This window comes from Schistocerca serialis, chromosome 4, assembly GCF_023864345.2.
Source record: "Schistocerca serialis cubense isolate TAMUIC-IGC-003099 chromosome 4, iqSchSeri2.2, whole genome shotgun sequence".
Classification (NCBI taxonomy): Eukaryota; Metazoa; Arthropoda; class Insecta; order Orthoptera; family Acrididae; genus Schistocerca; species Schistocerca serialis.
In genome coordinates this window covers 171,129,451-171,417,808 of record NC_064641.1, presented here as the reverse complement: position 1 = coordinate 171,417,808, position 288,358 = coordinate 171,129,451, and the positions used below count along the sequence as shown (strand labels likewise).

At 39.6% G+C, this 288,358-nt stretch overlaps 2 protein-coding genes across 7 annotated transcripts; both read left to right on the top strand.

Moving 5' to 3' along the window:
• The first annotated feature begins 26,193 nt into the window (after positions 1-26,193).
• On the top strand, positions 26,194-27,204 carry LOC126474336 (uncharacterized). Its single transcript, XM_050101803.1, has 4 exons — positions 26,194-26,402; positions 26,509-26,701; positions 26,806-26,966; positions 27,012-27,204. Exons 1-4 carry the CDS (start codon positions 26,194-26,196, stop codon positions 27,202-27,204), a joined length of 756 nt encoding a protein of 251 aa, XP_049957760.1.
• A 42,649-nt stretch (positions 27,205-69,853) lies between these two features.
• Positions 69,854-281,669, top strand: LOC126473292 (maternal protein tudor-like). Of its 6 annotated transcripts, none has more exons than XM_050100257.1 (12): positions 69,854-71,892; positions 104,424-104,508; positions 114,188-114,247; positions 136,936-137,711; positions 137,808-137,863; positions 166,737-166,865; positions 169,705-170,821; positions 205,163-205,350; positions 245,745-245,909; positions 267,151-267,314; positions 276,749-278,223; positions 279,730-281,669. In XM_050100257.1, the coding sequence occupies exons 1-12, from the start codon at positions 69,909-69,911 to the stop codon at positions 280,743-280,745; spliced, it is 7,215 nt and encodes a 2,404-aa protein (XP_049956214.1). In that variant the 5' UTR covers positions 69,854-69,908; the 3' UTR covers positions 280,746-281,669. The 6 variants fall into 6 exon arrangements, with proteins under 6 accessions (XP_049956214.1, XP_049956210.1, XP_049956212.1 ...); XM_050100253.1 differs by having other exon boundaries at positions 69,855-71,892; positions 278,965-281,669; XM_050100255.1 differs by having other exon boundaries at positions 69,855-71,892; positions 276,749-278,311; positions 279,053-281,669.
• The last annotated feature ends 6,689 nt before the right edge of the window (positions 281,670-288,358 follow it).

Here is a 288,358-nt window from a genome sequence, read left to right as displayed (position 1 = left end):
GCTTAATTTGATGTGTTTTGAGAGTTTATTCCATTATCAAGAGGTAATATTGACATAGATTTTATTTTGTGGTGTTTGTATGTGTGTTGTCATGCGTTTTTCTTGCTCTGCCGTTCTGTTTTCATAGTTTACTGCAATTAGAAAAATTTCTTTTGCACAATTTTCCGAAAAATCGTATGAAATACCTGTGTAAATATTTGCAGTTGATAACGAGAATAAATTCTCACAAAGTATCATACAATTTGTGAAAAAATACGTAACTGGCGCACATCTGTGACATTACCAACGTAGTGTTAAAGCCTGACGAATGCATGAAGCCTAAGGCCCATGTTACACTGTAAAATGTCTTCAAACTGCTTCACTGGAACTATTACACGATCGTAAAATTTTTCGTGATAGTTGCCTGGGAATGGATGCTGAACAGTTAATCGCCTGTACACAGGATACGTTGGTGGCGATGGCGTTACTTGGAACGAAAGAGAAATGGAAACGATTTTGGGTAAAACTGTAGATAGCAAGAAAAGAAGCTTGAAATGTTCACAAGTTCACCAGAATCTATTTCGTGAGCTACTGTGTGAGGACATGAAGAACAATGAAAATTGAACTTTCAGTGTGATGCAGGAGATAATTTCGACTTCATATGGTCATTTCCAATGCAATTTCAATTTATTGACGTGGCCCTTCTTTAGCACAGGGTTACTCAAATAAACTAAGTTTTCAACACAATACTTAGTTATGACAGCTCAATTTATTTCTGCGAGAAGCTTCAGTTTCATTATGAGAGGCACAAAAGGCTTCCACTGAATCCACTGATTCCACTGAATCTGATGTTACGCAAACGGTAATGATCATGTTTCACACTGTTTTAGCTAGAAGTCAGCGCTACTCGATTTCTGCTACGACCTGCAATATCCTCAGTGGGGGAGAAGAAGACCCTCTAGTGGGCATCTCTCCAGGAATAATTGTTCGCTGCACTCCAAAATGAAAAGTAACATGCGTACATAAGTAATTTAATTGAAGATGGACATTGTAGTAAATAGATTTCACAGAAAATAATTTTACACTCTGACATTAAGCCTGTCTGGTGGCCGACCGCTGGCAAGTCTAACTCCGTGCTGGTCGTAACGTGGGATGAGTACCATGAGCGCTGATAATAACACGAAGTCCATCTATCTGCACAGTGTGGCAACACCGTAGACTGCGGCGGTTCCTGTTCGAATTGTTACGCTACGTCAACGCCTATGGTCTAGCTGCGAACAGTGCATAGTCCAAATGCAATGTCTTGAAGTTGAAACCACTCGTTGCTTTTACTTATACGATAGCTTTTTTCTGAATGTTGACGCTCTGAGTGCAACAGTAGCGCAAGTACGATGCATTTCATTTTCTGAAGCACCAGTAATAACAGCCCTGTGCAATTATATTCTTGCAGCAGATTTCTTGGCAGACTGTCTGTCAAGTTTTTTGTCAAAGAGAGTATCTTAATGCATTTGTCGTGTTTCTGGTTTGTTTAAGCGCATATTAAGATAATATAGTGTCATTCACTTTTTGATTTGAGTCTAAATTTTTGTTTCACGTTAAATATTAGTGGTGTTGCATATTTTCTTTACATAACTGTGTATGTAGTTTGTGTGTTTGTATTACATAATGCATGCTCTAGTAATGAAGTACAAGTTATTTCGTCATTGTGTTTCAAACCAGCGTAGATTCAGTGCTTAATAAGAGAAGGTAAGGATGTTATCTAGAGTGCAGCCTCCTGCCTTTGATAAAACGTCAGCAGAGGACGTGCAGACAGATGGCTGAATTCTGTCTTCAACATCTATAGCACCTTCAGACAAAGGATTAACGCTCGCATTTCCGCTGAGTGTTATAAGGGGCATCCTCTCTTTTACTTTGAACGTTGGGAAACTGTAGGCGAGTGCACCAAAATCATAACTTCGGGAAAAATTATATCCCTAGGCAGTCTTTGCTCAACTTAACAGTCAATATGTAAGCCACTCCTACGATTCTTGTATCACTAAAGAAACACAGATGGCAAAACTAATCTACAAAATGCTTCGACAGTCACCCTAGTTCCTACAATCATTGCCAAAAAACTCCATGAAAATTCGGATGAACTGCCAGATGGATAAGTCTATGAGATAATTTACTTAGAAAAACAGGCGTGTTCTGTCACATAAGACACATGACATTAACTTTATTGTAACCACTGTCGGATACAGGACAATATGAATACAGTGAACAGTGATATGGGTATCCTACAGTGCAATGTTACAAGAAAGATGGAGCAAGCAAGGTCAAATAGAAGCAAATAACAGAAAGACAAAACCCAGTCTTACTAACAAAACAGTAGCTAATTTGTCTATTTCAAACAGGCAAAATGAAACGATTACAGAGCTCAGTAAATCTATAGGTTCTCTAAAGAAAGTACTATATGAAGTTCCAAAGTAATTATTTCCTATCCTTTAAAGCTGATGAATTTGAAATAAGATATTTAATTAATATTTGTAATTGTATTTTTCGCTGTAAGCTAATACTGATTCTGAATTCAATCATAAATTCCAATGAAACATCAGTAGTGAGAATTGATATCTGTAACGAATTTAGGGGCTAAAATATGGCTGCATGCAGTGCAGTGCACACCAAATTGTGGAGCTCAACGACTTTTATGCTAGGATTGTGAAATCAATGACCATCTGCAGGATCATTCTGTCATCAGTCTTAGAACTCTCAGTTTCTCAGTACCAAAATAAATTCCTGAAATCGTGACAGAATTGATGAGAAATAATAAAGAGGTATAAAGAAGCTAGTTAAGCCTTATCATGTGTTTGGAGAGCAATCAATCGTTTGTCATCAAGTTCAACAACTGCTCATATAATGAGCAATGGCATCGATAACACTCAATCTAATTACACCTCCATCTCTGGTACAGCTCCACAACCAAAGGTAATGATATTCTGATAAAGAGTGGAAACAACAGAATGAAGCATGGAGATCGAGCTCACAGAATGCAGCATACTACTACTGTACAAACCATGTTAACTCTGATCAGTAAGCTGGCCCACTGTCAGTATATAGACTTAATACAAATACATAACTGAAACTCAATAAAAACATATGCCGTATTATAAAGGTCAAGTTCGTTTCCAAAGTGCAGCTAATCAGAGACAGTGTTGAACCAATTCTAGATGATAGAATACAAAGTCTATTTCAGCATTAAAAACTGAAGTTGATATTTGAGTAGGCTCTTCTGAATAACAGCAAGAAGCGCTTGGGAATACTGCTCCAGAAAATCGCAATGAAGTTGAATCATTGTTACAACAGTTACAAACTAGGACAAACTGTCTACCATTAACAGTACACAAATCTGAACTTTTAAGTGTGGAAGAAAATTATAATCACAGAAGAAACATGGTAATAGCACCCATCATATTCCATAAAGAGCTACAACTAACATTTATGTAATGACATGATGGAAATGGAGAAAATTAATACAGTAGGACCAGGTAATGCGAAACGTTGGTGCTTAAACTTAGACTTAGTGTACATGACATTCTCCAAATTTAAAGACAAGTTTTTGGATGAAGTTTGGTCTATTCAGAAACCAGATAATTTATAACATGAATTTGTCATCACAAGAATGTCAAATAGACGTGGAAGTAGTTCTATTCACGATTACTGTGGAAACTGGTCGAGGCGACTGGAATATCTGAAAGATATTTGAATAGAGTCGGAAATAATGTGGGAGCTATTGGAAAGAACAACCAAATGATTCGAAAAGGTACATTGTCTGTAATCATAAAACATTCGAGGACATGTTTAGAAATAGTCAAGAATGAGGACCGTTGGCATGAAACTCGTGATCAAAGAAATTTCAGGAACGCTAATGCACATGAAAGGGTCTCCAAAATGGACACAAGATAAACATGATGACAGGATACAGTACAGGCAGTTTTTCAAACCATGGCCAAGGTAGCTACAGTGATCACAAAGAGCAAAGTGACATGGAAAACTAGATTTCGTGCGGTTCAAGGGCCTCTTGGATGTGGTCAAACATAGATGGCCCAGAAGTAACAAAAGGCTTAAGTACTTTCCTGATGATAAGGGGCAAGAGAACAAAATACTGCTACAATAAAAATAGGAGCGCAAATAGTGGATACAAAACAGAATTGATCACACACAGGAAGAAGATAATGAAACTGACTATCGATCGTAATTTGTTGTAGATGGTGATGGAAGAATTGAAGTGCTGGATGAGTGCAGGGATAGGCAGGAGCTACTGGGAAAGTTATCAAAACAGTTAAGGACCTGGAACTGAGTGCAGATGTCATTATTGTTGTTGTTGTTGTTGTCATTGTGGCCTTCAGTCCAAACAATGGTTTGAATCAGCTCACCATGCTATTCTACTGTGTGCAAGTTTATTCATCTCCAAGTAACTACTGCAACTTACATTCTTCTGAATCCGATTACTGTATTCATCTCTTGGCCTCCCTCTATGACTTTTACCCCCCCCCCCCCCACTCTCCTCCAGTACTAAATTAGTGATCTCTTGATGCCTCAGAATGTGTCCTACAAACCAGTCCCTTCTTTCAGTCAGCTTGTGCCAGTTTCATATGGAGGATAAACTGGTTGATAAAGACTGAAATATGTCAGAGTAATCCATTAAAAGTTATTAGTACAGACGAAAATAACTGCTTACGAAATTTTTTATAACTGTAACATGTTTGAACTATTTAAGAACTATGTGAAAAAGAACATTATTTTAGAAAAAATATAAATCAAATTGATGGTTTTTCATTAGAAGGAAAAGTTGAATGAATTGTACTGAATGCTGAAAGAAAGTGAAAAAGTAATCAAATGTAAGCCAGTAAGTGTCATAGGATGTGAACGTCGATTATATATCATTGAACTTAAACTGTCTTTCGTGCAACCACATTCAACTCGTTTAGCCAAGCAAGCTGAAGAGCAAAAAGAGATCAGCATGGTAGCTGTGTGGAACATAATCAAAAGGTTTTAGATTTAACTGATGGTTATTGGCTAGTTGGCATCTAAATTACAGAAGCACACTGTTTTCTTTTTTTATTTGCAGTTAAGTAGTATAGTTACAAATTAGAGCCCTTTGAGTTAAATATTTCCATTTCAGTGTTCGTAAGAGCACTACACAAAATTTTAGAGAGTGAAATAAGATCACATATTTCCATATGTTTGGTTGATATAATGACAGCCATTTAATCTGGACATGAATATTTAGTAATTGTGGATAAAGTATTCAAGATATCAGTAAAAGGAGGTATGACATTAAAACTCAAGAAGTATGATTTCGTGAAGGAAATCAGACTCTCTGGGCATATAGCCATGAATTAAGGTTTTGTGAAAGATCTGATAAAGGTGGAAGCAACAACAAATGTTCAGTACCCAAGACACAAAAACTATTGAAAGCCTTTCGAGTCATGTGTTCCTTTTACTGTAAATGTGTAAATGCTCAAGTATTTAACGATCCAAGTTTGAGAAGTTGAGAAAGATTAGCCAATTTGTACACAAGAATACGATTTAGCATTCAAAAGACTGAGACAGAGCCTGGCAGAAGAGTTCTTTTATATCATTTAGATTTGAATGAAACCTTCTTCACATATAGTTCAACTTTGAGCTGAGGATTCAGATTTTCCAAGGACACAAAAAATGAGGGCAGATCGCTCATAAACTGATCATCTGAAAGAAGTTACAAAATATCAGAAAATGAGGCTTTAGCAATAGTTTGGTGCTTTAAAAATTTAAAAATTATTTTTGAGGGCACGTAATAATTATCCATACTGATCACAGAGCATTAACTTTTTCGAAAGGTTGCCAACTACTACATAAGGATTAATTATATGGGCATTCTTACTACAGCAGTTTGTCTGAGTTGCCAGAAAATGCTGACACCATAGGTGAGAAAGAGAATAATAATGCCACTTTTCAGCTTGACTGTTTCAGAGATGTAGAAGGAAAGGATCAAATTACGAATATTTATGAAACATGCAGTGATTCCAAAATTCAAATGATTGTCTGACATTGCTAAAACAAAGTATTATGATGGAAAAGACAATAAAATAAAGGTTTTTATAAAATCTGTATTGATATATTTTATTTGAGAATAAAGAAAGATTCCGAAATCTGGAGAGTGTGTTGATCTTCAAGTGTATTAATGAATTCACTGATTGTTTTTCTTTGGCACATTGGCACCGTGGTGCAAGGAAATGTGCTGATAAAAGCTGGGAGCACATAAAGTTTAAAATTTAGTAAGGAAGGTGGCAGAAAAGATTATATATTATGACCTATGTTAAAAGGCAAAATATACAAATCCTACTACCAAACTGCCAATGAGTACCATTAAAGATGTGCATGTAATAGAAATAGTCACTTTGTACTTGTATGAGCCTGAAGTTTTACGTGTATATTGGTGGTATTAAAAAATTTTTCGAAATTTATTAAATTATATCCCTTGCAAAATGGTACAGCAAAAAGTGTGTGTAACAAAATGTCTAAGGACTATTTTTGGATGAGGAAAAATCAGAAAATTTTTGTTACACAATGACATGCAGCTTTGATCAAAGTTTTGGAGACTAGGAATGACTGAAAATGAGTTCCAAGTTGTCCATATATCAGCATATCATCCCACCAGTAATCCTGCTCTAAAGCATAGTGGGTGATAGACATCTTACGTTGCACATACTGCCATGACAGTCACAGGTTTGGGGTAAATACCTAACTGACTTTGAAAGTATAACGAATTTTTTGAATCATGAGAGTGCTAGTTTTACTCTTGAATTACTGAATTTAAAAGCAAAGAGTTTGGTTGAAAAGTAATACAATTTTCACCACATAAAAAATTTGCCTTTGATGAAAGAAGAAGTTACTTAAAAACAAGATGAGCAATCTAGCCAAATTTAGGATTTCCAAGCATGACAAAAATTACAGGAATACAAGATTTAAAGTGCATGGCTTGGTGCTTGTTAAGAGTGAATGAGAAATGAAGCGAAATTAACCATGAGATAAGCAAGTTTAAATTTGTATGCAAAATTATTAATGTTCTACATCCATTGCACACTATCAGGAGTTTCCTAAATGTAAAACAGAGTAGGAGTATCGAACATTCCTCATTTAAAACAGTATGAGCCAAGAGGTGAAGGTAATGGAAATCAGACTTTAAAAAATAGTTTTAGTGAAGCATACATTTCTGTCTTATTAGAATAAAAAACCAATGGCGCTTTACCTTTCAATTTTATGATGTATTATTAGATACATATGTAATAATTGTGTTTATAAGAAAGTAATGTTAATGTTAATAGCCATAGAGACATTTTTCCTAATATGTGAAAAGACACATAAAAATGCGACACATATGATTTCAATGTTGAATCACACACACATATATATATATATATATATATATATATATATATATATATATATATATATATATATATATACACAGGGTGAGTCACCTAACATTACCGCTGGATATATTTCGTAAACCACATCAAATACTGACGAATCGATTCCACAGACCGAACGTAAGGAGAAGGGCTAGTGTAATTGGTTAATACAAACCATACAAAAATGCACAGAAGTATGTTTTTTAACACAAACCTATGTTTTTTAAAATGGAACCCCGTTAGTTTTGCCAGCACATCTGAACATATAAACAAATATGTAATCAGTGCCGTTTGTTGCATTGTAAAATGTTAATTACATCCGGAGATATTGTAACCTAAAGTTGACGCTCGAGTACCACTCCTCCACTAGCTTAAGAATGCAGATGCTAATTTAAATATGTGTATGCAAAGAAATGTAACTACAGCTTTGTGGAATTTCAATATGTATTTGGTTGTGTCTTACATGCATGTTTACAGAATAGATGTTATTAGTATATACCCACACTACTCTTATATAGGTTCAAAGAAACATTTCCTTGAGGCTATGCTTATAGGATATCCCAAGAAAATGTTGTGCACATGTAAGCTAACAACAACAAAATTCGTATCATCTCCTTGATAAAAACCAAAAACGTTTTGTTACAATTGCATATTGGTAAAACTCGATACTGTGTTGAATCGATACAGAATTATAAAAGAATGCTTTTCTAACCATGATGTTATCTTTGAACTCATAAATTAATATGTTTCAATAATGTACACAAGTTGTTAACTGGAATAGATTGTTAGTCGTAAATGACGATTAAACTGATGAGGGAACTTTATTACACTACTGGCCATTAAAATTGCTACACCAAGAAGAAATGCAGATGATAAACAGATATTCATTGGACTAATATATTATACTAGAACTGACATGTGATTACATTTTCACACAATTTGGGTGCATAGATCCTGAGAAATCAGTACCCAGAACAACCACCTCTGGCCGTAATAACGGCCTTGATTTGCTTGGGCATTGAGTCAAACAGAGCTTGGATGGCGTGTACAGGTACAGCTGCCCATGCAGCTTTAACACGATACCACAGTTCATCAAGAGTAGTGACTGGCGTATTGTGACGAGCCAGTTGCTCGGACACCATTGACCAGACGTTTCCAATTTGTGAGCGATCTGGAGAATGTGCTGGCCAGGGCAGCAGTCGAACATTTTGTGTATCCGGAAAGACCCCTACAGGACCTGCAACATGCGGTCGTGCATTATCCTGCTGAAATGTAGGGTTTCACAGGGATCGAATTAAGGGTAGAGCCACGGATAGTAACACATATGAAATGTAACGTCCACTGTTCAAAGTGCCGTCAATGCGAACAAGAGGTGACCAAGATGTGCAACCAATGGCACCCCATCCATACCCCAGTATGGCTATGACGAATACACGCTTCCAATATGCGTTCACCGCGATGTCGCCAAACACGGATGCGACCATCATGCTGCTGTAAACAGAACCTGGATTCGTCCGAAAAAAATGTTTTGCCATTCGTGCACCCAGGTTCGTCGTCGAGTACCCCATCGCAGGCGCTCCTGTCTGTGATGCAACGTCATGGGTAACCGCAGCCATGGTGTCCGAGCTGATAGTCCATGCTGCTGCAAACGTCGTCGAACTGTTTGTGCAGATGGTTGTTGTCTTGCAAACGTCCCCATCAGTTGACTCAGGGATCGAGACGTGGCTGCACGATCCGTTACAGCCATACAGATAAGATGCCTGTAATCTCGACTGCTAGTGATACGAGGCCGTTTGGATCCAGCACGGCGTTCCTTATTACCCTCCTGAACTCACTGATTCTATATTCTGCTAACAGTCATTGGATCTCGACCAAAGGGAGCAGCAATGTCGCGATACGGATAACCGCAATCGTGGTAGGCTACAATCCGAGCTTTATCAAAGTCGGAAACGTGATGGTACGCATTTCTCCTCCTTACATGAGGCATCACAACAACGTTTCACCAGGCAACGCCGGTCAACTGCTGTTTGTGTATGAGAAACCAGTTGGAAACTTTCCTCATGTCAGCACGTTGTAGGTGGCGCCACTGGCGCCAAACTTGTGTGAATGCTCTGAAAAGCTAAATATTTGCATATCACAGCATCTTCTTCCTGTCGGTTAAATTTCGTGTCAGCAGCACGTCATCTTCGTGGTGTAGCAATTTTAATGGCGAGTAGTGTATATTAGATTTACATGTGTAAGAATCATCCGTGTAAGCCAGGGAACCACGTTAGGTTTTCCTTTGGTGGGTCTGTTTGTATGTTCTTGGTGCACTTAGCAGCCAAGGGTAGTCTAGACAGTGTAAGACTGGTTTGTAGGCAGTGAAGCCATGTAGCTGATGCTCTCAAGGAGTTAGCTAATTTGTTGACTAAACTGCAACTGAATGTTGATTTAATTGCCCACTAAATGGTGTGGCAAGAGTCTGTACAATTATAAGACATCTCTAAAAACCATTTGTCATGACTGCAAGACTTTCCAAGCATATATTGTGATGAAATAATTGTATCACGAGTACTTAAAGATCAACAGCACTGTTTGGCATCACTGTGAACTGTGCATATCCGCATTATCAGAAACTTAAATTAAAATAATCATCATCACACTTCATGACTGCTCAACTGCTACAAACAAGAATTTTTATGTAGTGTCATAATTAAAAGTGTATAGGGTGTAACAATCTTTTCAAGGCATGTGTTATAATTCTGAAATTTTGAACAATGTAGTTGACATGTTTTCAGTTGTTCTACCTATTAATAGAAACTACAGACATTCTGTGCCCTCTTTTATTTGTCATTTTGAAAAGAGTTGATTTGTTACCAAACAAAGTCATAGAGAAATGTAGTTTTTTTGCAATGATAATGTCAATACGTCATTCACTTAACAAAGTAAATAGTGGTATTAACTGCCACTAATGAAAGTATTTAAGTGAAATTCCCTGCCTATTAACTTCATACAGCTTAATTAGCTTACTGTCAATTCCAAGTTCGACAAAAATAACTCTCAGTAATTATGTCAGATCAGTTTTTCAAATATGGTAGTTAGAAAGCTACCTACAGCACCTGTTTTCATCCATCTCATTATAAAGTACTCCATCTAATTTTCAAGTAATTTTTCAATAATAAAAGAAAAGGTCACATTAAAGTAATTCAATGTATTTCAGAGTAATACACAGAAACTGCCCTGTCAGGACTGGTGAGAGTCGTTTTTCATTTTTGGTATTTATTTCAGCAGGACACAGGAACTGGAAGTTACTTGCTGCACTAGTCATTACTATTTGTTTAGTAAATATGACTAAAGTATGAAGACGATACCAGAGGTAGGCAGTGCAGTAAAGTGTATTATACATGTGTGTTTTGAGTAGGGAAAGATCAAGTTCCATATCCACTTAACACTTTGGAATTAAATATACAACTGCCTGTAACAATAATTTCAGTAGTGGCTTGTGCGCATTTATAAGTGCTCAATACTGGTATCAGGAACGTGTTCTGCTATTGTAGTAACATGTTGTAAGTCCTAATAGAAACACTGAAAATTTAAATTTACAGCTTGTTGCAAATAGACTCAGTTAACCACCTTAAGCGTAACAATTTAAACAAACAGTTATTATTGCTGCTAAAGGGGAGGTTGCATGTGGTATTTACTGTACTAAATATCTGATGAGAGAAAAAGTTGGTAAGGTTAAAAAATGGTTCAAATGGCTGTGAGCACTATGGGACTTAACACCTGAGGTCTTCAGTTCCCTAGAACGTAGAACTACTTAAACCTAACTAACTTAAAGACATCATGCACATCCATGCCCGAGGCACGATTCGAACCTGCGACTGTAGCGGTCGTGCAGTTCCAGAATGAAGCGCCTAGAACCGCTCGGCCACACGGGCCGGCTGGTAAGGTTACAGAGGGAGAAATATATACTTGATTTGCTCATATTTAATGGACAGAGTGATGTACAGGAGCACTGTCTAAAATCAATAATGCTTTCAATCCTTGAGGTTTCGACATTCATCTTTGTGCATGGAATTTCTGAACTTTAGGGATGAAGTAGTTTTTTAACCAGTCATAGAATACCTGTATTGTGACCCATGACTATTAATTAGCTGTGTAAGTGACTGGGAGAGGCTATATAATATTGTTGATTGCTGTAGATTTTACAAATTTCACAATTCACTTTAAACTATGTGTACAATTAGCATTAGCACACAAATTAATTATTCGTTTTTAGCTCGCTCCACTGTCTTTTCTGGTGGCCTGTGTGCCATTAGTGATGGAGTTCCTAATAAGCCAGTTTATTCAGCGTTGTAGATCTTTGCCAAAGACAAATTTTCCTTTCCTTCAATTCCTTACGAAGTGCTTCAACACATGCAATGTCTACATGTAAACTATCTTCCACACTCTTTTTTAGAGGTATTGTGCCAGTTACAGAATCTGAACACCCTCCACTCTTAAGGCCAGTCCAAACACAACAATTTGTCTATGCAACTGTCTGCACATATTGCATCTGCTCAGATAGGTTGTAGTGTGTGGACAGGAGTTTTGTGCAGATAAGAGATGTACACAAACATGGAAATTGAAGCTGAAAGTTTCAGCAAAATTACTCAAATCTGTGAGCACAAATCACATCCATGCAGACTAATTGAATGGTGAGGATAGGAGATCACTGCAAATGTGGTATGTGAAACGTATCTGATTCAGCTGTTTGTTCAGTCTAGTGTTTCTCACCTTGCATACACAATGAGTTGTAAAATCTTCCCAACATCACTGCTTATTGGCTTTACTTAAATATGTGAGACTCAAGCATGATTGTGGACAGTTTAGGTCAAGTATTCCAGAGATCGATATAAGAAGGCAGCAAGCTATAATTCTTTAAAATTGAAAACAAGAGCAGTTGGTCCTATGTCAAAGAGAGAAACTGTAATTCTAAAAAAAGTATTGTTGCCTACTTCAACAAAGCTATTAGTATTGACTGCTTCTTACTTAAAAATCTCTCTCATTACGTTGATCTGAATAAGGGATTTTTCACTCTGTATTATTCAATACCATAATATTTAATAATAGCAAAGGCAAAGTAAAAAGTATTTACTACACAGAAGAATGCAGTCACAGTAAAGGGTTAAGTTACTAAACGAACATTTTGTAGCAGTGTCTTCAGGTGCACAGGGATTCTTATACTTGTGTGTCAACCCGTTTACTCTGTAATGGAATTTGTGGATCGTATAAAGAATAAATCAAAGGTAAACTGTACAATTCTCTATCAGAATACTAATTCTTTTCATGTAGGATGTGTAAGTTCAGAACGGAGCTATATATTATGATGCAAAAATTTGTAGCAGGTTGACAACATTTCATCCATGAATTAAAAATTTACATATACACAGAAACACAGTAAAAGATAACTCGTTGTCTACTCCTATAATTTATTAGAATATATGGAATTCAAAACATGTCTAAAAATGTTGTCAGTACCTTGTCAAAACTGATGTGTTACATACCTGTGATACGTTACTTGTCTTCACGAAATTCTTCTTGAGAACAATAAAATAGCTTCACATGTACTAGATATTGTTTCGCTCAGTGCTTGTCTGCGCATTGTTGTTGAAAATTATAAATCTTTCTAACTTCATCCTGTTGCCACAAATTGCAATGTAGCTACCAGCCATTTATAAAGTGAAATCACACAAGTAGCAGTAGATATTTATGTCTCCATGTCCAGACAGAAATAATTTCGCCAGTCATCATGTTTGCTGTGTAGCTCGCAAAGTAAACTATTTTGTGAAAACTACATCGTTTGAGAACCCACTGTCTTCACCAAATGGATCAGTCTTCCTGCCACTGCCACTGCATTAACGTTTTTAAAGCTAGTTGTGAACACAGTCAACCTAAAAATTTCTTACATTACCAGTTAGAGGCCAATTCTCACTTATGAAATAGAACATCACATCAAAACATTCCACAGGACATTCTAAAGACTGCGTTCATTCAGACAGTCACTGACATGGGATGGATCAGAACAGGAGAGTACATCACCATCAATGTTTTTTGGGAAAAAAGTTTTGACACTGACATTGGTGGGGCGGATCGTCATCTGCTAACAGATGACGTATTTTCACAATGCTCTCTCATGAATGTGATATAGCAGTAGGTTTTTGTGCTTTTCCCTCTTTCTAGTCTTTATTTCATTACTAGTGAACTGGCAGTACTTCGCAATTGCTAAATGTGTAAGGCAATTGGATATACGTCCTAATCTCCTTCTCTCATTGTCCAGCTACCACTGCCCCTCACTTTGTACGTTTCCTTCTCCTCCCCCTTCTCTCTGTCCTCTGTCCCTCACCTATTCCCAAGTCTCTCTGTCCATTTCCTCCTACATCCTCTCTCTGACCATATCCTTCTTCTCTCTCTCTATGGCTATTTTCTCTCCCTTCTCCCACTATGCCAAACTCTTCTTTCCCCATCTCTCTGACCTTGTAACTTCACTTATTATTGTTTAGATTCATAATCTGTGTATTATTATAAGCATAATCTGATTATCCATTATATAACTTTTCTCCTTTCTGTGAAAATCGACTGTGAGGAAGAAAACAAAACAGCACATTATTGTGTATATAGCTTTCGTGTTATATATATATATATATATATATATATATATATATATATATATATATATATAGAGAGAGAGAGAGAGAGAGAGAGAGAGGAGAGAGAGAGGAGAGGAGAGAGAGAGAGAGAGAATATATATGGGAGAAACAATTTATGTAGTGCTTTGAATGCCCTGCTATCATAGTGAAACTGAATACAAGAAAGAATACAAAACCAGACATTTTCACAATGGAATGCATCACAGCAGTTTTTTCTTACTGTCAGTTTTAACAGAAACAACTTTAAGTTATTGCTTAAAAATATATATAACTTATGTCCCTGTGAATGTTTATTGGAGTATTGTTTCTATAGCCTATGTCCATGTGAATGTTTATTGGAGCATGGTCTGAAAATTTTGTTTAATCAGCCAAGAACCTTTTGATAGCTTTGCTAACATTCCTGTCGGGAATCACACTCAAATTCAATGCATTCATGTAGATGCTTTGTACCCCAGAGTTGACAATTATGCCTGTTCACTTTCCTATTAGTGTGAATATATATATATATATATATATATATATATATATATATATGTTCATCCTAATTTTTATTAGAGCATTGTGTAAATATTTGAAGTAAACCATTCAAAAACTTATCGAGATTTTTGTATCATTTGTAAATTATGATTTGACTTTACGTTAGTACAGATTTATGTACCCTATATATTAAAATAATATGTAGTCTATGTCTGTCCAAGTATGCTGAAAAATCTGAAGTAAATGGGTCAAGAACTTTCTGACTTTGCTAAAAAGCTTCTCCTTATTATAGTATGCATATATACACTATATATATATATATATATATATATATATATATATATATATATATATATATATATATATATACATTAAAAACGTTAAGCCTGTGTTTCTCAAAACCTCTATTATGGTTTTGCGTAAAAATCTCAATTTTATCAGTCGAGGACTATTGCAGATTTATGGTAGCAACATTATACAATGAATTATTTTTATATAGATGTTAAAAATGTATATCATATATATTCAATAATACATAGCCTATATATTTCCGAAAGTTTATCAGAGCACTGAGTAAAAATTTAAGATAAATTGGCAAGAACTTTCTGATATTCTGCTAAAAAATTCTCTTTTTATTTAATATGTATATATATATATATATATATATATATATATATATATATATATATATACTACATAAATTAAAAATGTGGAATGTGTGCCCATGTAAACGTTTATTATTAGTGCACTGTAAAAATAAGAAGTAAATTGGTCAAAAAACTTTCGAGATTTGTGGTAACAATGTTAAGCTAAAATTTGTCTTTTTCTGTATTATATATAGCCCATGTCCATGGAAATGTTCATTAGAGTATCATGTAAAATTTGAAGGAAATCAATCAAGTACGTTTTTCAAGATTTTTGGTAGCAACACTAAACAGCGACTTGTATTTATATAATACTAAGTATTTTATAGATTTCAGCTCAGCTGCAAATCATCTTAACCAGTACATCCCATGTTCTCATGTGATGTGCCTCATCTGGATTGTTTTAGCATCAGTGTCTACATCGACATCAACTGTCTTGTCCAGTGTGATGATGCCGTAAGGACAACTAGCACTAGAAGTCAATGGAATGGAAGGGTGATGTCAGTGTCAAATTGTGCAAGGATTTTTGTGCTTTTCCATCCATTTAGTCTTTACTTTATTTTTAGCTTTGTTTCGTCCCCAGTTGCAAATGTGCAGCGATGAACTGGATATTTTTTCCACTGAAAGTTCTTTCATAAGAGAGGCCAGATACCTAAAACCAAAACATAATTCAGGTTTTACAATAAGTGAACAGAGCTGACACATACACTATATTTAAATAAGATAATAAATTGATGAAGTAATTTTTATTAAGCATCCTTTCATTAAGTGAAAAGGTCAGTTCGGTTGAAAGAAAAAATTACAGTTGTTTCTGATGTTATTTCCTATATAGGAAAAAACTGTAATGGATAAGGTAAATAGGCTCTATGTATTCCCTTATAAATATTGTTTGATTTATTAGTTAGTATGTATTTACGATAACAAATAAATGGCTACTTTTTGAAGCATTGTTTTACTTATCAGCAATTTACCATACGAAATCTCAAACAATATTTATAAATGAATTGTGTGTCCCAAAATCTAGAAAATAGTTTGGGCAAATAAATAATTCTTAATTATAATCAAATCATGTAGTGATGGAGAAACTTTCTGGTACTTTAAAACTTTTTTCTGGATCACTACTCTAACCCAGGGCCATTGACCCATATTTCTCATCATGTTTATGAAATCGAACAATCTCACTCCTGATAGAGAGTGCATTTGTATTTGTGTAACATCGAATATTATAGAACATACTTCTGTTGAATTAACAAGAATCTCCAAGAATCTTTTAAAAATGCGAAGGCGGATATTAATTCTTTTGGATTTAGTGAGAGCTGTATGTCATTGTCTTTTCTGGTAGGATCTCCTGAATGCCAATATAGGATTGTACATATTGCAGCGCAGAAAGATAGTTGTGTATTGGCTGGCCTTTAGACTATAAACCTATTTGGCCTAATTTATCTACAACTCCTTCCATTGTAGCTTTCAGTTCGTCTACCCTTACATGTAGTCCGAAAGTATTGTTACTTGCATAAAGTATACACAACATCATTAATACTGGTCAGTTTTTGGCCCAGTTCTCTGCTTCCATTTTCCTGATATATAATCTTATTTTAGCACAAGGCCCAAAGTTTTAAAGCGTTTTTTCTTAATGTCACAAAAAGTCGACTTAATAATGTCAAACTGCATCATAATTCCTTGGACAGAAGCACTGCAGTAGATTTTGTCAAGGGCACTCAGTTTGTCTTCTGGCCTTAAAGATTTAAATTTACTCCTAACACTTATTTTGGCAACTCTTTTCAACTGTACAAAACTTTAACATAATTTTAAGCAATCACAGAAATAGAATTTAACACAACTCACAAAGTGGGCTTCAGCAAACGATCTGGACAGGCATTGACTTTGTTGTATACTATAAGCGAACTTGACTCAAACGGTATCCTCTACAGTATGGCAACATTTCAATTTGTGATGAAAAACCAGTCGAAATTATTGTGAAATTGGTAAAGTCCAACTTAGTGTAGGTTTATTGTACTACATTGATATAATTATGTAATAGATTTATTCATATTTTATACATTTGATACCTTTTCCAAACTGTTTTTATTATTCTCTTAACTATGTATCCCATACTGTACTTTTAACAAATTAAATGGTTCTTAAGATGGCTTAATTAGTCATTATTCAAATCTAGTAATGGATAATAAATATGATTTGAAGTGTTATTAATAAAACATCTTTTAAAATTATATGTTTTTTACATACATTCCTCTACATATGTCCATTTCCTAAGGCAATATTTTTCTGTAGTTGTCCCTCTTTTTGTGTCATGTTAATTGCTTTAAGTAATCATTACTATTATATTCTATAACGTTTATAAATTTTTATTGAAATATGGTGGTTATTGGAAATGTACACATTGTTATCTCTGCATATATCGGCGAAAAATGTGTACACAGTTGTTCACTGTGCACTGAATATGATGCTGTGTATGACACCAGATGTGTGATATACCATATAAAAAATCTGGAAGGAATAAAAAATTGAATACATGTGTAAATACAAATGATGGTGGTCAGTTTTCAGAATATGTGCTATTGTAGCAGGACAAAGGCTAAACGCATTGTGAAACAGCTGTAAAAGAACAAAACTACTTTTACACATAGTGCCAACATAGTGACATGTAAGGAAACAAATATGTCATAAAATGCTCCAGACAAAAGTTATTGTATGTTAGGCCTGCGAAGTTTACTGACGAAAAAAAAAATTTGTCTGTACCACCTGTGAATGAGCAATCGTTAGTGTCCCAGTGGCAAGAACAAGGACACAATAAATCGGTACATATGGGAATGCAAGTAAGTGTGCTTCTGTAAACATGATGAAAAGCAGAGTAAGGAAAACTTTCCATGTAAATACACATCTGGATAGACATGGTACAGAACAGACGCTACTATGTAACCTTACAATCGAAAAACAGCCGATGGAGGACACAGAAAAATGGACTTGCACAGGGTACTGTCTTGGCTCCAGTATTATTTAACATCTATACGAATGACCTTCCCATCAGCCACCAGACACGAATGTTCATTTATGCTGATGATGCAGCAGTAGCCACACATGATAAAACCTTTGAACCAGTGGAGGAGAATCTCACAGGAGCCTTAACAGAACATGATACCTATTAAGAAGGTAATAATCTCAAACCAAACCCTAGTAAATCTCAAGTATCCGCCTTCCATCTTAGGAACAAACTAGCCAAACGGAAACTCCGAGTCATGTGGCAAGGGGAAGAGCTGAAGCATACAAACAGCCCGTAATACCTGGGAGTAACATAGGACAGAGCGCTTACTTTTAAGCAGCACTGACATACCACTGAAAAAAAGGTCTATGCCAGGGACAACATACTGCGGAAGCTATCAGGTTCATCGTGGGGAGCTCAACCACACGTTTTGTGCACCATGGGTCTGGCGCTGAGTATCTCAACAGCGGAATACGCGGCGCGAGTTTGGAGGAACTCTGCTCACACGAAGCAAGTTGACGTCGCCGTAAACGAAACTGTAGGTATTGCCACAGGATGCCTCAAACCAACTCCCAAAGACAAAATTTATCCCATCATAGGCATAGCACCACCCACTATCCGCAGACAAGTGGCCGCTGAGATCGAAAGAGCAAAACAAAAGAATAATCGTTGGCACCCAATGCATATGCACTGAAAACAACGTGTCCGGCTGAAATCCCGCAGGAGTTTCGTTGAAACTGCTGAAGAGCTCGCCACCAAGCCCGTCGCAAGGTGCCTATCTCTTTGGGAAGAAATGGTGCCACACTCCACAGTGGAACTACTTGAGGAGGGATCTGCAGGATTTCAACTACCTTTTACAACTTAGAGGTCATTAAACTGGCTGCGCAATGGAGTAACTGGGTGCAAATCAAACCTATTTAAACGGGGCTACAGTGATAGCGATAGGTATGAATGCGGAGCAATACAGGACTTGGACCACCTATTGATTTGCCCAGATATGTCTATAACATGCACTAAAGACGATATTTTGAAAGTCAATGACAAAGCAACAAACATGCTAATTACTAGGAAGGGAGATATAATTGGTGCATCCGGATATGGAAGAAGAAGAAGAAAATCGAATAGAAATAACTATTCAGTATTAATATGGCATGCAAATGAAACTTATAAATACAAACTATGTAACACTGTTCAAAATTTGAAGGTAGTATTGACCCTATTGAGAGCAGAATGGTCTTTGTTAGGATACCAAATACTTATGATCTCACAACTATCTTGTGTGGGAATAATAGCATTAAGGATGGCGTTGTATAGAGGTGTGTTATAAATCGTTCTGTAGAACAAACATATCTATTTAATCCATTATGCGTTTTTTGCAACAAAAGTGTTGCTAAAGATATAAGACTGTGTTCAGTAAAGTAGGAAGGGAGATATAATTGGTGCATCCGGATATGGAAGAAGAAGAAGAAAATCGAATAGAAATAACTATTCAGTATTAATATGGCATGCAAACGAAACTTATAAATACAAATTATGTAACACTGTTCAAAATTTGAAGGTAATATTGACCCTATTGAGAGCAGAATGGTCTTTGTTAGGATACCAAATACTTATGATCTCACAACTATCTTGTGTGGGAATAATAGCATTAAAGATGGCGTTGTATAGAGGTGTGTTATAAATCGTTCTGTAGAACACACATATCTATTTAATCCATTATGCGTTTTTTGCAACAAAAGTGTTGCTAAAGATATAAGACTATGTTCAGTAAAGTATGTGTGGCTGATGTATCATGTTTGACAAGGTTAAGATTAATAAATAGAGCTTGCGATTGAGAATCGGAAATGTGTAACTTCTAACATAACAACTAGGACCTTTCCCACTTCTTTAAAGTTTATTACCACCAAATTCTCACTCACATTTGGTTATTTGAAAGGGTAATTACATGTCAACAGTAATCCTAGGCATAAGCAAATGTGGGTAATATAGGTAATACAACACTTTGGGGACTGTTGTAATGAAATCGACCTGTACAAAGTTTTCCTTATGCCTCAAGTAGACACTATAATTGGTGGGAGTGTTTGGAACCATGCTATTTGCTTAAAATCACTAAAATACAGCTATGATCATTGTCTGTGACATATTTTAAGTCCAATATTATTTTTAACTAAAAAAATCGAATTAAATTAGAGTTTTACTATGTAATTGCAAAGCTTTTTCCTGGCTGTGTGATATGTAATCACTATTATTAACAGAAAGGGTAACTGCAAGTATCTAAACAAACTAGTTTTAAGGGTCCTCCAGACTGTCTTTTGAAAGACTATTATTATTGCAATGAAGTACATTTTTATTAAACCTAGGAAGAAATTATATTCGATATTTTTCATGTAATCCAGTAAAATGCAACACATGTGGTTATATGTAAATATCTGACTCTTCTGATTGTGAATGAGGCTTTTCTGTAACAAGATACGTTTACAGCCTAATGACATTTTATTTTACAATTCATACTATGTCTTCTCTTTTCTGATATATGTCAAATTTCATTGAATTTTATTAATTTTTGGGTTTCAACAATCAACAACATTGTAGATAAGCATATATAAGGCCAATGAGAAACCACTGTTGTAGGATAGTTTTGCAGGCACTTTTGAGGTGGCCACTTTACTAGTCTGATTTGAAAATATGTAACAGTTCTTCAAGGAACACACTGTACCAATTTAGCTCTGCAGTGTTGCTTGCTCGTTATCTGGATGACTCAATATGGAAATAAATTTCTTCAAAATTCAAAAACATGTGTGGCACAAATTAATGTGTGCAATTTGCTCACTCTGGTCAGTTGTTGTTATACCTGGATTTGAACTTTCTTTTCTGCAGTAACAGCAACAGGGCTTCTTTTTCAACACGGATTACTCAAGTATACGCTCAATGAGTTCACCCACCACTTTACTTTCTGCAGATACTGATATTTAACTTCAATAATTTTTATTTTAGGATTATATGAATGTAATTCAGTAACTTTACAAACTTCATTGCAATAACAGATTTTCAGGTGTATGAACCTAGGCATTTTCAGTTAATTTAAATACAGTAGGAACATTGTTGTTTTGTAAGTTTGTTACAGAAAGTTTACGAACTTTTGTTGCGAAATTTTGTGCTGGGATAAAAGTAAATACTGTGATGCTCTGCAGCAAAACGTTTTGTGCAAAACTGGAAATAAGCATTATGACCCCTCACTGCGGTAATAACTGTCGAAAGTTGTGAGAATAAAAGTTGTTACATTAAGCCTAAAGTAACTTCAAGTATGAAACAAAAACATAGAGTGTTAACGTCATCTGTGTCTAATAAAAATGTTTTGAAGTGGTTATGGATGGGAAGTATGGCGGTAAGGAAATTCCTCCATTGGGGAAATTAAGTCATTATTTAGATACTGTGAACCCTCACATACAATTTCCAGAAGTACAAAGCATTTGTACAATGTTCGGTATCAAGGAATGTCCATCTGCATGTGACAACAATTAAGTGTGGGGATGTAACTGATAAAACGAGAATGTTACTATTCTTAGCTGATATGCATGGGTGAAATGTTAGGTTGGTGCATAAGTTGACAGCATTTTTGTTTTGTATGTAGGTATTCTGGTTGCTGTGGGTTTATTTGTCGATTGTCATTTTTTATTTATAGTTCACTTTTGCTGTCTGGTTTACAAGTTGGCAATTTGTCATTTGGAGATAGTGAATGGAGTTGTGGGCGCTATAAAATGGAGTGAAATGTGAAGAAATCAGAACATTTCCGGCATATTATTTTGTGTGAGTTCAGTAGAGGGGAACATCTGTGGAGACAGAAACATTTGTGCCATGTATGGGGATAATGCCATTGGGTGAAACATGGCAAGAAAATGGTCTCCTTGTTTTAAAGAGGATCGTTTTGACATTAGTGAATCACAACATTTGAGAACATTTTTATGGTTTGATGAATATCTTTTGAATGTGTTAATACACAATGAAACCCATCAGTGCACTCAAGAACTGGCAGATGTGATGAGCCGTGATCATTCCATCTTGGTGTGGCATTTGCATGCAGTGAGGAAGGAGCTCATACAAAGCAGCAGCTGCCCATACAAAGTCCTGGATGCATCTACAAAAGATAATGTTATGCAACTGGTGGAATGGCGATGGTGTAGTGTAGTACGAATTGATTCTCCAATGTATGAACATCGCTGCTGACATTTATTGTCAACAACTGAGAGGTCTTGCAGGCGCAATCCAAGAACAACGATCAGCAAGATTGTGTGAAGTGATGTTACTCCACAATAATGCCTGCCAACATTCTGCTAGACTGACAATAAAAGCTGTACAGAAGCTGGGTTGGAAAGTCTTTCAGCACCAGCGCTATTCAGCCTATCCTGTACTCTCAGATTTTCGCCTTTCCTGTTCTCTATCGAACAACCTACAAGGAACTTCGTTTCCAGATAAAAATATGCTCCAAACATAGCCTCAAAACTGTATGATTTTTACAGTCATGGAATGGAAAATTTATCCCAGCGTAGACAGACTGTTGGAAATAGTAAGGGAGGACATGTTATATATGTGTCTGTTGTATGTACCTGTCGTATTTATTAAAATTATTGAAGTATGCCACGAACTTATGCACCAACCTAACATTTCAAAGAAACTAACAGTAACTGAAATGAACTGTAGAGTGACCTCTTTCGTGAAACAGGTAACATGAAGTCAGAAGTATGTGAGCTTGAAGAAAATATCGTGACTAGAAATTTTTGCAGTAATAATGATAATATTTGGAGTAATATTAATATCAAAAATTTTTCAGGTGATAATAAAATCCACTCTGTAGATTTGATCTGTCGGTGCAAAGACAACTTTTCCACCAACATGACAGATGTCTTGAAACTTAAATTTGTAAATATATTTTTAAACAGTGTGGCCCTATTTTGGGAAGAATCATATTATGAATCTGGATATGAATATTGTAGAATTTGAAAGATGTTTCATGAGCAAATTCTGGACAGAAACTAAGGTATCGAGAAAAAGTCATAGTTTTTAAATGGACCTTGCTGTAAAGAGTGTAGTGGCATATTGAAAACCTTTGGTGAAGAATAGATTAAAACATTAGTACATCTTGAAAAACCACTACACAAAAAGATTCAGATTGATGCACTTAGAAGACGATTACCACATAAAGTTCAATGGGTGATGGTCTATGTACCAGATGAGTCCATAGAAGCATCTTAAAGATGTGTGGATAAATTGGATATGGCTTGGAAGAAACATGAGAGAGACAGGGAGAGACAGAACTAAAACGAATTTGTAGGAATGCAGGTTTTCCAGTGATCATCATGGAGCAGAGATAAGAGGACAGATAACAAAAACTATTCATAGTTTAATTATAATGGTATCAGGATGGATAATCACTGGAATGATAGTTACAGGGTTGGAGAGAGAATCTACTAACAAATAATGGCTGATAGGAAAATAGTAATGATAGGAACTATGGTAGCAAAAATAGAAGCAGAAGCAAGGAAAACTAAAATTTGCTTTGTGGGTGGCCTGTCGGTTTGCGGCAAGGAGTGATAGATACCTAAACCTAGCTGACAGTAATTTTAGAAGAGGGAGAAGTAATTACAATGGGGAATACCAGAGTGGAGACAGCAGTAGATCACATGCAGGGATTAGAATAGAATTTAAAAGAGAATTTTAGGAGGATATTTTAGGAGAGATGGAAGAAGCAGAAAATAGCAAGAAAAAACCTAAATTAGTTCTTAATTGTGATATTTGTGGGGGAGAGAAGAGGATGTAGGGGGATGATTAAATGACGATGCTGTAAATAATGATCTGAGTCCTGATGATGATGATGCTTTTAATGATGATTCTGTTAGAATTACAGAAGTAGCTGATGTTGATTTGAACGCTATTGATTATGTAAGTGTAGATAATGATATACTTGCTGATGGTTTTTATAATTCGGTTGTTAATACTTTTTCTGATGATAATGGTGGTATTGATGACGCTTTGCAATGTGACAGGCGGAATGATTTATGCATAGATTAAAGATGATACTTCAATGCAGAATGCAGAATGAAGTTAGTGATATTATTGTAGGTTTAGATGATTATTCTGAGTTAGATATGGAAGTACATATAATTTGCCCTTTCCATTTAATTTCAGTAAGGTTATATCCACTTGTCCTGATTGTAGTAAGAGGAATGATTTAATTAGTAATAAAATATTGAAAGTAGCTTGTGATTCTTATGATTATGTTAGTAATAGTAATAAATGCATGAAATGCATGAAGGAAATTCAAAATACACATTCAGTTAATGAAGTAAAATTTGATTCTAATGAGAAGGCATCCAGTCATAATACAGTTCTGGAAAGTTTTCAGGCTGTGGAGGATAATGAAGTTTCAGAGGAAGAGAAAGGAGTGAGTTTTAGAGAAACTGAGGAAGATTTAGTATATTAAAAAGAAAATGATGAAAAACATCATGAGCTGGGAGGCTCTTATATTCAAACTGACAACTAGAGACTTGAAGACTTGACACTGGTAGTCCATTCACTGGAATATCAAGAGTCAATAGATTCAGAAAAGCGAAAATTTTACCGATTTGTCTGTAACAGGTGTTACAGTTAAGGGATTCACTTGAAACAGTGGTAAGTTAATTACTGGACAAGCTTTAGTAGAATTTAAAATCAATGATTTTAGCTTTACCCAAGGATACCTCATAATTGAGTAATTAAATGAAAGTCTGATACTCAGTATAAATTGGATAGTTAAAGCAAAGGTAAATTTTAATTGGTACAATATCAAAATAACATTTACTGAAACAAAAAGTGGGATTTTTGGAGAAACAGGTATAGTAATGATAAACAGTAGCGTAAATAATGATATCATGGGGGTGGGGGCGTAGACGAATTTGGAGATAGAAGTTATTTTGAAGAAAATGAACTTTGTGATGATGAAATACAAAGTATCTCAAACAGTGAATCGGTTGCTAAAAAATTATCTGAAACGTAAGTGCAGAAAGGAAGACGAACTATAAAATTTTCTGTATTAATACATGATATTTTTTATATTAAGCCCAGGAGAATAAAAGGATATCAGTATAGGATTAAATTAAAAGCTTATGACCCATTTTTTCTGAAGCCCTATGCCATAAGGAGTCAGAACAACAACCCTTTATTGCCGGTGTCTAAATGAGACAGAGGAATAACATTTTTATCTGGCTCTAGAGCATGAATCAGTAACTGGCGGACCATGGTCCATGTCCAGACTGCGGAAATTCAAAAACTACCCCACTAAAAACATTTTGAAAATATAAATTATGTACTCAAAAAATTTGAAAAGTGTTTTTCTGTAGATAACAATTTGTTTGATCACTACCCTTATAATTTTTTCTTGTAGTGTACAGTTAACTACTGAATAATTAGAATTCTTAATGGTTATTTATAGCTAGATTAAATACATAGCAACACAGGAGAGAGCACTGAAGAGCCGGGACAGAGAGGAGAGTGCCAGCCGGCCGATAAGCTCTGTACACGCTAATAGAACTCAAGAATCATGTTTAATGAACAATGGAATTTTATAAATCGATTTCAGACTCTGGCAACCTCTTAAACTTCTATTAAATGGGAGAAGACATATTCATTTACTTACTATTTTCTATGCTTGGAACTCGAACCATAGCTTAAAGCTACTTTATGAAACTTCGGGCGAGTTTGCTCGATGGCGGCGACCTTTGACGGCGAAGCGCCTTCTTTGCAGTGTGACTCCTTTGTGGTGTGGCAGCATACACTTTGACATGGAAGTAGCTCCTTTGCAGTGCGTCGCACATGCTGTGTGCCAGGCGCCTGTATTTGTGTAAAAAACAAATCTAAATGAAGCACAAAATTTTGTCACCACTTCGACATTAGTTGCTGCGATATCGTACGGAGCAGTTCGTTGTTATCGAGGTGTGTAACGTTTCTTTTTCATCGATATGGATCATAAAAAGTGTAAAGTTGATAATAAAAATAGGAAATTTTTGACTGATTGGACTGACCAATATTGTTTTACGGTACCTGATAGGCCTGAAGCTATTTCAGTTTGCCTTACATGCAACATAACTTCCACTCTTGTTAAAAGTGCCAATTTAAAGCGACACCACGAAACAACTCATCAGCAGTTCCATATGCAGGAAAGCTCCAGGCATAACTAGTTTCTTCCTAAAAAGCGCTGCCTTCCTAGCTCTGCCAATGAGCGAATAAGAAAAGTTTGCAGAAGCAGCGATGCTTATATGTTGGTCGCTTAATAGACCCCAGAAGCCGTTTTCAGACTCTGAGGCAGTAAAAAAATGCATGTTGGAAGTGACCGTGTCACTTTTTGAAGAGAAAACAGATGTTGCTGCCACAGTTGAACGTATTCCACTGTCGGCAGGAAGTAGTACAATGAGAGCTGAAATTTTGGCTGCTGACAATAAAAGTAATGTGCTGGAAACTCTGCATAAGGCGCAATGCTACGCCGTAGCAGTAGATGAATCATGACACGTTCTTGATGAGGAACAAATGTCCATTTTCGTGGGATTTTTGTATACTGAAAGTAAGAAATTTAGGGGAGAATTGCTAAAAATATTGCCATTGGAAGGCAAGACTCATGGAGAAGATTTATTCAAGGCTTTGGAGGCTTCATGACAAAATCAAACTTAAGTTTTGCTAAAATGGTGTCTCTTTCATGTGACGGGCTGCAGTGGAGATCAGCCAAGAAAAAGGAGCAGTAAAGAGAATCAAAGATACAAATTCTCGGCTACTATCTTATCAGTGCGTATTTTGACCAGACAGTCTTTAGTGAAAAACTTACTGTAACTCTGAAAGAAGTAATGGCTAATTTGATGAAGTTGATTACTTTTATGAGGTTTCGTTCTGCTCTTCAGCAAAGACAGTTTAAAGGGATTCTTTCTGAGTGTGATTCGGCGCATACTAACTTAGTGCAGTACAACAACCTCGTTGGCTAAGTAAAGGACAAGCGATTGAACATTTTTGGCAATTAAAAGAAGATATAACATCCTTCATAGAAAACTTAGATTCATGAGAAGCAAGAAACCAGTTGGAGTTCCTATCAAACGAATGCAGTAATCTAGTTGCGGCTCGATACCGACCTTAAAGGAAATGGGGAATTAATATGTGATCTGATAAAATGTGCATCTTCTTTTCATCGCAAGCTGGATGTCTTTGAAAAAGACATTGAACTTTCCAACAATTATTGAAAATGAAAATAATTCTGAAATAGATATTTCGTTACTGTCATATTCCATGTCAGATCTTAAGAACGAATTTGCAGCAAGATTCTAAGAATTTTCTGAGATGACTAGCTGTCACGATTCTTAAAATCGCGTTTTGAAGTTTCTCCAGTTTCAGAATGGACGGATATGGCAGCAAAGTTGTTCTGCCTTTCAAAGCCTTTACTCCAAGCGGAGATAACGGACTTACAGGAAAACATAAAACTGCATCCCCTGAAGAATTTTGGTCGAAAAATGTATCAGAAAAAATATGAAAATTGTAAAACATTAGCCCTATACCTGCCACCATGTTTGGCTCCACATATTTTTTGTAAAATTTCATTTCTGAAAATGAATTTTTTGAACAAGTATCGCTCATAATCCCACCTTGATGACACTATATGCATAAGCTGCTCCCCACAAGAACCTAACTTCAAGAAACTGGCTCAAGACCACAAAAGCCATTTCTCCCATTGAGTTTTTGATACAGCAATGCCTATCTATTGTATTTCATATTTTGTGAGTGTAAATTAAAGTGAAAATTACTACTGAATAAACGTTTTTTTCTGGATTTTTCAATATAAATACACCCATGTATTGTATTTCGTATTTTTTTGTGAATGAAAATAGAAATAAAAAGTGATGAAAAATATGCTTTTTTAATACAAATAAGCTTATTCGTTGTATTTCACATTAGTCTGAGAGCGAAAATTAAAATAAAAAATTAGTAAGGAATATGAGTTTCTTCTGGATTTCTGAATACAAGTATACCTATGTAATGCATTTCGTGTTATTTTATGAGGTCTCTCTTATGGACCTCGACAAAAATTTTCGAAAGGATCTAGATACCATCAAAAATTACTTGCCACCACTGGTCCAGACATTTTAATAAATGCCTTCAAAGACAAGCACACCATCCAGAGAACATTGACGAATTACTAAATAAGTTTCGATATGTCAGAGTTATGACTAGTTTTGAACTGACAGCCTTTTTATCCACCATATTGAACTACAAAATTATTGAAAATATACAGCATGTTCAGGTAATGGAAAAAGCTTTCAGTATAATGCTCTACCATTTGGTTTAAGAGCCTCAGTAGCAGAGTTTATCGGGGGATTTGATTTTGTTTTGGGAAGGGAACTTTTGGAAAAATTGGCTATATATGTAGATGATATTTTTTTTTGCCAAATAGAAGTTCAGAAGAACATATGGATATTTTGAGAGAAATTGGGAAAAAGATGAGAGTAGGGATATGACGTTAAAACTTGAAAAATCTAGATATGTTATGAGACAGTTAAAGTTCCTTTGCCATACCATTATTGAAGATGGAATTTTGACTCATCAAGGAAACATCGAGGGCATCGCAAAATTTCCAAAACCTAAGAATAAGAAGAAATTAAAGTCGTTTTATGGTTTAGTAGGATTCTACAGGAAGTACATTAGAACATAAGCGTTAAATGAACCCAATTTGAATAACCTTTTAAAGAAAAGTACTGTATGGGAGTCGAATGAAGAATTAGAGCTAGCTTTTGATAAAATTGAGAAAGAGTTATGTAACAGCAAGATTCTACTTAGGGCTGATTTATATTTACCCTTTTACTTAATGACTTTAGTGACACAGGATTAGATGTGCATCTGTTTCAAGAAAAAGAGGTTAATGATGTAACAGAACTTCATTTAATTGCATTTAGTAGTAGAATGTTACAAAAACATGAAAAGAATTACATGATCACAGAAATTTTAGCAATAGTTGGCTGATTTAAGAAATTTATTAATTATTTACTTGATCACAATACTGAGATTTACTCAGATCACAAAGCCCAATCATATATTGAAGGATATAAACTGTACCATGGTAGAATTAACAGGTGTGCAGTTTACTTACAGTTTAACTATACAATTCAGTATATTAAAGGAAAGGAAAATGCAGTTGCTACCAGTGAAGGGTGAAGATGGAGATGAGAATGAAGGTCTAGGGAAAAATTTCAAAATTGTACACCTGAAGGGGGTAAAGAACGAAATGGAAGTTAGGACACTTTGCAATCAGTTCTGAAGGAATCAAAATCTTGATGACCATTGGAAATTTGTAAAAAACGATTTAGGAAGGAAGGGATGTGAAAAAGCACAACTTTACTGACAAATTTATAAATGTTTTTCGTCTTATATATGCAGCTCTGACGACAGTTGGGAAGTTTGTTGGCCAGACCAAGATGATGACACACTTATAATTATGAAAGTTTTCGACATTGGTGGTTTGTTGGAGTGTATTCAAAAAATTCAGGAAAACATATACTTTCACAACATTGCCAGAAGAGTCAGAAAGTTTCTTGCTAATTGTGATCAAATGACATAGAACAATGACCAGCAACAAAACGAATAGATTCAATTTCCAAAGCGTTATTCCTTATACAAATGGATTTAGTAGGCTTTGAGTTGTTTGGCAAACTGCCTATAGGTAAAGTACTTTTAAATATGTGTTAGCCATGGTACATTTGTTCTCAAATATGTAAAACTTTACCCTTTGAAGAAAGCATCCAGCAAAAAAACCATTACTAAAATGAAAAAGGACTATTTTCCTCAGTAGGCAACCAAAAGCAATTTTATCTGATAATGGAGGTCAGTTCACATCAAAAGTATGGAAAGAATTTATCGAAGACTACGGCATAAAACATACAATCATTTCCACTTACTCACCAAGTTGTAACTTAACAGAATAATAAAGGACAGAAATAAAGAGAAATCAACCGTTTGTGTAGAAGATATTGAAGTAAGGATCATAGAAACTCGTTAGAATAAATAGTGATTTTGAAGACGATAACACGATTCTCATCATACAAAACTTTGTATAACAAGAAACCCACTTATCTCATTACTGAAATGACTGAAATCCTCTGACATGCAGAAGCATATCTGCCACTGAAAGAGAACTTATTGTAAGAGAGACTATGAAACAGTATTACAACAACAGAAACCAGAGACATGATAGGAAAGTAAAACCCATAGAATTTAAAATTGGAGATTTAGTTCTAGCGAAAAGTTATACAAAATCTACAGCAGTAACTAATGAAATTAAGAAGTATTAAATATTTTCGTAGGATCTTCTGAAATTTTTTTAATGCCAACACCAAAGCACTTATCAGCTCATTTACCCAAAATCCAAGAAGCTTCATGGACCCAGAAATGTTACGCAATTGAAACCATATAGGAATTCAGAATAAATTCATACCTCTTATGCACCATTTTGCTTATCCAGAAAATTTACATCAGTTTGAAGTTTGGTTCAGGAACATTTATCATTACATACACGCTTAGGGAATGGAAAAAAGACTTTCAGGAGGCTACAACCTCTTTATCCACAATGTGTGTCGCAAGTGCAGGGCCCTAGCCATGTGACATTTTCTGCAGCTTGAACACAGTTTCTTGTGTCACATTCCTCTCTTTTTCCTATTCTTTATTGACTTTCTATACACACACAATATTACACAAATTCTTACAAAACTTGCAATACGTAATTCATATACATTACAGTTTCATCATGCACATACCTATTTGAAAATCCTAATATTCATTTAGCAATAGTTCCTTTTGGGTGTAAACTACATTTCTCACTTCAGTTCTTATATGAACCTACACTTAATGTTTTGCCTAATATCACTCTGTTAATTACACCCTTCATTGCATAAACCATCATTTGTCAGGATAGTCAGATACTTACTTGATTTATATAAAGTTGCACTTGCATGGAATGTTGATTACCTGTATGAATATATGAATGAATTTTTGTCTCCTTTATTACAGAGAAACATTTATCAACATTCACATTTTGCTTTTACATATTATTCACACGAATCATACATGTAGGCATACACACACACACACACACACACACACACACACACACACACACACACATACACACACACACACACACACACCGTCGAACATCCTGTCAAGGGTTAGCCTAGTGTTAATTGCGGAATGTGCAGATGCACCGTCATGCTGATACCACATACGTCGACGTGTTTCCAGTGGGACAAACTGTATTCCACTTTGTAATTGAAAACGGAAACCACGTGTGTACGTTTACCTCACCCCTTATGGTAGTGTACATGTGTGTCAGTGAAAAAGACCAATAAAAAGGTGTTAGCATGTTGTCGTAATGTGCTGTTCCAGTCTCTTCTGTACCTAAGGTCCATCACCATTCCCTTTGGATCCCTACGTAATTCGGTGCTCTCCGATACACACGATCGAACAGCGGAGGAGTGGTACTCAAGTGTCAACTTTAGGTTACAATATCTCCGGATGTAGTTAACATTTTACAATGCAACAAACGGCACTGATTACGTATTTGTTTATATGTACAGATGTGCTAACAAAACTAATGGGGTTCCATTTAAAAAAAAACCGTAGGTTTGTGTTAAAAAACATACTTCTGTACATTATTTTTGGTTTGTATTAACCAGTTACACTAGCCCCTCTCCTCACGTTCGGTCTGTGGAATCGATTCATCAGTATTTGATGTGGTTTACGAAATATATCCAGCGGTAATGTTAGGTGACTCACCCTATATATATATATATATATATATATATATATATATATATATATATATATATATATATATATATGTGTGTGTGTGTGTGTGTGTGTGCGTGTGTATGTGTGTGTGTGTGTGTGTGTGTGTGTGTGTGCGCCATTTTTTGTTTATGGCCCATATTTTGCAAATGAAATATACACTTTATAATATATGGTATATACTAGTAGTTTAGATACTTTATTAGCCAGAGACTTGATTATTCCGATACAAAAATAAATTATTTTGAAATTTCGTCTTACATGAGATATTGAAAGATTACTATTACCATGCACTGTTCTGTGGATATTGGGAAAATGTAGACTGTAAGACTGAGGGTGAAGTTCTTGTAAGTGGGATTGTTGTACCTGGTTCTTGAGTAAGAAAAAACATAAAATGTAAAATGAAAGAATAAAAACGAAAGTAAAACCCTTGTGTAATAAAAGATGTTACAAATGAACAGTGGTTAAAGTCAAAGATAGAAATTTTGCTTCCTGCCTCCTCAGACACCAAAAAGAGAAAAATAAGATGTAAGTGGAGAAAGGAAATTGTCATTAGTTCATAACAGGTTAATCACTTAACTATCAGTGAAATGAACTCCATTAACTTCACAGTGATTGAGCTGCACACATTTACTTCATAGTAAAATGGTTTGTAATTTTATCTCCAGCAATTGAACTGAATCTGTCATCTGTATATGCAGATATATTACATGTGATATTGTGTAAACTATAAGTACATTACTATGAATAATTTATTTAACACTAAGTGTTTACCCTTGTTAGTAGATTGAAATGTGTTTTTACCTTAACTACACTGTTATCTGAAATCTAATTAGCAATCAAGGAACTGCATATGTAACGTTATTTTGAGAAATGTAATTACCTACTACCTGTAAATGCTTTGCATTATTACTTCAAAACCTATATACACAAAACAATACTGTTAATCATAGTTATGTATTTACTGCTGTTCCCTTACATTTCCTCTCAAACACTACCCACTACTAGTAACACTAAAACCATCTTACTTATGCATGCCATTAGCTAAGATAGGCCTAGTACGGAGCAAACAATAACATCAAAACATGCAATGTATAATGCAGTTGCAAAGAAATAAAAATAACAAAAAGATGTTACAAAATGGTCAAGACATAAAACTAATAAAATCATAGCGCAAAATATAAAATTAATGAATCATAGTGTGAAATATAAAAGGGGCCAAACCAATATACCGCAAATTAAAGATAAGTCAGTACATAGAGCCCCTCTTAGCGTTCCCTGTTTTTTGTAGCGCCTGAAGATCGGATTTACATTCTGGGTCATGTGTACGATATTATCCAAATAATGGACTTTTCAAGTACAATTGGAGCGGATTTATCCATCATGATAATGTAACACTTATTGAAGTTGACGTTGTAGGAAGCAGTGACGAGGAGCAGGAATGTTTAAGGATCACAAATCCTTTACACGGTTTAAGTATGATGAAGTCACGACCACAAGCCAATGCAGCACTCCTTTAGAAATTTCCATGTATCCAAGATGCATATTTTCTTCTATTTATCTTTGCATTTTAAATGTTTTCTTCCAGTGCCAATATCTCTTCTATGCACAGCATAAAAAGAATTTTTGTTGGATATTAGGAATGATTGGTGCTAAAGTTGAAATCTCAGTGTGATGTACAATATCATTTAAATTTTTGTGTTTGCTTAATAAGAAATTTAATGGAAATTTTGGAAAGTAATGTGTTTATTATCGACTTTGATTGAAAATGTTGCTTCATGAAATAAGAATTTTTATATATCTGTGTATTTATGTTTTTGTATCTATGTTTAAATCTAGAAAAAGCTCATAAGATATATTTTTTCTTTACTTGAACAATTATTGTGGTATGTTGATGAAATATGCTAGAGATATTCATGCCCTTTTATTATTTTGAGCAAATATTGCGTTTTTCAAAAGGATTTTGCGTTTGTTCTGAAAATTTTGCATGGAGATTGAACATTTAGCATTTTTTTGAAACTGATTGAGTACATAGATACTGACATATACCAATTTCATCCATAATTAGAGTTATTACACATTTTTCGTCAAATTTTATGCTATACGAAAAGATGGATATCAGATTTGCGAGTATTTTGTGGAAACATCTGAAGCATTATAGTGCCTGTCACCAAAATAGATAGGTCACGATCATACCCACTGCATGACATCCCCAGCACAAAGTGCTGCAATTTGTCCACTTCACAGCTTTCTTGCCATATGCACACTGCAGAAGTGACGGATGTCCTCAACAGTATGTTCAGTGCTCCCCTGCGATATTGTGTGTTCATGAGTTTTTCAGTCTTCCATAGAAAGTTCATGGACTTGTGTTTTGTAGTGAGCATAATACAAGAGCCAGGGCTCACACTAGTCATTGTGTGTAAAGGGTAACAAAATAGATAGAAAGACACTGAAATTGCTGTATAAAACACACTTGTATTGAAGTTTTTTTACTGGTGTACCCAACAGTGAATAAACCAACAACAATACAAATTTTGCGAAAATTCTTAACTGACAGCTAAACCCTACGATATTTATGAATCAACTGTATTCTGTATTAACAATGGTTGAATCACCAGATGTGAGCACATGTTTTTATTTTTCAAGGAAGGCATACAAACGAAAATGGAAAGATATGGACTTTGACATTTTAAGAAAAAGTAAGTATGTAGAACTGTACTCAATCAGTATGGCAGAGGGGAGTATCTGACAGCTAGAGAAATACAGGATGAAATAATTAACAATTCTGGTTCAGAGACCTCCATTCTTTGTCTGCTCTGTTTGTTTGATTTGAGACACAGAAAGTGCAATGGCTGACAAAAATTTTTGATGGAGTGGAAAGACATTGCAGCAGGAACAGACAAGTTTAGTGTGACTGACAAAATTTTCTTTTTGAAAATAATCCATAACATTCTAGACCAAAATTACAGATGCCTGTATATTTTTTCCAGAATTCTTACCAACATTTGAAATTATCACTAATTGGCAATGCCACAAGAAGATGAGACAGCCTGGAGCTCTCTGTTGTGCTGACAAACATTAAAGTATGAAATTTCACTAGGAATTGTGGACTGTCAGCAGTATATTTGTAAACTGTGTCAACTCTGTTTATCATGTCTATACCAGTTTGTAAATTATTGCAAGAAAGAAATTAAATGTCAGACCACAGTGGTAAAACGATTATGAAAGCTACATATTATACTGGTACTTTTGTGAAAATTTTCGAAAATATATTAATTTTTTGGTCTGTGAGTGGTCATTTGTTTGAAATATGCACTGTTGGCTCATAAATGAAGTGTGGAAGCTATGATAGGAACAATTTTGTAATTTAAGTATTATGTTTGGGTATTGCAATATTGTGACGTTTATATGGTTATATTATTACATTTCGTCGATATATATAATTGCAATTTGAAGCAATGGGATGTATTAATGATTTTGACAGAGATAATGTTAGGCTGAGGGATCCAGGATTTCTCGTGTTTTGGATTGTAAGATTTCATATTCATTGTGCCTGCTTGATATATATTTGGAGCAGGGCGTAAATTAATTTAGTGCTATTACATGTAGTAATCAGTCTGTCAATATTATGATGGTTTGATGATGTGGTAATTGTGTCTGTTGGTTTTGAAGCAAATGTTATTTCAGTTAATAGTTTTGTAATGATAATATGTTATTGGCATTAGGAAACTTGAAAATAGAGAATAACATAATATGTTGAATCAATTAATGTTGTAGCTGAAAAGATACCACATAACTGTAATCTTTTGTGAATTAATTGTCTCACATATTTGAGATAAAATAGAAGTAAAATCGAGCATAACAATGAATGGGGAGGTCACTCAAAACTAGAAAAGGAATAAAACGAAAATGGAGTTGTTGCTGTTGGAAAAAGCTGAGGAGAACTAGTCTTGTAATTTAAATGAACATGCACACCTGTGTTGGTGAGGATGAGTTAAGGCAAACATCCGAGATTACTGGCAGATTAACTTTGAACCTTCACCTACTTTCATGTGTGCAGGTTATAACCAAATGCAATTATTATTTTCTACTTTGCATTGGTTTTATTTCGCAAAGTGAAAACTCATTTGGAAGTTATATATTGTTCATTTATTTTAAAATTGTTCTCTTCTATATTTCAAGCAGCTTCTGCTAATTTTAACACATTTTTGGTAATTTAAAATAATATAGTTTAGTAAAAATTTCATACTGAAATAGCTAGTTTGAAGTGAGAAGAAATTTTGGGTGGGGGGAAGGGCGTTGGTGAGGTCAAACATTATGAAAAACATTTTAGTCATGTTTATAAAAATTAACAACCTTCAACTTTATTTATAACACAACAACACTGAACTTCATACATTTCATATTCTTTAATTTTACATTTTTTATAGTAATTACAGATTATAAATGTATAAATCTTGTCTTTTATTGTCAATATTAATTATTTGAATATAGCAATATAAATTTATTGCAAATCATTTAAAAATGGTGTTATAAGAGAGTGCAGTAGGCATTTTGGCAAATTTATGGTTTTTCCTATGTATACTTTCAATTTCTAGCCAAAGATAAACCTGACATGGCACTAACACCATTGTCACATGAGTACACTGAAGTTGCAAGTCGAGAGTGAGATAGACTGTGTGGAAGTAAAAGTGAAAGTGCATGTTGAATTTAGTCTATGAATTTCGTAATGATAAAATATTGGCATGGCACTGTGAAGATAATGAGCAGTAACATGGGCCACAGTAAAAAAATTATTAAGGAAAAATGTCAAGTGAATTAATGGAAGGATGGTACTGTGTGTCTGAATGTATTTATTCCTGCTTGTAAATAGAAGGACGAGCCTGTTGTCTAATAATAGTCATCATCAAATCACACACCATACCTACAATAGTCCACTTCGAAATAAGAATGTGCCATTTCAGAATTTAGAAATGTAAAAGACATTTTAGAATCAGCAGGCAAATATTACTGATATTTTGCTAGCTTCAAGTTTTGTCTGTGTCAACAGTTATCCCAAATAATAACTATGAAGAATAGGATACTGTTCCCAACATTAAGGTAACTGAGTATCAGTTAAATGAAAATACTTATTTGTTAAATTTATGAAAGACCCAGAAAGTAAGCCTTCAGTGTTATTAAATTTGTGAAACTCACATTTTACAATTTAACTGGAAATGTTGATTAACTGTTGCAAATGTAACTACTTTCATTATCTTTTTGAGAAAGAATCTTATTAAACACTTAGATTAGTTTATCTGGAAAGACTATAGTACATTATTTATTTCAATAGTGTTACATAAATTTATGTGCTTATCTATACGTTTTCTCATCATCGGCTTTCATACTTCTGACCTGTTTCCATTGCTGCTCGTTATCATTTATTCTGTGTTCATTTGTCATGTTTATAGTAATGATCTTTTGTTAACTTTGCAACATCCCCTTAGAAAAATTATACATGACTGCTTAAACTGTCACACAATATTTTTAGCGCAGTGCAATCTGACTTTGAAAAATCCCTACAAAGGAATGGCCCTGACTAAAAATAACCAATACCTTTCATGAATCACTTACCTCACAAGAATCTTCGTTACTCGAACTACTGCAATACAGAGAGCGCCAATACTGCCAGCTAAATAAAAGATTCTAACTACTGATAGGCATAGTTAGCAAATGTAAGATTTTGATAGAGAACAAACAATGTATTACCTTAATAGTGTTCAAAAGTCATAATATATGTACATATATCAGTTCATGACATCCAGTCTTACAAATTTACTGTCTCTGATGGGCACACGTCTAGATCATCCGCTCTCAAAACTCTGCCATCTCTCTCCCCACATCCACCACTGCTGGCGGCTCACCTCCAACTGCGCAACACTACGCACTGTTAACAGCCAACTGCCCAACACTACAATGGCGAATATTCCAACGATGCAAACCAGCCACAGACTGAACACAGCCCAGTCAGTGATTTTCATATAAGCACTTCATGGCGTTACCAACATAAAAACCCAAACAGCCTAATTACATAGCCCCCATGCTCCCCACAAAAATTTTTTTGAATATTTTGGGGCAGTGGCCAATACAGATTTGAAAAAAATTTGTCACAATTACAATAACAAAGATATCAAATGCACACACTTATCGATACACTGTTGGTCAAAAGCAAAGATTTTCTCACATCCAGATCATTCATCACAGTGGTAATTGCAGTTTTTTTCTCAAAGTCTGAGCAGTAAAAGAAAATGCACATGGAAGTAGTGGATTTCCATGCAGTCTTGAAGAAATAGTCTTGTCCTTCCAAAGACAGTGCTGACTCTTGATATGCAGACAGGTAATGGGCCACAACAGAACAAACCTACTGCAGAGTCAGTCGACGTTTTGAAGAATGTTGGTAGGTAGGTCATTACAGAGCAGACCCACTGTAGTCCTTGTAGAGATTATTGTATTGGTTGGTCATCAAAGGTGCAGACCCACTGTAGTCCTTGTAGAGACGGACAGCAGCCATCTGTTGCGACTGTGCAGGTGCACAATCACCATCAAAGAGTCTTGCGGACAATATAGAAAGTCCCACTTGTGCACTCACAAACTGTTTTTTTTGAAATGTCCTTAGAACCAGCAATGCTGTTAACCAGTCCCCTGCTGAATTATTAACACATGTGCAAACACTAACACTCCCAACTTCTCACATGTTGTGCATATACTATGACCAACAGAAATGTGTGCAGTGAAATGAATGCTTACAAGTTACTTAATTTGATGAACTGGTGTCCATTACAATTTTATAACATGAGAATACAATTACAAAGATACAGAAAACATAATGATACAGATAACATTTGTAGTAATGCAGACTTTACAAAAGAATCGAAATAACATATGCATCAGCGTTACAGGAATTATGACAAAACAGAATAAATAATGTCTAAACATCTTTACAAAGTAAATAACATATTATAAATGCAAATTATATTTGAGGATAACAGTATTCCTCATCATAGTAAATGTAGCTGAGTATTAGAAAAATTCTACAACATAAGTCTTATCAGATAAACACATAAAGACAGGAAGAACACAAATACACATGGTACACAGACACATAGTGGAATGACACAAAAGGACATGTCAGGGTTTGCTTTCAGTGTGACATTTGGTACTGCAGTCCAACCCAAAACTTCATTTCATAGATGTTTCCTCTTATTTCACTTTTTTTTATACCTTGTCAATGCATTTCTTCCAATTCATCACAATTCATTCTCATATATAGCCTACCCCCTCTTAAGCTAACTTAAATCTACTGAGCTCAGATGCTAAACTAAGGGACGAGGCAATGCAGCAACACACAACAAATTAACACAAACAGCAATGACAAAAAAATGCAAATTGACAAAGCAAGCAGCAGTATATCTAAATTAGCAAAGCAAATGCAACATTACAACTAATACGAGCCAATGTGCAGCAACAAGAAAAATAAATCAGTAGTAAAACTGGCTTAACAGAGTAATACAAAATGAAATTTAGTAGCACTATACCTGTCAAACAGCAGCAGCAAATGCAATAACTAATATCTAAACATGACAAAACTCAAGCAGAAAAAATATTACAGTAAAAATGGCCATGTTTAATGCCTATGTTGCACTAGAGTGATGCATCACGAGAATTTATGCTAGCGGACAAGTTACCAAATCGTAAAAAAATTATTTATGCAATTCCTATGAAGGGAAATGTCTATTTATGTTCCCTCGTTTTCTTGGAAGTAGATCATAAAATTATTATTTACTGGATCTGTAGGCACAAAATAACTATATTAGTACATCTATTAAATTTTATTTTAACCAATGCTGCAGTGCAGCTAGAAACTAGATATTAAACAAAATGAGCAATCTCTCAACTAGAAAGACAGTAGATGTAAAGTGTTTCTCATCATTTCATTAGGCATTTTAGTAAATATCATAAATTAAGAGTTCCACAGTGTGATCAAAGGTTTTCAAGTTTGAGCGTGTCGTATGTGCGATGCACTCTACAAAGAAATGTCAATAGTGAGGATAATGGCCTCTTTTTTCCTCCACATAATGCTTTCTTTTTTCAGGCGATTGGCACAGCTGGGCGTCCACAACGCATTACGTCAAGGTTACTTAGCTTTCTTATCGAAATATTTACAACAGCAGTTTGCGCTACAGTGACAATCTCATAAAAAAATTTCACAGGTCGAGAATTTGCGTTACAAATGTGTAGGAACAAAATCCTATAAATATAACAGTGTCCAAAAAATTTTCGGTGGCATTGTGATACATTCACGCATGACACACATTTCATAATTCTTAAAGTGCGATTCTTGGATTCCAACATCCTTTTCCACAAATCAGAGTCCCTAACCACTACTCATTATTCATATACATATAAACACGTAATCACATTCCTCATATATGGTAGCATCATCTCATTGATCATAAACATACCTCAACAGCATAATACACATTGTCATCGTAATAATACCATCATAACACCTCAGTCAAATCTCAAAAACGTCGTAGCTTTCTGCAGTAATTTCAAAACCTAAAAAAATTCTCTGCTCATTTCAATAGTGTCATCTACCTCAAATGTACTTTAAAAATCATGATCCCATACCAAATACATCATTCAAAGCTCTCATAGTATCACAATGCTTCTGAGAAAATATGAACAGTTCACACAATGCAGACAAAATACAATTTCATAAGTGTGAAATTATCCAACTGTGTAATTGCGTAAACATGTATCACTGACATAGTAAAAAAAAATGTTTGTTTCTCTGTTAAATAATCAGATAGCTGTGTAATTCTGTGTTAGAGAAATATGGTACCGATGTGTAAAGTTGTATAAGCAAATAGCGTATTAGCTAGGGCTCCTTGCGCTTGCCAAACACATGGTACTCAAAGTAAGCGTGTACCCCCCCCCTGAGGATTAATGTAATTATACCCTCAGGTGTTACAGGTTACAGCAATGGAATGAAATGTATCATGGAAAACCTTTGTACCATTGTAATTAAAAAATCTTTAAACATAAATGTTTTAAGTACAAAATCAATCACTCAAATACGTGTACGGTAGCGCTAAACTGTGCGTCTTCTTGTAAGACAATCTCTGTCATTACTTAAGGGTAAAAAATGTGCCAAGTGTCGTAATTATCGTCGTCCGTAAGCAAAGTTATGTAGAACTCAATGTACTTACCTCGTAATAAACCAAAGTGAAATGCTTTGCCTATAGATATCGTAGTTATTACGCTTGTTGCCGTGATGGTGTAAGTACTGTACTGTAACGTACTGTTGTGCTACGGAAAAGGCTGTCTCATTATAGCTATACCACAAAGTTACTACTAAAACATGTTTTACTTTCCAGATTAATACAGAAAAACTGTGCAGATATAAAACAGATACACCGCAAAGCAACAATGTAAATTGTGTAACATATTAGCAGCGTCATGATATGATCGTGTAGCTATCAAAGAAACCAAATGCCAAGTCATCTTTAATCTCACAGAGTGTACTTCAAATAAAGAATATCTTTTCAAGTGAACCAAAATGTTGCATTAAAATCTCATTAGCAGTATATGTTCTAAGTATGTAAGCCTTATAGTCGTTACGTAATTGTGCAACTAATAAGCAAGAATGTACACACACAATAACACTTTGTCATGTGTTCACTATAAAAATGTGTTCATAATTACTGTCTAAATATGTTCCCTAGGTTCTAGACTGGATAGTTAATTTTAAAACATAGTTGCATATTAACAGTTTCTAAGTGTGACAAAGAGTACTAGTAACGTGAAGTGAAAAATTTTATAGCAAAGACTAAGTTGAAAAAACAGATTATCTCTCAATAAACGGTTTTACATGTGGTGCAATCCTTTACTCCTCCTAGTACACAGAGTTTCAACTTCAACGCAATTATCATGTGGTATACGTCAGTAAGGAATGCTAAAATTTTTCTCAAGGTTAGCGTCTATGTTATTTTTCTCTGAACCAGCCAGCGCACGTGACTGCCTGCGGTGCGAGTCATTGTCTGTCTCTTTGTTGGCGCGCATCGTTATTGGGATTAGGAGACCTAACTTCTACAAATTCACCTTGTCGAGAGGGCTCTGCCCTGTTTGAACCACGCCAGTTTTGATGGAATTCAGGTCTGTCGTTACGATTATATCGTCTGTCGTCATGTCGGTAGATTCCAAAATTTCTTTCTTGTCGGTCACATGGTGGAGAATTTCTCCCTGAATCGTAACTGCGCGCTGGACCGTTGCATCTGAAGTTATTCTGTCTCCCTTGACAATAATTATTTTGGTTCCCGTATTGTCTGTTTCTCTGATTGTCTCTGTGATAGTCATTACCGCAGAGAGGTGATCTTTCCCTGTGATTATTACTACTCTGCCAACAGTTGTCATACGGGAGGAGTCTGTTTTGGTCACGATTTACATTGTAAGAATAGCCTTGTCGTCTCCAGTTATTATTTCTTCCATCGCGGAATTGTGACGGATGTGACCTGTAATTGTTGTGTTCCTGTTTTCGCGTCCCGCGATTGTCAGTGTCAATTTCCAATTCTTGTAACAGTCCCTGAAAAGCTTCAATGGCGTCTTTGCAACGTCCCGCCAAAATAATATGTCGTAAATGTTCAGGAAATTTGATTAAGCAAATGCGGATGAGTTCTGAGGGGCTGTATGGGTTTGAAAGATACTGATTCTTATGTAACATGTCTTCGAAATATTTGACAAGATTGGAAAATTCAGATTGTTCGAAATGTTTCATCATTATGATGCTATGTTTTACTCGGTCTTGTGTAGCTTGAGACCAATATGCTGAGAGGAAGGCTTGATAAAATTCTCCTTCACTGTGACAATCGTGAATGACCGACCGCATTCGTAGAGCTGGTTCATTCTCTAAGTAGCCACACATAAATTCTAACCTGTGCTCCAGTGACCAGTTGGGAGGAAAACAACAAGAGAATTGATGGAGTCATGCTTGTGGATTAATGTCGTTTCCAGAATTGAATTTACGTGTAGTAATGAACAGCTTATAGTCAAAATCATCATGTCGGCGAGTCGCATATCAGTCATTGTTACTTCGTTTCGGCGGTTCCATCTCAAAATTCGGTGTACCTTGCCAATTTCTTTCATAATTTCCGAAGTGCCCTGTGTTATTATTTTGTGGCTGTTCCGTATTTCCATGTCCCTCTTCCCGTATTGGAGCGCGAGTGTCCTCTGAAATATGTAATTCTTGTATTACCTGTGTCAACTGATCTTGTTCTTCCCGGATTTCTCTTTTGTACTGTGTATTGATTTGCTTTTGACTTTGTTTGAATTTTCTAATTTGTTCATACTCTTCTGTGTCAGTGAAGGCTACGGGTCTTGTGTCATTCAGATCATCATCTACCTTTAAAGGTAAGTAAGTGAACTGATTCGAAAGTTCGGCTACTTTCTCCGATAGTGAACTGAATTCCTCAGTGTGTTTTTCTGAACCAAGTTTCAAAGTGTCCATTTGTGTTGAAATCGTATCTACTGTGTCCTTTAAGTTGTCCTGAGTTTTTGCAAGTTGCGTAACCGAATCGGTAGATGCAACTGAGTCAATTTTAGCTTGCAAGGTGTCGTGATTTCCATGAACATAGTTTGCAGTTCTTTTATGGCTGCTTCGTGGTTCTGTAATGCATTTTCATGACGCGAAAAAATAGGTTGAAAATGCTCACAAATTTGTGTTTTTACGTCATTACAGGCTTTTTGACATTTCGATTCGATTTTTTAAGTAACTCATCAGTTAAACCTTCACGTGTTTGTTCCATTGAGTCTAACTTTTGAAGCTGTTGCTGTGTTTGTCTCCGATTTTGTTCCATTGTGTCTAACTTTTGAAGATTTTGTTCCATTGCGTCTAACTTTTGAAGATTTTGTTCCATTGCGTCTAACTTTTGAAGCTTTTGTCCCATTTGTTGCATTAATTCTAATAACAGTGCACTGGTGTCTGAAACATGTTCCTCAGTGCTATTCGGCAGTGGATTTGAACCGCCAATATTCGCATTTTGAAAAGCAGAAAATGTGTCTTTACTTATTTGAGAAAACAGTGAGGACGCAAAACCTGAATCTACAGTGTTTGCAAGATAGTGTGCTGTCATTTCGAATTCCTGAGGCGAGCTGTCGCCGACCGATCGAGCGATAATTCTTCCCTGTTCACTAATTGTTTCACTGTCTACACCTTTATTTGCAGCCCGCTCCATTTCCCTATGCACAATTACCAAATTGCTACTTTGAACATTAGTTAATTCATTACACGGTGGTGCTAACAAACTGTTTTCGTCTTCACTGTCATTTCTTAGTCTACTTTGGAGCCTAGTATTACGTTTTTCACACGTCATTATTGTCACAATATTTCACACGATAACACAGAAAAGCACAATTTGAAGAACAAAATAAGAAAACACATTAACATAGCATTGAAAATAATATCTCGTTAATTGCAAGCGCAGCTGCGAAATACTTGGTGCAAATCTACATGCATGCCACAACTGTTATACTGTACAACAATGAAAAACTTCAACTACAAATGAAATTCTCTCTATAATTACGCGCTGGCAATAAACAATAGCTACACTAATTACAGAAACTACAAGAAAAAATCAGAAGATTCCAGAGAGGTATCCTCGGCTAAGGGTCGACATATGCAACGTCCCCTTAGAAAAAATTATACATGACTGTGCTTAAACTGACACACAATATTTTTAGCGCAACGCAATCTGACTTTGAAAAATCCCTACAAAGGAATGCCCCTGACTAACAATAACCTGTTGTTGTTGTTGTGGTCTTCAGTCCTGAGACTGGTTTGATACAGCTCTCCATGCTAGTCTATCCTGTGCAAGCCTCTTCATCTCCCAGTACCTACTGCAACCTACATCCTTCTGAATCTGCTTAGTGTTTTCATCTCTTGGTCTCCCTCTACGATTTTTACCCTCCACGCTGCCCTCCAATACTAAATTGGTGATCCCTTGATGCCTCAGAATATGTCCTACAAACCGATCCCTTCTTCTAGTCAAGTTGTGCCACAAACTTATCTTCTCCCCAATCCTATTCAATATGCATTAGTTATGTGATCTACCCATCTAATCTTCAGCATTATTCTGTAGCATCACATTTCGAAAGCTTCAATTCTCTTCTTGTCTAAACTATTTATCGTCCATGTTTCACTTCCATACATGGCTACACTCCATACAAATACTTTCAGAAACGACTTCCTGACACTTAAATCAATACTCGATGTTAACAAATTTCTCTTCTTCAGAAACGCTTTCCTTCCCATTGCCAGTCTATGCCTTTCATAAATCACTTACCTCACAAAAATCTTCATTACTCGAACTACTGCAATACAGCGAGCGCCAATACTGCCAGCTAAATAAAAGATTCTAACTACTGAAGACACTAACTACTGATAGGCATAGTTAGCAAATGAAAGCTTTTGATAGTAAACAAACAATTTATTTACCTTAATAGTGTTCTAAAGTCATAATATATATACATATTTCAGTTCATGACATCCAGTCTTACGAATTTACTACCTCTGATGGACACACGTCCAGATCATCCGCTCTCAAAACTCTGCCATCTCTCTCCCCACATACACCACTGCTGGCGGCTCACCTCCAACTGCGCAACACTACGCGCTGTTAACAGCCAACTGCCCAACACTACAATGGCGAATATTCCAACAATGCAAACCAGCTACAGACTGAACACAGCACAGTCAGTGATTTTCGTATAGAGCACTACCTGGTGTTACCAACATAAAAACCCAAACAGCCTACTTACAACTTAAAATAAATGATTAGAAATCTTGAAGATATCATACATTGTAGGGAAGCAATATATCTCTATCAGTATCACGTTACATGTAAATTGATAAATTATTTTTGATTTTGATTTATTACAAATTGTACAGTATACGCTGAGGGGATAAATATTATTGGATAGTAATACGCACATATACAGATGGCGGTAGTATCGCATACACAAGGTATAAAAGGCCAATGCATTCACAGAGCTGTGTTTGTTCTCAGGTGATTTATGTAAAAATTTTCTGACGTGATTATGGCCACATAATGGGAATTAATAGACTTTGAATACAGAGTTACAGTTGGAGCTGGTGCATGAGACAGTCCATTTTGGAAATCGTTAATGAATTCAATATTCCAATATACACAGTATCAAGCGTGTGCTGAGAATACCAAATTTCAGGCATTATCACCACACGGGATTTGCCGAGTGGTTTAAGGCGCTGCAGTCATGCGGCTGGTCCTGGCGGAGGTTCGAGTCCTCCCTCGGGCATGGGAGTGTGTGTTTGTCCTTAGGATAATTTAGTTTAAGTAGTGTGTAAGCTTAGGGATTGATGACCTTAACAGTTAAGTCCCATAAGATTTCACACACATTTGAACCTTCTTTCCAGGCATTATCTCTCACTGCTGACTATACAGTGGCTGATGGCCTTCACTTCAAAGCTGAGAGCAGCAGCCTTTGTGTAGAGTTGTCACTGCTACAGACAAGCAACACTGCATGAAAAATCTGCAGAAATCAATGTGGGACATACGACGAATGTATCTGTTATGACAGTATGGCGAAATCTGGCATTAATAGATTAGGCTATGGCAGCAGACGACCGATGCAAGTGCCTTTGCTAACAGCATGACATCGCTTACAGTGCCTCTTCTGGGCTCGTGACCATATCAGTTGGAGCCTAGATGGCTTGAAAACCGCGACCTGAGTTCTGGTTTCAGTTCGTAAAAATGATGGGTTCGACTGTGGTGCAGACCCCTTGGACCCAAGTCGTCAACAAGGCACTGTGCGAGCTGGTGGTGACTTCATAATGGTGTGGGCTTTCTTTCCGTGAAATGGACTGACACGTCTGATCTGATTGAACTGGTCATTGACTGGAAATGGTTATGTTTGGGTACTTGGACACCATTTGCATCTATTAATGGACTTCATGTCTTATGGATGAAACGCGCCATCTCACAGGCTACAACTATACACAAGTTTTTGGAAGAACTTTCTGAATGATTTGAGTGAATGATTTGGCCACTTAGATTGCCCTATATGGATTCTGTCGAACATTCATGTGACAAATCGAGTGGTCGGTTCATACACATCGTCCTGCACTGGCAACACTTTCACAATTGTGACCAGAGGCAACATGGTTCAGTATTTCTGAAGGGGATTTCCAACAACTTCTTGAGTTAATGCCACATAGAGTTGGTGCAATACGATGGGTAAAAGGAGGTGAGACTCGGTATTAGGAAGTATCCTGTAACTTCAGAAACAGCAATTTAACTTTGAGATATTTGATAACATTTTTCTTTTTTAAAAGCAGCTTTTGCACATTCATTTACTACTATTGCCTGTGAAACTTTTGGTAATTATTATGTAAATTTATAATATCATACTACATAATCAGATTTATAATGTTCACTCAGACATGAGCTTGCAAACATAATATTTTATAAAACAACTTCAGTTTGCTAAATTTCATCTCAAAATTAGTAACTTTCTGGCTAACTACTCACAGTCAGTTAATACAATTATGTATTTTTTGTGGAGATTGTTATTAGTGAAACTTGTTTTATTGGCTTAACAACTTCAAGTTTTACACTTATTCCCGTTCTGCTGGTAAGAAATTGTTCAAAATAGATAACTTTTCTAAAAATTACAAAACATAAGGTACATGTATCATACAATTACTGGAGAGTGTGGACACATTACGTAGTGTCATGTCATTTGGTATAGTTGTGCTCAGTAGTCGGTTTGTAGGAAAGATAATTGTTTTGTTATATTTTGAGGTGAAGTATTTCTGTCTGAGTAAGAGGAGATATTGAAATTATGCAAAACATTTTCAATAAATTTCCAAGCTTTCATCTTACAATTATGTACATAACTGATTTAGTATTTATGTACTATTCAAGTTCTTTCAAATGTATATGATTACTAATAAAGTTAAGTGTTCTCTTCCATGTTTCAGAGAAGTTAGTGCACGTTCTTCAACTTACCAGACATTGTCATTTTCAGTAATATTTTCTTAAGGTCACTAGGGATGTCAATGTACAAAAAATATAGTTTTCTTTTAAAATTTTCAAATGATTAATTCTGTCACCACTTTACTTAACACACATTAATAGATGACTGTTTTTACTCTGTTCTTGATTTACAACATTCATTCCTATACTGATTATTTTGCCATATGTTCTTTTACTCATACATCACTTTAACTTTGTTGGTTTCAATTCAGTGAGTTTAGTTAGAAGATATTTATAATCTGATTACTCTGACCTGCTATTTCCAATCAATTCAAATACAAAAATGGGGTCATAATGTATCTGTACAAAATAAAGAAAATAACTATTATTTGCTAAGAAATTTGTAGTTACATCCTTATTTTCTAATATTTCTCATGTCCATCTGAGAATGGTTTGTTGTTATGCCAGTCACAGTTTTGTATACTACCCATAAGATCTATTTTGTCGAACATGTTTAACCTTTTGCATCAAATTTATTTTTAAGATTGTATAAAACTTAAATATACTGTATTTTGTATATATACACTACATCCTTATTATATTTCAATTCCATTTGGAAAATACTGTAATTTGCCAGCCTTTAGGTTGCTTTACATTTTGCTCTCACAGACCTGTAAATGCCATATTTTTCCTTTGTTCTTATGTCACAGTTAACTAATGGTAAAGATTCACAAAATTTTGTTACAACCCATATGTTATGTTTTGCTCCATAGAATTATTGTTGACCTTGCTATACAAAATTCAGTTAATACAATTACTGTGTCACACTTGACACTAAAAAAACTTCATGTCTCAAAAATTCTTATGACACATGATCATACTTGAAAAGTTTGGTTTCAGTATGATATAGGATGCCCATATTTTTGTAGCATTTGTGTTCCATAGAGTAGCAGAATGTCATATGTATACTATGCATGATTCTCTGTGAGCAGGTAACTGTAACAACCATGGATTGTTTCCCTCTTTACTTAATTGATTTGGTTGATAGCAAGTCTCTGAATTTATCCATCCAATGGCACTTTTGGTCGAACTGCTCAATTCTTGGTTTTTACTTGGGCCTTTGTTTAGTAATGGGCTTTTTGGTTGTTACTTTTTGTTTTCCTAAATAAATATAATAAGAACATTTAGTATGTTTTAAATACAAGTTTATGGAGAAGTTGAAGATTTAGTCACCGTGGTGCATATGTGGTTAATTTAATCTCATAAATAAATAAAAAGGAATTCGTGGAAGTGGGTACAAATTGCATTACACAATAGCATGTGACTTTCTATATTTTATCAGACACAATTCCTCACAGTTTCTATTTTTAAACTGTTGTAATTATTTTGAAGTTTATCTGTAGAATATGTATGTCTCTGATCTTGAGTTTGGCACCATGTGAGATGATGAACTGTAAACACTTGTGGTTATGAAACCAACATGTTACGATGAGTTATGTGAACAGTGTGTTCTGAGTAAGGATGTAGTGGACAGAAGTGGATTTTTGACTGTAATTAATGTTGAATTGCAACCTAACATCAGTGTTGAACGTGCAGTAGTTATTTTTGAACAGAATAAACAACCAGGAATAAGATATGTGTTTTAATCTTGAAATCAAAGCCCATACCATTAATAAGATGATGTCAAGGGAAGAAATTTCCTGTAGACAATGCTGCTAATATTAGTCATTAAAATTATTTGTTTAATCTACTCTTCTCCAATTAATTTCATCAAAGTACAGTATAATATATTTTGCTCTAAAAATGTCTTCATTGACAAAGCTTTTCAATAATTCTATTGTGGGAGCTAGAAACATTTAATAGTGACAGAAGGAGAAACTGCACAGATTAAAAACGTCTTTAAACATACAAAATCCTGGAAAACTGAAGGAATATCATGTACAGAAATTAAATACCATGTGCAGGCAATGAAGAAAGCTCTTACAAAATTAAGCAACACATTATGATTGGGAGAAATTTTTCCAAAGACAGCATTCATGAAACCAATATGTAAAAAGGGAAATGAATACAAGCAAGAAAATCCTGCCAATAATGCCAAAAATATTTGAATGAGCTTACACATGAAGACTCAGTGGATTCCTGATAAAATTTGAAACAATCATTGACAACAAGTTTGGGTCCCAGAAAGACAAACGTATCATAGATGCAGGTGTAGGTTTCATAAGAAATGTCACAACCAACTTAGATTCTAGAAATAATAGTGTAGGAGTATTTACAGATCTAACAAAGTCATCTGACTTTGCAGTCAGTAGTACTGTTAGATATGTACAATATGAGAGGGAATGCAGGGAACTGGGTGCTGTCATATCAGACAAAGAGAAGCATGTACACAGAAACTGCAAGTTATTAGGAGAGAAAATAAGGTCTGAAGCGAAAATTCTGCTCAGTGAAGATATCAATATCTATATAGATAAATGCATAAAAGAAAACTCCACCCAACTCTACCCGAAATTTTTTGGAATAATAATTAATGAAAAAGTAATTTTGGACAAGGATATAGAAAATATAAGTGGAAACCCAGTTCTAGTCTATATGCACAGCACGAACTCACCTACCTTATAGATACAAATATTATGAAAATGATATGATGATGGTGATGATGATGAGGTCCCATACTCTGAGGAGCATAGGGGATGATGTAGGAGACCTGCGCCATCTACTAGGCGAGGTCCTAGCAGAGGTGGTTTGCCATTGCCTTCCTGCGACTAGAATGGGGATGAATGTTTGTCGAAGACAAGCAACACTCAGTCATCTCTGCATTAGCAATATAAGCGAGAGTAACAGTTCACAAGTTGTCCTAAAACTGGAAATACATAGACAACCAAAAACATTTTCTTATGACGAGAGTGTCAACTAGAAAAATGATTTGTCGTTTGGCATATGAGTGGAAAATAAAACATCAATTAAAATGCTCTCCTGTGCTGAAGTTGTAGTCTCACCATCAAGCATATCATCATGTGCAGGAGAAGAAGCAACAACAGAAGAAAAGAAAACGACTACACAGATAGCACAAGGAAAAGCAGGTAAATGGAAAGTAGTTGCACCCCTCTCATCTGTTTGTGTGTGTGTGTGTGTGTGTGTGTGTGTGTGTGTGTGTGTGTGTGTGTGTGTGTATGCATCTAAGTGTCTTCCACATCTTCTCCTAAATCATTATGTCGATTTTAACCAAATTTGCTACACACACTACTTACTGTCTGGAAAGAAATACTGTTGGGGTAAGAACTACCTAACTGCCATATGGATGGGAGAGGGGATGTAAAGATTTGGTAACATGTGAAATTTAGGCTGGCCTGCATGACTGTTGTGTTGTGTGGTTAGTATTGTAATGTGTTCTAGAGGGATATATGTGGAGAGGCATGTGAGCAAAGAGAGGGTGGAGGAGATGAGTAGTGAGAGGGGGAGGTTACAATCGACACAGGGTGGGAGGGCGGGAGGTGAGAAAATGGACAGATAGTGGGAGTAAGAGATGGGCAGATAGGTCCATGGCAGCTGCCATCTCTGTAGTATCACATCAGAGCGCAGAATTTCGTTTGTAAGATGTAACGAGCTTCTAATCACTGGAAGCGACTTATTTTGGCTTATTGTAGCCTAAATTTTTTAATTTCTTGTGTGTTTCTGTATTTAGTAGCCACAGTTCTGCGTTTTAATAGCTATGTAGCGTATATTTCTGCCGTTTGCATCGCGACAGGCAGTTTTTTCGTGTGAACAGGTAGTTGCTCATGTGCTACACTGAGTTGGGTGGAAGCTCCCGCTTGTGCAGCAGCAGCATGCTTGTACCCAGACTGTTGTTGCTGTTTTTAGATGCAAGCCATGTTGGTGATCCTTTGCTCATAGCATGGGTGGTGCTGACTTCAGTCACGCACCTTGAGGCTATGACCAATGGGCTTTACTGAATGGGTCTGGACATGGGGGCACAAGATATGTCCAGCATATCTCACCTATCTCCAGACTGGTACACTACTGTGACAACCCCTGTTACTGCTTGCCCTGAGCATGACCCCTCACCCATGGGAGGTTGTCACAAATTGTGGCAGGCAGTGAAGGACCTTCTGTGGGACTGATCAACAGGCCTCCCAGTTCCTCAATGTATAGGTTTTGGGCGCTATCTCTGGCTGATAAAAATCGTGAGACAGATGCAGTCGTTAACCCTGTTCCAGAGGCAGCCTCCTCACCTATAAGATCAGGCCATTCACAGAGGATGGAATTACTAGTAGTTGGAAGCTCCAATGCTAGGCACATGATGGGGTCCCTTAGGGACATGGCTGGCAAAAAGGGGAAGAAATCCAGTGTGCATATAGGAAGGAGTCATTCCACTCTTGGAATGGGTACTTCTAGTTACCATGGAGAGCATAGGGAGCAGCCAACTGCAGGGGGAGGCTCAAAACATTACTAATGAAGCGTGCTCCTGCGGATCAGAAGAGATATCCTCTGATTTTGGGCAGCTAACTGAAGTTTTAAGGACTGCCACCACTACTTGCGGGATAAGTGCAGAGCTTACCATCTGTAGCATCATCGACAACATCGACTGCAGCCCTTTGGCACAGAACTAGGTGGAGGATCTGAATCAAATGCGTAGACGGTTTTGTGATGACATAGGCTGCAGATTCCTTGAGATGTGCCATAAGGTGGACGGATTTTAGGCTTCCCTTAATAGATAAGGGGTCTGCGACACACAGGGAGCTGCTACACTATACAAATGGTGGGGGCTGTGTGGAATGGACTGCACAGTTTTATAGGTTAGTGGGTGTTGGTAAAATACAGTAAGTTCTTCAGTACCAAGGGGTGAAGGACAAAAGCTATGCTGGGAAAGAACCAGAGCTCAAAGAGATAATAAAAAGCACTGATCTTCAAGTCGTTGTAGCTTCCTAAACCTGGCTAAAGCTGGACATATGCCCAGACGAAATTTTTACAAAGGACCTAATGGTGTTGCGAGACGACAGATAAAATCTCCAAGATTGGTACCATTTTACCCGATGCTCGAAATTTAATGCAAAAAGCTCTTAATAGCTCCCACATCGAAACTCTTCCTCGAAATCTGGCATATGTAGAGTATACTAGTGGCAAGATACAACCAACGCTATTATGTTGGTGTGTAAGTTTGTAGCGTTTTTCCACACGTTTAAAATACACATCAGATACATATAACAGTGTCTTGAGTCATCAATAATATATTCTCTTTCACAGTTTATAATAGTCTGCCAACGCTGGCATAACTCTTCGATCCCACGACTGTATAAATCATATGGTTTTGAGGCAAAGAACTCGTCAAGCCATAGTTCAAGGCCATTTTCATCTGCAAAGGAAGTTCCTTGAAAGTTGATCGATAGAGAACAGAAAAGGTGAAAATGTGAGTGCGCAAGATCAGGTGAATAAGGTGGAAGCGGAATGACTTCCTAATCCAACTCCTGTGTAATGCTTATTGTCAGTCTAGCAGAATGTGGACGGGCGTTGTCATGGAGTAGCATCCCTTCACACAATTTTCCTGGTCAGTGGTCTTGGATTGCGCCTGCAAGGCACCTCATTTTGTTGACAATAAATGTCAACAGTGATAGCTACACCATGGGGAAGCAATTCGTAGTACACCACGCCATCGCAGTTCCACTAGATGCATAACATTATCTTTCGTAGCGCATGCTGGTCTTTGTACGGTTAGTTGCTGCCTTATTTGGGCCTAACTATTTCTTCTTTTCCCTTATATTAGCATAAGACACCATTTTTTCGTCACCAGTAACGTGGTCGGTGTTGATCACCACCCAACTGAGAACGAGAAAGCAGAGATAAACGTATGACCAACCACCGCTTTTTGTGATTTTGGTTTAGAGCGTACACTACCCATACAGCTCATTTTTTACCTTTCCCCATTAGATGCAAATGTCGAACGATCACAGTTCATCACATTTGCCAGTTCTTGAGTACACTGACATGTATCATTGTGGATTAAAGCATTTAAACGATCTTCATCAAACCTCGAAGATCTTCCTGAATGTGTTGAGCCACTAATGTCAAAAGAATCCTCCTTAAAACATTTTGTTGCCACGCTCTGTCCAATGGCATTAGCCCCACACACGACACAGTTGTTTCTGGCTACCTTCGCTTCTGTCAACCCTCTATTGAACTCAAACAGAAGAATTTGTCGGAAATATTCGAATTTCTCCACTTGGGACTCCATTTTCTAGCGTCCACAGCTCCACTCAGTATCTACAAATGACAAAAAGACAATATGTAAACTCAAATAGCAACAGTGAACTACAAATGAAAACGACAATCGATAAATAAACCCATATCAACTGGGACACCAACACACAAAAGAAAAACGTAACAAACGCCTGCACCAATCTATCATACAGGGTGAATTATTTTGAACTTGCACCGCAAATATTGCGCAAATGGAGAGTGTTATTGATGTGAGATTTTCACAGAATGGATCGGTAGTCAGGGGCTCGTACTGTTAGCTAATAAACAGATTGTAATAATGCGTAGAAAGTCTATTTTTTGTGCAAACATACACTTTTTAAATGGAACAACGCTATTGATATTAATAAGCTAAAAGTAGGGGAAAATTAGAATATCTGTGGTATTCACTGCAAGATACTAGTGCGAGTCGTTTACGAGATATCACATTTTGGAAAGTTTCCACACTTTCTAGCTAACCGAAAGTCTCAACTTATCGCATGCTACTAAGAAGTGCCCTGTTCATTTACCATTTATACCGAGCGAGGTGGCGCAGTGGCTAGCACACTTGACTCGCATTCGGGAGGACGATGGTTCAATCCTGCATCCGGCCGTCCTGATTTAGGTTTTCCGTGATTTCCCTAAATCACTCCAGCCAAATGTTGGGATGGGTCCTTTGAAAGGGCTAAGCCGACTTCCTTCCCTAATCCGATGAGACCGATGACCTCACTGTCTGGTCTCCTCCCCCACACAATCCAATCCAATCCAATCATTTGTTTGCAGTGTTTTTTGTATTCCTGCAAGATGTTTGGACCCTATTGTGTATTCTCACTGAGTGTATCATAGCAGTCAAGCATACAGATATACTATATATATACGTTTGGTGTTTCTTCTTTTGGACATGTCTGGCAAAATAGACACCACTGTTTTTGATTCAGCGGTCATAAATATCAATGTTGAGGAGGTACTGACATCAACTGCAATTGAATATTGCAATAATTCTCTGGCGAAAGTTAAAATTTTTTGCTGGACCAGTACTTGAACCCGGATTTCCCTCTTTACATGAGCGTTTACCTGAAATGCTTTGGCTATCCTAGTACATTTTCCACCCAGCCCAAATTCTGAACTTATCCCACACAGCTAAGTAGCATCCCTGTCCATGTACCTCATTTATTCACAGTGTTTCCGGTATTCCGGCAGAAGGTTCGGAACCTGTTGTGTGTCCACACTGAGAATATCATAGCAGTTAACCTTAAAGATGTACTACATACACGTGTGGTGTCTGTTCTGTCTGATGAACATCTTTATGTTGCAGTTCACTAATGCAGTGTAAATAAATGAAACGAATTAGCATGTCATTAAAGAAGTAGCATAACGCTATTTAATTATTAACATCGCTGCTGTGCGTTTTGTTCTTTGGATTTCAAAGCTGGCACTATTAAAGTAAAATACATCTTCAGGAAATGCGCTATTCATCATGTGCTATTGGCATGATTAAACTGTAAAACGAAAATCATTAACTTGATTTTGTAATAATTCTTCAGCAGCTTAGGCTTATTTATTTTGATTTTAAATCATATTTTTATGTACTTTTAATATTGAATGTTATTAGGTGGACAAATTACATACTCGTATTACTTACAAAATAACATGTGACCTCAAACAAGATTTCAAAAAACGTTTGGCAGGTATGTCCACCTCTCTCTCCTCTTCCCTAGCATTGAAAATCCTGCAGGTAGGAGAGTTCTGGTTGTCACTCTGTTGCTCAGTACTTTGTGCTTGGGCATTAAGTGGCAAGGCTGCAGTGTGATGGAGTGAATGGCAAAAAAAAACAGTCCATGTGAAACTTTGAGAGCTGTACTTTCAGAAGGTCCAGACTTATGGCCCCAATTTTGGCATGGAATCGATTGCTGGGGCTGATATCTTTTACATGTGTAGTTTTTCTTTTTAAAATACGAGGCCAAGTTAGTGGTGATTCCTTCTTAGTTCAGCCACATTTGATATTAGAATCATTGTATATCTTGAGGAGGAACAGATCAGTAAGTCCACATGTTCTGTCTATTTTCATTCAGTTATGTCATATGGAATAATTTTCCTAAGTAACAGATCTTTAAGAAAGAAAGTTTTCATTCCTCAAAAACGTGCTCACTCGTTATTATCTGGCAGACATTTATTTAAGGAGTTAGGCATTTTAACTACTGTAACATGTCAACCGTATTTGGTAAAAAAAAAAAAACAAAAAAAAAGAAAAAAAACCGCCAGAGCGGAAGTGAATTGGAGCAGAGCCAGCTGCAGGCTGCGATAGTGTTATCCATTATGAAGCAAAACATGGGCAATGGGCATTGTGCAGCAGAGCCAGCTGGGCAGAAAGACAGAAACCTTTCCTTATTTGTCACCACAGAAGTGTGTGGAGTACACGCCTTAAGCCCAAAATGAATATAGTCTGGAGTGTTAAATACTCAGCCATTTGTGTACTAAAATATTATCATCTCACTATCACAGCCTACACCATGAGCCTGTGACACCCTTAGCAACATCCCCGAATATGGCATGGGGTCTGCTGCTCTACACAGGAAGGGGCAGCCTGCCCATGGTCATGAGAAACCTTCTGACGGAGCAGGGAGGCTCCTGCTCGCTGGAGAGAGGTCGCAGCCATCATCAGCTGCGCTTCTGCACTGTCGTCATGGTCGCAGGCAGAGACATAACTGAGAGCAGTATTCAAGTGACGCTACACTCGGCCCAACTCTTTGCGCTGTCGGCAATGCCGGATGTCTATTGTTTTGCATGAGAGGGATCTGGACGCCTCCAGCAAGCTGCTCCTGCTGTACTATGGCTGAGGGCTGGAAAAAAGAAGTTAACTGAACATATCCACTGTCATCCTGTCGCCTCATTTCACTCTCCATGGATGACATTCATGGTCATCTAACACTGGTGTCAGAAAGTGATGACTGGTGAGTGCCTGTTAGGTGTGCATGGTGTAACCTTGAGCGCCACTCAGCGTCTTTTACAGAATCAGTTCTGGTAAAATGTTGTACATGTAACAGTTGGGGGCATATGGCTAGGCAATGTCAGGAGGCAAGACGACTCATTATTAGATGTAAGTATTAAGTTAACGTATTTTGTTTCCTTGTCTTGTGAGTGTTAGTTCTTAAAATAAATGGTGTCAAGGACAAAGCTTCGACAGAACCAGAGATGCAAGGTGTATCAGAGCCGGAAGCAGTATGCGTATTGTTAGAAACGGTTGCACAATTAAAAGCGAATAATACAGAACTGCATGTATTGGTAGAATCGCAATCGTCGCAATGGGGTGTAGATTTGTCAGTCGCAAGTTTAATTGCTCCTTTTTTGGTAAGTCAATCAAGGATGTTCAGGCTTTTGTGGGACAGCTCGGAAATCCGGCTGAAATGGGAGATTGGTTTGATAAGGAATTATTGAGTTTTGCAAAATTGAGACTAATAGGAGAAGCTAAAACTAATGTAAGTTGTACGGAAGGTCTTAAGGGAGCCACAACAGTCAAAGAATTTAAAGAAGGGTTAGTTTAGAAATATATGATACGAAATAGTGCCAGACACTACAGGGGACAATTAGGGTAAGAGCTAAGAAAAATACGGAAACTGTAGAACAATTTGCGGATAGGATAAGGGAAATTAATGGGTGTACCTATGGATTAGGACAGGATGCTGCAGACAAAGAAATTATTTTGTAAGAAGCTGAGCAGAGGGTGCTTGATGCTTTTTTAAGAGGGTTTCATGCAGAAATGTCAAGACATGTAGGATCAGGGGTCTGACGGATTTGCCGACAGCAGTGGGGTTATCTATAGAGTCTGAGGAGATCGATTTGTCGACTGGAATGCAGGGGAAACGGACAGTGTTTGCAGCTAGTATAAAATGTTTCGGGTATGGACGAATGGGGCATGTAAGGAGGCAGTGTCGCCAGCGTCAGGGTAATGTGAATAACGCAAGAGGAAGTAATAGCTTTAGACATAGATGACTCGGGAAGAATAAGGTATTAAATGCCAACGGGAACCCCAGGTCCACATGCGATCATTGCCAGTAAAATGGATGCTACGAAATCGTATGCGAAGATGGATTGTGCAATACGAGGAATGGTAGGAAAAAGGGTTGCAGGACACAGGGGCGCATGTGTCAGTCGCCAGGCGTGATTTGGTGCCATAAGCAATGGAATCCACCATGGTACAGATTATGGGTTGGGGATAAATATGTCACACCATTAGGATTGATGGACACAAACTTTTGGCTGGGTATGGTTCAATTTAAACAATGTGTAGAGATTATGCCACACATGAGTGAGAACTACAACGTGATTCTAGGAATAGATTTCTTATAACAGCATTGCGGCACAATCGATTTCGGCAAAATGTTTCAGTTGTGTGAAGACGTTGCCAGTGTAGCTATGTGTCGAGGGGAGTCTGTCGCGAAATATGAACCAATCAAACTGTGAACGATCACTCGATTCACATGATTGTGTACCTAAGGGTACTGGGAAATAACTTTGCATCAGTGTTGAGTCTAGCTTGCCGATAGGCATTTTGTGTGTGGTGGAACCATCAGAAAAGAATGAAGTATTAGATGAGGTGGGCTACTTAGTTAATACAGGTATTGTACATGTACAAGAAAGAAAGGGTGAAAAGGAGGTCCCTGTTTCTATAGAGAATTTTATCGCAGAGAACACAGGATTAACAATGGGGTTGTTAAACGATAACATGAATATCCTGGAGGAAGAAGACTGAGACATGAGTTATGTCAGCCACAGACAATTGTCAGACGTCATTGAACCCGCATTATGAGAAAAACTGAAGCATCTAGAGGGAAGCAACAGGCAATCGATGGAAAAATGACTTTTGGAATTTAAGGATTTATTTTTTCCTAAAGGGTCGTTACTAGCTATGCATACCAATGGGAAGTGAATCATCAGTCTACTGCAAACCATACAGAATATCTAGGTACTTAACGGCCAATTTTGGAGGAATTTATCGATCAACATCTGAAAGATGGAATAATTGAAGAAAGTTATAGTCCACAGGGGAGCAGGAATAGTCATCATGCAAAAAAAAAAAAAAAAGAAAAATCTGTGGGTGGAACACGAAAATATAGGTTTTGTTGTGATTACAGACGTCTAAATGCAAAAACGATAACGGGCACCTACCTTTTGCCAAATATTACAGAAAGCTTGGATCATTCAGGGCAATGCAAACATTTTTCAACAATGGATTTGCAGAGTGGTTGCTGGATGGAGTACTGAGAGGGTTAAAACCATGATAACGTTTAATGTACCTCGCTGACATAATCTTCTATGGGACTGATATGGAACCGCATTCACAGCTATTAAGATGAGTATTCCTAAGGTTGATAACTGTGAAGTTAACACTGAGTACAGAAAAGTGTAATTTAATGATGGAAGGGGTAGCATATGTAGGTCATTATCATAAATAAAGATGAGGGTTAAGACAGATCCAAGATGAATTAGAGCTGTACTTGCATTTCCTGTGCCATAATCTGAAAGGAGTTGTAATCGTTCTTGGGGCCCGCAAACTATTAACGCTGGTTGGTGTAAAAGGATTTGCAGGTATTGCCAGATCATTGACACAATTGTTAAAAAAGGGTACTGAACCCATGCGGATAGAAAAGTGCCAGTATGCTTTTGAGAAGATAAAAGAATCTTTAATATCGAGTCTGATATTAGTATTTCCGGATTTTAATAGAGAATTTGTTTTATTATGTGATGCATCAGACCAAGCACTTGGCTGCAAGTTGTCACAAGAGGTAGAGAGTGTAGAACGTCCATTATGCACCAAGACGGCTAAATTCTGCAGAAAGAAATTATTCCTCACAGAGAAAGAGATGTTAAGTCTTATTTATGGAATCACATTTTTTTTACGAAGTATCAGGGGCCATTCCAAGTGGTAGAGTCTACGGTGCCAGTAAATGTCAAGATTTAAGTGCCGACGGGAACGACATTTGTGGATGTAGGGCAGCTTAAATCTTTTTCAGGGAATCCGGAAGTTATTCCAGGGATAGCAGATGCGTACTGGAAAGGGAGAGGGAAGAGAAAGCTATCAGAAAATAAACAAGAAGTAGTGAATGAAATGGTAACGAAGAACCCACATGGATTAAGACCTAGGAATTAGTCGTTTATTTATTGGGTGTTAGGTATTGATTTAATGTAATTAGTGTAAGCTGCTGTGGAGCAGCAATGAATATAAGTGGGAGGAAAGTAATAGGTATTCCTGTCTGTATGTGAGCTGCAGAAGAGGCAGAATATCAGGGAACCACTAACCGAAGTAGAAGTTTTAGGTAGGGAGGTAGTAATGACAAAATTGTTGCAGTACATAGAAGATGGTTTTTGGAAAGCACGAGGGAAAGTAACAGAACTACAGGAGGCTATGCAGCAGCCTGTAAGAAGTCAGCTAGGGGTAAAGTTGTTGCCATAACAGTATTTAGAGGGTCTAAGGAAAGTAGGGAAGGACTACCATCGAAGGTGTGGTTGGTTTTAGGACCTGAGCACAAAACCGTACCTTTTTATTTTAAGTTAGCCACAGCATCGGTGAGAACTGATGGAGCGAAAGTTTACATCTCCGTTTCTATATCGGTAGAAGGGAAACAAGCATGTTACGAATGCTACACAGTTCATGCAGGTCCTGTCAAGTGGAGGATATTGAAGAAATCTGTAAGAGTAAAAACGCTGCGACTATTATTAAGTCAGGGAAAGATATGTAGAAATAGAGAAAGCAAAGTTTTAAAATGATGCCGAGGAGAAATCACAGTCTGTCCGAATATAGTAATAAGAGAGAAGCAGGATTCCTGGTCAGTGAAATCGCTAACGGGAGAAAAGGAGGTAAGAGAATGTAATAAAGAAGTGATTGAGCCAGACTTGTACTTTTAGCAGATCGAGGCACATTGGTTGTACTCTACTTTTGACAAAATGGTAGTACTTGCTAGTTGTTACGAGTAGGGGAAGCTTACGTCACCCAAAAGTCTAGAGTTAAACAGGAGTGATTTGTTATTGAGTGGAACAACTTGTGAGATAATGGAGCCTACTTCTCATTCCCCTATCAAGGTTTCAGGGATAGCTCACCTGAATGTTTCACAGCCTTGTTTGTACTGGTCAGGGCAGCCCAGGAAAGTGCTACCTGCCGCAAATCTAATCAGCTGAAATCAAACTTTAGGGCTCGAATTAATGCAGTCTACAGACACCCTTTGAACCACCTGGAGGGATGAGTCTCTCTGGAACCGTTATTGCAGCATGTGAATTTATATGAGAAGATCAGTGCCAGAGGGAGACAGCATTGACTGTTGTCATGCCAGCCACTGCAGCGACACTTGTTCTGCTGAGCGTAGGTCCCTATTTTGATGTGTAGAAGACGAAGCATAAGACTGAGTTCAGACTTAGTCGTCGTTCAGATTCGAGTGGATTGGATACCCTGAGCATAAAAGCAGCAGAAGGAAGATGAACGCACAAGGGGGTCAGGCTTCAGCTCTCGGCTGTGATATGTATGCGACAAGTTATGTGTTTATCCTTTTCTGTGTTTTTCACGTAATATATTTATTAAATTTCGTACGTGTTCCTCTGGTTAAGAGGATTAATATCGCGTTTTTGTAAGTGTAAATTCATTCAGTCTTTACCACAATAGTTGCTCACTGAACAATCAGCTACGTAGTTCTTTAGCGCATCAGCGTTCATTGGTGACGCATCAGGAGGGTAGCAAATCGCATATCTAGGCTTCTTTGCTTTTATAGTTCACTTCTTCAAATAGTCTTGCTATTATGAATAAGATTTGTGCAAGCTGTGTACAGATGCAGAAGGAGCTGGCCGCAGTTCGTGAACTGCTGAACGTGCTGTTGGCTGCAGTCAGTCATCTTCAGGCTGCTACCTCGGAATGTTGTGGCGGCAGAGAATCTGGTGTGTCGCATGGCACAACTGTCACTTGTTTTGCCCGTGCGTTCTGCTTCTGAGGCACCACCTAGTGCACCTGACATGGTGGATCTGCCCTCACAGCAGGGTGAGTGGAGGATGGTGGCCCATTCGCGTCTCTTGAGGCGGAGGGCCAAAATGGAGACAGGCCATCTGGCCTCGCCCATTCACCCTGTGAGTGGACAGGCGGCTGCTCCTTCAGCAGGGTCCAATCAGGCACATGGGGGAGGGGTTTATGAGTTATCAGGATCCCCAATGTTAGACGCACTATGGAGCCCATTAGCCAGATAGCGTTCAGGGCTGGAATCCTGGCTTCCTAGCCAGTGTGCACTCAGTATCTCTGCTGGGGGGGGGGGGGGGGGCGGGGGGGGCTCATCCGCGATGTGGAGGTGGCCTTGCCTGTGGCGATCGAGCGTGCAGTGTGCAGTCGTCAGCAATTTGTGGCTCACGTTGGCACCAACACCTGTTGTGTGGGTTCTGAGGTGATCCTCAGTTCGCACAGGTAGCTGGTGGAGGTGGTGAATACTGCTGAACTCTCACGCAGGGTGCAGAGAGCTCGCAATTTGTTGCATTGTTCCCAGGGTTGATAAGGGTCCTTTGTTTTAGAGCCGAGTTGATGGGCCTCAACCAAAGTTTTCGTCGACTCTGTAACGGCCTTGGCTACAGATTTGTAGACCTGCATTATCGTGTGGGGATTTGTAGGACTACCCTTGATAGGTCAGGGGTGCACTACACCAAGGAACCATCTACTTGGGTAGCAGAGTACCTGTTGAGTGCATATGAGGGTTTTTTAGGCTAGGCCGCAATTTCAGGTGCTCCAATGAACAGTTGCCAGTCGATTCACAGCATGGGAAGTCAAACGCCATTCAGAATAAAGACGCATCGACTGTTACAATTTTATCAGTACCTAAACTGTCGAAGTATTCGTAATAAAGTTCCCAAATTTACTGCACTCAAGTTATTCTTGGGACTGAGAGCTGGCTGAAACCTGAAGTGGAAGCTATGAGATATTTAGTGGGTTGTGGAACGTGTATTGGAAAGACAGATTAGAGGCCGTAGGGGGGGATCGTGTATAATAGGTGCAGGTGAAACTAAGTTAATTGTTGGATGTTTTTACTGGCCACCCAATCCCACTGTGACGGTTCTAGAGTCATTCAAAGAAATTCTACAGTTAATAGCGTGTAAATACTAGATCATGCAACACTATTTGGAGGCGACTTTAACCAGCCAAGTACAGACTGGGATGTCTATGGATTCATTGTGTGTGTGTGGGGGGGGGGGAAGGGGGGTTACAGAGGCACGGTCTTGCAAAATACTTTTGAACTCGTTTTCTGAAAATTGTCTTGATCAGCTATCTCGGCAGCCCACACGCAATGGAAATATCTTAGACCTTGCAGCCACAAATAAGCTGGACCTTATCGACAACGTCAGTATAGAAACAGGGATTAGCTATCATAATGTCATTATAGCAACTATGATTATGAAAGTTAATAAATCAGTCAAGAAGGCTAGGAGAGTGTTTCTGCTAGATAGAGTAGATAAGCAGTTATTAACATAGACAGTGAATTGTCATCATTTAGCTCCAGTAAGATGACTGTAGAGGAATATGGGCAAAGTTTAAGCAGATTGTTAATTGTGGTCTGGAGATTTACGTGCCTAGTAAGTGCATGAAGGACGGAAAAGACCCACTGTGTTTTATTAACGAATTTCGGCAGATGATGAGAAAGCAGAGGCTGTTGCACTCTAGATTCAAAAGCGGTCGCATAAATGACGACAAGTGAAGGTTAGTAGATATTCGTGCGTCTGTGGAAAGATCTATGTGCGAAGCATACAACAACTACCACAGTCACACCTTAGCAAAAGATCGGAGAACCCAAGAAAATTCTGGTCCTATGTAAAATCGCTAAGCGTGTCTAACGCTTCCATTCAACCTCTTGCTGACCAGTTTAGTGTGGCAGTTGCAGATAACAGAACGAAAGTTGGGAGCATTTACTTATTTCATGTTCCTTAGGTCTCGAATTGTGTGCATATCACGTGAGATGTCGAATGAGCCACTCATACAAGATAGTATAATACCAAAATATACGAAACAATCTTCTTTGCATATCTAAAAATATTCTACATATTTGGACTTTGTTAACACAAAATTTAAAGCGAAAGTAGGTAATGTACTTGTACATATAAAAACAGATATCTTTAATGATTACAAAAATAAATATCAGTACTATAATGTCTCAAACTGGAAAATGATATCACATTTCTTTGTTTACAAAATGTATTGTTTTATCTAAATGCAATTTCCACTTTTGATGCATGAAACTCTTCTAATCAATAGATGGGCATATTTAACAAATATTTCTGTAATTTAGCCATTTCTGGGCTGATAGACGTGCCGGACCCCAGCATGAAACAGCCCGGCAAATGGTTTTTAAGGCGGTTTTCCTTCTGCCTTGGCGAATGCGGGCTGGTTCCCTTTATTCTGCCTCAGTTACACTATGTTGGCAATTGCAGTGCAAACACTTTCTCCATGTATGCAGTCACCATTATTACTCTACCACGCAAACATTGGGGTTACACTCATCTGGTGTGAGATGTTCCCAGGGGATCCACTGGGGGCCGAATCACACAATAACCCTGGGTTTGGTGTGGGGCGGCAGTGGCGTGAGTGAACTGCTGTAGCCTGTTGTGGGGTTATGTACCACTGCGGGCTATGGTCTTGCAGTCTCTAGATCGTTTGTAGGTCCCCAGTTCCGTACAATACAAAACAATTTAGCTATGAAACCTGATTCACTGTCTCTTAAACATTTTATCTGTTCAAGGTGAGAGTTAAAATTTTTGTGCCTATTTATTTGACACTTCTTTGAACCACTATCAGGTTCTTATGTTCATAATGAAGCTCATACATTTTTGTTCTGACTGAAAACTTATTTACTGGATGGAAGGTATGGTGAATTATGTCATTTTTTATATGAATATTATGAAGTAATCTAACTGATTCAGTATTTGACAGTTGCATTAAGCATACTCCAATAATTATTTTGCTGTTTTTTGGAAATTTTAAATGAAGTATGTGTTAATATTAGGACCTATGGTTTACAGCCAATAAAATCTTCAATCTCCTGTGTTCATTTCTTATTACTCTATGAGACAATCTTGGTATCCGTTTGTGCAAGGGTAGCCATTTTGCAGAGTTGTATCTATATAACGACCAAATGATAAACTGATTCAGGAAAAAGATAATTTAACTAAATAGTGTCTTAATTATAAATTTCATAAACTTATGATCATCTAATAACTCCCTTGGGTATTCAACAAAGTGGATTTGGTCGTAATGTACCTGATTTATGAGTCGCAGTTTCTGTAGTTGACCCATGTAACACAAAGCTTATTTCAGGTATTTCAAATTCAAATTTATCCTTATACTGGTGCTGTACTACGTATAATATATAAAGAATCAAAATTTTTTAGAAAAATTTTCTTTAAACTCTGTTCTTTGAACTTGTAGGTTACACACTTCCCCAATTGATTTTGGACTTACTGAAAGTATCTTACATATAGTAATGGGTGTATTGTTGTTGTTGTTGTGATCTGTAGTCCAGAGACTGGTTTGATGCAGCTCTCCATGCAACCCTATCCTGTGCAAGATTCTTCATCTCCCAGTACTTACTGCAACCTACATCCTTCTGAATCTGCTTAGTGTATTCATCTCTTGGTCTCCCTCTACGATTTTTACCCTCCACGCTGCCCTCCAATGCTAAATTTGTGATCCCTTGATGCCTCAGAAAATGTCCTACTAACCGGTCCCTTCGTTTTGTCAAGTTGTGCCACATACTCCTCCCCAATTCTATTCAACACTTCATCATTAGTTATGCGATCTACCCACCTAATGTTCAGTAGCACCACATTCGAAAGCTTCTATTCTCTTCTTGTCCAAACTATTTATCGTCCATGTTTCACTTCCATATATGGCTACACTCCATACAAATACTTTCAGAAACGACTTCCTGACACATCTATACTTGATGTTAACAAATTTCTCTTCTTCAGAAATGCTTCCCTTACCATTGCCAGTCTACATTTTATATCTTCTCTACTTCGACCATCATCAGTTATTTTGCTCCCCAAATAGCAAAACTCCTTTACTACTTTAAGTGTCTCATTTCCTAATCTAATTCCCTCAGCATCAACTGACTTAATTCGAATACATTCCATCATCCTCGTTTTGCTTTTGTTGATTTTCATATTATATCCTCCTTTCAAGACACTAGCAATTACGTTCAAGTGCTCTTCCAAGTCCTTTGCTGTCTCTGATAGAATTACAATGTCATCGGCGTACCTCAAAGTTTTTATTTCTTCTCTATCGATTTTAATACGTACTCCGAATTTTTCTTTTGTTTCCTTTACTGCTTGCTCAATATAGAGATTGAATAACATCAGGGACAGCCTAAAACCCTGTCTCACTCCCTTCCCAACCACTGCTTCCCTTTCATGCCCCTCGACTCTTATAACTGCTATCTGGTTTCTGTACAAATTGTAAATAGCCTTTCGCTCCCTGCATTTTACCCCTGCCACCTTTAGAATTTTAAAGAGAGTATTCCAGTCAACATTGTCAAAAGCTTTCTCTAAGTCTACAAATGCTAGAAACGTAGGTTTGCCTTTCCTTAATCTTTCTTCTAAGATAAGTCGTAGAGTCATTATTGCCTCACATGTTCCAACATTTCTATGGAATCCAAACTGATCTTAACCGAGGTCGGCTTCTACCAGTCTTTCCATTCGTCTGTAAAGAATTTGTGTTAGTATTTTGCAGCAGTGGCTTATTAAACTGATAGTTGAGTAATTTTCACATCTGTCAACACCTGCTTTCTTTGGGATTGGAATTATTATATTTTTCTTGAAGTCTGAGGGTATTTTGCCTGTCTCATACATTTTGCTCACCAGATGGTACAGATTTGTCAGGACTGGCTGTCCCAAGGCTGTCAGTAGTTCTAATGGATTGTTGTCTACTCCCGGGGCCGTGTTTCGACTTAGGTCTTTCAGTGCTCTGTCAAACTCTTCATGCAATATCATATCTCCTATTTCGTCTTCATCTACTTTCTCTTCCATTTCTATAATATTGTCCTTAAGAACATCGCCCTTGTATAGACCCTCTATATACACCTTCCACCTTTCTGCTTTCCCTTCTTTGCTTAGAACTGGGTTTCCATCTGAGCTCTTGATATTCATAAAAGTGGTTCTCTTTTCTCCAAAGGTCTCTTTAATTTTTCTGTAGGCAGTATCTATCTTACCCCTAGTGAGATAAGCCTCTACATCCTTACATTTGCCCTCTAGCCATGCCTGCTTAGCCATTTTGCACTTCCTGTCGATCTCATTTTTGAGATGTTTGTATTCCTTTTTGCCTGCTTCATTTACTGCATTTTCATATTTTCTCCTTTCATCAATTAAATTCAATATTTCCTCTGTTACCCAAGGATTTCTACTAGCCCTCTACTAGCTCTCTGCTGCCTTCACTACTCTATCCCTCAGGGCTACCCATTCTTCTTCTACTTGTTCCCTTATGCTCCCCTGAAACTCTGTACAACCTCTGGTTTAGTCAGTTTCTCCATGTCCCATCTCCTTAAATTCCCACTTTTTTGCAGTTTCTTCAGTTTTAATCTACAGTTCATAACCAATAGATTGTGGTCAGAGTCCGTATCTGCCCCTGGAAATGTCTTACAATTTAAAACCTGGTTCCTAAATCTCTGTCTTACCATTATATAATCTATCTGATACCTTCTAGTATCTCCAGGATTCTTCCATGTATACAACCTTCTTTCAAGATTCTTGAACCAAGTGTTGGCTATGATTAAGGTATGCTCTGTGAAAACTCTACCAGGCTGCTTCCTCTTTCATTTCTTAGCCCCTATCCATATTCGCCTACTATGTTTCCTTCTCTCCCTTTTCCTACTCTCGAATTCCAGTCACCCATGACTATTAAATTTTCGTCTCCCTTCACTACCTGTATAATTTCTTTTATCTCATCATACATTTCATTAATTTCTTCATCATCTGCAGAGCTAGTTGGCATATAAACTTGTACTACTGTAGTAGGCGTGGGCTTCGTGTCTATCTTGGCCACAATAATGCGTTCACTATGCTGTTTGTAGTAGCTTACCCACACTCCTATTTTTATTCATTATTAAACCTACTCCTGCATTACCCCTATTTGATTTTGTATTTATAACCCTGAATTCACCTGACCAAAAGTCTTGTTCCTCCTGCCACGGAACTTCACTGATTCCCACCAGATCTAACTTTAACCTACCCATTTCCCTTTTTAAATTTTCTAATCTACCTGCCCGGATAAGGGATCTGACATTCCACACTCTGATCCGTAGAACGCCAGTTTTCTTTCTCCTGATAACAACATCCTCTTGAGTAGTTCCCGCCCAGAGATCCGAATGGGGGACTATTTTACCTCCGGAATATTTTACCCAAGAGGACGCCATCATCACTTATCCATACAGTAAAGCTGCATGCCCTCGGGAAAAATTACGGCCGTAGTTTTCCCTTGCTTTCAGCCGTTCGCAGTACCGGCACAGCAAGGCTGTTTTGGTTAGTGTTGCAAGGACAGGTCAGTCAATCATCCAGACTGTTTCCCCTGCAACTACTGAAAAGGCTGCTACCCCTCTTCAGGAGCCACACGTTTGTCTGGCCTCTCAACAGATACCCCTCTGTTGTAGTTGCACCTACGGTACGGCCATCTGTATCGCTGAGGCACGCAAGCCTCCCCACCAACCGCAAAGTCCATGGTTCATGGGGTGTATTAAACCACACAAATACTGAATTTTTGAGAGCGTGTCTTCTTTTTCTGAATGCCACATAATAAATCGTCTGGGAGTAGATTGTGTATAATGTATGTGTTCCAGTTATTGATGAAAGACGATGTATAGCAAGTATTCGTCGGTCGTAATCAGGATAATTTCGCATCTGGCCGTAACTGCTGACCATTAACATAGGATATTTTTAGTGATTACTTGACAACTCTTCTACATCAGACACATATGTTTTGTCAGCAGAAATCATGGTGGAGGGTTGTTCAAGTTTGCTTCACTGGTTTTGCGGTACTGCCTCTCTCTAGTATTATATCTCTTTGACGTATCACCAATTGGGAATTAATGTTGAGTATTGAAAACGAGTGATGTGAAGCGACCTTTAGAAGTTCTTCTTTATGTCTAATATTTGTGGGCCTGTTTCGCAATTCACAGTGATTTTCTCAATTTTTAGCCTAAAGTAAGGTTTAATACATTGCCAATCCTATGAAACACTACAGTATCTTTCATAGTGATAACTGTTTCAGAAGAAATAACACACTAAAAGAACAATTGTCTTCTGTCGCTACAGGTGTCAACTTGCGTTTGCAAGTTTGAATGCATATGGAAGATTATCTAGAAGTTAGTACCTTCGACCATAGCAATATCTATGGTCGAAGGTTACTACCAACGAGTTAAAATTTGGTTACTACACGTAAGCTGGTCTTTGGAAAATGCTCCTTTTTGTCATGACTGAAGATCTTTGAAACCCAAAAGTTGTATCGTTGACTCAAGCATGTACCAATGAAGAAGGATAGCGTGATGTTTGATTGTTAGTACAGTGTTGTGTTAAAATACGTTGACATGAGCAGTATTGAAGTGTATGTCACTTATCTAGAGAAAGAAGGCCCATTTTTGAAACTATGGGTGCAACTCAACAGGTCAAGTGCTATGTTCGTGGAAAAACTTATACGCCAGTACACGGATCAGTTCGAAAGAGGCCTCTTCGTAACTCATCCTTCAGCTCTTATAGTCGGTGGCATCTGTTGTGCGAAATACGTCGATGGAGTTTACTACAGGGCACGAATAATCAGCCTCGCAAACGTGTCAGAAGGCGAGATTTATGTACAGTTTTGCGATTTTGGAAATAAAGAAGTGGTTCCAGTTAGTAATATTAGAAATGTGCAGGTGCGTGCTGGTGATCCGCAACCACCTTTGGTTGCAGTTCCGGACCAGGCTACGGAATTTTATCTCGCTGGTGTACTGCCACCTCAAAGAGGAGAGTGGGAAGATTCTACAGTTGAGCATATAAGACAAAAACTTGGCTATGAAGAGTTTCAGGGCGTTATTGTTGGAGAAACTGCTAGAAGAAAGATAATGGCATTGTACTCTTCTGGAGGTATAGATATTTCACAGGTTCTGATTCAGGAAGGTTTGGCGGTTTCTATTACACCCAGTGCGCAACAGATGATCAGTCAAAGTTTGCATACTTCTCAGTCTGTAACACACAAAGTTAATGCACCCACAGCCCCTTGGCAGACTTTCACTCCCCCGCCGTCTATAAACCGTGTTGCCAATATTAGGCCCAATCCAGCATACCAAGTTGAAACAATGCGGGCTGCCAGAACCAATGTCAATATGAAGAAAAACCCTGTGCAACAGGGCAGTGGAAGAGTCTTTGGAGTACCTGTTTTGGAAGTTAACTCAGAGCATTTGGTATATGTATCATTTGTGGACGATGGCCCTCTTGCATTTTCTGTCCAGTTAAAGGCTTTTGAAGATCAGCTTGCCAGCATGTCGAATGAAATAAATGACAATCCTCCACAGCCAATGCTGAAGCCATTGCTCCCAGGTTCAGTGTGTTTAGGTAGATTTTCTGAAGATCATTTACTTTGTCGTGCTGTTGTCATGAGTGTAATGGATGACAGGTGTATGATATATTATGTAGATTTTGGGAATTCAGAAGTTCTTCCTTATTCAGAAATATACGAAATTCCAGACAAATACATGAATCTAAAGTCTATGGCACTTAGATATTCTCTTGCAGGGATAAGGGATATTCCTTTAAATGATGATCTCAAAGATGAATTCAAGAAAATAGTGCTAGATAAGTTATTAAAGATGAAGGTAGTTAATCCAGAAGGTCCACCTGTGAAGCAATATTGTGAGTTGTATGTTGATGGTAAAAGTGTTAAAGACTTGCTACTTGAAAAACTAAGAGTTCAGCAACTGTCTAAGGGGTACAAAAAAATGGCGCTACCTGCTGTGGGCTTAGTTGAGAATGTTTATGTTTCTTATGTTGAATCAGTTTCAAGTTTTTATGTTCAGTTGGAAGCCAATGTCAGTGGACTGACAAATATTATGAATTATTTGGCTTCATATTGCAACAGAACCCAAGTTCAAGGATTTTCTCCTGCTCAGTTGCAAGTTGGTATGCCATGTTGTGCATTGTTTGCAAATGATGGCCGTTGGTATCGTGCAAAAATTAAGAGTATTGAATCTAATATGGTGCATGTTTTTTATGTGGATTACGGTAATTCTGATACTGTGCCCATTAGCTCTCTGTGCAAAATTGAACCAACACTTCTAAGCCAGCCTCCTGAGCAGGCCATCCACTGTATACTTAATGGTTATGAACACCGTGGTGCTGAAGATGATCTTTCGGCAACATTTGAACTTGCTGTGATAGAAAAGTTGCTGTCAATGAAGGTCTTGAAACACGTTCCAGGTGGCATAGTGGTTGATATTTATGACACCACCGTTCAGCCAGTGAAGAATATATCTGATTTGCTGACTGTAGCACAAACAAAGGCAGAAACAGCCGCAGCTCCTGCTGAATTGGACAGTGGTAAGATATGTGCTTGTATGTATATGTCTGACTTGGAAGTCCCGTATTTTATAAAATATCATTTGTAAAAAGTGTGACTGCATTAAATTGCTCATGCATGGATGTTCTATCCTACCTCTGCTAGCTAGGAAAAGTGTTAAAAGTAAGTTTCTTCTTATCAATCTGTTGTGTATAAATTTTGTAATGTTAGTATTTAATATCGCTGCTGTTGTGAACTTTATCACTGGTATCTTGGGAAGAATACAGGCGAAGTATACGTTCATGAAGTGTGACTTGTATGTAAATGGGATCTACAGTATTGTTCTTTGTGCTGTATATTTTAACTTGGCTATGGTTGTGTACCTTGTTTACAATATCTCATTCAGTTTTTGTTAATGATAGCTTCGAGGGATTATGGAAGTGTCCGGTTCCACCCGTCTGCTTTGACCCATGACATGACCAGTATGGCGGAAATGGCTATTCTAAGCGTCTCAAAATATGGCGCCTATGATGTCACTACATACACATGGCAACAAACATGAAAATACATATAAATAAGACAGTAACATCTCACTCCGAAAATACAATGAAACTAACGGGACAAATGTGAAAAATTGGGAGTTCTAGAGAGGGGACAAACTAAATGTAACAGTAAAAAAAAAAAAAAAAAAAACACCACGATCCCAAAACACACAAAATGATGACAAAAATTTTTTTTTAATTTTATGAATCGACACTTCCCTTAACCTATATAGGTCAACCCCAGCTGACGATACCAAAACGCCAACGCCTACAGCAAATACTAAGGAAATTGGAATCAGACATTTCCCTTCACCACAGCTGACGATACCAAAACACGGATACCTACATATAAAACTAAGAAAATAGGAATCTGTCATTTTCCTTGACTAGTATAGGTCAACCATAACTATTGATACGAAAAAACTAACACCTACAACTACGGAAAACAAAACACACACACACAGGGCACTATCAAACACAAGAAGACCTCTACAAACACAACCAACTCTTAAACTCCGGGCTGTAATGACGTCACATACCACAACACCATTATGTAATGGGTCAAAGTAGGTGGGTGGAATCTGACACTTCTGTTGACCCACCTTGGATACTTTTTTAAAACCTTGATTTATTTTTTTAGTCAACAGTTGTGTGACTAGATTGATGCTGTATTCCGTCTTTTCTGTCTTATACTAATACAACTGTTGCATTCACCATCTTGTATACTAGTCTTGATTTGCCCCTATTATATTTGTGCCCTCTAACACTTCTTCCATGATACTAAATCAAGTAGGTGCTATTCTTAGACAGTATAGTAGATGGACCATTATCGTGTCTCTTCTAGGTGTTTCCATTGGCTTCTATTCTCATCTTCACTACTCTGTTTTGTTTTCAACATAATTTTTAACTATCTTCGATGGCACTGCATCTAGTGTCTCTCTCTCTCTCTCTCTCTCTCTCTCTCTCTCTCTCTCTCTCTCTCTCCCCCCCCCCCCCCCCCACCTCCCTCCTCCCCTTTCTCCGTTTTTATTTATTTTATTGTTTTTAACAACTCTACTCCAGATGTGCACTGTCAGGAACTTACTCCTCAGTACCATATCAATATGTGATATCAGAAAACTGTTTGATTAAAGAAGGCTTTCTACATCTGTGTCAGTCTACTTCTAATATCTTCCTTGCTTCAGCCGCCACCTTATACTGACTTTCCTGTACAAGGAAATTTTTTTGCATCTTCCACTACTGTGATTCCCAGGGCATTACAGGAGCATCAGATTACATCCATCTGCTTTGACCCATGGCATCATCAATGCGGCAGAAGCAGCTTCTTCCAGTGTACACAAAATGATGACAATGACATCACTAAGTACACATACTAACAAATGCAAACAAAAGTAAAAAGACACAAAAGTGTTACTTCTGATGTTTTGCTAACAAATTTATCAGTGAGTTAGGTAGAAGTACAGTCTTCCTGTGCTCTCTGTTGCCCTGTTTCTGTTTTAACAATATTTCGAATTGTTTTAATTTTATTATCAGAGGTGCTAATCTCAGACATGATGCACATACTTCTCAAATTTTTAATAACTTTTCTTAAATTATGTTTCACTCTTTTCTGAGGGAAACTGTTTTCAACTATTCTCAAAGAGATCTCATGAAAGAGGTTAAATTTTAAATTAGCATCAGGTTCCCTGTACACCTCATCACACTAACTGTTGCAAGTTTTCCCTAAAATTTGCAATTTTCAAATTGTTAATTGAATCCACTATTTTGGAGGATTGTTTGCATTGCTGTATGAAGCTATGTCATATACTGTAACTAGCTGTGCACCATGATCAGACAGGCCATTCTTAACACAAAAAGTTTTTATTTGAATAAATTTATCTTGGTCTGTAAAAACATTATCTATCAGTATGCTGCTTTACTATACCACCTGAATAGGAAATTCAATAACTGATGTCAAATTGAAAGAACCACATGCATGTTCTTCTGTACATTGCTCTACACAAAACTTTTTAGTTCCTAAATTTTTTACACTATCGTAAATTTTAACGTTATGGCAACTCCTCTCTGCATAGTGTCTTAACTTATATGTGCTGAAAGTTTATGTCCACCTACCTTTACCTTTTCGATATCTGTGACTGTATGATGTTCAGACAGGCGTATTGCACCTATTCCGCCTGCAGTTTCTAAATCTTCTAAACAAACAAGAAGCTCATCTACTTTGCTTTATAATTATCTGATATTCTGATGTGATGTAGTAATGTTATTTTTCACTGTGCTTTTATGAGAATCTTGTAACTTACTAACATTATTTTTCATTGTACTTATATGAGAATCTTGTGATATTTTAACATGTCTAGTACTTGCCTAGAGGATCTATCCCATTATGAGCTGTTCTACTGGATACGCATCTGTTCAGCTCATGGTGAACTATACTTTTCAATTTGAGCCATAGCACTATGTGCTCTGCCCCTGTTCTGGAAGTTTCAAGTTCCTCATTGAGATATGACACTACTGGTTTTTCAGTTAACTTACAGAACATGTAAATCATTCTGCTTGTTTTGGTTGTCCTTGGTATTTTGCTAATCACTGTTACCACAACTACATCAGGGTCACTGATTCCAGTTTCGATTTGGAAATTATCAGAGGGTTCAGCTCTATTCATTGCTATTAGATTAAATATATTTCCCTCATGAGTGAGATTCCTAATTATCTGTACCAGGTAGTTTTCAGAGAAGGCATTTAGCAACATTTCGCAGGATGTCTTATCACACTCACCACTAACAGAACTGTAATTTTCCCAATTGATCATTGGATGATTAAAATGTCCACTGATGACTACAGTATGATTGGGGAACTTACTTAAAGTTGCTTAAATTGTATTCTGTTTAGTGTTATGGAGAGCAAATTAGTACAGCTTGGTTTAATTTGTATGGTAAGCAAGAGTGATCAGGTCTCTCTATTTCATATTAATCTATGTTATTTGTGTATTGTGGTGGCATTTATTTTTCTAACAGCAGTTACATGGAACGAAACAAAAGTAAACAAAAAAATGGAACAAAAATGAGCTCAGAAAGATTGCGCATCTCATTCTCTGTAAGTCACGCAGTAATTGTAAATGTGGTGAGGGTAGAGGAGTGTATTATTTCATCAGTGCGGACTTCTCCAGAACAACAGTTGGTTGCCCATATCTCTCTGAAACAATATTTTCTGCAGAAGTATGCATTTGCACAATATTTTAAATTGGATAATGGGAAATTTGAAGGACAGGATAAATATTGTTAGACTGAGTTAATACTCTGTACAGCTCTCATTAAACTAAATAAATGCAAAATAATGTTACTACATGCTTATGACTGTACTAAACCATTATCATCTGCTTTTCCTCACTCTATATTTATCAAGGAGAAATGACATAAATTTGAAGGCATACCATTATATTTTTCCACTACATGCGTTTCAGGACTTGTGTGTTCTCTGCACCTTTCTCATCTATAAAAAGATATTAAGGTATTCATTTTCTGCTTCACTTTCTTCTGTTCGCATTTTCAGCAATTTCTTGCCAATGTAATTGTGTGTGTTAAGTATTTTATGCTGTGGATCTTAGGATCCATGAAGCACTTGTGGGATCTATGCTCTTCTATCAACAGAAGTATGCTATTGTCCGGCCACTCCATCACCAGGGAAAAAACTATTAAAAAAAAACAACCACCACTCACATGTGAAAAATAGCATACTACTGCAAATCAAGTGTACTTTATCTCCCTGGAGCTAGTGCCAGGCTGGAGAGGGCCCAAAGTTTCCTCGATGGTCCACTCTAAAACCGACAACCAGCGAAGTGCTTCAGTGAACACCTGCAAATGTGACCAGTGCATGACCAATAGCCATTTGTGCATGCATGCCTAGTGTTTTAACACCAGAGAGAATTCTCTATGGGGCATTTGCTTGTCTTCACTTCAGTGGAAAGAGGCTTTAATGAGCATTATTTGGGGACCTGCAGGAACTCGGCAGCGTAAAGCTTGCTCAGGCAACCTGGGCTCTCTGGGTGGACTTTGTTGAGGAAAGGCTAGTACAGTCCCTACCAGTAATCAAGTAATCATCACATTGGATTAATATCTTTATTGGGAAATATTTTGAAACAATTCGTTAACTGTCAATTGTCTGGAGTACAGAAAACTGTGATTTCGTGGATACCACTCCACTCTGGTTAATCTACCCAGTTGTAGGCAGCTGTACAGGGAACCTTCCTCCATAAACACGCTTTGAGTGTCTTTTTTTATTTTGAGAGGAAAACCTGTGAGAGAACTTGAACACTTTTTCCTTCTCACAATGTCCTTCTGAGCTAATGCTGTTTGCATTGTAGAATCAGATAGGCCCTGTCAGTTCCTCATGATAATAGTGTACCCCAAGAAAATGTACACAACTCTCTTTTTGCCATAACAACCAACAACATTATGCAGTATTACAGACCAATGTCCCTAACATCTTTTTTTCTGCATAATCCTTGACCACATTCTCATTTTGAATGAAGTAAATTTTCTTGAGACCTAGAATCTTGTGTCCACGAATCACCCCCCTGCCCTGCGGGTCCAGGGCTTGAAATAGGCCCAAGGTATTCCCGCCTGTCATGAGAGACAACTAAAAGGAGTCTCTCACATTTCGGCCTTTATGTGATGGTCCCATGTAGGGTTTGACCTCCATTTTTCAAAATTTTCCCAAAGAGCGAGCCAATTGCGAAAGGGCCCCTTACATGGTGCATCATGCATTGAGATCTTTAGCCGATTTTCTTGTCATCGCATTGCAGTCCTGCTTCTTCTCCATCTTTTGAGTGAGGACACCTTCCTAGGTGTGTTTTCCACCATGCACTGTGCAGTGTTACTTTCTGTGCGGATAATGACCATGGACGTCTTTGCACCTCATATCCAGCATGGTAACCAGTCAGTTGTGGTGGGACAACACAGGGATCACTCTGCTGATGCCTGTGCCGTTAACTCCCCACATATGCCAAGGAGTAGATGCCTGTCACCCTGGGGCATCGGGACTCCTGGCAATGGCCATCCTGCCAGGTAGTCTTTGCTACGGCTGGGTGGCACCCGTGGGGAGGGTCAGAGTGGGTGGCATCAGGGCAGATGACACGCCATGAAGCGTAGTACGTCATCTCTTGCTGGTGGTCTGCTGCCAGCAGTCTGTAAATGGACAAAGTCTAATTTTAGTGCTAAGAAATATGACCCCAAGTCGTTCCCCTCCATGGCCACACCATGGGAGGAACGCCAGGCTACGTATGGCATTGAAGCTTATTCACCCTGGTACCTTGTATTTATGAGAGTTGATGGAGAATCTTTTATGTCCATGAAGCCTCAGTTTTTTTGGAGCATTTGGAGGACAAGTTTGGGAAGGTGGAGGGATTGTCCAGAGTGCACTCTGGGTCAGTTTTGATGAAAACAGCATCCTCTGCCCAGTCACGGGCATTACTCGCTTGTGGCAAGTTGGGGGATGTTTCTGTTACCATCGCACCCCATAAGAGCTTGAATATAGTCCAGGGTGTTACATTCCACAGGGGCCTTTTTTTTGCAGTCTGGTGACGAGCTGCATGCCACTTTAGCCAATTTGGAGCGGCGAGGTGTTAAATTCGTCTGGCGCGTCCATCGAGGGGCCAAGGGATAACCAGATTGCCACCAGAGCCTCCATCTTGGCCTTCGAGGATGACACATTGCCTGAGAAGGTCAAGGTGATGGTCTACCGCTGTGACGTCAAGCCATATATCCCTCCCCTGACGCGGTGCTTTAAGTGCTGAAAGTTTGGCCATATGTCTTACCGCTGTTCTTCCAGCCCTACCTGTCAAGATTGTGGATGTCTATCACATCCCAATACTCCACGTGCCTCGCCTCCCATCTGTGTCAACTGTGGAGAGCATCATTCACCTTGCTCACCAGATTACAGGATTTTACTGAAAGAGAGGAAAATCATGGAATATAAGACCCTGGACTGACTGACCTACACTGAGGCTAAGAGGAAATTTGAGTGCCTACATCCTGTGGCTATGATTTCTTATGCCGCCGCTACAAGAACAGTTGTCGCCCCATCAGTTCCTCGCATTCCAGTCGCCTCTCTGAACCAGAAGATTGCACCTGCCCCCTTGATGGTGGGGGTCACTTCCCTCCCTGTTGTTCCCACACCACCTACTTCGGGAGCAACCCCCCCCCCCCCCCCTCCCCCCAACCATCGTGGATATCAGTTCCCACTTTTGAGCTGGAGAAGCATAATCTTCTTTGGCTCCTGTCGCTAGGAAGGGGTCCCTTGGGTCACTCCTTTCCCAGGCTTCTGCTAGTGGGAAAGATGACACCTGCCATTGGCTGAAGAGCCCTAAAGCAGCTGGTCGTAGGGCTTCATGCTCGTCCACAATCCAGGCGAATGAATCAGTCAAGTCCTCCCAGCCAGGGAAACCCAAGGAGCAGCGAGAGAAATCCAAAACAAAGGTCCCCAAGAGTGAGGGAATTGCGGCAAGACCAAGGGGCTTGTGGTGGCACCTGCACCACCCCTACCTACAAGCTCGGCATCTGCAGATGAGGTGGAGATTCTGGTGTCTGCTGAGGACCTAGATCTCGCCGGACCCTCAGACACAATGGATATAGACTGCTGAGATAAAAGTCGTTAGCAGCAGGTGACCCTGAGGTGTAAACTGCCTCATTGAGTTCCATGCCTTCTCAGTCTCACGATGCTGTCATCCTCCAGTGGAATTGCGGCTGAGCTATGGCAACTGTTAAGCTTTATACTTGCTTTCTGCATTGCCCTCCAGGAAACCTGGTTTCCAGCAATGTAGATCCCTGCCCTCCGCAGCTATAATGGATATTACAGGAACCGTAGTGTCTATAATTGAGTTTCAGGTGGAGTTTTCATTTATGTCCTAAACTCAGTCTGTAGTGAAACTGTGCCCCTCAAACCCCTCTTCAAGCTGTGGCTGTCAGAATACGGACGACGCAGGAAATTACTGTCTGCAATGTATATCTTCCTGCAGCTGCACTGATTGATCAGCTCCCTAAATCTCCTTACTTTTGGGAGATTTTAATGCCCATAACCCCTTTCTGGTGTGACACCATGCTTACTTGCCAAGGCAGAGATTTCGAAACTCTACTATCTCTGTTCGACATCTGCCTCTTAAATACTGGGGCCGCCACACATTTCAGTCATGCTCGAGGTAGTTACTCGGCCATTGATTTATCAATTTGCAGCCCAGGACTTTACCCATCTATCCACTGGAGAGAAAATGACGACCTGTGTGGTAGTGACCACTTCCCCATCTTCCTGTCACTGCCCCGGCATCAGGCCCAGGGATGCCTGCTCAGATGGGCATTAAACAAGGCGGACTGGGAAACTTTCATCCCTGATGTCACTGTTGACTCTCCCCCACGTGGTAACATAAATGTGATGATTGAGCAGGTGACTACCACAATCGTTTCTACAGCAGAAAATGCGATCCCTCGCTCTTTAGGGTGCCCCCAGGGTAAAACAGTCCCTTGGTGGTCGCCGGAAGTCGCTGAGGGAATTACAGAGTGTCGGCGAGCTCTTCAGCGACATAAGCAGCACCCTTCCCTACAGCATCTGATAGCCTTTAAGTGGCTCTGTGCCCGTGTACGCTGGCTTATAAAACGACAGAAACGGGAATGTTGCGAGAGGTACGTGTCGACCATTGGTGCCACACATCACCTTTCCAAGTCTGGACGAAGATCAGATGTCTTTTTGGATACAAGATCCCGACAGGTGTCCCTGGCGTTACCACCCAATGGCATGCTATGTAGTGATGCAAATGCGATTGCCGAGCACTTTGCTGAGCTCTATGCTCGAGCCTCTGCATCAGAGAACTACCCCCCAGCCTTTTGCACACTCAAATGGCGGATGGAAAGGAAAGTCCTCTCGTTCACTACCTGCCACAATGAACTCTTTTTTTTTTTTTTTTTTTTGGTCATCAGTCTACTGACTGGTTTGATGCGGCCCGCCACGAATTCCTTTCCTGTGCTAACCTCTTCATCTCAGAGTAGCACTTGCAACCTACGTCCTCAATTATTTGCTTGACGTATTCCAATCTCTGTCTTCCTCTACAGTTTTTGCCCTCTACATCTCCCTTTAGTACCATGGAAGTCATTCCCTCATGTCTTAGCAGATGTCCTATCATCCTGTCCCGTCTCCTTATCAGTGTTTTCCACATATTCCTTTCCTCTCCGATTCTGCGTAGAACCTCCTCATTCCTTACCTTATCAGTCCACCTAATTTTCAACCTTCGTCTATAGCACCACATCTCAAATGCTTCGATTCTCTTCTGTTCTGGTTTTCCCACAGTCCATGTTTCACTACCATACAATGCTGTACTCCAGACGTACATCCTCAGAAATTTCTTCCTCAAATTAAGGCCGGTATTTGATATTAGTAGACTTCTCTTGGCCAGAAATGCCTTTTTTGCCATAGCGAGTTTGCTTTTGATGTCCTCCTTGCTCCGTCCGTCATTGGTTATTTTACTGCCTAGGTAGCAGAATTCCTTAACTTCATTGACTTCGTGACCATCAATCCTGATGTTAAGTTTCTCACTGTTCTCATTTCTACTACTTCTCATTACTTTCGTCTTTCTCCGATTTACTCTCAAATCATACTGTGTACTCGTTAGACTGTTCATTCCATTCACCAGATCATTTTATTCTTCTTCACTTTCACTCAGGATAACAATGTCATCAGCGAATCGTATCATTGATATCCTTTCACCTTGTATTTTAATTCCACTCCTGAACCTTTCTTTTATTTCCATCATTGCTTCCTCAGATTGAAGAGTAGGGGCGAAAGGCTACAGCCTTGTCTTACACCCTTCTTAATACGAGCACTTCGTTCTTGATCGTCCACTCTTATTATTCCCTCTTGGTTGTTGTACATATTGTATATGACCCGTCTCTCCCTATAGCTTACCCCCTACAGTTTTCAGAATCTCGAACAGCTTGCACCATTTTATATTGTCGAACGCTTTTCCCAGGTCGACAGATCCTATGAAAGTGTCTTGATTTTTCTTTAGCCTTGCTTCCATTATTAGCCGTAACGTCAGAATTGCCTCTCTCATCCCTTTACTTTTCCTAAAGCCAAACTGATCATCACCTAGCGCATTCTCAATTTTCTTTTCCATTCTTCTGTATATTATTCTTGTAAGCAGCTTCGATGCATGAGCTGTTATGCTGATTGTGCGATAATTCTCGCACTTGTCTGCTCTTGCCGTCTTCGGAATTGTGTGGATGATGCTTTTCCGAAAGTCAGATGGTATATCGCCAGACTCATATATTCTACACACCAACGTGAATAGTCATTTTGTTGCCACTTCCCCCAATGATTTTAGAAATTCTGATGGAATGTTATCTATCCCTTCTGCCTTATTTGACCGTAAGTCCTCCAAAGCTCTTTTAAATTCCGATTCTAATACTGGATCCCCTATCTCTTCTAAATCGACTCCTGTTTCTTCTTCTATCACATCAGACAAATCTTCACCCTCATAGAGGCTTTCAATGTATTCTTTCCACCTATCTGCTCTCTCCTCTGCATTTAACAGTGAACCCTATAACGCCCCATTTACGGAGTGGGAGCTCCTCAGTACACTTGCACATTGCCCCGCCACAGTTCCTGGGGCAGATCCTATCCACAGTTGGATGATTGAACATCTCGTCTGACTACAAGCGCCACCTCCTCATAATCTTCAACCGGATCTGGTGCAATGCCACCTTTCCTTCGCAATGGCGGGAGAGCGTCATCATTCCAGTGGTCAAACCTGGTCAAAACCCACTTGATGTGGGTAGCTATCGACCTATCAGCATCGCCAATGTCCTTTGTAAGCTGCTGGAACATATGGTGTGTTGGAGGTATGGTTGGGTCCTGGAGTCACGTGGCCTATTGGCTCCATGTTAGGGCAGCCTCTGCTGTGGTCACTCTACCACTGATAATCTTGTGTTCCTCAAGTCTGCCACCCGAACAGCCTTTTCCAGACACCAACACCTAGATGCCATCTTTTTTTATGTATGCAAAGTGTATGACACCACCTGGCGACATCATATCTTTGCCACATTATATGGGTGGGGTCTCAGGGGCCTGCTCCAGATATTTATCCAGAATTTCCTCCCGCTTCGTACTTTCCGTTTCCAAATTGGTGCCTCCCATAGTCCGTCCCCCCCCCCCCCCTCCTCCCCCCGCATATACAGAAGAATGGTGTCTCGCAGAGCTCTGTATTGAGTGTATCCCTATTTTTAGTGGCCATTAACGGTGTAGTAGCAGCTGTAGGGCTGTCCGTCTCACCCTCTCTGATGCAGACGACTTCTGCATTTCGTACTGCTCCACCAGTACTGGTGTTGCTGAGCAGCATGTACAGGGAGCCACCCACAAGGCGCAGTCATGGGCTCTCGCCCATGGCTTCCAGATTTCGCCCGTGAAGTCAGATGTCATGAACTTCTGTCGGTGTCGTACCGTTCATCCGGAACCAGAACTTTACCTTCATGATGATCCATTCACTGTAGTGGAGACATACCGATTCTTAGGACTGGTTTTCGACCCCTGATTGACTTGGCTACCTCACCTTCGTCAGCTTAAGCGGAAGTGCTGGCAGCACCTCAGTGCCCTCCGCTGTATGAGCAACACCAATTTGGGTGCAGATTTCTCTACGCTGCAGCAGTTCTATGAAACCCTTGCTCAATCCCTCCTTGACTATGGGAATCAGGTTTATGGTTCAGTGGCGCCCTCAGCGTTGTGTGTACTCGACCCACTGCATGACTGTGGCATTTGCTTAGCGATAGGAGCTTTTAGAACAAGTCCAGTGAGCTGTGTCCTGTTGGATGCCGGAGTCCCTCCATTGCAGATCTGACATGCACAACTGCTCGCCAGTTCCATTGCACACATTTGTAGTTCTCTTGAGCATCTGAATTACCGTATCTTTTTTTCCACCCGCAGTAGTTCATCTCCCGCATTAGTGGCCCAGGTCAGGGCTAACGATTGCGGTTCGCGTGCGATCCCTTCTGTCTGAACTGGAGTCCTTCTCTTTACTACCTCCCATCCAGGTCCGTCCGCATACACCTCCATGGTGTACAGCTAGGCCGCAGATTCATCTGGACCTTTCGCATGACTTTAAGGACTCAGTTACTCCTGCCACTCTCCGCTGTCACTTCCTCTCGATTCTTGAAGTGTTCTGGGGCTCTGAAGTGGTTTACACCGACAGCTCGATGGCTGATGGTCAACTTTGCTTCACCTACGTTCACAGTGGCCATTTTGAACAGCATTCCTTGCCCAATGACTGCAGTGTATTCACTGCAGAGCTGTTGGCCATCTGTCATGCACTTTAGTATATCAGTTCATGCCCCGGGGAATTGTTTCTTCTGTGTACTGGCTCCTTGAGCAGCCTACAAGCTATCGGCCAGTGATACCCTCACCATCCTTGGGTAGCATCCATCCGGGAGTCCACCTATGCCCTGGACTGGTCCCATCGTTCAGCGGTGTTTGTGGTGACCATGGAACACGTTCGCATCCCAGGCAACGGCGCCCGGTTAGCACTGGCCCATATTCTGATACACTGTCCCACAGTCAATGCCCAGCGCGAGATCTTGAGTTACTGGACTCGTTGCCGCTAATTTTAAGTGACATCATCTCATCAGCTGGTTTAGTTTTACGTTTTATTCTTGAGGGTGGGTTTTATCATTTGATCTAAGTTTTAGCGCAAGTCCTTTGTCCCTCTGTGTCCTCCACCCTAGGGTGTAGGTTTTAATGTGTTGCAGAGTGGCTGGCTTCTCCTTTTTATTCTCATGGTCAGCCACCCATGGTAATCTGCTTTGTTGTTTTAATCTCTTCATGCCGTTTCTTGTGTTTCTGTGGTTTTCTTGTCGTCTTTTGTCCATTTATATGTTTGTTGCCCTTCATCGTTCTTGTGATTTTTTATTTCATTCCGTTTTGAGTTGTCAGTCTTGTTTGTTTTATTCTCACACATGTGGCATTGTTTTATTCTGAAAAAGGGACTGATGACCTTGTAGTTTGGTCCCTTTCCCCCCTCTTTTAATTCCAACCAACCACAAATCAGCATGGTTTTAGACAGCATCGATTATGCAAAACTCAGTGTGCCCTTTTCTCACACAATATACTGTGAAATATGGATGCAGAGCAGAAGGCAGATTGCTTATTTCTAGATTTCCGGAATGTGTTTGATATGGTGCCCCACTGCAGTCTGTTAAAGAAGGTACTTGCGTATGGAATAGGTTCACAGTGTTTGAGCGACTCGAAGACTTCTTAAGTTGTTGCATCCAGTACAGTGTCCTCAACAGTGTGTGTTCATCAGAGGCAAGGATGTAGTAAGAAATGCCACAGGGAATTGTGATAGAACCACTATTATTCTCTATATACACAAATGATTTGGTGGACTAGGTGGGCAGCAATTTGCTGATGTTTGCTGATGAGTTGAGTTGAATGACTTAGAGGATACAAGACGACTTAGACATAATTTCCAGTTGGTGTGATGAATGACAGCTGGCTCTAAATTAGAAAAATGTAAGTTAATGTGTATGAGTAGGAAACACAAACCCATACTGTTTGGACACAGCGTTGGTAGTGTCCTGCTTGATACAGTCAAGTCGTTTAAATATCTTGGCGTAATGTTGCAAAGTGATACGAAATGGAATGAGCATTTAAGGATTGTGGTAGCGAAGGTGAATGGTTGAGTTCAGTTTATTGGGAGAATTTTGGAAACAGTGATTCATCTGTTAGGAAACTGCATGTAGGATGCTAATGCGACCTATTCTTGGTTACTGCTGGAGTCTTGGGATCTGTACCAGGTTGGATCAAAGGAAGACATTGAAGCAATTCAGAGGCAGGCTGCCAGGTTTGTTACTGGTAGGTTTAAACAACATGCAAGTTTACAGAAATGGTTCAGAAACTCAAATGGGAATCCCTGGAGGGAAGGCGACTTTTTTTGAGGAACACTGTGTTAAGAAAATTTAGAGAGCCTGCATTTGAAGCTGACTGAGGAACTACTCGACCTCCGTCAACATACATTGCGTGTAAGGACAACGAAGATAGCATATGAGAAATTAGGGCTCATACGGGGCGTATAGACAAGTCGTTTTTCCCTTACTTTATTTGCAAGTGGAATAGGAAAGGCAATTACTACTAGTGATACAGGGTGCCTTCCGCCATACTCTGTACGATGGATTGTGGAGTATCTATGCAGGTGTGGATGTAGATGTAGAAAAGTGCAGGCCAGTGTTTCTTATTTGTAAATGATTTATCAGTTTTCTTGTCCCACCAACTCAGCTTGACATTATGTCGAATTAAATTGGCGAAGGGGAAAAAAATCTGGTTTTAAATAATCATAAAATAAACAAAACAAATTATTATACAGAGTTTTTTTTGGTGCTGTCGTTTTATTTTACCTGAACTCTCATGAACAGCATGACTTTGACTTTTAATAAAGCAGTTATATTTATGATCTAAATGTATTCGAATTTCACGTTTCAGGGAGTTGATCCCATCCTGAACCTTACCAAACTAATGTGGGAAGTACACAGGTCTACTCTTCTGCAGTTTTTCAAAGTCCCAACTTCAATACAGTTGCGTATACATATCTACAAGGCAGACTTATCTAAAGATAAAAATTTTGAACATAGCTGCTCTTCAGCAACAGTGGATGCAAATGAATGATACGAGAAAATCAGCCAACTAGTTGCAGGTATAAATGTTTATTAACAACCCTTGAACATGCTTTCAACAGTTTTAAAATTGTATTCTTCAGAAGTACATAGACAAAGTGAGGAAATTTTTTCACATCATCGTTAAAATACACTGAGTGAATACACTAAGCAGATTCAGAAGGATGTAGGTTGCGGTAGGTACTGGGAGATGAAGAGGCTTGCACAGGATAGAGTAGTGTGGAGAGCTGCATCAAACCAGTCTCAGGACTGAAGACAACAACAACAACAACATCGTTAAAAAGAATTATCAAGGTGTAAAGGATGTACAAAACCACTGGATAGAAATGTAATAAACAAAAATTACTTCCATGTAAAATCACATACTGGTGGTGACAAATTTCAGAGCAACCAGCTCATGTCAATCAACATGGTTACATATGCCATCATTAAAACCAAATTAGAGCCATGAAAAAACATTCCCATTGGAGCTGGGCAAAGTATAAAGTCTTCACATTAAAATGTATGTGGAGATGTTCCCACAGATGAGACATTAAATATTATCAAGAAAAACTTACAGCAAAATAGGAAATTTTCTGAAATACAAATTGCTGAACTAATAAGTTTATTACAAGTCAGTCTCAAACATAATTATTTCACCTTCAATGGCAAAATGTATGTACACCCATATGACTTAGCCCTCTTGCTGGAGTCCTTGCTGACATTTTCATAAATTCTTGCCTCTGATCACAACCACCGAGAACTAGATTTGTTGTTTAGCACTTTCAACATGTTTCGTGATAATATTTAAAGTGTTGAGCTTAATTTTCTTGGTCTCACAATTTCAGTAGTAGGTAATAATTTTAGCTTTAATGTTTTCAGCAAGCCCACATATTTGGATAATATTACTCTAGCTGATTGTGCCCAACCCCTTGCACGCAAGTTTGCATTGTTCCGTGCTGCTACTGACTAAATCATCAAAAAGAAAACTTCCCTAAACTGCTCCACATTACAGTGAAATACATCCAGTGCCACCAATGTGATAAATGGTAAACGAATTTCTTTTCCTTTCCTAGGAGATGTAACTTATAGGAAAAAACACTTATTAGTGAGTAAATACAAATCTAATGTAACTTTCTTCACTGACAATAGCTTAAAGAAAAATCTTGTGCATGCAGTCAACAATGTTAATGGTCCCTTTTCGAATTCAGGTGTTTATGAAATGAATTGTAATAATTGCCCTTGTTACTATATATGGTAGGTCATTCTGTCAGGGCAATTGAAGTAAGACTTTTTTTTTAAGGTCATCAGTCTTCTGAATGGTTTGATGTGGCTCACCATGAATTTCACAGTAGCAGTGGCAACTTATGTCCTCAATTATTTGCTGGATGTATTATAACCTCTATCTTCCTCTTCAGTTTTTACTCTCTACGGAACTGTCTGGTACAATGGAAGTTACTCCCTTATGATGTAACATGCGTCCTATCACCCTGTCCCTCCTCATCAATGTATTCCAAATATTCCTTTCCTCGTCGATTCTGCGGAGAACCTCCTCATTCATTACCTCTTCAGTCCAGCTAATTTTCAACAGTCTTCTGTAGCATCACATCTCAAATACTTCAATTCTCTTCTGTTCCAGTTTTCCCACAGTCCGTGTTTCACTATCATCCAATACTGTCCCCCAAATGTACATTCTCAGAAATTTCTTCCACAAATTAAGGCCTAAGGTCTATGTTTGATACTCTTGCCCAGGAGTGCCCTTTTTGCCAGTGCTAGTCTAATTTGTATGTTGTCTTTGCACCGTCCACCGTGTGTTATTGTACTGCCTAGGTAGCAAAATTCCTTAACTTTTGTCTTCTCTGATTTTGATGTTAAGTTTCTACCTATTATTTCTACTACTTCACATTACTTCTGTATTACTTTGATTTACTCTCATACTGTATTCTGTACACATTCGGTTGTTCATTCCATTCAGCAGCTCCTGTAATTCTTCTTCATTTTCACTGAGGATAACAATGTCATCAGTGAATCTTATAATTAATATCCTTTCACCATGAATTTTAATCCCAGTCTTGAACCTTTCAATTTATAGATTGAACAGTAGTGATGAAATCCTACATGTGTATCGTACACCCATTTTAATCCAAGCTCTTCGTTCTTGGTCTTCCAATCTTATTACTCCCTCTTGTACATATTGTATATTACCTGTCTTTCCCTGTAGCTTACTCCTGTTCTTCTCAGAATTTTGAACATCTTGCACCCTTTTTACCTTGTCGAACTCTGTTTCCAAGTCAGCAAATCCTATGAGCATTTCTTGATTTTTCTTTAGTCTTGCTTCTGTTATCGATGCAATGTCAGAACTGCTAATCTGGTGCATTTAATTGAAGCTAAACTGATGGTCCTCTAGCTGTTCCTCAATTTTCTTTTCCATTCTTCTGTGTATTATTCTTGTCAGCAACTTGGATGCTTGAGCTGTTAAGCTGATTATGTGATAATTCTCACTCTTGTCACCAAGCGAGGTAGCACAGTGGGTAGCACACTGGACTTGCGTCTGGGAGGACTACGGTTCGTGATTTAGGTTTTCTGTGATTTTCCTAAATTGATTGAGGCGAATGCCAGGATGATTCTTTTGAAAGGGCACAGCTGTTTTCATTCCTAATCTTTGACACAGTCCGAGCTTGCACTTTGTCTCTAATGGCCTCAGTATCGAAGGGACACTAAATCCAATCTTCCTCCCTTCTTTCCCTTTGCCTTTGCCGGAACTTGCTGCCTTGATAATTGTGTGGATGGTGTTTTTCGAAAAGTCTGATGGTGTATCGCCAGTTTCATACATTCTACATATCAATATGAATTGTCGTTTTGTTGCCACTTCCCCCAATGATTTTAGAAATTCTGATGGAAAGTTATCTGTCCCTTCTACCTTACTTGATCTTAAGTTGTATAAAACTCTTTTAATTTCTGATTCTAATACTGGATCCCCTGTCTCATGCCTTTTGACTCCCATTTCTTTTTCTATCACATCGTCTTCTGATTCTAATATTGGATCCCCTGTCTCATACATTTTGACTCCCATTCCGTTTTCTATCACATCGTCAGACAAGTCCTCTGCCTCATAGAGGTCTTCTATGTACCCCCACCCCTATTAGCACATTCCAATCCCCCATGACTTAGATTTTCGTCTCCCTTTACTTGCTGAATCACCTGTTCGTATCCTCAAGTACTTTCTCTATATCTTCATCCTTTCCTAACAACGTCAACATGTATACCTGAACTATTGTTCTCAGTGTTGGTTTGCTGTCGATTCTGATGAGAATAACACTGTTCACAGTAACTTACTCTCTGCCCTACTTTCCTGTTCGCAATGAATTCTACTGCCGTTGTACCATTTTCTGCTGCTGTAAGGTGTAAAGAACATTTACTAAGAAAGAAAGTTGGTAATATGCACCACTCCACATTTGATGAACATTTATTAATTACTAATAATTCCCCTAAAGAACAAGGAGAAACCTTAATTTTGTGTAAGGAGGTTAAAGAATGGAAATTAGACTTTCATGAAAACTGGAAACTTTTAAAAATGCAATCAGTAGAGATGGTAACATGTTAAATGATCATGTGCAGCTTGCAAGTTGGCAGTTTTTTTGAAGGCTTTAAGCTGGTACTTCAGACTGATTAAGGTAGTTACAGGTTGTTGGTGGCCTCTGCTTTCATTCTCATCAAATTTCTATTTTTTTGTGTAAAAATTTTATTTAATTCTGTTTATCCTCCATTTTACGACAATAATTAAAGCTTCCTCTCATCCTTCATGCTTCCCGTCTCCTTCCATTTTTCTACCAAAAATTTCACAATGTATTGATCGTTAGTTTACACTTCATCTGTTTGCTGTGCGCATTTGCCTCTACGTAGGTATGTCACCTACCATTGTTTCCTATTTCGTGCACTACAACTACTTTGTGAGTTGGCGCGTGACACCAGCCACATACATGCTGTTTCACTGCCTTTTAATTCAATGTACATGCTAATGTGAAGGCTTTTATGCTTAGCCCAGCTGATGATCACATATATTGTATTACTCGACATGAGCTGCTTTACTCTGAAATTTGTTGTTGCCAGTATGTGATTTTATTTGTCAGTAATGTTTTGTTTATTATATTTTTATCCAGTGGTTTTGTAAATCCTTTACGCCTTGATAATTCTTTTTAACTATGATGTAAAAAAAAAAAAAAAAATCCCTGCTAGGTCTGTGTACTTCTGAAGAAGACAATTTTACAATTGTTGAAACCGTGGTCAGGGTTTGTAAATAAACATTTATACTTGCAACAAGTTGGCTGATTTTCTCAAATCATTCATTTATTTAAAGATGTAAGACCCTATTGAAACTGAGAGCATTAGGCTGGCTGCTGGAGCCAACCAAACCAGTCGGATACCCTGCCTGTGTGCTGACACTGGCAGACTACCACTTTCTGCAATGTCGTATCTGCTCAAGATGAAGTGTGATCTGAAGTGCCTGTTGCTACCACAAAGATGTAGATATGCAACAAAATCACATATCTGCCCTTTACCTGCTTTCTAGGATCTGAGCATGAGAATGCTTTGTGGGATTAGAAGTAGCAGATGCCATATCTCCATATAGGAAATGTAGCAGGTTGCTAAATGGCTAGTTAAAAGATAGTATTTATTTTTAGAACTGACAGAACACATGAAACAAGGTACCTCTCATAACATTTTAACTGTATTTTACACAAACTTTTTGATTTTAATGTTCTATGTACTGATGGTTCCATCCTAATGTTCTCAAAGCAAACACTTAAGGATGACTTTTAATGAGATGATTCAGAACCTTTCTTTCTATCAGTGAACATTTCATTTCACCTTGGAACTTTCCAGAATTCCCTAACTACCCAGTAAATTTTATTTCACAGGGACTTCCCAATTTTCGAGACCAATTGCCACCCTGGCTGAATATTCAGTGCTTGCAATTGAAAACACTCTGTAGACTATATTTGAAGAAATTGTGTTTTGTTTGATAGCAAGAAGAAAGCGCTCATATTTTCTAAGGAAGTGCCATCCGTACTATGTGATGACAATACAAGCGTTGCAGAAGTATTGAAGTTTTGTGATGAGCAGCACCTGCTCACTAAGCTATTAAAGGCTGATTTTGTGTAACTCAGTGACTGTCTCATCCATTTTTAGGATTCTGTATGTCAGTTAGTAAAAATGGAACCCTTATTGGATCACTTGGTTTTCTGTCTGTCTGTCTGTTCAAAACCCTATTTCTCAGGAACTTGTACACATATCAAATTGAAATTAATGTCACATATGAAGGTCTGTGGTCCCTTGTTGATGTAAAAAAGGGAAGCTTCCAAATCATTGTAATCGTAAGACAATGCCATTTTTGGGACATATTTTTATATTTGCAAACCCACTCATCAAAAGCAGCGGGGTTCTTGCTGTTGACTTAGAACCATGACATTTGTCAAGAAGCTAAGTTTCACACTACAAGCAGAGGGAAAACATTGCAATATTGCTGATTTGCAGTTATATCATATGAAAAGAATTCTTTTGTCATTTGTTGTCAGATTATCTATCTGTCTGTCTGTTAAGTTCCCTTTTTTCACAGTAGTGGGTAGACATATCAGGTTGAAATCTGTGTGACGTGCTAAGGCCTATTGTTTCTTGGTGGTATAAAAGTCTAGCCTTTTAAGTCAGTGCAACCAAAAGATAAGGCTATTTACATCACATGTTTTCACACTTGCAAACTCACTCATCGAAACCTATGGGGTACTTCTCATAGACCTACAATCATGAAATTTACCAAGAAGTAGGGTTTCATAGCACAACCAAAGGAGAAAAAAATGTTAATTTGTATTTAAGGATACAGAGTACTTATAAATGATGAAAAATGAAAATTTTTTATGACTTTATTAAATTCTATAATCTTTCCTGATTATACTGATATATATGTTACAGGGTTTCAAATGAAAAATGACCTATATATACGAAATTTTATAGTTACGGTCATGTATGCCGCAATGTCCCCTTTATTTACTTTACAGAAACTAGTATTATTTCAAAAAGAACTGTTAACTTTCTGTTTCCTATGATTGTACGTCTGATACATTACATGTGTTGGTCACAGTGCAGGTTTCTAATGTCTAAATGATTGTCTTTGCTAGTATTGACTTTTGTTTCGCTGGAGCAATTTGTTCATGTGTTACTGAATGTTTGTTGCCCAAGTGCTGCATATATTTGTGGAAGTACATATGCTTTAGTGTATGCAATAAATACAAACTATGACACGCATCAAGAAATTCAATAAAAGGAAATTTCGTGGTAACCAGTTCACAAACAAAGCAAGGCACACTGTTGAAAGCAACCAATGTATCAGTTCTTCAGGGAAGAAACTCCCACATGGCACGCCTCCAGGTGATTCAAATTTTTGTGTTGACAATGACGCTGTTTGTAGTGGATTTGTTGTTCTTGATGTGAGCATCTTATCTCCTTTGAGAAAGGAAGTCGCGAAATGTAAACAATGTGATGGTGTGGGCTGTCTGGAAATAAATGAACAACAAAGTAGCAGGAAGGGTTTAGCATCAAAATTATTTCTGTGTAGATCGTGCAATAAATCTACCTCAAAAATGACTTCGAACATTGTGCATAATTCGTATGACGTGAATTTGAAGTTAGTGTATGCAACACGTGCAATAGGAAAAGGGAAACGGCTGCTCAAATGTTTTGTGGTTTGATGGACCTTCCTCCTCCTCCCAGTAGGTTTAGCAAGTACATAAACATACTTTTAGGTGCCTTTACGGGTTGTGTCTAAAGCATCTATGAACCGTGCAGTAGAGGAAACTGTAAATATTAGTGGAACCTGTTGCACTTCATGGGACATGGCAGTGTTGACGACATCGTTTCGTAAATGGTGTTATAAGTGCCACTTCTCGGAGGGTGGAGAAGTTATTGATGTTATCTAAGTTGTTGTTTATCTAAGTACTGAGACACACCTGCCATGTAACACTGAAGGACATATTGAACATCAGTGTACTAAGAATTATGATGGTTACAGTGGAGGTATGGAATGTGATGGAGCTCTAAAACTATTTCAGATGTCGGTGCCCATTTATAACGTTAGATATACGAAGTACCTAGGCGATGGGGACTCTAAAGCTTTCAATAAAGGCAATGAGTTCAGTGTTTATGGTGATACCTTGGTCACAAAACTGGAGTGCTGTGGACATGTACAAAAGAGGATGGGTGCAAGATTGAGGAAGCTACGAAGAGAAATGAAAGGAAAGTTGCCGTCTGGCCGAGGCAAATTGACAGAAACTGAAATAGACCTCCTTCATAGTTATTATGGACTGGCCGTTAGACAAACTGCACCTCTGAATGATGTTACAGCAATGAGAAAAGTGTATAGGCCACCTATTTTCATAAGTTGACCACAGATGACCATCCTGTTCACGTACTTTGCCCTAATGCAGCAGATTCTTGGTGTGGTTACCAAAAAGCAAAAGAAAGTGGCCAAATATACCATCATAAGCATTCTCTTCCGGAGCCTGTTATGAATGAAATAAAACCAATTTTTAGAGACCTGAGTGACCCTGTTTTTCTTAGTAAATGTCTTCAAGGGGGCACTCAGAATAAAAATGAAAGTTTCAACCATTGCTTATGGGAAAGATTACCCAAAAATGTTTTTGTAGGACTAAATACATTAAAAGTTGGTGTACTAGATGCAGTGATACGTTTCAGTGATGGAGTGATAGGAAGGTTGGAAGACCTGAGAAATTTAGGCATAAAATGTGGCTCTAATATGGAAGATCAGTTGTTAGCGTGTGGCAGACAACAGGCGCATGTAGCTGAAAGATCTGCTCTAAGTTACCAAAGATGCAAGAAATGCTAAAAGGAATGCTAAGAGGAAGCTTGAAGATGAAGAAATGCTGCAGGATGAAAATGCTTCAGGAATGTTGTGAGGCAGAGTTTAATTGGACTTGTATCTTCATTCACAATTTCCCGCGAGTTGTATTTTTCAGAATTCAGGTACAAATATTTCCTAAAGTTTATAAAGTGTTGCTCTTAATTTTTTTCTGTAACTTGCAATAGTCCGTACTTATGTAGTAGACCCAAGCTTTATTGCAGAATCAACTAAATTATAGAAAAAATATTTTTATTAGGAAAAGAATTATAAAAATTAAAATGTAAGACGTCATTTTTTGTCGTTGTAATATACATAATAGGTGGAATTAAATAGGTCTAGTACCTCAGCCATCATGTTATGCATATCTGATAAAAATTTGGTCTCCTTCAAATGTTTAACATTGGATTAAATGGTACCTCAATTTGAGGAAGCATTTTGGAAAAAAAAAGTGCACAAATTTTTTTGTATTTTTTAAAATAATCCTAAGCAGGTTCAAAAATATTCAAAATACATCTAATTTGTTTAGAAAGTGTGCTGCGTTACCTGATATCAACCATAAGTTTGTAAAACATATACATTATAAACAGTGCCTGAATGAAATAGGTGTTGATTTTTACATAATGTTGAGCCGAAAAAGTACCCTGTATCCGTAATCACACAAATTTTTTTGACAGTATTATGAAAAAAAAAGATTGCTACATACCATGTAGCAGAGATGATGTCTTGCACAACAGAAAGTTTGTCAAACAAGTAAGCTTTTGGCCAAAAGGGCCTTTATCTGAATTACACACACACACACACACACACACACACACACACACACACACACACACACACACACACACACACAGGTATTTCTGTCTTTTGTGATGAGGCTTCAGATTTCAAATTAAAACATTCCCAAAAGTCTTGAAATCCCTGGAACTGGTACCTTGCCTGTATCAATGTTAATAATAGGCTAAAATCTTATAGATCCTCAGTTCCCAGTATGAATAAACTGTCTACATACATAACTGTGTACAGGACCCTCTCTACACGAATCCTATTTGACGCTGTCCAATTTTTTATCAAGTGATCAGTCAATCACATTAATCTGTGCTACTATTTTATCTTTTCTCACTTCTTAGCTTCTTACCTCCATTCACTACGAATTTTATTTACTAGTAATTAACATATGTTTGAACATGCAGTCAAACCTAAATAACACCAAGATTTTAAATAGTGGATATTAATCTGATTTTGTACATAACCAGCCACATTTACTCTTGTATGGTGTCAACATTTTTGAAATTGGACTTGCTCTATAAATACTCATTCATATGTCCCTCTCAAACACACATTGCTGTTATTTTCTGTGTTAATAGTATGTACTCTGTTTAATTAATCTTCAGCATTCATAACATGACTCTATAATCAGTGCGTGGTTTCACAATGATGCAGTGGAATAATGGAAATGGAATGAGGAAAGGTGACAACTTAAACATACAGTTGAGATTTTAAGTGCTTAATAGGCACACAAACTAGACTAGAAGCATTGCTATGCATTAAGCCTCTTAACAGCTAACTACTAAAGGAAACACACACACACACACACACACACACACACACACACACACACACACACACGGGCCAGGGATGTGGTACTCATGTGGGTGTCAGTAAGGGAATTGCATGTGGCACACATCAATGTGGAGGAATGGACTGCGAGGACGAAATAGAACCGAGGAAGAGTGATATTGTGAGGTGTGAATGTAGAAAAAGTGAAGTGGGTACATGGGGTCAGGGACGATGGATGGAGGATAGGGCTGGTGTAGATTGAGGCCAGAAGGATTATGGAATCAAAGGATTTGTTGTAAGGACAGTTCCTATATATGTAATTCAGAGTAGCTTTTATGGTTTGTGAAGCAGCCATTGAAATTCAGCATGTTGTGTTCAACAGTGTATTTTGGCACAGGATGGTCAGCTGCACTCGTTGCCACAATGGGGTGTGGTATTTCATTGAATGGATAGCTAGTTCGTGATGATGCTCAAATAAAAGACTGCAAAATTTACCTCGGAGATGGTGTATGAGGTGCTTTCACAGAAAACCCTGTCTCTGATAGGGTGGGATGTTGTAGAATATGCCTGTGACAGGACTGGAGTGGTTGGTGTGTAGCTGCATAGGACAGGTGATTCCAGCCTCATGGCATATTCTGTCCTGTCAGGCCACTCAGTGCCTCAACTGTTGGTGATTTGTTACCTTTATACACCTTCCATTAATCTTCTAATAGTACTAGAACAGGTCCTGTTATCGGTGAGATAGGAGGGTCAGTTCTCCCCGCATGGCTGGCCCAAATGGGCAGTCTCACTATTCTTCCAAGCATTGGTAGTGCCACATTATTTGGAACACTGTTACGCATGTATATGGAACATCATACAGTAAGATTGCTTGTGAAGAAGAATCACTGTGTTTGTTTCAATAAGTGTGTATACTCGTGTTCAGCAAAAGGTCATTGATAGCTATGCTGTTGAGTGCACTACAGTCAACATCATTATAACATTTAAGAACAAAAGTGACCTCTTATTACTCACAACTTTAGCCTACACCTGCCAGAAATGAGCAAAGTATGCAACTTTGAAAATATTTGGACCTCCTCCTGGCAAAATTCAAGGTGCTGGCAAGCAATGAAAAAATGTTAAAAGCAAATTGGAAGCAGTTCTTCTTGACAATGCCTTCTGCTCTATAGATGAATTACCAACTACATAATGTATGTGTGTGACCGAGTTACAGTTATCAGATTTTATTGTAGTTTACAATTAAAGTGAAATCCAGTTATGTAAACGGTTACTATATAGCTATATTTTGAGAAAGTGTATATTATTTTGTGGTTAATGATACATTCCACAACAGTGTGAATTGTTGTAAATGTATTCCATGGAGATGCCAATAACTAAGCCAAATCAAACTAATTGTCTTCACCAGACTGTGACTTTTGATGCTTTCATGACCAACATAAACTGTGTGTGGTCTACAGCACTTGTATTTCCACTCTCATGAGATATCTTTGTGACAAAATTAGTAAAGTTCCATTGGAGAGATTTTTGTGTGTAAACAGGGCTGTTAACTTGAGCTTTTGGATATCAGTTTTGTTGTTGTTGTATGAACATTGTGTTAGTAAATGAAGTGGAATGATATGGAGAAGATAGACTGCCAATTGACAGAACGTTAAACAATAACTTCCCTTGCTTCCTTTTAGGACATTCCAGTTATGATTTAAATTAAATGGAAAAATTCCCAAATTTCCCATTTTCCACAAATATAGAACAGTCAAAAACCAATATAATTTATTTATAACAACTTAGATACCAAACACGAAACATTACGAAATAGTTGTACCAATTACTATTGATCGACAGGAAGCATGTCAAAGATCCTAGGTGAGAACATTATTATGTAATGCGCACTTCATTATCTGAGATTGGACTCAGTTTTGAGAGGATGTGATTGCAAATTCCAGCATTGAAGTTTTGGTTCCCTGTTGCTTTCCTAAATTGACTAACACAAGTGACAGGATAATTACTTTGCAGAGGAGAGGCCAATTTTCTTCCCCAATCTGATCTTGTGCTCTCTCTCTTACAGGCTGTCAAATCACTACTAATCCTAATTTTCCTTTCTTCTATTATTCAGCCACTAAAAATGCGAGAGAGTGAGTCATAAAAAAACTTCATGGTTATCTCTTACATAGGGCCTAAAGTTCTGTAAATTTGTTAAGGTGCCCAGTACTTCCTGCAAAGTACATGGGATCAGCACTAACTAGCGACTGAGTCAAGTGGCTGTATACATTGAACTTGGTACAGAATAATACATGGCAGCAACTTCCACTGTCTTAAAATTATAGATAAGTGCAATTTTCTTAACAAGATTTGCTGTTTTGATTGTTTGCAACAAAGTATTGGTGAAATATCAAATAAAATGATTACAGCATGTATTATATCACAAGTAAAAAATCTCGTCCCAGTTTCTACTCTGAGGCTGCGTCATTATAAGTTGTGGAAGGTACTTTCTACCACCATTTTCTGTTTTCTGTTCTACTCCATTTATGAACTGAGTGGGAGAAAACAGACTGTGTTCATTCCTCTGTATGCAGCCTGATCTTGCCACATATTCTCATGATTCTTACACCATATTTTCATGATCCCTATACCACTATCAGTTTTCTGAGTTTTTTCCAAGATGGTTTTATGAGGACAAAGCTGCATTTCTTCCAGAGATTCCCATTTAAGTTCCGTGAGCAACTGCGTTACACTTTTGTATGGGCTTTACCTCACTGTTATGAACCTGGCAGGCATATCTGAATTCATTCAAAGGTCTGCTGTCATGACTGTTTGATAAAGATACCAGATGTTGGAGCAATACTCATAGGATTGGTCACACTGGTATCTTGTTTTGCAAATTTTTTTACGGATGCACTGCAGTTTCCCTCAACAGTTCCACCATATCTAATAATCCATTCATAATAATCCATTCACCATCCATTGCACCAATTGTGTGTTTGCCCAATTTCATATTGACTTCTAGTGTTATCCAGCTCTTAATTATTTAATGCACTGTGATATGTTCCGGATGTTGATCACTAATCCTGTATGTAATTGCCGGATGTTGATCACTAATCCTGTATGTAATTGAATAGCAATGGCTTCTTATTTGTTATAGCAGTGATCTTGCTTAAAAGATGCCAGTGGTCACTCCAAGCAGAAATATTGTCTGTCTGTCAGCACTTCCTTCTTGTTGACTAATGAAGAAATATTCCTATAGACAACAATATCACCAGTGAAAAGTGGTGCTGACTGTTATCTTATAAAGCAGCTCAGTGTAAGGAAAAGATAGATAACAAGCAAAGGTGCAGACATGCACATCTAAAAGACACTTATACATTAGGTTTCAGCCACAGTCTTTATTAGAAAAGGAAAAAACCACACACACACACACACACACACACACACACACACACACACACACACACACAGGACTGCCATTTCTGTCCTCTTGGACCGGAATGCAACTGTCACATAGAATGGAAGCAGCAATCTGGAGGGGGCAGGGAAGGGGAAGGGATAGCAGTGTACGGATGGGGCTAGAAGAGCACTATTTTTATGAATTGCCTTAGCTACTAGTGGAAGGTCTCTACCTATCTGACTCCTCCACCTATAGACTGTGTAGGAGTGATCCCTTCCCAGAAATCCAACATAACCTCCAGTCTCTGGTTGAAGTGTTAGACTCTTCCCAGAACCTCTCCCTTCAATCCATTTCCTTCCTCACCCCTATGACACACCACACACTCATGTTCTGTATACTGCCCAAAATCTACAAACCCTGCAATCATAGATGTCGTATTGTGGCTGGTTATTGTGTCCTGCTGAAAGAGTTTTGGTCCTCATTGACAAACACCTCCAACCAATTGTCAGTAATCTAGCCTCCTATGTCAAAGATATCAACCAACTCCTTCACTGACTTTCCACAATCCCCACCACCTTACCTACTGGATCCCTACTCATCAGTGTGAATGCCACCTTCCTACACACCAACATCCTTCATGCCCATGGTCTTACGCCTACTGAACACTACCATTTCCAACATCCTTCAGACTCAAAACCCACTACCTTATTTCTCATACACATTACTAACTTCATCCTAATTCACAACTACTTGTACTTTGAAGTGAAGGTATACAAACAATATCTTCATTCCTTCACAACCTGAGCATCTTCCCTACTATCCACTTCACCTGGTTCTCCGGAACCCACTGTGCCACCTTTCTGGATGATGATCTCCTCCTCTCTGAGAGCTCTATCCACACCCCTGTCCATATTAAACCCACTAACCATCAACATTACCTGCATTTCAACAGCTGTCATTCCTTCCACTCCAAAAAGTCTCTTCCATACAGCCTGGCCACCCGGGAACAGTGTATCTGCAGTGACAAAAACTCCCTTGCCCAGTATGCTGAAGGTCTCACCAAGGCCTTCGCAGACAGGTGCTATCCTCCGGACCTAACTTGCAGACAGACTTCTGTGCCATTTCTGTTGCAGCCCCCACTCCTCCCATCACCCCCAAGAACCAGCCACAGCAAAGTGCCCCGTTAATCTCCCAGTACCAGCCTGGACATCCTTTAAGAGGGCTTTAATTACCTATCATCATTCCCTTAAATGAGGGACATCCTACCAAAGATCCTTCCTACCCCTCCTAAAGTGTTGTTCTGTGTACCACCCAACCTCCACAACGTCGTGGTCCATCCATACGCCACTCCCAATCCCACCTCCGTACCACAAGCATCATATCTGTATGCAAGACCTGCTCAATCCACCCACCATCTGTTGCTATCCCAGTCCTGTCATACACTTATCCAACGCCATCAGAGGCTGTGCCACCTGTGACAGCAGCTATACTATATACCAATCATTCCACAGCTTTCTGTATTACTACCAACCAGCTGCCTGCCAGGGTGAACAGTCACTACCAGACTGTACCCAAAAGCAAAGTAAACCACACTGTGGCACAACATGCAGCTGAACATAAAATGCTTGATTTCAATGGCTACTTCACTTCCCGAGCCATCTGGATCCCTGGATCCTCCCCTCCACCACCAGCTTCTTGGAACTACGCAGATGAGTTATCCTCACAAAACATTCTCTACTCTTGAAATTATCCCAGCCTCAACCTGTAGTAACATACTGTCCCCACACCCCTCTCATATCCTTTGTCCTATCACCTCCTCTCTATTCTCGTCTCCCACCCTCTCTGTATGTTTCCCTGTGCCAATGCACCCACCCACCCATCTCTCTGTGCTCCTCTCCTTTTTTGCTGCCCCCCCCCCCCCTCCCCCTGCTTGACCCTGCCCCACAGCCACTCGATGCACATTCCACGAGACAGCGCTCTTATCTCCTCCTATTGTACTCTGTTATCCTTTCCCCTTCCCTGCCATCTCCAGGTTGCTGCTTCCATTCTACATGAAAGTTGCATTCTGATCCAAGCTGCCAGGGATGGTGGTCACGTGTGCGTGAAGTGTGTTTGCTTGCATGAGTGAATGTGTGCACATTTGCTTCTTTGCCGAAGGCTGTGCTGAAAGCTAATGTATAAGTGTCCTTTAGTTGTGCCTGTCTGCAACTTAACGTGTCATCTTTATGCTAATCTTATCTTTTCCTTACATTGTTGGTACTGCAATCTAGTGTTTCCATTGTTTGATTCTAGATCAGTTTCATATATTGACAACATTACAGATGCTGCTATACTTTCTTAGGATAGAGCCAATGTTATTTTTGTTTCTGTTGAATATTCCCTGTTCTGTGTAACATAGTAGGCGCTCTTATTAAAAAAGTTATCAAACCATTGCGTATATGAAAAGGTAACTATAAGATTCTGTCTCGGATATTAATCGAGAGTGTGGTACAGTGTCAAACATTTTTGGAAATCTAGGATAACTAAATCTGTATGTTCTTCTGCATCTACTATTTATAAGATTTTGTGTATGAATAAAGCAATTTGTGTTTCTCACAATTGTTTTTCACGAATATGTTCTGGTTCTCTGAAAGAAGCTTCCTTTCCTCCAAGAATGTCATTATTTTTTAGGTTAGAATATGCTCTCTGGTCGTTACGCGCAGACTTCAGCTGTATTGGTCTGTTATTTTGTGCATCTGCTCTTTTGCCCTTTTTGTAAACAGGAGTTATGTGAGCTCTTTTTGTCATCGTGTGATATCTGCTATTAAGCACGATTTTCTGTCCAACCTTAGTTGTGCTACATGCTCAGTTCATTTCTTTAAGTCCCAAGCCATGTGGGATGAAAGAGGTGCCATTCAATTTTACCTGCAGCCCCCTTTTGAAAGAGATTATAGTAGTCTGTTTCTGCAATGTTACCTGTTAAATGAAGGTGGGTCGTTGTCATCCTCGATATGTTTACTTAGTATGTATTTATGTAATTGTCCTAAGTTCACCTTTTAAAATGGTTGTTAGTGAATGTTTACACATTGTGGCATGGAATCAGAGAGAGCCTGGACATGTTTCTTGCATCCATAAATGGTGGTTGGTAAGTTCTAGACAATAAAAGCAGAAGCACTGATGTGCATGCTGGAGATGGTCAAACCATTGCTACGGCAAGATCCAGACCCAGTGCAGTACCCTAGCATTGTGCGTACATTGTGGGGAAAGCTGCAGGGTCTATTAAGACCCAAGATCGTGTGTGCAGTGAGGTGCCACAGTGGCAAGACATCGGATTCGCATTCAAGAGGACAAGGACAGTGGGAGCCAAAGCTACTTGGTCATGTGAGTCTGTACATAGTTTAAAGATTGCTGATCAGGAAATTTATAAACAAAAGAACTATTAAAAGTGAAGGAAAAAAAGAATTGAGAGTGTGTATGAGTAAATAACACATTACCCGGAAAAGTTCTAAACTGCTGCAAGGAACTACTAAACAAAATAGAAGTAGTGTCTTACAAAGAAACCTTTCAACTCGAATTTGTGTATTTGGGATTCCTCACTCAGTTCCTTCAGTCCTGCTGTGAATGCCTGTTGAAAATGAAACCTGTTGAGTGGTCCACACTTTACTGTACAATGCTTAAGCAAGTGTTATCAGCGAGCATCTCTCTTTCCGACTAGTGTTCACTGAATGAATACTGAAGTTTTCTTTGAATGAGTTAATACTGTCAGCAACAAATCTTATAATAGGAGAATATACATACAGGGATGGCAGAATTAAGAGTTCAGAGACACCTGAACAACAGCCTACACAAAACTTGCAGACTGACCCTGCAGATCAGTATGGCTGCCCTTTTTCTGGGTTAAAACATCTGTGCACGGTGTTGCCTTAAAATATGACATAATATGATATGATAGAGTAGAAGGAAGCAAAGTAACTTTTGTGTTTGTCAGAGATGGTGGAGATTATACATATAGTTTAGAAAGCAGCATTCAGTTTCTGCAGGAGATCTTGAATATCAAGATAGTTGATTTCACTGATTGTTTGACTACTTTCAGATAATAGCGTTTTGCTTTTGCTTTTACAATAGTTCTACATCAGAATCTGTACACATTGCATTTTGTTGCAGTTAAGTGTTAAGTTAGTGTAGTTAAGTGTTAATCAGTTATCTGTGAGCAATCCCAGATGAGGTTTGCCAACCAGTGATGCCATACGATCATTTCATTTCATTAGCTGTATCATTTATATTATGTTCCATGTTACAATAACATTTGTCATTTCCAAAGAGGGAAATTTTTTGCTGTCTGTCACGTTTACTGTTAGATGAAAGGTATATATCAAGAAAAGAAATGGATCCTGGTCTGAATCCTGTGACAACTCCCACTTTACATGATCACAGTGGAGTCAAACCTCATTGTTATTTGTTGACACTGGAGGACCAACCTCCTGTGACCCATTTTCCAGGTGGATTGTAACTCATTGTTGAGTGTTTTCCCTAATAACATAAGGGAATATTGGGACGGTTCTTTCAAAAAGACGTGCCCAATTTCCTTTCCCAATTTGCGCTTGAACTCAGTCTGTAATGACCTCTGTTTCGAGGATGATGTAAACCCTAATTCTTCCTTCTAATTGGGTACAGTGGGCACATTCCAAAGTACCAGTACCTGCTTGCTGCTGCATATGCTTTCACACACGTGTTATTGTAGTCTTAACATGGCTTCTGTGAGCTAAAATGTCATAGTAAGGCATAACCATTTCCTGGAAACTGATCATTCTCTTGTAACTATTATGCTCTTTGATATTAATAACATCTGGCACTTGATTTCACGTTTCCATTATTTTTCACAATCTTCAGTAGCTGACCTACTGATCATTGTGTCTCATTCTACCAGTGCTTTTTTAGTTAGATTTATACCTTTCCTCTATAATATTTCATCATTAGCTGCCCCCCCCCCCCCCCCCCTCCCCAAATTTTTGTGTTCCAGTGGCTTAAAATGTAAGGTAATGTATTGGATCATAACAATGATTTTTTTTCCATTATTTGAAACAACACATTTACATTACTCATTGGCATTATGTTTGTGAATGTCAGAATCATATCAGCCTTGGAGTCAGTCAACATAAACCTTGCACATTGCAGTTGCTTTCCTTATATTAAATCTGTTTGACTAACACAGGACCCTAAATTTAAATGACTACATTATTTATGTATTCAGCCTAACCTTAGAAAACAAAATTTGCTCACTCCATGTACATAATCTGGATAAACGTGCCAAATAAATCCAGTAATAGTGTAGCCAGTTGGGCAAAATGTTGTTTGCTGACTGGCACTTTATATTGCATGGAAACTGAATGGCAAATGTGGACATTTCGATAGATAGATGCTGCAAGTTTCACACACTATGAACAATAATAATATACTGAAGTGCGATTATTTTGCTGTCATTTTGAAATGTTATAAAATAAGATTGAAACAAATTTTAATTGTCCAGATTGGCAGGAGAGTACTTCAGTTGGCGCTGCTTATGGCGATAGTGCTTCGGGGAGTACCCAAAGAGAACAGTACGGTGGTAAAGGGTGAGTATGCAACAGTTTTATTACAAAATTATCAAGCATAATTTAAAAAATTAATGTAGTATCACTTTAATTAAAATTTGGAAGAGAGTAGTCATATTATTTCTTTTCACGGGGCAGTAATAGGAGCAAAACTACAATTAAATCAATACTATTAGCCGTATTAGCCGCTGACAGGCGTTGATATACATCAACAGGGACGGTTGAAAATGTGTGCCCCAACTGGGACTCGAACCCGGGATCTCCTGCTTACATGGCAGACACTCTGTCCATCTGAGCCACCGAGGGCACAGAGGATAGTGTGACTGCTGGGACTTACCGCTGGCACGTTCCCCGTGAGACACACGTTCATAAATTATAGTCTGCACACTGCATTCGTAGTGCCCGTCATTATACTCGTTACTCGTGGCAGTCAATCCACCGAGTCCCGTAAGAGTTCAGGCAGTTTGTGTGCATCCGCACTGAAGAAGGTCATCAGCCGAGAGAGCTGCACGGTCACCAATGGCATCTGTTCTTTTGAACATGTCCGAAAGAACGGATACCATCTTCATATCGTTAAAGCTAACCGGCTGTGCGGATGCACACGAATTGCCTGAACCCTCACTGGATTCGGTGGATTGTCTGCTGCGAGTAATGGGTACAGTGGCAGGGGCACTATGACTGTAGTGTGTGGACTATAAGTTGAGAATGTGAGTCTCACGGGGAGTGTGCCGGTGATAAATCCCTGCAGTTGCACTATCCCCTGTGCCCTTGGTAGCTCAGATGGATAGAGCATCTGCCATGTACGCAGGAGATCCTGGGTTCGAGTCCCGGTCGGGGCACACATTTTCAAAGATCCCTGTTGATATATCAATGCCTGTTAGTGGCTAATAGTATTGATTTAATTGTAATTTCATTCTAGAGAGCTGCACGGTCACCAGTGGCATCTGCTCTTTCGGACATGTCCGAAAGAACGGATGCCATCTTCATGTAGTAAAAGGAATGATTGAATCAAATTTGAAACAATGGTGTTTGCCATTTGTCTTGCATATTGAATGAAATTGTACAGTCTAAGGCTTCCACCCGGTCACTCATTGACCAGTCTGGTGTGGCAGTTGCAGGTAACAAAATGAAAGCTGACATTTTAAGTTACGCATTTAAGAAACCATTCATGCAGAATAATCGTACAAGCATATCATTGTTTGATGATGCAGAAGAATCGTACAAGCATAACGTTGTTTGACTATGTCCCCTGTACATGAAACAGCAGTTAGCATTCCTAGCCTAGAGAAACAACTGAAAGAGTTGAAAACAAATAAGTCGCCAGGTCCCAATGGAATCTCAGTTCAGTTGTAAAAAAAGTACTCTATGGCATTGGCCCCTTACTTAACTTGCATTCAACACGAGTCTTTCATCCAGCACAAAGTCTCAAGTGACTGGAAAAAAGCACAGGTTCCTCCTGTATATAAGAAGGGTAAAAGAACGGACCTGCAAAATTACAAACAAGTATCCTTAACATCAGTTTGCTGCAGAATTTTAGAACATATTCCAAGTTTGAGTATATAATAAATGTCATAGAGACCAATAAGCTTATATGTCCATGGATCAGCACTCTTTTAGAAAGAATCGCTAGTGTCAAACTCAGGTTGCCATTTTCTCGTATGAAATGCTGCAAACTATGAATGAACAGCAACAGGCAGATTCCGGATTTTTTATAGATTTCCAGAAAGTCTTTGGCATGGTGCTTCACTGCAGATTGTTAATGAAGGTGTGAGCATGTGGAATAGGTTCCCAGGTATGTGAGTGATTTGAAGAGTTCTTTAGTAACAGAACTCAGCACATTCTCCTCGATAGTGAGGGTTCATGAGAGACAAGGGTGCTGTAGGAGTGCCCCATGGAAGTGCGATAGGGCCATTCTTATTCTCTGTTTACAAATGATCTGATGGACAGGGTGAACTGCATTCTGTGCTTTTTTTTTATACTGTGGTGTACAGAAGGTGTCAAAGATGATTGACTGTAGGATGGTACAAGATGACTTAGACAAAATTTCTAGTTGGTGTGGCAAATGGGAGCTGTCTGTAAATGTAGAAAAATGTAAGTTCATGCAGAAGAATTGGCAAAACAAACCTGTAATGTTCAGATACACCATTAATAGAGTCCTGCTTACGCAGTCATGTCATTTAAATATCTTGGTGTAATGCAGTATAAAATAGAATAAGTATTTGATGATTGTGGGAGGGGAGGCAAATGTTCAACTTGGCTTTATTGGGAGATCTTTAGAAAAGTGAGGTTTACCTGTTAAGGAGATCGCGTGTAGGATGCTAGTGCGACCTGTTCTTGAATACTGCTCGAGTGTTTGGGATCTGTACCATGTCGGGTTAAAGGAAGACATCAAAGCAATTCAGAAGTGGACTGCTAAATTTGTTGCTGGTAGGTTTGAACAACACGCAAGTGTTAGAGAGATGGTTCGAGAACTCAAATGGGAATCTCTGGAGGGAAGGCAATGTTCTTTTTGAGGAACACTATTGAGAAAAATTTAGAGAACTGACAGTTGAAGCTTATGGCAGAACGATCGTACTACCGTCAACATATGTTTCGCATAAGGACCACTGAGATAAGATACAAGAAATTAGGGCTCATATTGAGGTATATGGATACTTGCTTTTCCCTCGCTCTACCTGTGAGTGGAACAGGAAAGGAAATGACTAGTGGTGGCAGAGGGTACCTTCCACCTCCCATCATACAGTATCTTGCAGAGTATCAATGTAGATGTAGATGGTTAGTTTGTAGCTTGGTGGATAAATGTTGACATAAAAGGTTTACATTGTACCCCTTTGGATGTTTCTGGTGATACTTGTATGCATAAAAAAAGTGTTCAGTTAACTTTGGTCCAGATTCTATGTTAAAATATAGGTTCACCACATGACAGACTAGTTGAGCTACATAACAGATAAGAGAAATTTATAAATTAGAGAGCGCAGCAATCAGTCCTCCCCCCCCCCCCTCCCCCCACTATCCAGATTTCGGCTAGTGGCTAGCTAGCCATTATCAATGCACTGTTTTCTACTCTTGATGCATGTAGGTTCCCTGTTGTTCGGGCATCAGTCACACAGGGTTTTCTAAGAACTGCAACTGACATCCGAACAACAGGGAACTGACATGTATCGAGACTAGAAAATAGTGCATTGATAATGGCTGGGCACTAGCAAAATCTGGATTTGCCAAATAGAACCTGCACAAAAAAAAAAGAAATGATTGATTGCTGCGCTCTTTAATTTATAAATGATATTGCAGTCACTGAGTGCACATTCTTTCCTAATGGAAGGTAACCTGGTGAAGGTAAGAGAAAGACAATTACATTTGCTTCCAATAGGACCTGGCCAAATAAAGCTTTGTCATATTAAAACTGACCTGTGAGTTTAATGCTTTTAACTAAAAAAAGAAAAAGATATGGAACACCAAAAGTGCTTTGAGCTTCTTTTATTGTTTTTAAAATAAAGGCCTGTTTATGGAGATGTTGAGGTGGGACACCAGGCATAGTAAGAATACAGAAAGTTTGACACATGCTGATGTCACTGGATTTGTAGTGTGTGATAAGAGTGTGCAGAAGTTGATCTCGAGGAAAACAATCAATCTTATGAATCACATATGGTTGTTCATATTACAGGAGAACTATAGCTTTGTAGAAAGGGTTTTTGTAAATCTCAGAGTGATATTTCAACTCTAAAAATGCGGGAACAACTCATTCAGTATTAATAATAATGGAGCATCTTTTAGCTAGTGTTTTAGAAGGAAACCCTGGTCATGTTTTTGTTGTAATAACTCTTAACTTGGGGTCTCTTCCCAACCTGCCACCTCACTGCCGCATTAGACTATGGCCTTCATGTATGGCAGGGCTTCACAACATACGTGCTCGCGAAGCAAGCTGTGAGCAGCAAGGCGCGAGCACGGAGCAGCGCCGAGCACGCTACCCCCACTGCAGGACAAGAGCGGAGAGTGGGGAGAGTCACGTGGGGCACACAACAGCTGCCGCCAGTCAATGTGAATCCGCGGCCACCTGCAGGGATATCACTCAGGAATTATTACTGCGACAAATGAAACAAACAAAGGAGAATGTACACGTGCCACATAATTTTATTAGCTTAGTGTATGCCTGTACATTCGTTTTAATTTGTGAACTGTTACACAATAAAAGGTGTCACTGAGGTGTGGGATTCTCGGTTATCTTGTACTTTTTGCCCTTTACAATTGCGTCTATGTTCGGAGTAATTGTTCTTGTGCATTGTAGGCGCAGCGTGCAGTTTAAATTTCGATCAGACAATGCGTTTCTCAGGCGCATCTTGTTACATTTCATTGCAGAGAACAGTTGTTCACAAACATACGTGGAACATTGATATTATTGTAGCCGCCAGTTTGTGCAAACGAGGAAATCTATCCTGAGGGAAGTGTCTTAGAATTCCAAAATGTTTTTCTTGTTCTGAAATTTGTCTGTGTGTTCTCTGTCACAATGCAGGTCAATAATTTCTAGTTGCAGCTCAGGACGAATCTCTTCAATATTCGCTGAATATGGAGAGGAGAACAGATCAAAATCACTGTCTAGAGCTGTCAGATCTTGAAAGCGTTAATCAAATTCTTCCTTAAGGGCAACAAAACTATGTGAATAACGTTCACAGTCTTTGTGAACATCTTGCATGGATGATAATTTAGGAAAATGAGCTAGATATCCTGTTTCCAGCTGACTCACCCAAAGTGTCAATTTCATTTTAAAAGCTCTTATTCGATCTATGAAATGAGTAATTAGCAGATCTTTACCTTGTAGTGAAATTTTCAAAGCATTCAGATGGCTAGTTAAATATGCTAAGAACGCGAGATCACATTTCCATGAAGGCTCTTTCAATTCAGGAAACACATGTTATTTATTTCCATGAACATGTTTATCTCATCTAATAGGCAAAAAAATCGATTTAATAATTCGCCACGACTAAGCCAGCGGACCTCGCTGTAATAAGGCAGGCTACTATACTGGCTTTCTACATCGTCAAGAAAGCTTTTAAATTGCCTGTGTTGTAGCCCTTGCTTCCTTATATAATTGGTTGGTTCAAATGTCTCTGAGCACTATGGGACTCAACTTCTGAGGTCATTAGGCCCCTAGAACTTAGAACTAGTTAAACCTAACTAACCTAAGGACATCACACACATCCATGCCCAAGGCAGGATTCGAACCTGCGACCGTAGCGGTCTCGCGGTTCCAGACTGCAGCGCCTAGAACCGCACGGCCACTTCGGCAGGCTATAATTGGTTGTACGAACAACAACTCTTGTCACATTTTGTAGAGTGATACTCTTTGCACATAAGTTTTCCTGGTGGATCACACAGTGAACGCCCCTTATTTCATTCGGCACGGTCAGTTTTTGCATTTTCTCCTTCAGCAGCGCAACGAAACCTGATTTTTTCCCCTGTCATCGCTGGTGCACCGTCTGTAGACAAAGAAACTAAAGAATTCCACGACAATCCTATATTTTCAACACTTTCTTCAACACTACTTAAAATATCACCTCCGGTTGTAGTGTTCTTCATGGCTACTACATCGAGGAGCTCCTCCCTCACCTGAAGGTCTCTATTAACACCTCTAATAAATATGGCAAGCTGCGCTGTTCCAGTGATATCAACACTTTCGTCCAGAGCTAGAGAATACGCCATAAAATCTTTACAGATATTTGCAAGCTGGCTCTGGACATCGTCTGCATGTCCTGTATGCGACGCATAATGGTCATGTTAGATAATGGCACAATCCAAAACTGTTAGAGATGGACACAAGTGTTCCGCTGCAACTACCAAACATTCTTTTATTAAATCGCCATCAGTGAAGGGGCGCAGGGATTTTGCTAAAAGCAAAGCAATTTTGTAACTCACTCTGAGAGCTGCCTCAGTTGATTTTTCTTCGTCGTCCAGATCATCTTCGGATAGCTTCCTTTTAAGTTTAATAACTTCCTGTGCACGATCTGGTCCATCACATTTTCCACTTCCGTAGTCTTTCGCGTGGTACGACATATAATGTCGCTGCAAATTAGATTTCCTAAAAGAATTCAGCGTTTTGTGACATACTAAACATTTTGCAACACCATCTTTTTCTGTAAACAGATACAATTCCTCACAATGGGGGTTGAATTGCGAAAGCATGGTTGGGGTTACACAACGGTGACTTGAGATGATTCTTAACCAGCGAAGTGACTCTTAAGAGCTGATCGTAGTACTTTAAACGGTGCACAGTAGTGGTGGGGAGCTCGTGAATGAGTCGTTCAAATGAACGCTTCACTCCAGTGAAGTGTGAACTAACCACTCAATTTCAATGAACTGGTACTTCAAACTCTCCACAGATAGCACACTCCACACTTTTTTTCTAGTTCGTTCACTCACTCTCTTCCCCTCTCCCTCTACATTGGCGCTACGTCACTCATTCTCCCTTCACTTCAGTCCTCCCTCTACTGCCTGTCGACGAATCGCGCGGTGAAATACACTTACAACAACAGTTGCACTTTGCTTTCCCATCACCTAAATCGGCGAAGAAACCCCAAATTTCACTACTTCTACGCGATCGCGAGTTGCTAGCCATTGTATAAGCGTGAACAGACACAAAAATTGCTTTCCGAATAAAATAAAGAGGGATTTTACCTGAAATCGTACCAATGACTACAGGTGACAGTTTACGTTTTGAATTTAGAGGGGTTATTATTGTCAACAAAAATAAAATCTACAGGAAAACTTCTGAATAATTACTTAACGTAGGTGTATAGACTTTGTGACAGTGGTAAACATACTCATTCTATTTTGGATTAAATTTTAAAAGGAACGTAAAATTGGACTTAATTTCGTTAGTAGCCCTAGTTTTCAGTCCATAAACACAACAAATAAGGTTTCACTTGGCAGATGAAGACTCTTTTTGGCGCTTCATGAAAAAATGTCGAGCAAGGTTAAACGTAATACCTTCTTTATATGTGACAGGCTTCTCTATTAATCTTTCCTTTGTCCCCTTCGACCATGCTGTATTTAAGTTACCTCAGACGCTGTAAGACGCAAAACGTTACGTGGACGTTACTACATAGTTTGGCCATCTGTTGGTAAAATTATGAAGTATTACGAAGCTTTATTGTACGAGCGAGGCGAAGCGAGCGTAGCCGCGGCTGAGCGGCGAACTGGACAACTTCGCCAGGCTTCCGTACTTCATGAATGAACTACTTCATTTGAACGCTTCACGGCAAAGAGTGAAATGAATGAAGTACTTCACGGGAATGAACGAGTTCGACCCATCTCTAGTGCACAGTCGGCGCGAATTCAATAGGCACGCTGCGGCCCTATTCAAACGTGCGCGCGCATTTCCCTCCCTCCCATCCATCCCCTCCCTCCCTACTCCGCGACCGAGCGAGGTGGCGCAGTGGTTAGCACACTGGACTCGCATTCGGGAGGACGACGGTTCAATCCCGTCTCCAGCCATCCTGATTTAGGTTTTCCGTGATTTCCCTAAATCGTTTCAGGCAAATGCCGGGATGGTTCCTTTGAGAGGGCACGGCCGATTTCCTTCCCAGTCCTTCCCTAACCCGAGCTTGCGCTCCGTCTCTAATGACCTCGTTGTCGACGGGACGTTAAACACTAACCACCACCACCTACTCCGCGACCTTGCAACTGCTCGCGAGCACGTGCCTGAGCAGACGCCAGTACTCGCGCTCAAAAGCGGCCAGTTGTTAAGCCCTGATGTATGGGATTACATTGAGCCAGATCAGTACCTGTATCTTCCAGTCTGCTGCATCCACCGATTGTTGCCATGAACTCATGCCACTTGTCACCTAGCAGAGTATCGCAACCTTCTGCAGATGTTATTACCTAGAATTGTTTCTGTCCGTACAACCTATTATACAAGAAATTTTATTTGCTCTGTCTTTAACTACAGAGGCTACCTCACACGTATGACACAGTGAGCTTCAGCTTCTAGTCAACCACTGACATGGCATGCATTATTGAACTGTCCTCTTACATTGGGAGGTCTTACATTTTATCCTTCCACACACTCTTCCTCAACAAAATTGTAAGTTTGAGCTAGGTTCTGAATGCTTGTGTTTGTGAATGCTATTAGAGTGCGAAGTTTATCTTGGAGTGTTCTAGCCATATTTTGTGATTATTAAAAAGGTTTTGAAATCTGAATGAAGGCAAATGTAGGCCACTGAATTCTACAAAATTCATTAGCTTCACAACTAAATTAGTAGTACCAATAATATGATTGGTACATTGTTCATCAGCAACATGAAACAAAATTGTCTGAAAACAATCAAAAAATTTAACACCAGCACTAAAGTTTTTGATGTGTTGACCAGATCTTACAGAGAATACAGATACTCCACAGTGATTTTGTGTTTGTTTTACAAAATAGTGTAAGGTTGGGTGCTTGTCCTTCACTTCCTTAAAGGAAAATTGCTTAAGCTGTGGATAAATGATGGAAACATCCCCCAGGCTGTGGCTAAGCCATGTCTCCGCAGTATCCTTTCTTTCAGGAGTGCTAGTTCTGCAAGGTTCACAGGAGAGCTTCTGTAAAGTTTGGAAGGTAGGAGACGAGATACTGGCAGAAGTAAGGCTGTGAGGACCGGGCGTGAGTCATGCTTCGGTAGCTCAGATGGTAGAGCACTTGCCCGCGAAAGGCAAAGGTCCCGAGTTTGAGTCTCGGTCGGGCACACAGTTTTAATCTGCCAGGAAGTTTCAAATGATGGAATGTTAGGTGCAGTGCTAACTGGTTGCAGAGACAAACTTAATGAAATTTTGTTCATGTCTCTTTGTGTGCTGGAATACTTATCTTCTAGTTAGCCTTTGTAGGTGGATTCCAAACTAGTTCCCAGATCTTAATTTATCAGATACAGGTAATGAACGTAATTATGAAATTGTAAAATTACAAGGAGGCAGATTGGCCAGTAGTTACTATCAGCAGTCAAAATTTTTAGTACTACTGTTAGATGCAAGTTAAAGAAAAACAGTTGTTGTAGCTTTCCTCTCAGGTAGGGAGAGAAAGATGGATTGGGAAAGCTTAGAAAGAAGAGACAGATCTCTCACACATTGAGAGGAACCCACCTGTTGAAGAAATAATTTTTTAGTTTTCCCAATTTTCTTTTTGATTCATTAACAGATTGTATAATTAAAACTGATGGCTATGCAAGGTTCCAAAATATTAAGTTCTGTTAAAACATCTCCATATTGAAACCTCTTTTATTTCTTCAACTGATGCTCTTGAAATGAGTACTTTCTGAAATTCATTTTGTGCACTAAGAATAAGAAAACAGACAGCCTTTGAGACAACATAATTCTAGTGTACTATTGGCTGTGGTATGAATCCCAGTCCAGCTGTTCTGTTTTTATTTTTTTACTTTTTTCAGTGACTCTCTCTCTCTCTCTCTCTCTCTCTCTCTCTCTCTCTCTCTCTCTCTCTCTCTCACACACACACACACACACACACACACACACACACACACACACACTTTGAAACAAATTCCAAGTACGAGCCAGTCTTGACACAGAGAGAAAAGATTTTTTTGTAAACTGTGTGAAACTAGAGTGAAAGCAGTTTATACTAAATAACTGTTGTTAAAATTTTCATTTGCATGAATTTAAAGCACAAAATAATTTTATCCTGTTATGTACATTGTCAGTCTTCTTTCCAGTATAGATCGAAGAAAAGGAACAAAGCAGGCCAACCATCTCACACAGCACCTTACACTAGGCAACGGTAAACTCTCATTTATTTGTGCTGCTACAGCTTCTGTGTTTTCATGTTGCTTACAAAGCAAAAAGTTTGAAGCTTTGCAGGTGTGGGCTTTTGTGAGTGTCACTAATTTGCTTTCACGGCAAAATAATTAAAAATCTGCAGCAGAAATTACGGATTCATCTAGCTGCTTATACTGTGAATTTGAATAAAGATGAGGTAACTGTAAATGACAATACATTTAACAAGTCTGTCTGTGTGGCCATCCACCACAACAAGCACAGGAATACTTTATTTGTAAATAAAAACACCTTTGCTTGCTGCAACTTAATTTACTTTTCCCACACGTTTTGCCTTTTCTTACTCTAAGACATCTCCAGTGGGATCTAGAGCGATACAGTTCTTTATTTTTAGATTGTTAGACAGTCCATGTCACATTTTTTATGTAAATAAATAACTACTTATCATTTGTTGGCATCTGTGTTTACTCTCATCTGGTCTGGAGGTCGCACCACCACTTTGTTTCCAAAACATAAGGGAATCACCTGTGAAGTGAAAAAATAACAAAAATAAAGGCAATATATTTTTAAAGTTCAGATATGTGTAATCAGAAAATCTTCTTCTAGGCAACAGGTGATATTCAGTACTGTGTTGCTGTACCAGTACAGCATAACATTACTAGATACTCTTTGGCATTTACACCAGAAGATCGTTGAAACATTGCTGGTCAAGTATGTTCCACTCTTCAGTTGCGGCCCTCCTTAGGTCATCAGGTTACTGCACTGACAAACTGCTGATTTCAACAAAGTTCATGTCAGCAGATAAGATTCCGCCTCCGAGAGAAAGCTGTTCACAGTGTGTGCGGGGTGTGCTTGTGCATTATCGTCGTCTAAGGTGAACCCATCGCTGACACATTGAATGTAGGACTGGCCAGTGGGTTGGAGCTTCATTTCCTTATACTGCTTAGCCCTCAAATTGCCCCTGATAATGATGAATTATCATCAGCTAATGTTGACCTCAGAAAACCACTTAGAAGTGGTTCCATGTACCTCATGCCAGTGAGGATACCCATGTCTAAGTCTGTAAGATGATAATAAGCCGCACATGCATGTCCTCTGGGCATGCTGTTTTGCATTCTACTCCTGAAAAGGTGCAGTGATGTTATGTCCACCCAATGGGCATCAGGTACTCACACCATCCTTTCTGTAGGAATGGCTTTTTTTTTTGGACCAAAAAAAGCTTGCATAAGGACGAAATGTATCCCAAAGGTATCAGCTTGGTAGTGTTCATTTAAGATGTTCATGGTGCAACACTTTCCATTTTGTCAGTGCATTTTAGTCCCTCTTGATTTATTTTGTGTGTAATACAATGAATGTAAATGTGATAGTAATTCCATTAAAAAAAAGTTCTCACCATACATAATTATTCATTAAAGTCTCTTCTATTGACTCTTGGTAACATGTATTTTTGTTATCAGCAGTCAGTCCTTACATTTTAGAATCTAAACTTTTACTGGTAACTTTTGTGTCTTTAGCTGTTACATTATCAGTACAATATAATGTGTGGGTTCAGAAACAACTATTATCAAAATTGTTAATTTTATCTCAGTCCTTACTTTTGACACTTTCATGGGTCGTGGAAGGTATGCCTGCATGTGACTATATTTCTTTACTCATTTATGGAAATATAACTTGTCACTTCTGTAGGCTCCTGGCATCTAGTGGTTGTATGCTGTTTGTTATTAAATATAGCTTTTTAGGAGCCTAGGATGTGTACATCCCAACAAATTACGTTGTTTGAAATGCCACTGGGAAGTATGATTACCACCACAGCAGTGTCTTCGTGAGACACAGAAAGTTTAATTGCCACAAAATTAATGTTTTTTGTGCGCTTTGGGAAGCATATTTATCAACAACTTAGTGGTTTTACAAAGGTTTTGAGAATGTGTGTAATGATCTCTGATTGACCGTGATGCTGTGCCAGGTGTATAAAAATTTCTACAACAATTGCTTTCTGTTTGTTGTGGGATCATTATTGTCAGTTCTGAAGTCAGAACACTTTGCTTCTCTTCTATAGTGCATATTATTGTGACTTGTATCAGCTGAGTTTGTTATTGTGTAGTAAACAAAGTTTCTGCGTTTGTCGTCACATTATGGTAAGTAAAATAAAACCATAAAATGCTTAAAGTGTAATGGCTTAAAAGAGGGAAAGTGGGAAATCCACTTACCACTATACATTAACAGTCACGAAAGGGCCATGGGAGATTCACATACCACCATAGTTTTTTATCTTAAATAACAAAAAATATTTAAAAAAGTTAGTTGACATAATTCTAACACAATGCAAAAAAAGTTAACTTTGTTTAGTTGCTACAAAAAGAGGCACCAGTGAAAGGGTTAACTTGGATTTAGTGCAGTTTTTTGTTATTTTTATTAAATAAGAACCCCGATGTACAACTACACATGTTTTGTGTACCTTGCTCTTTCCAATTTTATTCCTGTGTTGCCAGTGATGTCACTAGAGCAGCATGATTTTCATATGCTGAGACCGATACAACTTCATTTTGGAGGAGAACATGAACATGGCTTCAGATATGTTTCCTTCCATGCCACTGTCAGTTGAAATGTTAGTTGTCACAGAAGAGCTCTGATGTGTTCCATATCAGATTTTGCAGTCCTTATGTGGATATTATTGACTATTCCTTGAAATACTAAAACTGTATGTATTAAATATGAAAGAATGGGATTGTAATCTATGGGTAGCTGTTATTGGAAACTTTAATTTTATAGAAGAATGCTTTTCCTCAGTAGTTCATTACAAAATGTAGCAGTAGCATGCTCTTGACATTTACAGGTTTTAAAGTGGGTTTTTAAAGTGTGTGTGGCTTTAGTGGGAAATGCTGATTTAAATTAATTATATTTTGTGTTTTCAATGAAGTTTTCTGAGAAACATCAAATTTATTTATTACTTCTTGGCCTTAGTTCATCGCTATACACTTTTCTTCCCTACAAAATTTTAGTTTGTTATGCCTTGATATCAAAATGTAATCTCACTTGAAATTATTCACCAAGCTCACATACAATTCGGCTGTTAAACTCCAAGAACCACCTGCATTCCATTGTTCGCAACTGTTCCCATCAGTACCTCAGTGCTCTAGGCGGTCTCTTTCTCTGTATCCAGACTTGCGAGGATCTTTTGATGATAACTCCAAAAACATTTAAAAAATAATCTAATATCAAAATTAGTGTCCAGCAACAGTGTCCAAGCAAACATATCATGTTGCTGTAACTACTATGACCATTAGCGCTATCCCTACTTACGCATGTCACTTTTGCTGGAATATGTTGCCCACTATCAAACAGCTTGAAAAACATTTGTACAGGCTCTCAAAAGCCAAACTTTAAAGGCCGTACACTCGTGTCTTACAAGTGGAGAGCACAGTACAGATGTTCCCAGTTGGGCTCATTGGTAGTTAAGAAGGTAGATATCCCTATCAAATTCTTAGAATATCTCATCTGAGTGGGCTACAGGAAAAGGTGTAATGCTCTCGAAAGATTTTCGAGTAAACTGTGAGGGATTTTTGAGCAACAATTGCCAAATAAGCACAGTGGTCAAGAGAACAGACTGGCAATTCACCGGTTCTGGTTTGATTCCTGCTGCTACTCTTGTTATTTATTTGCTTATTTATCTTTTCCTTCCTCACATTGTTAAACTGTCTGTTACAAAATTTAATGTATTCAGTTTGGTTATGATTACTTCAATTTAATTAATTTATATTTTTAAACAGTTAATTTATGTAATTTTGTGAAGCTGTGAATGACGGTCAAATTTCCAAAAATTGTAGCAATTAATTATGTGCTTTTAATGTAGTGTTGGAAGTCACATTGCATTTTTTGAGTGATAATCATCAAAGAAACATTTAAAAAATAAGTAATGTCCACACTATGTACATTTTATGAAAGCGTTTCATGAGCAAGAACATTTTACCGAAATATACTTCACTGAAAAGCATACTTCTTTCAAGTTTTTAAAGGAAAGTCTTCAGTCTTGTCAGTTTTGATGCATACGAAGCATACTGAATCATTGGAGTGAAAACAGGAGCACTGAATTGGTTCTGCATGGTCAAATGTATTCTAATTGCTTCTTCTCTTGTTGATGAATCTTACTGTCAATGTAGCTATTCAGGAGCACTTAGTAGTATTTTAATTAGATTTTTGACTAGGCAATAGAAATGATCACAGGGTTGAGCAAGAGGATTACATTTGGGTGGAATGATGTCCATAGCACAAGTTACTTTGCCTTCCTCATTGCTGAATGTCTCATCATACAATGTCAGATCTGCTTGACCGCACCATGAATCCACCAACAGAAGGAATTTGCTGTTAGCAACATAAGGTTTTAATGCTGTTTTCAGAATTTTTGCATAAGACTTTTTTTGTTAGTTTTCCTCACTTGGAGCAAGTAATAATGCTTCTTTTTTTTGTGTAATATTTTGACAGTACTGGCAACTAAAGGGCCAAATTTGTCTGCGGGATCTTGCATACATAAAAATATGGTGTATTAACAGTTTCCCCGAAGTGGTTAAGCTGTACTGTGCTATATAAGAGTGGATGTTTTTGGGAAGATTGAGTTTTTCACCAAAATGGTTATTTGCACCATTGTAATCCAGTGTCCTGTTATACACTGATTCATATTAGCATCCAGTCTGGTCAATGTTAATTACATATGTAGAAAACGCACATAATGTCAAATTTCGACCAAAACTATACTGGACAGGTGATTATATTTAAAGTGCAGCGACTCATGGAGGTCCAGTGTGGGCTGTAATTATTGTACAGCAGCGAAATTTGGTAAATATTCTAATGCAGAACTGATTTATATCAGAAAAAAATTTTTTCCAATTTTGGCCACCAGATGCAAATCTCGTGCTGTACAGAATCTTGTCGACATTTCTGGTGCTTGTATTGGAGAGACTGCGTAAGTGGCATTTAATAATAAAAACATGTTGCCTTTCTCAATTGTTTGATCTTTTCTGCCGAAATCCCATTCTTAATGCATTACATATGGAATCATTTATATGTCTCTCTTGCATTCACAGAGCCAGATTTGTACCCTGTGGCCAAATTTGGAACAAATTTTTTTCCCACATAAATCAATTCCCCATTAATGCATTAGAATATCTATCAAGTTTTGCTGCCATATGATAATTACAGCATACACTGTACCTCAGTGAGCAACTGCACTTCAATTACAACCACTCTATCGCTACAATCGAGGTTTGAAGTTTGACATTATATGTGTGGTCTGTGTACATAACTTCTCTGCCGCTTGCACCATTCTATCTAAAGTTGCAACGTCATTTTTGTTGATAACTTTGGGGAATTTTTGCTGTCTTACTGAATGTTAACATTAGAAACTATTTTATTTTCCCAGGAATCACTAGCAATAAACTGAAAATTTTGACTGCCATTGCCCATTTTGTGGTATTCTTGTCATCACTTGTTCATAATAGCCGCGTACATTCTGAAATCTTCCCCATGTGTTGGAGTTAATGACTGCAATTTTGTCATTTCTAATGCTATCTTTTTGTACTTTTTTTCTGCAAATTTTAAGTGGTCCCCCCCCTCTTGTGCCTTCCATGATTGGGAATCAAAATTTTAATGATAGGTACTTCCAGCAAAATTGATGACTTTCTTATCAGTCAAGGACACCTGTGTATGAGAGTATATTTGTTAGAATCATAGTTGTCATCATCCATGTCTCTACCTTAAGAAGGGACTTACAACAAATAAAATAGGACTGGATAGATAGATAGATAGATAGATAGATAGATAGATAGATAGAGAGAGAGAGAGAGAGAGAGAGAGAGAGAGAGAGAGAGTGTGAGCATACCTCCTCATAAAGATTTTCTTTGTTGGGTTAGATGTATAATACCAAATTTTGTCATTCATAATTTCGAAAACCTGTTCTGTGATTGCTTGACCCATAGGTATTGCTACAGGACTCACAGACTAAAGAGGATTGTCAGTAATTGTGCCTTTTTGTAAATTGAAAAAGCATAATGAAGAGCAATGGTGATAGTTTCGATGCGTCACCAATCTGTTAGAAAACTCTTATAGGGTTTTCATTTTCCTGTAAAATAATAAGTTTTTATAGAAAATCACTGCAGACACCCTGGTGAGCACTGTTTGCAACTTTAGAGACCGTTACAAAATATCAGAAGACAGTTGAAATCACAAATCAGGAATGTATCATTTAAAACAATTTCTTTTTAAATATGTTAATGAATTTAATTCTAACTAAATTGAATACAATAATTTTTCTTATATAAATTGACCTGTTTAGATATATTTAAATTTTATAGTTAATAGTTTAACATTGTGAGGAATGAAATAAAATGGGGGGAAAATTACAGTGGCAGCAGGAATCGAAGTGGAGCTGGCAAATTGCTTGACTATTGTGCCTTACCACTTATTTGACAATTTTTGCTCAAAATTCCCTTATAGTATACTCCAAAATCTTTGGTGCGTCTTTTACCTTGCCTTATGACCTACTCAGGCACCTTATGACCCACTCAGGCGAGATATTCCGGGAACTATCTATGTGCAGTTTGAGCCAAATCAGTGACCCCTGTTCTGCGCCCACCCTTTTTAGACAAAACAAGAATTACATTCTAGCAGTGTTTTTCTAGGTGAGCTCCAGTTCAGTGCATAGTCTAAAAGTATTCTTTGGTGGCGTCATCCCTAAGGGTAGCAATGAAACAATGTCTGTTAACTAGTGAGAGCTCCAGCTGTAAACAGTCCATTATGTGTAGATAATGAATTATGAATTAATATGCAGCATTTTATACTGTTCTGTGTATGTGTAAAGTTTTCGTTTCATAACAATTATCATAAGGTACTAATCTGGTATCATAGCACCATGTACTGGGCCAAACACAATGGTACATAAACTAAAATGATATTTAAATTTGCAATCTTTTGGAGCCGGTGGCTCCTCCTTCTGGCAGAATGGTCGAAGGAAAAGGAAGAAGGGTGAAGAACTAGGACTAATGAGGGTCAGGAAATGGGGAGAGTTCGGAAAAGTCACCCAGAATCCTGGGTCAGGGCAGATTTACTGGATTGGATGAGAAGGAAATGTCTCCAGTCTCATACACTGAAGTGCCAAAGAAATTGGTATAGGCATGCCTATTCAAATACAGAGATATGTAAACAGGCAGAATACGGTACTGCGGCTGGCAGTGCCTATATAAGACAACAAGTGTCTGGCACAGATGTTAGATAGATTACTACTGCTACAATGGCAGCTTATCAAGATTTAAGTGAGGCTGAAAGTGATGTTATAGTCGGAACACGAGTGACGGGACACAGCATTTCCGAGGTAGTGATGAAGTGGGGATTTTCCCATACGACCATTGCATGAGTGTACCGTGAATATCAGGAATCCAGTAAAACATCACATCTCTGACATCACTGTGGCTAGAAAAAGATCCTGTAAGAACGGGACCAATGACGACTGAACAGAATCATTCAACCTGACATAATTGCAACTCTTCCACGAATTGCTGCAGATTTCAGTGCTGGGCCATCAACAGCTGTCGGCCTGTGAACCACTCAATGAAACATCGATATGGGCTTCGGGAACTGAAGGCCCACTCGTGTACCTTTGATGACTGCAAGACACAAAGCTTTACGCCTCGCCTGTGCCTGTCAACACCGACATTAGACTGTTGGTAACCGGAAGTATGTTGCCTGGTCAGACGAGTCTCCTTTCAAATTGTATCGAGCAGGTGGGCGTGTACAAGTATGTAGACAACCTCATGAATCCATGGACCTTGCATGTGTCAGCAGAGGACTGTTAAAGCTGGTAGACGCTCTGTAACGGTGTGGGGCATGTGCAGTTAGTGATGTGGGACTGTTGATCCATCTAGATATGAGTCTGACAGGTGACACACACGTAAGCATCCTATCTGATTTTACCGAAAGAGAGGAAAATCGTGGAATGTAAGACCGACTGACTTACATTGAGACAAAGAGGAAATTTGAGTGCCTATATCTTGTGGCTATGGCCTCCTCTTACACCACTGCTACAAGAACAGTTGTCGCCCCACCAGTTCCTCGCATTCCAGTCGCCTCTCTGAACCAGAAGACTGCACCTGACCCCTTGGTGGTGGGGGGCACTTTCCTCCGTGTTGCTCCCACACTACCTACATTTGGAGCAACAAGCAACACCCCCCCTCCCCTACCAACGGGGATATCAGTCCCCACTGCTGAGCCTGAGATGCGTAGGTCTTCTTCGGCTCCTCTCCCTAGAAAGGGGTCCCTTGGGTCACTCCCTTCCCAGGTTTCTGCTAGTGGGAAAGATGACACCCTTCATTGGCTGAAGAGCCCTAAAGCGGCTGTTTGTAGGGCTTCACGCTCATCCACAGTCCAGTGTGACTGAATCAGTAAAGTCCTCCCAGCCAGGGAAACCCAAGGAGCAGTGAGTGAAATCCAAAACAAAGGTCTCCAAGAGCAAGGGAATTGTGGCAAGATCAAGGGAATTGTGGTGGCACCCACACCACCCCTAACTACAAGCTCTGCATCTGCAGATGAGGTGGAGATTCTGGTGTCTGCTGAGGACCTAGATCTTGCCGGACCCTCAGATACAATGGATATAAACTGCTCAGGCCAAAAGGTGGTAGCAGCAGGTGACCCTGAGGCATAAACTGCCTCATTGAATGTTTTATGCCTTCCCAGTCTGATGATGTCATCGTCCAGTGGAATTGCTGCAGTTTTTTCCACCACCTGGCTGAGCTATGGCAACTGTTAAGCTTTACACCTGTTTCTGCATTGCCCTCTAGAAAACCTAGTTCTCGGCAATGCAGACCCCTGCCCTCCACAGCTATAAGGGATACTACAGGAACTGTACTGACTATAATCGAGTGTCATGTGGAGTTTGCGTTTATGTCCTAAACTCAGTCTGTAGTGAAACTGTGCCCCTTCAAACCCCTCTTGAAGCTGTGGCTGTCAGAATAAGGATGTCACAGGAAACAACTGTCGACAATGTATGGTGCAGTATCCCTGAATGTATTAACTGCATTGATTGGTCAACTCCCTAAACGTTTCCTACTTTTGGGAGATTTTAACGCTCATAGCCTCTTGTAGGGTGCCACCGCGCTTACTGGCTGAAACAGAGATGTCGAAACTTTACTGACTCTGTTCTACATCTGCCTCTTAAATACTGAGGCCACCATACATTTCAGTGTTGCTCATGGTAGTTACTCGGCCATTGATTTATCAATTTGCAGCCAAGGACCTCTCCCATTTATCGATTGGAAAGCACATGACGACCTGTGTGATAGTGACCACTTACCCATCTTCCTGTCACTGCCCCGGCATCAGGCCCACAGACGCCTGCCAAGATGCACTTTAAACAAGGCAGACTGGGAAACTTTCACCTCTGCTGTCACTATTGAATCTCCCCCACACGGAAACATCGATGTGATGGTGACTGGAACAGTCATTTCTGTGGCTCACTCTTTAGGGTGCCACCAGTGAAGGGCAGTCTCTAGGTGGTCACAGAAAATCGCTGAAGCAATTAAGTGGTGTCGGCAAGCTCTATGACGGCATAAGCGGCACCCTTCCCTGGAGCACCTCATAGCCTTTAAACGGCTCCGTCCCCGCATTTGCCAACTTATCAAACAACAGAAGCAGGAGTGTTGGGAGAGATATGTCTCGACCATTGGGTGCCGTATGTCTCCTTGCCAAGTCTGGGCAAAGATCAGATGTGTTTTTGGTTATCAGACTCCATCAGGTGTTCCTGGTATTAACAGAAATGGCGTGTTATCTACCAATGCAAACGCAATTGCCGAGCACTATGCTCGAACCTCTGTGTTGGAGAATTACCCCCCAGCCTTTCACACTCTCAAACGACTGCTGGAAGGGAAAGTCCTCTCATTCACTACACGCCACAGTGAATCATATAACTGCCCTGCGACGGACTCTTCAGTTACCGGACTCGTTGCCATTCACTTTAGCTGACAACGCATCATCGGCTAATTTAGTGTTACGTTTATACGTGACCGTGGGTTTTATCATTCTAGATAAGTTTTAGTGCATGTCCTTTGTTCCCTCCATTCTAATGCTTTTATGTTGGATGCTTTAGTGTGTTGCAGAGTGGCTGGCTTTTCTCGTGGTCAGCCAGCCGTTTTTACCCCTTCTACCTGTTTCTTGCTTCTCTCTGTGGGTTTCATTCTCTGTTTTGTGCATAGTGTTGGTTGTCCTTCTGTCGTTCTTCTGGTTCTTCCTTTCTCTTGTTATTGTGCTATATGTCTCCTTTCTTTTCTTCTTTTCCCTGTGTAATTATTTTACCGGGAACAAGGGACCGATGATGACCTCACAGTTTGACCCCCCGCCCTCCTCTTTTAAACCAACCAACCAACCAACCATCATCATCGGACAGTTCTTCCACTCATAGGGGCCTTCGGAATACTCTGTCCACTTGTCTGCACTGTTCTCTGTGCTTAGTTAATAGTGGAGTTTTTATAACATTCTTGATGTTGATGACCTTGCTTTTTGATTTCGCTGGGGGTGGTTGTGTCTCTCCTTCAGTCAGTGCTCCTGTTAATCGTTTCTTTTTATTTCTTCAGATTTTCCCCACTGGCATTTTGCCTTGGCTTCTTTAACTTCTGTTTTGTTTCATGACTAAGTGACTTTTGTTTCTGTATTCCTGTCTTTTCCTGAACATTTTTTACTTCCTTCTTTTGGTGATCAATTGAAATATTTCATCCATTGGCCAAGTTTTCTACACTATTACCTTCTTCATATCAGTATTTATCTGTTTGACTTCTGTGATCACAATTTTTAGAGTTGTCCATTCCGCTTCAACTGAGCTGCCTATTGTGGTGTTCATTAATGCAGTATCTGCTAGAGAATTTCAAATGTACCTCATCGTTCCTTAGTATACCACTTCTTTCCACTTTGATTCTTCCAGGTGGTTCTCTTACTCTTCAGTCTACCCTTCATCATTATGAATTGTGATTGGAGTCTATATCTACTCCTGAGCATGCCTTACAGTCCAGTGTTTGATTTTTGAATCTCTGTCTCACTATGATATAATCGAGGTAGGATCTTCCTGTGTCTCCCGACCTCTTCTCTTGTGATTTTTCAACAGGATATTCGTTGTTACTAACTGAAATTTATTGCACATCTCATATTGTCTTTCTCTTCTCTCATTCGTACTACTGAACCCATATTTCTTGCTACTCTATCTTCTATTCCTTTCCCTACTTCACCGTTTGTCACCCATGGTAATTTCCATTTTTCTTTGCATACTGAATTACACATTCAATACTCTCATATACTTTCCTTTGTCTCTTCATCGTCTGCATGTGACCTCTGCATGTATACCTGAACTGTACTATTGCTGGAATTTGTTTGCTGTCAGTTCTGAGGAGGCTAATCCTATCACAGTAACTCATTCTGCACCACGTTCCTATTGTGGTGAATCCTACTTTCACAACACTATTTTCTGCTGCATTTGATATTACCTTATATTCATGTGACCAAAATTCCGTATCAACTTTCTGTTTCATATTATGGAACCCTGTCCATACCAAGACAGAGCCTTTGCATTTCCCTTTTCAGATTTTCTAGCTTCCCTACCTTACCCTTTCAATTATTCAGTCTTTTTCTCATGGTCACCTCTGGTCAATCCCCTTCTGCAAATCCAAATGATAGGACCAACCAATCTTCTTTTACCAATGGAGAGATCATCAAGACACATTTTCAATTATAGGCCACATGTGTGAATACACTTGTGTAAATTGTGCAGTGGTTTCTATTGCCTTTTGCATCCTCATGCCATTGGTCATTGCTGATTCTTCCGACTTTAGAGGTGGCATCACAACCCAAGGGCAAGAATGTGAATCGAACATCTGCCCACTCCTCTGTTCTCATTAAGGCTGTTTGCAAACTTGGGTAACTATTTGCAGCAGGCATCTGTGGCCACCATTTATGATGATCAAAGATGATATACCTAGACCATGGTGATTCTGATCTGTCTTATTGCCTAGTATATTTGTTAACAGATATAAATTTGGTAGCCTACATATACTTATTTTGGATGTTATTACAAAAGTTGGTGTAGAGGTACTCTTTAACAGCTTTGTGTCAAATCATCTGGTTGTTAACTGTATGATGGATCAGTTCGTTGATTTCAGTTTTTTTTACTATGATTAAAAGAACATAGTACGAGGGCAGTTCAATAAGTAATGCAACACATTTTTTTTCTCGGCCAATTTTGGTTGAAAAAACCGGAAATTTCTTGTGGAATATTTTCAAACATTCCCTCTTCATCTCGTATAGTTTCATTGACTTCCGACAGGTGGCAGCGCTGTACGGAGCTGTTAAAATGGCGTCTGTAACGGATGTGCGTTGCGAACAACGGGCAGTGATCGAGTTTCTTTTGGCGGAAAACCAGGGCATCTCAGATATTCATAGGCGCTTGCAGAATGTCTACGGTGATCTGGCAGTGGACAAAAGCACGGTGAGTCGTTGGGCAAAGCGTGTGTCATCATCGCCGCAAGGTCAAGCAAGACTGTCTGATCTCCCGTGTGCGGGCCGGCCGTGCACAGCTGTGACTCTTGCAATGGCGGAGCGTGCGAACACACTCGTTCGAGATGATCGACGGATCACCATCAAACAACTCAGTGCTCAACTTGACATCTCTGTTGGTAGTGCTGTCACAATTGTTCACCAGTTGGGATATTCAAAGGTTTGTTCCCGCTGGGTCCCTCGTTGTCTAACCGAACACCATAAAGAGCAAAGGAGAACCATCTGTGCGGAATTGCTTGCTCGTCATGTGGCTGAGGGTGACAATTTCTTGTCAAAGATTGTTACAGGCGATGAAACATGGGTTCATCACTTCGAACCTGAAACAAAACGGCAATCAATGGAGTGGCGCCACACCCACTCCCCTACCAAGAAAAAGTTTAAAGCCATACCCTCAGCCGGTAAAGTCATGGTTACAGTCTTCTGGGACACTGAAGGGGTTATTCTGTTCGATGTCCTTCCCCATGGTTAAACGATCAACTCTGAAGTGTATTGTGCTACTCTTCAGAAATTGAAGAAACGACTTCAGCGTGTTCGTAGGCACAAAAATCTGAACGAACTTCTCCTTCTTCATGACAACGCAAGACCTCACACAAGACTTCGCACCCGAGAGGAGCTCACAAAACTTCAGTGGACTGTTCTTCCTCATGCACCCTACAGCCCCGATCTCGCACCGTCGGATTTCCATATGTTTGGCCCAATGAAGGACGCAATCTGTGGGAGGCACTACGCAGATGATGAAGAAGTTATTGATGCAGTACGACGTTGGCTCCGACATCGACCAGTGGAATGGTACCGTGCAGGCATACAGGCCCTCATTTCAAGGTGGCGTAAGGCCGTAGCATTGAATGGAGATTACGTTGAAAAATAGTGTTGTGTAGCTAAAACATTGGGGAATAACCTGGTGTATTTCAATGCTGCATAAAACAACCCCTGTTTCAGAAAAAAAATGTGTTGCATTACTTATTGAACTGCCCTCGTACACAAAGGTTAATTTTGTTATTAAAATCGATGTAGACTGTGGCATACTCTGCATGTAGATAAGTTTGATGTTAAGTGTGGGAACAAATGATGGGAAGAGGAGGGGATGAAAGTATGAGAAATAAGTTTTGGAGATAGTTTGTGAGGATAAGCATTGATAAATACCGACTGCTTGCTGCCATTACTGCACAGTCTAATCCAGATGCATTTGTGGAGCTCTGCTTATTGAATATGGTGAAAATGATTATAAATCATTTCTGTTTGCATGCTACCACTGCTTCACTTTCAGTTGAATGTTGCAACTGAAATTTGCTTAAGATCTTACAGATAACTGACTTAGCGATTACCAATAATTGTGTTTCATTTGGCTGCACTTAACTCGCGTTGTACATCCATTTGTAACCCTAAAGCTAGAAAACATTTTTACTGAGCATGCAGGAATTTACATTAATGAAATGTTTACTTGGTGAGACTATATTGCTTTTTATTTGTATTATTATTTTTAAGTCCTTGGGATGCCGTATGCCCAGTGTGTCTTTGTTTTTTATTGTATTGTATTCCTTGTCGAAATAGTGTCGTAATATGAACTGATGGACTGTATGAATAATTCTACCTATTTCTTCATGATGCACAACATGGAGTAGTGTTGTTATCATGCACACTCTTTGCTTGAACAATGTGTATATATGTGTGCCTTGTTTCAGTAAGCATGTTTTTGTATCAGAGAATGTTGTTATTAATATTGACTAGTTAATAGGAATGTTTGTTAATCATTGCACAGTGAAATTTTTTGTTGCTAGTGGTGTTTGTATTTTTTGTGTGAACATGCTAGTAAGAAAATATTAGACATGATAGTTAAATTTAATTTGAACCGTAGTACAGCATTGACAGTTATATATAAAGGGAACATCAGCTGTCTTCAGTCACAAATCATGGTTGTTATAAAGTATAATCACATGTCAGAATAGGAAAAATTCAATATCTTTCTATGTTGTTATACATTAATACACAAATATTCACGTAAGCACAAGAAAAACAATGGAGTGAGCACTGAGATGCGCAGAATATGATTCCTGCCACCAACATATAGAGGGTGATTCTGTGGTGATAATACAAACTTGCAGAGATCATGGAGATGGGTAATTGTATCAATGTAGGTAAGTGACCGTGATCCGGGAATGATAGAATGGAAAGTTATAAGGGAAAATTGTTCTTATGCCACTGACAGTGGAGCAGATGTACTGGTACTGCTGTTGTTAAGATTGTAGGGTAGACAACTGTGTTATAGTTTGGACCAAAACAAGAAAAAAAGTCTAGTAAACAAGGGCTGTCAGATGCATACCTTAGGAGCTATGAACACTTTGACATCTTTGCTACTGAGAAAAAGTCTTCTACAGAACAAATGTACGTAGCTTTAAAGGATTCAGTTTAGCGACTATATTTATGTGACGTTTTCCTTGTTTTGGTCCATACTACCACATCTTAAAGTTGAAAGTTGCCCACCCTACAGTCTTAGCAAGAACAATGCCGTTACATGTATTCCAACGTCAGAAGTATCAGAATGATTTTTGCTTATAACTTTCAACTTTATCATTTCTGGACCAGGGTCCCTTTTGATTTGCATTGATAGCAGCAGTTATTATTCATGACTGCCATTAATAATAAATTAATGTGAAAAAGAGAACAAATATGTATAATATTGAAGTTTCAGTTACTGTGCAAATTGTAAATACCACATTTAGTAGCGTACTGTGCTACGGTCACCTCATAGATATATGCAAAATCTGTTTTTCTACAATGTAAATTATCCATGCTTTGTCTATTCAAGTGGTAACTGAAGACATATATAATTTTTATGTAATGTTTATTTTAGTCAGTTTTGTTTTGTCATCAGCCATAAACTATATTTGTGAAATAGTACAAGAGATAACTGCCCTGTACAAATAGTGATGAAGTGATATGTTAATCACCTGAGCCTTTAGGGCTCAAAATCTGTTGTGCTTTTTAATAAATACCACAATTTGTGACTGAAGGTGGGTGTTTCAGGTTATTTTTTACAGTATATTTTATTTAAGATTACAGAAAATAACAGTTTGCAGCCTACATTAATAAGTTTGTTAAGTGAATCCAATTAATTAATTTTCACATAAAATGGTTGATTAAGATGTGAATATGTTTTGCATATGCAAATAAAAATGACATTGTTGATTTTCTTTTTCTAGCAGTTTTTATTGTTCTTATATTTTTCATTTAAATCTCCTTGTGTTTTGTGATGGTTTTGTATAGGATCATTTGTACTGATAACAAAATTGTAAAACCATCGTGTCTGTCTGTCTGTTTGAAAACGCTGATCTCTGAAACTACTAGATGAATTTCATGCGATTTTGCTAGGTAACATGAGAGTAGCTTGGGGTAATGGTATAGGCTTTATTTCATCAAAATCGGATCACGGAAAAGAGAGATATTGTAATTTGAAGTTTCATCTAAAATTGTCTTTTCAGCTTAATAGTTTGGATGTTTAATCACAATGGCATAGTAAACCAAGGAACCAATAGAGGTGTTGTTAGTTTCTTTAACGTGATGACAGCTGTATTTTCGGAACTTAGCATCAGTGACGCATTTAAACGCTTCTGTCTTATCTTTATAAATACAAACTAATGGCGAATTTACTGATTTCACCTTTGGTATTAAAAACTTCACGACATTGCTTTGCTTCTTTTGACCGTTTTTTTTTTATTATTTCTTGCTAGGAAAATCTATTAAGTTTGCTTTGTGATTTGGGTGCCTACTCATTACATTTTGATTTTGTTTTGTTTATGAGTAAAAATACCTTAAAAATGGTAGATTTTTTTCTGAATACAACCGAATGGCTAAAAAACTGAGGACTTAGCAGTCTCAAGAGTCCACTGGAGATCTTGAGGGGAGAACTGCTGTGGCCCGAGAACATCAGGCTTAACTTACTCTTTGGAAACTCCTTCTAAAAGTGAGGTGCAACATAACTCTGATTGAGAGCGTCATGCATTATCTCACTCCTCAGAACACTTACAGAGGCTTAAAGTTACTTCTCTCCAACATAACATAATAAAAGCAGGAAATGTTGACGGGAAGTGGTGTAGGAGAGTGAGCTTTTATACCTCAAGTCTTGCTTATGCCTTACAGTTTACCATTTCGCTTTAAATGTGTACAATTTCCAGTGAGTTTATGTTGTGGCATGACCACAAACAAAGCAAAAGGCCAGATGATGCATATTGCAGGTGTGGATCTTGGTGTCAATTACTTTTCACATGGCTCTCTCTAATGTTAGTGAAGCTAACAATCTCATTGGAGGATGGCGGTTCAATCCCGCGTCCGGCCATCCTGATTTAGGTTTTCTGTGATTACCCTAAATCGCTCCAGGCAAATGCCGGGATGGTTCCTTTCAAAGGGCACGGCCGACTTCCTTCCCCGTCCTTCCCTAATCCGATGAGACCGATGACCTCGCTGTCTGGTCTCCTTCCCCGAAACAACCAGCCAACCAACAAGCTCATTGTTCATGTCCCCAATAGTACTACTTCAGATGTTGGATACAAAGAAGCTTTTATAAGTCAAAAATAAATTCCACATGTACAAAGTTTTGGGCACAACTATAAATAAATACCCCAGCAGCGTTGGGTCTCTCAGCTAGTAGCTAATAAGAAAGCTCTATCATCTGCTATGCTTGATGATTCATTGTAGTATACGAATTAAATAAGAAAGGTGAATTTTGCTCTACAGTAGATTTTGTTATGTTCTTTGAACAAAGCTCCATAGAACTTGCAGTCTTTGACTGTCATTTTTTTATCTACACGATATAAGGATTAAATGTAAAACCCACACACACACACACACACACACACACACACACACACACACACAGAGGCTAGTATTGGAGGGAAGGATCCAGACGGCTTGTGAAAAGCCTTTGAATTGCAGCATGTTGTGCTCAGCAGCATGTTTTGCCATTAAGGGTGTCAACTCTGCTCTTGGGCACACTTTGGTGATGGCTATTTCTTTGGGTGGACAGCTGGTTGGTGGTCATGCCCACAAAATTCTGTGTAGAAATTAGAGGGATATAGCTGGGGTGTGACCCATGTGATGTAGGAGCAGGTAAAGTGTAGGTGTGGACTAGGATACTGCATAGATGTGGTGGCTGGCAGAATATCACTTTAAGAAAGTTGGGAAGAATTGTGGTTGTGAAGCCCTGCAGCTGCAGCCTTTACAGCTGGTTCGTAGGGATGCCCAGAAGAGTTTTGATGGAGCCATTAGCCATTAGGAAAGTGGAGGCCCGCATCTCGTGGTCGTGCGGTAGCGTTCTCGCTTCCCACGCCCGGGTTCCCGGGTTCGATTCCCGGCGGGGTCAGGGATTTTCTCTGCCTCGTGATGGCTGGGTGTTGTGTGCTGTCCTTAGGTTAGTTAGGTTTAAGTAGTTCTAAGTTCTAGGGGACTGATGACCATAGCAGTTAAGTCCCATAGTGCTCAGAGCCATTTGAACCATTTTGAAAGTGGAGGTCAACAGTCCAGATGTAGAGATCTTGGGCTGAGGAGGTCCAGTTGAAGTGGATAGGACACAAATGTGTTGAGCTGTAGAGGAATGAGAATAGAGCTCTGGGGCCCTGATCATGAAGATAGCATGAACCTGACCTAGATGGGATGTGGTATTTTGGGTGGCTAGGAAGATTTCCTCTATGGCCCGTAAATAGGTTGACATACGATGATGCCATGTAGACACCAAGGACGTTGCTGTGGTATTGTGTGTTTTCACCTCAAGGGAGGAGTAGTTATTTGTAAGGATGTACTTTGTAAGGTGTATAAGGAATGAGGTGATGTGTTTGGAGTCAGGAGGACATTGGGAGATGTAGAGTTCGATAGAGGCAAGGCTAGGCCATGGTAATATTTGTGTATAGGGTGGTATGGCAACAGTGATATGTTGCGATTCAAGCGATGATAGTGCAGGGACAGCTGAGGCTGTGTAGATGTGGGAAGCTATGCTGCAGGTTCTTGTCAGCTAGAATCAGGATTGTTTTGGTGGGAACACAATAGCCAACCACAGTGGAATCTCTGAGATTGTTAGGTTTATGGATTTTGGTAAACATGGAGAAGGTGGATGCAGGGGAGGTGGGGGAGTAACTAGAATGAGGGAGATGGTTTCCGGGGAGAGATTCTGGGATGGACATAACGATTTGGGTAGAGATTTAATGGAATCACTGTGGCAGTTCTGATTGGTGGAAGAGTCAGACAGTTGAGACACCTTGTGTCGGGTAATCATCGTGATTTACCATGACAGTAATGGAGTCTGTTTGTTGGGTGTATGATTGAATCAGAGTCTGCCTTGAGATTCTGGATGACTGTTCTTCCCTCTGTTTAAAAGTTTTTAAATCTGGAAAGGGACCTAGGAAAGGAGGGGTTCTGCCAACTTGGAGGTAAAGAATTCCTGAAGGTAACTTGTAGTTGTTATGTGGTAGTGGAGGAGAGCCGCTATTGTACACAGGTATGAACTGGGGAAGACAAAGTTCATTGTTGGAATTTAGTTGGTGAGATTGTAGCAAACGTGTTACAATCAGTAGGAGAGTAGTTCTTTAATGAGTGCAGTATGATTGAACTTGGAAGTGGTGCTAAAGCTGAGGTTGGACTGATTGATTGAGGACTGTAGGATTGGGCTTTTTGGTAGATAAGTTGACAACAGTGTTTTGGATTGTGTGCTTTTTTTGTGTCATGTTGAGAGTTTTGGGGATGTGCCATATTTAAAAGTTCGGCAAGGCGAGGTCTGGTTACTATGAGGGCTTGACGAGGGTGTTTGCTGGAGAAGGGTAGCTTTTGATGGGCAGTAGTGTTATGTAGACACTAGTTGTATTCAGTAGGTTTTATATGTATAATGATAATATATTGTTAAATTTAGAAGAAATCAAAATAACAGTAGTTTTTACTGTGCATGGATTATTTGTAACACAAAGCAAACCAGTATCATGAGCAAACGCTAAATTTTTTACCTTAAACATTGATCCTTCAATCCAGCTCTGCCCTTCCTCAGTTAGATTTTATATAGTTCTTCGCAACAGGAGAAATATAACAAAATATTTAAAAGATAATATTTTTATTGCTGCCCTGTTGTAAATCAAAGGATATTGTCCAGTTACTTTCCAACTTCTTCATGTCAGTAAAATAAGATTCGTAAGACTGCCTGCCTCAGATTCAGCATTATAATTTGAAGTAAATGCCCATCTATCCATCCAACTATTCCCTCTGGTTTTGGAACAAATGGTAATCACTGGGAGCCAAGTTCATTGAATTGCATATTAAAAGCATTTTGTAGTCAAGGTCTTGCAGTTATGCAACAGTAATTGTAAATGTATGATAAGTTGCATTGTTATTGTAAGATTTTTCATGTTTTGTATGAATAGTATCTTTGGTCTGTCCAGGAATCAACTATATTACTCACCAGTGATGCTTCTGTCCTTGAGTCTCTGAACACCACACCACAAACAGCTAAAAATATTTTTTACACCAATTACACTTTTGTCTTCCATTATTTTGGCAGCCTCTTCATCTCTCTCTTATAATAAAGCACCCACATTTTTCTACTGTTATGAAATGTCAGAGAAGTCGATTGGGTTAAACAGGTCTAATCATATTGAGGAATGATACGTGTTTGTTGATGGTTAACAGATGCTGCATTCATTGAGACCACAGCATTTTCATACAAAAAAATCGCAGAATGTTGTGGATGTGGTCTGTTGAGAATTTGCAATATTACAACATTGCAGAACTACAATGTAGTAATCGTTGAATTTGTAATTGTGAATTTTTGAGAGTTTCATCAGTTGTGTAGGTTCTTGGATTTTAGTAGCATTCATGTACATCAATGTATACTCATTTATTAAAAAAAATTAAAATAAAGGAAAACTTCATTAATGTCAGATCTTGCTGCTTTTTTTTCAATTCATTGTTTTCACAATGCACACAGTCCGCCCCGCTAGCTGAATGGTCAGCGTGGCAGACTGTCAATCCCAAGGGCCCGGGTTCGATTCCCGGCTGGGTCGGAAATTTTCTCCGCTCAGGGACTGGGTGTTGTGTTGTCCTAATCATCATCATTTCGTCCCCATCGACGCGCAGGTCGCCGAAGTGGCGTCAAATCGAAAGACCTGCACCAGGCGAACGGTCTACCTGACGGGAGGCCCTAGCCACACGACATTTCCATTTATTTTACAATGCACACAAACAAATAAATTAGTAGGATGGGTCTTGAAAATTCACATTTGTAATGGGAACCAGCTCTGAGGAACTAAACCTCTCCCAGGGGCTTAGCCAATCTCTTTTCGGCCCTCTCGCCATGAGGAGATCATTTTAGCAGGTAGCGTATTAGGCACTTTGTGCTCATTGTCGTCAACCTTTGATGTTTCTCCATTTTTTGACCGAATGCTCTTTTTTTAACTACTTACATACTAATGTATGTTTGCTGTCTGAGTTATCGGTCATTTTAGCAAATGACGTGTGGGCTGTTGACAGCATTTTATGTTTTATCTGTTGCAGCAATATGGTGAAGGACGATTAATCTTTAGTTTGGGACCTCTGTTTTCCCTACAACGTGTTTTGTGCATTTTTCTCCAAGAGAAAGTCCTTGTTCTTAGATGTCTTAACCTTCCACCAGTGGGGCTTAACGTGTAGTTGCTTTTAACTGCTTTTCTGTATTAGTGTTTACTTTTGGAGGCTGTTTATTCCAGAATGAATCTTTCACTCAGCGACAGTGTGTATTAGGAAACTTCCTGGCAGATGGAAACCTTGTAACTAACCAAGACTAAACCAGGAACTGTTGGGTTTGATTCCAGATCTTGCACACGGCTCAAATTCTGGTTATTAATTTATCAGCTTTCAAGTCTTGGAATCAGTCAAAAACTGCTGCAACATGTACCTCGTATAACATGATACAGACTAGCTGTTGCTCCAGAAGACAAACTGTTTTTGCAGTGTCATTTGAGAGATTGTTACCAAGTGATCATACCCATTGCAGTGATAGGAATCTGCAAAGTGGGTCACTACGTACTGCAACTTGTTTTTTGATATCAGGATGTGCGAAGCAGCAGTTGTGAAAATATGTGCTATAGGATTTATGGTAGCTTTTGTGGTGGCAAATGTCATGTGGGTGATGTGTGGGATGTTTGACAGGACATCCACCACCACTAGCTACATGGAACCAAAAAATTGGCCACTGTAGTCTGTGCCTTCAGTGAGCTCATTCCACAGTCACACTGATGAAGATGGGGGAAACTCCCAAAATGGCCTAGAGAATTGATATTCTGTGTGCATTGTGTCGATTTGTCATAAAGATGGATTCCATACCATTTTAAATGGTGGCACACAGAGAGCTATGTTTGCATCCCATGTGATGGGCCTGCTGGTATGTTCTGGTCACCCTTCTTAAATGAATTTCGCTACCAACTGCAGTGTGGAGTATTCTGTAGTGGCTCAAGCTGTATGCTGGCCGTATTACGTTTTATGCGTTTGTTTTCTATGCCTGTGTCCATTTGAAATCACACGGCTCCTTTATATAAGTGAGTGTATTCTAGGCTAATTTTAATGTGAAAGAGTGAGTTCCTATTCTTCGTTATGAAGAATTTGATGTGAGAGCTGACGGCTTGCCTGGTGCTGAAGTTATGATACTAGGTCCCAGTCTGAGTTTGTGATAGAGCTTTATTTAGTTTTTTTCTTGATTAATTTAAATGAAACGGGTTTATAGAAGGTTGATTATGAATTTTCATTAAATAGTTACTTTACCTAAGAAGATTGAGATCTGAATGTTTTTGTGCTTGGTAGCATCTTGTGAAACAAGCTGTATGTTTTTAATGGCTAAATGTTTTGTATCAGTGTTATTAAACCTCTTTAGTGAAGATAAAGGCTGAGCTGCCACTGCACAGTTTGATACAGTGATATGTAATAGACTTTTTTTATTGTATTCATCTCTGATGTAATCATATTAGGTCAGATTTTCAGCTTGTGTTAGTACAGAAATGTGTGTGTTGATTGTGAACATAACAGGTTAATTTATTTATGCTTTGTTGAGTACATGAGATTTGTGCTTTTGTTTAATTTTTACTCTCCATTTTTTATTTATTTATTTTTTGACAGAGGTACTGAGGACAGAAATTCACCATTTAGAAAGTCACAGAGGAATGACAATTCAGTGTCACACTGGCAGAACAAAGGAGACGGAATGTCATCAGAGTCTTCTGATGCAGGGATAGCGAAAGGTGGCAACAGAATTTCGAGTGGTACACATCGCAGAGATGACCATAAGTCAAACAGTGAAGCAGGACGAATGGGGACAGAGAAAGAGTGGGATAGAAACACAAAGTTTGGTAATAAAGGTGGACGATATAGGGGTGAGAACACGGAGGCTGGTGGTGAGTCACAAAGTGATGTATTTCAAAGTGACAGGGGAACAAGGCAGGGAAATAGCAGGGACCAAAGGAGATTTCTTGGCAATGAGAGAGAAGGTGATAATGAGAACAGACGGGCACCAGAACGAGGGAGGGATAGGCCATATGATGGTAACAGAAGAGGAAATGGAGGAAGATTTCGTGGATCTGACCAAGAAACTGATGGCGAGAGTGGAAGGCCTTCTAATTCGGATAGCAGTAGATCATACAGCGATAACAGAGGAGGAAGTTATGGAAATCGTGAAAGAGATGGAGGGAACAGAAGAGGTGGGAGATTTGGTGATAGAGATAAAGGTAGAGACAGAGACAGTGATTGGAATGGAGGAGGCAGAGGTGGTAGAAGATCTGGAACAGCAGTTGAAAATTCAAGTTCTGAAGACTCTGCACGGAACAATAACAGAAAATGGGAGGAAAAGTCTGATCGAAATGCCAACAAACGAGATCGGTGGAACTCGAGAGATATTGGTAAGCAAGCAATAAATTTGTTGATTTTGTGAATAAGAAGTAATTCAAACAATTTTGCATTGTGAGTTATTGTTTACTGTTTTATTGTCCATTTAGGGAGTTCACATGGTGGTTATCAGAATGATATGAATACTACTGCTGTGTCAGCTGAGGTAAGAATTTTGTTTTGGGCTTCTTTCACATGTTATTAATTTTGTATTTTCACTGAATTGTCATGTATGCCTGCCTGGATTTGACTCACATTTTTAGTCACACACATTTATTTTTTATTGACCTCCTCAGTCATGTTAATGTATTTTTTATTGACCACCTTAACCTTAGTTATGTCCAATAAGGAGACAGTGTGTAGACATTGCTAGAAGTGTGCTGTGTGTTAGGCATCTTTACTACCAGATTTTGTTTCCTTTATCACGTTCTCCCCCCCCCCCCCCCCCCCCCCCCCCATTTACACCATTTCACTTTGCCACTTGGGTCAATCCAAATGAAGTGGTCCAATAAAAATTAAGTTGGTTGCTTGACCATTTTTAAATATTTTAATTTTTTATATGTGATTACCCTATAATTGAGAAGTTCAAAATAGTTTTTAAGAAAATTTTACCTTTCACCTTTTTTGAATGGGGGGCATTTTCGTTTGTAAGCATGTGACGATGTTTCAGTTTAGAGATGTTAGCAAAAATATGAATATCTCTGCACTGGGTTAAGTTACAGCATTGCAGTTGACACTTTTTTTTTTTTAGAAACGTGTCCTATACAACATTGTCTATTACACTAAATACCCTAAATTCAAAAATAACCAGTCAAAATGACCTCCAAAGTTTGGTATCCAAATTTTAAAAAATCCATTTTTTTACCCAAAAATAACTAACAAAGAGTGATTTATGAGAGTCTATTTTTTCCTATAGTTAGATATCATACACTACTAGCCACAGATAGAGCAAGAACACATACAAATGTTTCTTTAATTTTTTATGAATTTTTGAAATGTGAAAATTTTCATTTTTTGTAAAGTTTGGGGTTGGTTATCTCAGGTGGGACTGAATATAAAAATATGATTTTTGCACCGTTTGTACACCTATATGATAGCAAAGTACTGTAAAAATTTCAACATTGATATCTGATTGTGAACAAAGATATGAAATTTTGAAAATGAGGAGATAATTCACATTACTCTACAACTGATCTTACGGCTGTTGCCTATTCATGTGTGATATTGGTGGTTTATAATCAATTATTATTGAAGTAAGGTACTGAATTATATAAAAAAGTGGAAACATCACTGAAATTAACATTTATATTATTTTGACATACTTGAAGTAAATATTTTCAATTAAGATCCTTTGAGATGCGACTGTTCCTAAACCTGGTGGTGAATGTTAAGAACACTTATTTATTCAGACTGCTTCTGTGATCTAGAATAAGACCTCCCAGTTGTTGTGGTAAGTTCAAGCCCTGAAAGTTTCCTTAAAGCATTTTTCATTGGTATCCAAACTTTGTCACCAGTAGATTTCCTGAATGATGTTCTTGGGCCAGCAGGGTGGTAAAAATGCGCAAAAACATCATTGTTTTCCAAACTTATTCTTTCAACCTCTGCAAGCCACCACTGTCCACACATGCCACCATGTCATTCAACGTTAAAGACATAGATGTAATTTTACTGACCCAATGATCCTCATAAATTTCGGTTTCTGATGTTACATAGCATCGAACTAAGTTTTCTGCAATGCCAAGGAATTTGTGGAAATGCCTTGTTCCTTTTATTGCTATACAGTTCTCAAATCTAGTTTGATGTGTTTTCATATGCAGAACCCCGTCTTCTTTCTTGATAAGAAAATAGGTAATGCCTTAAATATTATCCTTGCAAAAGACATACATGTCCTGTACTGTGAGAATTTGGTCTGTAGTTGGTCTTTGTAGGCTGGCTTTACTTACTTCATGTTTTGTTGTACCTCCTACTCCATCATATGCATTTTTACCATGGCAAGATGCAAAAAAGTGCCATTCAGCCTCCAACCCAAAGTCTACTTTGTGGTTGCACAGATTTGAAGAATTCTATTTGTTCTTATACTGACAACCACTTCCATCTGAAAAGTATATCAGCTTCTCAACATTGGGAAAATTTTCTGTTATATAATTTATAACATACTTTTGAAACACATGTACAGCCGAAGTGTTACGCTCCAAGTAGTCACTTAGAATGCAAATTGAAGAACTGCAAGCTTCATCTCATTTTTAAAGTAGAGAATAAATGGCTACACTGTTGCCTGGTCATTGACCCAGTGGTACCCTTGTATTGCACCCTGAATAACAAATGTAAAATTTTCTGCAAAATTAGCTAGCACTATGCATTCAGTTTCATGAAGTTGGCTTTTTTGTCCTTCAAAAACTTACTTTGGATTTTAGAAACATAGTGGTGACTTTTGAGTTTTTGTAAGTTATCAATTAAGGATTCCAAGTACTCTTCCTGAGATTTAACCACTGTTATCATTTCTGCCCTGTTGGTTCTGAGCCACTGTTTGATGGTAATACTGTCTGGCATTTCCTCATCATATTCGTGAAACAATTCAGTAACTGTTTCCTTACCAGGGCATTTATTCCACAAACTCATCATGCAGTCATAACTGTTAGTGCACAGACCATTAAATCTAGTAACTCTTTGTAGTTAAGATCAGTGAATTTTGCACCTGCAATTATCAGTTTGACATTTTGATGATATAAGCAAATACGGAGTGTCCCCCTGAGGATCCAGCCAAAATACACCACTTAGGGCCGAGGTCACAAAATTTCGACCTTCCAATTTTGCATTCAGGATGAGAATTTTTGAAAGCTACATAAAGTTCAGTTAAAATTTGACAGCACTAGTCGTTTCTGCTTTGTTACTTTAACTCCATTTATAACAACTCTTTTGCTATCTTTGCAACTTGGGCATATTCTACTGTTTTCATCATCTTCAAAAAACTGCTGGATCTTTTTGTTTCTTCATTTAGACCTACTCCTTTCTTCTTTCCTGAAACTGGAAGAATGCCTTGCTCTCTCACTAATTTTCAGGTTAGTTTAACCAAACGATGAGAAACTTTGAATTCATGAACTATTTTCTCTCTTGACCATGAGTCAGGGAGCAAACTCAAAATTTTAACTTTTTCCACTTTAGATGTCACTGAACATCTAATTTTTACTTTCGCTATCAAGCTCAAATATTCATTGTCAGATGATGCTGGTGTTGGTTTTCTTCTTCTTTAGAAATAATGTTGGTATCTGTATTATTAAAGCATGATTCCAAGTCTTTTCTAATTTTGTCTGGAATTTGTTGTATCTTATTTTCAATAGCTGCTTTTCTTCTTCTGCTACTTAATTATATTTTTTTCGAAGCAGGAGATATGTCTTAACTTAGAACAAGCAAAATCCAATATGCTAACAGCTTCATCATTAGGAATATTAATTGTCATTAACAAGGTTACATGATTCTAGTTCTGGATTCGCAACAAATATTTTTGAGTAACAATTTGGGCACAGGGTATTTCCAGGTCTCACATTATGTTTCACTTGGGAAGCTGTTTCGCTCTCACATAACAAGGACAAATGGTCAAGTTTTCTTTCCCTCAAACCTTTATTAAATGGCATTTTATGAACTTCAAGAGGATCACAGCACTTTCTTCCAAAAATGTGGTTGTACTTCAGAATATATTTCTTCTCATGACACTCACACACTGATGTAACAGAAGAACTTACTCGAAATTTAAACAAAGTTTGTCTAGCTTCATCAAAGTCATTGACAGTTTTCAAGTTTTTTGAAACTGAACTGTAAACTGTTTTGTGACACACTTCACTTGCTATCTGTCCAACAAAGCACTGTTCATCCATGTTATTGCATTCCATTTAATCTTTCAAAATGAATTAAAAATTACGCACAGAACAAAGCACATAAGACATTCTACATTCTCGAAGTATGTACATCCACTCTAACAGAGGTTTCAGAACAGACTGACTACAACAATGCCACACCCAGCAATAATGTACTTCTTCATTGACAATAAACCTAAATGTAAATGGACATTTTATTACCATAGAACAAAAAGGGAACTCTCCTATTGTTTAATATTGCGTTATTAAAAATGTTGTTGTTGTTGTGGTCTTCAGTCCTGAGACTGGTTTGATGCAGCTCTCCATGCTACTCTATCCTGTGCAAGCTTCTTCATCTCCCAGTACCTACTGCAATCTACATCCTTCTGAATCTGTTTAGTGTATTCATCTCTTGGTCTCCCTCTACGATTTTTACCCCCCACGCTGCCCTCCAATACTAAATTGGTGATCCCTTGATGCCTCAGGACATGTCCTACCAACTGATCCCTTCTTCTGGTCAAGTTGGGCCACAAACTTCTCTTCTCCCCAATCCTATTCAATACTTCTTCATTAGTTATGTGATCTACCCATCTAATCTTCAGCATTCTTCTGTAGCAACACATTTCAAAAGCTTCTATTCTCTTCTTGTCTAAACTATTTATCGTCCATGTTTCACTTCCATACATGGCTACACTCCATACAAATACTTTCAGAAACGACTTCCTGACACTTAAATCTATACTCGATGTTAGCAAATTTCTCTTCTTCAGAAACGCTTTTCTTGCCATTGCCAGTCTAAATTTTATATCTTCTCTACTTCGACCATCATCAGTTATTTTGCTCCCCAAATAGCAAAACTCCTTTACTACTTTAAGTGTCTCATTTCCTAATCTGATTCCCTCGGCAACACCCGACTTAATTCGACTACATTCCATTATCTTCGTTTTGCTTTTGTTGATGTTCATCTTATATCCTCATTTCAAGACTCTATCCATTCCGTTCAACTGCTCTTCCAAGTCCTTTGCTGTCTCTGACAGAATTATAATGTCTTCGGCGAACCTCAAAGTTTTTATTTCTTCTCCATGGATTTTAATACCTACTCTGAATTTTTCTTTTGTTTCCTTTACTGCTTGCTCAATATAGAGATTGAATAACATCGGGGAGAGGCTACAACCCTGTCTCACTCCCTTCCCAACCACTGCTTCCCTTTCATGTCCCTCGACTCTTATAACTGCCATCTGGTTTCTGTACAAATTGTAAATAGCCTTTCGCTCCCTGTATTTTATCCCTGCCACCTTCAGAATTTTAAAAGAGAGTATTCCAGTCAACATTGTCAAAAGCTTTCTCTGAGTCTACAAATGCTAGAAACATATGTTTGCCTTTCTTTAATTTTTCTTCTAAGGTAAGTCGTAAGGTCGGTATTGCCTCACGTGTTCCAGTATTTCTACGGAATCCAAACTGATCTTCCCCGAGGTTGGCTTCTACTAGTTTTTCCATTCGTCTGTAAAGAATTCGTGTTAGTATTTTGCAGCTCTGGCTTATTAAACTGATTGTTCGGTAATTTCCACATCTGTCAACATCTGCTTTCTTTGGGATTGGAATTATTATATTCTTCTTGAAGTCTGAGGGTATTTTGCCTGTTTCATACATCTTGCTCACCAGATGGTAGAGTTTAGTCAGGACTGGCTCTCCCAAGGCCGTCAGTAGTTCCAATGGAATGTTGTCTACTCCGGGGGCCTTGCTTCGACTCAGGTCTTTCAGTGCTCTGTCAAACTCTTCATGCAGTATCGTATCTCCCATTTCGTCTTCATCTACATCCTCTTCCATTTCCATAATATTGTCCTCAAGTACATCGCCCTTGTATAGGCCCTCTATATACTCCTTCCACCTTTCTGCTTCCCCTTCTTTGCTTAGAACTGGGTTTCCATCTGAGCTCTTGATGTTCATACGGGTGGTTCTCTTATCTCCAAAGGTCTCTTTAATTTTCCTGTAGGCAGTATCTATCTTACCCCTAGTGAGATAAGCCTCTACATCCTTACATTTGTGCTCTAGCCATCCCTGCTTAGCCATTTTGCACTTCCTGTCGATCTCATTTTTGAGACGTTTGTATTCCTTTTTGCCTGCTTCATTTACTGCATTTTTATATTTTCTCCTTTCATCAATTAAATTCAATATTTCTGTTACCCAAGGATTTCTACTAGCCCTCGTCTTTTTACCTACTTGATCCTCTGCTGCCTTCTCTACTTCATCCCTCAAAGCTACCCATTCTTCTTCTACTGTATTTCTTTCCCCCATTCCTGTCAATTGTTCCCTTATGCTCTCCCTGAAACTCTGTACAACCTCTGGTTCTTTCAGTTTATCCAGGTCCCATCTCCTTAAATTCCCACCTTTTTGCAGTTTCTTCAGTTTTAATCTACAGGTCATAACCAATAGATTGTGGTCAGAGTCCACATCTGCCCCTGGAAATGTCTTACAATTTAAAACGTGGTTCCTAAATCTCTGTCTTACCATTATATAATCTATCTGAAACCTGTCAGTATCTCCAGGGTTCTTCCATGTATACAACCTTCTTTCGTGATTCTTAAACCAAGTGTTAGCTATGATTAAGTTGTGCTCTGTGCAAAATTCTGCGAGGCGGCTTCCTCTTTCATTTCTTAGCCCCAATCCATATTCACCTACTACGTTTCCTTCTCTCCCTTTTCCTACACTCGAATTCCAGTCACCCATGACTATTAAATTTTCATCTCCCTTCACTATCTGAATAATTTCTTTTATTTAATCATACATTTCTTCAATTTCTTCATCATCTGCAGAGCTAGTTGGCATATAAACTTGTACTACTGTAGTAGGTGTGGGCTTTGTATCTATCTTGGCCACAATAATGCGTTCACTATGCTGTTTGTAGTAGCTTACCCGCATTCCTATTTTCCTATTCATTATTAAACCTACTCCTGCATTACCCCTATTTGATTTTGTATTTATAACCCTGTAGTCACCTGACCAGAAGTCTTGTTCCTCCTGCCACTGAACTTCACTAGTTCCCACTATATCTAACTTTAACCTATCCATTTCCCTTTTTAAATTTTCTAACCTACTTGCCCGATTAAGGGATCTGACATTCCACGCTCTGATCCGTAGAACGCCAGTTTTCTTTCTCCTGATAACGACATCCTCTTGAGTAGTCATTTAATCATACAGTAAAGCTGCATGCCCTCAGGAAAAATTACGGCCGTAGTTTCCCTTTGCTTTCAGCCGTTCGCAGTACCAGCACAGCAATGTCGTTTTGGTTATTGTTACAAGGCCAGATCAGTCAATCATCCAGACTGTTGCCCTTGCAACTACTGAAAAGGCTGCTGCCCCTCTTCAGGAACCACACGTTTGTCTGGCCTCTGAACAGATACCCCTCCGTTGTAGTTGTACCTGCTGCTATCTGTATCGCTGAGGCACTCAAGCCTCCCCACCAACGGCAAGGTCCATGGTTCATGGAGGGGGGTTATTAAAAATAAATAAACTAAATGAATATTGGGTGATAGTGTTAACTAAATATATGTCACAATTAAATTTTATTACAATGAAACAATAAACCATTTAAATAGGCAACATTCATAAGATCAGTTGTAAAGTAATGTGAATTATTTCCTCATTTTCAAACATTCATATCTTCGTTCACAGTCAGATATCAATGTTGAAATTTTTGCAGTAGATTGCTATCATATAGGTGTACAAATGGTGCAAAAGTCATATTCTTATGTTCAGTCTCACCTGAGATAACCAACCACAAACATCACAAAAAATGAAAATTTTCAAATTTCAAAAACGCACAAAAAATTACGGAAACATTTGTAAGTATTCTTGCTCTATATGAGGCTAGTTGTGTATGATATCTAATTATAGGAAAAAAATAGTGTCTCATAAATCACTCCTTGTTTGTTATTTTTGGGCCCAAAAAAGTGGATTTTTGAAAATTTGGATACCAAACTCTGGAGGTCATTTTGACTGTTTATTTTTGAATTTAATGTATTTTATGTAATAGGCAATGTTGTAGAGGATACTTTTCTAAAAACAATCATGTCCATTGCAATGTTGTAACTCAATCCAGTGCAGAGAGATTCAAATTTTCGCTAATGTCTCCAGACTGAAAAATTACCGCGCGCCTACAATTAAAAATGGCCGTCATCCAGTAAAAGTACAAGATAAATTATTAAAAAAAACTGTTTTGAACTTCTCAAATATAGGGCAATCTCATATAAAAAAATTAAAATATTTAAAAATGGTCAAGCAACCATTACTGGACCACTTTATATGGATTGACCCACATGTGTTTGAGATGCACTATCAGACAATCTATTACAATCTTCTGCTACCACTGAATCATATGCTGGCGCACACTATTTGCTTACTGGACATTACCATGGTTGACAGAAGATTAAATACAAATCTCCTTCTGTGCTCTGCAAATCACTGTGTCAATGAGAGGGAACTTTTTATTGCAGCAATTATTAAGGCTTTGGCCCCATTCTGTTCATGTATGGTGCACATTGTAATCACTCATTAATCTGACCCTGTCTTTGCCATCACTATGGGAGTGATACATAGATCATTCCTAGATGCATCACTTGAAGCTGGTTTTTGAAACTCTGAAAGTGGGTTTTGAGTGTGTAGTTTGTGTCTGTCGTAGTGTCTGCCAGTACAGTTTTTTCAGCATTTCCATAGTACTTGCCCTTGGGTAAAAGAAATCTGTATCCTTTCTGGTTGTCCTGTTTTGTGTATGTTCTATATCCCCTGTTAGCTGTACAGGATGGGGCAAATAAAAGTTGCCCGGTGAACAGAGTACAAAGAAAGACAGCAGAGGAAAGGGAATACAGTACTACCTGACTATAGGAGATGTTAAAAGGGACCACCTTCCATCCATTGGCACTTTTGGATCCTAGTGTGTGGGCACATTTAGATCCTGTCTTGACACATTTTCAGACTAAGCATTGCAGGCAGTCTTTCTGGCACTTTGACACCTTTACACTTCTCAGCTAACAATTGACCATAACTTTTCATACTGCTCTACTGTGAGTACCATTGCCCCCTTTTCACTGCTCCACTTGCGCTGATGTTGCCTGCATATGCTCTGAATCGGTTTGGATCACGTGGCGGATGAATACGTGTTTTGCACATCACGGGTGTGGTTATATGCATACATTCACGTCCAATTGGATCCACTCGTCTAGGCCACTTTTATTTACTTCACCCTGTATTTGATAAGGAACACACAAAATTAAGCAATATCCCAGGATGAGATTTGAGTAGCACGCATGGGTCAAAGAAACCTGTGACATTTCTGACTATCCTTCTTTGAGTATTGTCACTATCCCCTGTCAGTACTATTTGGTAAGGAGTCCACTCACTTTAGCAATATCCCAGGATGGGTCATGGGAGTATTTCGTTGGCTGATTGCATTTTTATAGTGTTCTACCAATGAATTGAAGTCTACCACATGCTTTATCTACGATTAAGCCTATTTGAGTGTTTCATTTAGTATCTATGCAAATTGTGACACCCTGGTATATTTATGAGTTGACATAATGCAGTTGTGACTGATTAGTATCATTGTCATAAGATATTATGTTTTTTCATGTTTTGAAGTACACAATTTTACATTTATGAACACTTAAGCAAATTGCCAATCTTTTCACCGCTTTGAAATCTTTCTTAGAGTTACTGGATATTCGTCCAGCTTGTTTTCAGATAACACTTCGTTATAGACAGTTGCATCATTTGCAAAGATCAAAAGGTTACTATTCATATTGGGCTGCTAGGTCATTAATCTGAACAAGGATCCGAACATACTTGCCTGGGACATGACTGAAGTGATTTCTGCATGTACCAATGACTCTCCATCCAACATAACATGCTATGTCCTCACTGCTGAGAAAGCCTCATTGCAGTTAAATTTTCACTTGATATCCCATGTGATCACATTTTTGATACTAAGTGAAGGTGTAACACTGAGCACCACTGAGCTAACTGCTTTTTCGAAGTCAGTAGATACTGCACCCATCTTATTGCTATGATCCATGGCTCTCAGGATGTCAAGCGAGGAAAGCACGGTTGGTTTTGCACAACCATTGTTTCCGGAATTTATTCCATTGACATGGAGGTCATTTTGTTTGAGATATTTAATTATGTTTAAACTGAGAACATTTGCCAAGATCCTGCTGTTGATAGATGTTAAGGAAGTTGGACTGTAGTTTCGTGGATCACTTCTGCTACCCTTCTTGTTGAGCTATGTGGTATGGGCTTCGTTCCAACTATTGGGCATAGCTTCTTATTTGAACGACCTATGCCAGATCATGGTTAATAGATAGGAGAAACTCAACTGTAAATTCTGTATAAGATATGATATGGGCTCCATCTGTCCTTGGAGCTATTGTTCCACGTTCTAGGGAGTCATCCACAAAAGAAGGCAAGTAGTGACGATCACACAAATTTATTGATAAACACAGTTCCAACACTTCCAAGTTCATGAGAGTGGTGGAACATAAGTGTTCAAAAACAAAATTCACCAGGGAAATTAGTTTAAAGTTCCAAGTACACAAAATAAACTAATTAAATTCCACAATGCTTGAAATAATCAATCACTTTAAGTGACCAAATAAAGTAGTATTCAGAACTTTAACTTAAATAGAAAAGCAGAACTATAACTTGAATAGAAAAAAAGCTTTCCTCAGCTGAGTTCTAGAAAACAAGTCCCCGCCCAGCTTCAGTTTATAGAAAGAACAAATACTTGATGAAATCTCTTGTACTCCCTTTGCCAGAAAAGTTCCAGGACAAGTTTTTTTTTTATTTTTTTATTTCTGGGTTTGCAGTACTAAAAGGGAACAAATGTTATTTTAATGTAACCTTGTACGTATGCAACCAATGATTAAGCAAGCATATGCAGGCGAGGCACTTTTCAAGAAGTTGTGTTGTTCTCGAGTGGCACAAAAGGTTTTGTTAAGGCAGAGATTCAGTGCAAGACAATCCCAGAGCTGGTCGCCTGTGCTACCAGCATGACCTTGACATTAGGCGTCAAAAGTACTGAATGGTGGAGCATGATTCACCAGCCTTGAAAACAAGTCAAATGACAACCTTAAAAAAGAGAGACGGTGCCAGTTGTATTCTTTGATAGTAAAGGATTAGTTTACCACGAGTATGTTCCTCCAGGTCAAACAGTGGACCAAACCCTTTACATCGAAGTCTTGAAACATCTGCGACAAGCATTTCAGTGTCGTTGCCTTGATTTGTGGCGTTCTCAGGACTTTTTCTTACTGCATGACAATGCAAGGCCCCATACTGCTTTGTTTGTTATAGAGTATCTGGCTAGACATTCTGTTATTGTCATCCCACATCTGCCATATTCACCCGACCTCTCACCTTGTGATTTTTTTCTTGTTTCATCAAGATATTGTAAACATCCAACTGCCTGTGAAAAACGAGCTTACAAAGCATGACAGTTGAAAATTTCTCTGCTTGCTTCGAATATCTCCAGAAACATTGCCAACTTGTATAGATAGCCAAAGGGACTACTTCAATAGGAGCTAGAATCATTACTTGGTAAGCGCAATTTTCTATTTTTTAAACTGTTCTTCAACTTTTCTGATGAAGGGAGTAGGTTCTTGACTTCCTGAAGTCTCAAGAGTCCAACAGTAATGAAAATTTATGAGTCCGATAATGGTAGAAAACTTCATGTCTGACACCTTCTTGTCAGTCAGTAGTACAAATTATTCCAAGTCCCAGTTGGCACATCACTAAACACTTAAGAGTCCCATGGTAGTGTAGATGGTGTGCCATCATACACAGCAGCCGAGTGTCTGATAAGGCATATATGAAGGTCTTCTGGTGTCTGGCTGCGATGGAACTATTTTCTGGAGCTCATACACAGACCTAAATAGCTGCCTCATTGATGGATACTTGCGGGCCTATTTTCAGTGTTTAACACGGCAAATGAATGAAGGGATGCAGTTTGCCAATGGCCTCTATTGTCACCATGTATGGTGTGTTGTGTTCTGCTTTTATTTTGCTCCCCTCATTTTCCATCCCTATATCATCCAGAAAGTCTGGTCACTAACTTTGGTACCATTAACAGGACAACCAGAAAGTTCTTTGCATTTTTTGAAAGATCTTATGACGATATTCTTGTAAGGTAATGGTTTAAGCCTTCACACATTGCCTTCATGACAGCCAGTTGTGTTTCATTCAGCACCTCTCTGTTTATAGCTCTTTGCTTTGTTCTATGCATAGTATTTAGTAGTTTCTGTTTCTTTAGAAGCTTCTTTACAGTGGCTGTGTGCCATGGAGAGTTTTTCCCATAATAAACTATTGTAGTGGATACACACCTATCCAGTGCATTGCCAATTATTCTTTTAAATGTACATTTTAGCTCTTTAGCAAGCTCAGGTCTGGAGCTATATGCGTAAAATTCCTGATTGTGATATGATGGTACTGCTGCCTGTTTGTCTAGTTTGCTTAACAAATATCTCTTTCTAAAAGTTTTGGTTACCCTTTGTAAATTAGTAATTATTGTTGCTACAGCTGTCTCATGGTCTCTGATCCCAATTTCAACATGGACATCCCAATAGGTCAGGTCTATTTGTTGCCACTAGATCCAGTATATTTCCATCATGAGGAGTGGGATTCTGAACTATCTGTTTCAGAGAAGGTGTGTAGTATTATTTTACAGGATATTTGTCATGCCCACCCTGTGCAAAACTGTAACTATCCTAATTGTTCCTGCAGCCGGCCGCTGTGGCCGAGTGGTTCTAGGCACTTCAGTCTGGAACCACGTGGCTGCTTCGGTCGCAGGTTTGAATCCTGCCTCGGGCATGGATGTGTGTGATGTCCCTAGGTTAGTTAGATTTAAGTAGTTCTAAGTCTAGGGGCTGATGACCTCAGATGTAAAGTCCCAAAGTGCTTGGAGCCATTTGAACTAATTGTTCCTGTAGCCAGCCAGTGTTCATTTTTGTTAACACACTCCACACACTCCATCATATCCTTCCATCATGCATTTCTCCAGGACTGAGCCTTTGATAGCCTTGCATCTTATTTCTTCTTCTTCTTCTTCTGATTTTTATTTTAATTGCTATGGTTCTAGGCACACATAAAACTGTATATATACTGTCCTAGCTTTTGGAACTAATAGTTCCCTGCTTGGAGAGGAGAGAAAGATAACTCTCCTCCCCTGGGAAAGTACTTCTAGTTCTGAAAATTAGGGTAGTGTATGTACTTTTATGTGTGTATCTCTTAGCAGCATTGAAACTTCACCTCATGGAGGTACATACTTACCAACAGTTCTGTCTCATAATTCTATAGTTTCCACAACTGAACTTTCCTTTTGATAATCCTATATTATTAGAGGTTTTTTGCACTTGTTATATGATCTATAAATGTCAGTTGATGGAAAGTGAAGTGCGTACTGTAGGAATGAATCGAAATGTAGCTGTGATCAATGAATGGAATTTATGCCACTATTTAATTATGCAACGAAATCAGCCACACGACTGTAAAGCTTTCAGTTTGATGTACTAAAATATTTATTTTTGTGTCTGCTTCTATACAGATGCCCAAAGAATTGGACCCGCAAACTATCTGTCACACTGATTTTAAATAAATCCGCTTGATGGTGAAGGTTTAGTCCTTCAAAATGCTTATTGGAAACAGAATTGACTGGATAGTTATTTGCTTATTTAATTTGATAATTATGAATGATTTTAAAATGCATAACACAATGAACCAAGTACAAGTCTTGAACAGTAATAGTGGGCGTCTGTTTGATAGGTATTCAAAATAAAAGTTTAATATTTCGTAAACTAATTTATGTACACAGTTAAAATGGCGACAGTGGAAGTTCAGATTCAAATGTGTTTGGATAGTTGCAATCTCTTAGATCTGTACAGTGTTGTTTTAGAACCTGATACAGATGTCAACCACATATGAGGAAAATGATTCAATTCTGGAACAACTGACTGAGAACCACAAGTAGTCTGTCGTGTGTAAAATCTCCTGGAAGACCATGGGCCTTGGAAAAAAAAGTTGACCACATTAGATAAGCACTTAAAAGAAGCATAGAGCTTTTTGTGATATTAATTTGCAGTTACAGATTTTGTGTTCAACTCTGCACGATGTGTTATTTATTGCAAAAATGTCTCTAACAGCATGCTTGATTCAGATTATTCACACAAGAAAACATTGTGACAGAGTTGTACGTATGAACTCCACATTAGAAATGCTACAAAAGATTGATGAGTCATACAACTATGTCCAACAAGTGCGCTTCCCTGATGAAGCAACATTTTGCGGTAGTGGAGTTGTAAACAGACACAACTGTAGAATATGAGGCAATGGGAATCCACGTCATGGGTGCACTGGAGAGGGACACCCCCAAAATCAACATATGGGCTTTTTAATATGTAACATGGTGGTTGGATCATTCGTGGAACCAACAGTGACTGGAATTTGTTACCTGGATATGCTGGAACAACATGTCTTCCCAGAACTACTACAAAAGTATCTTCCAGTGAACAGGAGCTTTTTCTGATAGGATTATGGCAAAAACAGGGCCTACCAGGTTAAGACCAACAGTCTCAAGTGCCTGAAAGACTGCATAAAGAAAGCTGTGGCAGCAGTTGCGTGATCCAGGCTACATGGAATGAATTGGAATATTTGCCATGCCACCAGGTGATCTCATACTGAAATCCATTAAGGATTGACATTCAATAAAACAAAACTTTAGCAATATCCTTTTGCAACATTGTAAGTCGTAAATGTGGGTGTGTGACTAGTATAAATTGCCAACTCAGTTTCAACAACATCTCTACAAACAATCTTCATCAAATGAGTTCTCTATTCAACATATGTTAGTATGTTTAAATACTAGTAGTACAGCTTACATTAGACTTACTCAAGGTAGTGAGAAATTCAAAATTGAAGGAGGGCCAGTATTATCATACAATTCTCAGCTGCCTTAGAACAAGTTTTCAGCATTTTAAACTGTACAGATGAACAAAGAATACGGGTCAATGAAAAATCCAGGAACCAGTCACAGTGTGCTGATGGCACTGTAATATTTGCTTTTAGTGCAAATAAATTTCAACAACAAATGGAAGAATTGATGTAGCAAGTTTGAAAGCTGGCCTAAAACGCATTATAAAAGGACTAAAATAATTTATAACATATATAAAAAAAAAAAGATTAACAGAACCGGTTAGTAAGTTAGAGCAGTGGAAGAAAATTATTGGGTGGACTGAAAAAGAAATAGAATAAAAAATTCACTAAGTGGGATGAACTAAATAACTATACTACACGCCGGAAGTGACTACAAGGGTAGTGGAGTACTTGTGGAGTGCACATGTGGGTTTTTTAGGTTAGAGAATTCTCTCCCTAGGCCTGACAAGACGCCTCCTGAGACGCGGCAAGATAGGAGTAGGCAAAATGCAATAGGGAATAACAATATTAATGTGCTAATAGTAAACTGCAGGAGCGTCTATAGAAAGGTCCCAGAACTGCTCTCATTAATAAACGGTCACAATGCCCATATAGTACAAGGGACAGAAAGTTGGCTGAAACCAGACGTAAACAGTAATGAAATCCTAAACTCAGATTGGAATGTATACCGCAGAGACAGGCTGGACAGTGAAGGGGGAGGCGTGTTTATAGTGATAAGAAGTGCAATAATATCGAAGGAAATTGATGGAGATCCGAAATGTGAAATAATTTGGGTGAAGGTCATGGTTGAAGCAGGCTCAGACATGGTAATTGGATGTCTCTATAGGCCCTCTGGCTCAGCAGCTGTTGTGGCTGAGCACCTAAAGGATAACTTGGAAAATATTTCGAGTAGATTTCCCCACCATGTTATAGTTCTGGGTGGAGATTTTAATTTGCCGGATATAGATTGGGAGACTCAAACGTTCATAACGGGTGGCAGAGACAAAGAATCCAGTGAAATTTTTTTTAAGTGCTTTATCTGAAAAGTACCTTGAGCAGTTAAACAGAGAACCGACTCATGGCGATAACATATTAGACCTTCTGGTGACAAACAGACCCGAACTAATTGAAACGTTAACGCAGAACAGGGAATCAGCGATCATAAAGCGGTTACTGCATCGATGATTTCAGCCGTAAATAGAAATATTAAAAAATGTAGGAAGATTTTTCTGTTTAGCAAAAGTGACAAAAAGCAGATTACAGAGTACCTGACAGCTCAACACAAAAGTTTTGTTTCAAGTACAGATAGTGTTGAGGATCAGTGGACGAAGTTCAAAACCATCGTACAATATGTGTTAGATGAGTATGTGCCAAGCAAGATCGTAAGAGATGGAAAAGAGCCACCGTGGTACAACAACTGAGTTAGAAAATTGCTGTGGAAGCAAAGGGAACTTCACAGCAAACATAAACATAGCCAAAGCCTTGCAGACAAACAAAAGTTACGCGAAGCGAAATGTGGTGTGAGGAGGACTATGCGAGAGGCGTTCAGTGAATTCGAAAGTAAAGTTCTATGTACTGACTTGACAGAAAATCCTAAGAAATTTTGGTCTTATGTCAAAGCAGTAGGTGGATCAAAACAAAATGTCCAGACACTCTGTGACCAAAATGGTACAGAAACAAAGGATGACAGACTAAAGGCCGAAATACTAAATGTCTTTTTCCAAACCTGTTTCACAGAGGAAGACTGCACTGTAGTTCCTTCTCTAGATTGTCGCACAGATGACAAAATGGTAGATATCGAAATAGACGACAGAGGGATAGAGAAACAATTAAAATCGCTCAAAAGAGGAAAGGCCGCTGGACCTGATGGGATACCAGTTCGATTTTACACAGAGCACGCGAAGGAACTTGCCCCCCTTCTTGCAGTGGTGTACCATAGGTCTCTAGAAGAGCGTTGCGTTCCAAAGGATTGGAAAAGGGCACAGGTCATCCCCGTTTTCAAGAAGGGACGTCGAACAGATGTGCTGAACTATCTCTAACATTGATCAGTTGTAGAATTTTGGAACACGTATTATGTTCGAGTATAATGACTTTTCTGGAGACTAGAAATCTACTCTGTAGGAATCAGCATGGGTTTCGAAAAAGACTATCGTGTGAAACCCAGCTCGCGATATTCGTCCACGAGACTCAGAGGGCCATAGACATAGGTTCCCAGGTAGATGCCGTGTTTCTTGACTTCCGCAAGGCGTTCGATACAGTTCCCCACAGTCGTTTAATGAACAAAGTAAGAGCATATGGCCTATCAGACCAATTGTGTGATTGGATTGAAGAGTTCCTAGATAACAGAACGCAGCACGTCATTCTCAATGGAGAGAAGTCTTCCGAAGTAAGAGTGATTTCAGGTGTGCCGCAGGGGAATGTCATAGGACCGTTGCTATTCACAATATACATAAATGACCTTGTGGATGACATCGGAAGTTCACTGAGGCTTTTTGCAGATGATGGTGTGGTGTATCGAGAGGTTGTAACAATGGAAAATTGTACTGAAATGCAGGAGGACCTGCAGCGAATTGATGCATGGTGCAGGGAATGGCAATTGAATCTCAATGTAGACAAATGTAATGTGCTGCGAATACATAGAAAGATAGATCCCGTATCATTTAGCTACAAAATAGCAGGTCAGCAATTGGAAGCAGTTAATTCCATGAATTATCTGGGAGTACGCATTAGGACTGATTTAAAATGGAATGATCATATAAAGTTGATCGTTGGTAAAGCAGATGCCAGACTGAGATTCATTGGCAGAATCATAAGGAAATGCAAACCGAAAACTAAGGAAGTATGTTACAGTACGCTTGTTCGTCCACTGCTTGAATACTGCTCAGCAGTGTGGGATCCATACCAGATAGGGTTGATAGAAGAGATAGAGAGGATCCAACGGAGAGCAGCGCGCTTCGTTACAGGATCATTTAGTAATCGCGAAAGCGTTACAGAGATGATAGATAAACTGCAGTGGAAGACTCAGCAGGAGAGACGCTCAGTAGCTCGGTACGGGCTTTTGTTAAAGTTTCGAGAACATACCTTCACCGAAGAGTCGAGCAGTATATTGCTCCCTCCTACATATATCTCGCGAAGAGACCATGAGGATAAAATCGGAGAGATTAGAGCCCACACAGAAGCATACTGACAATCCTTCTTTCCACGAACAATACGAGACTGGAATAGAAGGGAGAACCGATAGAGGTACTGAAGGTACCCTCCGCCACACACTGTCAGGTGGCTTGCGGAGTATGGATGTAGATGTAGATGTATCATTGGTAGTTGGTAGGTTTGATGTGGACAGAGTTACTGATGGAGCTATTTTTGAGGTAGAGGTCAGCATCGAGGAAGGTGGCTTTTTAAGTTGAGGAGGACCAGGTGAAACCAATTGGGGAGATGATGTTGAGGTTCTAGAGGAATGTTGAGAGGCTATCCTCTCCCTCAGTCCAGATCAAGATGATGTCATCAGTGAATCTGAACCGGATGAGGGTTCAGTATTCTGGGTGGTTAGGGAGAACTACTCTAGAGGACTCATGAATAGTTTGGTATAGATAGGATGGTGCTCTGCATGTGTCAATTGCTGTAGCATGGATTTTTTTTTCAGGTTTAGGCCCTCAAAGGAGAAGTAATTGTGTTTGAGCATATAATTAGTGATGGTGATGAGGAAGAAGGTTGTTGGTTTGCAGTCAGTCTGGCACTGGGAAAGGTAGTGTTCAGTAGCGGCAAGGTGACGGTGATTAGGGACCTTAGTGTGGAGGAGGCAGTATCGACTGTGACAAGCAGAGTGGCAGGTGTTAAAGGAATAGGAACTGTGGAGATTTGATGGAGGAAATGTTTTGTGCCCTTTAAATAGGAGGGTAGGCTTCAGGTAATTGGCTGAAGGTGTTTGTCCATGAGAACAGAGGTTTTCTCCGTGGGGGACAAATTAACCAGCCACGATAGGGTGCCCAGGTCGCTTGGGTTTATGGATTTTTGGAATCGTGTGGAATGTAGGAATGTGTTGGTGAGGGGAGTGACAGACTCGGGAGAGATTCTTGGGTAGATGTAAGGATTTGAGGAGGGACTGGAGATCCTTTTGGATTACTGGAATTTGATCACTGTGACAAGATTTGTAGGAGGACTAATCTGACAGTTGGTGGAGTCCCTCCGCCAGGTAATTCCTGCAGTTCACAACCGTAAGGCGGAGCCCTTGTCAGCAGGTAGGATTATAAGGCTAGGATCAGTTTATAGATGGTGGGCTGCAGTTACATGTTGAGGGATATGGGGAGTGATGGTGAGGTGAGGATAGAGATTAGATAGTTCTGGAAAGTTAATGGAATGATTTTAGAGCAGCGCTGGTGCATAAAGTTTGGATGGAGAAATTATCTGATTTAGGCAGAGTTCTACATTGGCTTTAGATTGAGTCTGACTTGTATTGTTGGTGGTGAAAAAATGTTTCCACTGAGAGAATGAGATGAGGTCTACAAGAAGTCCAGCATGATTGAATTTTAGAGTGTGGCAAAAGGAAAGGACGGATTCTTCTGTGGGGCTGAGGCCTTTGGAAGGACAGGTTCATGACTGTGTTTCGGGTCTGTTTAGGTTCTAAGTTGAGTGTGATGGTGGGAGTGTGTTTCTCTGAGGGTGAGGTAAATGTAATGGGTCTGCGAGGCAGAGTTTGTGTGGTTTGAGTGGATGCGGAGGGAGTTTTGGAGTCTTTTATAGATATGGTGGATACTATTAGTCTAAGAATTTTACACTTAGGGACAGTTTGTGGCAAGAAGTTTGAGCCTGATTTACATACTTTTTGCAGGACTAGGCTGGTGAGGACTATGCACTGATGGAATCTGAACAGTTCGTTGCGGTAGAAGAGGTTGTAGCTGGAGATGGGTAATTTGATGTTCAGGCAACAACGTGTGAACGATATGGGACTGGGTTGTGGCTAAGGATAGGGGAAAGTTTTTCTGTATTGTCACACATGGAAGGAGCAAGGGTCCATAGTGAACCATATAAAATATGAGGGAGAGGGGAATTACAATGAAAATGTAACAGATGAAGTATCGGGTTAAAAAGGTGAAATCTGAAACTTGCGGGAATAGGGGCAATAGTGAAAGATAAACTAAAATCAATGAGGAAATTTAATAAGATCAAAGAGGAAAATAAGTAAAAATATGATGAAAGTGAGGTGCAGGTCGGTGTGTCGATCCTAGTGAAAAGAGGGGCCAGTAGGTTTAAATGGGCTACATCAGGTTAATATGTGCGTGCTGGAATAGGGGAAGAGAGAGGGGTTGGGGTGGTTACTAAGGGTTCAGGTTCATGTGGCACTTAAAGCTACAGGAAAAAAATACATAAAGGTTAGGGAGGAAGTGCAATCAATTTGGAGGACTAGGAGCATTTATATTGGCAGAAAGAATGTGGGACATGGGATGCTGGAACATTCTGCACGCTCACAGTCACATGTTGTACATGGATGAGACCATTGATACAATTTGGCTCAGAAGTCAGAGAATGTGTGGTTTGGAAGGCGACAGTAAAATACAGGGAGGGAAATGAAAATATGGACACTTAGTAAAGTGTACATTAGAGAATAGTAACAGAGGAAAACAGCAGGGGTTGTGGACCGGGAAAAAGCCCATTAGGCAAAAGCAAACACCATTAAACATTTAAGCTTTTGGACAAAAGGCCTTCTTCGGAAAAACACACACACACACACACACACACACACACACACACACACACACACACACCCGCGCGCATGCGCGCCCTCACTGGAGCAGCAATCCAGGGTCGATGGTAGTGGTAAGGAGGTGACATAGAGCCATGAGTGAGAGTGATAGCAGGTTAGGAGTGGGGGGGGGGAATTGTGCAGCATGTGAGAGTGTGACTTGGTGGGGCTAAGGCGACCGACATTTGATGGTAGTTTTAAGGGAGGTGGCCAACATCTGACCATGATTTTAAGGGAAGCCTAAGGGAGATTTAATCACAATAAATTTCATCTATGGTACTACATAGTATTTTCTAGGATTGCGTAATACAGGCAAAGGTTCATATATTTTCAAGACAAGTATTTCTATTATTGTTGTTGTTGTTGTTGTTGTGATCTTCAGTCCTAAGACTGGTTTGATGCAGCTCTCCATGCTACTCTATGCTGTGCAAGTTGCTTCATCTCCCAGTACTTACTGCAACCTACATCCTTCTGACTCTGCTTAGTGTATTCATCTCTCGGTCTCCCTCTACGATTTTTACCCTCCACGCTGCCCTCCAATACTAAATTGGTGATCCCTTGATGCCTCAGAACATGTCCTACCAACCGATCCCTTCTTCTGGTCAAGTTGTGCCACAAACTTCTCTTCTCCCCAATCCTATTCAATACTTCCTCATTAGTTATGTGATCTACCCAACTTATCTTCAGCATTCTTCTGTAGCATCACATTTCGAAAGCTTCTATTCTCTTCTTGTCCAAACTATTTATCGTCCATGTTTCACTTCCATACGTGGCTACACTCCATACAAATACTTTCAGAAACGACTTCCTGACACTTTAATCTATACTCTATGTTAACAAATTTCTCTTCTTCAGAAATGTTTTCCTTCCCATTGCCAGTCTACATTTTATATCCTCTCTACTTCGACCATCATCAGTTATTTTCCTTCCCAAATAGCAAAACTCCTTTACTACTTAAAGTGTCTCATTTCCTAATCTAATTCCCTCAGCATCACCCGACTTAATTCGACTACATTCCATTATCCTCGTTTTGCTTTTGTTGATGTTCATCTTATATCCTCCTTTCAAGACACTGTCCATTCCATTCAACTGCTCTTCCAAGTCCTTTGCTGTCTCTGACAGAATTACAATGTCATTGGTGAACCTTAAAGTTTTTATTTCTTCTCCATGGATTTTAATTCCTACTCCGAATTTTTCTTTTGTTTCCTTTACTGCTTGCTCAATATACAGATTGAATAACATCGGTGAGAGGCTACAACCCTGTCTCACTCGCTTCCCAACCACTGCTTCCCTTTCGTGTCCCTCGACTCTTATAACTGCCATCTGGTTTCTGTACAAATTGTAAATAGCCTTTCGCTCCCTGTATTTTATCCCTGCCACCTTCAGAATTTTAAAAGAGAGTATTCCAGTCAACATTGTCAAAAGCTTTCTCTGAGTCTACAAATGCTAGAAACATATGTTTGCCTTTCTTTAATTTTTCTTCTAAGGTAAGTCGTAAGGTCGGTATTGCCTCACGTGTTCCAGTATTTCTACGGAATCCAAACTGATCTTCCCCGAGGTTGGCTTCTACTAGTTTTTCCATTCGTCTGTAAAGAATTCGTGTTAGTATTTTGCAGCTCTGGCTTATTAAACTGATTGTTCGGTAATTTCCACATCTGTCAACATCTGCTTTCTTTGGGATTGGAATTATTATATTCTTCTTGAAGTCTGAGGGTATTTTGCCTGTTTCATACATCTTGCTCACCAGATGGTAGAGTTTAGTCAGGACTGGCTCTCCCAAGGCCGTCAGTAGTTCCAATGGAATGTTGTCTACTCCGACTCAGGTCTTTCAGTGCTCTGTCAAACTCTTCACGCAGTATCGTATCTCCCATTTCATCTTCATCTACATCCTCTTCCATTTCCATAATATTGTCCTCAAGTACATTGCCCTTGTATAGACCCTCTATATACTTCTTCCACCTTTCTGCTTTCCCTTCTTTGCTTAGAACTGAGTTTCCATCTGAGCTCTTGATGTTCATACGGGTGGTTCTCTTATCTCCAAAGGTCTCTTTAATTTTCCTGTAGGCAGTATCTATCTTACCCCTAGTGAGATAAGCCTCTACATCCTTACATTTTTGCTCTAGCCATCCCTGCTTAGCCATTTTGCACTTCCTGTCGATCTCATTTTTGAGACGTTTGTATTCCTTTTTGCCTGCTTCATTTACTGCATTTTTATATTTTCTCCTTTCATCAATTAAATTCAATATTTCTTCTGTTACCCAAGGATTTCTACTAGCCCTCGTCTTTTTACCTACTTGATCCTCTGCTGCCTTCTCTACTTCATCCCTCAAAGCTACCCATTCTTCTTCTACTGTATTTCTTTCCCCCATTCCTGTCAATTGTTCCCTTATGCTCTACCTGAAACTCTGTACAACCTCTGGTTCTTTCAGTTTATCCAGGTCCCATCTCCTTAAATTCCCACCTTTTTGCAGTTTCTTCAGTTTTAATCTACAGATTGTGGTCAGAATCCATATCTGCCCCTGGAAATGTCTTACAATTTAAAACCTGGTTCCTAAATCTCTGTCTTACCATTATATAATCTATCTGAAACCTGTCAGTATCTCCAGGGTTCTTCCATGTATACAACCTTCTTTCGTGATTCTTAAACCAAGTGTTAGCTATGATTAAGTTGTGCTCTGTGCAAAATTCTGCGAGGCGGCTTCCTCTTTCATTTCTTAGCCCCAATCCATATTCACCTACTACGTTTCCTTCTCTCCCTTTTCCTACACTCGAATTCCAGTCACCCATGACTATTAAATTTTCATCTCCCTTCACTATCTGAATAATTTCTTTTATTTCATCATATATTTCTTCAATTTCTTCGTCATCTGCAGAGCTAGTTGGCATATAAACTTGTACTACTGTAGTAGGTGTGGGCTTTGTATCTATCTTGGCCACAATAATGCGTTCACTATGCTGTTTGTAGTAGCTTACCCGCATTCCTATTTTCCTATTCATTATTAAACCTACTCCTGCATTACCCCTATTTGATTTTGTATTTATAACCTTGTAGTCACCTGACCAGAAGTCTTGTTCCTCCTGCCACCGAACTTCACTAATTCCCACTATATCTAACTTTAACCTATCCATTTCCCATTTTAAATTTTCTAACCTACCTGCTCGATTAAGGGATCTGACATTCCACACTCTGATCCGTAGAACGCCAGTTTTCTTTCTCCTGATAACGACATCCTCTTGAGTAGTCCCCGCCCGGAGATCCGAATGGGGGACTATTTTACCTCCGGAATATTTTACCCAAGAGGACGCCATCATCATTTAATCATACAGTAAAGCTGCATGCCCTCGGGAAAAATTACGGCCGTAGTTTCCCCTTGCTTTCAGCTGTTCGCAGTACCAGCACAGCAAGGCCGTTTTGGTTATTGTTACAAGGCCAGATCAGTCAATCATCCAGACTATTGCCCTTGCAACTACTGAAAAGGCTGCTGCCCCTCTTCAGGAACCACACGTTTGTGTGGCCTCTCAACAGATACCCCTACGTCGTGGTTGTACCTACGGTACAGCTATCTGTATCGCTGAGGCACACAAGCCTCCCCACCAACGGCAAGGTCCATGGTTCATGCGAGGGGAGTATTCTATATTGACATCTAATGTATCACATGCATTTTAATTGCATTATGCAGTGTGATACAAGCATTTGGTGTCACTAAATGCTTTTTGTCTTCTTGAAGCAGTTTAAACACAGAATTATTTTCCAATAATTTGCATTTGCATTATCTGCGCAGTGTACAGTGAGATTCATTACATCTAAATTAATAAAATTCAATGAAGTCTTGATCAGACCGTGAACACCAGTAGCTCTCTCATTCGCCTATTCAGTGAAGTTTATAAGCTTATTTCTTATTACTTTTTCAGGATCAAAATACTGTACAACTAGAGGGAAGGTCTTTCTCATTTTGTGATTGGAGGCATCGGCTGCAGCAGATAAAAAGTTACTTGGTTTAGCTGGATCTTTCAAGACATTAATGAAGATCTGAACACTTTTTGGAGCCAAAATCTTCTTCATGACTGCTTCTTGTCCAGTTTGACCACGTGCTATCGTCTTAGCCAGATTAAACTCGTGGAAAACATCCTTCAGTAATTTATTTCAACAATTCATAATTCTGTAGTTGACATTATATTTGACAGTATGAAAATAATTGCTAGCTCACCTGCAATGTTCTTAATGTCCTTGCATCCATTACCAAAATATTGAGTAAATTATAAGATGCCTTCACTTCTTTTTCGTTCTGATTGTGGATGACTATACAAGAATGTTGGTTTTAGTGGGCATTACCTATGTGAGTGATTGTGTGAGCAAGTTGAGAAACAAATAGTGTAAGAAGAGTGTTTAAACCTGAATGTCTGTAGTATCCGATTTTACGAGTCCTTGATACTTCCATGCTTTATTTATACCATAGCTGCTGATCGGTACGAGGTGAGTGCACCTGTTGGCTGCAGTAGTGACAGAGAAACAAGTAAACATTCTCTCTCTCATGACCGCTCTGGACACCTAGGCTATGTCATTTTTTCTCCACTTCTGAGCCGAACGGTCGTCTTTCCTACAACCATGAACAGAAAAAAAGACTATGTATAGACAATAGTATCGATTATTATAGGAAAATATTTCGAGATTTTATGGTCAGAGCTTTTTAACTATCGATAGTACTTCGCAGGATTAATATGTATTACAGTGATCAGAGACGAAACATACAGGAGAAATAGGCGTTCAGTAAGGGAGCCAAGAGGATTGAAGAAAAGTAGCTGTAATACAGGGGATCCCAGGAAAAACAGGAGACAGGATAGGGCTGTGAGATGCATAGTTGGGAAACTGTGCTTCGAGGGGGGTGGGGTGGGGTGGATAGTGCTGGAGTGGGAGTAGGGAAGGGAATAGGTAGGTGGAAGTCTGGGAGTAGCAAAGGTTAAGGACAGGGCTGTTGTGGAAAAGAAGGGTAGTTGTAGGGACTCACATTTCAGAAAAGCTGGTGTTGGTAGAAAGAATCCAAATGGTGTATTGTGTGAAGCAGTCATTGACTTGAAGCACATTGTGTTAGGCTGCGGGATGACCCAACTGACTCATGGCCACAGTTTTATGGTGGCCATTTGTGTGGACAGACAGCTGGTTAGTTGTCATGCCGTGTGGAAAGCGGCACAGTGGTTGCAGATTAGTTTGTTGATCACATGGCTACCTTGACAGGTAGCCCTACCTTTGATGGGATGGGAGATGACTGTGACAGGACTATAATTGGTGGTGGTGGTGGTGGGAAGATGTTTGGGACTGGCCGTGCATCTAGGTCTTTTGCAAGGATATGAGCCACAAGGCAATGGGTTGTGAGCAGAGGTGGAGTAGGAATGGACAAGGATATTGCATAGGTTCTGTGGTTGGCAGAATACCACTATGGCAGGGATGGGGGCATAGTGGGTGGGATATTTTTCATTTCAGGACATGACAAAAGGTAGTTGATCGCTGTCAGAGAATGTCATTCAGTTGCTCAGTCTTGGGTGGTACTGTGTCATTAGAGGAGTGCTTCTTTGTGGTTGGACAATCAGTAAGTGGGAGGTGGTAGAGGACTGGAGAGCTAAGGCATAGGAGACCTGTTTCTGAACAAAGTAGGGAGGGTAATTTTGCTGAGGACACCGTATTCACATTGCTCCAGATCCTCAACACCTCCCCATAACTATAAAAAATATGTAAATCTGATTAGCATGTTGTTTTGTTGTGAGAGTACCAGAGATATTCACAAGAACGACCAGGGTTGCCACAAGTTCTGGAAATCAGGGGATATCAGTGAAATTTGTAAAAAGAAAAAAGAAAAGAAAAGCCTGGGAAAATCTCGTTTTGTCTCAGTAGCATGAAATTGTTTGTTTACTGAGATGTCATGCTTTGTCGCTGGCTAGGTGCAGCTGAGTATGTGGGCCGCTTCCCGACTCTCTTTCTTACCTCTCCTCCCCTTCCCACACCTCCCCTCAGCTTGCAGTCAGTACTGCCACCACTACTTGCTGCTAGCCTAGCAGCTACAGATGATGGGCAGGGTGAGGAGTGGATGTGACTCTCAGAGCTTGTTGGCGCATTGGTCAGAGACAATGGTAATGTGTCTATTAGTTGTGTCTGGGTGATTTTGTGTGTGTGTGTGTGTGTGCAGTCTCTTTTTATGACAAAGGCTATGGCCAAAAATTAAGTTGTGAGAGTGTGAGTGTCTTCTCTATGTGCCTGTCTGTGGCTCAGCGATCATCCTTACGGTGAGGTGTTACCTATCCTCATTAGTATTGATTCTCACAGTATTTGCACAAGTTATCTATCTCCCGAGTGATCACCATGGTCTCATTTCATCCACATGGTGTCTGTGACCTGTGAATAGCTGGTCACACAAGTGGACCTCCATGATGGGCCAAAACCACAGGCCATTTCTTGGGTATCTCTTAACGGATTGTTCCTGCCAATCTAAAGCCTATAGTTTCCCACTAATGTGCAGGCCCTGCCTGTCGGATCTAGTCTTATTGATGTGCCCGCAGGCTGGGTCTGTCTGTGTGTATGTGTCGTAAAGCAGCAGGTTTTTATAGTTTGTCCATGGACCCAGGACTGTGGTGCTCCTCGGCAGGCCAGAGACCACGGGCGAAGGATTGGGTCGTCGAGCAGATGCGCAAAACTATAGACCTATATCTCTTACGTCGCTCTCTTGTAGAATTTTAGAACATGTTTTTTGCTCGCGTATCATGTCATTTCTGGAAACCCAGAATCTACTATGTAGGAATCAACATGGATTCCGGAAACAGCGATCGTGTGAGACCCAACTCGCCTTATTTGTTCATGAGACCCAGAAAATATTAGATACAGGCTCCCAGGTAGATGCTATTTTTCTTGACTTCCGGAAGGCGTTCGATACAGTTCCGCACTGTCGCCTGATAAACAAAGTAAGAGCCTACTGAATATCAGACCAGCTGTGTGGCTGGATTGAAGAGTTTTTAGCAAACAGAACACAGCATGTTGTTATCAATGGAGAGACGTCTACAGACGTTAAAGTAACCTCTGGCATGCCACAGGGGAGTGTTATGGGACCATTGCTTTTCACAATATATATAAATGACCTAGTAGATAGTGTCGGAAGTTCCATGCGGCTTTTCGCGGATGATGCTGTAGTATACAGAGAAGTTGCTGCATTAGAAAATTGTAGCGAAATACAGGAAGATCTGCAGCGGATAGGCACTTGGTGCAGGGAGTGGCAACTGACCCTTAACATAGGCAAATGTAATGTATTGCGAATACATAGAAAGAAGGATCCTTTATTGTATGATTATATGATAGCGGGACAAACACTGGTAGCAGTTACTTCTGTAAAATATCTGGGAGTGTGCGTACGGAACGATTTGAAGTGGAATGATCATATAAAATTAATTGTTGGTAAGGCGGGTACCAGGTTGAGATCCATTGGGAGAGTGCTTAGAAAATGTAGTCCATCAACAAAGGAGGTGGCTTACAAAACACTCGTTCGACCTATACTTGAGTATTGCTCATCAGTGTGGGATCCGTACCAGGTCGGGTTGACGGAGGAGATAGAGAAGATCCAAAGAAGAGCGGCGCGTTTTGTCACCGGGTTATTTGGTAACCGTGATAGCGTTACGGAGATGTTTAATAAACTCAAGTGGCAGACTCTGCAAGAGAGGCGCTCTGCATCGCGGTGTAGCTTGCTCGCCAGGTTTCGAGAGGGTGCGTTTCTGGATGAGGTATCGAATATATTGCTTCCCCCTACTTATACCTCCCGAGGAGATCACGAAGGTAAAATTAGAGAGATTAGAGCGCGCACGGAGGCTTTCAGACAGTCGTTCTTCCCGCGAACCATACGCGACTGGAACAGGAAAGGGAGGTAATGACAGTGGCACGTAAAGTGCCCTCCGCCACACACCGTTGGGTGGCTTGCGGAGTATCAATGTAGATGTAGATGTAGATGTAGGATTTCAGGAATTGCGACTTCCCACCCAAAGTACATTGTAAAGTGTGACATTTTATAGACATATTATTTATTCTAGTACATTTTAGCACTTCCAAAAGTAGTTTATATATTAGGTAGTATGGATGATAAGAAGAAGAATATTGTGTCAGTCGCTGGCAGTTTGTATGCTATGTATTCATGTATTTCTTAGAAGAAAAATCTCATGTTTACTAGACTTTTTCGCTCGCATGATTGTTCTGGTCATATCCCTCAATGTTGACGATTTAACCTGGGACACTCTGTATACGGCTATAAAACTCTTTGACAAGCTATCCATGAAAATAAGCTGTCAATTGCATTTTGAAATCTAGATCAAATGTTTCTCCACAACTCCTTGTACACCATGAGGAATTTTCATCGTTTTGCTTCTTTTTCTGAAGGCATGTTCCATGTCATAATGTTTATTGTGAATGTGATCTATGGAATAGATAACTAACAGTTATTCCCAGTTTTTATATGGTTGCTCTTTTTCAGGGAGACTTATGGAATGACACTGAAACTGAACCATCAGTTAAAACAATCCCTCATATAGATGTTCAGCTAAACACTGTGCACACAATGCAGCTCATCTATGTTGTAAATCCAAGTGAATTCTGCCTCCAGGTAAATATGTGTAAATTTTGGTTGGTGTTAAATTTTTCTTTTATTGCCATAGCAGCATAGGTCATTGCTAATGTGACTTGTGTTAAATTTACCATCACACAATTTGTTATATGAATTTTTTTAATGGCTAAATTATTTGTTCCAAGAAATATGTTTCTACATTTTTGTCAGGATAGCATTTCAGAATCTCCGCTACAGCAGATTTGTGTGCATAGTGCTGGTATGAGGGTGGTTTGAAGAATTTTCAGAACAGAATAGAAAAAAGTACTTCACATCACTGAAACTTTTATTATTTTTCAATGTAATCTCCTTGTAGATTAATGCGCTTGGTCCAACGATGTTCCAGTGCCTTGATCCCATCTCGAAAATGAGTTTCCTCCAGGCCTGCAAAATAGTTGTCAACTCTAGCTATCAATTCTTTGTTTGAAGTTAATCTTTGTCCACCAAGAAACATTTTCAGTTTTTGGGAGAAATGGCAGTCTGACAGCAATATCAGGTGAATAAGACGGGTGTGGCAACAATTCATACCTTAGTGCATGTAATTTTGCCATGGCGATGGCATGTGTGTGCGTGCGCATTGTCCTGATGGAAGAAGGTGACTTTCTTCTTTGCTAAACCTGGCCTTTTTTCCCGTATCTTTTGTTGCAATTTCTGCAGGAGGTTAGAATAATATTCTCCAGTAATTGTTTGCCCAGGGGGGAGATAATCTACAAACAGGATCCCCTTCGCATCCCAGAACACTGATGCCATGACCTTTCCCGCCAAAGGAATTGTCTTTGCTTTCTTTGGTGGCGGAGAATCAACTTGTTTCCATTGCTTTGACTGTTGTTTTTGTCTCTGGGGTATAGTAGGGTGCCCAAGTTTCATCTGTGGTCACAAATCAGTGCAAAATATCTTGTTCATTTCTCCTAAAATGGGCCAAACACTGTCCCGATATGCCCATTCACATACGTTTCAGATCCAGCATCAGGATTCGTAGCACCCATCTTGCAGATAATTTTTTCATTTCTAATTTGTCAGTTAAAATGTGATGTTTCCGTTCAGATGACATCTGGCAAGCGTGAGCAGTTTCACGCACTTCACGCGATCTTCCATGACCATTTTGTGTACATTTGCAATGATTTCTGGAGTAGTGACACATCTTGGCCGACCACTGTGCGGATCATTGTCTAAGTCCTCCCGACCAAATTTAAATTCATTTGTCCACTTGGCAACAATTGACTTGGAAGGAGCTGAGTCCTCCAGTGTACTGTGGAAATAGGCATGAATGTCCTTTGTTTTCATACCTTTCTTTACATAGTACTTAATGACACCTCGAATCTCCCCCCCCCCCCCCCTCTCCCCTCCCCTTCCCCTCCCCCCGCCACCTTCACAAATCACTAAGCAGGAACAACAACAGAGCCATGTCACCGCCACAGCTCTCTTCCAAGAGCACTGACATGGCATGTGTTTACAGCCAACGTTCCAGTGAATCTCACGTGAACAACTTGTTGCGCTAGCGCTGACTTCTCATGGTGATTCCGAGAACTTTTCAAACCATCCTCATATTACACTGAAGTGCCAGAGAAACTGGTATAGGCATATGTATTCAAATACAGATATATGTAAGCAGGCAGAATACGGCACTGCGATCGGTAACGCTTATATAAGACAAGAAGTGTGTGACGCAGTTGTTAGATCGATTACTGCTGCTACAATGGCAGTTTATCAAAAGCGATGGGGCACAGCATCTCCAAGGTAGCAAGAAAAAGGGGATTTTCCCATACAACCATTTCATGAGTGCACTGTGAATATCAGGAATCCAGTAAAATGTCAAATCTCCATCACTGTGGCTGGAAAAAGATCCTGCAAGAATGGGACCAACGACGATTGAAGAGGATCATCACATGACAGAAGTACAACACTTCCACAGATTTCTGCAGAGTTCAGTGCTGTACCATCAACAAGTGTCAGCGTGTGAACCATTCAACAAAACATCATCAATATGGGCTTTGGGAGCCGAAGGTCCACTCGTGTATCCTTTATGACTGCTTGACACAATACTTTATGCCTCACCTGGGTCCGTCAACACTGACATTGGACTGTTGATAACTAGAAACATGTTGCCTGGTCGGATGAGTCTTGTTTCAAATTGTATCGAGTGGCTGGACATGTAGGGATATGGAGAAAATGTCATAAATCCATGGACCCTGTGTGTCAGCAGGGGACTGTTAAAGCTGGTGGAGGCTTTGTAATGGTGTGGGGTGTGTGCAGTTGGAGTGATATAGGACCCCTGATACGTCTAGATATGACTCTGACAGGTGACACATACATAAGGATCCTGTCTGATCATTTGCATCCGTTCATGTCGAGTGTTCATTCCGATGGACTTGGGTAATTCCAGCAGGACCATGTGACACATCACATGTCCAGAATTGCTACAGAGTGGTGCCAGGAACATTCATCTTAGTTGAAACACTTCCACTGGCCACCAGACTCACCATACATGAACATTAGTGAGCATATCTGGGATGCCATGCAATGTGCTATTCAGAAGAGATCCCCACCACCTTGTACTCTTACAGATTTATGGACATCCCTACAGAATTCGTGGTGTCAGTTCCCTCCAGCACTGAATGTGACATTAGCCAAGTCCATGCCACTTTGTGTTGCGGCGCTTCTGTGTGCTCACGGGCCCCCTACATGATATTAGGCAGGTGTACCAGTTTCTTTGGCTCTTCAGTGTATTAAAATAAAGTTCAAAGTGAATTAGCTAGTATGTATTAATTGTACTGAAATTGTTCATTTATGATGTCTTGCACGGATATTGAAATTTCAAGAGTGTAATATGATGTTGCAGATGGCTGATGATTCGAAACTTAATTCAATGATGGAGCAGATTGCAATGAAGTATGGTGATGGTGGTGGTACTCCACTAGACAATATCAAGGAAGGTATTGCATGTGCAGCACTTTATTCTTTGGATGGCTCATGGAATCGTGCTGTGATTGAAGCCGTTTACACTGACACTGTCTTATGTCGGTTTGTAGACTACGGTAACAGTGATGAAATCCCACATTCAGGACTGAAAATATTGGAAAAGGAGTTTGAAATTCTGCCAGCACAGGCAATAAAATGTGTTATGCTCTGTGCAAAGCCTTCTGGAGATTCGTGGTCTGAAGAAGAAATTTTGCGTTTCAAAGAGGCTACTGATGGGAAAGAAATCAACACAAAATTTGTCAAAAGGAAATCAGATGAGTATGAGGTTATTTTAAGAGAAGCTGCAGATTCTAGTAAATCAATCAATGAAGATTTTGGTGCTGACCCATCTGAACTGGAGAAAATTGAGGCTGGGGCAAGTGTTTCTTCAGGAATTTGTGATAATGTGGACAGCATTTGTGCTACTTTTGGAGACAAATACCAATTGCAGAATACTTTGGTTGGCACCAAGCATGATGTTCTAGTGTCATGGTTTGTTAACCCAGAAAACTTTTATTGTCAGCTAATTTCCTTACAGACCGAATTAAAAAATATGATGGAATCAATTCAGACTGATTATCGCAAGAAAAAACGTCAGAAAATAAACATTGTTGCAGATACTCCAGTCATTGCGAGATTTAAAAGTGACAAAGTTCTGTACAGAGCGATTGTGAAAGAACTTAAAGGGAATGCAGTAGTTATACAATATGTTGATTTTGGCAACTGTGATATTGCAGATGCTTCAGACATTTGGCCCTTGGAGAAAAAATACCTTTCTTATCCAGTTTACGCCTTGCAATGTTGTTTAAAAGGTGTGAAGCCTCCAAATTCTGAATGGAAAGTCAGCCCATTAGATGTTGGAAAGTTCTTCTCGGAGAAACAAGCTTGTACGTTCCACGAGCAAGAGGATCACAAATATTCAGTTACATTGGAAAACAATGGCTCTTCTGTTGCAGAGGCACTTGTAACAGAAGGGATTGCTGTGAAAGATGAGAAAGGTTAGTTGCTCCATTTGTTTCTGTGTATGCTTACATAGATTTAGTTCATTTTATTATGTTACAAATTAATAAGTACAATATTATTTTAAAAAATGAATGTAATTTCATTATTAAATTTACATGTGGAATTCCAGGTGATACTTTGTTTTGTGGAATATCTTTTTAAAGAAGTATATGACTGTAACTATACAACAGTAAGAGAGAAATCCTAATGTAATTTGTTGCTCTTAACTTCCATTTATTTGTTTTATGGAGAAATCAGTCCTGAATTATTTGCAATTTTTTTCTGTCTAGAATACCTCTTATGATCACTTGGTGTGTGTGTGTGTGTGTGTGTGTGTGTGTGTGTGTGTGTGTGTGTGTGTGTGGCTGCAATAGCCTGTAGCCATTTTTCTTAGCTTTTTTTTTTTTTTAAAAAAACAAGCATTGAGAAGTAGTAATGATCAAAAGATGAGAATCTGACTGCTACCTGAAAACTGCAGTTAGCAGGTGATTGCGAATTGCGCAGTATTTGACAAACATTTTACAAGGAAATTACAGGTGTGCTGCAGATAGGCATCTCTTTAATCTTGACTGCCCATTAATTTGTGAGACAGTATCATTTTGGCAGTGGAACTTCAAAACAGCAGTAACTTAATGGGGAAAAAAGAAGTCTTTCAAAATGTTCCCTGTAATGAAGAAGCTTAAAAGTATTGTGGGTTTCATGATGGAACTTTCTGACCACAAAAGAATTGTGCAAGTATGAAAAAAAACTTATGATTAATTGACAAGAGGTGTCTTATAACGTTGCACCAGCACAATATTAGAATTCCAACCAACTAACTTTTAATTTTTCCACATGAAAACAGTTACAGACACACAGATGGCTGTTGTAATAAGAACAAGCACACAAAGTCATGGGTTACATGAACATACAGTTTAATAGTGAAGATTTGTGTTAGTCACCAAAACATAGGAGTGCCAGTTTCTGTAGGCCAGCCGTGCAGGCACAGGCTGTTTAAATGTGCGGTCTTACTGTATAGGATTACAGCTGTCCTCACCCCTTGGGGGAAAACTGTTGACTGTGCAGATGTCCATGTCTTCATCGGAAGGGGACGACTGCTGGAGCAGGTGTTGTACCGTTGCAGGAGAAGATGGTCTGAAATGGAGCAGGTGTGACACCCACTCCCTCGTGAGAGACCGTAAGGGATCACTGTTGATGGCGTCGTCATATCCATATCCTCAGCCGGTCAGGCACTCTGCGACGAAGGCAGCAGAGAAGACAAAAGCAGTGGCAACAGGGGTCGCGGAAATGGAGGTGGCCTGGCGCTAATGTGACTCTGCCCAGCTGTGGTGGTACTCAGAGCAAAGACATTGCAGGATCCGAGGGGGCAAGCGGAAAGAGAGGCCCATGATACCACCTGATGGGAGGCGCGCTGTGAGCATGCTGACACAACATGCATGATTTCATTGTCAATACCCAGCCAAAACATGTGTCTGTGGGCCACCAGTTTCATACGAAAAACACCCCAATGGTCCAGGTGGTGCATGATGCCCCACTGCAACATGGATGGGATCACAACCCTGGGAGCCGACTGTTGCGTAGCCCACAGTAACAAACAAAGAACTGAAAGTCAGGATGGGGAGCATAATTATTATGCAAAGTATACAATGCTTGGCCCAGTGGTTTATCCATCCAGCTGTGGTGGACAAAGTGAACAACCTGATGCAAGACAGGATTGGCCACAACAGCCACTGGAATTAGAGAGCTAGTAATGGGAAAACCATCAATAGTGTTTTGGCCTTCAATGTCTAAATGGACACACAACAGTTCATCCTGATGAAATGCAGGATCTGGCCCAAATGGCAACTGAGAATGAGCATCTGCATTAGCGTGTTGTCCTGTGTGGTGAAAGTGAATCTCATAGTTATAGTCCAACAAAAGCAGAACCCAGCTTTGCAGGGGATGGGCCACATTGTCTGCAAGAGATGCTGAAGGATGGAATAGAGGACCAGAAGTTGAAGGGGCCAAGCTACTGTGGCTGCATCAGGAAAAAATTTTTGGTAGTACTCCATCTTTCTGAGAAAAGCCCGAAACTCTTCGATATTGGTAGGATGCTGCCAAGATGCAATGGCATTGACATGCTGGTATACAGGCTTGATGCCAACACGAGCCTTCGAAACTGATTTAAATAATAGAGGGGTCAAAAAATTGCTATTTGTCTACATTTGAAGCCTGCAGCACCTGAGGCCGGCCGGTGTGGCCGTGCGGTCAAAGGCGCTTCAGTCTGGAACCGCGTGACTGCTACGGTCGCAGGTTCAAATCCTGCCTCGGGCATGGATGTGTGTGATGTCCTTAGGTTAGTTAGGTTTAATTCCAGGCGACTGATGACCTCAGAAGTTGAGTCGCATAGTGCTCAGAGCCATTTGCAGCACCTGAACAAGGCATGAAGGTTCTGCAAATGTTCATCTGTAGAGCAACTGGAGACGGCAATATCATTCAGTTAGTTAATGCATCCTGTCATGGAAGCCGGAGTTGCTCCAGAAATCATTGGGAAATGGCAGGGGTGCTAGTTCCATTGAACGGCAGACGTTGGTATTGGTGTAACCCAAATGGGGTATTGAATATGAGGTTACACATGGAATCATCATCCAGAGGCAGTTACAGGTAGTTGTTGTTGTGGTCTTTAGTCCTGAGACTGGTTTGATGCAGCTCTCCATGCTACTCTATCCTGTGCAAGCTTCTTCATCTCCCAGTACTTACTGCAACCTACATCCTTCTGAATCTGCTTTGTGTATTCATCTCTTGGTCTCCCTCCACGATTTTTACCATCCACGCTGCCCTCCAATGCTAAATTTGTGATCCCTTGATGCCTCAGAATATGTCCTACCAACCGGTCCCTTCTTCTTGACAAGTTGTGCCATAAACTCCTCTTCTCCCCAGTTCTATTCAATACCTCCTCATCAGTTACAGGTAGTCTTCAGATCTTAGCTCGGCTTCTGGAGGGCGATATTTTTACAAAATTGACTTTTCTGAAGCCTTCAGTTACAGGTAGGCTTCAGAAAAGTCAATTTTGTAAAAATATCGCCCCCCAGAAGCTGAGCTAAGAGTTCATCCAGCTGGGGTAAGAGATAGGTATTATTAATTGACTGTGAATTTACAGGCTTCCTAAAATTGCCCCAAAGCCAGAGTTTGGCATTAGTTTTGCGAGGATTACCAACAGAGTAGACCATTCACTAGAGGAGACAGGCATGAGAATACCCAAGGACATAAGTCGATAGAGTCAACTTCGACTTGCTTCCGTAAAGCAATGGGTGTTGAGAGGGCAAAAAAAATTTTTTTTTTGAGGCATGCCATCAGTTTCATTGTGACGTGAGCCTTGAAATTGGTAGCACACCCTAAACCATCTGAAAACAGTGGGGAAAGTTACAGGCATAGTGCATCCAGTTTTTGGTATGGAACTTGGTTTGATACCAGATGCACTTCGTCTGAAATAGAGAATTCAAAAATTTTGAAGATGTCTGACCCAAATAAATTTTCAGTGTCGGTATCATCTACCACTAGAAAGGTCGAAGACCAAACAACTGTTGTATATACTATGGGACTAGAAAACTGTCCCAGTATGGGTATTTATTGTTTGTTGTAATGCATCAGTCAACAAGAGATGGAACAACACTGATGATCTGAGATTCGCACAAGTTTGAGAATTTAACAAGGTCATTGCCACACATGTCTACTTGCATTTGTGTCCATAACACATACATCAATATGAAGTTTGTTTGGGGTGACCATCACTAGAGAAACATTGTTCGCCTCCATGTTAATGTCTGTTGCCTGAGATTGAGAGGTGCACTCAGACAAATATATCCTTGTTTTTTGCAACAGTTGCACATTGCCCAAGGCTTTGGGCATGCTGCCCATTCGTGCTGAACAAGGTAATAAGGGCACAGTGGAAGTGGGGCATGTGATCACTTTTGTGATGCTGACTGTTGCTGCTGCTTAGCATGGTGCTGTCCCTCCCCTAATTTGTGTTGTGTGAAACAGTGAGCATCTTGAGGGAACTCTGCTACTCCTGGCACAAACAAGATTTCTTCAGTGTCACTAGTTCTCTACTGCTGTAAAGTCTGGCACATTTCAGTCATCACTGTTAGGCATGACTGTGGATTGTTGTATGTGTCAGTAAATGGGTTTCTTGATTTAGCTGTCCAAATGACAAGAGTGGGGAACTTTAAATATGAAAGGTATGGCTGGTGTTACAGATGTGACCCCTGCAGCCTTAATACAAGTGCCACTGAGCCTTCAGGCCAATTGTGAAGGCTACCTGTCATCTGGCATAGTGAGAAGTGGTGCTCTTGCAGCCAGCAGTAGGTCTACAGCTGTGTTCAAATTCAAATACTGTCGAGTGGCTGAGGCTCTTGTGGAGTTTATAATAGTATGGGCAAAATGATACCATATCGTTAAGGAGTGTAAGAAGGCTTGTGTTGAGAGAGTTCCTGAATTGTACAAACTGTGCCACAAAATCTACAGTAGTATGGTAGACCGTGGGGAAGATTTCTGGCTGAAGAGGGAGGTGCATAGTTCCTGATGAAACGTGATACTGTAGTCGATAGACAAATATGTCACTCAGCACATTACTGGCAGAACATTCTGCCAAAGTGGCTGCAATACAGCCATAGGCCAGTCTTCCTCTGACAGAGACCTGTCACTGAGGAACAGGTCAAGACTTTGGCTATAGTGCCAAAGAACTTTACAGTTATCCCCTCTCAATGTGTGAGCTGGATTTGGCATTGTCTGCTGATCATGGCTTGACATTTAGGCAGAAGAAACTACATTACAGCCGGCAGTGGTGCTCTCGCGGTTCTAGGCGCGCAGTCCGGAACCGTGCGACTGCTACGGTCGCAGGTTCGAATCCTGCCTCGGGCATGGATGTGTGTGATGTCCTTAGGTTAGTTAGGTTTAAGTAGTTCTAAGTTCTAGGGGACTGATGACCACAGCAGTTGAGTCCCATAGTGCTCAGAGCCATTTGAACTACATTACACCATGTTGGGGCACTTCGCAGGTGGAGCAAAAGAAAGACTACTTCATTGTTCAACTGAGTATAGGGAAAAGCACAATTTTGTGATCCTTATCATAGGTAGAAATCTTTTTCACTCATCTGAAATCAGGAAAAGAGCATACAACTGTGTAGGAAAGACCTTTAGGAGTGTACAGTAACTGTTGTTTTGTCTCGATTAAATTCAGCGAGTTGCTTAGTCCCTTCTAATGTAGATATGGTTGCTATCATGCTATCGTTGATAAACCTGTGTTGCTAGAGATGATTATCTAACAGACTTTCCTATGCAAGCAACATTTTTAGGTGTCTCTCTCTTAGGAAGCCTGTGATACCATTCAGATGCAAAGTATCTCAAGACAGCTCAAAAAAAAGGGCTTCTGGTGATATCTTTTCGTCTTTATAAAGTCTTCTTGTTGCAGTGATATTTCAGATACTCTCAAGGAACCTTGTCACGTATCACTATCATTTCTGCAGACATCAATAACAACAACTACTACCACAGTAAAGAAGCTGGTACTGTGCCTCTTCAGTTTTGCTATATTTTGCTCTTCCTCTGTAGCATCAGTAGTAACTTGGTAGTGCAACAGAAGTTAGTAAGGGTGGAGGAATGGACAAACTTCAAGCTCCCTGCAGGCTCCTGAGCATCGCTGGTCAGATTATTGGTGTAAGGTGTATGGGTCGGTTAGGTCTACACATCTGAAGATCGTACATGTTATTCAGACTTGGGGGGGGGGGGGTGGGTGGTAATGTCGGCCATGTGTTCGCATAGGCTTAGCTCTGTGCCTGACTATTTGCAGAGGCTGGTGAGCTGCCACTCTCCAACTGGCTGCAACTCCTTGTGATGTGGCAGGTTTTTGAAACTTCATGCCAGACTGAAACTGTGTGCCAGGTCAGGAGTCAAAACTAGAACCTCGTCAGTCACCTGCCTGGGTAGCTTAGTTAGATAAGAGCATTGCAGGCGAAAGGTAAGGTCCATGCTAGAGTCCTGATTCAGCACAAAGTTTTAGTTTTGAAGTTTCAGAGTAGTGCAAAATGAAATATTTGTTCTGGAAATAGGTTATTGTGTGATTCACAGTCAACAATTTTCTCAGAGTGCCAATCCATGGAAAAGGAACTCTTAAAATGTGTGCAACCTGTAAAGTAATTTGTAATCTCAGTCAAAGCAGATGTAGTAGCACTTCGTATGTATCATATTTCAGTCCTTAACCTGTAGTGAAGACGGCTGTCAGCTTGGGTACTGAAAAGGCCCAAGTGATTTTATAGCTGTTTGTGTACAATAAGAAAAGTGCCCTATATTAAAGTTTCGCAACATTCATTTCGAACACTTAATTTAAGCACTGCTATCATGTTCCTATTTGTCTGCCTGGTGTAAACAGTGCTCTGTGGCTTACCCAGATTGAGTCCTTAATATCCACTTACAATTTATATTTTGAGTTGAAAGCACATGAGATCATGAGATGTGTTTGAGTCACAATATTCCTCATCTGCTCCACATCCATGAGTGCACTGCAAGCCACTCAGTGCATGTGTCCAACACCAAGGTCACATTCCTTCTCTTTCCATACATCCATCTTTTGATAGATCATGGGATAAGGGCTGTTACTGTATCTTCATGTGATAGGGATGGCACCTCCAGCTGTACTTAAAGGTCTTAAATTGTTTGCAATCATTTTTGGTGTTACATTATATCTTCTTCAGTCTCTCGAATATATTTTTTGTCATGACTGTATAAAATGCGTTATCAAACTGTGTAGTTACTTTTAAAACTGATCATCATTAACTCCATTAAACTAAAACAATTGTAGTTTTTGTATATAGGTGTGACCAGCAAACTATTAAAACCTTAACAAACAATGAGAGCTGGGGATAGTATCTATATGACATCATATTTATAATTATTCCACTAAAATCGTACAGCTTATGACATAGTGTATTAAGGAAGAGATGTTAAGACACACACAGTGATCAGATGTACATGGAATTATTCACTATTATGTGTACATGAATTATTCAGTAGAGTGTAAAAACCTGTTGGGCTGCATCAGCCTTACCAGGAGGGCTGTTATCCTAATATTTTAGTGATAAAGAGAGTTAAGATGATGCAGTGTGTAACTAGGAAGGTCGTGAAGTTCTTATGGGTACCAGGGCGTGAGGGATATAATATAATGAAAAATGTTCTGATATATGGGAATAATGAGCTTAATTTTTCGGATCTCGCACAGGCACAATGAGCTGCGTATATGTCTGTAAATGGGTTCATATTGGTTCTGCATGGATGAAACAGTCTTCCTCTGGTTGTAGATTTATGCTTACCAATTAATAATACTACGCCCGGTTGCTGTATCCACCTACAAAATCTTGACCGTGTCCATGATATGGTAATCGGATCTTCGTGATAACTCTGAAGTACACAGGTGGGCTTTCTCCAATTCTTCTCTATTTCTGTACTACTTGGAATAACAACTCAATTTTTCACTAACAAACTACAAATGTGTTATTTCTTCCACACACATCAAAAATAGAGACTTTCCACTTATTGTCATAACAAAAATGGCCACGTCTAATTACACTTTGAAATAATGTGCATCTACCTTCGTTCATTAGCAGTGAGCGATTGCTTCCTCTTACCGAGGCACAGGAAAAAGTCTTATGTTTTTTAACATTTGAAAATAAAAAAATGCATGACGATAGGCGCAGGCTCTGCGCTGGGCTACTGCTTCACCTTTACTCTTTGCCTTTAAAGAAAATGAAAACATAAAAGCAAGAAATGAAAAAGATACATCACAAATGCCCCCCTACTGTATACTGTTGGAAATAACGTTCTTTATTTAGGGAGACAGTATATAGTAGCCTTATTTACATTGTGGCTTATAGTTTGGTCACTTGGTGCATGTCAATGGAGTTTTAGTATTCTTATACTACTGCAAGTATAGCTACAGAGCTTCATTTCTGTGTCCGTTGCAAATTCATACAAATAAATAAATTGACATATACTTATATTACTTAATTGCACGTTCATTTTGTGCTACTGTCTTAGTTTGTTATTTATCCTTGCATTTGTTAACCTGTATGGTGTAAAGAGGGGAAAAATTTTAAATTTCTTAAATTGTCCTTTTACCCTGTTTTCGGTTCATTGGCTTCAGTGCATTGGCAATTGTGAGAAGGTGTCCTTTCGGCACACGCTATCTCATTGTGCGCTGTACTTATGGCCAGCAGCAGCTCATTGTTTAATGTGCCCGTCGCAGTGACCCAAGCGCCATGTTAGCACCAGCACTGCCCGTGCACTCATTGTAACATCGCTCCAGGCTTATGAAGTCAGTGTCGTGGATGCTCTCCAGTCTGGAAACTGGATACGACGGATCCAGCTCCAAGGCTCGAAGTTTTCGACCAGTGAAATTGAAGGGAAGAGCCCCACTGCAGGACATGGCATTATCTTCCATTGTACATTGTAGTTCAGCGGTCGTCGCACATCAATTAGTGGTTAAACAGATTTCCTCTGATTTCTCCGTCGCACACACATCACATTCACTTCGCTAGACTGTAGCGTGTATTTTTATCATTGCTCAGCCATTATTTTCACTATTATCAGGTTGTACTATTTTTGTATCGCTTCACACATGTGTGTGTTTTACTCGTCCGTCGCGTTGCACTTCACATAACATTTTACATAGACGTAGATATGGACATTGACAATAATAAAATTGACAAATAAAGGTACAATTCACATTTCATACATGGACTCTACGTTTGTCACCATCTTACACACTAATGTGTAAATCAGGACCGACGTCCTGCGCGTTTTTGCCTTCATAACTACACATAGAAAATAGTACATACATTTTTCGTAGACATAGACATTGACAGTAATAAAAGTTGACATATCAATGTACAGTTCACATTCACATTTCATATATGGACTCCATGACATTGCACCAGCTTACTCACTAATATGTAAATTAGGAAGAATCTTGCATTTATTTTGAATATTTGCATTTTCTTTTCTTGTCTTGCAGGACCGACCTCCTTTGCATTTTTACCTTCATAACTACATATAGAAAATACATTCCAGCACTACTCACTACATGGAAAAAAAGAGGATTTGCTAGGGTCTGCTTCAGAGATCAAGCTACTTCTAGGATTGCTACTTGTAGTGCATCATCAGTGTACTTATTCTATTCTTGGCATTTGATAAACCTTTATACTGTGCACAATATACTGTGCACTCGTATGTGACCGAGTATAGGGAAAGTTTTATCCCTTGACGATCCTGACTTCATCATGCTTGTTATTTGTCGTAATATTTCACATTAATGTACACACATTTCAAGTTGTATATCTGCCTTATTGGTGCAATGACATACACATGTTTACCTTTTTAACGTGTGACTAGTAATTTTACTGTATCTTTGTCATGTGTAATTCCACTCATAATTCACTCCCACTAAAGAAGGAGGTGCTTAAGTTAAACATACTTCTTTCGCTTCTGCTTGTGTCAAGAACTCAGTGTAAAAAATATTGTTTCCCTGCATTTTGTGTTCATCCCTCATACGAATTGTATATCATATTTTCATTTATGTTCACCTTGTAGTTGCTCAAGCTGTAACAGTTAGTCGCTAAGGAAATATTTTTCATACTAAGTTGTTTTACATTCTGATGTATGTGTAGCAAATTACTGTGCTGTGGTGTACGTTAAATGTACCATGAACCTTTGTTACTATTGACTTCACGGTTTTTTCTTTACTGTTCATAACTTCTTCTTTCACAATTACTTATCGTACATGTATCATCATACTTCGCTTTCCACACTCACACAATCATACATTCTGAGACTTAAAACTATATAATCTATTCTTTCTTATGTCTCCTTCGTGGCCCTTTCCTTGGTACCCCTGTAATATTCATCTTCATAGTCATCGCTGTATACCCATATAAATATTCCTTTAAAGTCTTCTACGTAAATCTCCATTTATACCCATGTATTACCTGTGGGGTTCTCACACTAGCACCACCATCCTATTTATTTCTTCCCACAAATATAAACAAACTCATATTACTATAATACAATTTCATTCTCTTCCTAGTTTCACTCCATGTATGATACATCACCAAAAATGTAGATTAACTAATTAATACCTCCAGTTGAATCTAAAATCTTTCACACTCTCTCTATTTCCTAGTATTATCCAGAAGTGAAATTCATTTATTTCTCTATATTGCTTTTTAAACATATAGTACTTTACCTCAGTTATTTTGTTTAAGTTCATGTAATTACATTGTGTGCGTATTGGTTGGTTTTCATATTTACTTAGCTTATCTCCCGTGTGTTGTACGATACGTGTTCACAGTTTTATTTTGCTGCTTATGCTTTTTGTATAAGGTACCATGTAATTAGTAACAATTAACATAAGTGAGTTCTATAGGAGCAAATTTGTGGGTATATGTTCTCCTTGTACATTAAGATCGCTACTCCTAATGTTGTCTGTAAAGAAGTGTAGTTCTATAAGTGCACAACTGCTCCTCTCGCTAAATCTTGTACGATATGTTGTTTTATAGTTTACGTCTCTGTCACACGCATTTTTCTGTGTGTATATTTCATTCCACCTTTCTCATCGTCACTTATGTGCATGCTGTATGTAAGTCGCTTGGTTCTTAAGTTCTGTGCTAGTCACATTCTTTTAAGTGTACTTGTTGTTACTTCTCTTTTAAACTTGTCTTAATCCTGTTGTATATACTCGTATAGGTCATTTCTTGTGTATATTCTCTTCTACTTTGATCCATACTTATTTCTAACTATGTGCATTCAATAGCCTACATTAAGTTCACAAATTTAGCATATTCTACGCTCCTTATAGTTTACTTGCACCGATGCGCTCCTTTTCTTAAAACTTCGTATGCTTAACCTAATGATATACTCATAAAATTAGTGCTCTTTACAGTATAGTCTCTGACTTGGGAATAAATGTGTGTATTCATTTTGTTTGTGTAACTGATTTATGTTAGAGTAGTCAGCTGACAGGTACTCCATTTCATATCGCTTCTGTTTTGTCCAGTTGGCTGTGCGCTGTGGATGCCGATTCACTTACATTCTAAAATGGTTTCCGTCATGGTGTGCAGTGTGTCTTTGCATGTCTTAAAGGGGACACTGAACATACCTTCACATTTTGCATAGTCTGCTCGTACGATCAGCTGTTAGCCGCTTCACATATAGTTGTTAATGTACACTCCACTTTAAGTGCAGCTACGCGTCTCAGTACACTTCAGCGCTCATGACTCTCGCTTAAAGCTCACATGCTGTGAATTTCTTTCTTTTCCATCACTCTTATTCAAGTTTTTGCGCCTGATGTAGTATAACTACGTCATCTAATGGTTTTCACTCGTTCAGTATTGTGTATAGTTATTTTAGTTCTTGCTGTATGTTTTGTGTTTCCTCAAGGAGTATCAAAAGGTCTCCTTTGCTTCTATAGATATTTAAGTCTCAGGAAGGTACAGCATCAAAATATAAGGAAAATATCTGTTCACTAGGCTGCATCTCATTCTTTGTATGTTAGATAGTAGAAGAAAATTGAACATTCGTTATTGGCTAAACAGGATAGTAGACGAGGAAGATGGTACAAGAAACATGAGTATTGTACCCCCTAGCTGGAGAGGAACAGAGCGCCAGTCGATTTATTCGTCAAAGGGCGACAAACCTCTTACCTTCATGTGTTTTATTGATACCACATATACGGAAAAAACGATACTTGAATTTTCATTTAATAAATTTGCGCAAATCTTTATGTGGATACATGCGTTTTATTTTACCGTTTTTTATATTTCCTATCAAGTAGCACCCAGGATGTGGCTTGTCAACAATGATATGATGGACCAACATATAACAGTTGCCATCTTTTATTCAATGCTTTTAACTTCGATGATTTTGGATGAGTTTTTAATAGTACCTCCTGTCCAATTTGAAATTGTTACATTTTTCAATTTCCTATCGTAAATTCCTTTCCTTATTTGAGCTTGCTCTTCCAATGTTATTAGCTCTCGCCGTACTTTCTCTTCTAAGGCTACATCTTTCTGCCCTAATTTAGGTATCAGTTTTGCCCATTCGTCTAGCTCCACCTTTTCAAACAGAAGTTTCACCAGTGTGTACCCTTTGATGTGTGTGGTAAGTTATTTACTATATGCTGAAACGGACCCAAATATACTATCCATTTCTTTCGATTCTGTGGTATATATGTCTGGGTAAATCTATTAAATTCACGAAAACATCGTTTGACGGGACTTGCTTTTGGGTGAAACTTGGGTACTAAAATATGACGCATGTTTTGTGATTTCAAAAATGATTTCCATTGGTCACTTGTAAAATATGATGCATTATCAGTTAGTACTGTGCGGGGTTTCCCAACATGTGGTATGTAGTCTTTCAGAATCCGCTCTTATAATTGGTCCAGACCTAATTGTTTTGAGTGTATATAGCCAGAGATAACTACTAAACATCATACAGGGCTACGATGTATTTGACCCCTCCGCAGGCATGGGGATAAGGTCCGTCAGCGTCAATGGATACAAGATCCCTTGGTTGCTTTGGTATTATTGGGTGTTGTACATTAAGACATGTCCTATTCTGAAGCTTGACTTTTTAACAAACTGCACAGCATCTGATAACTTGTTCTATGTCACATCATATTAGGGAAATAACAATATGTAGAAATTTTGGCAGCACACTATAGCAAGCCATAGTGTCCCCATGTGCAATGCGTGTGTTGAATTAAGCTGTCCAAATATTCCTGAGGTATGCATACACACCACTTATCCATTCTTCAACCTCTTCTATGAAAAAGGACGCCATTATGTATAATGTAATACTGCTTTAAATGTTCATGTGCTCTAGACTGCAAATTTTTAATTACGTTGCTCCATCTCGGGTCTTCTTCCTGCAAGCTTTGCATGTTTTTTCACATTTTGATATCATATGGTTTAAAAGTTCCATCATTTATTAAAAGTACCTTGAAATCTGACGTTTGTTCTTGTGATTTGTAGAAATTGGTGAGGCCTTGGGAAACTGTGATAGTGCATGTGCTAAAACATTCTGTTCCCCTTTCATGTACACTATTTCAAAATCAAACTCTTGAACATACATGCACCACCTCACTATTCTCTTATTTAACAGCTTACACAGAAGAAGAAAGGACAAAGCGTAATGATCACAGTAAACTTTAGTATGTTTTCCCCAAAGGTAATATTGAAATTTGCGAAATGCCCAAACTACCCCTAAGGCTTCTAACTTGGTTACGGAATAAGATCTTTCACATTCTGTGAGGGTTCTACTAGCAAAACTGATTATATTGACTTCTTCTTAACCATCCTTTTTTATTATTTGAAACAGACATGCACCAAGCCCCTGATAACAAGCATTGGTGCTGAAACAGAAGTCATACTCCATATCTGGGTGTTTAAGGGTAGTTGTATTAATCAGTGCCTGCTTAATCTGCTGAAAATCATTTTCGCATTCTTTAGACCACAACCAACTGTGGTTTTTACGCAGTAAGTTTAATTGATGTGACAGAAATTTCCTGAAAAACAAGGCCAGTCCTAGAAAGCCTGTTAATTGTTTCTTTGTGTGGGGTGTTGGGAAATTGCGTATCACATCTAGTTTACTGGGGTCAGTTAGAATTCCTACTGGTGAAATCATATGACCGAAGAATTTTATTTTGTCTTTTTAAAGTTAACTGTGATATCGTATTTATCGAATTTTTGAAAAACCTTTTCCAAAATACATATATGTTCATTCCATGTTTGGGTCGCAATTAGTAGATCATCAATGTAGAATGTAACCTGGTTGAACAGTTCAGTTCCAAGTACTCTGTCTACTGCTTCAATGAATACACCAGCACTCACGTTTAATCTGGAAGGTAGCACCCTAAATTGGTAGCTTCTCCTGGCATTTATGAAAGCTGTATACTTTCTACTCTCTTCATGTAATAAAATTTGTCATTATGAAGCCTTCAAATGGAGGGATGTTAAGTATCTAACGCCATGAAACTTTAATAACTGCGCTTCTAAATTCTCTGGCATTGTTCTTATAGGAACGATGATTTTGTTTATTTCACTTGCGTCTATCACCAACTGCACCGTTCCGTCAGTTTTACCAACTGCGAGAATCGGACTGCAATAAGGTGAGTGCGATGTTTCAGTAACCTTCCATCTAATCATATGCTCCATTTCTTGTCTTATTGCCTCTTTCTTTGCCCAAGGAATGCCATATGACTTTCTACGATGGGTTTCATGTATGTAGACTTCCATTTTATATTCATATCCCTTAATAACACTGAGTTGTTTACGAAAAATGCTATGATACTTAAAAAATAATTTTGTCAATTCACTTCGCTGTTCATTGTTAAAGACAAGTGGATTTGCTTATTTTACTTCTACTGTTTGCTCATCGAGGATCTCCCTGCCAACATCATAATGTTCCATTTCATTTACCATTAAGATTTTAGGGTAGATAAATTAAACATTAATGTCTGGTGTCTTCATAGTCTGATTTGTCATTGTAGTTCTTATTAAGTCTACTGTCGGTGCACACTCTCCTGTGTGAAACTGACATTCCCTGTTGCTGATGCCTATTTTTACCCCATATCTTCTGGACACCTCCATACCAAGTATACAGTTCACTGTAAGTTTGTTTACTAACAAGAAAGTACACTGCAAAATTACACCACATATGCTAATGGGTATGCTGTCCTGTAATTTTATAACTTTAGATTTACTTCCCTTCACCGTTACAATCTTGCAGTTCTCTATGGGTAGCGTGGGTATACTTACTTCCTGCACTCTCTCTGTAAACAAGATGGTTGACATCAGGCTTGTTGATGCGCCAGTATCCAAAACAACTGGTATATCTACGTTTCCCACCTTTACCTTTATTGTTGCTTGAATTATTTCACTTACCTTGCATGTTGTTTCTTTCTCTTCAGTGAACAATTCTTTCATTCCTGCTTCCTTATCATACCTTACAAATAGATTCCAGATGTACTGTACATGTAAGCTTATTTCAGTGTCTACTTCCTCTCTTCTGTTTCTGTTCGTGTTGGTGTTTGTGTCGCTAATATTAGTACTGTGTCACACTGACAGTTCATTACCTCCTTCTAGTCACGCTCGATTATTGTTATTTCCTGGAGGCGGTAAAGGTATTGTTTAATTTTCTGCTGTCACCTCTACTATGTTCACCAGTTCGTGCCCCAATTGTTTCAGTTTGAGTGTACGGGCTGCCGGTTCCCTCTTTGATCCCTGTGTTCCACATTCTGATCCTGGTAATTTGCATTTTCTTGTCGCCTAGTATCAAAGTTTTCTCTCGAATTTCTCCTATCTTGGCCATTGATGTACCAATGGGGCTGATATTTATTTTCGTACCATCAGTCACCCTGTGGCTGATAGGTAAACCGATTGTACGGATTTCCATTGTGGCGCATCGGTGCATAAGGATGCCATTCATTCATACGCACATGACCATTATCATATTGACTGCCACGTGAGTTAAATATAACTCACAGGAAGCGTTCTCTTCGGGCCAAGCGAAGTAAATACAACTCGCGGACATTTTTCCATTTAAAGCTCCGTGGTGCAGCTGTAACTCGTAGGAGCATGCTGTGACTCATTGTTTAGTAGGTTATGGCCCCAGTAACAAATCATGTTCGTGGCCTACGGTTGTCAAGAGCTCAAGAGTAGTTACTGACATTTGAATTCGTGAGTTATATATCTCACATGGCTCAGTTGTATTGGACTTTACTTCTTTTTATTATGTATTTATTATTTAGTTTGACATATTACTTACACAGTATATTGAAAATAACATATAGTTTTATTTACATTCTTCAACTCTAATTGCAACAACAATGAAACTGAAAAAATTGGGTCATGCCACGTTGTTTGCACTGTGCTTTATGAAAAAACACTCTACACAAAAATATGAGTCACAATTCTTACATTTCCATGCAGTTAGTTTGCATTTCTTGACAACTTGCTTTCGTCCAAATTCATTCTTCATTTTTTATTAGCACACTGTACACCTATGTGCACAATCTGCAGGTAACGTGGTGGCTTTGGTGAGAGACGTCTCAGGCATCTTATGTATGGAGTTGTCTCAAAGTCACTTCCTCTTTGAATTCTGTGATTGAGATCATCTTGTTGTTGATGTATCGGTAAATCAGATGAGCATTTACCAGTGCTGACCCTGTCAACAATTCAATTGCAAGCTTCCTGTACCATTTCACACCCCACCTTGGACAATGGGAGTACGACTTCATTTGGTCATTGCTGGTTTTTTTCTTTGTACCATTCCGGGTTTGAACTACTTCTTCTCCACGAACAGTACTCAGCATGAGAACATCCCTCGTATCTTTCCATTTCAGTACTACTTCACCTGTGGTACTTTCCTTTGCTTTGTGTTCCCTTCTTCAGTTTTGTCTGTAGAACATCTTGATGATTAAAGTTTCTGTTCGATCTTAGAGTACCAACTAAATGTGTCAATTGTTCAAGAAGCTGGTGTACTAGATGAACACTTGCGTAAAAATTGCCTGTATATGATTCTGCCCTCATTTAGTAATCCACTCATAAGGCTCATAACAGAAGTGGTAAGAGGAACACCAGGATTCTCATTCTTCCCACAGTAAACTTCTATAATCCAGGTGTAGCCACCCTTTAGAGAAAGTTTGAACAATTTAATTCCGAATTTATGGCTCTTATTCTTTATATACTTAATGAAACTTAGTCTTCCTCAAAATGGCACAAGTGTTTCGCCAATGCAAGTTTCTTCCTCCGACACAACTGCACTTTGAAATCTCTGTAGTAATTTATCAATAAGAGGTTGAATTTTGAATAAGTGGTTTCCCAGTGGGCACTGGTTCTTATCGGAAAAATGCCACATACGTAAAAGCAGTTCAAAATGATTGCGTGACCTAAAATTTTTTACTTTGTTGTGATCCAGAGCATATTTCTTAACCAATAATTTGGAGTCCTCGGTTTTACATTTAGTGACATCCATAACAAAAATCCTAAAAATAGTTCAATTTCAGTTTTGCTGACATCAGTCTACTTTCTCAGTCGTGAATTAACAGTTACTAAATGACTTTCTAAGAATTGTTTTGCTTACAGATTAGTTTGTTGAGTCGCATATTCTAAAATTTCTACATCTACATCCATACTCCGCAAGCCACCTAACGGTGTGTGGCGGAGGGTACCATGAGTACCTCTATCGGTTCTCCCTTCTATTCCAGTCTCGTATTGTTCGTGGAAAGAAGGATTGTCGGTATCCCTCTTTGTGGGCTCTAATCTCTCTGATTTTATCCTCATGGTCTCTCGCGAAATATACGTAGGAGGGAGCAATATACTGCTTGACTCCTCGGTGAAGGTATGTTCTCGAAACTTCAACAAAGCCTGTACTGAGCTACTGAGCATCTCTCCTGCTGAGTCTTCCACTGCAGTTTATCCACCATCTCTGTAACGCTTTTGCGATTACTAAATGATCCTGTAACGAAGCGCGCTGCTCTCCGTTGGATCTTCTCTATCTCTTCTATCAACCCTATCTGGTATGGATCCCACACCGCTGAGCAGTATTCAAGCAGTGGGCGAACAAGCGTACTGTAACCTACTACCTTTGTTTTCAGATTGCATTTCCTTAGGATTCTTCCAATGAACCTCAATCTGGCATCTGGTTTACCGACGATCAACTTTATATGATCATTCCATTTTAAATCAGTCCTAATGCGTACTCCCAGATATTTTATGGAATTAACTGCTTCCAGTTGCTGACCTGCCATATTGTAGCTAAATGATAAGGGATCTTTCTTTTTATGTATTCGCAGCACATTAAACGTGTCTACATTGAGATTCAATTGCCATTCCCTGCACCATGCGTCAATTCGCTGCAGATCCTGCTGCATTTCAGTACAATTTTCCATTGTTACAACCTCTCGATATACCACAGCATCATCCGCAAAAAGCCTCAGTGAACTTCTGATGTCATCCACAAGGTCATTTATGTATACTGTGAATAGCAACGGTCCTACGACACTCCCTTGTGGCACACCTGAAATCACTCTTACTTCGGAAGACTTCTCTCCGTTGAGAATGACATGCTGCGTTCTGTTATCTAGGAACTCTTCAATCCAATCACACAATTCGTCTGTTAGGCCATATGCTCTTACTTTGTTCGTTAAACGACTGTGGGGAACTGTATCGAACGCCTTGCGGAAGTCAAGAAACACGGCATGTACCTGGGAACCCGTGTCTATGGCCCTCTGAGTCTCGTGGACGAATAGCGCGAGCTGGGTTTCACATGATCGTCTTTTTCGAAACCCATGCTGATTCCTACAGAGTAGATTTCTAGTCTCCAGAAAAGTCATTATACTCGAACATAATACGTGTTCCAAAATTCTACAACTGATAGACGTTAGAGATATAGGTCTATAGTTCTGCACATCTGTTTGACGTCCGTTCTTGAAAATTTCATCAGTTACAAAAATTTGAAGAAATCGTATGGTGTCTTGCCTTTGAGAGTTAGTGCAACAGAAGTATTTACACCAGAACTGGAATGAATAAATGTAAAGTTGTTCGTATTTTTACACGTAACTGGCCCCCAGACAATCTCATTAGAATTTGTTCTAAGTGTGTCGTCTTCACCTTAAGAACTTTCTGATATTATGCTTATTTCAATTGAACCTAATTCAGCTGCAGTAGTTATGGCACTAACACAGTTTGAGGTGCTTTGTTGCCTGGTTTTTACAGCTGTGAAGTTTGGTTCTTTGACTGAATGTGGACATAAAACTCTTCTTCCTACCTTCACTGATGTGATTCCATCATCAGAACTTCCGGTTTCGCTTCAGGTCTCCTCTGGTAAAAATTCGTCTGAGCTAACACCAAATGAGGACACAGAATCTTCATCACTTATGTCCATAACTTCATCTAAAAGCTGCTGTGCATGCCTTTGTTCATCATTAATAATATCTACAAGACTTTTCTTCTGCCACAATATCACTTTGTTACAGAGCAAACAACACTGAATAAGACTAGCAACAATGCAGGAAAGCAATAATGGAACTGTTCCCAAATAATGCTGTGGAATGAAAAACTGACAGGAGTACAAACCTAAAATTATTAGCGACATAGCAGATGACACACCTGGTACCTTTACTCTGTGGCATGTGAACCATATGTTACTCTCACAAAAAAATTTAAAAAAGGTACTAAAATGCCATATTTTCACTTTATTTGCACTTAACAAACTTGGAGCAAACTAAAGCAGGATATTGAAAAAAAGTAAATGGCCCCAAGGGGTCGGTAACCCAACTATACCTTGGCAGTCAGTTGTTCGTCCTATTTGGGTTCTGTTCATTAATGTTACGATAAATAGGCATGGCTTGCCCATCCTCATGAATTAGATCTACTTGTGTTGAACACTGAGAGAAAAATACTAGATCATATTCGGGAATGGTTATTAAATTTTCCCTAACATTTGCAGGCAACATGTTCTTTAAGATCTTCAATACATCGACATGAGATATTGGATTATTCCAGTAGCGGGTTGTGTTTAGATATGTTTCAAAACAGTTTCTTAGCGCACCCCCCCCCCCCCCCCCCTCTCCCGAATTTTGGATGATATGATAGTGGGAATGGCTAAGCAGGAATGGCTAGAGGACAAATGTAAGGATGTAGAGGCTTATCTCACTAGGGGTAAGACAGATACTGCCTACAGGAAAATTAAAGAGACATTTGGAGAAAAGAGAACCACTTGCATGAATATCAAGAGCTCAGATGGAAACCCAGTTCTAAGCAAAGATGGGAAAGCAGAAAGGTGGAAGGTGTATATAGAGGGTCTATACACAGGCGATGTTCTTAAGGACAATATTATAGAAATGGAAGAGAATGTAGATGAAGACGAAATAGGAGATATGATACTGCATGAAGAGTTTGACAGAGCACTGAAAGCCCTAAGTCGAAACATGGCCCCGGGAGTAGGCAACAATCCATTAGAACTACTGACAGCCTTGGGAGAGCCAGTCCTGACAAATCTGTACCATCTGGTGAGCAAAATGTATGAGACAGGCAAAATACCCTCAGACTTCAAGAAGAATATAATAATTCCAATCCCAAAGCAAGCAGGTGTTGACAGATGTGAAAATTACTGAACAATCAGTTTAATAAGCCACTGCTGCAAAATACTAACACAAATTCTTTACAGATGAATGGAAAAACTGGTAGAAGCTGACCTCGGGGAAGATCAGTTTGGATTCCGTAGAAATGTTGGAACACATGAGGCAATACTGACTCTACGACTTATTTTAGAAGGAAGATTAAGGAAAGGCAAACCTATGATTCTAACATTTGTAGACTTAGAGAAAGCTTTTGACAATCTTGACTGGAATACTCTCTTTAAAATTCTAAAGGTGGCAGGGGTAAAATACAGGGAGTGAAAGGTTATTTACAATTTGTACAGAAACCAGATGGCAGTTATAAGAGTCAAGGAACATGAAAGGGAAGCAGTGGTTGGGAAGGGAGTGAGACAGGGTTGTAGCCTCTCCCCGATGTTATTCAATCTGTATATTGAGCAAGCAGTAAAGGAAACAAAAGAAAAATTTGGAGTAGGAATTAAAATCCATGGAGAAGAAATAAAAACTTTAAGGTTCACCAATGACATTGTAATTCTGTCAGAGACAGCAAAGGACTTGGAAGAGCAGTTGAATGGAATGGACAGTGTCTTGAAAGGAGGATATAAGATGAACATCAAGAAAAGCAAAACGAGGATAATGGAATGTAACTGAATTATGTCGGGTGATGCTGAGGGAATTAGATTAGGAAATGAGACACTTAAAGTAGTAAGGGATTTTTGCTATTTGGGGAGCAAAATAACTGATGATGGTCGAAGTAGAGAGGATATAAAATGTAGACTGTGGCAAGGAAAGCGTCTCTGAAGAAGAGAAATTCGTTAACATCGAGTATAGATTAAAGTGTCAGGAAGTCGTTTCTGAAAGTATTTGTATGGAGTGTAGCCATGTATGGAAGTGAAACATGGATGATAAATAGTTTAGACAAGAAGAGAATAGAAGCTTTCAAAATGTGGTGCTACAGAAGAGTGCTGAAGATTAGATGGGTAGATCACATAACTAATGAGAAGGTACTGAATAGGATTGGGGAGAAGAGGAGTTTGTGGCACAACTTGTCCAGAAGAAGGGATCGGGTGGGTAGGACATGTTCTGAGGCATCAAAGGATCACCAATTTAGTATTGGAGGGCAGCATGGAGGATAAAAATCGTAGAGGGAGACCAAGAGATGAATACACTAAGCAGATTCAGAAGGACGTAGGCTACGGTAGGTACTGGGAGATGAAGAAGCTTGCACAGGATAGAGTAGCATGGAGAGCTGCATCAAACCAGTCTCGGGACTGAAGACCACAACAACAACATGATATGGGTTAAATACTTTTCGTCTTAATCTCTCCTGGATAGCTGTTGACCAGTATTTATCAAAAAATGCATTCTCAAATTGATCATATGCCTCACAGAGTTGAGACACATCTGTAGGCCACAAAAGGGCATCGCCTCCTGTGTGTCCTACCACATATTTGATCTTTTGAGCTTCTGTCCAAGTCCTAGGCAGCACTCTCCTAAAGGCTTGGACAAACACTACTGGGTGCGTTTGCATTGTTTCATTTGAAAATACAGGAAACTGTCGGTGTTTTATTAATCTCTTATCCATTAACAACGCTGTCCAGCAGGATGGAACAGCATTTACATGCGGTGCTGACATATATGTCTCACAAAAGTTCTGTTGGTTGCACGTTGGCATGCGCTCGCGCTGTGTGGGTTGGGCATTATTGTCGACACCACAGATTTCTCTCACCGGCGGACAGCTGTTTATAGCTCCGATTACTGCTCCCGGCGATGATATTATCGCACTTTGTTAACTATTTCGTCCGTTAATCTTTGTTCTGCCTGTTTAATATTATATTTTACGTGTTTTAACATTTCTTCTTCCTTGTCCGCCATTACTTCCTTTACCACTTCCACATAAGTACGCTGTTTGCAAATGCATTTTTCCGTGAATTTTGTGTTTTCATCTTTTGTATTATCCTTTACTCTTTTGTAAAGTTGCACAATGTCTTGAGTTGATTCTTTTATGTTCTAACTTAAGTAATCCTATCTCCACAGTGATTTTCTCTACATTTTCTGGTAAGTCGTCACAGAAAGAATGCAGCTTCACTACTTCTGATTGTTCATTATCTATATTAACCTGTGTATTCTTCTACATTACCTGTAAACTATCCTAAGTTTCCCTGATTCCAGATAGCTTCTGTCCATACGTGCGTGTGAGTGTTTCAAATTTTTCTCCCACTGTGCATTTTCATTTCTCATAAATAGCGTGAACTGAAGTTTGTACTTGCTCGTTAATTTTCCTATCCACCTCCGTGGAGATTGCGAAATCTGCTGTCTGAACTTCGTATCCAGATTATTGAGTTCTGTGCGCAAATTTTTTACATCGCTGAAATGTGTGTTATGTTTGTTTTTACCTTCCAGATCTCGGACTTAACTGTGGTCATGCCTGCTTTTGTTGTTTCTAAACTCTATATTTTTGAATTTATGTCTGTTTTCATTGTGTTTATGTCTGTTTTCATTGCCTTCATGTCTGTTTTTATTGCATTCATGTATGTTTTCATTACGTTCATGCCTGTTTGTAATTTTTTTTTTTGTTAAGGCTCGAAATAAGGCTTTGCATATCTTTCCTAGTCCCTTCTGGCCTATGTCTGTCAGAATCTGCGTCTGTACTACGCATAGTACTTTTATTTAAAATATTCCTTTGCCTTGAGGTGTCATTAATTTCGTTTACTGTAATCAACGTACTACTTGTAATAAAATGTTCCATATTCATGGGTGTCGAATGCAATAATGGCATGTCACGCCTAGTGTCCAAATAATCATCGCTTGATGGTTCCGAACCACTCATTGTTATGTTTTGCGAATGCAAGTCTACTACATTGGCATTTTGATTTTGAAATGATATTTCCTTATTGTTTTGTCCATCCATTATAGTTACCAAAATTAATATTTTCTCTGTTTGGATTTTACTTTTGCGTGCTTTCTCGCACGACAGACTGCATATACAACTACATGTAATTGTAGTCTCAGTTGTTGTTCACTCAGTATGCTTTTCATCCTGTTAAAGAAATGTCATTCTCTCTACTTGATTGCAATTGTGTTAACCTCTGAAGCTTTAGGTTCTGGATTTTAGGAAATAGGTGCTTGGATTTTCTAATAGGTCTACAAGGAACACATTCTCTACATGCATTGCGCGTACGTTGTCCACTCTTGATATTGTTGTTTTCTTCCTTCTAATTTATTTATTATTTCTTTTTCTTTCAGTTAGTATTTTTCCAGTGTTACATCATCATCTCCATCATGTTATCAGCGTACATGGCACATAAACAAAAATGTCAAAAATACAGACTTTTCGCTTATTCTCATAACAAAAATGGCTACCACCAATTACGCTCTGAAATACAAGTATCTACCTTTGTTAAATAGCAGATAGCGAGTCTTTCCTTTTGCTGAGGCACAGGAAAAACAGCTTGTTTTTTAACATTTGATAATCAAAAATACATGACGGTAGGCACAGGCTCTACGCTGGGCTACCGCTTCACCTTTTCTCTTTGCTTTAAAAGAAACGAAAACATAAAAGCAAGAAATGCAAAAGGTACATCACAGGGAGTTGTGTGCATTGAAACTTGGGATATCTAGAATTAACCATCGTCCCCCCTCCCCATCCAGAAAAGGGATATATTTGATCAGGGTTAATGTCTTATAGATGATGATGTCATCAGAGACCAAACACAAGGTTGGAATTGGCTGTACCCTTTCAAACGAACCATCTGGCATTTGTCTTAGGGGGCTCCGGAACGCCCTATACTTGCAATGTTAAAATAACGCTTATAAATTACATCTTTCCTCACAAAGTATTTGAGGTAGGAAGTTGAACTTTTTACAGATTATTTATTGGAATATGGGCTACAACTTAACACAGGGATTTTACAAAATTTTACTTCAGTTATTAAAGATGATTTTTTTTTCAATTGTAATGAAAATTCACAACATTTTTTGCAATTTTTTATTTATATATTCAAAAATATACAGTTTTTTGGAAAAAGGCTGTGTTAAATTATGCAGAAGGTACTGTGTAACATTTACTGAAAGTTTGAAACAAATTTGTTTGGAAGATCCTTAGAAAACATGTAATTAGTATGAGAAAATAAAAGTTTTGGGAATCGAGCGACAAAGATTGGATTAACTGTTTAGTGCATTCCAGGTCCATAGGATGGATTACCTTCATCCTCTGCAAACTCCTCCTTCAGCTTCCTCTTGTTCCTCCTCCTGTTTACTCTTGCTTGTATTTCTAGACTCTTTACAGCCCTGTCTGCACCCCGAAGGCGTTCCTTGTCCAAAGCAAGCATCGCTCGTTGTTGTGTTCGAAGATTTTGCTACCATTTTCTTCAGTTGCAGTTACTGCAACACTGTTCCAAAAGGTGGTCATGTATGAACACTTATCACATTTCAGTTGCATTTCACTAGCAAGTCCTACGTGCTTTATTATGGAGAGTTCCAGACCAACTTCACTACAATGAATACATCTTACACAGTTTGAAAAAATTCCTTTGAGAACCGACATATCAAATATTTCATTCACATCCGATTCGCCCATAAAACATTCATAGTTTTCACTCATTGAACCAAGCTTCTTCTGTGAAGTATTTTCTTTCCCACTTTGACTGCTATGGGCAGGTGTACTTGAGAGGTTAGGTTCACTCACTTGGTTATCGTCTTTATTGTTTACAGTAATAACACATACCTTTGGCTTTCCAACATTTCTCCTTTTCTTAAAAGCCTTCAGAGGATTTCTAATAACTTTACTTTTACTCATTATTATACTTCAACAAAACAGAAACTCAAGAAACAGAATTAATTATGAATATTTTCGAGATAACGACAGAGTAAATAAACATGAAACAATCGACAATCACACCAGCGATATATATTGAAGCATCACAGGTTAGCCACAACACATACTTTATCTCACATCACTAAAATGTACCTGATGAACACGGACGTTAAGAATAACACCATTTGACAGCAGTTCAACAGCGCCACAGTGGGTCACGCCCATGTAGAACACATTTCAAAAAAAATTTAAAAATAGTTGTAGTCTTCGGAATTGAATAAATTATATATCTGTTAAAAGGTAATAGTCCGCAGATTCAGAAAACGCAAAAAAGTAAAAATTGAACTTTTCATGATTTTGAGGCTTTCCGGAGCCCCTTAAGTGATGTAGGAAGTCCACTGTCTTATCACTTGCTTGGCTACTTGGTTAACAGCTAATTCCTGTATGTGCAGTAACTTTGTTGCTTAGGCACAGGGTGATTGTCACTGGAAGGAGGACTGGCTGAATGTGAAGGATAACCCATTGAAGTTGATAAAACCTAATACCCATCCAAGCTGTATGTGCTCCCCTTCCATAAGATGGAAGAAAAAAGCCCTTCATTCACTTCTGGCTACGACATTGCCCTCTGACTCTTGGGTTACTACACCAGTGAGAAGACCAAGGGAGGTGAGACACAGTGGTTGTCACACTGGACTCGGATTTGGAAGGATGATGGTTCAAATCTGTGTCCATCTATCCTGATTTAGGTTTTCTGTTGTTTCCCTAAATCATTCCAGGCAGATACTGGGATGTTTTTTCTTATACAATAAAAATGATATAAACTTCAACTTGATTTCTATGTTTTCATTGGTATTTCGTGTAAAAGGCTGTGTCAGAGTACTTACAAGGACATGGCCCTTCAGGTCGGAGTGACTTTTTGAAATTACTTACGTAGTGGTGTAGATTGGAGTCCCAAGCATTCCACCCATTAGATATTCTACCTGATCGGCCGTCATTCATGAGTAATTGGCAAAAAGGAATATTGTAAACCAATGTGGCCTTGAAAACAGAACAAATTTGAAAACTGTGCCATAGCCATGGTTCAGTTATGTGGATGGTTTGCTGAAGATCGTGGATTCGGATCCCGTTGGATGCTCTCTACTGTTCTTTTGACATCTTTATTGAAATCACTTCCGTCACTATTTTTCAGTTAATTGGTTTAAATATAAATTTTTTCTGCTTAATCTAATGCCACGTCATTTCAATCTTCTTCTTATTCTCCGTTTTATTCTTTTTTTCTTTTTCTTTTGGAATGGTTGCCTATGTGATTTCAATTATTTTTTTGTGCTTAATTCAGTTTAATTACTTCCTTTCATGATTTTATATTTATGTCATTTTTATATGTTACTGCAATCATTATTTCTATAATTCAATTTGCTTGAATTTCATTTTGTTTATAAAACCTCCTTTCATGTAGATCTAATGTTCATTATCTTGTCCATGGCATGAGAAGAATATGTGTTTCAAGTGTTTCTACAATCGTTACCATCCAAGAAACACACACACACACACACACACACACACACACACACACACACGTGGTGAGGATAACTGTTGATTATTGATAGAAACTGTCTCGTTAGGTGGCAATGAAGAGAGGGTGACAGGATAATGTGAGACAGGTCTTTTGACAGATGAGTCAATGGCCGCACATAAAGATGAAAGGAGTTCAGAGGGTAATATAAGAGTTGGAGAGGGGAGGGGGGGGGAGAGGGAGGTGGAGCTCAAAGGGGAGACAGGGTGGGAAGAAAGAAAGGGAGAGAGAAGGAAAAAGGATAGGGGAGCAGAGAATGAGAGAGCGAGAGAGTGTGCAGGTATATACATTGTTGCTATTTCATTCTTTGTTTTTTCAACTTATAGATCAGATAATTAAAATCGCATGCCAAATATTCCAATGGATAAAAAGAAGTAAAAAATGAAAATGAATAATGGTTGCATTCATTTTGATAAAGAGGTTAAATTTTAAGTAGAGTGTACCCAACAGGATGCAAAGCCACAACCTTCCCCACACCAGTGTCTGTGATCACAAGAAATTCTAAAATTCTGCTTTGTTGATTACTCGCAGAGAGGGCTCTGTAGAGCAAATGGCTGCCAGGTATGATACCTGGGGTCCTAATTTATACCACCATATAGCTCATTTCAAAAAATTAATCCCACCATTGGGGACCTCCTCTGGATAATGTTTATTTATAAGAAAAGCTGTAGGTTCGATTTTCATTACATTTGCATAATGTTGTTCAGTGTTAGATGCCTTGACTGGTAGGCCTAATTTGTTTATTTATAATAATACAACCACAGGTGTCAAATGTGCATGCTGGTAGTCAGTAGTTCGGGTGAAGTGGGTGGGGAGTGTGAATTGTGGTGTCACTGGTGGGGGCGAATGCATTGACACAGGAGAAGGAATTCGTAGTGTGGCTCCCCCATGGATATGTCAGTTATGTGTGTAAAAAAAAAAAAAAAAAAAAAAAAACAGGAACATCGCAGAGCAAGAGAAGATTATTTTGTGCCCCTCAGGAAGATTGGTGCTACCAAAATTGAATTAGAGGATTCGGGAGGAGGGAGGGGTGGGGTGGGGGAATCTGGGAAAAGCAAACAGGGCAGCAGGGGCAAAAAAGAAATAGTCTGTATAGTTCTCCACCATTGAGCTGGAGAACAGATACAGCCTGTAAACCTGTTGAAAGGGTGGAGCCTCACTCAACTGTAGAAAAAGTAGGATGCAGCAGACCATTAATAATATTTTGAGATTAGGCAAAAACTACATTGAGTAGAAAAAGAAGGGTGGGAGTTGTCTTATATGACCAGAATGAAGCGGTATATGGAAAACAGAGTAATTAATGAATAGATAATAAAGTTTGAAAACAGCCGTAGAGAAAGTTGACTGGATGGGTATGTATAATGTGACAGACGTCAAGCCTTAATTTTGAACAGTTCTTGAGTATTTAGCCAGGGGGAGTCATCTAAAAGATGCAATATTTTGGCAAGCTGACTTCTTGCCATCTGATGCACTATGTGATCAAAAGTATCTGGACATCCACAAAGAAATAAGTTTTTCATATTAGGTGCATTGTGCTGCCACCTAAAGCCAGGTACTCCATATCAGCGACCTAAGTAGTCATTAGACATCGTGAGAGAGCAGAATGGGGTGCTCCACGGAACTCAAGGACTTTGAACGTGGTCAGGTGATTGGGTGTCACTTGTGACATACGTCCGTACGCGAGATTTCTTTACTCCTAAACATCCCTAGGTCCAGTGTTTCTGATGTGATAGTGAAGTGGAAACGTGAAGGGACGCGTACAGCACAAAAGCATACAGGCCGACCTTGTCTGTTGACTGACAGAGACTGCCGACAGTTGAATAGGGTCGTAATGTGTAAGAGGCACACATCTATCCAGACCGGCACACAGGAATTCCAAACTGCATGAGGATTCACTGCAAGTACTGTGAAAATTAGGCAGGAGGTGAGAAAACTTGGATTTCATGGTCAAGTGGCTGCTCATAAGCCACACATCATGCCGGTAAATGCAAAACGACGCCTCACTTGGTGTAAGGAGCATAAATGCTGGACGATTGAACAGCGGAAAAACGTTGTGTGGAGTGACGAATCTTGGTACACATTGTGGCGATCCGCTGGCAGGGAGTGGGTATGGCGAATGCCTGGTAACCGTCATCTGCCAGTATGTGTAGTGCCAATAGTAAAATTCGGAGGTAGTGGTGTTATGGTGTGGTCATGTTTTTCATGGAGGGGGCCTGAACCCCTTCTTGTTTTGTGTGGCACTATCACAGCACGGGCCTACATTTACATTGATGTTTTAAGCACCTTCTTGCTTCTGACTGTTGAAGAGCAAATAGGGGATGGCGATTGCATCTTTCAACACAATCGTGCACCTGTTCATAATGCACGGCCTGTGGTGGAGTGGTTTAATGACAGTAACATCCCTGTAATGGACTGGCCTGCAGAGAGTCGTGACCTGAATCATATAGAACACCTTTGGGATGTTTTGGAATACTGACTTTGTGCCAGGACTCACTGACCGACATCGATACTTCTCCTCAGTGCAGCACTCCACGCAGAATGGGCTGCCATTCCCCAAGAAACCTTCCAGCACCTGATTGAACATATGCCTGCGAGAGTGGAAGCAGTCATCAAGGCTAAGGGTGGCCAACCCCATATTGAATTCCAGCATTATCGATGGAGGGCACCGTGAACTTATAAGTCATTTTCAGCCAGGTGTCCGGATACTTTTGACCACATAATGTATCTGCTGGGTGCAGTCTTATATCCATGCACCCCCCCCTCCTCCCTCCCCCTCCTCCTCCCTCCCCCCCTCCTCCTCCTCCTCCTCTCCCCCTTCCCCCTCCCCCTCCGCCCTCATGCCACCTCCAGCCAGTGCCTCCAGGAACAGACTTGGTGCTGTGGTGGAGGAAGTGTGGCATCTGGCATTGATCCAAGGCCAGACCAGTGCTGGATGTGGATCTGTGCTGGCATGGTGACTGTTTCTTCGTCCTCTTCAGTTGTCGTGATGGGAGCCAGTTTCCACGTAGACTACTGCTGTGCTCTGGTCAAGCCCAAGGCTGGGTCCCAGGCCTTGCTTAATTGAAAACCACTGTCCTTATTTATTAGTCTGTTATGCAGTCGGATCTCTACAGCTTCTTTGAGGATACAATCGTAGAAGGTGTTTGGATTGTTGCAACGACACAAAGTTGATGACTGGGAAGTGCCATTGAGCCATAAAGCGCGCGCGCACGCGCGCGCGAACACACACACACACACACACACACACACACACACACACACACACACACACACAAAATAATTTGAGGTAATCACATTTGAAGAGGGTATTTTTTGGGGTTGTTCTTGTCAAAATTTCTTCCCGAATAATCCAATCAGTCACATCTGACCATTCTTCATGACATTCTACTCAAATTAATGAAACCTGTAAAAATTTCATGTAGCTTGAGGTAAATATAAGCATAGGATACTGAAAGAGAGATCTCCTAGACTTGGCTTTTTATGCTTATAGAAATGTATCATCAGCATGGGATCCTTTGTAAAGAAACCCATATCAGATTTGGGACTTGTGGTATAGAAACTTACTGTTGTTGCACAGCTATCAGGTGCAGTCCTACAGGGATTGGGGGATTTTCTTGTTTTGAAAGGAACCAGTAGCAGTTAAACCACCATGGGTCATACCAACACCTTTACACAATTTTTATTGTGTACACTAATGTTCCACATCAACTGCAAACCATGCTAACAAAATATAGTTTTTAGGCAGTTTAGAACATGACCTTTCTAATGAAAATAGTTTACAAGAGTTTGCAGTGTTTTTAGAAAAACCATCAACTTTGCAATCAGTTTGCAAAATATTGGAAAGCAGTAAGAGAATGAAATTTCATGTTCTAAGACCTTATATTGATAAATTATTACTTGCTTAGTTTGAGGTTTATCCTGCAGTTTCTACTGTTGGTATAAAAAAGATAAACTTCACATTTTTTTGAGTGTCATTTTTTTGGCCAACTTTACTTCAAATGCCTATATACAAATCGCCCAGGAAATATTTTTTTATTTTCTTTATTTTTGTAAAAGAGAGGACAAGAAGCTGTGCAAGATGACCTAGTTTTGTTTCATTCTAGAAATTATTACCAGAGATATTATTCACAAATTTGCTGAAAACTAATACATCCACTGTTGATAGTTGCTCTATGGGTCAAACAAATTGCTATATGGCAGATGTATTGAATTAATGATCATGAAACTTTAGCATGTTCATTGGGAACAAATGTGGTTGCTCATACAAAATTTCATCAAAACCCGTGATGGTCGTGTGGGAACCTCTAGGCCACTTGCCATAGAATGACTCTGCTATCTGGGAATTCTGAGCCATAACATCTTTGTGTTAACATCTTTGGATTAAGTTTTCATCCTAAGTTCTTCAGGAAAATGTTAATGTATCCTGATAAGGAATTGGCCATAGCAGAAGAGCACTATGTAACTCGTTCTTGGCATCTGACACAGAAAAAGCCTGTTTCGTGATGTGTGAGCAGACAAGTTGTTATACAACAGTTGTGTGTAGAATTGCCCCATTAGATACTTGCAAATGGGATTTTTACTTTACTTTACTCTATCTTTATTGTTATTTATAGGATACAAAGTATGCACCTCATGACTTTGTGTTACCCCCTCAAAAGGCTGAGGGGACCCCTTTTTAAATCTTCCCACCACAGAAAAATCTGAGGTAGTCACTGGTAATCGAACCTGGGACCTGTACTAACCACTAGACTGCCGAGTGAGCACACTTCATTGATCATGCTGTTAACTTGCTGATCACTTACGATAACATAGTGGAATAGGCAATTCCGAGATTTTATTAAATTATGAAGTTAGCAGCTAATTAGAAACTCTCTATATTTATATATCTTTGAATCGGCTGTAGGGATATTTCATCGTATGTGCATTAAAAAAACGTATTATCAACAGAGTATAAAAATGCTTTATAGTCTTCACTTTTTATGAAAGAAAATGCTAAATGAAAGAGGGCAGTTGTAAATAAGTTTAACGTCAAAATTGTAGAGAGTTATACAGGATGAAACAGAAAGAACGGACGTTTTTAGAACAGATAGCATTCAGCTCTGGTAGTAGGAGTGGGGGGAACTGATGCGGTTACGTGTTTGGTGGCTCCTGCCATTTTGTTTAGTCAAAGTCATGGAGCCATGGACTATGCAGCATTGTGTGTTTGCTTACATTAGTTTTTTGCATAATAATGAGTCTACGTTGTAGTTCAGTGTGAGTTTCATTGCCGTTTCAATCTTGCGAGACATGGTAGTGTTCTCGCTCATAACACCATTTCATGTTAGACTGAATCATTTCTTTTACAAGGAACAGTGATGAACAGGAAACCACCAGGAGTTCCTTGCTCAGAACGTAATGCAGAAAATGTTGAAAGAGTTCGGCAGTGCATACTGATCGATCTGTTGAGACATTCTGCTGAACTGCACCTCAATAATCATTCAGTATGGTGTATTTTGCGTATTGATGTGAGATTTCATCCCTACAAAATGGCCATGGTGCAATAATCGAACCCTAGAGATTACATGAGCATCTAAATTTTGCTCAAGAAATGGAGGCCATACGTCTTCAAAATGATAACATTATTTTGTTTGTGAGTGATGAAGCTCATTTTCATTTGAACAGCACGATAAATCAGCAGAACTGTCATTATTGGGCCAGTGAAAATCCCAAACTAATGCATGAAAGACCATTACATAGTCCCAAGGTGACTGGTTTGCTTTAGCCGGTACAGATGTTATTGGTCCGCACTTTTTCCAAGTGGGAACTCTGTAACTATAACCTTGGGACGTTACAGACAGATGATCGCTGAATTCTTTCTACCTGAACTAAGAAGAAAATGTATTTCTATCTGGTCAGTTTGGTTTCACCAGGACAGGGCCATAGCTCACAAAGCAAGAATGTCAGTGGAAGCAATTTGGAATGTTTTTTTGTGGTCGCATCATTTCCTGGTTTGGTGACATTAGTTGGCCTCCTCATTCCACAGGCCTGTGGGGTTGCCTCAAGTCGTGTATGTGAGCACAAATCATGTGTAGTTGAAGAACTGAAGGAAGCAGTTCGTGTGAAAGTCATTCTAATGACAGAGCAATGTGGAGAAAGGAGAAGCCAACTCCCGAGAATGGCTTAAGTGCATCGCTGAAAATGGCTTTCACCTGGGAGGTGGTGTTTTCAAGCATTAATATTGTAAAATGGTGACATCATTTGAGTATTTTTCTGTAAGTAATTTTTTTTTTTTTTTGAAGCACAAGTAATTAACTTTTTTAATGGAGTTTTGCTACATCCTCTACTGACTCTGTCCTGTCCTTGGACTTTGGTCCAGTAATTCAACAGCAGGTAGTTGCACATGTTCAGTGCTAGACCAACTGCATATATCATCTAAAATCTAAATAATAAAAGTAAGAATTAAAAAATAAAAGGAAGTAATAATTTCCACGGGTCCAAGTTTAGATTGCCAATATGGGTTGTTCAAATTCCAGTTAAACTATTCAGATTTGGGCATTTTACAGCAAATCGAGTGCAGTGGCTGCTGCTGTTGCTGATGATGTATTGATTGAATTAAGGTACTGGTGTGGGAGGACATTAGCAGCAGCAGCAGCAGCAGCGACGACGACGACATTATACCCATTATGTAGGGTGTATTGAGCAATAGAACCATGTAAAAACAAGGCATTGAACACTTGCCCCCCCCCCCCCCAAAAAAAAAAAAAAAAAAAAAAACACAATATGTGCATACAATGTATGTGTGTGCGCCCCCCCCCCCCCCACACACACACACACACTTGTTATGCATATGTTTTATGCGGAGTAATGCAATATCTTCCTATAGATTTACAAGTATAAGCAGTTTTCTCTGTTAAATAAGGCTGCATGATGACCAGTAGTGCTATTTACTTTGACATTCATTGTAATTTTATTTATATTTAGTACTTAGGCCTATTTGAAAACTGATCTATTGGGTGCATGGAGTTGTGCACAAATTTGGGGTGGTATTTTTTCCCTCAGCTTTTTTTTTTTTTTTTTTTTTTTTTTTTTTTTTTTTTTTTTTTTATGATGCTGGCAAATATTGTCATTCTGCCAGTCCTATCAGTTATGTACACTATTACACACGTAGTACACCCCCACCTTCCCCCATGATGATTCACATAACATGGTGATGGCAATTTTCCCATTGTGTTCATTGTCAGTGTCATAAAGAACACACAAACATTATTTCAGGTAAGGCGAATAATGTATTGACATTTGTGCAAGCAACCATTTGCTTTGGGACAGAGCAACTGGTGAAACTGAAATATATTCCAGAAGTCTTTGGACGTAATGTATTATACATGAACTTTCATCACTGTAAGGCTTGAGAGTATAGCTACACCACAATAATTTAACACAGATAAAAATTGGGAAAGCTTTTGAATACAGCAGAAAATTACAGGTGTAAATCAAAATCGTACTTTAAGCTAATGTTTGTTTTTGGCTGTTCTATCATCTGTTCCATTAGTTTTTCATAATGTTAAAATTTCTTTTGTGCCCTTGTAATTGGTGTAAAAAAATAACAGGATGCATTCACTCTCTGACATATTCATTGTATCCTAAAATTACATTGTATCTTAAAATTACAAAAAAAAAAAAATTAATTAATTACATATTTCATAAAATGTTTGTGTTTTTACTAGATTGTAATTTGTTGTGTTCAGTTTTTTATTGCATTGATTTGTGTCATCTCTCTTGTTTTAGCACCACCTGCCAGTAACATTTCAGTTAATGTTGAGGAAGAGCTGGATTTGTCACTGTGCCAGGGCCAGTGTTTGGCAGCTCATGTTACATATGTATGTTCACTTTCCAAGTTCTTTGTGCATCTGAACCCAGCACGTGCTGTAGAAATACAAGCTTGCATAGAAAATCACATGCAGCAATACAGTGAGGTACGTATTTGTACAGTAAACTTCACCACTCAAAACAATTTGAGATTTACTCAAGATTTCACTTTTCCATTACAGTTTATACAAATGCACATCCAGAAATACTAGCTCAGTTTGAACCAAATAGCTGTCTTCCTTATTTGCTAGTTATACCTTCATCTTTGGCTCTTACAGGACATATAGCCACCACTGTGTGTGTGTGTGTGTGTGTGTGTGTGTGTGTGTGTGTGTGTGTGTGTGTGTGTGTGTGGGGGGGGGGGGGGTTGCTCGCGGGGACCCTACACGATGCTGCTCTACATAGTGTGACCGCAGTATGGGATACTAATCATCTTATCTGTATGTCTGTAATAAATTGCCCAGCTTTGACCTAGACACTATAGCACTACAGTTGATGTTAACATGCCTATGTTGATCATGAGCTGGACTGCTGGCATGCACACTGTTGCATTGGCTTAAATTTTTTCCAGAAACCACAACTGCCTCAGTCAGTCATGGTGATGTGATTGTCTGTATTGGAATGCTGGGTGGCAAAATGTAATATTTTTTGTTAAAATCTCACTTCATCCCATCCTACAGTGACAGTAACACACACATTAGATGCCACCACAGTGACTGCAGTCTTGCATCTTGCATTGTTGACCAAGACAGTGGGCTGATGTGGTGGTAAGGTGTACATTTGGATAAAACATGATGTCTCCTATGGATGGAAGGAAATCTAAACAATACTGGTACATCAGGGAAGTTTAAGATAGAGCTTGAGATATACGTCCTTCAGGCAACCTTGCATGCCATAGTTCACACACACATTGTCCAAGCACATGTAGGAACATTTTTCAAAAAATGAAAAGTACAACTGCTTCCAGGGCATGTGTATTCATTCGATCACCTCAACATCAAACAGACGCTTGTAATTTGGTTATAACTTTGTGCTAGCAATTAGTGTGGGTGCTGTGCAACTTCATATCCAAATCGAGTGTGGGGAGATTCTGCAAAACATGTCCAGACTCTCTGATTCCATGTCTGCACATTTTGATCATCTGGTTGCAGCATGTAGCAGATTCATGCCATCCTAAACTGTCAATGTTCGAGATTTTTCAGTGTTACAGCTTTAATCATTTGTATATTGTCATATAATTAAACTGTTGATTGTAATCTGCCTGTATCCTCCTTGATATTTCCAGAAATGTTAGTGTAGGATGATAAACTGTTTTGCAAATGGACTGGAAAATATTGGGAAGGGGACATTTTTTGTACTAATTAAATAGTTTAATAATGGACAGAACAAATAAGATTGCTCACCACCTAATGTGGTGTATGCTCTAAATAAATCCACAATATTTATTGATAGCAACATAACATACATACAGTGAGTTTATTGATGAGATTCACAGTATTAGTGAAGAACATTCACATTCAATTGTTGGCTGGCTCTGTTGCAGTGCATTCCAGGCTAAACTCACATGTGAGCTACATTCTATGGAAGTAGAGTGATTGCCTTACCTTCTAGTAATTAACAGGAAACTTAGCTTTATGATGATAGGGAATATTTTTACCCCGAATAGGAAAGAATTACTAATAGCACCAACTGCTGCAGAGTGGATCACATCTCTCTACGTATTAGCTGCCAAAGAAACATTTTGGATGACATGGAGGATCATGTGTCTAGCAATGCTTGTTCATGCTTTCATCCATTCACTGTACACCATCCATCCAAAAAGCACCAAGAATGATTTTATTCCTGCCACATAAGCGATGTCAGTGCAGTAACTACAGTGGCAGTTTTAACTCACATCAAATTGCTAACGTAGGCATTGAGCACCTAAATGAGAGATGGGCATTCAACCAGTCAGTAATGAGCAGGCAGCGTTGAGTAGTTGCTGTGCAACTATAATGTGACAACATTTTTACCACAAGTTGCAGTTGAGTGACATCTCTAAATCAAGTGTTCAAGATATTCTCCATAACATTTTTAAGAAGAGACAATTGTGTGAAAAGTTCCTGCTGCACATCTTGGCTCCCGAACGAAGATGGCAACATGAGAATGCTTTCCACAACTTGACTGAAATGCAAAATGTGGACAGTTCTTTCCTGCAAAAAATTGTCACTGGTGACGAAACTTGATGTTATGGATACAAACCTAACACAAAATAACAGAATGCATAAATTCACATGAGGTGTCAACACTTCGATGACATAACCGACATTCAAACCAGTTTGAAGTGTGAGTCAAACATCATCCCGAAAAAGAAATTTACCTTCTGTTTCACAGGATTGTGTGAATGTTCTGCGTTTTGTATTCAACAGGGAAGGTGGGGTGAGGATACTGTGAGCACACCTGAAGCTTTAAAACCTCCATCTTAACTTTTCTCTCTTTTTCTAGTTATCTAGTCTTGAAACTTTTTGCACTGATGAGATACAACATTGCAAGTTTTATTATGCGAAGTTTTCTGGCTGGCCCTCTTTTGACATAAACATATTAGTTGTCGTGCTCAACATTAAATTACAATGCATTGGCGTGCGTGTGTAAATATTTTTTTTTGCCAAAGTATGGGGTCTCTGCAGTATGATATTGTAATTGGGGCACATACTATGGTGTCAAGACATGCAGTGGGCTCTTCGCAAAGGTGCTAGGTGTAACCTCTTTGCCCTTAATTTTTAGATGACATCTGTGATATTAATTTATTTATCTTCGGACACTGTAAAACCAGGGTTGGCACAAGTTTTCAAAATAAGGGAATTTCACACGTGTCGGGGGGCCTGGAAACCCTCATTTTTGGCTCAACTGCTGAAATTGTTTGTTTGTGGAGACACTACACGTTGTCACTAGCTGGGTGCAGCCATGTAGCTCCCAGGTGTCTGCTCCCCCTCCCTACTTCATCCTTTGTAGCACTTCACAGCATTTACACAATTTATCCACTGCATAGATTGATGACCGTGATGTCAGTTCATCACTGCATTGTCGGTGACTCTTGACTATGGGCATGAATAGCTGACTACACGGGAGTGGATTTCTGCAACAGACCTGGACGGCAGTTATCTCTAATGATTTGGAGCCACTGATCTGAGACCTGTCATTTACCACTAATGTACAGGCTGTGCATGTCGGATGTAGTCTCACTAATCTGCCCACATGATTGAACAGTTTGTGTGTGGCATAAATTGACAGATTTTTCATGAGTAGTCCGTGAACCCAGCACTGCAGTACATGTGCAACTGGCCATAGTCCATGGACGATGAATTTTTAGGACTTGCAACTGTGTATCACCACAGGTGTGTTGCTTTATAGGCATTTTCTTTATTGTAGTACATTTTCACACTTTCAAAGTAGTTCATGTATTTGAGAGAGAGTATAGATGATGATAGGAAGAAAATTGTGGCAACAGCTGGCAGTTTGTAAGCTGTGTATTCATATATTTCTTGAAACAAAAATTGCACAATATCTGTAAAATGGACAAAACACAGTGGGTAATATCCTACAATAATGAACATAACACAAGCAGCATTTCATTGGTGCTCGCTATTTTGTTTTGGTTTGCACAACTCATTCTTCCCTTTCACACTTCTTTCAATAGACCTACTTTTTTCTGATCTTATTTCTGATCTTATTTCTGAAGTTATTGAAGGCAATTTAAATCCATCTTTGCAACTATGAGAAAATGCATATATTTTTCACCAAATGCTTTTTGTTTTATTGAAATGAAATATCATCAGTGGTCTGTAATGAAACATATTTATGATCTGGCTTGATTTCTACATCTATAAACAATTTGTTACAAAAGATGTTTACATTAGTTACAATATGTTATGTCTGATATTTTGCTCACGTCAGGAAACACCGTCTACTTGCACATTTTATATTTTGGCGTGGGTGTTTCTTGTACCGTGATTGCAAAGACAGATTTACAATACATTCAGTTATTATAAAGCAGCTGCAGACAATATGGTCGCACACATGCAGAATTTTTTCAGAATCTTCATTTAAAATTTTGTAGGTTAATTTTTATAATGCTGTGGTCCACAGTTGGAATACCAACTAGAAATGTTTCAGCCATTTGTTTGTATTCTCAATTTTTTAGATTTTTGTTTGTGTAATGTTTGTGTGTCAGTTTCCACAAATAAGGTATCTCATGTTACAATTGTACTAGTTTTTCAATGTTGTCATTGGTCCAGCCCCGTCATTTTACTTTCAGCAATGAAAACTTGCTGTCAGCTGAAAACCACTCATTTAACAGTGGCAAATTTCAAGTAGCACCTACATTTCTCTTGTCACCACGTTAAAAGCTGCTGCTTTTGGTAAAACAAAGTGGAATTGACACAGTGTCACCTGGCTAACAGTCCTTGTGTTTCTTGTCCAATCTGACACATTATCTTGTCATGAATCCTGTATGGGAGAAGCAGCAAGCACTTGCTGTTAATTCAAAATTAAAGTTAACTTGTTAATTGTGGTGTCACCGCCAGACACCACACTTGCTAGGTGGTAGCCTTTAAATCGGCCATGGTCCTTTAGTATACGTCGGACCCGCGTGTCGCCACTGTCAGTGATTGCAGACCGAGCGCCGCCACATGGCAGGTCTAGAGAGACTTCCTAGCACTCGCCCCAGTTGTACAGCCGACTTTGCTAGCGATGGTTCACTGACAAATTACGCTCTCATTTGCCGAGACGATAGTTAGAATAGCCTTCAGCTACGTCATTTGCTACAACCTAGCAAGGCGCCATTATCATTTGCTATTTATCTTGTGATGCATGTACCGTCAGACCGATGTTCACCAATTATGGATTAAAGTTAAGTATTCCAGCAGCTATGTACTTTTCTTGCTAGTATAACTCCTTTAACTGTTCCAGACCTCACGCCAGCCTGCATGAGCTTAAACACGTGCCTTTCGGCTACCCGTCACTGTGGATTGGCTGTCTTGCCAGTCCACAACATTAATAAATACAGAAATCCTTTAACTGAAAATAGCTAATATTGACACAACTTACCTCTCGGATCATAAACCCTATTAAGGAGACAATATTTGTTGTTCATTCAAAATTAGAGTTAATAACTTATTCAGAAATACAGAAGTCATTACATTTTTTTGTCAACTTACCTGTTTACTACCCTTCAGATCTCAAAATTTGTCAGGGGGAAAACTTGAAACAACCTTGGAAACAGGCCTGACTATATCGCACTCATTCACTTTGATGATATGGACAAATTTTAAAGTTGAAGTCATAGGTGATTCACCAATCCTATTCTGACTAAATATTCTCTTCAATGTGCTAAATCCAACTTTGCGTATTTCTGATTTGCTGCTCTTTCATTACATCTGCACTCCAACGAGTATGCCCCACTGCAGCTCCTGTGTGCTCACTACTAACTCTCATTGCTGATGTGACACATCAATGCCCTGCCTGCTAGACAAAAAGGCAGGGCACTGCAGGAAGTTCTAGAAGCTAAGGCTCGTCAGCTAGTGCCTGCAGTTAGGTAGTTGACTGGCAAGAATATCGATTATGCTATTTCTACATAGGTGTTAGTTTGGGTAAGTGTACTGCATCTTGTGAACTTTTGAAAAGTGCACTACAGCTGAGCTACTCATTCGAGCAGACTGTGAGGAAGTAGTAACGATAATCAAAAGGTGTCCACAATCCAACCATTACACTTCACAGTGCAAAAGCTCTCTCACACTGCTTTTCTTTACTGCAAATTTTATTTAATCTAATTATCAGTAAATTATATCACCCTTACTTTACATGCAGTTCTTGACAATAGTTACGAGATAATACCTGAAGTTGAAGAATTCAGGCAATATGCCGGCCGCTGTGGCCGAGCGGTTCTAGGCGCTTCAGTCCGGAACCGCACTGCTGCTACAGTCACAGGTTCGAATCCTGCTTTGGGCATGGATTTGTGTGATGTCCTTAGGTTAGGTTTAAGTAATTCTAAGTCTAGTGGACTGATGACCTCAGATGTTAAGTCCCAGAGTGCTTAGAGCCATTTGAACCATTTTGAAGGCAATATGAAAGATTCCTGGTCTATCAAGAAACTGCAGCCATAGGCGAAAACATCGAGAAAGTGTGAAAACGTCTTCTGTAATTCATGGTCTTTGGTACTGGATTTTTTATTATAATATGTGACCACATTTGTATGCCTTTACAAAATAAAAATGTGTGTGGTGTATTTGTATGTGCACTAATATCCATGCAGAGCACAACGGAGTTTGTATGAGTCACTCACCTTTCGATAGTACGTAGGTTGCAACCACACAGTGTCCAAGCTGCAATATAATGTACCTGAAAATATTAACTAAGTAAGTACCAAGACAAGTTCTGAATAATATATCACAAACTCAAAAATACACTCGTGTATATTTGAAAACCCTTTAATGAAATAATCAGTTGCACTGTACGTTTGACAACAGTTAATCATGTGTGTGTAGCTAGGTCTAAGTATTGGTTGTTCACTATTGTATGAGTAAGTTCAGAATATTTTGTGATCTACTACTAAAATAATAAATTTTGCATGTACTGGTGTCGTACTGTCAGTGAAGACATTTATATACACAAGAATCACAGTTCAGTACAGTAATTTACTGAAGTTTTGCAGTGGTGCAGTACAACTCTATATCATATTTTTGTTCCTACGTGCTCCCCTTTGACGTCAATACAAACATAACATAACCTCTGTTTTTTCCTTATGTCTTAATGTAAGAATTCTTTCATGGTCAAAGAACCCAGTCGCTGCCTCCCATGTTGCAGTCCAAGTTTTTCCCCTCCTCCACTATTTTATCATGTTTGTCATTATTGAAAAGATTCAAATGTTTGATAGTTTCTCTCTCTCCATTTGCATCGGTCATCTTACTGTTATGAAAAATGTTTTCTCGAATGATTGTATTTGAGGCATCCTGGGCAATGATATGGCGTGGACCTTCATGTTTATAATGGGATTTCACGTCCGTCATGCTTCCTTGGAGGATTGTTTATGCATTTTTATCAACAATAAATCACCAACATGCTAACATATTGGTTTTACTGTTTGTCATGCTTTTTCTTGTGCTACAAACTGTGAAGCCTAAGGTATTGTGGCAGAGAGATTTCAGCTGTGTATCGGAACTGCAGACAAGTACGTGGAAATAAACTAAAAATTATTACCTAACTTAATTTCGTCAGGTGATAATTAAAAACTTTATCAATACTTCTCATAAACCAGTAACTAGTGAATACTGTGTCTGTATTTCAGACCAATTTTATGAAAATAATACTTGAGGACAGGCCTTGATTGTGAAAGATAAATACCACTTTCCACCAGAACACTGCACATGTCCACAAAGATGTTTTCATTATGAGAACATTGAGGAATTGGAAATACAAATTAATGGGAACATTGATGAATTGGAAATACAAATTATAACACCACCACCGACCCTGTTCACCAGATTTGGCACCATGTGACTGCCATCAGCTCACACATCTAGAGTAATCTGTGCCTGAAAAACATTTAAAGATTCCAATGAAGGCAATCCCTCAGTCAGGTTTCTTCTTAATGGATTGGTCTTCTTGATTTAATAATTCTTAGTATTTACTCTCCAAACAATATTGTACATCACTTTGTACCAAGGATGCGTTATCATGTCTTGACTGATGCTTTATTGCTTATACCCATATATATAACAAGCCAAAATAGCAGTGATGGTTAAGATGCTGTATGAGACAAGTTTCTGCATAATTTTTATCCAGTTTACTCTGAGAACAGATCAGGGTAAAATTAAATGAAAACAAGGAACAAAGGTGTGATGCTAATGGAAACAAGAAATCTTTCATCAGGAAGATACAGTTACTGGATTCAGTTAGACAATGCCAAGTCCACTTCCTTCATTAATGACCTCCAGCTAGCCAATGACTCTGTGATCTGATATGATGTACCTCCTGATCACATCCACATTCACTATGCTGCAATAATCACCTAAAATAACGTAGTGGCTAATGAGGGGAAGGCCTCTGAAAGCGTCAGTCGATTTGGCTCATATTTGGCAGATCGCTTGTGTACCATCTACAATGAAGTAGCCTAAGGTATTTGGAAGCACCCAAAATTAAGTAGAATCTTTCTTTTCAAGTCAACGCAATCAGATGACCTCCAAGAGCAAAACTGAGCTTCTTGCTTATTACACACACACACACACACACACACACACACACACACACACTCATTCATTCATTCAGTCACAAAAGCAAGTATACCTCAAAGCACACATGACTGCCATCCAACCTGTTGTTTCAATTGTTTGGCTGTACATTTAAGGCTGCTATGCAGTTCGTTCACAAGAAATTTTAGGCACACTCTTTCATGTACTGCATGACAAGGGCGACTTCTGACCGCATCAGATGTTTTTGTGTCCTTGATATTGGGTAGTGTAGGTATTTGCCGTAGTAAGACCGCTTGCCATTGAAGGCCTCTTCATTTATCTTATTGGCTCTTCATAACATTTGGAAAGTTATAGCTGGATGTCCATCGATCAAAGGAGGTGTACAAAAATGTTTAGAGAAATTCAGGAATACAGAAATACAGGTCACTTAGGAATGAAATAAATAGGAAGTACAGGGAAGCTAAGGCTAAATGACTGCATGAAGAATGAAGAAATTGAAAAAGAAATAAATGTTCGAAGGACTGATTCAGCATATAGAAAAGCCAAAACAGTTCTTGATGAAATTAAAAAGCAAGGGCAGAAACATTGAGAGCACAATGGAAATTTCACTGTAAATGCAGAGGAGAGAGTGGATAGGTGGAAAGAGTACTTTGAAGGCCTCTGTGTGAGGGAGGACTTGTCTGATGACATAGCAGGAGACGACACTGGGGTTGACAGGGAAGAGATAGGCGAAACAGTATTAGATTCAAAATTTAAAAGAGCTTCGGATGACTTAAGATCAATTAAGGCAGAAGCAGCAGACAACATTCCAACAGAATTTCTAAAATCATCGAGGGGTAAGTGATGACAAAACAAATGTTCCTGTTGGTGTGTAGAATGTATGATACTGGCGATATACTGTCGGAGTTTGGAGAAACATCATTGCAATTCAGAAGATAGCAAGAGCTGACAAGTGTTAGAAATATTGCATAATCAGCTTAACAGCTTGTGCATCCAGGTTGCGGACAACAATAATATACAGAAGAATGGAATAGAAAATTGAGTATGTGTTAGATGATGATGGGTTTAGCTTTAGGAAAGGGGGATTTGTCCACCTGGAAAAATCTTTCGACAGTGTAGAATAGTGCAAGGTGTTCAAAATTCTGAGAAAAATAGGGGTACACTACAGGGAGAGACGGGTAATATACAATATGTGCAAGAACCAAGGAGGAACAACAAGAATAGGAGGCCAAGAATGAAGTGCTCAGATGAAAAAGGGTGTAAGACAGAGATGTAATTTTTCACCCACAATGATCGTTCTGTACATCGAAGAAGCAAAGACAGAAATAAAAGAAAGGTTCAAGAGTAGGATTAAAATTCAATGTGAAAGGATATCAATGACAAAATTTACTGATGACATTCTATCCTTAGTGAAAGTGAAGAAGAATTACAGGATGTGTAGAATGGAATGCACATTCTAATGAGTACATAATATGGTTTTAGAACAAATAAAAGAAACACGAAAGTAATGAGAAGTAGCAGAAATTAGAACAGTGGGAAACTTAACATCAGAATTAGGGCTCATGAAGTAGATGAAGTTCAGGAATTCTGCTACCTAAGCAGCAGAATAACCCATCATAAAAGGAGCAATGAAGACATGAAAAGCAAACTAGCACAGACAAGGCTGGCATTGCTGGCCAAGAGAAGTGTATTGGTATCAAGCTTAGGCATTAATTTTTGGATGAAATTTCTGAGACTATATGTTTGGAACACAGCACTGTATGGTAGTGAAACATGGATTGTGGGAAAACCACAACAGAAGAGAATTGAAGCATTTTTGATGTGATGCTACAGAAAAATGTTGGAAATTAGGTGGCCTGACAAGGTAAAAATGTAAGAGATTCTCTGTAGAATCGGCGAGAAATATATAGAAATACACGAAAAACACTGATAAGAAGAAGAGACAGGATGATAGGACATCTGCTAAGACAAGAGAGTAACTTCCATGGTACTAGAGGGAGCAGTAGAGGGTAAAAACTGCAGAGGAAGACAGGGATTGGAATACATCCAGCAAATAATTGAGGACATAGGTTGCAACTGCTGCTCTGTAGTGAAAATCTTAGTACAGGAGAGGGATTTGTGGTGGGCTGCATGAAACCAAGTCAGAAGACTTAATGACTAAAAAAGAAAATCAAATAATGACTGCTGCTGCTGCTGCTCGCAGTGTGGTTTCAGTTGCCTGAGACTACAGTCGTGTGTGTGTGTGTGTGTGTGTGTGTGTGTGTGTGTGTGTGTGTGTGTGTGTTGGTGTTGTCTATTTTTGACGAAGGCCTACTGGCCAAAAGATTTATTTGTGACGATCTTTTTGTTTTTCCTATCTGCGACTTGGCATCTCAGCTATATGTTAAGTAGCAACTTTCCTTTTCATAATATTGTTAAAAAAAGTACACATAATTTACTCCTCATTCCTAATGGTCAGGTACAAAACATTAATTAATTAAACATATGTTATGTGATTGTTTGATGGACAAGATACCTGATTAACTACAATGAAACGTCATTACATTCTCTTCAAGCGCCCACAGACAGAAACATTTATTAAGTGGCTGATACTTTTAAGCAGAAAGCAATATTCGACATCACAGTGGCAGGTTCTGTAACAAGCAACTGAAATATGATGCCACATATGATGTCCCAGATTATATAAAAAAAGTAGTGAATAACATTAGTATCGTCTAAATATTTTGTCTTTTCCCTAGCTTTTATCACATCAGTATGGGGGTCTGCTTTTTGGGGATATGGCAAATTTTATTTATTTTTTAACATTGTGGCTTGATATCCTTCCAGATGCCACACTCGTCGAGGTAGCCCAAAGGAGGGAAATCATATGCTCCATCTTTCTACAAGTTGTGTATACTTTGCTCTGTATACGATCATGATTTAACCGTTTGTGTATTATATTCCCTGAGGCTGAATTTCTACATCCACATCTACATGAATACTCTGCAAATCCCATTTAAGTGTCTGGTAGAGGGTTCATCGAACCACCTTCAGAAATGTGTATTATTCCTATCTTGTATAGCGCGTGGAAAGAATGAAAACCGGTATCTTTCCTTACTAGCTCTGATTTCCCATATTTTATCATGGTGATCATTTCTCCCTATGTAGGTCGGTGACAACAAAATATTTTCATATTCAGAGGCGAAAGTTGGTGATTGGAATTTCATGAGAAGATTGCATTGCAACGAAAAATGCCTTTGTTTTAATGATGTCCAGTTCAAATCCTGTATCATTTCAGTGACACTTTCTCCCCTATTTCGCGATAATACAAAATGTGCTGCCCTTCTTTGAACTTTTTTGATGTACCCCATGAGTCCTATCTGGTAAGCATCCTACTCTATACAGCAGTATTCTAAAAGAGGATGGTCAAGCGTAGTGTAGGCAGTCTCCTTAGTAGATCTGTTACATTTTCTAAATGTCCTGCCAATAAAACGCAGTTTTTGGTTAGTCTGCCCCACAACATTGTCTCTGTGTTCCTTCCAATTTAAGTTGTTTGTAATCGTAATTCCTAGGTATTTAGTTGAATTTACGCATTGAGATTTGACTGATTTATCGTGTAACTGAAGTTTAACAAATATCTTTTAGCACTCATTTGGATGACCTCACACTTTTTGTTATTTAGGGTCAACTGCCGATTTCCATACTATTTTTCTAAATCATTTTGTAATTTGTTTTGATCTTCTGATGACTTAGTCGATAAACAGCAGTATCAGCTGCAAACAACCTATGAAGGCTGCTCAAATTGTCTCCCAAATCGTTTATATAGATAAGGAACAGCAAAGGTCCTATAACACTACCTTGGGGAACATCAGAAATCACTTCTGTTTTACTCGACTACTTCTCATCAGTTACTATGAACTGTGACCTTTCTGACAGGACATCACAAATCCAGTCACATAACTGAGACAATATTCCATAAGCACGCAATTTCACTACAAGCCACTTGTGTGGTATAGTGTTAAAAGCCTTCCGGAAATACAGAAATACGGAATCTTGAAATCCCTTGTCAGTAGCACTCAACACTTCATGTGAATATAGAGCTAGTTGTGTGTCACGAGAATGATGTTTTCTCAATTCCAAGTTGACTGTGTGTCAATAAACTGTTTTCTTCAAGGTAATTCATAATGTTCGAGCACAATATATGTACAAAATTCTGCTGCGTATCGACATTAATGATATGGGCCTGTAATTTAGTGGATTACTCCTTTGGAGACCAGCCCGACATTGGCCTAAAAAAGTATGAGAAACAACCAAAAAATACCACATAGCAGGTGGGGATTCTGGCTTACAGTTGTTAATCTGCGCCCAGATTCTATCCAGCCTTCATGCAAGCTGGCATGGTCAAAATTTCTCTATACCACGGATACTCAACCCATGGATCGTCATCAGCCGTTCAATCACCATGGCTTTAAGAGTCAGTCTTTCAGAACTTTTGCCAGAAATCCATTTCTGTAAAATACCAGTTTGTTGACTGAGAGTTTTGCATGGTATTCGTAGGCGGTAAATCTGACAACACCATCTCCATCTCTTTTGTCCTGACCTGCATTTCACTGCACTGTGAGTGGGTGTTGGGGATTGTGGTAAGCGGAAATTCACTCAGGGTTTGCTGCGGAATGAGGTGCGGTGTGCAGTGCCAGACCAGAGAGGTGGGGAGGAGGGGGTGCACTGAGCTCTGCATCCAGAGCACAGATCTCAGTTTTTGAGTTACTGCGAAACAACAATATGAACAATGGAAGAAATAATTGAATTTCAAAGTCACATTTCCTTGAAGTCAGAAGACAATGAAAATAACTTTTGGAAATTAGAGTAGGTTTTTACACTCACTACCATTATAAAAGTGGCATTTTATTATTTTTGGATTAATTTATCTGTATGAGGCTGCATTTTTAATGATGAACATAGTGAAATGTAATTGTAGAAATAAACTTGCTGATTCTCGTATTTCAGACTGTGTAAGGTTGGCTACTCTCTTTCAAATTCTGAAGGTGGCAGGGCTAAAATACAGGGAGCGAAAGGCTATTTACAATTTGTACAGAAACCAGGTGGCAGTTATAAGAGTCGAGGGGCATGAAAGGGAAGCAGTGGTTGGGAAAGGAGTGACACAGGGTTGTAGCCTCTCCCCGATGTTATTCAATCTGTATATTGAGCAAGCAGTAAAGGAAACAAAAGAAAAATTCGGAGTAGGTATTAAAATTCATGGAGAAGAAGTAAAAACTTTGAGGTTCGCCGATGACATTGTAATTCTGTCAGAGACAGCAAAGGACTTGGAAGAGCAGTTGAATGGAATGGACAATGTCTTGAAAGGAGGATATAAGATGAACATCAACAAAAGCAAAACGAGGATAATGGAATGTAGTCAAATTAAATCAGGTGATGCTGAGGGAATTAAATTAGGAAATGAGACACTTAAAGTAGTAAAGGAGTTTTGCTATTTAGGGAGTAAAATAACTGATGATGGTCGAAGTAGAGAGGATATCAAATGTAGACTGGCAATGGGAAGGAAATCGTTTCTGAAGAAGAGAAATTTGTTAACGTCGCGTATAGATTTAAGTGTCAGGAAGTTGTTTCTGAAAGTATTTGTATGGAGTGTAGCCATGTATGGAAGTGAAACATGGACGATAACTAGTTTGGACAAGAAGAGAATAGAAGCTTTCGAAATGTGGTGCTACAGAAGAATGCTGAAGATAAGGTGGGTAGATCACGTAACTAATGAGGAGGTATTGAATAGGATTGGGGAGAAGAGAAGTTTGTGGCACAACTTGACTAGAAGAAGGGATCGGTTGGTAGGACATGATTTGAGGCCTCAAGGGATCACAAATTTAGCATTGGAGGGCAGCGTGGAGGGTAAAAATCGTAGAGGGAGACCAAGAGATGAATACACTAAGCAGATTCAGAAGGATGTAGGTTGCAGTAGGTACTCGGAGATGAAGAAGCTTGCACAGGATAGAGTAGCATGGAGAGCTGCATCAAACCAGTCTGAGGACTGAAGACCACAAGAACAACAACAAGGTTGGCTGTGACAAGTTATTCACCAGATTATAATAAACCTACCAATGATATGCAAATCCAGGTATCTCGCGAAAATTTTTTCAGCATATATGATGATGTATATTTTAATTTTTTTCACGTGTGTAATGTCTTATATATCCAATAGCCAGTCTACAGCTTCTGATGGAGAGAAAATTACCTTTTATGTAGTTTGTGTAGTTAAAATTGTTAATTTTGGCTACAATGTTGATTTGTGCTTAAAGCTTCATGAATGCCAACAGATCTCTAAATGGGCTATATGATCTCAAGCCTAAAAAACGTTCAGCATCTCTGTGCTGTATGAACAGATCGTTATTGCAGTCCAAATACAAACTACTTTATCAGGAGCACAGACTTAGTTTTGTCTATTGTTTCAGTCTGCATTGATTTTAAGCAACATTTTCTATACAGTTAAGCTTCTGTTTCTAAAGTCATCAGGCAATTCATTGTTTCCTGCAGACATATTTGTGAATCAGAATAATTGCGCACGGGACTTCATGTTCGGAAGGGGTAACCTCTAGAGATTTGCATGCTAACCATACTCCTTGTGCAGTATATTTTCATTTGAGTCTGAACATGGATGTCATGAAGTTGTGTGTGATCAACCTTGCCAGTCTCAGCGCTGCAAGAATTAATAAGTGTGAAAAGCTAAGTGAATTGTATGTGATAGAGGCAGAAGGGTAGTGGCGAAAAATAGACAGGCCAGAAAATGATAAATGTTGAAAAATAAATGAAAGTGAAGAAGGGAATAGTTACTGCAAAGAAATGCTGAGACTGAAGAAATTAACGTATATTAAGGTCAGGTGGGTGGTGAGAACGAAGGACACATTGTGGCACCAGTTCTCACCTGCGGAGTTCTGAGAAACTGGTGACTGGAACAAGAATCCAGATGGCACGTGTGGCGGAACAGGCACTGGGGTCACAACTGTAATGTTGTAGAGCATGTTCTGCAACAGGATATTGTGTGTTGCAAATGGCAACTTCTGCCTATGCCCATTCCGTCTAACTAATAACTTGATGATGACTATGCCGATGTGAAAGGACGAACAGTGCTTGCATAACAGCTGGTATATGATGTGTTGTTTCACAGGTGACTCTTCCTTAGATAGTATATGTTTTCCCAGTTACAGGTCTGGTATACGGCAGTAGGAGGGTACATAGGGCTATTCCTACAGTGGTAACGTGACAGGGGTAGGAGTCATAGGATAGGGAGATAGGTGCAAAAGGAGCATAGTGTCTGACAAGGGTATTGCAGAGGTTGGGAAGGTGGCGAAAAGCTGTTCTATGTGCAGTGGGAAAAATGTCGGACAGAACATACCTCATTTCAGGTCATGATTTGAGGAAATCATAGCCATGTCAGAGTAGCTGATTAATACATTCAAGACCAGGATAATACTGAGTGACAAGTGGAGTACTCCTAAGTTATTTTTTGGAGGGATCAGCAGTATCAGGATTGGGTGTGATAGCCCAGAAAATCTGCTCTGCTTTTTAACTGCTCCAGTGAAGGGTGAGGAGAGAATGGTGGTCTGTTACTGTGAAGTGTATGCATTTGGACAAATATGTTTGCCACGAATGCCAAGGATATATGGGAGGGAATATTTGACATGGAAAGGATGGCAACTGTGAAAATGTAAATGCTGTTATTTGTTGGTAGGTTTAATGTGAAAAGAAGAGTGTCGCTGACTGTCAGTGAGGATGAGGTTAATGTCAAGGAAAGTGGCTTGGAATTCAGAATAGGACTATGTGAAAGTTAGCTGCGAGAATATATACAGAGATTCGAAAAATTTTAACATGTCAGCCACATCATGAGTCCATATGGCAAAGATGTCGTCAATGTATTTTAACTGAACCAGGGGCTGAAGGCTTATGGATCATAGGGAAACCCCCTCCAAGCGGCCCATGAAGAGGTTGGCATAGGAAAGAGCCATCGTGGTTCCCATGGCTGTGTCCCTGATCTGTTTGTATGTCTGCACCTCAAAGTTAAAGTAGTTGTTGGTAAGTTTAAAGTTGATTAAGACGAGCAAGAAGGATGTCAGAGGTTTGGAATCAGGTGTGCATGACTGAGGAAATGTTCAGCAGCAGGTAGACCTTATACATGGTAGGTGGAATCAATGGTTACAAGCAAGGTGTGTGTTATGATAGTGGGACAGATATAGATTTCAGACGATCTAGGGAATGGTTGGTTCTCTTATATTTATATAGAAGGGAAGTCTTTGTACTATAGGTTGTAGGAGTTGATCAACTAAGGCAGTTATACGTCTGGTGGGTCTTTGAAGCCAACAACTAGAGGATGGTCAGGGTGCTTGGGTTTGTGGATCTTAGTAAGAAGGTAAAAGGTGAGAGTTCATGCTTTAGCTGGGGTTTAGAAGTTCTATGGATTGGGGTGTTAGTACTTGCGAGGGACTTGAAGTTTTAAGGAGGGACTGCAGGTCTGCAGGTAAGTTTGAATCACAGGGATTAGCCCTTGACTGCAGATGCTGTATGTAGAGGCGTCAGACAGCTGGCATAGACCTTCATGTACATACTCCCATCGGTCCCACAAACCCAATCATCCTGGCTGTCCCATAATTGCTGGCTTCAGAGGACCCATGAAATGTGTATCTGCCTTAGTTGCTCAACAGCTGCAATCCATAGTACAAAGACATACCTCCTATATTAAAGACACCAACCACTTCCTAGATCACCTGAAATCTGTGCCCATCCCACTACCACCATTAATGCCACCTCCTATGTACATGGTCTGTTTGTGTACTGAACATTTCCTGAGTCATGCACACCTGATTCCAAACCTATCACATTCTTCCTGCTCTCCTTGATCAACTTTATACTTACCAACTACTACTTTACCGTTGAGGAATGGACAGACGCGCATACACAGATCAGGGGCACAGCCATTGGAATCAGCCTGGTTCCTTACTATGCCCCTCTTGATGGGCCACTTGGAGGGGGGGCTTGGCTATGATGCATAAGCCTTCAGCCCCTGGTTCAGTTGGAATACATTGACAATATCTTTAACATATGGGCCCCAGATGCGGCTGACATGTTACAATTTTTGGTATCTCTAACATTCTCCCTGTAAATTTCATATGGTCCTCTTCCAAATCCCATGCCTTTTTCCTTGACATAGATCTCATCCTCACCAAAGATCAGTGACACACTTCTTTTCACAATAAATCTACCACCAAACAACAGTATTTACATTTTGACACTTGCCATTCTTTCCATGTCAAACATTCTCTCCGATACAGCCTTGGCATTCGAGGCAAACATATTTGTCCAGATGCAGACTCGTTAACAGCAATACACCACCATTCTCACCTCACCCTTCACTGGATGTAGTTATACCACCAGCCCAGTTCAAAAGCAGATTTCCTGGGCTATCACATCCAAGCATGATACTGCTGATCCCTTCAAAAAATAACTTCAGTGTACTCCACTTGTGACTCAGTACTATCCTGCTCTGGAATGTATCAATCAGCTACTTCAACAAGGCTATGATTTCCTAAAATCATGACCTGAAATGAGGTATGTTCTGTCCGACATTTTGCCCACCACATGTAAAATAGCTTTTCGCCATCTTCTCAATCTCCACAATCCCCTTGTCAAGCCATATGCTCATTTTGCACCTATCTTCCTACCCTATGAATCCTGTGCCTGTGATGTTCCCACTGTAAGACTTCACCTGTGCACTTTCTTACCACCACCCATACCAGACCTGTAATTGGTAGAACATGTACTATCAAAGGGAGAGTCACATGTGAAACGACACGTCCTATGTGTTAGGTAAACACTGTTCAGCCTTTTACATCGGCGTGACCACCACCAAGTTATCATTTAGGATAAACAGGCCTAGGCAGAGGGTGTATACCTGCAGCACACAATATCCTGTTGCAGAGCATGCTCTACAATATGACACTTGTGATCTCGGTGCCTGTTTCACCACATGTGCCATTTGAACTTTTTCCCCCAGACACCAGTTTCTCAGAACTCTGCAGGTGGGAACTGGCACCACAATATTTCCTTGGTTCTTGGCAACCACCTGGCCCTAATTTACATTAATTTCGTCAGTCTCAGAATTTATTTCCACTAACTATTCCTTTCATCACTCCCTTTTAGTTTCCTACATCTTTCATTTTCTGAACTATCTTTTTTGCTGTGACCCTCCTACCTCCATTACTTACAATTCTCTCAGCTTTTCACTCTTATTAATTCATGTTTGATGTTTTGGCAGTAATCTCTTTCTTGTTTATTACCCTATCCTCCAAATTAAACTCTCAGGCTTCCGAATCTTGTATACTGCAGTCCCTGACAATCAGTCTTTCCTTCTCATGCCACCCAGCAAGTCACCACTGATCTCGGGTTCTGGGTTGACTTCTTCCAAACTCTGCCTCTTTTCCTGAACCTCACCAGTCCTACTCCTTCACCCCTCTTCCTTCCTCTCAACCCTCCCCCCTGCCAGTCCGGGGGTTAGAATAGGTCCAAGGTATTTCTGCCTGTCGTAAGAGGCAACTAAAAGGAGTCTCTCACCTTTTGACCTGTATTTGATGGTCCCCTGTAGGGTTTGACCTCCATTTTTCAAAATTTTCCCAAAGAGCGATCCAATTGGGGAAGGGCGCCTTACATGGTGCATAGTGTCCATCATGCGCTGAGACCTCTCGCATCCTTGGTCAACGTGGATCTGCAACTCCGGTCATTCTCGAGCTGTTGGGCGAGATCACCCTCCTGGGCGCATTTTCCTCCATCCTCTGTGCAGTATCGTTTTCTGCACTGTCGATGATAATGGACTTCTTAGCTTGTTTGTGCCTGATATCCAGCATGGTAGCCAGTCCATTGTGGTGGGGCCGCCATGGACCCTGTTGGTTGTAGCCCCTGACCACACAGAGATTGCTTTGCTGATGCCTGTGTCATTAACTCCTCACATACGCCAAGGATTAGATGTCAGTTACCCTTGGGCATGGGCCATCCTGCCAGGTGGCCTTTGCTGCGACTGAGTGGGTGCCCGTGGGGTCGGAGTGGGTGGTATCATGGCGGTTGACATGCCATGAAGTGTAGTATTTCATCTCTTGCTGGTGGTGAAACACCAGCAGTCCCTAAGCAGTCAAGGTCTAACTTCAAGAAATACTAAGAAATACGACCACAAATCATCCTCCCCCCCTCCCCCCCCATTATACCATGGGAGGAACACCAGGATAAGGATGACAGCAAAGCTTACTCACCCTGGTACCTCCTATGTACAAGAGTTGTGGGGAATCTTTCTCGTCAATGAAACCTCAATTTTTTGGTGCAACATTTAGAGGACAAGCTTGGAGAGGTGGAGGGTTTGTCCAAAATGCGGTCAGGGTCAGTCTTGATCAAAACACCATCCTCTGCCTCTGCCCAGTCACAGGCGCTACTCGCCTGTGACAAATTGGGGGATATTTCTGTTTCCATCACACCCCATAAGAGCTTAAATATGCTCCAGAGTATCACATTTCACAGGAACCTTTTTTTGCAATCTGTCGACGAGCTGCCCATCAATTTAGAGTGGCGAGGTGTCCATTTTGTTCAGCGCATCCACCGGGGTCCGAGGGATAATCAGGTTTCAACCGGTGCCTTCATCTTGGCCTTAGAGGGTGAACACATTACCCGAGTAGGTGAAGGTGATGGTGTACCACTGTGATGTAAAACCCCGATGCAGTGCTTTAAGTGCTGGGAGTTCGGGCATATTTCTTCCCACTTTACTTCTAGCGTCACCTGTCAGGTTGTGGACGTCCTTCACATCCCAATACTTCCTGTGCCCCACCTCCCATCTGTGTCAGCTGCAGAGAACACCATCCACCTTGCTCGCCAGACTGCAGGATTCTCCAGAAAGAAAGAAAAACAATGAAATGCAAGATCCTGGACCAACAGACCTACACTGAGGATAAGAGAAACTATGAGAGGCTACATCCTGAGCATATGAGTCAACCTACGCTGCTACTATGACAATGGGTCTACCATCTTCCATTCCGCCGCATACAATTGGCTCTCAGATCCACCAGACTCCACCTGCTCCCCTTATTGGGGGGTGAGCAGGGCGGCACTTCCCTCCCTGTTGCTCCTGCACAACCTACTTCAGGATCAAACCCCCACCCAAACCATCAGATCAGGGATGTCAGTCCCCACTTATCAGCTGGAGAACTGTAAGTCTTCTATGGCTCGTCTTGCCAGGAAGGGATCCTTTGGGACATTCCCTTCCCAGGTTCCTACCAATGGCAAAGCTGACACCCGCCAGGGACTGAAGCAACCACAGGTAACTGGTCGTAGGGCTTCACAATCCTCCTCAGTCCCTGAAACTGAATCAGTGAAGCCCTCCCAGCTGGACAAACCTAAGAAGCAGTGAGAGAAACCTGAAAATAAAAAGAACCCCAAGAACCGAGACACTGCGGTGGCACCCACACCACCACTACCTAAAAGCTCTGTGTCAGAGGATGAGGTGGAGATTCTCTTATCCGCTGAGGACGTAGATCTCGCTGGGCCCTCAGACACACTGGATGTCGATCACACAGGTACTCATTTCGTGGCAGCAGGTCACGCTGAGGTGTAGGCTGCCTCATTGAGTGTTTCATGCCTTCCCAGTCTCATGATTATGTAATCCTCCAGTGGAATTGCGGCAATTTTTTTCACCACCTGGCTGAGCTACGGCAACTGTTAAGCTTTACACCTGCTTTCTGCATTTCCCTCCAGGAAACTTGGTTCCTGGCAGTGAGGAACCCTGCCCTCCGCGGCTATAAGGGATATTACAGGAACCATAGCGACTAAAATCGAGTGTCAGGTGGTGTTTGTATCTATGTTCTTAACTCAGTATGTAGTGAATCTGTGCCCCTTCAAACCCTTCTTGAAGCTGTGGTTGTCAGGATAAGGATGACGCAGGAAATAACTATCTGCAATGTATATCTCCCTCCAGATGGTGCAGTACCCCTGAACGTATTGGCTGTGCTGATTGATCAACTCCGTAAACCTTTCCTACTTTTGGGAGATTTTGGTGCGTAAACCATTTTGGGGTAGTGCCATGTGTACTGGCCGAGGTAGGGAGGTTGAAAATTTACTGTCACAACTCTACCTCTGTCTCTTAAATCCAGATGACCCCATACATTTCAGTGTGGCACATGGCACATGTTCGGCCATTGATCTCTCAGTTTGTAGTCCTGCCTTCTCCCAGCTATCCATTGGTGAGGACATGACAGCCTGTGCGGTAGTGACCACTTCCTCATTTTCTTGTCACTTCCCTGGCATCATGCCCACAGACTCCTACCCAGATGGGCTTTAAACAAGACAGACTCAGAAGCCTTCACCTCTGCTGTCATTGCTGCATCTCCCCCACATGGTGCCATCAATGTTGTAGTTGAGCAGGTCAGTAGAACAATTGTTTCTGCGACAGGAAATGCAACCCTCACTTTTTATGGTGCCCCTGGCGAAAGACAGTCCCATGGTGGTCGCTGCAAGTCGCTGAGGCAATTAGTGTCAGCGAGCTCTACAGCGACATAAGCGGCACCCTTCCCGAGAGCACCTAATAGCCTTTAAGCGGCTCCGTGCCCTCGTTCGCTAGCTTATAAAATGTTGTAAACAGGAGTGTTAGGAGACGTATATGTCGACCATTGGGTGCCATATGTCACCTTCCCAAGTCTGGACGAAGATCAGATGTCTTTTTGAGTACCAGACGGCAACAGGAGTACCTGACATTTACATCAATGGTACGTTATCTACCGACGCAAATGTGATTGTTAAGCACTTTGCTCGAGCCTCTGTGTCAGAGAACTACCTCTCAGCCTTTCACACAGGAAAGTCCTCTCTTTCACTACACATCACAGTGAACCCTGTAACACCCGGTTTACAAAGTGGGAGCTCCTCAGCAACCTTGCACATTGCCCCGACACAGCTCCTGGGCTTGATCTGATCCACAATTAAATGATTAAACACCTCTCGTCTGACTACAAGCGACATCTCCTCGTCATCTTTAACTGGATCCAGTGCTATGGTGTCTTTCCATCACAATGGCGGGAGAGCACCATCATTCCGGTGCTCAAACCCGGTCAACTCGCGCTTGATGTGGATAGCTACTGGCCGATCAGCCTCACCAACTTTCTTTGTAAGCTGCTGGAATGTATGGTGTGTCAGCAGTTGTGTTGGATCCTGGAGTCACGTGACCTACTGGCTCCACGTCAGGGCGGCTTCCGCCAGGGTTGCTCTACCACTGATAATCATATGTCCCTCGAGTCTGCCATCAGATCAGCCTTTTCCAGATGCCAACATCTGGTTGCCGTCTTTTTTTACTTATGTAAATCATACGACACGACCTGGCTACATCATTTCCTTGCCACATTGTATGAGTGGGGTCTCTGGGGCCTGCTCCCAATTTTTGTCCAAAACTTCCTGTTGCACCGTACTTTCCGTGTCCAATTCAGTGCCTCCCATAGTTCCCCCCGTATTGAGGAGAATGGCGTTCTGCAGGGCTCCATATTGAGTATGTGTCTATTTTTAGTGGCTTTTAACAGTCTAGCAGCAGCTGTAGGGCTGTCGGCCTCACCTTCTCTGTATGCGGACGACTTCTGCATTTCATACTGCTCCTCCAGTACTGGTGTTGCTGAGTGGCGCCTACAGGGAGCCATTCACAAGGTGCAGTCATGGGCTCTAGCCCACGGCTTCCGATTTTTAGCCGTGAAGTCGTGTGTCACGCATTTCTGTTGGCATCGCACCGTTCATCCAGAACCAAAACTGTACCTTAATGACAAACCACTCACTGTAGTGGAAACGTATCGATTCTTAGGACTGGTTTTCGACGCCCGATTGATTTGGTTATCTCACCTTCATCAGCTTAAGTGAAAGTGCTGGCAGCACCTCAGTGCCCTCCACTGCCTGAACAACACCAACTGGGATGCAGATCGCTCTATGCTGTTGCAGCTCTACAGAGCCCTTGTTCAATCCTGCCTTGACTTTGGGAGTCTGGTTTACAGTTCGACGGCACTCTCACCTAGGCTGCAGATTCGTCTGGAGCTTTTGCATGGCCCTAAGGACTCCGTTAACCCTGGGGCTCTCCGCTATCACTTCCTCTAGATTCTTGACATGTGCCAGGGCCATGAAGTGGTTTACACAGACAGCTCAATGGCTGATGGTCATGTAGGCTTTGCATATGTTCATGAAGGACGTATTGAACAGCACTCCTTGCCAGATGGCTGCAGTGTTTTCACTGCAGAGCAGGTGGCCATATCTTGTGCTCTTGAGCACATGCGCTCATGCCCTGGTGAGTCATTTCTCCTGTGTACTGACTCCTTGAGCAGCCTACAAGCTATCGACCAGTGCTACCCTCGCCATCCTCTGGTAGCATCCATTCAGGAGTCCATCTATGCTGTGGAACAGTCCAGTCGTTCAGTGGTGTTTGTGTGGACCCCAGGACATGTTGGAATCCCAGGCAACAAACTTGCTGACAGGCTGGCCAAACAGGCTACGTGGAAACTCCTTCTGGAGATGGGCATCTCCAAATCTGGCCTGTGTTCTGTCTTACGCCACTGGATTTTTCGGCGGTTGGAGACAGAATGACATAACAGTACGCACAACAAACTACGTGTCATTAAGGAGACTATAAATGTGTGGAAGTCCGCCATGCAGTCCTCTGGCAGGGAATCAGTTGTCCTCACCAGCTCCGCATTGGCCATAAGTAGCTAACACTTGGTTACCTTCTTTGTCATGATGACCCATCTCTGTGTCACTGTGCCTCACAAATGACAGTCATCCACCTCTTGCTGGACTGCCCACTTTTAGCTGCTCTGCGGTGGACTTTTAACTTTGCCAGCACCTTTCCTTCGGTGATGGGTGACAATGCCTCAACAGCAGCTGTAGTTTTACGTTTTATTCGTGAGGGAGGGTTTTATCATTTGATCTAAGTTTTAGCGCATGTCCTTAGTCCCTCTGTGTCCTCTACCATTGTGCTTTTAGGGTAGAGGTTTTAATGTGTTGCAGAGTGGCTGGCTTCTCCTTTTTATTCTCATGGTCAGCCAGCCATGGTAATCTGCTCTCTTGTTTTGATCTCTTCTACATGTTTCCTGCGTCTTCTGTGGTTTTCCTGTCTAATTTTGTCCATTTTAGTGTTTGTTGCCCTTCTGTCATTCTTGTGGTTTCTCCTTTCTTCCAGCTGTGTTTTGTATGTCTCGATTATTTTACTCCCACCCTTGTGGAATTATTTTAATCAGAACGAGGGACCGATGACCTTGCAGTTTTGTCCCACCCCACCCCTCCCCTCTTTTAAACCAACTGACCAATCCTCAACCCATCTGCCAGGAGGAGGAACCACTGGTTCCAAAAGCTCGCATACTTTAATACCTTTTGTATGCATGTTCCCTTGCAGCCACCTGATGAGTAGATTTTTTATCTATCCAGTAAACATTTTTTTTTCCCATATAAGTAATTTAAGACTTTTGGACTGGTACCATTGGGAGAAAGAGTAAGTTCAGTGTCACCAAAACTGTTTACAAGAAACATAGTCTTGCAGTTTAGTTAATTGAAACACTTTCACCATGTGACAAATTGAACTTCTCGTTTTCGCTCTTCACGAATAAATTTTCTTACTTGGTATGTTACATGAGTTTGTGAAACATTAGTGATTGATGAACATTTTTAGTTCTTTGCCCCATTAGCATGACTGTGTGTTTGCTGAGCACCCTACTCTGGCAAGTTTGAGTGTATGCTGTATAAAGCATGATTTTATGCTGTGTTAAACATGACTTCATTTAACAGTCTAAATGTGTCTGCATTAAATGTCAGCCTTTTGATAATCTGCCATGAGACATGCTAGAGCATTGTTTTTACAGGCAAAAACTTTGTAGGTGGATTCAATGTCGCCATTAAACTTCACCATTATTTTTGTTAAAAAAGGTCCAAAACATGTCATAGACATAATGGGTTGGTCTTGATATACCTACATACAATAAATTTTCTGCTTCATTTCTCTTAGAGTTCTAGACATCTGTGTGAACTACTGACTCTTTCGTTAGAGGAATTGATGCAGGCTCAGTTTGATGTACTCACTGAATTAAAACATTTTCCAGATCAGCAAACCTCTAGTTACCATTTTCTCACCCTTCTCTACCTCTTCACCGAGTGAGCTGGCACATTAGCTAGCACACTGGAGTCGCTTCAGGAGGACAACGGTTCAAACCCACATCCAACCATCCTGATTTAGATTTTCCGCGATTTCCCTAAATCGCTTCTGGCAAATGTCAAGATGGTTCCTTTGAAAGGGCACAGCCGACTTCGTTCCCTAACCTGATGGGACTGATCTCGCTGTTTGGTCCCCTCTTCCAAATCAACCAATCTATCTCTTCAACAGCAGTTCCTTTCATTTGATAACAGTGCTTTGTGCAATTCTCAGTTACCGAAAATTTATTTTTCATATTTTGTGGTATTTGTTTTGAGAATTATTGAGTTTTGTTTATTGTGCGCAAATATGCGACATAAGACATATGGTAGCTAATTGAAGACAGAGTGTAACTTGGTTAGACACTGGACTCGCATTTGGGAGGACGACGGTTCAATCCCACGTCCGGCCATCCTGATTTAGGTTTTCTGTGCTTTCCCTAAATCACTCCAGGCAAGTGCCGGGCTGGTTACTCTGAAAGGGCACAGCCGATTTCCTTCTCCATCCTTCCCTAATCCGATGAGACCGATGACCACGCTGTCTGGTCTCCTTCCCAAAAAAAAAAACAACCAACAACAACAACAACAGAGTGTAACTAAGATGAAGGTTTATGGTGCCAAATTTTAATAATAGCAAACACTTTCCCTTGTGCTACCTGCTAAGTTGTTTGTTACATGCTGACAAGTTGGTTTTCTGGTCTTGAAAATGTGCTGCTGCTGGATGTATAGTGCACTATGTGCTAAAGAAACAAATTAAGTTGGAAATACTTTTATAGTGTCTCATTGGAACTAAGTGGTGAATGAACATTTTGTGTGGGAAAGATTTAAAGAAGGGCGTAAAAGTGGTTTTGTTCCGCTGGTGCCCATCCCAACCATATTTAAGAATATTTTAACTTTTCTATTGTAACAAAATCATTTCTCAAGCTGAGATCTAGAAGACTACATCCACAACATTCTCAAGCTGAAATCTAGAAGACTACATCCACAGCATTCTTTATACCTTGTTGTTGTTGTTGTTGTTGTTGTTGTTGTGGTGGTGGTGGTGGTGGTGGTGGTGGTGGTGGTGCTGGTGGTGGTCTTCAGTCCTGAGACTGGTTTGATGCAGCTCTCCGTGCTACTCTATCCTGTGCAAGCTTCTTCCTCTCCCAGTACCTACTGCAGCCTACATCCTTCTAAATCTGCTTAGTGTATTCATCTCTGGGTCTCCCTCTATGATTTTTACCCTCCACGCTGCCCTCGAGTACTAAATTGGTGATCCCTTGATGCCTCAGAACATGTCCTACCAACCGATCCCTTCTTCTAGTTAAGTTGTGCCACAGTCTCCTCTTCTCCCCAATTCTATTCAATACCTCCTCATTAGTTATGTGATCTACCCATCTAATCTTCAGCATTCTTCTGTAGCACCACATTTCAAAGCTTCCATTCTCTGCTTGTCTAAACTATTTATCATCCATGTTTCACTTCCATACATGGCTACACTCCATACAAATACTTTCAGAAACGACATCAATACTTGATGTTAACAAATTTCTCTTCTTCAGAGACGCTTTCCTTGCCATTGGCAGTCTACATTTTATATCCTCTCTACTTCGACCATCATCAGTTATTTTGCTCCCAAAATAGCAAAACTCCTTTACTACTTTAAGTGTCTCATTTCCTAATCTGATTCCCTCGGCATCACCCGACTTAATTCGACTACATTCCATTATCCTCGTTTTGCTTTTGTTGATGTTCATCTTATATTCTCGTTTCAAGACCCTATCCATTCCGTTCAACTGCTCTTCCAAGTCCTTTGCTGTCTCTGACAGAATTACAATGTCATCGGCGAACCTCAAAGTTTTTATTTCTTCTCCATGGATCTTAATGCCTACTCCGAACTTTTCTTTTGTTCCCTTTACTGCTTGCTCAATATACAGATTGAATAGCATCGGAGAGTGGCTACAACCCTGTCTCACTCCCTTCCCAACCACTGCTTCCTTTTCATGTCCCTCGACTCTTATAACTGCCATTTGCTTTCTGTACAAATTGTAAGTAGCCTTTCGCTCCCTGTATTTTTCCCCTGCCACCTTCAGAATTTTAAAAGAGAGTATTCCAGTCAACATTGTCAAAAGCTTTCTCTAAGTCTACAAATGTTAGAAATGTAGGTTTGCCTTTCCTTATCTTTCTTCTAAGATAAGTCGTAGGGTCAGCATTGCCCCACGTGTTCCAATATTTCTACGGAATCCAATCTGATCTTCCCCGAGGTTGGCTTCTACCAGTTTTTCCATTCGCCACAACAAGACAATTTCCTAGATGTTGACCTCCACCTGAGATGGCTACATCAGTACCTTCGTACATACACCAGATTGCCCTATATCATTGTTATCTATTTATCAATACACCGTCCATGCATTCATGTCACTGGTAATAATTGTATCCTCTCATCTAATTTTTGCTCCTAGGATTTCCTTAAAATAATTTCACTGTGTCATTGTTGGTGACAGTGTAGCAGGGGCTTTATTGTACCTTAATTGTACCTGATCTGAAGTGGGTAACTGAAAACCCTATGGTTTTCTGACTGTTGATCCTGTATGCTTCATTTACAGGGTGGAGAAAAATTGTCATGAAATTTTATTCGTGGATAGCTGATGACAGTAGGAACCAAAATTATTAGTGTTGTGTAGGTTGACAACGCACAATTTTTAAACTACAGAAACTTGGCGCCGCTCTCTCCGATTGGCTGTAGGATTGCCCTGTTACCAGATGCTCTGGGCAATGCGTGACCGTGAATGCTTCACTTGCCTGAGATCGCGATGTATCCAATCGATTGCTTTTTCCTTCAGTCAGTTTTTTCAGGTGAACGAAAAAACCGGAAGAAACTAGTCTCTGCGCGTATGTCAGCTACATGAATGTTTTACTCAGTGCGAGACATCCGACTGAAACAAGTCGAGGGTACAGTTATGGGCACCCACATGACACCACCCTATGCCAACCTATTCATGGACCATCTAGAGGAATCTTTCCCGAAAATACAGAATCCTAAACCGCTCATCTGGTTCAGATTCATTGATGACATCTTTACTATCTGGATTGAAGGTGAGGGCACCCTATCCACATTCCTCCAGAACCTCAACAACTTCTCCCCCATTTGCTTCACCTGGTCCTACTCAACGCAACAAGACAATTTCCTAGTTGTTGACCTCCACCTGAGATGGCTACATCACTACCTCCATCCATATCAAACCTACTAACCACCAGCAATACCTCCACTTTGACAGCTGCCACCCATTCCATACCAAGAAGTCCCTTCTGTACAGCCTAGCCACCTGTGGTTGTCGCATCTGCAGTGACAAGCAGTCCATCTCTAAATATACCGAGGGTCTCACTGAAGGCTTCACTGACCGTAATTATCCTCACAACCTTGTACAAAAACAGATCTCCTGTGCCTTATCTTTCTAGTCTCCCACCACCTCCCAAAGTTCCACAGTCCAGCCACATAGGAGCATTCCCCTTGTAACTCAGTACCATCCGGGACTGGAGCAACTGTATTACATTCTTTGCCGGGGTTTCGCTTACCTATTGTCATGCCCTGAAATGAGAAATGTCCTGCCCACTATCCTTTCAACCCCTGCTACAGTGGTATTCTGCCGTCCGCCGAACCTACACAATATACTTGTCCATCCTTGCATAACCTCTGCTCCCAATCCCTTATCTCATGGCTCATATCCCTGTAATAGACCTTGATGCAAGACCTGTCCCTTACATCCTCCTACCACCACCTACTCCAGTCCGGTCACTTAACATCACGTATCCCATCAAAGGCAGGGCTACCTGTGAAACTACTCTTGTGATTTACAAGCTAAGCTGCAACCACTGTGCTGCACTCTATGTAGGCATGACAACCAACAGGCTGTCTGTCCGCATGAATTGGTCACCGACAAACTGTGACCATCCTGTGGACCACCCTGTTACTGAACGCGCTGCCAAACATGATATCCCTCATCTCAATGACTGCACCATGGCCTGTGCCATATGGATCCTTCCCACCAACACCAGCTTTTCTGAATTGCACAGGTGGGAACTTTCCCTGCAATACATCCTTCATTCCCGTAACCCTCCTGGCCTCAACCTTCATTAGTCACTGTCCTCACCCATCCGGCCACCTCCCTGTTCCCATTCCAGCACTACACAACCGGCACACCCAGTCTTTCAATTTGTTTTTATTTCTCTCCTTTCCGTTACTTACCCCCCCCCCCCCCCCCCCCACACACACACACACACACCACACACCACACACACACACACACACACACACACACACACACATTCTCTCCTGCCCTCCGTCCAAATTGCAGCACTTCACTGTCCGCCACCCCCACCATACTATCCCTCCCCCTCCCCACCCCAGCCTCCTCCTTACGCCCACCCTGTTGCCACTTTCGTCATGCACTGATGCTGCTGCTGCTTGCAGGGTGATTTCAGTTATCTGAGATTGCAGACGTGTGTGCAAGTTGTGTTTGCATGTGCGTGTGTTGTGAGAACCTTTTTGTTTTGCCTCTCTGCGACTCACCATCTGCACTATATGGTGAGTAACAACTTTCCTTCTCATAATATTGTTACATTCCATCCTGGATTTTTCATTGTTTGATTTTTAATATAACACTTTTTTTAAAATGGCCTGAAAAGTATTAAATAATATCTGGTAGCCCCATACAGGTTCCTAATGCCGTACAGAAAGTCCTGAAAATTTGTGCTTGTGAATTTTTTATGATAATACCTGTAAAATTGTAAACGGAACACACATGGCACATGCATTGGGTAATCGTAAGGAGTGTAGAGAGTGACTGTCGTTGAGGAAAATCGCAGAACTGTTTGTATTATTTGAAGTTCAATAAAATTGTTAGCAACTTAGGTGAACTATTGATGCATTACTTATGTATTGCATGCATACTATGTTTTACATTTTAAATTTTATGAGTATTGTTGTAGGTATTAAAAATTAACAAGCACAAATTTTCAGGATCATTCGTATGGTATTAGGAATGTGTATGGGGCTAGGAGAAATTATCTCATACATTTTAGTCAGTTTTAAGAACATATTATATTAGAATGTTTTTCTTAAATAATTATTTTTAATTTAAATTTATTGAGGCTCTGTCTCTCTCTTCCACCAGTTAACACCCAACATTAATTATTTATTTATGTATCTATTTTTGTAAATGCTGAGGTGACGTGAACATAAACTAAATATTATACATTTTTTTTAAATTGGTGACTTGATCTGTTGCATTTGAAGAATATTCTGCCACTTGTAGGCTGTATTTTTCCACGAAGAATACTTATCATTTGTTGATTTTTTTGCTTAATCTAGTTTCATAATAAGAATCATCCTTGCAGATATTGTGTATTGCATTGAATTTATCTTGAGGATCACTTCTTATTCATAAAATTTCTCTCTTTCATATACAGGGTAATTTTTTCTACTGTGTACAAACTCTAGGGATTGATTCATGAGAGGATACAGAACAAAAAAGGTATAATGAATTTGTCTGGAACTGCATGATGCTAGAGACCAGTTATTCAATCATACATTGTTACAGAGACTGTGGTCTAATATGTGCTGCACCATGCAGCCACAGTTACAGTATACATGGTTTCCTCTTTGAGGGTGGTACCATTCTTTATACATCATGCCCTAGTGCTCTCTCGTGCCATATTGATAGCTAGTGTTGCGTCCATCCACTTCTCTTGCTGATTCACCTTGTAGTGGATGTGATACTGTGTTGTACACAACGGTTCCATATTCGAATCGAGAGCTTGCCGACATGATGTTTACTTGCGGAAAGGCAAATGGCAAATGCCAACAGGTGGCGGGCAGCAAGCACAGTATTCAGTGTTTGCAACAGTGTTTCACCATTTGTCTGAGATAGGGTCGTTTCAGGAAACAGGAAATCATGAAGGATGTACCCGAAATGTTCGGACACCAGACTTTGAGGAAAATGTGATTAACACTGTGGAAGGCGACAGCCGCGTCACTACCAGGCAGTTGGCCTGCCACTACAGGGTAAGCCAGACAACCGTGTGGAATATTCTCCATGACAGTTGTTACTGCCCTTATCCCTTGTAGCATTTGCAGGGCTTACTAGTGACAGACTTTCCACATTGGGAGCAGTTTTGTTACTGGTTTCTTCACCAGGCAACCACGATTCCAGAATTTGTGTCATTCATCCTATTCACAGACGAGGCCACATTTACGCATAGAGTTATCTTAAACTTTCCTAACAGTCATCTGTGCGATAGTATGCAGAACCCCCATGGCACGGTGACAGTGAATTATCAGTGTCGGTGCAGCTGGAATGTGTCAACCAGGATAATTGGTGTCTGTATTTTGGGACCAGCCTTCTTCCATGTTGCCTAACAGGCTGTAACTATTGGCATTTCTTGCGGGTTACTTTGCCTCCTGTACTGGAAGAAGTGCCATTGGTGATTCAAAGGGTTATGTGGCTGTTACATGATGTGCTCCAGCCTCCTTCGCCGTTAGTGTCCTGATGCATCTCAATCGTGTTTTCCTTTGTCAATGGATCGGACGAGTGGTTCCAGTTGTGTGGCCTGTTCTTTCACTGGATCTCAAACCGTGCAGTTTCTGGTTATGAGGCCACCTCAAACATACCGTGTATGCAAAATCCATCCCAGATGTGGAGGCACTGGAGCAGTGTATTCTTGCTGCCTTTGACACTTTTTAGATGCAGCATGGCCAATGTAACATGTGAGACAGAATATGTCACAACGCGTACACTCGTGTGTTGAGGCACATAAAAATCATTTTCAACATATACTGTAACTGTGGCTGCATGGTACAGCACATATCAGACCACAGTCAGTGTAACAATGTACGATTGAATAAATGGTCTCCAGCAAGGAAACAATGCCTTTCCTGACATAAGTTCATTAGACCTGTTTCGTTCCATATGCTCTCATCGATCAGTCCCTAGAGTGTGTACTTGGTGGAAAAAATCACCCTGTATAATACTCTGATTCGTGTATTTATGCAGTAGTTAATGCTTCTTCATTTTCATCAGGCTTTTGGTACATCACAATCACTTGCAATATTATTTGTTTCCATTTAAGTGGTACAAATAAACAAAATACACATATGAATTTCAAACTTCGCAGCTTCTTACAACAATCAAAACATAATAGTCTTGACTATACAACCCAAGGCTACATCTAATGGTAGTTGCATGTGTGTTGAAATGTGTCTGCTTAGTAGTGTTAATATATAGATATGTTTTTCGTGTTGTAAGCATTTGTATATCATGTAAATGGGGCTGAAATGGTTAACCAGCTCAGACTTTGCCTGGACGAGTGTGAAGAAACAGTGTGACAAACCACGCTCAGGCTGGCTTCCAAAAGTGATTCGAAATGACAGATAATCAAACCAAGATGGCTCACACCTTCTCAAATCGGGCACACAGTGAGGAGGTGCTTTGAAGAAAAAAAACCTGCTCAGTTGAATTACTTTATAACGTCTTGTACCTGCGTTTAATTAAGCTGTGCGCTATGAGCACAAATATATTTCAGTTAATTAGCTTTGAGGAAAGTTGTAATTTTGCAACACTGGGTTTCCCCAGGTTGTTCCTAGCTTTGAGGGTGTCCTGAGGCATACTGGAGGGATTTCTATACTACTGTCTGTCATAAACCTGGACCTTTTTTCGTGTCAATGGAAATTCAATTGATTGGAAATGAATAAATAGTAGCAAACCTTAATTAAAATTCATTAAATGATGACTGGCCCATAGGTAGTTTCTTTGTTTTAGTCTATTAAAAAACCCATAAGTGAGCGCACACACACACACACACACACACACACACACACACACACACACACACTTGATCCAAAATGATCTTTACAGATTTGATCACTTATATTTCAGGAGTTGAAATAGATAGAAATTTGCGGCTTGCAGCATAATGTTCATGCACCTAAAACTGGTCTCTCGTCCACCCCACCCCCCCAATAGTTAGCACAGTGTGTGGACTGGTTGGTACAGACCAGATCCGACACCCAGATCCTGCGCAACGCCATTACATTTTTTATTTTCATTGTGTAGGACCTGCAGGAACTGTGAGATCACATCAAACCAGCAACAGCACATGTTAACGAGGACACGCTAAGCCAGACGAGTACTGGAATATTGTTTAGATATCCTGTGTGCTACAAATGGTGCACACATTGAAGATGACCATCAATGTGCTCCCACCCCCATCCCTCTACCTACCCCACCTCATCTACTGCTTTTTTCTGTCATGACAACCACAATTTTTCTAGCTCTGTCATAAACTTTTTCAAAAGTAATTCAGCACACTCATTTTTTTGAGATTTAGTAATTTTGTCACAATTTATCCTGAATTAATTGCTCATTTGCTGTAGAAACTATGAAGGTAATGTTAGTGACAATGGCGAGCTATGATGAAACTTGAGGTGTTGGAGAATACAGCCATGATGAAGAAAATTTACAGCATTGATGTTGCAGGTCCTGTACGGGCCTTTCTGGATACAGAAAATGTTCGACTGCTGCCCTGGCCAGCACATTCTCCAGATCTCTCACCAATTGAAAACATCTGGTCAATGGTGGCCGAGCAACTGGCTCGTCACGCCAGTCACTACTCTTTATGAAATGTGGTATCGTGTTGAAGCTGCATGGGCAGCTGTACCTTTACACACCATCCAAGCTCTGTTTGACTCAATGCGCAGGCGTATCAAGGCCGTTATTACGGCCAGAGGTTGTTGCTCAGGGTACTGAGTTCTCAGGATCTATGCACCCAAATTGCATGAAAATATAATCACATGTCAGTTCTAGTATAATAAATTTGTCCAATGAATACCCGTGTATCATCTGCATTTCTTCTTGGTGTAGCAATTTTAATAGTCAGTAGTGTACTTTGTTGAGACAATGAGAAGCCGCCAACAGTCGATGATCCGATGCACTCTGTATAACATGCTTTCACAAATCCTTGTTACTCTCATGTGTAATTTGTGTTTGCTGAGTGGTAGGTGCTTCTTTTTTTATGTATTTTCTCCTTTCGTCAATTAAGTTCAATATTTCTTCTGTTACCCAAGGAGTTCTATTAGCCCTCATCTTTTTACTTACTTGATCCTCTGGTGCCTTCACTACTTCATCCCTCAGAGCTACCCATTCTTCTTCTACGGTAAGCAGGCAAAAAGGAATACAGAGTCTCAAAAATGAGATCAACAGGAGGTGCAAAATGGCTAAGCAGGGATGGCTAGAGGACAAATGTAAGGATGTAGAGGCTTATCTCACTAGGGGTAAGATAGATACTGCCTACAGGAAAATTAAAGAGACCTTTGGAGATAAGAGAACCACCTGTATGAACATCAAGAGCTCAGATGGAAACCCAGTTCTAAGCAAAGAAGGGGAAGCAGAAAGGTGGAAGGAGTATATAGAGGGCCTATACAAGGGCGATGTGCTTGAGGGCAATATTATGGAAATGGAAGAGGATGTAGATGAAGACGAAATGGGAGATACGATACTGCATGAAGAGTTTGACAGAGCACTGAAAGACCTGAGTCGAAACAAGGCCCTGGTAGTTGTCAACATTCCATTAGAACTACTGATGGCCTTGGGAGAGCCAGTCCTGACAAAACTCTACCATCTGGTGAGCAAGATGTATGAGACAGGCGAAATACCCTCAGACTTCAAGAAGAATATAATAATTCCAATCCCAAAGAAAGCAGGTGTTGACAGATGTGAAAATTACCGAACTATCAGTTTAATAAGTCACAGCTGCAACATGCTAACACAAATTATTTACAGATGAATGGCAAAACTGGTAGAAGCCAACTCTGGGTAGATCAGTTTGGATTCCGTAGAAATATTGGAACACGTGAGGTAATACTGACCTTACGACTTATCTTAAAAAAAGATTAAGGAAAGGCAAACATATGTTTCTAGCATTTGTAGACTTAGAGAAAGCTTTTGACAATGTTGACTTGAATACTCTTTTTCAAATTCTAAAGGGGGCAGTGGTCAAATACAGGGAGTGAAAGGCTATTTACAATTTGTACAGAAACCAGATGGTAGTTATAAGAGTCGAGGGGCATGAAAGGGAAGCAGTGGTTGGGAAGAGAGTGAGACAGGGTTGTAGCCTCTCCCCGATGTTATTCAATCTGTATATTGAGCAAGCAGTAAAGGAAACAAAAGAAAAATTCGGAGTAGGTATTAAAATCCATGGAGAAGAAATAAAAACTTTGAGGTTCGCCGATGACATTGTAATTCTATCAGAGACAGCAAAGGTCTTGGAAGAGCAGTTGAACAGAATGGACAGTGTCTTGAAAGGAGGATATAAGATGAACATCAACAAAAGCAAAACGAGGATAATGGAATGTAGTTGAATTAAGTCGGGTGATGCTGAGGGTATTAGATTAGGAAATGAGACACTTAAAGTAGTAAAGGAGTTTTGCTATTTGGGGAGCAAAGTAACTGATGATGGTTGAAGTAGAGAGGAACTAAAATGTAGACTGGCAATGGCAAGGAAAGCGTTTCTGAAGAAGAGAAACTTGTTAACATCAAGTATTGATGTCTTTTCTGAAAGTATTTGTATGGAGTGTAGCCATGTATGGAAGTGAAACATGGATGATAAATAGTTTGGACAAGAAGAGAATAGAAGCTTTCGAAATGTGGTGCTACAGAAGAATGCTGAAGATTAGATGGGTAGATCACATAACTAATGAGGAAGTATTGAATACAATTGGGGAGAAGAGGAGTATGTGGCACAACTTGACAAAAAGAAGGGACCGGTTAGTAGGACATGTTCTGAGGCATCAAGGGATCACAAATTTAGCATTGGAGGGCAGCTTGGAGTGTAAAAATCGTAGAGGGAGAACAAGAGATAAATACAATAAGCAGATTCAGAAGGATGCGGGTTGCAGTAAATACTGGGAGATGAAGAAGCTTGCACAAGATAGGGTAGCATGGAGAGCTGCATCAAACCAGTCTCAGGACTGAAGACCACAACAACAACAACAACAACAACAACAACCACAACGAGTGGTAGGTGTCACATGTCCACTGACGTCAGCACGGAAATGCAACTGATTAAACATTACCTCTCACACAACACCACTCCCGTTGGTACATTGTGGCCAGTGACCAACTTGTCTTCTACAGACTGCGTGTGTCCAGGAAAATAATCTGATTTGACACAGATGTCTGGAATCTTTGTAGTTTTTGTCTGAGGTTGGCAGTTTGAGTTATGGCAGGCATACCACAGCGATACGGGTGCTTAAATAGTTTCATGTTAATGACACCTGGAACACATTAATCCACAACATTGTATGAATCTGTTCTAAGTGACTAAAAGAAAAATTACTCCATTCAGTACATAATTAAATTAACATATATAAAGTGTTTTTTAACTTCGACATACACCCGGAGATATGTCTTCACTTATCCCTGGGGGTGGGGAGTAGAACTACTGTGTGACGGGATAAAGTAGCATTTACTGCTGTAGTTCAACTAATGAAAGTACTGCATGCTGGTCTTACTCGGAAGAATGAATGTATAGCTCAGTCAACTAACACACTAAAGAGTGGTTTCAACTGAAAGAATTAATACATGGTTCAACCGACACAAGAACTACTGATGGTTTTCGCTTGAAAAGAAAGGCTGAACAATTCAGTCAATATGCAAAGTAAACAGTGGTGTTGAATTTTTTCATTCCATTGCTCCCACAGACTGCTTTCACTCAGGAGGGGAGGAATGAATAATAATCAAAGTGACATGTCGAACTACGACTGACTGACTTGAATGTTTGCATTTGGTTGCTCCCACAGACTGGTTTCATTCAAAAGAATGAATGACTAGTCCAACTAACTAAGTGATTGTTTTCATTCTGTTGCCCTGTCTACATCTCCCCCCTCGCCGCCAACAACCAATCAACTAATTTTCCCCCTCCTCTTCTCCCTCCTCTTCCTCCCCTCCCTCCCCTCCCTCCCTCCCCTTCCTCCCTCCTCTTCCTCCCCTCCCTCCCTCCTCTTCCTCCCCTCCCTCCCTCCTCTTCCTCCCCTCCCTCCCTCCGCTCCCTCCCTCCTCTTCCTCCACTCCCTCCCACCTCTTCCTCCACTCCCTCCCACCTCTTCCTCCACTCCCTCCCTCCTCTCCCTCCCTCCTCCCCCCTCCCCTCCCTCCCTCCCCTCCCTCCCTCCTCTTCCTCCCTCCTCTTTCTCCCCTCCCTCCCTCCGCTTCCTCCCCTCCCTCCCTCCCTCCTCTTCCTCCCCTCCCTCCCTCCCTCCTCTTCCTCCCCTCCCTCCCTCCCACCTCTTCCTCCCCTCCCTCCCTCCCCTCCATACCTCCTCTTCTCACCCTCCCTCCCTCGTCTTCCCCCTCCTCCCTCCCTCATCTCCCCCCTCCCTCCCGCCCTCATCTTCTCCCCCCTCCCTCCCTCCCTCCCACCCACCCTCATCTTCTCCCCCCTCCCTCCCTCATCTTCTACCCCCTCCCTCCCTCATCTTCTCCCTCCCTCATCTTCTCTTCTCCCCCCTCCCTCCCTCATCTTCTCTTCCCCCCCTCCCTCCCTCCCTCCCTCCCACACCTTCTCCCCCCTCCCTCCCTCCCTCCCACACCTTCTCCCCCCTCCCTCCCTCCCTCCCACACCTTCTCCCCCCTCCCTCCCTCCCTCCCACACATTCTCCCCCCTCCCTCCCTCATCTTCCCCCCCTCCCTCCCACGCTCCCTCATCTTATCACCCTCCCTCCCTCATCTTCTTTCCCCCTCCCTCCATCATCTTCTTTCCCCCTCCCTCCATCATCTTCTTTCCCCCTCCCTCCATCATCTTCTTTCCCCCTCCCTCCATCATCTTCTTTCCCCCTCCCTCCCTCATCTTCTTTCCCCTCCCTCCCTCATCTTCTTTCCCCCTCACTCCCTCCCTCATCTTCTTTCCCCCTCACTCCCTCCCTCATCTTCTTTCCCCCTCACTCCCTCCCTCATCTTCTTTCCCCCTCACTCCCTCCCTCATCTTCTTTCCCCCTCACTCCCTCCCTCCTCTTCTTTCCCCCTCCCCCTCCTCTTCTTTCCCCCGCCCCTCCTCTTCTTTCCCCCGCCCCTCCTCTTCTTTCCCCCGCCCCTCCTCTTCTTTCCCCCGCCCCTCCTCTTCTTTCCCCCGCCCCTCCTCTTCTTTCCCCCGCCCCTCCTCTTCCTTTTTCCCCCGCCCCTCCTCTTCCTTTTTCCCCCGCCCCTCCTCTCCTTTTTCCCCCCGCCCCTCCTTTCCTTTTTCCCCCCAGCCCTCCTCTCCTTTTTTCCCCCCAGCCCTCCTCTCCTTTTTTCCCCCCAGCCCTCCTCTCCTTTTTTCCCCCGCCCCTCCTCTCCTTTTTTCCCCCCAGCCCCTCCTCTCCTTTTTTCCCCCCAGCCCCTCCTCTCCTTTTTTCCCCCCAGCCCCTCCTCTCCTTTTTTCCCCCCAGCCCCTCCTCTCCTTTTTTCCCCCCAGCCCCTCCTCTCTTTTTTTCCCCCCAGCCCCTCCACTCCTTTTTTCCCCCCCAGCCCCTCCTCTCCTTTTTTTCCCCCCAGCCCCTCCTCTCCTTTTTTTCCCCCCAGCCCCTCCTCTCCTTTTTTTCCCCCCAGCCCCTCCTCTCCTTTTTTTCCCCCCAGCCCCTCCTCTCCTTTTTTTCCCCCCAGCCCCTCCTCTCCTTTTTTTCCCCCCAGCCCCTCCTCTCCTTTTTTTCCCCCCAGCCCCTCCTCTCCTTTTTTTCCCCCCAGCCCCTCCTCTCCTTTTTTTCCCCCCAGCCCCTCCTCTCCTTTTTTTCCCTCCAGCCCCTCCTCTCCTTTTTTTCCCTCCAGCCCCTCCTCTCCTTTTTTTCCCTCCAGCCCCTCCTCTCCTTTTTTTCCCTCCAGCCCCTCCTCTCCTTTTTTTCCCCCCAGCCCCTCCTCTCCTTTTTTTCCCCCCAGCCCCTCCACTCCTTTTCCCCCCCACCCCTCCTCTCCTTTTTCCCCCTTACCCCTCTTCTCCTTCCCCCCACCCCTCTTCTCCTTCCCCCCCGCCCCTCCTCTCCTTCCCCCCCCCGCCCCTCCTCTCCCCTTTTTCCCCCCCGCCCCTCCTCTCCTCTTTTTCCCCCCCGTCCCTCCTCTCCTCTTTTTCCCCCCTGTCCCTCCTCTCCCCTTCCCCCCCCGCCCCTCCTCCCCTTTTCCCCCCCCGCCCCTCTCCTTTTTTCCCCCGCCACCGCTCTTCTCTCTCCCCCTCCGCCCCCACTCTTCTCTCTCCCCGCCCGCCCCCACTCTTCTCTCTCCCCCCCACCCCCCTCCATCTCCTCTCAACTCCCCCCATATTTTGCAACCCCTCTCCCTTTCTTCCTCTTCATCATCATCTTTTCTTCCCCTTCCTCCTCTCTTTCCCTTCCCCCTTTCTCCAAATCGGTCCCTCCTTCCACATCTCTTTTTGCTCTACCCTCGGTACTGCTATTGTCTTGTCCAAAGCCTCATTACCCACCATTGTATCCTTCTCTTCCCCGTCCCTACCTCCATGAGCTCAGGCTACAGCTTTCGTTAATTATCAATAATCCTTGCCCATGGGAGTATACCTATAGTACTCTGTGAGCTTGTGCTTGTACTTGCTTTTGTGCTTTTGTGTGTGTGTGTGGGGGGGGGGGGGGGGTGACACGTGCAGTTTTTTTCTGCTATATAAAGAACTAGTGCTTGAAAGACACTGTCTCCTGTTACGTGTTTCTGTGCTCCTCACACTGATTTGCTATAGATGAATGGTTAGCTTTCTCTTATAGTAGGTGTAGTTCCATCCAGGAATTTGCATTATACATACATGAAGCAGAAGTGTGACAAATGTAATGAAAGTGAGCATGATTAGAAAAGAACAAAAAATATTGTTCGCTAATCACTAATGCTGTAATTAGGTGATATTTGGTCTATAAATATCTTGCATCATGTGTGCCATCAATAAATAGTAAACCTTTTTCCTGTATGTTAGATTGACAAAATTTAATCTGTTTCATAGTCAGATTGTGTATTTGTGCAGTTTTTCTGAGCATATTTGTAAGACACATTTTTCTGCTATTCCAGACTGCAGGCAAACTACCTTCTAGCATGCTGCAACAAGGAAAAATGTGCTTAGCAACACCAGATGGAGTGTGTTGGTATCGTGCTGTTATAATGGAAATGCATCAGGATCATGTGACAAATAATTTTATTGATTTTGGAGATACAGCTGAAGTACCTATGGAAAGGGTGAGATAAAAAATTAAAGTCATGGTTAATGTAATCCTACATTTGGACATTTTGCCAACATTTTCATTTTGTATCTTTTAGCAGTTTTGTTAAAATAGTAACATGTAAAAGAGCTAGTGGAACCAGTGATCACATACACTAAACAATCCTTTTTTATAAATTTGGGCATTATCCTTGTTTTTAATATAATGTGTAGATTTTTTGCAGACTACAGCTGCCACTAGATGTGCTAAAAATCAGTAATCTGTTTTTTATGTATAATTAGATATAAGTTCTAATTACCATTATGGACATGTAATATAATTTGACAGATAAAAGCATCTACTCACCATGTGGTAGTTGGAGAAAACACAAATAGAAGTTGATGAAATGTGCAGTCTTTCAGAGCCAGTGGCTCATCCCTTTGGCAGAAGGGTTGATACAGAAGAAAAGAGGGATGAAGGAAAAGAACTGGCAGATTAGGAACTGGTTAGCTTTGTGGGAAAGTTGCCCAGAACCCCTGACTAGAGGAGACTTACCGGATGGGATGAGAAGAAAAAATAGATTGTAGTGGGCAGCACTGGATGAGATTTGAGAAATATTCACAAACATTTACTGGCAAGACTCCATAGCAAAAGATTCCTTATGTATTAATTGGATGACACTTTTATTGACTACTACTTAAATTCATATAGATACTTATAATGCAAAAATACTGAGCACAACCATTACTAAAACTCAGTGTAGGTTAGTGACTCACCACAAAACTTTTTATTAAATACTAGCTGTTCTCTGTCACATGGTGGGTGGCTCAGTTTGGTTAAATGGAAAAGAAAGTAAAGAGAAAGCTCCTGTCTCGCTGTCCATCACCTCTTCTTCCCCTCTCTCTGTTGATCACCTCCTCCTGCCCTCTATCTGTCAATCACCTCCTCCTCCTCCCTTCTCTCTGACCATCACCTCCTCCTCCCCTCTCTCTGCCCATCACATCCTCCTCCCCTCTCTCTGCCCATCACATCCTCCTCCCCTCTCTCTGCCCATCACATCCTCCTCCCCTCTCTCTGCCCATCACATCCTCCCCACTTTCTCCATCTTGTCTTGGCCACCCCCCCCCCCCCCCTGTCCATCTTGTTCTTTCTGCATTTTATGTGCATTTCCTTCTACCCTCTGTAAGCCAATAAAACATAAATAAAACTTTCCTTTTTCTAACAGCTTTGCCCTATATATGTGTCCATACATTTCTTACAGTAACTTTCAAAAAATTTAAGTAAATTGGTCAAGAACTTTTCGAGACGATAGGTAATAATGTTTCCCCTCTACATGTGTACTTATTTATTTATGTATTACATACATTAAAAATAGATTTATAAAAAGTGAATATTTGTATGCAATGTTGTGTCAAAATTTTGAAGCACTCAGGAAGAACTTCGTGAAATTTAAGATTTTGAGCAAACGAACACTTACATTTTTACAAATTTAAATTACAAATACAAAACAAAGTATACATGCAATGCAGTGTTCTGACAGGGCGGAAAAGGTAGACATGATGTTTATATTAATGAACATATTTCATTAGTGCTGAATGTGCACGAGTACTTTATTTTTGTTCTTCAATTAATGTTAATTAAGACTATTTAAAGCTTCTGTTACACTGGTTATATGGCTATTAACAACTAGCAGCATAAATTAGCTAATGCAGGAAGCTAAAGTATGCTGTAGACATGTGGTAATAACATGTATTGGAAGTCTGAAAATGTATATTTAGAAAATTTCACTGATTAAATCCACATTTTCCGGCCGGAATCGCTGTGCAGTTCTGGGCGCTACAGTCTGGAGCCGAGCGACCGCTATGGTCGCTGGTTCGAATCCTGCCTCGGGCATGGATGTGTATGATGTCCTTAGGTTAGTTAGGTTTAATTAGTTCTAAGTTCTAGACGACTGATGACCTCAGAAGTTAAGTCGCGTAGTGCTCAGAGCCATTTGAACCCTTTTGAAATCCACATTTGTTTGTGTTTTCGTTAGATAATAATACTTTTGAGCAGGTATTGGTAACATCAAGGCCTTCAGTTTCAAGGAGTTGATGGGCACACTTGCAAAATGATTTTCAAATCTCTTATCTTCTTCCAGTTTGGCCTATCAGCAAACTTCATTATTGCCTTTGGGTTGTCATGCAGCTATGATGTTGTTCACACAGCACCAAACACTGTTTTTTATTGCTATAGAAATATGGGTTTAACTGAACATTGATGGCCAAAACATTATGACCACTATCGCCCATGAGATTGTCACCTGGTGGTGACGCGGGCATGTGGCATGTTAAGGAAAGTATGTAATCGGAGTAGAGACACATGGGAGAGGATTCGTGCAACGCTACAGATAGCAAATGCCCGTAATCCAATGCATAAGCAGCTTTCAAAAAGGGTGAAGTGCTATGATTTGCCATTTGGGAATGAGCAGCTCACAAATGGCAAGGCTAGCTGACTGTTCACATGCTACTGTCATGAGTGCGTTTCTTATAAGGATTTCCATTTGGTTCCCCTAGAATTTCTGTTACACTTTTGTACAGGCAATGCTGCCCTATTGCAATCCTACCAGCATGTGTCTGAATTTGTGAGATGTTTTATTGTGGCTACTTCATAAGGACTTCAAACACTACAACAGTACTCAAGAATTGGTTGCAGTAGCGTATTGTATGCAATGTCCTTTATAGTTGCTTTGCATTTTCCCAGAACCCTTCGAACAAATCTAAGACTTACGTTCACTTTCCCTAATACTGATTTTATGACATCATTCCATTCTATATCCTGTCTTATTATTACCTCCAAATTATTACACAATTTGACATGCTCAAGATGTTTGCCACTAATTTTATAACCAGGTTCTTTTCGTTTGTTGTAAGCATTATCTTACATTTATTTGTATTTAATAAGAGCTGCCATTCATAATACCATGGGGAAATTTTGTAATTGTCTTTCTGAAATTTTTTACAATTGGCCAGCGAAAATACTTTCCTGTGCACAACAGCATAGTTAGGGAACAATCTTATAGTGCTGCTGATGCTGTCTGAGAATTAAAAAGCTGAACTAAAGAATAATTGTTGTCCTTCTATGTTCTGTTAAATTCATCGAGGATTGGAGGAGGGCAAACGTGAACTAAGTGTAAGAGGTATAAATAGGGACATGATAAAATTGTAATATTTTATGGCCATTTTCAGCATTACTTTCTTGTCAATTTTTCTATTAGTTTCTGATGGCTATTTTTTGAAGTACCGTATACTCCTTATTTTGGTCTTATTTAATTGTTTTTCAATGTTATGTTGAAAATGAAAATATGCCTATCAGTTACATTGCACTTTCTGACATAATAAATGACATTTATGTGCATTATTTGAACATTGTCCCAACTTCCCAAGGTTCTCATCTGGCACATTTTGCCATTGATCCGTCAATACAGAACAGCCACCTGGTGTCTATATTTGAACATGGAAGTAAACTGTCTTCAGCAAAACACCAGACATTTGACGGTGTCCAAATTTCTTTTAAGCATGAGAAGTTGCTTTTTCAATAAATAATGAAAGGATTTGTATCCTTTCAGAGTGTATACACTGTTGAATCCTGCCATTACAGGTATAACTGTTTCTTTACCACATCAGTATTAACAGATATCATCATCATCCTCATCCTCTGGTTGAAACAAGATCATATGACTGAATACAGGCTTGCATGGATGTAAGGCGTTAAGTGTTAGCCTAGTTTGAAGGTGCAACCCATTGTGTTTCAACATTTCCCTCACAGTTGCCTAAAACATGCCCCTCCATTCATCACCATTTCATCAGCAAAAAATTGTTTTGTCACAATAATGAAGCAAGTTTAAAGTATATCTGGTGATGTCATATTTCCCAATAGTTTTGCCCAGCAATTGTAGTGTGCAAGTACAATTACAGAATCCACCAAGTATGGTACTTTAGCTTCACAAACACACAAATAATTGGCTGGTCGCTTTGCTTTAGTATGGACAGGGACTAAGATTGTTGTGTGCAGGTGCGAGCCGAGTTGGTGACACTTAGCTCTCAGCTTCAGGCATGATGGCTTCTGTTACACAGCTTGAGGCTCCATTGGATGGGCACCACTGTTGTGGGTGGGCCGGCCAGCCGTGGGGATCCAATGGACATCCACCACATCCGAGTCCTCCAATCGGTCCTCACCAGCGGGCAGCCCAGTTACTGCTCGCACTGAGGTTGACCCCTCACCTGTGGTAGAGTGTGGGGTTGCCCCACGGTGTAGCAGGCGGCAAAAGACTCCCCAGGCAGCCACACGTGAGGCTTCCCCAGTTTGTCTGACCAATAGGTTCCAGGTGCTGTCTGTGGCTGAGACTGTCGCTGAGCTAGATGCTGTCACCTGTCCTGTTTCAGAGGAAACCTCTGAGCCTGCAAGATCCAGGCAGTTACAGAGGGTGAGATTATTGCTAGTTGGGAGCTGCAGCATTAGGTGTGTTATGGGACCCCTTAGGGACATGGCTGCCAAGAAGGGAAAGAAAACCAATGTGCACTCCGTGTGCATACTGGGTGGAGTCATTCCAGATGTGGAACGGATCCTCCCGGATGCCATGAAGAGTACAGGGTGCAGCCAACTGCAGATGGTTACACATGTTGGTACCAGTAATGTGTGTCACTTTGGATCATAAGAGATTCTCTCTGGTTTCGAGCTGCAGACAGAAGTGGTAAAGGCTGCCAGTCTTACTTGCGAGATGAAAGCAGAGCTGACCATTTGCAGCATAGTTGACAGGATCGATTGCAGACCTCTGGTACAGAGCCAAGTGGAGGGTCTGAATCAGAGGCTCAGATGGTTCTGCGACTGTGCAGGCTGCAGATTCCTCAACTTGCGCCAAAGGGTGGTTGGGTTTCGGGTTCCGCTGAATGGATCAGGTGTCCACTATATGCAGGAGGCGGCTACATGGGTAGCAGGGGCTGTGTGGTGTGGACTAGGCTGTTTTATAGGCTAGAGGGTCTCAGGAAAACACAAGAAGGGCTTCAGCTCCAAAGGGTGCAGGCCGAACACAGGAAGACTGTAGATACAGGAACCATCAGTACAACAGTTGTAAATTGTCATAGCTGTGTTGAGAAAGTACCAGACTCCAAGCGCTGATAGAAAGCACTGGTGCTCAACTTGTTACAGGCACATGATGTTAATAAATTTCTCTTCTTCAGAAAAGCTCTTCTTGTCATCGCCAGTCTACATTTTATATCCTCTCTACTTCAGCCTTGTACATTTTATATCCTCTTTATTTCAGCCATCATCAGTTACTGTGCTGCCCAAAATAGAAAAACCCATTTACTACTTTAAGTGTCTCATTTCCTATACTAATTCCCTCAACATCACCTGATTTCATTCGACTGCTTTCCATTATCGTTTTTTTCCTTTTGCTGATGTTCATCTTATATCCTCCCTTCAGGACCCTGTCCATTATGTTCAACTGCTTTTCTAAGTCTTTTGCTGTCTCTGACAGAATTATAATTTCATCAGAAAACTTCAATGTTTTCATTTGTTGTCCCTGAACTTTAATTCGTATTCCAGATTTTTCTTTGGCTTCCTTTACTGCTTGTTCATTGTACGTATTGAACAATGTCAGAGATAGACTACAAACCTGCCTCACTCCCTTTTCAAGCGGTGCCTTCCTTTCGTGCCCCTCAAATCTTATAACTGCTGTCTGGTTTCTGTACAAGTTGTAAATAGTCCTTCTCACCTTGTATTTTGCTTCTGCTACCTTCACAATTTCGAAGAGAATATTCCTGTTAACATTGTCAAAAAACTTTCTCCAAGTCTACAAATGCTACAAATATAGGTTGGCGTTTTCTCAACCAGTCTTCTACGGTAAGTCATTTGGTCGGTATTACCTCACATGCTCCAACATTTCTATAGACTCCAAACTGATCTTCCCCAAGGTTGGCTTCTACCAGTTATTTCATTCTTCTTCTTATGTAAAGAATTCGTATTAGTATTTTGCAGCCATGACATATTAAACTGATAGTTCGGAAGTTGTCACTCTTCTCGGCAGCAGCTTTCTTTGTAATTGGAATTATTACATTCTTCTTGATGTGTGAGGGTATTTCGCCTGTCTCATACATCCTGTACACCAGACAGAAGAGTATTGTCATGGCTGGCTCTCCCAAGACTATCAGTAGTTCTGATAGAATATCGTCTACTCCTGGAGCCTTGTTTCAGCTTAGGTCTTTCAGAGCTTTGTCAGATTATTCTCACAGTATCATATCTCCCATCTTGTCTTCATCTGCCTCCACTTCACTTTCTATAATATTGCTTTCAGTTTCATCTCCCTTGTATAGGCACTCTATGTACTCCTTCCACTTTTCAGCTGTCCCTACTTTGCTTAGGACTGGTTTATTATCAGATCCCTTGATATTCATGCAGCCGCTTCTTGTCACCAAAGGCCTCTTTAGTTTTCCTGTAGGCAGTGTCTATCTTTCCCCTAGTGAAATATGCTTCTAAATCCTTACATTTGTCTTCGAGCCATTCCTGCTTAGGCCGGTATTACACTATCAAATTTCTTTGTCAAATATCTTTGTCCAATATCTTTGTCAAAGATATTTGATGGTGTAATAGGGAATGTTGTCAAATGTCGTCCAATATTTGATCAAATATAGGGCCTCGCTGTAGATTTGTTCAAAGAAGTCGCTTGTCTTCTGTTCACTGCAATGTGACATGTTACCACTTGGAGTGCTAGCATCGCTGCAGCATTCTGTCGTCTGTAGTGTTTTTATAAACATGGCCGGTAAATACAATTGGTTTGTGCCGACAACTACAAAATTAATAGAGATGTATGAAGCTGATGAGGCGCTTGTCAACGTGAGGCACGCTGAATACAAAAATAGATTAAGAAGATTGGAAACCTAACCTAACCCAACCCAACCCTCTGCTGTAGCAAGGAATCGGAGTGTTACAGTGAGCCTGTCTTCTGCAGATGTAGCAGTTTTTAAGTGAATATTGTGCTTTGTGATATGAGGATACACCTCATTGAGCACATAACAGAAATGTATGCTCATCCATTCTTAAGTAACTGATGTACGACTTGACATCCTCCACTATAAGCTCATGTAACAAGTTTTGTTGAATGCTTTTATCGTGTCGTCGCAGAACCCACGGCTTCACCCAGGTATGTCTCCCCCCCCCCCCCCCTCCCCTTTCTCTTCCACATGTGCACACAGTGCAATTGTGGTACATGCAACTGCTGCGGTTAATAACAAGTTGTTGTTGTCAGCCATCTTGAACTTTGACAAAAAACATGATGACAGTGTAATACCCCTTCTAGCGCTAAGTCAAAGATCTTTGTCAAATATATTTGACGGAATATTTGATCACATCTTTGATCAAATCTTTGACAAAGAAATTTGATAGTGTAATACCGGCCTTAGCGACTCTGCACTTCCAGTCAATCTCATTTTTTAAACGTTTGTATTCCCTTTCACCTGCTTCATTTGCTGCATTTTTAAATTTCTTCCTTTCATCAATTAAGACAAATTGAGTCACAGACAGGCACAACAAAAAAAAAACTGTTACACATTGAGCTTTCGGCTCAGTATTTAACGAAGCTCAATGTCTAACAGTTTTTATGCTGTACCTGTGTGCAACTCATTGTGTCCTCTTTACAGAGAGTAACAATCTATCCTTTCCATAATACTATTGTTATTGCAACCTAACCGTTCAATTGTTTTGTCAAAAATAAATTAACATATTCAGTATCTCTGGTTTGCCACCTGATGAACTTGTCCGTTTTCCTGCTTTGAGAGAAAAACAGTTGCTCTTTTTCTTATTTTTTCCATCTGCAACAGGCATTGCCTGATTATTTTTCTTCTTAGTTCTCCCACTAATTTTAGACTGTGCTTAATGAGTGTGTATTAAAAAAAACTTCAGTGTCTGTGTTTGGTACAACACAGTTACTGGAAATATAAAGAGCAATAGTCTGTCTTACAAAAACGGATAAGAATAAAGTTCATCAGAAGTGTATGGCTTAAATGTGGCATAGGTACAGTAGGAGTCCAATTTAAATTGGCATTCAGGTGACACAAGTGCAAATATATGTGGAAAAAAATTGGGTATAATTTATTTTATACTGAAAATTTGTCTTGTGTGTTTAAGACAGTGCTTATTCATATGTAGAGGTTCAGAATGATATTTTGGTGAGGCTGGTTCTCAAACAGTCTGCTAAATGGAGAGGACGACGACATATTAACAAACTCAGTCCTTTGCAAATGCAATTAAACTAATGCTAAAATTTGTTTGCCATGAGTGAGAAGTGTATGACTTGCCATAAGATTGTTAGTTCTGGGGTGTGGTGTGAGGGGTGTTGCAGTTTCTCTCATGCGGGTGACTGTAGCGGCTCGGGAATTGGGGAAATAAACCAGACTCACTGGTGTAGGGTTTGCTGTAGAGAGGGGAGGGGGGGGGGGGGGGAGAAGGGAAAATAGAAGTGGGAAGTGACAACAGGTCATAGAAGAAAAAAGGAATAAGACATTCTCAGACAGTTTTGTTGTCAATGTGGAAAACAGGTTTGATTTGTTGTCACAGTTGGAAACTTATGAGCCACAAGTAGATTTAGGAGTAGGCAGGACACAACAAACTTTCAAAATGCGTCTGAAAAGTAAGAAGTCAGGAAATTCGTGAAAAAATGAGCTAGGGTCAGGTTACCAGGTCACAAGTTTTTTCAAATTTAGTGCAAGTCTGGGTCAGGTGATATAGGATGTAGGTTCACATTGCAAAGACTTCACAAAGGAAGACAACCATGGTAAATGTAGGTGGGGCTAGCAACAGCATAGATAGGAACCCTAATTATTCAGTCAAGAGTGACCTGGTGAAGATAGCTTCAGCAATGGGACATACTGGTATTGGGCTTGTGTCTGTTCTGAGGCACCATGACTTGCTTCATTTAAACCCTTCTGTTTGGAGAGGTAATTTAGAGGTGGAATGGCTGCTTGGATCAGGTATGGAGTCTCATGTCGATGTGGTTCCTGTTGACTCAGTCAGCAGGTGGGACTATACTAGGCATGGCCTTCACCTTAACAGTAAAGGGAAGGGAAAACTGTGTGGGCTAATAGCAAATAAGATTGGGGGGGGGGGGGGGGGGGGGGCGGCACTGTCGCAAGTGGTAAAGTACCAGTGATTACAAGTGACAGAACAGCAGTTCTTTAGGGTAGGGAGGGCAGAACCAAATATGTTCAGAGACAGGCTGAAAATGACATTTACATTGATAAAACAGGCAGCCAGATAGCAAATTTTAATGTACACAATTCATGCAGAAAGCCTCAGATTAAAACTAAAGATACTAAAAAATTTACAGGAACATTAGGTTCATCCAGTTGTAATTCTGACAGTGCACAAAATCAGTTATCCTTATGGAATCAGAATATCCGAGGACTAAGGCGTAAGCTTAATGAGTGTGAAGAATTAGAGTTGAGTAAACCAGTTGATATAATCTTCCTCTCTGAACGTCATGTGACCACTGGTACAGATATGTTAAATGTTGCAGGATTCAAGTTAGCTTCTTACGTGTGTAGTGAAACGATGGCGAAAAGAGGAGTTGCCATATTTATCAGAAACTGTTTTGATTTCAAGAATATTGATAGTAATAACTTTTACTCAGATTAACATTTAGAAGCTTGTGCAACAGTAGTAGTATTTCATGATAAGTCCATTACAATAGTGGGTATATACAGATCACCTTCAGGAAATTTTAATCTCTTCATAAAAAAATCTGGAAACTCCCTTGTCCGATCTCACAGTAAAAAACAAGGAATCAGTGAACAATTATTGCATTCAGTAACAGTATCATTCAATTTAGTTCCTACTATGAAATTTGCAACTAGGATATGTAAATGCTCTGAGACTTCTTTAGATAATATTTTTGTACACAAATCTAGGGAAAAAGCCATATCACAAAACCTATAGTAAATGGGCTACCTGATCACGACATGCAGCATCTTGTTGTGTTAAATGTTGAAACTTCTCAGAATAAAAAAAAAAAATCTATTAAATCTGAGCACAGGAAGGTAATAAATAAGTCAAAAATTGAGAAATTCGGGAAATTACTCAAAGACATGAACTAGATAGATGTTTATAATACTTCCGACTCAAATGGAAAATACAAAGCATTCACTAATAAAGTTACCTCCACTTTAGAAATTTTTTTTCCCTCAAGGTAACTCAAATCACACAGAAGTAAAAAAATAAAACCTGAATTACTCAAGGAGTAAAGATATCATGTGGGACAAACAGGAGACTGTATCTACTATCTAGGAGCAGCTCTGATGTTAGCTTTGTAATGCGTTACAAAGAATACTGCAAAAATATTGAAGCAAGTAATCCAGAAATCGAAGCAGCTTTATTATGAGAAAAAGATAATTACATCGGGTTAAAAAGTAAAAACTGTATGGGATATAGTGAATATAGAGACAGGTGGGACCAAAAAAGGTAGAGGAAAAGATAGTTCTAAAAATAAATGAGACTTTGGTGACAAGTGCTTGTATTGTTGCAAACCTTTTAAACAAGTACTTCATTTCCGTTACTGAGAGCTTGGCGTTATCAGGTTGGTGAACAGTACAATGGAATATTTTATTTACATCTCAAGTTCCGTTGGACCAAATTGAGTCACCTCGCGACAGAAGCCTTCCGATCTAGCCACTTGAACAGCCTCCTTGTGGAAGCTGGCATTCCTCCATTGCGGCTCCGGTAGCCACTATTGCTCACAAATTATATTGGCCACATCCATAGTTCACATCGCCATCCAAATTACCGTTGTCTTTTCCCCAACACGGCAGTCTATCTCCTGCAACAGCGACCCAGAACTGGGAATCCCTTCACCATCCATGTCCGGTCACTTCTTCATGAACTCGACGCTTTCCCCTTACCACCTTTCTGCAGGCCCACTTCCATACATCTCCATGGACCATACCTCGACCACAGCTTCGGCTGGACCTATTGCAAGCCCCCAAAGGCTCAGTTCCACCTGAGGCCCTCGTTGGCATTTTATCTCTCTTCTTGGCGAGTTTGAGGGCTCAGAAATAATCTACACCAATGGCTCACTGGTTGACGATCTTGTTGGCTATGCTTATGGTTACATTGGCCATACTGAACAACACTCCTTTCTGGATGACTGCAGCATTTTCACTGCAGAGTTGGTTGCCATCTATCATGCTCTTGATCATATCTGCTCCTGCTCTGGTGAGTCCTTCATCATTTGTAGTGACTCCTTTAGCAGCCTACAAGCTCTCGACCAGTACTTCCCTAGGCATCATTTGGTACTGTTAATGCAGGAGTCTCTTAATGCCCTCTGAACCAGTGGACGCTCAGTGACCTTCATTTGCACCCCAGAACATATTGGGATACTGGGCAATGAACTTGTTGACTGCCTGTCCAAACTGGCCACCAGTAAAGTAAACCATCTCTGGAGATTGGCCTGCTGGAGATCGATTTGCAAGTGGTCTTCCGCCACAAAGCTTTCGCGAACTGGGATACTGAATGGCGCACCCTGAGTACACCAAATAAACTCCTTGCTATCAAGGCGACAACAAATGTGTGTGGCGGTAATCCATGCGAGTCACTTGCAGGGAATCTGTTGCCCTATGCCGGTTCCGCATTGACCATACATGGCTGACACATGGTTACCTCCTCCATCGCAAGGCGCCACCTCGGTGTCACTGTGGCTCCATTCTGACTGTCATCTACATCTTGCTGGACTGCCCACTTTTAGCCGCTCTGAGGTGGACTTTTAACTTTCCCAGCACCCTACCTTCGGTGTTGGGCAACGGTGCCTCGACAGCAGCTTTAGTTTTACGTTTTATTTGTGAGGGTGGGTTTGATCATTTGATCTAAGTTTCAGCATAAGTCCTTTGTCCCTCTGTGTCCTCCACCCTGTTGCTTTTAGAGAGGTTTTAATGTGTTGCAGAGTGGCTGGCTTCTTCTTTTTATTATCATGGTCAGCCAGCCATGGTAATCTGCTTTCTTGTTTTGATCTCTTCTACATTTTTTCTTGCATCACTCTGTGGTTTTGTTGTTCTCCTTTGTTCTTTGTAGTGTTTGTTGCCTTTCTGTCATTCTTGTCATATTTCCTTCATTTCAGTATTGTGCTCTCTGTTTCGTTTGTTTTCTTCTTTCCCCTGTATGATTGTTTTAACAGGAGCAAAAGACCGATAACCAAGCAGTTTGGTCCCTTTCACCCCTTTTAAACCAACCAACCAACCAACCAAATTGAGAAACAAATCTCCAAGGTCATGGAACATGTCAGTACATGAAATTACAACATACCAGTAATAATAGACAAAAATAAAATGTCTATGAATCCAGAAAAAGTCAAGCCATAAGTTTAAATAAACGCAGTCAACAATATAACATAAGAATTAGCCTAATTTTTCAAAGAACTCCTCAACTGAATGAGAGGAGTGACCCATGAGGAAACTCTTTGTTTTCAATTTGAAAGCATGTGGATTACTGTTAAGGTTTTTGAATTCTTGTGGTAGCTTATTAAAAATGGATGCAGCAGTATACTGCATGCACACCTTTCTGCACAAGCGTTAAGGAAGTCTGATCCAAATCCAGGCTGGATAATACCCAGATTAGTGAACAGGGGTCCACAAGAGGTTCATGAACTTACGCCACTATTGCCTGAATTGCCTGTTTCTGATCCAGAAATTACTTTTTGGAATGGGAAGAGTTACCCAAAATATAATACCACAAAATATAAGTGAATGAACATAGCAAAGTAGACTAATTTTTGTGTTGAACGATCACTTACTTCAGATTATGTTAGAATAGTAAAAATGGCAGCATTAAGTCTTTGAACAAGATCCTGAACATGGCTTTCCACGACAGTTTACTATCTATCCGAACACCTAGAAATTTGAAGTGTTCAGTTTCACTAATCATATGCCCATTCTGTGAAACCAGTCTCTGAGACCAATCTTTAAAAATAACTTGAGTAAAATGGAAATGACACGTCTTCCAAAGAAGTAGCATCCATCATAAATCCTTAAATCTAATTATTCTAGTGGGAATGATAACATACCAATGAAGTTAATCAAAGAGTGCTCATGCTAGCTGAGATCTATCTTAATTTATTTGTGTAATCAATCTCGTATCTTTGGAACATTTCCAGACTGGCTAAAATATGCTGAAGTTAAGCCACTTTACAAGAAGGGGAATAAAGAGATGCCATCAAACTATTGACCAATTTCACTTTTTCTTGATTTCTTGATGCAATAATTTACCAACAGCCATATGTATTGTAGAAATTTATTTATAAACTTCTTATGTGCGACCAGTTTCGGCATTACATTGATGCCATCTTTCACTTTTGCCAGCTTTCTCAAAATATTTGAAATGGTTGTGTTAAAGTGTCCCCTCAATCATCTGACTGCAAATAATATATTGTCCAAGTCACAGTTTGGATCTCTTAAGGGTTCTGATATAGAGAAAGCTATTTACAGTTACAGTGAGAACATACTTAATGCATTAGATAATAAACCAGAGGCTTCTAGCATTTTCTGTGACCTCTCAAAAGCCTTAGACTGTGTGAATCACACCATTCTCTTAAGTAAATTAGAATATTATGGTGTCACCTTTAGTGCTGTGAAATGGTTTGAGTCTTATCTAACTAACAGGAAACAAAGGGTGTCGTTGCGAAATATCTGTGCAGTAAGCAGTCAGTCTTCATCAGATTGGGTCCGTCTTGGGTACGTTGCTTTTTCTTGTGTTCATTAATGATCTCTCGTCTGTTACATTGCCAGATGCTAAGTTCATTTTGTTTTGCCAATGATACAAACATTGCAATAAGTAGCGAGTCAAATACAGATTTAGAAAGGGCTACTAATCAAATTTTCCCTGACGTTAATAGATGGTGTGAAGCTAATTCACTGTCGTTAAAGACAGTGAAAAGACCCATCATATTCAGTTCAGAACCTGTAAGAGATTTCCTTCCAGCATGTGCATAACATATGAAGACATGCAGGTCGAAGAGGTTGACAGTGTTCTGGGATTGCAACTCGATACTAAATTCATTTGGAAAGGACACACCACAGAACAGCTTAAGCGCTTAAACAAGTGTGTATTTGCAGTGAGAATGATATCAGCTGTAGGAGATATAAATATAAAAAAAACTTCCATATTTTTCTTACTTTCATTCTATTATGTCATGCGGGATCATATTCTGGGGTAACTCATCAAACCGAGCAAAAGTTTTTAGCGTGCAAAAGCGTGTAATAAGAATCATTTGTGGTGTAAATTCTAGAACATCACGTAGAAACCTGTTCAAGGAACTTTGTATTCTAACCACTGCTTCGCAGTATATTTATTCCTTAATGAAGTTTGTTGCAAGTAATACATCTCTATTCCAACCAATAGCTCAGTATACAGTACCAATACCAGGAATATGAACAGTATACATAAAGATCCAAAATTACTTACCTTGGTCCAAAAAGGGATACAGTGTTCAGGAACACACATTCTCAATAAATTGCCAGCAGCCATTAAAACCTTGGTTTCAGATAAAGCACAATATGAACAGAGTTCAAAAGACTTTTTGATAGGCAACTTCTCCTACTCTATAGATGAATATCTTAACAGAGATTATTAGGCCAGCTTAATTAAAAATGTCTGTTACATTTCAGTTTTGAAAGCACTTGGTGACAACAGTCAAGATTAGGTATTTTGTGTATGATAAATTTATTTGTACTGCATAACAATGTTTTTTTTCTGACAGCATATTAATTTTGTAAATATTAGCTATTCCAGTTTACTGTATTGTATTCACCTATTTTGACAGGCTTCTGACAAATGGTCAGGGTAGTAAGTATTATATTCAAATGTTTTATGTTTTTTATGTTATACTTTCTGACCTGTTCCACACCCACGAGAATCATCTTATTTTCTGGGTCTATGGAACGAAAACTGAATCTAATCTAGTCTAGTCTTAAGAGGTTATGGTGCTAGGTATCATAATTGAATATCCATATGTCCAGAATATAAATGAACAGTTTGTTGCACTTTTCTTACTGTTGTCATCAATATTGTCATGGCCTTTTAGTCACCTGAAATATCAGTGAACTCCGAACTTTTGTATAAAACACAGTTTACAAGTTTTGTAATAGGCTCCTCTTCTGAAATGCAGTACTGCCTACAAGTCATTTCCCGAAGGGAGAGCAAAATTTTAAATTGCAATAACACATTCCTAGACTACACAGAAAGAAGCAAATGCCATGCCAGAGCCATCTGTGACCCTACATTCACACTTTGCTGGCTTATTCAGTGTGCTGTAACTACACAAGCTAAAGTCCTCAAATGATGGGAAGGGCAGGTCGCACTAGCATGTCAAATGATGCAAGAACATGATGTCAATGTGATGTGTAGGGCTCAGGTTTGAATGTTTTAACCTTACATATCCTAAAAAGGGGTAAATAAGACTTTACAGTAAAGATAGGGGTTAAGTCTTTTGCAGAAAAACACAGTTTTTCAATATATTTTCAGAATTAATACTAAGGAAAAACAATAATGTGAAGCTGCACATTTTAAGAAAAAGCTCAATAATTAAATTTACACACTGCACTGAAATCGAGCTTGTGTGCGGTGCAATGTTGTTTGTCCGTATAATTCAATAATGTGTCAGCACACTGCTGCATCGGGGACACTTGAGTCAACTTACTTTTATATGTTGGAAGGTGTAAGAGATATAATCAGTACTGTACTCAACACTGTATGTGACACATTGTAGCTTTGAGAATATGTCTACATGCTGCTGCATTGTGACAAACCCAGCTAGCCTTTAGTTAAATACCATTTGACATTAGAGAGATATATTTTCACAAGTGCCAAACTTGTCAAAAACAAGAAAGTAAGAACAGGTTTTTTATCATTTATGTTATCTACCAGTCTTCTTACCTCAAATTTTCAAATTGAAATTTAGTTTACTGAAATGCATATGTTATTCAATTGAAGTTGACATCATTATTTTTCAGTTACCGCCATCTTCTTAGTGTTTGTTTCTTTTAATTTTATGTAAGCCATGTCACATTTCCTTCAACACAATCATTCTGCACTACCATACAAGCATCACTAAGCAAGAGGACATACAGAAGTGTCAGCAGTTAATTTCCTTTGTGACAAGTAGTGCAGTGGGCAGTGGACAGCTTTAATCTAAACTTGGGTGAGCCTTTAGTGTTGGCTGATGTGCCTTAGAATGTGCTAAAGGCTTCCTGGTGAGTAGCAGTGGCCGCTGTGTACCAGATAAATTGATACTGTGCAAAAATTGCTTGAAACAAGTGTATGAAAATGCTATTGTTGACATTAAAACACATTGGTGACCACTGTATTCAGCTTTCAGCTGACAAGGGTACCAACAGTTGTGGCACAGCTATAGCTAATGCCACGGTGGTCAAATTTGATAGTAGGGTATCATCCAACTAGTTAGTGGTCCAATTAAGAATACCTTGAAAACAGCTACTTTCCTTTTTGATGAGAAATTCCGTAAAACAGGTAATGTAATGAATCCAGATGCACCTAATTTGTGAGCACAGCCAAAGATCCATAAAGAAAATTATCTGGCGAGACCAACTGTTAATTATAGAGAGAGCCCAGTATGTAGATAAAGTACCAGATTGAATAAATTTTTGTTAAAAAAATATACCTTTGAATAAACTTTGGTTAAAAAAATATACCTTTGAATAAACTTTGGTTAAAAAAATATACCTTTGAATAAACTTTGGTTAAAAAATATACCTTTGAACAACAGTATTCCTTGCTGAATGCTCATGACGACATAAATAAAATCAAAGGCACTCAGATCCCAGGAGGTTTTAAGTGGGTGTTTTTAGACGTAACAGACATGTACCAGTGTTCAGATAGGCGAAAGTTGTAAGAAAGAATTTTGTAAAACACCGATGTCTGACACCAGGTGAAATAGATAATTTTGTAAGGTTACATTAGTTAATATTATCTTATAATTGTTTATCTTTCAATGGACAAATATATAAATGATGTGATGGAAGAGCCATGGGTTGTTGCCTATCTGGTACCTTGGCTAATATTTTTCTAAAACATCTAGAGACGATTTGCTTAAGATAGTGTCAGGATGTTCTGAGACACATTTTATATTATTATAGATATGTTGACGACACTGTATTGCTATATGAACATAAAGACAATGACCCGCAACACATTATGCGTGCTTTCAACAGTTTACACCACAATATCACCATTAGAGAAGAAATTGAAGAACGCAGTAAAATAAATCAATTTCTTGGGTGTTATATATGAGAAACTGACCACCACAGATGCTATTATTCCTTTCAATTTGAGAAATACAAAATGGCATTTTTCTACAGTTTGATCAGTTTGATGCTTAAAATCCCACTGGACCAGGATAAGTGAAGGGAGTGTGAAATACACGTCTTCAAAGACATTGCAGTTAATAACAATTTTCAACCAGAGGTAGATGATCATATACACATGAAAATTATAAGGGAACAGTCAAATATATCAAATGAAATTGCACTACCACGCAGGGTTAAAAAAGAAACAGATATTTACATATGTTTGACTGTCTTACTATTACTTGATGTTCAGTACTTTACTACATTGTTGTATGTCCTAACTAGGTGTGTAGACTTGTTACTTTCACATATGACATACATATGTTTGTCGTTTGAAAATTCAGCCACTATCTAGTATACAGGTGGGTGGTTTTGATCTTGCCATATGTAGGTCTTATTGGCTATCTTGTTGCCTTCTTATGAAGGTCAGGCAGTAATATTATGTTTTGGTTGTGACTAATTTTCTATATTCAATCACTACCATGATTTCAACTATATTGATGATAGGTGCTTACACTTTACAGGATTCCGTGGAATATGTTTTTCATTGTTTGGTTACCATGTCATTTGTTGATTTCATTTCTACATATGGTCTTTGTGTGCCATTGTGCTTTTATGGCTTAGACTAACTATTCCTGATCGTATGGTCATTCATTGGTGGACAATGCAGATTTTCATTGTTTGTGTAGGATGTCTTCATTCGTATAGTACAGTATGTCCTGATGATAATGGAGTCAGCTAGGTTTTCTCCATCAGTCAAATCCGAATAGGTCATTCCATGGTACTATATACAGCAGTTGGGTTTCATACTGCGTCTGTTTTATACATTATAGTGCACCCAACCATATTATTTCTAGAATTGTTGTAGTTTTTCTGTCCCACTTTCCTGTTTTATTATTTATAATACTTTCATGAACTGCTACCACCTCTTTAGTTCAGATCTGAAGTAGTGGTAGTTTGAAACTTCCTGGCAAATTAAAACTGTGTGCCCGACTGAGACTCGAACTCGGGACCTTTGCCTTTCGCGGGCAAGTGCTCTACCATCTGAGCTACCGAAGCACGACTCACACCCGGTCCTCACAGCCTTACTTCTGCCAGTATCTCGTCTCTTACCTTCCAAACTTTACAGAATTTAATAATACTGATTATGTCAGGGCTTGAATAGAGTTTGTGAAGCTTTTCGTTGTGCAGTTTTCGCCACTCTCCGCTAATGTCATCCGTTTTTTCTCCGAAAATTTTCTTCAAAATTTTGTTTTCAAATATTCGAAACGGCTTTTCATTTTGCACAGTGAGAGACCAAGTCTCGCACCCATACAGCATAACTGGGAGAATAATAGTTTTGTATATTCTAATCTTTAAATTCCTAGACAATATCCGTGATGAAAATAATCTATTCAGTGAGAAGTAGCACGCATTTCCCGCCCGTAATCTCTTCTTCATTTCGGAATCAATCTCATTTCTCGAAGTGATGTCCATGCCTAGATACTTACATGTGTTCACTTTTTCAAACTGCATGTCTCCAACTCTTAACATTTCCTGATCTGCTGCTGTTGGCATTCTAGTAGTAACCAGGTATTTAGTTTTGTCTTCACTTATCCTCAGACCTACATCTTCACTATCCTTGATTAACGCATTCGCTTTTGCTGTTACAGATTCTTTCCTATCGCTAATGATGTTTAGATCATCTGCATACCCTAATATCTTAATATTTCCATTTAACTCCACACACTCTGAATTATCTGCTGCCATTCGTACAATATATTCTAGGACTAAATTAAAAAGTAGTGGAGACAGGGCATCTCCCTGCTTAAGTCCGTTCTTTATTACAAATTCTTCTGACTCCAATTTCCCCATGCGTACTCTACCTTTTGTGTTTTTCAAACTCGCTGCTATAAGTCTAACATACTTCTTTGGTATTCCAAGTTCCAAAAGAATTCTGTACAATTTTGATTGCAATACTGAGTCATATGCTTTTGTAAAATCTATGAAAAGATTATGAACTGGTTTATTGTATTCCCATTTCTTTTCCAAAATTTGACGCAGGGTGAATATTTGGTCTATAGTTGATCTGTTCCTCCGAAAGGCGGCTTGGTAATCCCCCACAATTTCATCTGTATATGGTGTAAGCCTGCTTAGCAGAATATTCGAGAAAATTTTGGGACATACTGGTAATAGCGATATCTCTCTATAATTACTACAATCCATTTTGTTTCCCATCTTGAGAACTGGGTTCAGAATCGACTCCTGCCACTCTTCAGGTATCATCTCTGAGTTCCATACTTTAGTTATCACTTTGTGAACTACTTCCACCAATTTCTATCCCCCGTTTTTAACTAATTCTGCAGTTATGCAGTCTGATCCTGGTGCTTTATGGTTTTTCAATTTGTTGATTGCATTTCTTACTTCCTTTAACGTTGGCTCAGGTATCTGGGGATCTGCTGTATGTATTTCGTACGCCTGTTCATTTCCTGCTTCCTGGTGTACATTTAATAGATGCTCAAAATGCGCCCTCCATTTACTTAGTATAGCACTGGGGTCTGTCAGTATTCCCCCAGCATCCCCTCGAAGTGCATTTGTCCTGGCCCTGAAGCCCTTCCTATACCCATTTATGTCTAGGTAAAGTTCCCTAATGTTTTTTGTTTTATGTTTGTTTCCATTTTTGTAATTTGATTGTTCAGATAACCCCTCTTCTTTGCCCGTAGCCTACGACCAACTTCCCTTCTCAAGTTCAAGAACTCCTCTCGTCTTCTGTCTCCCATTCTATCCCAATCTAATTGTGCTTTTCTCCTTTCCTCTACCAATTTCTTGCATTCCTCATCAAACCATGGTTTCCTCCTGTTCTTCTTAATTGTACCTATTGTGACCTTTGCTGCCTCTTTGATATTATTCCTCACAGTGATCCACTGTTTATTTACATCCTCACCTTGATCTTCGTGTGTCCTGAGAGCATCAAACCTATTTGAAATTTCTATCATGTACCTTCTTCTAAACTTTTCATCATTTAGCTTGTCAGTGTCGAACCTAACAAGTTCTGCATTGTGACACATTGATGTTGCTGTAGACAGCCATTGGTGAACTTTGGCAACTACAAGAAAATGATCAGAATCACAGTCTGCTCCCCTGAAAGTCCTAACATTTTCTATACTAGTGTGCCATCTCCGATCTACAAGAACATGATCAATTTGGTTTTGGGTGTGACCCATCCGGAGAGACCCAAGTTGCTTAATGAATGTCCTTCCTTTTGAAATATGTGCTCTCAGCAATCATGTCTTTTGAAACAGCAAAATTAACCACCCTTGTGCCATTATCATTCGAAATGTTACACAAACTTTTTTTCCCAGTTGTAGGCCAGAATGCTTCCTCCTTCCCGATCTTCGCATTAAAGTCACCTATGATTAATTTTGTATCATACGAGGAGAACTCATTCCACAGTTGATCTAGTTCTTCATAAAAGCCGTCTTTAACAACCTCTTCAGTGTCCTCAGTTGGTGCTTGTACAGTGATGATCTAGGCTTGTCAAATTTTGCAGATGGATTAAACAAGGACCGAGAGACAGACCGGAAGTAGAAATTAACTGTCATGTTGTCACAGTTGAGAGACTTTTTGTAAAAGAGATAAAGGGGTAATTACAGAACAATAGTGCATATAGTCAAGCTGTAAGGCAGGAAAAAATGAAGTTACATTGCTCTTCATTCTAGTTACAGCCCGTCATTATTAAAATGGTATTTGACAGTCAATATATCTGTAAATAGTGTATCTTATTTACTATAAAATTTACCATAAAGATTATTATCTGTTGGAAGTTTAACTATTGTCTAGGAGAACCAGTGAATGTTAATTAAGTAGTTACCAATAGAAACTGAATGCATAACATTATATGTAAAAAATTTTACATTTCAGATGGCACCCATCCCAGATGATATGGTGCCATGTCATCGTCTGGCTGTCGAGTGCTCAGTAGTGGGTTCCAGTTCAAATACTTCTGGTGAACTAGACGAACAGTTTAAAGTGGAAGTAGAGGAGCAAGATGTTATCCTGCACGTGGATAGTGTTTGCGAAGACAGGTACTCGTTCTTAGACTACTATTTTGTCCTCATTCACTAACCCCGTCTGCCCACCAGTGTGTGTGTGTGTGTGTGTGTGTGTGTGTGTGTGTGTGTGTGTGTTCTTTTTCTTTTTTTTCCTCCCTCATGATGAAGAATTCTGACTTACAGTCTTACAAAATTCTCCCAACACTGCCAGAAAAGGGGGGGAGTGGGGCAGAATTATTTGATGATAAGCTATTTCACTGCTTCATGGACTTTCTCGTAGAAACTGAACTGTCAACCTTTTGTGTTTTTACTGTCAAAACTCCTTAATAGTTCCATCGTGGAGAGGAGAGGCTAGGGTTGTAAAGTGGATGCTAGGAGACAACAGCCAGAATGTATATTGTCTGGATGGAAGTGGTATAAGTTCCACTATGTAAATTCCATTCTTTAAGCCAAATAATTATTATATTTTGTTTCTGTTGTCTGCTTGGATAATAAAATTAAAATTTCAAATATGAAATGGACCACGTGCTTCACACTGACAATTTTAGAGGCAGTTAACGATACCGCGTTTCTAACAACTGACATTTCATAGTTGTGTACTACTATAAATTAATTAATAATGTAGCAGAAATGTGTATGTTACCCATGTGATAACACTATACTTGTAGTACAAGTGACTGATGGGCAACTGTTAGTTTACTCTGTATTATTCTTGTTGAAGTTACCCCATTGCACATATAAAACAAAATTACATTTTATTTAATAAAGAAATATAATACTGCTTTCTGTTGGCCTGCATGCATTATAAATGCCTCAAGTGTGAATTTATTGGTTTCATGTCAGTTTTACCCATCTTGAAACACAGTGAACAATACTGTAATATCAATTAAAGTTTGCATCATTTAGGAAGGCAACCCAATTTTCAGCCATTCTCCGCATCCCCCTCCACTAGCCACTGGCAGCCAATAATATTCATTCTCTTTCCGAGCTGCTAGTAACAAGCTTCAGCTATAGAGCAAGAATCTCGCTCCCACGTGCTGCACTCTTGCCATACTTCGCTACAGCCGAATGAATACATTTTATTTAATAAAGAAATATAATACTGCTTTCTGTTGGCCTGCATGCATTATAAATGCCTCAAGTGTGAATTTATTGGTTTCATGTCAGTTTTACCCATCTTGAAACACAGTGAACAATACTGTAATATCAATTAAAGTTTGCATCATTTAGGAAGGCAACCCAATTTTCAGCCATTCTCCGCATCCCCCTCCACTAGCCACTGGCAGCCAATAATATTCATTCTCTTTCCGAGCTGCTAGTAACAAGCTTCAGCTATAGAGCAAGAATCTCGCTCCCACGTGCTGCACTCTTGCCATACTTCGCTACAGCCGAATGAATACATTCAACTGTCATTTTTTTTTTCTTTTTCTTTTTTTCCTTGCAGCAGTGTAGCTGTGAATGCTTATCTGTAAATGTTTAAGGGCAATTGAAAAAAGTCAGGTGACAACAATAAACATGGAGTGCTTCACAAGCAGACGAGGGGAGTTATTTACCGCATTTATAACTTTTTTGAATGTGAATTTGAAAGCAGGTCTCCTACTGTTAACATTTGAAGGCACAAGAACGGACTCCAGAACCATGTGGTGATGGCAAGAGAACTGTAAAGATAGTTGTAAACAAAAGTATCAGTGATGTAGGAACCATAGAAAAAGTTAGTTTCGTGTCGCCTGGAAAGCATCGAAATTACAAGGAAGCTGTAACACAAATGGATTATTTTAACGACTTATGTTTTAAAGTGCTCCATGTGAATGATGAATGCCCGAAATCACAGAAATGTGTTACAGCTATGCAGGAGAAAACTGGCTTCAATGTTAAGCGCTTTGTCAATGTAAAGAATTTTTAAAAGACATTGGTTCCAGATATGTTAAGAAGAGAGTTTTTAGTTCAAAGAAGTGACATAGGTACTGCATGAATGATATAAAGATTCATGATACAAGAGGAGTAGATCGCTCAACAGTCTTATTACCTTGATGCAACATGGGTCAGTTAGAATCATTCCAGGAAGATCTGTTGGAAAACGAGTGATGGTACTGTCAATTTTAAAGTTCTCACCGGAATAGATTCTCAGATAATTATTCTATGTGCTGACTCTTCTTCTGGTTTTGTTTCTGAGAATAAACTTGTATTCATATCTAAGAAAAACAGCAGCGACTTCCATTTGGAAATGAATGCTGTCAGTTTCATGACATGATTCACAATTCTTGTCATACCTTGCTTTGAAGTCTGTCATTGCTAGTTATAATTCAGCTGTTACAGAGAAAACATCAAGTACAAACACCAGAAAAGCGGATAATTTTCCCTGGCTTAAAAATAAAAATATTAAGCACAGTATAAGCCAGACTCGTGCCGATCTCCTGCAGCTCGTTAATTTATACAAGTCGTGTGACAGAACGTACAAATTTGACTTCTTTGCATGAGACTAGTGTCACACAGTTTTGCATTTATCCACGTGTCACTGTCGTTTTAGCTCTGTGGAATTAATATGAGCAAAGGGCTATGTGGGAGGGGGGAAACAACATTCAGGATAACATACACTGAATCACTTGTGCATAAGGCAATAGACAACATCCCACTTATAACTTGGGCGCATTGTGTGCGGCATGCTGAAAAGCTCCAGAAAGAAGAATTTGACAGGGAAGTGATGATGGAGATAAACTTTGAACTTATCATCATAAATTTACAGATTGTTCGGGAACAGACTCAAATAGAAGTGATGATGGTAGTATGATGTAGTCTTTGGAACAGAGTTCTTAGTTTTAAAGGCTCGTGGTATAAAAAATGCATTTGTCAGCATATCAGTTGCATACGTAATAATGAGAACTTCCTACTCTTTTTGATTAGGACTTTGTATCCTTTGAATTATGCGGACTATAATGTTCAACATGTTGCCCAAGGAGAAGTTGAGCTTCTCCGGCCATGTTGTATGCTCAAATAATACGAGAGAATGCAGTTGGATAAACTCATCAGAAGTCTGATATTTTCACATGTAAACACCTGTGACTTTCAAAGCACGAACTGGATATGGCCCTAAAATGACAGAACTGTTACTTTTTGAGATAGTGTAGGTTCTCAGTGTTATCGGTTAGCATTCCCTGGAGTTATTCGCAGGTAATGGTTAATTGTTTGCTTGTTCAGTGGATTATAAATGCCGTCGCTCACTGTAATTTCCAATGAGTTAGTTTACACTCATAATACTCACTAACAGTGAAAAATATGACAATTTACTCACCATTTTTACAGTAGTCTTTTACACCATTGATTCTTTTTTACATGCAGTGATTACACTTAACTATAGTCAAATACATCAACATATACACCTTATACGCATTTTTAAAAATTCCATTGGGTAGAAACAGTTGTCACGCAGATATAATAATTTCGGTTTGTGCTTTAAGTTAATTTTGTTGTATATTAAATTTTTACTTATAATACATTTCAAATAGCAATAACTGATGATTATTGCAAGCAGTTTCAATAATCTTGTCATTAGGCAATTGTCATTTTGAGAAAAATTGTACTTCACATCTTCACAAAGCTGTGTCAGCTGTTCTCTTCTCCCAACGTCATGCAGAATAAATCTGTGGAGCAGTGGACGCAATGTCGTCAATACGTGAATTAATATTTCTCTCATAACGACTGATCGAAATCGGTTTTAAAATCTACTATTCCCCTGATAGATTTGAACATATAATATGATGTACCGTAGGCAAATGTGCCTGACTGTTGTCCGCAGCAACGCAGCTCAGTAACATGGACTTTGTTTGTCTGCTCTCTGCTGCGTGCATGCACAGTTCTCATCTCCCCCACCCCACCCCCTCCTAAATATTCCTTTCTGCTCTGCCACTACGCGCGGAAGTGTTGTCCTATGCGATGCGGGCTATAATGGTGTGTAGAAAATTTTAAGTGTGTTATTTGATAGTATGGCTGTGATTACTGTGGACCTTAAAGACAACTTTGTATTTTTCATTTCTCTTGGAATTATTATTCTAATATGGTCAGCGTTTGTTTGATGACTATCCCATTTGGGTGTTTCCATTTCTGACTCATGCACTTTGTTACTGGTCTGAAGCAAAGACATGATGATTCATTTCCATTCACAGGGTGCATGTAATATTAGCAAAGAATATCAATTTGAATCTCATCTTGAGGTTGGAGGCCCTTGGATGACGGTTGAATGAAGCCATTACATTACAACAATTGCATATGACAGGACATCACAAGTTGATCCCAGGTTGCTGTTTAGTCATTGACAACTTCTTGTATGAATTAGTTTACTTATTCAATTTAGAACTTGGCACTAAGATTTGCTTCTAAATTTTTTTTTTTTATCAAGCTTGTAAGGAACTGAGCAAGATGTTGAAACCCAGTGTTATGACACTTACATACGAAAGCTTTTGCCATTGTATAACTTAAACCATCAAATATAAGTGAGTGCAGCCACATTAATGTCACTGCATTTTGCATTGTCCATTTTGGCGATTCTTCTGAAGAACCTAGAATTCAGAAATTCTGTAAAATCTCAGGGAATTCTGTGTTTTTAACCTAACATTGGAATTTAACTTTATTGAGCTTTGTAAATCACAAATTTTAAAATACTTAATATTTCAAAGTGTGTTAATTATTTGAATGGCCATATAAATATTAGTGTTTAAAAACTGCTGTTAAACTACAGCTGAGAAAGAAGAGTCATAATAGTGAGATACTTAACCCCACCCACTCACTGTAAATTTCGTAGGAGCTTCGTATAGCATCATCTTGCTCCGCATACCTGGAATTCTCAGGGAATTTGTTTTCCAAGTTTGATTAGTCACTGGTAACAGAGATAAAAATGTCTGCACATCGTGACTTGGTGTTTTATCTGGCCATAATGCTCCAAACGTTCTCAGTTATGGAGAGATGTCAGCAACCTTGCTGGCCAAATTAGGATTTGGCAAGCACGAAGATGAACAGTAAAAACTCTCGCTGTGTGCGGGAGATTTCCTCTTAGAGTGTATTAGTAAATTGTATAGTGGGTTGTTGTTTGACATCAGTACATATTGATGATGACATGCTGAAGAGAATCTTGAGTTGCCAACTTTACTATAAATGAGAAGATCGAAGCGATTTCATATCTGACCAGTGACAAAGAGTTCTTAGAGATATGTGACAACGTGGACACTTGAGTAAAAAAGGAGTTATGTCCAATATTGCCAATTTATGTATGCGAGGGGTGTTCGATGAGTAATACAACAATTTTTTTCTGAAAGCAGGTTCATTTTATCCAGGATTCCAATACATCATATTCTTCCCCACTCTATTGGCTACAAAATGCTGTTTCTGAACATAATCACAATTCAATGCGATGGGCTTACGTCGTGTTAGTGGGAGAGCCTGTACGCCCACACGTTACCAATCCAGTGGTCAACGTTGGAGCCAATGTCTTCCTACATTAGTAATGTCATCGTCAACCCGATACTGCTTCCCGTGGAGTGCATCCTTTATTGGACCTTAAAAACGGAAGTCTTCTGTTAAGGGGTGAGGAACCCAGCAGGCACACACCTGTTAGTAGCCAACTGGTGGATGAGTGTGTCAGCACTACCAACAGACATATCCAGTTGAGCTGCGAGGTGTTTGATTGTGATTTGTCAGTCACCTCGAATGAATATGTCTGCCGTTCCAGGGGTCACAGCTGAATGTGGCCGGCCAGCACAAGGAACTCAGACAAGTTTACATGACACGTTTCAGTGATGGCAGACACCTCGCCCAAAGACTCACTGTGCTTTCGTTCACTGCTAGGTCCCCGCAGACATCCTGTAAGCGTCATGTACGTGTGCGATGCTCTGGTTTTCTGCAAAAAGAAACTCAGCAATGGCTTGAGTCTCACCTTTACAGGTGCCATTTCAAAGGGTACCTATAGCACTGCCACATATTGAAATTTCATTAAACTACAGAGGCTGAAGCAGGAATATTCCATAATGTCCCACAAAAAATTCTGCATTTTGTCTACCAAAATTGGCTGAGAAAGAAAGTGTTGCTTTACTTATTGAACACCCCTCTTATATAGCTAAGACAGATCTGTCTTGGAGGGGGGATAGATTGGTGTGGAATGTATATTTCCCTACCATCTGTTGACAGGTTCATGTTCTCCTTTGAAGTGAACTCTCTTTGTTATGTAATGTAATGGGCCATGGCCATTAATTTGCAGTAGTTATGGAGATGACAAAAGTAAGTAAAACATGAAAGTTAAATTTTATGTTTAGTATGATACAAAATGTGAAAATAATTTCAGTGATCTGTACTTAGGGTTTTTGCAGAGAAAGAGAATTGCAGCTCATTAAGAATTGTACCAACAATGTTTTCACAAACATTTTGATCTGACTTTCCCTATTTCAATGCATTTGACCAGTATGTGATAAATCTGGAATTGATAATCAGGTTGCAAATAAAGGACGAAGGGAAGCACTGAAAAATGATCTTGAGGTGCATAAGCAAAAGGCAGAGGTGCAAGAGAGAGTCTCAACAAGGCTAAATAACTCCAATAAATGTCTTTCCTACAATGCCTGATGTACCACTCCTTCCAGTTGAATTTGACATCAAAGAATGGAGTTAACGAAGAAGATGAGATATATGTTGCTGTTTATGAGTAAACCAGCTCTTGTGCTGATGACAAAGGAAATGCTGTGGATATGCTATCCATGTAAGGTATTTGATTCAAAAATTTGTGCAATGAAAATGTGTAATATGGACACAGTCGAGTTTTCTCCAAAAATCCCAGCTGCTGCATTAAGAGTCAGAACATTTTTCTGTCATAGCAACAGCTAAAAGACAAAATTCTTTGCAGTTGTAATTTTTTTTACGTAAACAACGTTCTAACAAATATAATAGAATCATATCTCGCTATAGAAAGTCCAGAATGAAAAAACAAGAATATTATGAAAAGGACAGATCGCTACACACAATATAGAGGAGACATTGAGTCACAGACGGGCACAATGGAATACTGCTATACAATTTAGTTTTCAACCAAAAAGCATCCTTCTGAAGTAGAAAACATGCACATTCATATGTGTACAAGTCACACACACATGACCACTGTCACCGTCCGCTGTAACTGGACTGAGTTATAACTGCACCTGATGGGAACAGCAATCCAAAGTGCGTGGTAGGGTAAGGAGGAGCCGTGGGGTGAGGAAGAGGCCAGAAAGCAGGGTGGGATGCAGGAAGGTGTAGTGCCGCTTCTGGGAGTGAGTAGGGCTGTGATGGGGACAGGTTAGGGTTGCTACATGCAGTCAGAGGTCTGAGGGGTGGATGGGGGGAGAGTAGAGTAGAAAAGTAGAGAAAGGAAAAAGGTCCAATGAGTGCACTGCATTGATTGAATAGGAGATTGTGCTGTGGTGGGGTGGGAGCAGGTAAGGGGAAAGAAAGTGGAGGACAGAGACGAGAGAAGGTTGATGCCAGGGCAGTTATGGGAACATAGAATATATTGCAAGGAGAATTCCCACTGCACACTTCGTTAAAGCTGGTGTTGGTAAAAAGGACCGGCACAGGCTGTGAAGCAGTCATTGAAGTGCAGCACATTGTGTTGGGTAGCATGTTCAGCAACTGGATGGTATTCAAGCAGACAGCCAACTTGTCAGTTGTCATGCCCACTTAGAAAGCAACACTGTGATGGGAGTGTAGAGTTTGTAGTTCACATGACTGCTTTGACAGGTAGGCCTGCCTTTGATAAGGATATGGGATGCCTATAACCAGACTGGAATATGTGTTGGTGGTGGTGGTAGGATGTGTGGAACAGGTCTGTTTTAGGGATATAAGCCATGAGACTTGGGGTTAGGGCAGGGGTGGAGTAGAGATGGCCAAGAATATTGTGTAGGTTTGGTGGGCAATGAAGTACCACTGTGGGAGCAGTGGGAAGGACATTGGACAGGATATCCGCATTTCAAGCCATGATGACATGAGATGTGTTGAAATCCTGGTAGTGACTGATTCAGTTGCTTCTGTCCTATATGGTACATGATCTCTTGTCAAGCCATGCCACTATCCTTCCCAAACCTGTATAGCACCCTGCCCCCAACCCCTAACCTCATGGCTCATATCCCTGCAGTAGACTTGAAGCCCTATTCCATACATCTTCTCGCAACCCTCTACTCCAGTTCAGTCGCAGGCATCTTGTATCCTATCATAGGCAGAACTACCTGTGAAAACAGTCTTGTGATCTATAAACTAAGCTGCAAGCACTGTGCTGCCTTCTATGTGGGAACGATGACTAACAAGCTTTGCTTCTGCATGAATGGCCAAAGGCAAACTGTGACCATGTGCTGCCTTCTATGTGGGAATGATGACTAACAAGCTTTGCTTCTGCACGAATGGCCAAAGGCAAACTGTGACCAAGAGACAGTAGGACCATCCAGTTGCTGAACATGCTAGCCAACACAATGTGCTTCACTTCAATGATTGTTCCACAGCCTGTGCCATCTGGGCCCTTCCTAGTAATACCAGCTTTTCTGAATTTTGCTTCAGAAGGAGGCCTTTTGCCCAAAACCCAAAATGTGTAGAAATCTTTTCATGTCTGTGACTCAGTGCTGCCTGTATGTGATGTGTAGCAATCTGTCATTTTAATAATACTGTTGATACAGTGATGTCTACAACATAAGTGCATTTTTCCCAATGGGCAGAATATGCATGTGGATGATTTTCTATACTTGTGTGTCTATATGTAGTCAGCCATTATCTTATTGGGGTATAGCACTGTTTGTGCATTTAATGAAAAGTGTCATTTGGTAAAGAAGTTAAGCTATGTATAGATAAAACTGAATATGTATGGGTCTGGTTTCCTCCAATAGTCAGTATGAATGAACTGTGAACAGGGAGGCTGCACTATTTCTTTCTTTCTTTTTTAACACATCTCACATCTGTACTAATTCAGTGCCACAACCTATACTGATTGTAAGTCACAATGTATGAAAGGTCTTACTGCTGTTCATAGTGACTTAATCCACATACTGAGCTGCTGTAGATGAAGTGACTTCATCCTATATTTATTATGTATCGTAAATCTGTTTTTGTTGGTCTGAGGTTATTTCAGTGTGTTGTATCCATTATGATATATGAATTCTAGTGAGGTATTTTACCTCTACTGCCACATGCCACTTGAATCTAAGTGTCCATACTGTTCTGTCACAACATCACTATTTAAGAAACCTTTGTCCCAGTTGGAAATTCATCTTAAAGTGTTTCATTGTTGGTAATTGTATTGTAATATTACACTGTCAGTATGCAAAAATCAATCCCCCAACTCCTCCACCCAAATAGCAGTTTTTCCTGTTCTTTTGATTTGTGGATATGTGAGCATTACAGTAATTCAAATGTAATATTATTTCTTTCTGCAAGTTGTAATACATTTTTGTTCTTATTTTTCATTTGTGCAGGTTGTGTGTACGTCTGTTTGACATTGAAGGTCAGCGTCTAGAATTACTCAAGGAATTATATAATGATAATTTACAAGAGGTAGAACCTGTATGCCCACTGCCTGTGCTATCGTCAAAAATGATGGTATGTGTATCGCACGTGGAAGAGACAGCACCCTTCTTTTGGATACAAAATGTTCAAGACATTGCTGGGCTTACTCAATTACTGGAATCGTGGTTTGATTTCTATGAAACTAAAGGCAATGGAAAAGATTTAAAAGACATTAAACCAGGCAAGTTGTGTGCTGCAAAGTCAGGAAATGATGATAATTGGTACCGAGCCAGAATAAACTCAGTGGACAATGAAAATGTGTCCGTAAACTTTATAGACTATGGAAATTGCGAAATTGTGCCCATTTCAAACATTAAAGCATTAGATGATGGCTTTTATAGCCCACATGCAATGGCACTGAGAGTTCGCCTTCCTGTTAATGTACTTGATAATGAACGAACAGTTACTGAATTTCAGAACTACACAGCAGAGAGAGAATTTTTTGCCCAACTTTCCAGAAAAACTTCTGAAGAGGATCACTGGTTTATTGACTTAATATCAGAAGGGAAACGTGTGGTAGATGAGCTTTCAAATTTAGGCTTGGTTACAGAAGTTGAAGATTCGCCATTCACTGGAAGCTTTATGGTAAAATCTATAACCGAGGGTGTGAAGGCATCCGTTTATGTTACCCATGTAGAAAGTCCATCCAGTTTTTGGGTGCAACTTGGAAGTAATTTGGATGAAATTGAAAAACTGCGGAATATGTTGCAGAAGCATGCAAATACTGCTGATAGTATGAAGACGTTACCTGAAATAGGTATGCTTTGTGCAGCTCAATATTCAGAGGATGCATCTTGGTATAGGGCTGTTGTGATGGATGTAGAACAGACTACAGTCACCGTAAGTTTCATAGATTATGGTAACACAGACAAAATAACTCTGTCTTCTAGTGGACTGAAGCCTCTAAAATCTGATCTTATTAGTCTACCAGCATTTGGCTGTAAATGTTCTTTGGATGTAACACCATTGCCTGGTGAAACTGAATGGTCTGAGGCTGCTATCAAAAAATTCAATGAAATAGTTGATGAAACAGGTGGTGTGATGGTTGCAGAGGTACTTAAAAGTGCAGAAGTGAATGTAGTGACTCTCTACACCGATGAAAGTAATGTCTCCTCAATTCTCATTGACCTGAAGCTAGCAATGTCTCCATCAATGAAATTGGAAAACCAGTCTGAGTCCCTACTTGAGACATCAGAAGTTGACAAAAGTGGAGATAATGGGTTACAGGGGAAGGCAAATGATTATGATTTAGTATTTGTTAGCCATTGTGATAGCCCTGTTGATTTCTGGATACAACGCAAAAGTGCTATAGGAAACTTGCAATATGTAACAGAGAAAATGGAAAATGCTGCAAATTTTAGTGTGTTTCCAGATGCAAGGGAAGGTGCACTGTGTGCTGCACTATTTAAAGATGATGGTTTTTGGTATCGAGCTGAAATTCTTTCACGTAGTAATGATGATATGTCTGTAAGGTTCATAGATTATGGGAACACATCTACCACGGACGAAGTACGTGTTTTGCCATCTGATTTATTACAAATGCCAGGCATTGCTGAGCACTGTTCATTAACGTTTCCTGATGAGGTGAATGAATGGTCTGATAATGCATGTTCAAAATTCTTGAGTCTAGTCGGTGGAGGAGAAACAGAATTTCATATGAAGTTAGTGAAAGAAGGGCCTGTGAATGTCGTAAGTCTTGACTACAATGGAGAACCGGTAGAACTGATACTTAAACAGTTAAAAGTCAGTATGGTAATAGATGAACCACCAGACACAGCAGAAGTATCTGAGAAAAAAAGTTTTACTGTTAGTAGATCTGAAATTCCAGATGGTGAAACATGCCAAGCACCTCAAGAAATTGATTCCACAGTTTCATCGGAAAATAAAAGTGATAACTCTCAAATCAATGAGATGCCTAAAGTGAATAAATCTTTTGAAGTTGAGAAAGGTGGAGACATTGAGTTAGAAGAGAATGCAAATGATGATGATTTAGTATTTGTTAGCCACTGTGAAAGTCCTGCAGATTTCTGGATACAACGCAAAAGTGCTATAGGAAACTTGCAATACGTGACAGAGAAAATGGAAAATGCTGCAAATTTTAGTGTGTTTCCAGATGCAAGGGAAGGTGCACTGTGTGCTGCGCTATTTAAAGATGATGGTTTTTGGTATCGAGCTGAAATTCTTTCACGTAATGATGATGATATGTCTGTAAGGTTCATAGATTATGGGAACACGTCTACCACAGACGAAGTACGTGTTTTGCCATCTGATTTATTACAAATGCCAGGCATTGCTGAGCACTGTTCATTAATGTTTCCTGATGAGGTGAATGAATGGTCTGAAAATGCGTGTTCAAAATTCTTGAGTCTAGTCGGTGGAGGAGAAACAGATTTTCATATGAAGTTAGTGAAAGAAGGGCCCGTGAATGTCGTAAGTCTTGACTACAATGGAGAACTGGTAGAACTGATACTTAAACAGTTACATTTGAAGGAAAGTGACTTGGGAAAAGTCAGTATGGTAATAGATGAACCATCAGACACAGCAGAAGTATCTGAGAAAAAAAGTTTTACTGTTAGTGGATCTGAAATTCCAGATGGTGAAATACACCAAGCGTCTCAAGAAATTGATCCCACAGTTTTATCACAAAATAGAAGTAATATCTCTCAAATCAATGAGGTGCCTAAAGTGAATGAATCTTTCGAAGTTGAGAAAAGTGGAGACATTGGGTTACAAGAGAATGCAAACGATGATGATTTAGTATTTGTTAGCCATTGTGAAAGCCCTGCCGATTTCTGGATACAACGCAAAAGCGCTATAGGAAACTTGCAATATGTAACAGAGAAAATGGAAAATGCTGCAAATTTTAATGTGTTTCCAGATGCAAGGGAAGGTGCACTGTGTGCTGCGCTATTTAAAGATGATGGTTTTTGGTATCGAGCTGAAATTCTTTCACGTAATGATGATGATGATATGTCCGTAAGGTTCATAGATTATGGGAACACGTCTACCACAGATGAAGTACGTGTTTTGCCATCTGATTTATTACAAATGCCAGGCATTGCTGAGCACTGTTCATTAATTTTTCCTGATGAGGTTAATGAATGGTCTGAAAATGCGTGTTCAGAATTCTTGAGTCTAGTCAAGGGAGGAGAAACAGAATTTCATATGAAATTAGTGAAAGAAGATCTTTTGAATGTCGTAAGTCTTGACTACAATGGAGAACCAGTAGAACTGATGCTTAAACAGTTATATTTGAAGGAAAGTGATTTTGAAAAACTCGGTACACTAAAGGATCAAACATCAGACACAGCAGAAGAATTAGTTTTGCAAGAGCATGTGAATGGAACATGTGATAAAACTGCACTACACAACACAGAACTTCAGCCGGTTACCATAAGTGCAGATGGAGACGAAATTGAAGAGAAACTTGCTGCATATATGGTAAAAAATACACCTGAAAATAAAAATTTTGATATTGGAAGATCTGAAATTCTCGATGATGAAACACACATTGCACATAATGAAATCAGTACCTGTATTTCACCACAATTTAAATCTGGTGACTCTTGTCAAAATGAGGCATCTGAGATGAAGACCTCTAGTGATTTTGTATATCCAGATATTAAAGACATAGAGAATAGTTACAGGCACCCTACAAACATGCAACGAGAAGTTCAAAGCCTGGAACTATTACAAAATGAACAGAAAGATGATAATCAGATCAAGACAAAGCATTGTGAAACACTAATCCAGGACCTTAATGTTGAAGTTAAAGTCCAATCTTTATCAGATCAGACCAAGGAAGACATTGTTTCACAGAAAGTGGTTGAACATCCTCCAGCAGATGCTGGTAGCCCTGAGGCATTAATTAATGAAAACGAAACAGTTCCTGATCTGTTGCATTGATTTCAACATTCGAAAACATCACCACAGTTAAACCTCTGCAAAAAAATGTGAGTAATACAGTAATGGTAGGACACTGTTGTCACCCCACAACCCCAACCATGAGAACATTGGAAGACTTTGACTGGGTTAAGGAGGGAAGTGATGATTACACAGAATGTTACAACTTTTGTCACAAGTGACAAAATGGAAAAATTCCAGTATTTTTTCTTCCTCCTGCCAATGTTAAGACAGCATCAATAACACATGAGAAAATTTTTGAAATTTATATTTCTGGTAGACATTACTTGGCTGCTGTGTACAGGATTGTTATTGTGTTGCTTACTTTATTGTTGTAAATATCATGTACAAATGATGTCTGGAACAAATGGGATGGAATATTGTCAATTTGATTCTAAGTGTACTTGTTCTGTAAGTGCATTGTAGCAATTTGTATCCAGTTGCTTTTTATAACTCAGTTTTAAATTTAAGTCAGTTCTTTTAAAACTCCATTTGTTGAAATGGAAATGAACTTATTATGGCAGCTGCTGGCCTCGTGTCAATAGAAACAGTTTTTGGCTGTGATAAATAAAGCACTTACATTTGCTTGCTGCATGTCAGGCTATGCTTGATGGTGCTTTGAGTGCAAGTTGTTTGTTTGCTTTTCTTCCATCTGCACCATATCTTCAAGCCGTGTTACTGTATATAGTAAATATAGAGTTAATATTTGTATCTGTTAATTTAATATAATTCTCAGTTACATTGGAAAATGTGAGCATAATCCATTGTAATATACACATTGGTAAAAGAAGACTGAACCACATGTGGGTTAATGTCATTGTTAACACATCTAATCTATTTTGTTTGTTATTTTCTACCTTGTTGAACAAGATGTACATTTTTTACAGACAATACTTTCCTTTTTCATAATAAAACATACTGAAGAGATGCTGTAGTTTTTCTTTGACATGTTTTTTCAAGCCTGTTTTACACTCTTATTATATTTACATATATCAATATAATGAAAAGGATAGTTGCTAATATAGCGGAGATGCTGAGTCACAGAAAGGCAAAACAGGAGCTCTGTCTAAATGTTAGCTTTTGGCCAACAAGGCCTGTATCAAAAATAGACACACACACACACACACACACACACACACACACACACACACACACACACGACTACAGTCTCAGGCAGCTGGCTCCAGCTGCCAGACACTGTGGTCATGTTTTTGTGAGTTGTGTTTGCATGTGTGTATGTTGTTTATTTTTGACAAAGGCCTTGTTGGCCGAAACCTAACTTTCCAACAGTTCCCCTTTCTGTGACTCAGCATCTCTGCTATATGGTAACAACTATCCTGTTCATTATATTGTTACATTCCATCCTCGATTTTCCATTGTTTTATGTTTATACATGTTCAACTTTGTGTCAGTCATTGAGGGTGATTTGAAAGTTATTCTTGAAGAATCTAGTTTGCCAAGATTGTTAGCAATTCATTTTATTACAATCACCAGTTTTGAATGGACCTTCTAACATTATTAGATGTACACAATTGTTACAGCGCTGAAAGTCCATAATGATGATAGGTCAAATTGTAGTAAAAAGTAGCAGGGAACATTGGCAGGTCACAAATAAAATAACACATACAACATACCAAGCTGATGTCCCAGCATACTCTACTCAATTGACACCATAATGATGTCGAGCAGATAGTGTATGGTGGGACAATAGTGTAACAAAGGCAGCAGCAGCAGCAGCTTTCAAGAAATCGTAGTTACCATAGAGAACCTGAAGTACATGCAGACTTTGTGGCTTGTTATAAAGCTAGAATTTTTATCTTAATTTGTCCGTACAGTATTGCTTATAAGACAAAATATGCAGCATTGTAATGAAACTGTTATTATATTATGAGAAGGAAAGTTGCTACTCACCATATAGCGTAGATGCTGAGTTGCAGATAGGCACAACAAAGACTTTTGCAATTAAAGCATGCACACGGACACACGCACACGCCCTGCATGCGAATGTTCACCCCCCCACCCCCCCCCCCCCCCCCGCCCCCCCCCCCCACACACACACACAAAACAAACACATATCTTCTCTCTCTCTCTCTCTCTCTCTCTCTCTCTCTCTCTCTCTCACACACACACACACACACACACACACACACACACACACACACACACTGCAGTCTCGGGCAACTGGGACTTCAGTGTGTGTGCGTGGGGAGGGGGGGGGGGGGTGAAGGCCAATGGCAGAAAGCTTTAATTTTGAAAGTCTTTTCGTTGTGCCTATATGTGACTCAGCATCTCCACTATATGGTGAGTGGCAACTTCCCTTCTCATTATATTGTTACATTCCATCCTGGATTTTCCATTGTTTGTCTAAAACTGATATGGGAGACATACTGCAGGAACTATCAAATCTGGAGCCATGTGTGTATTATATTTTATTAGAAATCTTTAACTTGAGACATTCATACAAAACAGTATTATTCTTTTAGTTCAATAATAGTGTTCAACACAAACAAAGACTGATATGCATTGTACTGAAACGAAAGTTGTTACAACAATTACCACTGATTGAACTGTTGGCAAAAATTCACTGTGCCTTTGTTGTTGTTGTTGTTGTTGTTGTTGTTGTTGTTGTTTGAATTTGAGTCACCGAGTGAGGTAGTGGAGCTGTAGCACACTGGAGCCGCATTTGGGAGGATGACGGTTCGAATCCACATTCGGCCAATCAGATTTATTTTTTCCATGGTTTCTCCAAATTGCTCCAGGAAAATGCCAGGATGCTTCCTTTGAAAGGGCACGGCTGATTTCCTCACCACTCTTTCACACAATCCGAGCTTGTGCTCCATCTCTAATGACCTCGGCATTGAAGATACATTAATCCCAACCTTCCTTTTCCTTTTGGGTTTGTGACACTCATCATATTGGATGTTAACGCTTGCAGGTATGTTCTTTGGACTTCAGAGTGTAAGAAACTAATAAAACCTTACTTACCCAACCATTAAAGTCTCAATAGTAGACATAGCAGCCCCGCATGCAAGTGGCACCTACACACACACACACACACACACACACACACACACACACACACACACTTCTAAACATTTACTCAGACACACAATCTCAATGTTTAAAATTATTTTACCAAAATATAAAAAATAAAGTAAAATCAAAGTAGTTAAACCTTTTTTTGCAAAAGCTTGTGGCTGGGCGAAGAGCCAGCCACTCCTCCAGCAGTGGCCTGTACCCTAAAATTTAGGGATTAGTCTTGCTACCTGAGAAAATATCATGCTACTTGCTGCACTTCTGCAAGTCAATAGGCAGTAGTAGAATTGTCCATGGAACAGCAAATAGTGTACAGTCAACTAAAATGTTGTGTGTTGTCTGTGTAACACCCTAAGCACTGCAGAGTAGTGAGTCGTCCTCTTGCTGGATGTAAAATCAGTGCGTCAGGAGGGGGGGGTAACCAATACAGAAGAATTCATTCTGCATGTAAGTGAAAGAACCTGTGCCATAACTGAATTGTTGGTTTCATGAACTGCAATCTGTTACTTCACTTCAACCACTTTATCACCCAATGACATGGGGTTTGTTTGATCAAAAGTGAGATGACTGCATGTGGAGAGACTTAACATTGAGCCACTGTAGGTATTGCGTAATGTTCCTTGTCCTCAGTGTGCACTTATTCATTGCCCGAATTCCTAAGTGCACTAGTAACTATCAAAATTTGTAGATGAATGAGGATTTTCTAAAGTGCTTTCTGTGCTAGATAACTGGATGACCTGGAGTGCACTTACAGAGTCAACAGATGAACTTCATAGCTCCAGAATGTTTCCTCTGCTCCAGTGTCATCAAGATTTCCTATACCTTTGTGTTGTGTAATGTGAATTCATTTGCCCCACCTGGTAAAGGGACAGTTGTAATCATCTTTGTTGTTAGATCGAAACTCCCACCTTGCCTTTCAAGCAATAGTTAAGTGATAATGGAAGTATGGGTCATGGCTGGGGGTATCAGTCACTTCCGTGAAGTGTCTTGCCGTGACCTGGGCTATATCTTGAGGGCTAATCAGGAGAGAACTTTGAGGATTCTATATCAGTTACTGGACATCCCTTCCAAAAATCCTCCCATACTGATGTAGACTTCATGGAACAATTTACAGGATTAAGGAATTCTTGCCAGGATCTCGTATTGCTCTCCTTAATACTGCAGTGGCATTTTCCTATTACCACATGAGACTGCAATTTCTCTGCACCTGCTTAACATGTAAATCATTGTAGAGCCATACACCTGCCCCTGATTGCTGAAAAGCACTCCTTATTCCATCTGGGGAGAGGTGGTTGCTGTGTGTGGCCTGGTGACTGTGGAATAGACACAATCTGCAACAGGGTCACAGCTTCCAGTTGGCTGTACATCACTCAGTTGGCCTTGCTTATCATTCATATGAGCAGCTTCCTTCTGGACACTGCTTAGTCTGCTAGGTGCATCCAGATAGGGAAATGGTCACTGGAGTGCAAATCATTAATCATATCCCACTGTGTAGTGTCAGTGAGGTCTGGAGAGAGTATTGAAAAATTAGACACGGAGAATGATCTTGTAATTTTATTTCACTGCATACATTTCTCCTTGTTCTGAAGATATAATTGTTCTTTTTGTGTGAGGTTTTCGATAGCTTTGTTAGAGGGGCATATGGTAATGGATCCCTACAGCACATAGCAGGTTATTTGCCATATTGAGAACTTGGAATGAAGATCTTCATTAGGAGCAGATAGAATACATAATCACTGTATACAGTATATGCAGCATTAAAGCAACTGCTTGCTGCTGGAGAGTAGGATAGGAGATGAGGAGTGATTATTTTTTTGTGAATATGGCCACATCACCTTTAGCCCTCTCCCCATTAAAGTCAACCATCCTGTGGAGACTCTAACCCCTCAGTACGGGGGTGACACACTTCGAAATGGGTTTCCTGCAGACACAGGAGTTTCTCTTGTGTAGAGTCTCTCAACTCCTCGATGTGAATTTTAAATACATTCATGTTCCACTGTAGGACAGGAACCATTTTGTTAGTATGGTTTGTCTTTGTCTCCCCATTTGCATTTACTTTCACTTAGAGATATTGAAATGATCAGGGGGTATATATAGGGACTTTTTGGTTCCTAGCCTTGGTCCATTTCTGTCTGTATTACTTGTAGCAGTCTCTGTTGACTTTCCAATTTTATGTTTCCATCATTATTATTAAATTTGTTTGCTGTACATAACTGTAGCTTTGTCCATGTGCTTGCCGGTGCGGGTCTTCATACTGGCATTACTTGAGTTTTTTACGTGGAAGAGTGAACTTAAGGTCCTGTGTTCTTCACCATTAAAGCAAAAGTACGAGGTGGCAGTACCTCTTAGGTGTTTTTTGCTTCAGTATAGGACATCCATATTGTTTCCTTGATTCATGCTCACTGAGACTAGTGAACACATGATCGTTTCACAGAGGTCTGCTGTGCCATATACCCTTACACTCGAGAGTAGTATGCATGCCTTCGAAATTCATGATAATGTATAGGATTTTGAGTAAACTGCTGCAGTTTCAGACAAACAAAGGAAATCTGCCTTCATATAGTCTAGGAAAATTTGTGAATCAAATGTTGCAATAAACACCAGTTTTTTTCCAGCTCACTGTTTGCCCATTTCAGAATGTTCCTCATTTCTGCAACACTTGTCAGACTAGTACTTCGCAGTTCACTCACATCAGTCAATGCACTGTCACAGCCAGACTGACATCTTTGTGTTAAGAACAGTGTGCTTCTCAACACTGACAGCATTTCCCCAGCTTCTTACGTTTAAGAAATATTTTGCCTGCTAAGATGCTGACATTTCAGTGGCAAGGGTGCCATTTCTAAGTCTTTTTACAGACTTGATGTCTTTGTAGCTGCCTGTAACACTTTCTCAATGTAAATGATGACAACTTCTCAGCTGTCTCTTCCTCTCTTTTAATATGTAAGTACATATTCTGGTGCAAATCTGATTTCCCTCCTCTTTGAGGCTAGCCATCTGAGCGAACTTTGTTGGTTGGGTATGAATGCTCTCCCGTGGTCCACCTAGTCCACTCTTCTCGAGTTTTATTTTATAGAATTAGTGGCTCCATATGTGTCTCATGAGCACAAAGGTAAGTGATGTTCCATCTAGAAGGATCCTCACTTCCTTGTCTGAGCCTTATGCATGTGGGATGCAACTGATGTCCACTAATGCATTTTTCACTTACAGAGCCATCAACCACATTTGGTACATAGAGCACCATAATCCGTGCAGTTAACCCAATCCCGTGACACACAACATTCCACCGCTACACTGCCAGGTTGGTTAAGCCGTCGAAAAGTTTACAGCTACATAGGACTGACCACACTCGCTAGCCCACAATTCAGGAACCCTAGGATCACCAGATAGCTACACAGCCAACTCATACAGCTCCCAGAAGTGCTAACCATTTACCACAACACAGGAGGCACATGTGGCTTATTGAATACCAGTGACCCATTGACATTACCCCCCCCCCACCCCCACCTGTGCATTTAATTGAATCTTTCAGATGTACATTATTCATCATGTGGATGATCTGGGGTACAACTCACAAATATGCAGTGGTAACCAACTGTATCACATAACAGAAAATTCCCCGCACATGACTGATACGTTGGGTAATATGTCAGTATGAGCAACTTTTTAATTAGAACCTTCAAATAGCTAATCTTTTTCCATCAATTGCAGTTATGCAGGCATTAAAACCAGACAGATTGAATATTCCTTTACTGAGGGGAGACAATGTTAAAGATGTTGATCTTGGGTTTGTTAGTATAACTTAAGCAGATTTTTGTCATCGTTCCTGAAGTAATTGACTTTTGGCCTGTAAGCAATACAGCCATCCATCTATAATTTATTTTTATTTTATTTGTGATTAGCTGGTTGCCCCCCTCTCCCCTTGCCTCCCTTTGATTACGTCAGAGCACGTATCACTGAGTTAATGTCTTTATGAAATAAACAATTGTGTGTATCACCCTGGAAAAACACGTGGTGAAGATTGGAGGAGACAGACTATGGACAAGGATAATTAAAATATAGTAAAATCAGCATGCATAGATTCAAAAAAAGGATTGGCATTATCATCTGTAAGTGAAGCAGCAGATGGAAAATCCACAGACACTGCTGAGGAAAATAATGACGTCACTTGGGAATGTAGTTTTATGGATGCTGCCAGCAAAGTGTCTTGAACAGCTATGATGAGAAATACTAGATATTTAGTTCCTGTTTTTGCTCTAAATGGGCTCTTCATTCAGTGGCATGTAACGATGTGTAGCATGTGACAGTGCTCCATTTGTAAGAGTATTGGATTGCAAACTATTGTTACCTTCCCTCCCTGCTTCTCAGGCATAAACATGGCAGAGCTGCCACCCTGGCCAAGTAACTTGTTCATTTTGTCTTGCAATAAGAATTCCCAATACCTTGCTTTAGTTGTTATAACCAGAGCACAAAACTCCATTCTGAAACATCAGATTATCTTCCATTACGAATGTGGGTGCACTCAGTGACTGTGATCTGACTTATAAATGATAGAGCACAGCAGTCAGTCACCCTTTGTTGCA

Excerpts from the sequence above, each read along its gene's own strand:
- LOC126473292 (XM_050100251.1), top strand. The coding sequence starts at position 69,909 with ATGAGCAGTATTGAAGTGTATGTCACTTATCTAGAGAAAGAAGGCCCA. Across the intron at positions 137,712-137,807 it reads GTGGAACTCGAGAGATATTG|GGAGTTCACATGGTGGTTAT; the intron begins GTAAGCAAGCAA and ends TTGTCCATTTAG. Across the intron at positions 166,866-169,704 it reads CAAGTGAATTCTGCCTCCAG|ATGGCTGATGATTCGAAACT; the intron begins GTAAATATGTGT and ends ATGATGTTGCAG.
- LOC126474336 (XM_050101803.1), top strand. The coding sequence starts at position 26,194 with ATGGATCATAAAAAGTGTAAAGTTGATAATAAAAATAGGAAATTTTTG. Across the intron at positions 26,702-26,805 it reads TGCTGGAAACTCTGCATAAG|GGGAGAATTGCTAAAAATAT; the intron begins GCGCAATGCTAC and ends TAAGAAATTTAG. Across the intron at positions 26,967-27,011 it reads TCAGCCAAGAAAAAGGAGCA|TGCGTATTTTGACCAGACAG; the intron begins GTAAAGAGAATC and ends CTATCTTATCAG.